The 222,361-nt window shown below is 41.0% G+C and overlaps 1 protein-coding gene and 1 long non-coding RNA gene across 2 annotated transcripts; one reads left to right on the forward strand and one right to left on the reverse strand.

Annotated features, from left to right (window-relative positions):
* The first annotated feature begins 2,768 nt into the window (after positions 1 to 2,768).
* aff2 (AF4/FMR2 family, member 2) lies at positions 2,769 to 211,760 on the forward strand. Its single transcript, XM_085473161.1, has 26 exons — positions 2,769 to 2,895; positions 61,065 to 61,185; positions 68,423 to 69,092; positions 70,310 to 70,743; positions 111,403 to 111,447; positions 115,131 to 115,217; positions 117,971 to 118,007; positions 120,638 to 120,698; positions 126,355 to 126,409; positions 137,911 to 137,948; positions 158,915 to 159,032; positions 164,031 to 164,136; positions 164,264 to 164,414; positions 164,564 to 164,779; positions 169,188 to 169,392; positions 175,524 to 176,600; positions 176,700 to 176,815; positions 186,279 to 186,519; positions 186,830 to 186,963; positions 189,666 to 189,729; positions 190,281 to 190,417; positions 191,696 to 191,767; positions 194,063 to 194,156; positions 198,329 to 198,381; positions 201,220 to 201,440; positions 203,273 to 211,760. Exons 1-26 carry the CDS (start codon positions 2,843 to 2,845, stop codon positions 203,392 to 203,394), a joined length of 4,728 nt encoding a protein of 1,575 aa, XP_085329287.1. The 5' UTR covers positions 2,769 to 2,842; the 3' UTR covers positions 203,395 to 211,760.
* On the reverse strand, positions 9,217 to 19,014 carry LOC146717224 (uncharacterized). The gene is made up of 3 exons (XR_014921884.1): positions 18,803 to 19,014; positions 10,919 to 10,968; positions 9,217 to 10,381 (listed from the first exon to the last, which is right to left on the reverse strand). It is a non-coding gene; the product is annotated as an uncharacterized LOC146717224 (long non-coding RNA).
* Positions 211,761 to 222,361: the final 10,601 nt, after the last annotated feature.

Consider the following 222,361-nt stretch of genomic DNA (forward strand, 5'->3'; position numbering starts at 1 on the left):
GACAAAAACAATTAAAAATCTCTAAACAAACAAAGAGACACTCCTCTGCGAAGGCTGCGTAGCATGGCATGAACAGGAAAGGAAAGACAGATTTGGCCTTAATTACATTTTCCCTTCACGTTCATCCATCTCTTTATCATCTGATTCTTCATTAGCTCACCCCACAATTGCTTCTTTTTTTTCTTAAACTGTCCTCTGTCTTTTTTATCCTTCTCCTCTCCGTCGCCCCTGTCGTTCCCTGTCGTTCCCTGTCTCTCTGTCTGACCTAGTTTTGGGCGGCGTTTCTCTCACACGCACAAACCGGTGGTCCTTCAGGTGCTTTAAATCCTTGAGAAATGTTTGAATTTTGATGTGATGTTTTTAAGGTCTGGAGATGTGCAGAGTTTTTTGAGGTTGAAATGTCTGGATTTGATCAAGGTCATGAAACTGTTTTCATTTGCACTGTTGCTAGAGGACAGCAATCTCGTCTTCCCATCATCCTCCATGGTTTCCATCTTTTCTCTTCTCTGCTATTGTTTTTCCAGTGTGATGCAGACTAGTGTTGGCATGTTGCCCCAGACCACACCGAAATATTCACACACATACACAAAGTGACACGCCAATGCACAGCCTGCAGAATCTCTTCAAATCTTATTCCCGATCCACTTGGACTTCCCCCTCTTCAAGCTTCTTTTTTATTTCTTTATTTCTTTTAAAGGAGAGGACAGTGACGTCACAATGGAGCCTCAGTTACAGCTACGGCACATGCTGAGTGAGAAGTTTCAACCATCTGGTCAATCGTTATTCATAGCGAGGCGTAAACAGTAAAACGTGCCGCCGGGCATGTGTTGCAGAAAAAGAGCGCGAGGATGCTAAGCTGCTAGCTCGGCTCATCCGAAACAAAGGTGTGGTGGTTAAAAGAAGGCACACGGCTGCTTTGTGAGGGGTTCAAAGACCACCTGGACTTCATGGACAGAGGATTTCCTTCTTCTATGACATCCAATCCTCCGTTCAGGTAAAGTACAGAAACAGAATAACCACAGCTGCCTGAGCAGCCAATGTGCTGATCATCATCAAGCAAATGGCAATTTCCATTCACCCGGCGGTAAACTTGTTTGCACCGCCAGTGAAAGTTTTGCCTTTTGAAGTTCAGGTTTTCAGTGGCTTTATCGTTCGTCACAAAGTAACAAGGTTTCAGCAAGAAAGCCTCCAAATCAGACACTTTAATCATGCAGCACACAAAAATCCAAAAAACACTTAAAATGACTCTTTCAAATAATCCCAGTTTGCTCAAAAAGCAAACAGGTTTTTATAGAAATCACAAACTCAGGAGCTTAGCATAAAAGACTCCACAGAATTCAGACTCTGCTGGCTACAAATATGCATTCAGGTGAAGACGTCCAAAAAAGTTTCGTTCCCTGCTCCCTTATCCACAAACGGGTCATCACAGCATGTAGCTTCACACGTTTGTTTTTAGCATGATTACACACCAGATGCCCCTCCTGAGGGATTTGTGTCTCCAGCTCATTGGTACAAATCATTTATCACAAAGACAGTGCCAGCCAGCCACGCCAGTGCTGTCTGTCAGCTGTAGGCTGCTGTAGAAATACACTGGATTTCTACAGCATCGGCTGATATATTTTATATTTATTTACATACTTCGAAATCTCTGGTTGTAGCTTCACCGTGTGCACAGCTGTGATGCTGCTCTGCTACATGTGCTGCTGGGAGCTGAAGCAGATCTGCCATTATCAGCTGATATATTGTTCTAATGCTTACCAATAAAGAGTGTTTGCTTCTTTGTGAGTTTATTTGCCTGTACACACACACACGTGTGTGTGTGTGTGTGTGTGTGTGTGTGTGTGTGTGTGTGTGTGTGTGTGTGTGTGTGTGTGTCTTGAGTCTTTGAAAAAGAGGTCTTGGGCAGGGTCGTAGTTGGTAAGAATTTGTTGTTTTTTCACAAAGAGGTCATGGGTTAAGCCCTCTGTATATTTGGGGGATTTGGGAATCAGCTTACAAGGATTTTTCACTCATCATAAAAGCACAAATCATGCTAGGTCCATTGTGAAAGCCTAGTTTGAATTAACCTCAAGTTATACCGGCCTATTAGACATTAGGGTGCTGAGATCTACACAAAAAGGAATTGAATTAAAGTTAAATGCATGAACAGGTTCAGATCTTAGCTAACAACCTTTGTGTCTCTGAAAATCCTGGTTGTAGCATTTTATGGTGCACAGTGTATTTATGCATTGCTGTGTGCACAAAGGCTCTTAACAGAAGAAAGTCTAAGGTAATTTTCTGTTTCAAGGAGTGTGAAAACACACAAAAAGAAATCTTTTGTGTTGTGTACACGGGGTGACTGTCAAGTTTAGAGGTATGGGGCACCTTGTGATCAGATCAGAGGTGTGGTGTCATATGTGTGGCTTCCTGCCTGATGAAGATTAAAAACCTCACATGTCAACACCTTGCACAATTACACGGCACTTTTTTTAAGGGCGGCATTTAAACCATTTTCCAGCTGCTGTCAAGTGACTGATTCACACATTTATTTTGGTCAAATGTGCAATATAAATAGCTCTGCTTGTTATGAAGAACATTTTTGCAGTGACTTGTCTCCCACAGCATGAGTGTGTGTGTCTGTGTGTGTGAGAGAGCGCTCCCTCCCTCCACCTCTGCCTGGCTGTCAGCTTGCCTCGACCACGTAGCAGCTTCCTGGCAGCGGCAGCAGCTTGTGTCTACTCTCCCTCGCTCTCTCTCTCTGACACACACACACACACACACACACTCAGTGTCAGTAGCCTATGTAGAACCGCGTAGCACCACCTTTGGATTTTAACCACCAACAGCACCAGCCCAAGCGGCAATGGATCTCTTTGAATTCGACTTTTTCAGAGACTGGGAGCTTGAACAACCATGGTAAGTCCTGTGCGCGCAGCTTTAGATTCTTATGTGTGTGTGTGTGTGTGTGTGTGTGTGTTTATAAAATGCATGCATATGTGTGTTTATTGTGGAGGGATGGCCGGACATGCTTTCTGGGGTATAAATAAAGATTCTTGTATTTTTGTCTGGAGATGCAGCCAAACTGAGTCTCGGAGAAATCGCGCACACCGTCTTTCTTTGTCACCGTAAAGCTGCCCTTGTTGCTGGAGATGAACCGGGAGGCATGCACACACACACACACACGCACACACTATAGGCAGCCAGTGCAACGCCGGCTTTTTACTGTTTCGTTGTGAAATTAAAAATAATAATAAATAAAAATAAAACGTTCGGCGTAAACGTGAGACCGGGGAGTGTGGCGGAGCGCTGAGCATGGAGGGATCGGCGTAAACGTGAATGAACTGCGTCCCCACAAGTTTGGGCAGTTTAGTGTTTGCTCCATTTCAGTCCCTAAAGAATCACGTGTCCTGGTGACATTTCAGTTCAGCTCACCTGGTGCAGCGCAGGTGTAAAGGCGCAGCGTCACATCCATGGAGGCATAGCGATGGAGTGATGACGCTCAGTCAGTGTTTGGCCGTGTGTTGACTGAGCATCACTGCAAAGTGGTTGTTACTGTAAACGCTTAAAGTAGATCATCCCCATCTTTAAATCCAGTACTGCTGACAGCATTGAGAGGTCTGTATCAGCCTCGTGTTGTTTGGCACACTTGGTCCTTTTTTTGTTGTTGTTGTTGTTGTTGTTGATTCAGAGCTGAACTCATTAGTTGACAGTCAGGACGAACACTTGACTCTAATTTTAAAAGCAGTAAACATTCTTCTGGATCCATCCACTCTCACTGAAAATGATCCTCAGTGAAAATCAGCACATAAGTCAGCTGGTATCTGCTCGCTGTTTATATATCAGGACCTGATATCTATGGCAAGACATTAAATGGACTGTTTCTTATGTAGCACTCAAAGCACTTTGTTCTACATCTAAGTGCTTTCTTTCACTCACACAAACACACTCTGATGAATGCATCAAGAGAAAGTATCTTGCCTGAGGAGAATTTGGCACATAGACCGGAGCAGCCAAGGATCGAACCGCCAACCTTCATGAATAATAGATGACCTGCTCTACCTCCTGCCATCCTGTTAAAGTGCAGCACACGAGTGGCACAGTGGTGAAGCGGTTAATACTGCTGTCTCACAACAGGAAGGTTCTGGGTTCGTCCCTTCCTGGGACCGTTCTGTTTGGAGTTTGCATGTACCGTCTGTGTGGGAGCTTCCAAAGGCTTAAATGTTAGGTCGAGACTAGAAAAGTGCATTGAGGTGATGCTTTCTAACTTGAATAGCTGCATAAAGTAGATTCATTTCAGGACATGTTGGGAAAATGTTATAGTTCACCAATAAAGAAAAACATTTAAGATGATATTATTAATTAGATCTCTGCTGATCATAGGGCAAGAAAAGGTGGAAATCATGGACAGGTCACCCATCACAGGGTTAACAAGCGAAATTACAATTTACAACCTCCACCAGAACCTTCCTGCACTGAATCCCACACATTTATATTTTGAGGCTTATTTTCACTTTGACCATCCATCCATGACTTACTTCTGGATGGTCCGGTTGCTTATTTTGAAAATCCAGTTGCTGCTCCAGGCTTTACAGTACAGTGTTTCCACATAGGCGGGCTGGTCTGGTTGTTGTCGTGACAGTCCTCGAATGTGTCCGATTCCCCCTGGTGTCTGGAGATGTGCTGTGACTTGGAAGGCCACATAAAGCAGATCTTGCTGGGTTCCCAAAGAGCACAAGGTCTACTGTCACCAGCTGTAGTCCAAGACACTGGAACTGAAGTCTCCTGTTGCTCTATTGGATACTGTCACAAAGTATTTATGGTATTATTTATGCATTAAAAGGCATGGGTGTGCAGTGCAGTATAATTGTATGGGAGGCGACAGGCACCGATCACTGCACCACCACGCTGCCCCTTTATAAAACTCTAAAATCTGTATGATACTATTAATCAGTATCAGTGGTACTATCATCTATAATGAAAGTCATTCTTGTGGATTCTGCTCCTCCTGCATGCCTCTGTGAAGTCATTTTCTATGCAGTAGAGGACATAAGAACAAAGAGCCACATGGGGAGAAGTGCTTTTTAAGGCTTTTAACACTATGGAGGCCTAAAAAGATGCTGGGGTTTTCAAAAAGATGATAGAGAGGCTGGAATCTGCAAGAAGTTAAACATAATTCAGTCTCTCAGCGTGATTTGGAATTTATTCTCGCACTCATTTGTGCAGAAACTGGGCGTGTGGAAAGTAATGGAGGGGCAATTTGAACCTTTCAGAACACTTTGTCAGGCTCTGGTTGTACTGGTGGGCAGCTTCCTGTTGAGGTCACAGCTTCAACTGCAATTCATATTACAATTTTTTTTAATTCAAAGTAATTAATTTTGCCTTTCAATCAGCCATTTATCATCAAGCCTGGAATTTTTTAAAATTATTGCTCCACTTACCAATTCAGCAATCTGATGCAGAGTCATGTGCACGATCAGAAACAATGCAGGCAGAATGCTTCATACATGCTGTCATGTATGCATGTCATATCTATATAAATATATATATGATTTTATTCTTCTGGATCAACAGCATTTTTAAAATATCAGCTTTTATTAAAAGATTATCAAGTGTCTCACTTCATGCTGCATATTTCTTGTCACTTGGTGGAAACATTCAGGAGGACTGTAGGAAGTAAGGTCTATATAACAGTCAGCCTTTCCAGTCTAACTGTGTATTACAGAGGGAGCACAATAACTTGGCAACCACGCTGCTGTTTTGAATGCGTATTCCAGCAGGGAGAGTCTGAGTGGGGAAAGTGACACACACTGCTGTCCCTCAGCAGCTACCGTGGAAGGGCCCTGGAGCAAGGTACTTAACCCCCCGCTGCTGGAGTGGAGCTGCTCAGGGCTCAACAACAAGCTCGGGGTGTCTACACATGTAACCCTCCCCCTGCCACCACTGCATCACGCCAGAGCTGTCAGGTGGTCCTGATGGGAAATTGGGCTCACACTGAAACGGCTTTTAGGCCAGAAAGAATATGAAGAAAATACAAGAAAAAATGTTTTTAGGAAACTGCAGAACAATGAAGGCAGCTTATGTGTGTCGATCAGCTTCTCCCTCATTTAGAATTAAACAGTCACAATCTGGAAACATCATGCCAGGTCTGTTTATGTAGCTGTCTGTGGGTGTATTACAGCCAGCACGTGCCACCCTAGGGGTCTGGACTCATCCAAGTGCCCTTGAGGGAGTCACAAGAAGCTGGAAGAAAAATGCTTTCTCCTATAGCAAATCATATTAACCTGTCAGATGCGATCCTAATCTTTTATGTTTGTAGAAGAAGAAAAATGGAGCACTGGGGTCCACAGTGTAAGCAATGATTTTATTTATGAGAAGCCCTACGTAGGGTTGAAGCACCAGGATTTGCCAGTTTCCTTCGCAGTGCTGGTCATGTTGTTAAAGTGTGGCACTTTGGCAGGGCGTGTTAATTTCCTGCTTCTCACAGAAGTCAGTAGAGTTGGCTTATTTAAACCTGCAGATTGTCAGTATATTGAAGAATTTGAATCAAATCTTTATTTTGAACAATTTCTAATGAACATAAAAACTGAATGAACCTAAATAGAAAGGCGTCATATTCACATTTCCAATTCAAAAAGCAACAGAAGGAAGCAAACGTTGAGTAATTCTCAGAGATTCTACAATAAACTGGTGGGAGCAGCAGGAAAACAGAGTCTTGTACACTTGCGTTTTTTTTCCTGTAGTACTCGACATCAACTGCACAACAGGTCTCTGCCTCACTACGTTCACTAGCTGTACTGATAAGAATCTCAGACACCATCAGTGTAGAAGTCTCAGCTCTAGCTCAACACAACAGGAAGGAGACTCTCCTCGTGGAGCCGTTCAACCCTTTACAAGTACCAACTGTGATTCTCAAACAGGGAGGCCCCTATATGATTAAAATAAAAGCAAAATGTAATGATAAAAATGGTCCTATATGTTTGTTCAATCACATCAGCCATCATAGTCAACATATTGCAACAGAAAATATTCAGGCTAATTATTTTTCACCATAAGCAAAACAGGCAAAGTTTTCCAATCAGTAGAAGTGCACAATCCATCCTGGTGTCTTGAAAAAGCCAAATCCCTTCATGTGTTAAATGTATCTATTTAAAAATAAGAGTGCGTATGAAATGTACCTGACATTTCAATGTCGTCAGTTTGGAAGACACAAGATGATTCAAAATCAAGTTTAATCTGACAATCAGATTGTCAGATTTAACAATACCCCACCCACGTGCTCTTAGTTTGTTAACTCTTCAATTTATGAACTTATGACAGGTGGAAAACCATAGAAGACCTAAACCTGGTGAAGTCTAAGTCATCACAGGTGGTAACCGTTATCCTTTATTTTGGAGATTTGGGGGAAAAAAATGTGAATAGCTTTCGATGAGAATGATTCTTTCCCTGATTTACAAGCCTTGGAAGAACAGGTCAATACAAAAAGATTCATCTAGCCCTGGGTTAGAATTAGGGTTAGGGTTGGAGAGGGCTCATCACCAATGACGGCTTAGACCTCAGAGGGTTAAGTAAAGACCATCCAAAAGCACCGTTACCCAAACAACCATAAATCAATAAAAACAGCTAAATAAATTCAGCTGAAATTCAATTGAAGCATATTTCAGTTGAGAATGGAGGCCAACTTTTTTATGCTTTTCCTGTCCGATATCGTCTCTTAACCATCGGCTTGTACCAACATCTCTAAAAGCCGCTTTTGATGTTGCTGGCGACTCTGTGCTAATAAATGTTCAAATGGGCTCAGCTGTCCAAGTTGATAACAAAGATAACGGCACCGCTGGAAGATGGGAACCAGAATGCAGCGAGTTATTTTCAAATAGATCTTCCTCCTGAAATTTTACAATGGATTTTACAGGCATAAAAGACGACACGCACCTTCAATAGAAACCACGAAAATCACTCAGATTGGAGTTAAAAGTCTGTCACGCACCATTGATGTGTGGCTGGTGTTTGACAGTAGATTTTCCCTTTAAGAAGAAAAAAAAAAAGCTGAGAAAGAGAAAACAATCTTGAAGCTCCCCCCTTTGTTAAATCTGAACGAACACTGTAGGTCTCCTCCTCCTCCTCCTCCTGAAGAAATACCCTTTCATCTCTTCTCCTCTTTGTTGCTCTTTCTCCCTCCTCCCATCTTGCCTCGTTTCGTTCTCTCGCTTGGAGATCTGAAGGCTTTTGTATGATTGTAATATGGCTTGCATTGAGCGTCGCGTGCTCCTCACTGTAATTGCCCATCATGTAGCCGGCTAATCATGGCAGTGGAATCTGGGGGAGATCGCTTTGAATGTTAATTGATGCTGATGGTGATTGGTTGAACCATTTAAGTAGTTAATTAGAGAATTGATTACACATATCCTCAGCATGCAATGATAAGTTTCCAGCTGCGTGTTTTGGAGCCTAAAAGTTCACATCTGCGGGAAGAAACACCGATTATTAATCTTTTTTTATTATTGTTGTTTAAATGCTGGAAGACAAAGAAAAGATTGTTGTTCAAAGGTGTAATCAAAGCTCTCTTTTCAGAACAATCCGGGGGGAAATACACCATGGCTGTCCCAAATATCGTGTTTCTCTTTTTTTGTATTAACGACCAAATCATTGCGTCTTCAGCTGGGCGGGGGAGGGGGGTGACTTTGTAAAGTAATTTGTCTTTTGCATTTAATAATTAAAGATATTTTTACAAATTTTATTTAAAATCATCATACATGTAAAGTTAAATTAAACAGGTTTGCTGATAGTCAAACTGCGGGGCTGTAAAATGAAGCCAACACAACACAAAAGCAAGTCAGTCCACATAGGCTCGCCTGCTTAAATCCCCTCTTTACATCAGAATTAAACATGTTTATAATGTGATAGAAGTTGGATACTTCCCTGTTCCCTGTTTATGATAATAGTGTGTGTTTACGTCTCCATTTTAAGTTATATGAAGGTTTACGCCTGTTTGTCATCAACCACCTGTGCTGACTGACAAATGGTTATTGGTATAGACGAGTGGCCTGTGGTGACTTTTACAGAGGGATTGAACATTTTAATGCCTTAATATTATTTAACTGCAGGTTAAACTCACTGGGCAAGCACTGCTTTCCTTGCTTGCCCAGTGAGATCCAGACTGATCCATTGAACACTGATGACAGAAATAATATGTTTATTCTATTTATTTGTTAAAAATAATTAGCAGGTTGTCTGTACCTATGTGATGCACCAACTGTATGGATGCACAATTCAGTTCACCAGCCTAATTAACATGAGCTGATTGCCTCCCCACTCCACCGTCTCATCCAAAATATCATCGCTTATTATTCCAAAACTTCTAAAACTTGAAAAGTGGCACAAATGCTGAACTCAAGGCTTTAAACCAGTTGTTTACAAACTAATGGGTGATGTCATGGTGGCCATGTCCATCTTTAATGTACAGTCTATGTTGTTATTTCAGCTATTTTATCACAAAGTGATGAATGATGTTTGGTAATTTTATAGCACTTTTCTAGTCTTACTGACTATTGAAGGATTACAAAGATTATTAGTAGCATTCCTACAATCACACACACACATTCACATGGCAGATTATTCTATGAACTTAAAACGCTTTATCTCTCACACATACATGCACAGAGAGACAGACTGAGGAGTGAATCAGAGACAATTTGGGGGTTTAATAACTTGGCCAAGGAGGCTGTGAGTAATTCCTTGTCCTTGTGTGTCGTAGTGGAGTAGTGGCAACTGTTTGTCCACAAAGGTGCTAGATTTGTGGATTCCAAAAAATTGAATCCCACAGTAGACGATTAAATACCCACCAAGCCATCAAATATTCAGAAAGTTGAATACTCAGGTCCGGCTCTTGAAAACCTACAAGAAGCGGTGATGGAATCTTTGGGGAAAGGAGGTGACAGAGTCAATGCATTCGATGTTCATTCTCACAGTCTGGTATTCAATCTGCCATCAATCCTCCCAAGCTCTCAGTCAGCTCACTCACACGTGCAAGCTCAATAAGCGCAAAATCATTCATCACACACTGAAATTTCCATCCTTGCTGTGTGATCGGCCTAGGCTTGCCAAACCAGCTCCACTTGATGATACTTCACACCCACATCATCAGCAACTCAGAGGCTGCGAAAGGAAGCTGTGTCTCATCCCAAACTGCCAAGAATTCACAAACAAATGCTTCAACCTGACAGCAGATAACACTGAAAGAAATCTTCTAACTGGGAAAAAAAAAATCCATTTTATCCCATACTGGCGGTACAGTTATCCCACAGGGCTGTGAAGCGCCAGCTCTGTCAGCAGGTGTGAAGAAGCTGGTAAAAGTAGCCAGATCACCTGGACTCCATCTGGGAGGAAACAGTCACTGTCCGTGGTGCTGAAAAAACAAACAAACAAAGAAAAAAACACTCAAAGCATCAATTTTTTTTTATCTTTATTATATTCATTCAAAGCTACACAAAAAACCAAATACCCTCATGCAAGTCAAGATCAAATCAAAGGTTCACAACAAATCTGCTCTGATAATAAAAGCAGAGATGAAGAAAAAGGAAGCAACTCAAGGTTATAAAAGGAAACTTTGCTTTTTCAAAAGTGTTTTATAAATTTTACTCAAACCATAAATAAGGCAGCATTAATTTCATTAACCATCTACCAATCAAATAATCTTATATGGGATAATGTCAATGTCAGTTTTATTTCTACAGCACATTTAAAATCAACAAAGACATCACAGTTAGTGAACAAGAGAAAACAACAGAAAGGTAAGAAACTGTCACTAGTACTTAATATTAACATTATTAATATTATTCAGAATTATTATTATTAAAAAATATTGGCGATAAACAAGCACTCCCTCCTGACTGAAGACTTGTCAAATATTATTACTTCTATAGTTATTTATCAAAATATTTACCATGACCTGATAATGACGAGTGCTGGAGGACTCTGTAGAACACTTGAACACTGTGAAAACACACATAAAACTGTATTACTGGCAAATGGTCCCTAAAATATTATAAAACGTAGTCTGCAAAAATGTTCCTCATCTGTGTTACATGGATCAATATTACTCCTGCAGATGTTTAAGGCTGAGCTAATCTTAAATACATTTTATTCTGTTGTAATTCTCCAGCATAGCAGCAGAAATAAAGGTTTGTGTCTTTAGAACTAACTTCTCTGTCATTAAAGTGTGTGTGTGTGTGTGTGTGTGTGCGTGTGCGTGCGTGCGTGCGTGCGTGCGTGCGTGCGTGCGTGTGTGTACGGGTATTAACATCTTCATGGGGACCAAAAATTGATAGTTTACTATACTTGTGGGGACAAACAGCCCTCGTAAGGACCAAAATCCCGGTCCACACGAGTTTGAAGGCATTTTTGAGACTCAATATGTGGTTTTAGTGTCAGGGTTACAATTAGGTTATGGTTAGGTTTAGGGTAAGGATCAGGGTTAGGCATTCATTTTTTAGGGTAAACGCCTAGGGAAAGCATTATGTCAATGAGATGTCCCCACAAGGATAGAAATACACAAGTGTGTGTGTGTGTGTGTGTGTGTGTGTGTGTGTGTGTGTGTGTGTGTGTGTGTGTGTGTGTATTGGGGGTGAGCGGCACCTTTTATCAAGGCTTATCGGAGATAGTTGCTTAGACTGACAGGGGGAATTGCTAGGAATTCAAAAACCTGCAGAAAAATCTTCAACAATACATGTGAAATGTTCCCAAAGCTTGCAACCATGTAGAACAATCTGCTCTTCTTTTAGCTATTTTTTGGTCTCCACCTACTAAACGCTGCAAATGAAGCATGTGATTGACCAGAGGCTGAACCAAAAAGTTAAAACAACCCAAGAATGAGTTTAAAATGTTCTTCAAAGTTCTGCAGAAGTCATACTTCTTTGTGGGTCTCATGGAAACAATTGACATTTTTCACTATGCGCAGGGCCATTAAGAAGCACTGCTGATCAAATATGTTTGATTAGAGCTGTTATAAGATATTGTTTCCAGATTTGAAAGAACTTGTCTGATTTGATGTACACCAGAAATCTTACTACATTTCTGCCAAAGAGTCAATTGTGAGGAGTTGATCCATTGGAGACTTTGATGTAAAATTATACAGATGTGTCTTTGTGGCTGTGTTTACATTTCAACAAGGAATCTCCAAATTAACTCGAAATATTGTCTTAGCTTAGCCTTTAGGATTTAGTGCTCCACACTGCGAGCTGTAAACAGATAATACAACATATGTGATGTATTAGGATCCAAAATGAAAACATAAAGCTAGATTAACTGAAGAGTTCAAGTGTTTTACTTATGTTTCAGATATTATTATCACTTACTACTCACAGTTTACACTCTGTTTTAGTCTTTAAAGATCTTACAGCCTTGAAAAACGACGCTGCTGTTTTTCATTGAAGTACTGAAAGAGAAAACTTAATTGCATTATTCTTAAGAAACATAATTAAGTTGATGAAGCCTTTGAATTAACAGTTTGACACACAATCCAATTATGTTATCACATTACAGAACTCGTACAAAGACAGAGGTCAGCTGTTGAAACTTTACTAGCAGGTAAACTGAGGCTCAGTTGAGGGTTGGAGTAAAGACATTGTAGGATTTGCACACGCTCCATATAAAGAGCTAAACCATCTGTTCACTTTCTTTAGTGCCTTATAAGAAAATTAAGAGTAACCATCTGGATGGGATATAAAAATCCTCAGCAGAACATTTATCTTTATCAGTGTAAGCATACTATTGGCCTCCCTCTACTGCTGCGGACTCTATTTTGTACGATGCCACAGAAAATTAGCCCAAAGGACGCCATACTCAGTAAGGTGCACAAACTTTCTTTTTAATTGCATCAAATCTCTGAATAAATCCAATAAGTGTTCAGTTGTGGAGTGAAAAATTGCATTGAGACCCCTCCAAACCTTTTTAGTCAGTTATCATAAATAAAGAGAGTTCACACAACAAATTACCACGACAAGCCTCAGATGGTAACACCCAAAAGGCACTGAGTGGCTCAATGAGGTGCGGTAAAGTCACTCATGAGTGCAGCCGAAGTACTTAGACGGAGATATCTCTCTCTGAGCGGCAATATTGTTATTTTAAAAAGCAAACAGTGTTAACACTTAGGTGAAGAGGCTTATGAAATAAACAGGTAGTTTCACATCGTTCTGTTAATGCTGCGCCAAAATCACAATTGCCAATACTAAAAGCCCTGTGACTGTTAATTAGACTATAAAGCTGAGCATAACTGTACAGAACTGAAACAAATCTCTCCCCTGGGATCAGATCTGTTGTGCTGTAGCTGCTCTTCTGTTATCGGCATAGTCATTGTCTTAGAGTGTTTCCCACCTCTTAATGCTCGTACTTACCTACGTTTCTATTGCCACAAGTCGTTTTTTATGTCTTTTTAAAGATGAGTTTTGTGGTAGTTTTTTTATCAGACAACGCACAGAGGAGAGATAAAGGAAGCATGAGCTGCGGCGGAATTTCTGAAACACATCTAAGCAGGGGAGAATAACTCATCAGGAAATAACCTGAGTGTTGCATACATCTGAAAACTGTGCCATAGCGCTTTCTAGTTCTATAAAGTGTACGTGTTTATTTAGTAATGACTTTATTTAATTAGCTCACTATTTGCTTAAGATAATATTCATTTTTTTTGGTGGAATGGGTCAGATTAGCTAGAGAGCTTGCTTGAAATTACATCCCCCAGTTTGTTGTTAAAGCTAATTAAGAATTTGTTTAATTAGTTGATCAAGTATTTGCTTGGAGTAACGTTCACTAATTTGTTGGGAAATTCTCATTAGCAATTATTGGAATTAGTAAGCAGTGTTTGCTCCGTAACACTAATTCAGGCAGGAGAATGATGTGTCATGATAGCAGGACAATATTGTTATTACGTTACATTATCAGGAATATGTGATAACATTGACTTATTAGTTACAACTTGGAGTACACGCTTAACCTGAGCTTAACATTTTATGTAGAGAGCGACGCATTCAGTGCTACAACAACAGTCACTGCTACTAATTAAATTCATTTATGCATTTTTTCCCATCTGAACTGTTTTGGCAGGAGTTCCTTGTTTCAAAGGAATTTTGTAGATGTGTCTGGTTCTCAAAGTATCAATAATTCATTCATTCATTTATTCATGTTGTGAGCAGTTTTATGTATGGTCATCAGAGTACTCCGTCTCTATGATGATGAAGATTTATTTAGCGCCAAATTACAACAGTTGCCTCAAGGCTCTTTATATTGTTATGTAAAGACCCGACAATAATGCAGAGAAAACAGAGAAAGCCCCGACGATCCAATGACTCTTTATGTTAAAGTACTTGGTGACTGTGGGAAGGAAAAACTCCCTTTTAACAGGAAGAAACATCCAGCATAGTGGACTAAATAATGAGTTTGCCATTTTTTAGCACTGCCAAATGGATTTAATATACCCTGTACAGACTGTTCAGAGTATCCTACATTACCTCTCACTGCTCAAGAACAGAAGACCTTCGGGCGTTTCACTAGAGTTTCAAAAAAGAGAAAATATGCTCAGTATATGTATTTGTTACAGAAATATTAAAAATAAATGTTCGTAGTGGTGGATGCTATGCTTAAAAATTTGTATCCCAATATGTGACTGTATTATTATTTACTATTTATTATTTCTGTATTTATAAAATTTTCCTATAAATATTGATTTGCTCTCCTGATATTTAAACTGTAGTATTGATATTTTAACCTTTGCCTAAAATGTGTTATTTATTTACAAATAACACATTTTAATATAAAGGTTTTAAAAAGAAAAGAATAACATAAAACCAAAACAAACCCAAATAATTTTCTTAATTAAGCTCCATTAATGTTTGACAGCAGAGATATGAAGTGTGGCTTTGAAACTGTCTTCATGTGTTTCATTCTTCTGCATGTGGTCAGAATATGTAAAAAAAAAAAGTGAAACTTCCAATCTGCACATATGGCTCCTTAACTGAATAGCATCAGCAAGGATTTTTGTTTGTTTGAGCTCACAAAATAATCTTCTACACATAAATCCATCTACAGGTTTATCAGTCAGTGAGGGATTTCTGACACAATCACGGATTCTCCCGCTCAGTCGAGTTAGCTGTTAGCTAGCTGCACACTTCCATTGGTTAGACAAAAAGCATTGCAGACAAGGGAAAATCTACAAATGAGGTTTGTTGGTGAATTGTCCCTTTAATAATGCATAAAGGGGAAATTGTACTACCTCTGTCTACAGTATCTTTTACACAGTTTTCCATGGCTGGACCTTCTTAAAAACTAAATTCAACCACATATGCAATAAAAGTCGTGACTGGGCACGGCATTTCAGTAGAAGTGTGTGTGTGTGTGTGTGTGTGTGTGTGTGTGTGTGTGTGTGTGTGTGTGTGTGTGTGAGAGAGAGAGAGTTTGTAGGGTTTATAAAAAGAGAGAGCACAAGAGAACGAGAGACTTGGCAGTCAACACCAGGTAGCTTCTGCCCTTGTGCCCCCAAGATACCAAGACAATACACACACACACACGCCGTGTCCCGGGGTTGGCACAGCCATCTGCCAAGAGGAGCATGGTGCTGAGGAATGATAACACACACACGCACACACACAGACACACTCTTTCTTTGCAGGCACACACTCAGTCTGCCTTGAACCCAGTGCTCTAGTAGTTCTCTGCTCTGCTGTAGTTGGCACTTGTGATACTGCTGATACCCATTTTGTGTCTGTCCAAAAGTCCGTGCGAGTATTTTATGGTGGCAGAAAGCCGACTTACATCCAGGTATGTGCAGATGTACTGGAATCCTGTCGGGCTGTGTGTTAGTGGTGCATTTTCACCCTCTGAACTTAAATGTTTCAGCAGGTTCATTTTGTTCAACATCATTAAGGTGAAAATGCCAAAATGTTGCGATGTTTCTGGCAGAAGTTTATTTCTGTAAACCCAAACCTGCTCTGCACCTGTAATGAGTAGGCCTATTATTTATTTAGGCAGAAAGTAGAGGGGGTACACGGGAGGGAATCCCCTTCATGTTTTATCAATGTTTAGCTCAGGATTGTGTGGATGGTCAGGTTTTTAATTGGCTGATTTTAGTTAGTGCTAGTTCACCTACTGCTTTTCATCTAAACAAATAAAAAATAGATTAAAATCCATCCACCATGTTTACAGGCTGTTTATGGCCTTGGAGAGAAGGCTTGGAAACTCAGAAAAAATCCAGAAATCCAAAAAACATTTTAAAGATATTTTGATGTGGTTTTGCATTTTTCAAAGGGCTAGGAATGCAAGTATCAGGAAGGCTACAATTTTTTATTTTGTTAAATTCTTTAGAGTAGCCCTGATGTCTACGATCATTAAATAAGTCTTTTGAATCTGTCAACAATCAGCAAAGACTGCTATTTAATTTATTTTTCTCTGCAAATAAAAGTTCTAAATTGTTTATGATTCTTATACATCGTGGCTAGCTAGATATTAGCTAGCTACATTATCATTTATGTGTGCTCGTTTTCCAGATATGCAACCGTATACTTTAACATATGTTTAATGTAGTTCAGCCAATATAATATTTGATTCATTTTACAGAAGGCCCGCACAACTCTCAGACAAAATATTTTATTATGTGTCAATTTGACAATACACAATACAAGCAAAGTTGTAACTGTACAGTACACAATACAGACCAAAGCCTTTTTTGTAGTTTGCCTGATCTAGTGCAAGAGTGAATTTATAATACATTTGATGTACATTAAACAAACGAGAGAGTTAATATGACTTTAAAATGACCCACTGGCAGGGCTTTATGATTTGGTTTTATGTGTGTGACTGTGGGATATAGCGGAGAAAGAAAGACAGACAGAGAGAGCTAGTTAGCCTCACAGGACAGTAGATTAAACACTGACTTTTAAATTAAACAGAAGTAATAAAAGTGAATTTGAAAGCAGGGCGATATAGAGGAAGTGAGAGCGAGACAGAGACAGAGAGGGCTAATGACGTAGCTTTGCTAGCCGGGGCCAATTTACTGTGAGGTTTCGAAAGGTCATCTCCTACACGGAGGCCTGTCTGTGACAAATTACATTATTTACACTAGGTAGAAAGAGGCAGCGGGGCCCAGAGAAACTCAGAATTTAAAGAAAAAATAAAAAGCGGACAGAGAAATATAGGAAGACAGTCCTTGCATGTTTGATTTGATTGTAATTGGTCTGCAGCGTTAACACAAGAACCCTGAAGACATTCGCGAATGCCCCTAATGATGCTTTTATCAAGACGCAACGTCCATGTTTCTGACACAGAACTGCTACGCCCGATGTGATCAGATCTATCACTGTGCTATTTTAATTCTTTCATTTTGGATGCAGGTCGGACTTTATATTTAGAGCAGCCATGCACTGCTGTTGCGTTAAATTGATAATTTTCTGAAACTGCCTGAAGCATACCCAACTACCTCTTTCACTTTTCTTTTTTCAGATTCACAGCTTTACGCTGGTTGCCACTTTATTAAACCTGTTTTATTTACTGCTTTAAACACGAGGTCATGCAGACGAGCCTTCATTCGGGGAAAGCCCCTGTGGAGCTGAGGAAGCAGTATGTTTGATGTGTCCTATTATTTTAGCCTGAAGAGATAAAAAATTGGGTAATAATTAGCATCAGCTGCATGGATGGACAAAACTCACTCTAAGAGAACACCTGAAGAAAAAGATGCCACTTGCACTTTTTGATTGACAAGCAATGTCTGGAAAATGCTGTACAGAAACTGTGTGATTGGCAGGTTATGTCTGGCAAATGCCAAAGATGAGGAAGAAAAGGACAAACCCACAACGAACCCCACAATTCCTCAGATGCTTCCAGAATCTGTTGTTGTATCATTATGCAGTGAGGACAATAAGGCGATTTATTAACTTGTACTACATGGTGATAATTCCTTTTGTGTCATTATTTTTATTACGTTAAATAGAATAAGAAATTTTCCTTATTTCCCCTGAAGCGGCGGACTCAGCTCCCCAAAGACCAGCTTACTGTGTGTGTGTGCGTCAGGGTGTCCCTTGGGCTATCCAGAGAGGGAACCGCCAATGGGATTAGTAGTTAATGGTTTGGGATTTGGGTAAGAACAGAAATATTAATATTTAGATTTAAGTTTTTTTGTGTAAATATCTTGAATTAATACAGCATAATATTTAACAGCTCCTTAACTGCTTCTCGGAAGTGCCCACAAAAATGCACTTTGTATTTAATTTGTTTATGCATGGCAAGTTCCTTGAAATGATATAAATCTAACTGTGGATTGTTGTAGATTATTGTATTTGTATTGTTGATTATCACGTCCATCCCTTTATAACCACAGTGCATTTTCTGATATTGTCTTCCAGCAGGATAATGTGTTACATCACAAAGCCCAAATCATCTTTAACTGGTTTCTTGAACATGCCGTTATTTTCACTGCTTCCACAGTCATCAGATCTAAGTCCAATAGCCCCCCTTTGGGATGTGTTGGAATGGGAGATTCACATAATGAATGTGCAGCAACAGTGTTATGCTGTAATGTCAATATGGCTAAAAATAGATGAGGAATGTTTAAAGCACCTTCTTGAATCAATGCCACCACTTAGGCATTTTCTAAAAATGGGTCACATCTCAGTGTGTAAAGTGCCGTTAGATGTCAGTAGACTGCAGATTGCGATCAACGAAATTCTGTTTCCATATCTGTCCCAATTCAAGTGCATAATGCTAGGTACAGTCGCTGTTTATATCGGCTGTCCACATCTATTTAGTCTGGAGGAGAGTATAAAACTTTATGAAAGGAGTCAAATACCTGTCAGCGATTCAGAGAAGCTCACTTCTGTCTGATGACAACAACTTTGAGGCGAGTTGATGAGGATATCCTAAACCTTTCTCTCAATAATCACTGCTTTTTTGCCTCTCTTAGCTGCTGTTAGCCTCTGTTAGCTGCTGTTGGTCTCTGTTAGCTGCTGTTAGCCTCTGTTAACTGCTGATAACACCTGTTAGCTGCTGATAGCATATGTTAGTCTCTGTTAGCCTCTGTTAGCTGCTGATAGCCTTTGTTAGCTGCTGTTAGCCTCTGTTAGCTGCTGATAGCATATATTAGCCTCTGTTAGCTGCTGTTAGCCAGTGTTAGTGAAGTGGGGGGGGGGGGTGGACTTAGAGTCTCATACATGTGAGAATATAATCAAACTGTTTATTAGAGGGGGAGTGTTTTTAGCTGGGATAATGTTAGCATATAACCAGTTGTTGTTTAGTCTACCTGTTTTCAGCTATCCAGACAGATGTCACATGTCTAATCAGTTAACAGTAAGCAATTGTTTCAATACCAGGTATAAATTAGTATGTTTATGCACGTTTTGATGTTAGAGCCCTGACTCCAGTTCAGGCCTGAGATGAGGAGGAAGAGGATGAGGGGAAATAAGATAAGATAAGATAAGACTTTATTGATCCCACGACAGGGAAATTTTTGCGTTACCTCAGCTCAGGTACAGATATCACAAGGAAATACAAAAATACAAATAAGTACAATCAATGAAAAAAAAAAAAAAAAAGTAAGATAATACACTATATACAATGGTAGCATACACAGTATGTGATTATGGATATGGTTGAAAATATGCAAGACAAACTATATAGCTTGACATAACTATTGTACCACCACTATTCCTATGTATACACATGTACACACACACACATGTACACACTAAATATACATATCTATACATATACATACATATATACCTACACATGTCCATACACATGGAAGGTCCATTATGCATGAAGTGGTGACCGTGGATGTTCACAGTGTCCAGTGACTTATGACATCGTGATTGAGGCGTTATAGAGTCTAACTGCTGTTGGGATGAATGATCTGCGAAAGCGCTCCTTCCTGCAGCGAGGGTGAAGGGAGGAAAGAGCAGTGGTGGAGAAAAACATAATGAGAAATAGACGATGAAAAAATGTATGTACAAATGTTAAATCGTCATAAATAATTTGAAACAATTTGAAATTATGTATGTGGCCAGTCTCTCGCCACATCAATAAAATTAAGTGGAACACCAGTGTCCATTTATTCAATATGGCCGCTTCCACAAACGTCTCCTCTTGTGTATTTTTAATAGATTATGTTTATGAAAATGCATCAATTTGTTGGAAGATTTAATTAATTTAACACAATAATCTGTGTTTATTTATGAGTACAACAATCTTTTTCTTCTATTAAATAACCTCAAAAATTACATATTGTACCTTAAAGTGTGCAATCTTTAAACAAACCTCAATAATAAGAGAACTTGTGGATATTTGCAGGAAGCATGTATCAGATTGCAGACAGTCAGAGGGTGACCCTGGTGACACACCCTCTTTTAGAAACCAGGAAAATCCGTTCATATTACTGCAATGAAAAAGAAGATGTCTGTTTGTTTATTACACTGACATTTGATTGACAACTTATACATACACACACATTGCCTGCTACATGTACAGGACTCTCTTTTTCTTAAAACTAATTTTTAACATTTATCTTTATCTAGATGTAAATTCTTTCTCACGATACGTTGCATGGTGAGCTTATATGTGCAGGGCTCTGGACTCTCACGATGCATAAAATTAGTTCCTCTATACTGCCATTGTAGGCAATATAAAGCCTGTAGAGTGTATATCAGTAATACGTTCACCAGTGTGTTCAGTGAGATAAGATTTGATGGTTAAGAATGAGAGGTCTGGGAACGATGTCTCTGTGTGAAGCATAAATTCTATTCTTCTTCCTCCCATGAGCTAGGTTCTTTTTTGCTTTGTCATGTTCTCAGTAATAAAAGCACACCATAGAAAAACTTGACTTTCATGAAGGACACGAACCATGCGGCTGAGAAATGTCACAGGCACGGGGACTTTCACTTTCGAGCTCTTTTTGAACTGAATGGATGACCAAGCAAATCTGGTTTAATATCAAAATATTTGCAAGGACATAATATTTAACTGAGTGAAATAGGTAGGAAAATGCTCCCATGAGGCTCTGCTGTGCTGTGGCCATTGAGTTGTGGTGCTAGGTGCTTCTGTTTTAGTGAAGAATGCCATCAAGGCGTTCCAAAGGGCACCCCTCTGCTTATTTCCCAGCAGGAAGTGTTATCCATCAAACTTAATAAATAAGCGAGGTAATAACTTTTCATTCAGCGCTCAAAGTTTATTATCAAACGGATCCCAGTCTTCATTTTCTCCTTCATTGCGCTTCTGTGTCCTCTGTCACTCCTGCTCCCCTTCAGGACATTTATTACTTCTTTATCAACTAATTCATAATTATCCTGCGTCTCACTGTGCCTTTCTCTTTGGTGTCTCCCCTCTCTTTCCTCTTTCTGTTAACCTTTTCCTATCTCTCTCACCCCGCTTCCTCTCCCTGCCTCTCCATATGCCTTCCCTCAGAGGCCCACTAATACATTTGTTATCAACCTAGTCCCTAATTAACATGCCCCCTCTCTGTCTGAGTCGCTCCTATCTCTATTACTCCGTCCAGATGTCTTCTTTTGCGCTCTCCTATTTCATTCTGACTTTTTCTTCGTCACGCATCTTCTTCAGTCTCGCTCTCTCTTTTTTTAATATATGAATTTCAGGATGGCTCCTCATCCTCACTTCTGAGGCTCCATTATCTGCAGACAGACAAATTGTCTGTCTGAAAGCCAGCAGGACTCAGAGATCCATTTTCTGTGTGAAGGTGTGAGCTTGTGTATCTCATTTGCTCTGAGCTTCCTTTGCTTCAGCGTCGTGTCTCGGTATGCCTGCGCTGTGTGTGTGTAACCCTAGTGGTTTTCAAGCTGCGGTTTAGGAGTCCTTGGCAGGCTCCCATGCTGGGTTCACAGGGTGTCTGTGTGATAGCCATTAACATTTACTTTCCGTGTTGCCCTGTAACATCTCCTCCTCAGCAGAGCTGCTCTGAAGGTGCTGCATCTATGCTTGAAAAGAAAGAAACAGCTCATTTGTTTTGTACATTTGACATGGGGCACATCTTACAGCAGACTTCATGTAACATTTGCTGTGCCTGATTTTTTTCTTCCTTTTTCAGCACTTCCAAATATGCCCACACACCCCTTCAATAGAAATTTCCCCTGCTTTTCAAGCACAGCGAACAGTGGTATGAAAAGTAATTTCATCTGTACGGCAGACTTGTTTGCGTTTGTCGTCGATTTCACCCCGAGCTAAATCTGAATGTTTCTGCCAAGACAATAAGTTCGAATGAAGCCATGCAGGGTCGCATTTGTTTTGTCTGCGGTCGTGAACTGGACTGCCGCTGTGTTGCGTAACGCTTTTTGTGCCAGCAAAAGTCAGGTTGGCCGCTCTAATTAACTCAGCTAAATGAAGTGGAAATATGACATGTCAGGAAAGGGTACAGGAAAACATTCAGACGGAGATGAGAGTTTTTAAAGAAATTTAACAGCACAAAATGGGTCCAGGAAAAAAAATAAAAAAATAAAAGAAATTCCACACACATATTTCTTTATTATACCTTTTTGTCGCTATTTCTTATAATTTATAATGTACATAATATTTATGAATGCATTTATTTTTATCACAGTTACAAACATTTTCCTCACAGGGTAAGGCTCTTACTATCCACCTGTGCCAAGTTGACTTTAACAACAGGGTTTATTTTTTGTAGGCTGAACTATTTTTATTCTTTATCCTGCTGCTGTAACGCAGTGATTTCCCTTGTGGGATCAATACAGTATTCATCTATGTATCTGTTATCTAATTCAATTTCATCTCATATCGTCAAAGCAGACTTCCTCAACCATATGTCTTCTCACCAGTACCATTGGTACTGGTACCATTACACCCATCCCATGGATTTTTGGATTTTTTTTTAACATTCTGCTGTTTCGGTCGATACGCTTGCTCAGCATAAAATCAAAGCTATCATGTTCAAAGCCACATTTGTGACACCAATAATAGCTATTACAGCTATAGAAACTTTATGTCACATGGTTCAATCTAGATCAAGAGATAGGACTATGAACTGTATATAAATGATGGACACAGATGATTAAAACAAATGTGTCTGCGTTTTGTTCCTAATAGCCAGCAGGGACAACTATAGATCCAAAATGAATCTCTCAGGGAAACAGTTCTTCAGCTCCATTGCTCTATGAGCTTTCCTAATGAGTTTATGGTGTCAGTAACTTGTCAAGTCTTATCAATGATGATCTCCAATGTGTAAGTTATCGTCTCTGCTACTTATTCTTATGCATTAAATGTAGACGTCGTGACCCCAACCCTATGCCGCAATTTATGCCGTAACATAATGTCCACTCTCCTTCAGTAGTACTGGATCAACTCGAAGTGAGAAACTCCAAATAGCGTGATCTACTGAAAATGCATAATGCAATGCAGGCACAACCCGCACAAGTAGAGGATTTAAAATATACACAGAAGTATCAATCACACATTACAGTAAAAAAAGAAGATAAAGCAGAGTATGCTTTACCCTCACAGGCAGTAAGAGAGATGGATGTAGCTTCCCAGTTGGAAAAATGAGCCAATGTGGAAGTGCTTTAAGCCTGCATTCTGTCTAAAAGCACCAGATGGCGATAACTGTAGATGCAGAAAGGTCCTATAGAAATCTGTGGGACTATTGCTTTCTTTGTTAACCTGTGTAAACAGTTTCCTGCTGAGTTCATGGTCTTTATTCACTCAGTTTATTTCATGCTGATTAAAAACTGTCTGATCAGCAAAGTTCAAGCAGAAGCAAAGAAGCAGAACAGAAATGATTGCTAACCAGTGGGTGACGTCGTGGTTGTTTCTATCGTTTATATACAGTCTATAGAGAGGATGGTGCATATTTAATTCTCGGTTTCATCTATTTGATCAGCAGTAATATCTGATGAATCTTGTAGCAGGCAAAGACTTTTCTTGCATATTGTGACTACGAAAGAAACCGAGTTTCCTACAGTGGGAACACATGCAGCAGTAAATTCTAATGAGAATGCTAAATGGCCTGTATTTGTATAGCGCTTTACTTAGTCCCTAAGGACCCAAAGCACTTTACACTACATTCAGTCATCCACACATTCACATACTGGTGATGGCAGCTACATTGTAGCCACAGCCACCCTGGGGCGCACTGACAGAGGCGAGGCTGCCGGACACTGGCGCCACTGGGCCCTCTGACCACCACCAGCAGGCAACAGTTGAAGTGTCTTGCCCAAGGACACAACGACCGAGACTGTCTGAGCCGGGGCTCGAACCGGCAACCTTCCGATTACAAAACGACCTGCCAACTCCTGAGCCACGATCGCCCACGAAACACGTAGATTGTTTATGTATTTTTGCTAATTAATCTTTTAGAGCGCTCACTCAGTGTCTGCAAGTCGTGCAACAGGAATATCTCAGTACATCCAATATGTATACTGTGTCTTAATCATGTTTTTATTTTATTTTGCAGTTGTCTAACGGTGTATACCCAGATTTGTATCACAAATAAACATTAGTTACATGTAGTTCTACCATCTCTTGGATATTTTTTATTATGTGTGTAATTCTGACGCTGCTGCTAAGCACAGTAAAGATGAGAGAAAAAAATAACCTTGGTTGAGCCTCATTAACCTGTAGATAGATGACAGTGGTTTAGTGGGAACAGACTGCAAGCTGTAACCCTTCAGTTTGCCCATACAGCCAGTGGAGAAAATGGCTAACAGGGAGCTCAATCAATAGGCTAAGAGTGTGTGTGTGTGTGTGTGTGTGTGTGTGTGTGTGTGTGTGTGTGTGTGTGTGTGTGTGTGTGTGTGTGTGTGACTTCTACTAGAGCTCGTGTGTGCATTTGCATTATGGGTGTCCGCGCGTGCACATCTCTAACCACGCACAGGCTGTCTAAATGCATATCGATCCTGAGGTGTTGTTTTGTGTAATTGATGGTCTGCCTTGTTTTAGTTTCATTAAGTGTGACACACACACAAATGATGACTGATGAAGTCAGCTGAAGCTTGATTTATCAGCACGATTTTTAAAAGTAGCCTCAGGACATCTTTTAGCTGCCGGGAATTAGACCCTGATGCATTTTGGAGAGTGCGTGAGCAGTTCCTTACTCCCGGTCCTTGTCCCCTCTGAGCCTCACGACCTCACTCACGCGACAAGGCAAAGAGAGAGAGAGAGACAGATGAAGCATCACAATATACATGCATTGGATGCTCGTATCCAACAGAGATTCACTTGCTTTATCCTTGAGCACATATACAAATATACACTCAGTTGGTCATACTGTTTGTGTTTACTGTTGTCCATAATCCCGCATCTCTTCACTGCTGTTTCAACGTTTGCCTTTCAGATCATCTCTTTGATGTGCTCTCATCATTACTTTCCTCTCATGTAGCTTTTATTTTGCTATTCAAAAGATGATTGGACTAGAGGGAGGAAGTTTTTTAATGTTTGCTGTTTCAATGTTTTCATTTTCCCCTTGTTGGAAAACCATTTATAGATCTTTAAACTCAGTCTTCCGAGATAAGCTTGATATTTGGTGGTTACGCTTTCCTACTGACAAAAAGATTACAGAACAAAATCAATCGAAATCATTTAAATCGCTGAATAAATTATACAGGTTGGAATTCTTAATCTATAACTGTTGTGCACGGCCTGCACCTGTTTTATTAATTTTTTTGTGTGATGCTGGAATACAGGATATAAACAAGGGACATAGATACCCACTGACTGAAATCCCCCTTTTAAACCTTGAGATTAGCTATGCTGCAAAACAATGGATGTGACAAGAAAGTGCACGTGAAGTCGGACACTCACTGGTTGACGATTCGTGATTGAAACCTCATTAGCTAATGAATGCATAGTTTTATACTACAGACACTCAAGATTTACAAAGCTTACTTTTCCATTCAGTTTGATACAGAACAAGTGACTGAGCCCATTAACTCATCAGGAAAGTGTTTGCAGCAGTCAAGTCAGAAAGCTGTTTTCCCATAAAAGTCTGACGGACCAGAAATCTTTTTGCGACCACAACTATTACCAGCTGGAGGCCTTCCGCTAAATTTCATTTTTCTGAGCTGGAAGCTACGTCCATGTTTTACACTGTCTATGGATACCAGTTAAATACCCAGCTCTAATGTCTATGTCTAAAAATAAAGTCAACACAGAAGTGCCAAAAAACTGCAGTTCTTCTAATGCCCACTTGAGGCTGGCTTCAAATGTGGGTCAGTCCCATAGACTTCCATGTAAAAAAGACTAACTCTGCAGAATTTAAAAGCTTGTTTTTACATATTTGGATAGGTTCTGCTTTTGTAAACGCTTTGTTGCTCACACCTTTTTTTCACACCTATCTTATCTTATCTCAGGCAGAATTGAGTGTACTATGGCAGGCAGTGATCTGCTAAGCAGTTTGTTATTAAAAGCAGGTCAGGTTGTGTTCAGGATCCAGGAAACTGTGCAGCTAGTTTGCATCTCCACCAGCCTGCAACAGCAACACTGTGTCCTCATACCAGTGGAGCAAGACAAACATCTGCATATTATTTGCCTACAATCTAAGTAGCATCTCACTGCAAATCTGTCCATCAGAGTTCAAGAGCCATGCAGACCATGTTTATGTTTGCAGAATATTAAATTGTTTTATATATTGTATTCAATGTTCCCTCTAAACTGCGCACGTGCGCAATTGCGCACTGCTGGCACGGTCTCTGTGCACAGAAAATCTGCGTTGCGCACAAAAAAAATCTAACCTGAATTGAAATTAAAATGAAAACTTTAACAATTCTGTTTTGCAGTGTTAGTCAGTAAGTGACTGGCTGCTCCCGTATGGGATTAGAACGATGCCACCTTCCAGCCAATGATGCGATTCTCATTCGTATATCAACGTCGTTGTCAGGCTATGACAGCGTCCTTATGTGCCGACACCGGTGTTTTAGCTAGCAAGTGAAGCCACGTTAATGACAACGTGTACAACCATTGGAGATGTGAGCAGGACAGACGGAACAATTGACGGAAAAACTGTGGACTTTGTACCAGTTTTTAAATTGTGTTGACCGGCCATGTAAACCAGAGTTATGATAAAAATATCTAAGAAACTGTAAAAAAGGCTCGAAAGTGCTCTCCGCCTGTGAGCAAAAACAAACCCCACCCCCTGTCCCTTTCCTATTCGTCCAAAAAATGTACCATGTTGACCAATCAAAAAATGATATGGCAACGTGGCATCTAGTTGTTAAGAAACGGGGGGAAGTTTTAGGAGTGACGGCGGTGTTTTGAGATGTGAGAGATTTGCGACGTTTAGCGCAAATCTTGTGTAGTTAGTGTGTAGTGTAGTCAATCCGATTGTTCAGTGATGACGTGACGAATCCTACTTCCGGGCCTAAAGTAGTCTGCGTTTAATATGGCTTTTGTGTTGTTAACATGTTTAATGTTATGTATTTTCTTCTATTTGATCTCAAAAAGCTCCTAAAACATTCAGTGATCACTGTTGACCTCCCTCGGCTTTTATTACCGCTAATCATTTATTTAAGCTCAGTTTTTAAAACCTTAGGGTGTAACTACAGCCCAGCCCATGCAGCAGTATATGAATGACTAACCTCGTATTGTGGATGGATTATCTCAGTTGTTCTCCTGGCTGAAGTTTGGTCCTTTTACGAGCATCCTGCCATGCAATTACATTTGTTCCTGACCACCGAGAACACTCACGTTAACTTTTATCGAGTAGAAAAAAAGTTAGCCTGTTTATATTATGCTAACATAGCTGTGTCGCTAGCGGTCACGTAGCACATCATTATATACCAGCTAGCCCAACTTCAGTAACCCTACAAACGTCACTGCTTTTTAGTTTTCTGTCTTCATTTATGCTGGAAGTGATAGCAGAGCTGTACGTTTTAATTTGTTTCCAAAACCCCGCAGTCAGGACATGCTATATTGTATTTAGATAGAAGCTAGCGAGCTAACTCCCTGCTAACTTCTAACTCCGTTAAATGTCATAAATTCCGTTTTCATGGATGCCTGGATGTTAAACTCAATTGTTACACCTGGTAGAGCAGAACGCTGATCATTTTATTAAAGATGAAAGACTTTAGACAGTTTTTCAACTCTCAGTAATGCCATAGTGATCGTTTGATATATGGACCTGCAGCGGAGTTTAGGTCCAGACACGGCTAGTGACGTCAGACTGAACAACCGGATAGTTTTGTTGTGTGTATCAGAACAATGAGGCGACTGCTGAATGTTACAGGTGTTACAGGAGTGATGCATCTCCTGTTGTCAGGCCTGCAGGTATCAGGCTGTTGTTCTCCTTTATCTCATAGAGGACAGAAATTATTTTTTGGAGTGGCACAAATAATTTGTCTGGCATCAGATTTGATGCAGAACAGCTGATTGTTCTGTAAATAGTTTGAAATGTTTATTTAAAAACGCCTTGGCTGCATTAAAAAAAAATAGCTGCAAAAAACGTTGTTGTTTGCCAAAGTGAGTTACTTTTTTGAAGAAGTAACTATATAATTAATTGCCCAACATTGGTCATTATATACTATATTTTGCTGACAGGACTCTCTCTCAGACCACAGACTCATAATACAAGTCAGAGCTTTATAAAAAAAAAGGGAAAAAAAAGAAAGTTGTGTTTTCAAAATTGGAGTTCAAGTTATTTTTACTTTCAATAGTGTTAACATGCTACACAGGCCAATGACTAGATTTTTTTAAATTTTCATTGTAAGTGGGCTAAAGCAGTTAATTAAAAGTAGTCTAACATAAATGTAAACGCTGTAATTTGATTATTTTAATAAACATGTAACTTGGATGGATGCTGGCGTGACCACAGTGCACACGTCTGATGTCGCTCACAGTGATCCAAGGGACCGCTCAGGGAGTTTGTGTGTTCGCTCAGACACATGAAAAATTAGGGGGAACATTGATTGTATTGTCACGAGGTGCGCTTAAGTTCCTTCTGCTGGTGGAAATATTCCCTCCAAAGCCTGTAAAAAAGCCTCTCAGGTCGTTTTTGCTTTATTTTAAGTTGCCACAAGCAAAGCAAGTTTGGAGAACACTGGCGTGGGTAACGTTCAGTCGATTTGTGGTCTTAGGATTTAGTGTTCTAGTTTTATTACTATTGTGTGTGGATGAGGGTTGAATCTCGTGTTTCCCGTGTTAATAAAGAAAGAGAAACCTCATCATCTCTTAGACTAAAACAAAGACTGTAGATTTCTGAAATGCTGCCACAAATTAAAATCAATAGTCCAGCTATAGTTTTACTACAGTCCATCGACAGTTCCTGTGTCTGTTTGGTAACAGCTTGGTAATCTTTGGCACTTCATTTTCAGACATTAGCACAAAATGAAATACAGTAAATTAGTATGTAAGGAGTTAACAGCAACGGCTGTTTATGGTGCTGGTGCTGGATATTATTTTTAGCGCCACCATTAGGCAAACAGAAGCACTGTTGTTATGAAGCATTTGCACATCATTAGATATGTTGTTATACACAAGTTTACAGGTTCTCAGGGGGAGGCTGTGAAACAGCAGATGGAGAATAATAAAAATAATAAACCTGAGCAAAAAGAAAAACAATAGTCGCAGACCCCGCAGGGCTGGAACCACAAAAGATAGAAAGAAGTAAACCAGGTCAAATTGTTAATGTTACTGTAAATAACAGATAAACACAAAGCCTAATGCCAAGACCTCCTCCCAATAGGTCTCGCACATAAACACATAATTCCCACTGTCCCTCCGTACGCTGCTAATTCAATCCTCCTTCCTTTGCTCTTTATCTTCGTTGACTCTTTTTTTCATTCCACCGTCTTAATATGTTTCTCTCAGGTTTTCTTCTTCTATCGCTCTCGTTCTCTGAGTATAATCACCATGTTATCTGAGTAAATCCTTCAGACTGAAGTCTTTTGGCTTCACGGGGATTTGTAATATTTTCCTAATTTATTTCACAATATCATGCTTTAGTTATTTTAGTCAGAGATAATGTTCGACTTTCCTATTTCTAGAGACTAAAGGGGATTTCTATAATGTTACAAAGCGCTCTGGCGAGACTGCAGCTGGATTTGCTTTCTGATTTTTTTTTTTGTCTTTTTTGTCTTTGCAGATTTTTAGAAGTTGTAAGTAGATCCCTAAAAAAAGTAGAGTGCTATATATATTAACATGAAGCTTCATTTGGTGTAATTGGTGCTAAATCCACAATAAATAAAAATACATGTTGTCAGTGTTGCTCCTTCAGAAGCCTCGACTCATAGCCAGCTCCTTGAAAAGGCCAGCGCTGTTGTTTAGCATCTGCCTGATTCACTGCAGCTTCGTAGCCCCTCGGTAACCCCTGAGATATGCGGAATACTTGCTTCTTTCCAGCTCACTTGTTGACTGGCTTGTCTGAGTGACATTTATTTGGGGCGGCTGTGCCCTGCGGCTCAGGTGATAGAGCAGGTCGAGCAATAATCGCAGGGTTGGCGGCCTGATCCCCTGCTCCTCCTGTCTGCATGTCAAAGTGTCCTTGGGCGAGACCTGATGGGTTACCTGCTGCCTGGCCCAAGAGATGTTAAAAATAGAATCAGACTATGTGTTCATTTACACCGCTACAACACTCATTAATGTCCTATTAGAAAGACATTGCAACTATTTTCTCTCTTTCTTAAGTGAAGATCAGAATGTTGATGCCAATGTTACATTTTTACATTAAATCTAAAGCTAGAGTGAAGCTAGATTAATCAGCTACACTGACTCTTGTCATAAATGAAAAGATAGCAGATCATTACAATCAAACTGAGTCAGTCTCAGCAGACTTGACTCAGGTGGTTCCATTCTGGTTATATAATCCTGTATAAAAGCAATGTTACCAAAGCCCTGTGTCATGCTGCAGTAACATGAGTCCTACAGCAACTATGAAGTTCTTACTGGACTGAATGAATTTCTGTGTAATGTGAATTTGTGTGTATATAGATGGCAACAGAGTTTGTCAATTTATCGCAGTTAACTGTTATTTTTACGAACGGACTGCATGTCGTTGCCAGCTTGAATGCGTTCAGTTGTAAACTACTTAATGATTTTTCGTAGTTCCGCTGTTTTTAGCCCAGTGTCTGAAAGTGAAACTTAAATACCACAGCAATTGTATCGATCTTTGTCTTTTTTTGAAAGAAAGCAAACGGAGGTATGCTAAACCATTTTTCATATGGTTTAGTTATTCCTTAAAGTTCAAGAGCTTCCCTTGTAACTATGTCTGAATGGATTGTCAAGTAGGTTATTCCTTGACAATGCCCTCCTTGTAGCAGTATCCCAGCGTCTGGCCACTGTATTGACAAAGTGATCCCTCAGCCTGACTCTAGACTAGTGGATTTTTTTTATATATATCCCAGACCTCACTGTGTCAGTGTGTAACGCCACATCACCACGAGCCAGCCTGTGCCTGTGAAGGGATAACAACGGAAAACAGATTCCAGGTCCTGTCTGACGTTTTCACACTGACAGAACACAAAGTCCTTGTCTGTCTGAATCTGTTGAAGAACAAAGCTTCTTAAGACATCATATCCCCAGTGTAGCGACCAGGTACGTGGGTGGCCTTGATGGTCTGCCATGCAGGAAGAGCTGACCTAGAAAACAACGGCTGTCCTGTCAGGCCCTTTTCCCGGGGCCCACAGGTACGGCAGACAGGCGAAGAAAACAAAACAAAAGGAGATAAAAAATGGATGCTTACCCCCTGAGATTTATCATTTAAATGTTTTTGATGGGATGAGTCACATATCTAAGTTGACATGCCCTCAGCGCAGCTCATAGTCACATTTTTCTTTATTGTTAGGCGTTTTTTAATGACACTATTGCTTAATGCCTTTTTCTTCAGGTCAATAAAACACATTTTGAGCTTCATACTGAGGCACTTTCTTCCAAACCTGCCTCGCGTGGGAAGATTACAGTACACTACAACAGGCTTATATAATTGAAGCTATTTAATGCTATTGGCATGGCTACTGTATTTGTACTGCTTATATTTTTTAGACATAGTAGTTAACTAATTAAAGAGACTGTAGTAAGTCTCTATTGTAGCAATAGGTCTCTCCAACAGAAAACTCTACCGACTTAATAGTTCTACTTTGCTTCCATGAGCTCATGGAGGCAGCAGTAAAGTCTGCAGATAAGACGGTGACAGACTGATGCAGAGACAAAGGTGTATAAACAGTAGCTTTATTGTACGTAGATGTGACTACGCTGCATCAACTTGATAATGGCCAGCTCAGTCTTGTGGCAGACCTGAAACAGTCACGTCAAGCAATGGTTTTTTTTTGTGTACATGGAAACAAATAGTCTTGTTTTCATTACAGGCACGACTACAAAAAAGTGAGTTTTGAACTTGGGGCAACCATATTTGAATCCAAACCATGATCTTTTATTGCCTGCTTCTGGATCCAAACTACTCTGTGTTTATTAAGGCTGTTGTGTTTTTAACATGTTTTAATGTTTTGTATCTTGTTCTATTTAATCTAAACAAGCCCCTAAAAACAGTCAGTGATCACTGTCGGTTTTTATTACCACTGTTCATTTTAAAGCTCAGTTTTTAACTACAGCACAGCCCATGCAGCAGTTTGATTTACAAGATGGCGCCGAGTATGGCAGCCTCGTCGCGCGCTCCCCCAAGCAACAGCTTTTTTCTGTGTTTAATTTTACTTTTCCTTCATTTTTTCGCGAGTAGCACATGTCTCCTTGTGTACGACCGACAAACCTTACTGGACATAAAAGACGGTCTTTCTTATAACTTTCCGGAGTTCAAGTTTTGCAACACGGACGCTCCGTTCCCAGACCCCCCATTCATCTCACCTGAGACGCCTTTGTTCTCTGGCCCTGGAGGCCGCAAACGCCGACGCAGAGGGAGAAGATCTGGCGTTCTGGTTCGACTGAGACGGCGCACTAACAGACCACCGTTACCCAGTTTATTACTGGCTAATGTGCAGTCTCTGGAGAACAAACTGTGCGAGCTTCGGGCACGGATCTCATTCCAGCGAGAGATGTGGGACTGCTGCGTGATCTGCCTCACAGAAACCTGGCTATCGGACAAGGTACCGGACTCCGCAATACAACTACCGGGGTTCTCCGTGCATCGCGCGGACAGGTCACAGGATCTTACTGGGAAAAGCAGAGGCGGTGGTGTATGTTTCATGATCAACAACAGCTGGTGTGATTATGCGAACGTGCACCCGGTCAAATCCTTCTGCTCACCGGACCTGGAGTACCTGATGATTAAGTGCCGGCCATTCTGGCTACCGAGGGAATTTACAGCAGTGATTATTACGGCTGTTTACATTCCCCCACAAGCCGACACTGACCGAGCACTCAGGGAACTGTACAGCGCGATCAGCAGCGAGGAAACCGCACACCCAGAGGCAGCGTTTATCACAGCCGGAGACTTTAATAAGGGAAACCTGAAGAAAGTCTCACCCAAACTCCACCAACACATCCATTTTAACACTCGTGGAGACCGGCTACTCGACCACTGCTACACCTCTTTCCGGGATGCGTACAAAGCCCTCCCCCGCGCCCCATTCGGCCAATCAGATCACCGCTCCATCCTGCTCCTGCCCGCCTACAGGCAGAAGCTGAAACAGGAAGCTCCAACCCGGAGGGCGGTGCACTGTTGGACGGACCAATCGGAGTCTGCGCTGCGGGACTGTTTTGATCACGCGGACTGGGAAATGTTTCACGTGGCTGCTAGGGACATTGATGAGTACACAGACTCAGTCTGCGGATTTATCAGGAAATGCGTGGAAGATGTCGTCCCATCCAGAACAGTTAAATCCTTCCCAAATCAAAAACCCTGGATTAACGGAGATGTTCGCGCGGCACTGGCGGCACGGAACACCGCCTTTGCCTCCGCGAACACATCGGACTACAAACACGCACATTACCAACTCCGGAAGACGATCAAAGCAGCCAAACGTGAGTACAGGGACAGGGTGGAGCAACAGTTTGACAACCCTCGGAGTATGTGGCAGGGACTAAACACGATCACAGACTTTAGAGGGAAAACCAGCACACCGCAGACCACGGCCTCTCTGTGTGAGGATCTAAACGTATTCTACGCTAGATTCGACACAGCGAACACCATGAGATCGGACAGTGTGCGCACCGCGGATGACGTCAGTGCGCACGCTGTGTCTGAGGAGGATGTGCGGAAGTGCTTCAGGAAGGTGAACGCACGCAAAGCTACTGGTCCGGACGGGATTCCCGGCCACGTCCTCAAGTCATGCGCGGCTCAGCTGGCTGGAGTGTTCACGCACATCTTCAACCTTTCCCTCTCTCTGTCCCAGAGAGTCCCAGCCTGCTTCAAAATGGCCACCGTCGTCCCTGTACCCAAATCCTCCACCATCTCCTCATTGAACGACTGGCGACCTGTAGCCCTGACCCCCATCGTAAGCAAATGCTTCGAGAAGCTGGTCAGGGACTTCACCTGCTCTGCACTACCCGACTCACTGGACCCTCTACAGTTTGCATACCGCCACAACAGGTCCACTGATGATGCCATAGCCCTGACACTACATACTGCCCTGTCACACCTGCAGAAGAGAGACACGTATGTGAGAATGCTGTTTGTAGATTACAGCTCAGCATTCAATACCATCGTTCCCTCGAAGCTGGACAGGAAACTGCAGGATCTAGGACTGAGCAGCTCCCTCTGCAGCTGGATCCTTAGCTTCCTGTCTGACAGACGCCAGGTGGTCAGACTGGGCAGCATCACCTCATCCCCCGTCACACTGAACACTGGTGCTCCACAGGGGTGTGTACTGAGCCCTCTCCTGTACTCACTCTACACCTACGACTGCACAGCCACTAACAGCTCCAACATCATTGTGAAGTTTGCGGACGACACTACAGTGGTGGGTCTTATCACCAATGGTGATGAGATGGCTTACAGGGAGGAGGTCAGCGCCCTGACCCACTGGTGTCAAGACAACCATCTCACCCTCAACGTCGCAAAGACAAAGGAGTTGATAGTGGACTTCCGGAGGTGCAGAGAAGTACACACCCCCATCACCATCAACGGCGCTGCTGTGGAGAGAGTGAGCAGCTTCCGGTTCCTTGGTGTACATCTGGCTGAGGATCTTACGTGGTCAGTACACACAAACAAAACAGTGAAGAAGGCGCAGCAGCGCCTCTTCTTTCTCAGGAGACTGAAAAGATTCGGCATGAGCCCCCGCATCCTCAGGACCTTCTATCACTGTGCCATTGAGAGCATCCTCACTGGATGCATCACCACCTGGTATGGCAACAGCACCGCCTACAACTGCAAAGCTCTCCAGCGAGTAGTGCGGTGCTCTGAACGGATAATTGGAGGTGAGCTTCCCTCCCTCCAAGACATCTACAGGAAGCGGTGCCTGAGGAAAGCGGGGAGGATCATCAAGGACTCCAGTCACCCCAGCCATAAACTGTTCAGACTGCTTCCATCAGGAAGGAGGTTCTGCAGCATCCGGTCCCGAACCAGCAGACTGAGAGACAGCTTCTTCCATCAGGCCATCAGACTGATGAACACGTCATAGACACCTCAGCTTCACTACTGGAACTTCAACATTATGCACTCCATACTGTACAGTCATGCCACTGTTTTGCACATGTCTCAACTCTGTATATTTTTATATATTTTATTTATTGTTTACTCTATTTAATTTGTAAAATGTGTACACACACACACGTAGAAAAATATTTAGTATACACATCCAGAAATGCATATACTATTATATATTGTACATATATTTATTAGTTTCAGATGTAGCCATTCTTGTGTTTTGCTTGTTTACATTATTGTATTTTGCACAACTCTGTTGCTTGTGAAGCTTGCACACAAGAATTTCACTCACATGTGCTGTACCAATGTACCTGCACATGTGATGTGACAATAAAAGTGATTTGATTTGATTTATTAATGACTAACCTCGTATTGTGGATGGATTATCTCAGTTGTTCTCCTGACTGAAGTTTGGTCCTTTTACAGCATCCTGCCATGTGATTGCATTCGTTCCTAACCATCAGGAACCCTCCTATGAATTTTTATTGAGTGGAAAAAGGTTAGCGTTCATCCTCCAGCTTCACTGTGTTTATATTAAGCTAACATAGCTGTGTCGCTAGCAATCACGTAGCACATCATTATATACCAGCTAGTCCAACTTCAGTAACCCTACAAACGTCACTGCTGTTTAGTTTTCTGTCTTCATTTATGTTGGAAGTGATAGCAGAGCTGTACGTTTGAATTCGTTTCAGAAATCTCTCAGTCAGAACATGCTATATCATGCTTAGGTGGAAGCTAGCGAGCTAACTTCCTGCTAACCTCTAACTCCGTTGAATTTAATAAATTCTGTTTTCATGGATGCCTGGATGTTAAACTTAATTGTTACACCTGGTAAAGCAGCAACGCTGATCATTTTATTAAGATGAAAGATTTTAGACAGTTTTTAACTCTCAGTGTTTGTTTGACTTTGGGACCTGAAACAGAGTTTGGACCTGGAAACGGCTAATGACTTAAAGACTGGATAGTTTCATTTTTTTAACTGAATCTTAAATGCAACCTTTTTTTCTTTGCCTAAACCTAAACAAATAAGATAGAGATAAGATATAATTTTTCTTAAGTTGGGAAATTCCTTTGTAGGTAACAATGAACTTAAATATAGCAAACATGTTGTAGGCTATTAATAAATGGGCTTATAGTTCTTGAGTTTTCCTTACACACCTCAGGTGTAAGGAACAAGGACAAGCAGCAGGACAACCTTTGATGGGTCAAGGTGTCCAGCATATAGTGTCCTGTGTCTGTTGACAGAGGATGTGAGATTGTGAGGGACTCTGCCAGGCCCTGTTGCAGCATTAGTTCTAAAAATCATGCCCCGCTGGCTCTAGTTTAAACCTAATGTGAAGCATGTGGTCTGAGTCTGCAGGTATTGTTCAGACTTTCCGAAGAGCCATTTCATGTAAATCATTGTGAAGCTGGGCAGATCTTGGATGATGGTTTTTCCACTAACAGCCCTGTTTGGGGCTCAGACACAGATCCAAACCAGGCTATGATCTCAAACCTCAACATTAACTCAGTAAAACATCTGTAAAAGGCCTGTGGCAGAGACTTTTGCAATAACAGACATCTTCATTTTCTCAAGAAGAGTCCCTTTTGGCATTTTAAGAGCATCTGTTCATCATTGCTCTTAAAAGTAGAGCCCGTAGACAGTTACACAGCTCAAGTACTCATACATATCTCTGCTGAATCATCTTGCTTTCCACTGTCAAATTCGATGGGAGTGTAAGGTTACGCAGGAACTCAATAACCGTGCCTTTTGTTTTAGACACTTTGAGATTGAGGTGATTGCTTTTCCACCAGGAAGCCAAAGCACCACTGGCACTCAGGAGCCTCTTAAATGCGTTCAGGATTACGCTGTCATCACAGTCTTTCAGACGACATATCGGGCTCTGTGCTCCTGCAGTCATCTGTATGCAAAGTAAACAGAGGCGATGATAGTACAGAACCCTGAGGGTTTTTCTGTAGTGACAGATGTGATAGCGATACAGTGTGTAAAGTGCCCATTGAATCTGACCCGCTGTTAGAAAAGACTGAATCCACTGGATCAGCAGAGGGTTTACATTCAGCCTAAGAGCTGTAGGCACAATGGACTTCCACCACTTGAGAAGTCAACAAACGGCAGCCCGGCCCGGCTTTTATTTGAGTGAATGAGTGGGGGTGATACCTGTGTCACCTGCGCCTGTCTTAGCCGTAAGCACACTGAAGTGGGTTCATGAAGCCACCAGCTTTGTACTGTAGCCTCTTAAAGAAGTTCATACCTGCTGAAGGTAGAGCCATCGGGGATAAGATAAATGACAAAAAATTTCCATACACCTGCAGATTAACGTGTTCACAGAAGATCCCTGACAGCTGTCTGTATTAGACTCCCAGCAGCTGCCTGGTCAGCGTCGCTGGTCTGTGCGCTTCACCGGGGTTTTTGTGTTTGAAATGTCTCTGCACTTTCTCTATAAATTACACTCTGTGGTGTAGGGGATAAAATAAATAAATAAAAGTTCCCAGAAAGGTCATTTCTTTTATTTTGTGTCATTGAAATGACTCTAGTCCTGCCGCTCTGTTGAGCCCTATACTTTTTTCCCCATTGCAGTGATGCATGGACTGCTTATATTGCTACACTGATTCAGGATGCACTAATTCAATTTGGCCTGCTGTGGTACTAACAGCCCTGTGTATGTCAACTGCAAACTATATTAATCTTACATTGCATTTAATTTATTTGCATATGATAAGTGTGAATGTTGCACATCACATCAGGTCTGTTTGGCAGATTCAGGTGCAGCACGCATCAGGTGGGAAATCAAAATTGCTGATGAGGCTACGTAAACACTGCTCAGCTGTCACCACTAGCACTGATATCAAACTGATTGCTTAAATACTTTTTAATAATTAGTTTTAATACTTGACTATGTAAACATACTTAAGTATTGAGTTATTGATTTGTGTGCATGGTGATCTGAGGGAAATTGGGAGGTCGGCAGTTGCAGGGTACAGATAAACAGTACTTAATCTGGAATTGCCTTTAAACAGTACATTAACATAATATAAGCAGAAAATACCTTTCAACATTGTTTTATATACAGTGCAAATGTCTCAAACCTCGTCTCAGTGTTTTGTACTTTGGTTCAAGGAGCCCGACTTTCTTTCTTTCTTTCTTTCTTTCTTTCTTTCTTTCTTTCTTTCTTTCTTTCTTTCTTTCTTTCTTTCTTTCTTTCTTTCTTTCTTTCTTTCTTTCTTTCTTTCTTTCTTTCTTTCTTTCTTTCTTTCTTTCTTTCTTTCTTTTTGTACCTGACCATTTTCAAAGGAACAGTTTGAGTTTGTTGGGGAGCTAAGTCACTTAGCACTGATCTATGAATCGCTGAAGCGTAAAAGAGGCAACTAGGTCAAGGGATGAACCACTGTTGTGTCTCCAATAGCAGCCTGTCGAAAAAAAACACATAATTTGTTCCCAATTTAAATGAATCTATGAAAGAGTCCAAAGATAAACCAGTTTTACAGGGGAAAAAAATTATGTTTTTGCAACACCAAAGTGATGATGATGATTGCATCAAGTCTTTTGCACAGTACTGTATACACTGAACATGCAGTGCATATGAGAGTAAAATATGAGATGGAACCACAGTGAATTATGATGCTGCTCTGCAGTACCTCTAAGCTTCATTTGTTTTGTGTTGATGTTCTACGCCTTTATAATTTTCCTTCAGTATTAACTGCTTTAATCCATCGTGAAACCGCAGAAAGAGTTAGCATCTAGCCAGCTCAAAGACTGCATTTGTTGTTATGGCGATGACAGTGGAGCTTAAAGGTGAGAGAATATTAAAATTGCAATTTTCAGGTGTCCAGAACATGTAACTCGGATGTGTAATTAAACATTTATACACAGCCTGCAGTATCACTAAGATCATATCATGTCAGTGTTTTCAGAGCTTGAAAAAAAAGGTTCACTCTGTTATGGTAATGCTATTTGAACATAGGGGAAACATACTTTTAAATGTTTATAGTATAACTGTGTTTAAGGTGTATAACTGTACATTGACATATAGACGATGCATTTTAACTATGGCCCATAGACCTTAACAGAATGTCTCTTACTTTAAGAGAAGTTAATCACGTCTGGTTTTTGTTGTGATGTGTAATACGATACAGCAGACTCCCTCCTGCTCAGCTTTGAATCCAAATTAAAACTGATGCATGGATCCTAGGGTAAAACACTGGCTGCTTGTAATGAGCAGGTAAATGTCTATTAAATGTCTGTGTCTGTTAAGCCCATTGTATTTCTGCCCATCAAAAAGTCTGCGCATGTGCGAATATATCGCCCATTGTTGATTATTGCACTGTCGATTGTCGGTTGGAAGATTTTTACATATCGCCCAAACTTAGTAAACACACTGTGTTTTTATCAGTTCAGTTAATTATAAAGTGCTTCTTTTGTTATTAGAACAGGATTCATCAAGAGATTTGCCAGCTTACGAAAAACATCCTGCAAATAATCTATGTAAAGTTACACACATACATTAATTTAAAGTCATCAGAAGTCCAGGATCACAGACGTCTATATTAGCCACAGCATGTTGTTTAGCCAGTGTATGTCGCAGCAGTTGATATGTTAGAGAGTGTGTTAATGGGTGTGTGTTTGTGGGGTTATTAACATTTCCCACAATGAGAGAATGCTGTTTCTCATAGCTGGCATACGTGTAACGCCACAGAATAGTGTGCAGCGATTACAGCCAAGACCAAATGGCTCGAGGTAAAATCTCTGTGGTACAGACACCGAGCAGCTGTTAACCCTTCATGTGCCGGGGACGGATAATTGGCTGGAAAAGCCTTTGTCTGAAAAAGAGGAGAGAGAGAAGAAGGTGATGTGGAGGCATGTTTGCAGCGTGTGTGTGTGTGTGTGTGTGTGTGTGTGTGTGTGTGTGTGTGTGTGTGTGTGTGTGTCCTTGGGGGTCTCTCTATCCATCTTTCTCGCTCTCACTCTCTGGTCCGGAGCTTGTTACCATAGCAACATAGAAGAAGAGGTAATGCTGCCGGAGTCCCAAAAATTGTATTATCTTTTTCAGACACACACTTGCATGCACACACACACGCGCACACACACACACACAAACACATGCTGCTCCTTCGTCTATCTTGTGCATATACAAACTGGCAGGCAGTCGTTGTGTGTGTGTGTGTGTGTGTGTGTGTGTGTGTGTGTTTATCTGTGTGTGTCCGGTACAGCTTGTTCATGCTGGCAGGCAAAAGCATGCAGACACACACACAGAGAAAGAGAGAGATCGGCTGAAGGAAAAGCAGGACAGGCGGAGTGTTGCAGCAGAGTAGACGAGGTCATGTAAGAACAGCATGATAGTTTATTTATGCCACTGTGGGGAGATAATTGGCTTTTACTCATTCATTATTTCTTGTGTTTTCTCAAGTTGTCAGCCTATTGTACAACAGGTAGATCTGACTCTGCAAGGCGCCATAAAGCAAGGTTAGCTGGCACTACAATAAAACAAGGAAAAGCACTCTGTGGCTTTGTGATGTGGCTCATTAGTACATATTGATACTATACAGGAGACAATAATAGCCAACAGTAGCTGTGACTAAATATTTACACTCAAACTGTTAGCTGATGATATTTAATACAACATATTAAGTATCTAGCTTTAGTTTTTTATTCAAAGAAATTTAGGTTTGATCAGCATTCAAATGAAACCAAACAGGAAAAAGTGATGATGACAGTTTGGGGAATTACAGAGAAGAGTACGGCTAGAAGAGCCACCACTTCAATCTCATTCCGTCTTGGTTTCAGATTGACAAATTTAGCATGTGGCTAGTTGACACAGTGAAGCATTTAGCAGCTAAACAAGCTATTTTCCTCCACAAGATGGTGAAGACCGAATCTGAGCCAAAAACTGGCTGCGTATTGGATGTCTGCCACCCATTGAGAGAGATGGAGGGTGAATACAGGCAGCTGTTTCCCAACATGCTCACCATATCTGCAATAATGACTCCAAAGAGTTAACTTGTCGTTATTGTTATGGTGCACATAGGCGGAAACAGATTTTTATCTGATGTTTATCTATGACATGCCTAAACATGATGCAATGACTGAGACATCACGATTGTGAAATGCAGTTGTTGGTATCAGTAGTAGTGGAAGTACACAATTCTCAATCCCCAATGAAACTGTATGTTTTTGCATATAATTAAACATAAATTTCGTTATTAAAAAGTCAGCCGTTGATTTAAAATACTATTATACATTGTTCAAAAGACACAGAATTAAATGTTAGTTTCTTAGTGTAGCCTGCTAACAGTATGAGGGACTGCATAATGTTAGCTAACTTATGTTAGCCTAAGTGTTAATATAGCATTAGCCATTGCAAACATTTTCATCTTTGACGCGTTGCTGATTTCACAATAACAATGAGAGCTATTTTAAAAATATGGTAATTTCACCATCTTCCAAATGTAATTTTTGCTTGAAGGCTTCCTTCTTGTTCTTCTTCGGCCTGTAATGATAGGTAAAACACCTGTAATCATATTCTGCCCCCATTAATTCTGGAAAAATTGGTACTTACCATGCTAAAAGTAAAAAAAAAAAATTAATAAATATATATATATATATATACTATGGCACAATCCACTTTGTATTGTCTCTGTCCTGTCTTTGTTTATCATACTGTTAGTATTGTTTAATTATCATTATAGTATTGTATATTTAGTAATTAGTACCTTTTTTTATCCCTTAAATTCTTAGCATGTTATTTATTTGTAATTCCTGGTTTTATATCTCTTGGAGATATATCCTTTATATATTTATAAATGCACGATGGGGGGCTTGGGGTGAAACAGCATTTCGGTACACTGTATACTGTGTATACTGCTGTATTGACAATAAAGCTCATGAATCATGAATATACTCAGAATATTCAGAATTTTGGTATTGAAAGGTATTGTATAAATACTGGTTTTGGTGACAATCCTAATGACATAAAATCAGAGAAGAGTCACAGGTCCACTGACGACAGTGACAATTAGTGTCTGTTTAAGTTAGTTAACAATATTGGTCATACTGGTTATTGGTTACATACTACACAAAATCACACTTCGACTTCCTTTTTTGTAGTTTTAATTAAGGCCAACAGTTCATATTACTCATATGAAGTAATATGAACTGAAACTCGATGAACTGAAAGAAGACCATTAGTGGACCACACATAACATTTCAGGTACATTTGCAACCTATTTGTAAAACTGCCAGAAGAGTTGACCTATTATGATGTTCTTGTTGGTTTTTCTGGAAACTACTCAGTCAGGTTTACAGTAGACAATAAAAGTTACTTAGTTATGTTTAGAAAGCCGCTCACTTGCTAGCTGCTAAAAAGCTAAGGCATAGGATCAAAGACTGTGTGTATATATATATATATATATATATATATATATATATATATATATATATATATATATGCCTGAAAGGCATAAATCAAAATGTATAGAACTGAGAATTGATTTTTTTTTTTTTTTTTTTTAAACAATAACAGCACAAAACTGGTCTACAAAATACTGACTGACCACTGGGATTACATCTATCTATTATACACAGTATATGTCTAAGAATATATACATTTCCATGTTTTTCTGCAAAGGAAATCTACCAAAAGCCAGGTATGGCCTGCTGTCACAGCTGTGGGGAATGCAGCTGTTTAGACTGACTACTCTCCCTGTGGTAAAACACTGAAATGAAGAATTTGTTTCCATGAAAAGATGCTATTTTATTGTGCTTTCATGTAACCAAAAAAACTTAAAATATGTTTTTATTACCGTTGAAAATCTGAAACACACTTCACTGATGACCCAGCAGGTTGTGCCTGCCTGTAATCACCACGGGTGTGTTTCCCCGTACCTTTTTAAATTAAAGAGGGACCTGTTAGTCATCACTCTGAGTGACAGAAGTGAAACGGTGCTCTGTCACTGCAAAGGAAAATGCCTCTGAAATTAACATCTAATATGATTACAGCACAGAGTTTATGCTTTTTAATATTAATATTAATAAATTTTATACAGATGTGCTATAGTACCATTTAAGAATGATATCAAAGCGTGCATATGTTCAGTAAAAGGTCAGTCTATGTCTTCATACACAAAAATACTGACAGTATTTCTATCAATGTGCATATATGAGCTAAAAACGTATGACATATTCAGAGCCCTGGCACACTTGTGTTTGCACATGTAAATGTGAAAGATGAAAGCGTGAGGATTACACGGCTGTCTTATCAATTAAATTTCATGAATCGCATAATACCTTGACTCGGGAAGCTTAGGAAATGTCAGCGGCGTGCGAACGATCGATGCGCTGTCGAAGTGCCTGAGACACCGTCAGAGGGTCCCAACGCCGCTGACAAGCATGTGACATCACATAATGTCTGAGACAGAGATCATAAGCGTGATAATGGCCGTGATTACATTAGTAAAGCTATTATGTTTTAGATGACAGATCTCATTAACATATAAACAGCGCTGTGGAAATTAACAGGCCCACACACACACAACAGGGTGTATGTGTGCAGGCATGTAAGGGATTATAGGATACAGATATTAACAAACATAATGCCATTGGACATGGAGACACACACAAAACACACACACACAGATATATATATATATATATGTAGTACATGTGTGTATTCTCGACAATTACACACACATATCTCTGAAGTTCATTTTAGCCTGATTAAATGTAATTTCCCCAAAATGCACCTGTTTCCCTCTGAGTCATTTTCTTGAAATCGTGACACACCCCCACCTACACACAGACACACACACAGTGTTTATGTTCATGTGAATACGGGAATGGTCTGTAATCTTTCTCTGTCTCTTCCTGCCCTCATGATAAACTGCCTGTCTAACATTGTTTTCTTATCGCTCTGTGTGTGTGTGTGTCTTCGTGCATGTGTGCTTATAACACAAGTGTGTATGCCTCTTTTTTTTGGTTTGAGTGCATGAACACCTAATGAATGTTTTTGAGAAAGACGGCCAGGGATCCTGCATGCATGCGCGTGTGTGCGTGTTTATTTTAGCCACGCTGAGTCTCCAGAGCCGAGCTCTCGGGGCATTTGGAGGCAAACATTAACATCACCAGATGCCTCTGTCTGACTCTGTCTTTTCCTCTGTCTCAGTCTGCTCGCCCCATCTTTTGTCCTTCTCTCTAACCTGTTATCTGATCACTCGTTGTTTCTCTCGCTCTGATTTTACAGAAGGCAGGATGTAGTTAACTGTGTTCAGTCATTATCTAATTAACTAATTTAGCAAACATTAATTCTTTCTCATCAGCTAAAAGTGTGCAGATTAACTATGGACGTATGTGTGTGAAAGGAGTGGTGATTTTTTTTCTTCGTTAAGTGAGTATTAAATTATTAACCCCTCATTACCAGGTGAAAATCAGGAGATAAAGGAAGCTCTAATCGTTGATCTGGCTAATCAGGGAACAATCAGTTTATCCTTTCAAGAGACAACAGAGCAATCAGCATTTTCTTCACACTGTTATGTGTGATTTTTGTGTCTTTGAAAAAATTGCACTGCCACATTTGAATGTTTGGAGCTACGGTGTCATTGTTGCCGCTGCACACTCGTTTTTTCTTCCCCTTTCCGTTGATTTATGTCATACTTTTAAAGAAGTCTGTTCGATTTGGAAGTCACTGGGTCTGCTCCCACATGGAAACATCCTTCAGGCAGACTTGGGAGTTGCACATCAAAGGCAGACCACAGAAAGAAATCTTGAAATCTTATGATGGGAAGTAGCCCTCTCTGTCGTGTCAAAACATTAGCGGATCTCGGTGTAATCAGAGTTCATTGTGAGTGTGCAGAAGACACAATGAAGGAGCCACTAATGACAATTGTGACACAATAAAGGACCCACGCACACAGCGGTGTAGGTTGAGTGCTTGCTGGGGAGATGATCAGATGATGGAGGTCAGCTGTATGAGTCAGCTGACCCTGACACCACACTCTGAACCCTGTGCTTCACCCCTCCCACGCAGCTGAGCCACAAACCATACCCAGCCACATACCCCCATCGCCCAACTTAGCCCTGGGAGCCATCCGGCCTAGCATAGAGAACCCTGCATGAACGCTGCCTGGCACTGCTCCATCCACTGGACCAGATCTGGTCAGATGTTTCAGATCAGATCAAGGGGCTGATTAGCTCCTCAAAGCTGGGCACAAAACAGCCAACCCCAAGAACCGCCTCACCTCTTTTTTGGTCTTGGGATGTGGAAAGGATGCGATGGCTGCTGTTTTACCCATCTGCCAGTAGCTCTTGGTTAAATCCAGTGTCGTGAAAAAACAAACAGTCCCAAACTGGTCCAGGAGCTCGTCGACCGGGGCATGGCATAAGCATGAGACTGTGATACAGAATCCTATGGACCCGTCTTTCTTCACCACAAAACTATGGAGCCACACACACACTGCACTGTATGACTTTTCTATTAATCCCAGCTTTAGCATTTCAGCCAATTCCCACTGAACCATCTCTTATGCTCAGGTGACCGATAGGGTCGTGAATGCACCGTCACACAAGGGCACGTTTTGAAATGCTGCTCTATGAGATTGGTACAGCTGGGGGAGAACATATCTACAAAAACACTATTGCAATGTTCTCTGTGCCTGTGTGAGATCTGTTCAGTGACAGGTTGCTTCTCCCCAAGACAAGAACTAACAGACTTAAAAACTCCTTTGTCCCACACGCCATCAGACTGTTTAACTCCTCTCTGGAGGGGAGAGGGAGGGGAAACAGGAGGACAAAGGAGGGGGGAACAACTAAGCTGTAGTGCCTCTGCACCTCACTGTACAATACCTTGTGCAATACTTTTTGTAAATAGTCAACAGTGCAATAGACTCAATACTTGAAATGTGCAATTCACTTGTATTTTTATTTTTTATTCCTATTTATTCTATTTATCCCCTTTGTATATTTTATTTATATTTGTCTCTGTATTTATATATGTGTGTGTGTGTGTGTGTGTGTGTGTGTGTGTGTGTGTGTGTGTGTGTGTGTGTGTATATATATATATAACAGTTCTGTAACTGTAACTTCGGTCGTTGCTGTGCTTTTTTTGGAAGTCGAATTTCCCAGAGGAACCCACCCGAGGGATTAATAAAGTTCTATCTTATCTTATCTTATCTTATCTTAGATGGTCATCACAATAGAGGGAGGCAGGAGTGGTGGAATATGGCACCCCTGACTGATCTTTCACCTACACCAAGCTCACTAGATGAGCAGTGTGGCTCCCCGCCATCCGTCCACTTCATATTCTATGCCACCCACTCGCTGTGTGACCACAAAGTGTCCTTGCCACTTAGGGAGTATCTTTGAGCTGGAAGAAGGGAATTTTACAAGCACTTTGTCTCCTGGTGAAAATTGCCCGAGTCTAGCCCCACTGTTGTATAGGCGCTACTGGCGTTCCTGGGCCTGGAGCAAATTTTCTTGTGATAATCACCCCAAAATGTGCAGTTTTGCTCTCAGGTCCAGGACGTACTGAATTTCATTGTTACCTGGGCTTGGAGCTTCCTCCCAATTTTCTTTAACTAGGTCCAACACCCCCAGCCTTTTCCAACAGTAATTCAAAGTGAGAAATCCAGTAGAGGTCTGGGACCCCTCCCACACTGCAAACAACGGAGTGTCTAACCAGTGATCCCAATCAAGTTCATCCTTGTGAATCAACTTACGAATCATGGACTTTAAAGTCTTATTCAGCTGCTCCACCAACCCGTCAGCCTGAGGGTCGTAGACGCTGGTCCGACTCAGGAGGTGACTTGAAACACCATCTGCACCACACTCTTTGCAGATATTGTGCACAGCAGCAAGGCTTTGGAGTAACACATTGCATAATCCACCAGAACGAAAACAAAGCAATATCCCTGTGCACACCCCATGAAATGACCCAATGAGGTCCATGCCAATGCACTCCAAGGGGACCTCAATTAATGGTAACGGACACAAAGGCGCCTTTGGAATTGATTTCTTCAATGGCCAGTCCAGGCAAGACGTGCACCATCATCACACGAACCCACCCAAATGCCGGGCCAATAGAATCGGGCCATTGTTCGCTTCAGAGTTTTATCATATGCCATATGCTTCGCCTTGTGTTTATAACCTTAGGTACCAACAACTTGGTGTTCTCCTCTTCTGTGAGCGTCATGACTTACTCTATAAAGCCTATCTTTAATCGATACAGAATGCGGGTAGGCCAGCTCTGCTTCATGCGCCATGTGACCATCAGTTCTTATGACAAAGACTGAGCATAGGGTGTCATCACAAGACTGCTCTAGTGGGAAATCTCCCATAGAGTGAATTACTGGAGCCAGTTGGGCTCAGGAGAAGGCCCTTGTATATGATTTCCAGCTACACTATAGGATATTTGTGCATGTATGCATTCATGCATCTAACTTCCAATCAATCAACCTTCAGCAATGCCCTGGGCCAAACCAGGGTCTGGTGGACCAGGGTCTGCATAGAGCCAGAGTCCACTATAGCCTGACGTATACTACCTTGGCTTGTTAAAGGTATGCTGCAATCTATTCTGAAATCGTTGGCCAGGGTCACGGTGGAGTCCAGGCCAGGGGCAGTGGACCAACTTTACTCCTGATGCACAGATGGCAGCTCAGCCACCATCTGGGCAAACACCTTAGATGACGAGGCCACCAGGTCCGCCACACGTGGGTTTTGACGCCACTGTGACACGATAAAGGACCCACATACACAACGTTATAGGTTGAGTGTTTTTATTTTCAGACTGTCTTTGCGGCAGCTTACCTGTTGCCCTCCTACTGCTTCACATCACGTACAGTTCTGTGTTCTGGTGCAACATACTCAAATGGGGAGATGTGATTAGATAACGGAGATCAGCTGTGTAAGGCAGCCTCCCCAGATACCACACCCTGAACCCACTGCTCAACCCCTCCCGTGCAGCTGAGCCACAAATCACACCCCACCACTGGTAATTCAGCTAAATAAGAATGCAACTTGTGACTTTCTTCTGAATTTGACAACAAGGTGCTCAGGTCCTGTTGGTGCAAAGCAAAAGCCAAAATCCTCACCCTGCCACCTCCGTGCTTTACAGCTGGTATGAGTCCTCCTCTACGGTGCCCTAACTACACGCGTAGGCAGCCTGCTTCACAGAAGTTTAACACGAATGACTACTTGACCGTCGGAGCTGTCCATTTCCGTAACCGTGTATAATCCAGGCTTTATCCTTCAGCTACTTACGCTTCAGTTTCTATGGAAGCAGTAAGGGTGTACTTAGTTTTTCCTAGTGAAAGTAAAGGCTTTCCTTTTCACATGACTGCTGTATGTGAGGCTACAGCATCCTCTGACATTTAACATTAATGGATTCTACCCTTTGAAGTTTGTGGCCACTGTTACCACTACTGAACAATGTTTGTATCACTAGGTCACCATTTACTTTGCATCGTGCACGCACATGAGATGTACGTCCCTGGCGTGGGTTTTATTCAGTTTAACAACAGCTGTCAGTTGTAATTCACTTGCACAGGCAGCAGAGAAGCCATAAAAACAGTAGCTGGCAAGCTCTGCACTTATTTTACCGGGACACTTAAAAATCATTGTCAAGCAGTCCTTCAACAGTCAGTCACTAAGTAAAATTCAAATCATTTTCAGTCAGCCAATCAATTACTCAATTTTTGTCCACTTGTTAGATGTTTTTAGCAGAATAATTATGATTACTTTGTTAAAACTTTGTTAATTATTTTAAACTTTGTTGCTCACTTCTGGTGTAATCAGAAGGTTCAGGATATGAAAGCAAACATGTTTGCTGTGAAGCCAAACAACCTCATTTAAGGTTTCAAGGAGAAAAGCATGGCGGCATATTCAGCTTAGACATGTGATCTACTGTATGTAACTGCAAAAGCACAGCTGTGAAAGAGTGATAAAAGCGTCCTTTCATTGAGCTGTGATAGAAAAAAAATAAACCCTGCTTTCATTTAAAGTTATGTTAGTTAATTTGCTAACTTTGCCAATCATCTTCATACACCGGTGACACAATTGGCCGGTTGTATAAATTGGCATCACAATAATCGACAGGTAAAGTCTGGTTAATCACCCATATGGAAAAGAAATAGTAAAAACTTATATGTGATTACTCATGAAAGTGGCCACTTTCATGAGTAAATCATACAAGGCTTACATGATTTACTCATGAAAGTGGCCACTTTCTCATTACTTTCATACATTGTTTTAATAAGTATCCAAAACATACAAGTTTCATTATATAATTTTTCAAGGGATCTTATATCTGTTTTCACTCTTATATGCTTTTCATACAAGTTTCACACAAGACAGATACAAACTTTATAAGATTTATATATATCTTTTCCATATGGGCAGTCCTGTTTAAAGACACCTCTCTCCAGTGCACCAAGCTGCATTTTTACAAAACCTGTGAAAATCCTTTCCAGTCTTTTATCTGGCCATTATTCAGCAGCACCCGATTAATAAGGAGTACATGTTCCATTATTAATGCAAACAGTAAGAATCTTCACAGCCGAGCTGTGAATTATTACACATCTTTGACAATGCTCCTCTTGTATTCTGAAAGAAGAATAGGTCATCATCACTGATGTGCACTTGGAAAAGAATGAAAAGACTCCAGAGAGAATCGAACCTTTTCAAAATCATCGCTTTCCGTGTTTTTAACACCGGAAAACTGTGAAAATATCTCTCGTGCAAATAAAGCCAGATAATTCAAATTGTTTTACATTGTAAAAGGCTGCGTTATCATGAATCTGATTATTGTACCGGGAGCGGCGAGAAGCCCCTTTCGGACATTTACAATGAATCCTGGGATGTGTCGGTCGGAGAGAGGTGAAATGAGATGGCGTGAGAATGGCCTGTAGAGTCACTAGAGTCTGTGTTTGCTCTGACAATGATTCTACTCAAAAGTGTTTGCACTCGGAAATGTGCCTGAGTGGCCTGTTTTCATTGTATCACACGCACTTCAACAGCTCGCTCTCGGCCTCTCTCCCTTCCCCTCTCTCTCGCTTTAATCTTTTGTTTCACTGGGCTCCAGAAAGCCATTATGTTAGAGTACCTACAGTGATGGAGACACCATTTAATACCCAAGAACACACCTTTTTAGGTTCACGTTGGGGAAATGCTCATTTATTTTAAACAAGTTCACTGCTGGTTAGAAAACACAAAGATCCCAAATACACAGGCCCTGCAGTGACGGGCCACTATTAGTTGTGTTAAAGTGACAGCTCTGAGAACTAAATGGGAAACATCCTAACTAAAAACTCTGTTTTCATTTAAAACTTGCCCTTTAAAAATATATTGTGATTCTCCAGAGAACAGAATTTAAACCTTTGCAGAAAGATTAAAATCCAGCATTCATTCAAAGCACAGCAGCTTTTGTTCCCGGTGATTTCCCAATAGGAATTTTAATTTATGTGCCCAAAAGCTCAGCTGCTGTTTGCTTGTAGAGAAGAATTTAAGAACATAAGACTATGTAAAAATCAACATGACAGATCATAAAATAAGCAAATAATGAAGTAATCAGTCCCACAGATGTAGATTTTTTTCTGTTTCCACAGCTAAAGAGAAGGTAAAACACTATTTATTTATTTTTTTAGTAATGCCAGTTTTTCCGTTAGATCAACTGCAGGTGGTTGGCAGGGGTGACACCACCCCCAGTGCACACGATGAGAAGCTGTTAATGCACTTAAAGTAGACTAACGAGTTGTCATCAGCTCCTGTTGCTATCTTCTCCCCATTTTGCCTCCACACACACACACCTCGCCACACACATACACAACACACAAAGCTTGACCATAAATGACTGGGAAATGCAGTAGAGACTTTTAGTTTTTGCTATAAAATCCACAAAATGCTGTTTTGAAAAGAGGGCACTAATGAAGAAACACTCACATACACGTTAAAAAGTACTGTGAACATGCCATCACTGTCCTCTCATTACAAACTGACAGTAAAATAACCACCTTAGTAAAACAAGCAAAGTAGAACATCATATTTGTAATTTAATATTTTCTGACCATGTTAACAGCAAGCAGGGGCAGCCACACCACATAACCAATGGTGAAAGCATATCAAGCATTCTAACTAGCTTGTTTGCATAGCCAATTTAGATTCACCAATTAATCTAACGTGGACGTCTTTGTAACACGTGGGAGGAAGTTTAAGTTCACAGAGAAAACCCACACAGGTACAGGTTAAACATTCAAGCGCCACACACAAAAAAGGCCCAGGCAGCTTTCAAACCAGGAACCTTGTTATTGTGCACCAACAGTGCTAGCTACCACAGTAGCTAGTAGCCGCTAGTTTTTCTACCAGAACTTCTTTTTTCTTATTCATTTTGTCCTAACAAAGAGACATTTTGGTAGCAACAGAGCTAGGCTTCTAAAATGGCTAGCTGTGACGCAAAGTCTTGGGAATTGTAACTGATATCAACACAGTTTTACTTTCAGCCTCAGATGTCCCATTTGCTATTTCCGAAATAAACACATGATTAGAACATGCGAGTTGACGGCACTTTTTTTTCTACCCACACAACAAAAGAAAAGGAAGAAACGCTTTGAAAATGTGTACATATGTAAATAGGAGAACTCTTTGAGTTAATGTGTGATTTCTATACATTTGTGTGCCTGTGTGCACGAAAGAACAAAGCAGCAGGGTCCTCTGATGTTCTTGCTCTGTCCATCAGTGTCACGTACACGGGTTCGTGTGATGTGCATGAAAACAAACCCAGAAGGTAACAATGCATTTAAGGCTTTGTCTCATTAGAATACCTGCTCTCATATCAAACACACACAGAAACATGAAATAAAAACTGATTTCTGATATCGTCCTTCTTCCCGTCTGTCCACATACAGAAACCTGAAAGCTGTACATTTTTGCATTGATGGCATCCTGGATGATCTTCTTCTCCTCTATTTATCCAGGAATGCCTGCTGATATTCCTCTGATGTCTAATGCCGTCTGAATGAGCACCCAAACCTGAAAACACACACACACATGCACACAAAAAAATGCGTCGTTGAACTGACACTTCAAACAAAGCTTTTGTCTGCTGCCTGACAGCTATTCCTCTCTCCTTCCCCCTCTCCTCCTCTTCCTCCTCCTCTCATTATCCCCCTCACTTCTCCCTGTCATTCCAAAACACTCGTTCTACCCCCTCATTCCCTCGCTGTCTCCCACACACACGCCACAAATGCATTGAAGGGTTTATTCCTAATTGAGCTGCCTGGTTAAATGCAGGTTAAATAAAATACAAAGAATAAAAATATGACGGGCATTTTACACCACCACTCGAGCTAAAGGTGTAATTATCGCCGGCATTTAATTTCTAGGAGCAATAGATTAATACGATGATTTATTTTAAAGCAAATTGTCGTAATGACTTCATTACTCGCAGAGGTGTCAATGATAAAAGCGTGGGTTAAAACTTTGAAGAAAAATGAAAACAGAATCCCTCGCCGGTTTTGCAGTCGTGTTCGACACTTTTGTGAACACAAACAAAGCTCCATTGTGTACGGTGACAGGGGGATTTTACACTCACTGGAACAAAAAAATTCCAGCGCTCACTTCTGTTATAGAGTTCAGCTGAAGCTGAAGATGTCTTAGAGCTTGCACTGTTCGGTTTAACCAATCTGGGTGAAGCAATGAGAGTCGCTGGTTGTCGAGGAATCTGCCATTTACAGCGAATAGTTTTTGCAGGTTGGTTGGAATAAACTATCAAGTTGCTGTGATGATGCTGAGCGAGAAACTTCGGCCTAAAAACTTACATCAAAATTATTTCTCTGATGTCTACATGATTGGGATTGATGTCCCCAACCGTAGCCCTGATCCTGTGAGACAAAGAAAAATGTACTTTTGTGGACAAATGTTTACATTTACTTCAAATGAGTATTTCTCTGTTCCCTGATTCCCATGAAGATTTTTAAAAGAGCGACAGAATGGGGTTAGAGTTGGGGTCGTCATTGATAAGTTAGACCAGCGGTCCCCAACCTTTTTTGCGCCATGGATCGTTTAATGTCAGATAATATTTTCATGGACCGGCCTTTAAGGTGTCACGGATAAAGACAACAAAATAAAATGATACGACCAAGACAAAAACTGTGCTATTTTGAAAATATAATAATAAACGTGAATTCACTGTGTAATTGTGTAACTTTATTAGCAGTGACCTCCTGAAATGCACCAACAACATTGAGAGTAACATCCTCCTCTCTGGTCGCTATGGTAACACGTAAATATTTCTTTTAGAATAAGACACACAACTGCAACACGGGAAACGACCCAGGGAAGCTGAGTTAACGATAAAAACCCTGAAAACCACAAATTTCACACCCGAGACTCAACTCTTGCAGCCTGGTACCAAACAACTCACGGACGGCCCGGGGGTTGCTGCTGAGTTAGACCTCAGAGGGTTAAATCAACAATGCTAAAAGTAACATGTGGAGCAAGTTTAACCAAGCTGCGTCAGCTTGAACAAATCATTGTAATAGGGACTGTCAATTGTAGAAACAGCTTATAGACCATCGTTAACCCTCTGATGTCTACGTCATCGTCTAATGTTCCCAACATTAGTCCTGGATCCCTAAACTACGTTTGGGAGACAATCAAGCAAAACGTAGTTTTTTGGAAGGATGTGGATGTTTCAATGCAGTCTAGTTATGTAATGTTGTTTTTTATTTATTTATTTATTAATTTTTGTCTCCTTATCCCCAAGACTTGAGAGAGCATTTTTAAAAGAACAACTGTTATATATATTGTTAGCATGAGGTTAGCGTTACGGTCATCAGTGACGATAAGTTGGACCTCAGAGAGTTAAATCAGCAGTACTACAAATATCATGTGGAGAAGGTTTAAGCAGGCTGCGTGAACTTGAACAAATCAATGGAGAAATAATGTGTCAAGTGTAAAAGCCTATAGACGAGATCGAAGGCATCGTCTGTAACAACCCTAACTGTATGCTGCTGCTTTGAGTACTGTCCAGTACTGTGGCCGTTCTACACTTTGAGCTACACGAGACACTATTTAATGTAAAAAAACACAATTAAAGGAAGGAAGGATATGACGTAAACTATAAAATGCCACAGCATCTGCACAAAACTGACTGGAGAAAAGGCTGATTTCACATGACCGAAATGTACAGAGAGCTTTGCTCAAAATGTCTTAATGGCTTCGAATGAGTTAGAATATATTTCCAAATGGCTGCCTTGAACTGCTCTGACAGATATTCCCATAAGACGCAAATGCAGCATGAGTCCGCAAAGTCGGGCTCCAGTTGATTTTCAATGAAGCAGCCCCAGAAAGTCTCTTGATGACATTCGCAGACTGGAGCTTTTCTTGCTACTGATGACAGAACACAGAAACCTCAACCCCTGTTGAACTCAAACCACCGACCAGCTTCAGCTGCTGTGCCGTGTGTTGGAAATAGTGTTCAGTTTTTATTGGCATTTAAAGTACGGATTCCACATTAAGTAATATAAGATGATAAATAAAGCCAAACATCTTTGTGCACATTTTCACATTCAGTAAAATTCAGTGTTACAGCAAATCTGTCAGCTTCATTCTTCATCTAATAAATTCTATTAGTGCTTACAGCTGCATATCCCCTTATGTCTGTGATAAACCCTGTGATTAACCTTCGTTTATCAAGGAGAGAAAGCACATATCCACTGGGCAGCTGCCTGCGCCTACAGCCTGCTGAGTTGCAGGTTCAGTTCCTTGCTAAAGGGCACTGTGGCAAATTGCTGAAGAAGGGAGAGAGCGATACTGAAATTCTGTTCTGTAAAAGTAAATGAGAGGGTGATGAGCCTCAGTTAGAGACATTTGGTGTGTGTGTATGTTCAGTTATCAGGGGAGAACAGCATAGCTCTGCTGAGATTAAATTCCCAGAGCTTACTCTGACTATCAGCATTACTTCAGGACACATGCACACACACACACACACACACACACACACACACACACACACACACACACTCACGCAAGGGAATCGGGAGTGTTTGGAAAGAAAGCTGGCGTCACTACATTTTCATTCACAGAAAATATCAACATCGACAGTATGCCCACTGCTGATATCTCCACCGCTAGTAATCCCCACCAATCCAATCAATCTCTACGTCCATCATCCATCTTTCTTTCTTCCAGTCTTCCTTTAATTTTTTGAAAAGTCTGTAGTTGACTGTTATTCATCTAAAGTGCAGACAACAGCAACAACAGAGCACTGACAACAGTGTTCTGATACGGTCAAAAAGCGAGCACGAAGATGCACAAAAAAATCTATTTGAATTTTCAGCAGCTTAAATTAGAGTAAATATAACAGTGTGTGGATAAAACCGTTTTGGGCGTATTTATGAAAACATCATCACAGCCAATTTTCAAGAATAAATGTTTTTATGTGCAAGTTGGATTTATTTTATTTGGACGATTATTAGCTAGCACAAAATGCATTTCCACACGGAAAGTTAATAGACCTCTCTGCATTGAATCATATCTGTTATTAATCTCTAGCTGTGCCCAAATTCATGGGCTGCATCCTCCTGAGGACCCGGCCCATGTAGACCGCGAAGGCCGGGTCCTGAGAAGGTCGGGTAGGCCAGAAGTAAACCGCTGGGGAAATTGGACGGTCCAGCCTTCTGATTAGCATCACTGCTGTCTCGGTGGCGTTTAATAGACTCGTCCGTCTGCTCCTTGCTATCTAAAATATAACAGGACACTGGCGTAAATTCTCGACCATCTCACACTTCTGTTTAATCAGTTTTCTGTTTGACGTTTAGTCAGCTTTGTAAAAACCAAGGAGGAACCCACCCGGGGGATTAATAAAGTTTTATTTTATCTAATCTAATCTAATAACTTTAATCTCAGCCAAACTGATTTACTCACGAACAAATAAAACACTGAAAAAAAGACAAACAATAAAAATTTTAGGTTGTCTAAGTGACACATATTACGTTTAACCTGAGTAGCAAAAGACCGCGGTGATCTGAAAATGATGTGCTGGGAGTTGTGCCGTTCTCGGCGGCTTCAGTGACCCTCGAGCTCTCGGCTAGCTATCGAGCTGGTGGGTAACAGACGTCTCCGAAAACGTCAAAGCACTTTTGCAAATTTGCAATATCTTGATAAACCGAGCAGATATTTGAAGTTTACACACCCACATTCTCGCCTGAAAATATGTTAAACGTTTATTTTGTGACCCAGAAAGATTAATAAGAGTAATTTTAAAACTTAAAAGTAGCGGCCACCATTGTTGGAAACTGGAGTTTGAATTCTGGGATATGGTGGGCCACGAAGGACACACCCGACCCATCCTTCAAATTTGGGGAAAAGGAGGACGCATTTCTCGGCTGCATTCAGAGGAGTCTACGAATTTGGACAGCCTTCGGTGCGTCGCTGTGACGTAATCGGTCTACAAATGCGGCCTCAGGAGGATGCAGCCCATGAATTTGGACACAGCTTCTGTCTCTCTTCCACAGCATGTCTTTATCCTGTCTTCCTTCTCTCACCCCAACCAATCACAGCAGATGGCCCCGCCCCTCCCTGAGACTGGTTCTGCCAGAGGTTTCTTCCTGTTAAAAGGGAGTTTTTCATTCCCACTGTTGCCAAAGTGCTTGCTCATAGGGGGTCATATGATTGTTGGGTTTTTCTCTGTATCTATTATTGTACAATCTACTGTACGTTATAGGACGCCTTGAGGCGACTGTTGTTGTGATTTGGAGCTATATAAATAAAATTGCATTGAATTGAATTGAATAGTTGTCACTATAGATTCTTCTGGCAGTTTTTCTTTCCTTTTTATCTTACTTATCCATGTCTTGCTCAAGCCCCATATACACTGAGTGTTTTGTGAAAAAGCAAAAGAAAATTTCAAATTCTCTCTGATCTGAACTTTCTGTGTAAATTATATATACACACTGAAACTCGTTTTTGTGGATATTTCAGCCTCAATGCATTGTGAAAAAAGTGAAGTCAATATCAGGAGATGTCTCGGTCCAGAGCTTAAGAGACTGCAAATTCACACGAGCAAAATTATGTGGCTGGTGTGAATGGCTACAATATTTGGAATTAAATATTTGCACAGATTTTACATGTCTGAAGTTTTTAAGACTGCAGAGCACACGTCATTTTTATTCTTCTCTATACTTTGTAACTCAGATCGATGCCTCTCAGCTTGCTAGTTATAACATTAACTTGCTAAATAACGAAATACTTGAATGCACAGACTCACTCGAGAAAAAAACAAAGGTCTCCCCTGTTGATGTGAATATTGTCTAGCACAGTTTACTTGAGAACATTTTCTATTTAGCAAACAGTGATTCAAAGCTTTTGCATCTAATTCCCCAAAACATCCACAGGTGCCTTGGCAACAGGCCTACTTTAGAGGTGACACATGCTAGCTACAAATGACTCTTGAAAAACAAATTTGTTAGAAAAATAACAGTCGAACATGTATCACCTTGATCAGAACTTCTCAATATGACAGAAAACATACTTGGAAAAATTGCATTTGAGCTGTACTTGAAGGAAAGATGGGGGATTGTGACCTCTCGTGCAACCGGCCTGTAAGAAGGAAGGAAGGTGTGAGCCATAAAAGCCTCGGCCAACCCGTATGTGACAGGTAGCTCTGTAGCCCTGCCACATGCTGGGAAATAAATCCTGGATGTGTTAATTACCTTGTCTGACCCGATTCCCTTCGTGTGAATGTCTGGTGTGTGACAGACGGAGACAGCGATCTGTCACGTGGGGGCTGTGTGCTTCTGTGTGCGTGCTCCATACGTGTGTGTTTGTGGTCGTGACAGCTCTGTCAGTTATCTCTCTGCGCTGACAGACAACGTACATGTCAACCAGCAGTGCTAGCTCACACAATGATCACATCTACGTACATTTCTGTCGCTGCATCCCCCCAATCCACTCACACACACCCCTACCTAACCTGTCAATCATTTCATCTGAAATTCCCACTGCTCTAGCTTCCTCTTTGCTCCTCCCTTCTTCCTATCTTACCTTCCTCTCCCCATCCCTCTGCTCTGTCTTTCATCATTCTCTTATTTTTCTTTCCTTTTAAAGAAACTGTCTGTTGCCCTGAAACTGGGTCTTTTTCTCTCCCCTGGGTCTCCAATTTTTTTTTCTCCCTCTCTCTTTCCTCTCATTGCCTCTCTGCTCTTTCTCCCTCCCACTCACATCTTGCTGATAGATGAAATGTTGAAGGCAAGGCCTGGTAGTGGGAAAAAAAGAGGAAAGTCTCTTTTAATTGTGTTGATCACTAATTAGCCAGCCTGTCTCATCTCTCTGCAGTGGATGTGGTAAAACAGGATGCCCTTTCCTGGGTCAGCAGGCCACGGGCTTATGCATAACATGTATTCACAAACACACTCACACATTACTTTGTGCCTCTGGGATTCCAGTTTGGCTGCCAGCTTGTAGAATTCTCAGTGGGGGCTGGTGACTAAAGAAAGTTCAGGAGGGCAGAGTGAATTGGGAACTGTGCAGTAAAAGATTTTTTTCTAAAAATACATGGTTACGCAACAAAAATGTCCCAAAAACCTGAGGTTCACCGCCGCCCCCTTTGCTCCCCACAGACCAAACCCCTTTGATTCTAATCATTTCTGTCCCTGTTTACAGTCAGCTGTCTCCTTTTTAAATGTTTTCATACTTTAAATCACACGAATCCAGCAATCGTACGTTCTGTGGGAACGTTTGAAGATTAAAAGCTGATTTGATTGGGAGCCATCCAAAGATGCCGTAGCAGGAAATAAATGTATCCGTCCTTTCAAGTGCTTCAGTGGGTATAGCGTGTCGTAAACACTGCCTGGATTAGGAGCACAATCCCCACTGGGCTCACCTGTGTTAAAAATGAATGCACTCATGAATGAAACTAGCCAGCTAAAAGCATATGTTACATCACAGCATTAAACTCACTGGAAATAGAAATCTGAAAAAAAGGGTTGATACTGAGGAGGAAGCAGACTATTTATTACTCATGCCTTCATTATTTGTGAGTGTCTGTGTGTGTGTGTTACGCCTTATGCCTGTATATAATGATCGTCACTCAGAATTTCATTTAATTGTATTATTTATTGTTGTTGACTCAGTCGTCCCTAAAGCTTTTCACAAAGATGACACAGGCTGTACAAAGGAGGAGTTAAATGTTTTTGGAAATACTGTTTGATTTCTTTGAAAGTATTAAGCTGGAGGCGGCCGGAGGTAATTGGATTAGCATTGCATCAGATGGACAGTCGGGGGAACATTTAGCTCTGTCCAAAGTTGGCAAATGTATCTTCCAGCACCTAATTATGTCTTTATTTTATCTATTTAAAAAAACAACGCATAGTTTTAGGGTGACATAATTTCTTAGTGAGCATTCATGTAGAGTAACATGTCCAGCAGGGGTTTGGCTAAGGGTGGGTGGATGGAGTGGCTGAATCGTTTTTTTTTTATTGGAAAAACAGGCCTGTCCTCCTCAAAGCATCATCGTAATTATCACTGACATGCAGTATGAACATATAAGCAAAGCAACAAACTGCGCGCACCATCTTCCCTCACTGCTTTACTTTGGAAACTTAGACAAAAACATGATAATCATTTGCTTCACGTTGTCACAAAGCAGCCATGAATCCTAATGAATTTTAAACCACTTTTAGATATGATTTATTTTTCTAATAGATTTGTCTGATTTTCCCTGAACCATCTCTGACTGCCCCTCCAGTGCCATCCAGTTAATGTTACGTTAGTCTAACTTTCCTATATAGTCACGCTTGTTTAGAATATATATAATGTAAGTGTAGGTAGGCAAGCAGGTTGTAGGATTCCCTCCTAGCCCCACACTACTGGAGTTTGTAGTGTAGTTCTTTCAGATTTCAAAGTTTTGCAGTAAATATGTAGATATATAAATATGGACTTAAAAGAAGAGAAAGAATTGCTGTGCTAGACCTGCCACACAACAGTTCTGGCATATATAACCTTGGCTGATCAGATGTTTTCCTTTTGAACCAAACGGTGCAGGTGAGTCAGGTTTGTTAGATTTTAGAGTTTGCAAAGCGACCCAAAGACTCCTGGAATTCATTCAGAAGTTAAGTAAAAATAACAATTTAAACCCCGTGAGCTGCTCAAAGAGGCAACGAACACACTCCTCAGTTTTAAAACTGCCAGTACAAACATTTCATCCACAACTGCTACGTGTTCATAGTTAGGTAAATCATAAACTGCGTTTCCCATGTCGACGTGGGAAACTGTTTTGAAAACCTTTTTCTTACAATTCTGAATGTTACATTTTTACTCTTACCTCAAGACTCATGTCAGGGTTTAGGTTTTTTATTTTCCTTCTCGTTTATCTGGAACTTGAGTCATTTTCACACGATATAATCACATGACTTAGCCTGCTATTTTCCTTTACCAGCTTCCCCGCTAGTCTGTTCAAAACAAAGAATTTCAGCCAATGCTCTTTGCAGCTCCAAATACTACTTGTAAGCAATACTCATTAAAAACCACTGTGGCAGGCCATGTGTCGCCTCAGAGGGGGGATGCTAACTAGCTTTTCTCTTTGTGCCTTTCCAGTCATCTGGAGTCAGAGCGCAGCGCTCTGAAGAGGAGAGAGTGGGAGAGGAGGAACCAGGAGGTCCAACAGGATGAGGACTTGTTCTCTACTGGATTCAACTTGTTTGGAGAACCCTATAAAGTAAGGTTAACTGATGGTTAACAAGCAGATAATTACTCATTTATGCTTTTTGGGATGTTATTTTAACCATTTTAGAATCACACACAAAGCTCAACAGCTTGGTTGACTGTTGAATTTTTCTCTGTGTTGTTGGGTGACAGGGTGTTGGGAAGTCTGGTCACAGAGAAACACAGAAAACAGTGTCTGTATTTAAGGTCATTTCTGTTGTTAAACACAGTTTTTCATGTTAAATGAGAGAAATTTCAGGGGGTTTTATGCAAGTAACACTTTTCCATAGGAAGTGTATTTAAAGATAAGATAACCTTTATTAGTCCCACACATGTGAAATTTGTTTTGTTACAGCAGAAAGTGGAGAGTGCAACGTTACAGTAGCAAAAATTAAGAAAAAACCCTGGAATAGAATAAAATAATAAGTATCAGATACTGTAAACAAAGGAATAGAATAAAATACTATATACAACATAATAAAATGCAATGTTGTCAGAAAACGATAAGTGCACTTGTGTGTGTTTGGTCAGCTGCAAAGTCGTTGTTGTGAAGTCTGACAGCAGCAGGAAGGAAAGATACGGTGGCCCTGAGAGGCCAAACAGACTGCAACTTAAGAAAACACCAGGAATAAGAAAAATGCTGGAAAAGCACACAAAGCACAACGGAAATAGGGAAAACAGAAATAGGAAAAAACTGATTTGCAAAAGCACAAGTGTTTCTGGGGAGACAATAACCCGACGGACCAGTTGCAGGAACCAAAACCTGCCAGGTAAGTGTGTTTTAATCTCATGATTCATATAATACTGATGACAGATTTAGGCTAATAGTTAGGCTAACACACTTACCTCTCTTTCCTCACAAAACTCATAGATCCTCCACTTATTCCACGTGTCTCCCAGCGTAATTCTTAGCATATTGGTTCCTGCAACTGGTCCGTCGCGTTATTGTCTCCCCAGAAACACTTGTGCTTTTGGAAATCTGTTTTTTCCTATTTCTGTTTTCGTTCTTCCTATTCCCGTTGTGTTTTGCGTGATTTTGTAGCGTTCTCTGTACAGGTGTTGCTAAATGAGACATTAGCATGGCTCCTGCAGTAGCTAGGCACGTGTGAGCTCCAGCTCTGCCTGTCACTTATTCTAAAGTGTGAAAAAAATGTGAGAAAACATTAACACTGGCTGTGGCTGAGCTGAGACTTTGCGCCGAGTGCTCCCTCATTGCTGTTCCGGAGACAGTTTTAATACATCGCTGTTAAGTTTTTGATTGATCTCCATGGAAGGAGAAGTGGATGTACTGGACACCAGAAATTCATTTGGGCATGGAGTGAATTTACGACATCTTAATCATGAGGACGGGCGACTCCCCTCTACAGCAGCAGCACTGCTCTGTGATTTAGCGTCATATGAAACAATCAGTTGAAAGGAATTGATACGGCTAATCAGCAATTATCCAAAGATGTTTTGTACCATTCATTTTTAGTATAACCACGCTCTTCTCCAGTGGAATGAAGTTTAATGCCCTTGTGTTTAAGGTCTTGATCTTCTGAGGCGCTTCAGAGATTTTTGGGGGTTTTTTAGCAGAAAGTGAAGCAGCCACGCATGAAGTCCACGGCCACTCGAATGCCCCTGTGTATAAAATTGATTTTGGTTTGTTAACTCTCATTTGCTACCACCAAGCACTTCAACACTTGGTTATGCTGCGAAGTGTATCGACCTTGGGACAGACTGGCTTTGAATCCTGACAGAACGTGTTTAAGCGCTGCTGCGTCTGAACTCAGAGGACACAAGGTCTTCTCACTAAGACGCCGCTCGCGGTTCGGGGCCAGTGCAAAGCAAATGAGAGGTTGTTCTGATAATGAATCCAATCTTAACTGTCTTCACACTCCAACTAATTGTTTCCAGCTAATTAATGGTGCTGAGGTGAGGTCAAGATTCATGTGTGGGGAGAGTACAAAGATCAGTGCGGGCTGGTCTGTGGGAAGGAAGGCGGAAATTTTAGACACCGCCTTGCTGTCTGCAATAAGTAGTTAAAAGTGTCGTGATTTGATTAATTTAATCAGTACATTTGCTTGCTCTGCTTCCTGCTTGTATTTTTGCAGGTACTTTTAATTTTGCGGCCTGTTAAAAGGAAGCCTGTTTAATCTGAAATGTTTTTGTTTTAGATTTGGTAGATTTAAACTGTAGAAGAAGAGTGTAAGTCAGAACAGTAATCCGGTGGTTCAGTCTGACGTCACTAGCCGTGTCTGGGCCTAAACTCCGCTGCAGGTCCATATATCAAACGATCACTATGGCATTACTGAGAGTTGAAAAACTGTCTAAAGTCTTTCATCTTTAATAAAATGATCAGCGTTCTGCTCTACCAGGTGTAACAATTGAGTTTAACATCCAGGCATCCATGAAAACGGAATTTATGACATTTAACGAAGTTAGAAGTTAGCAGGAAGTTAGCTCGCTAGCTTCCATCTAAATACAATATAGCATGTCCTGACTGCGGGGTTTTGGAAACAAATTAAAACGTACAGCTCTGTTATCACTTCCAACATAAATGAAGACAGAAAACTAAACAGCAGTGACGTTTGTAGCGTTACTGAAGTTGGGCTAGCTGGTATATAATGATGTGCTACGTGACCGCTAGCGACACAGCTATGTTAGCATAATATAAACAAGCTAACTTTTTTTCCACTCGATAAAAGTTAACGTGAGTGTTCTCGGTGGTCAGGAACAAATGTAATCGCATGGCAGGATGCTGTAAAAGGACCAAACTTCAGCCAGGAGAACAACTGAGATAATCCATCCACAATACGAGGTTAGTCATTCATATACTGCTGCATGGGCTGGGCTGTAGTTACATCCTAAGGTTTTAAAAACAGCTTAAATAAATGATTAGCGGTAATAAAAGCCGAGGGAGGTCAGCAGTGATCACTGACTGTTTTAGGAGCTTTTTGAGATTAAATAGAAGAAAATACAAAACATTAAACATGTTAACAACACAAAAGCCATATTAAACGCAGACTACTTTTGGCCCGGAAGTAGGATTCCTCACGTCATCACTTAATGACCGGATACCATACATTTCATCAGATATATATAGTTCTTCACTTTAAAGGTCCCACAAGAATATGGCTTTGAATTTTCAGTGCAAAATACTGCACAGATATCCCTGGATTTGACTCTTTTCCAAGATGTCTTGGTGTCTGTAGCTTTTCTTTCTTTCTTTTTTTATCTGTAGCTTTAAGCTAAATATGCAGCTTCTGCCTGTGGCCCTCTCCAGAACAGTGTCATTGTTGGCACTCTGTTCAGTGAGTGGCTGAGGCACAGCACATTCACTGCATGGTAGCTGACATAGATATGAATGAGACGTTCTTTCACTCCTAAACGGGCATTCACACTGTAAGCGACAAGCATCAATCAGAGACCACAGAAAGTCAATGAAACTGCAACTGACAATAGGTGACGGAGCGGGTGGGTTGTGAGTTAAACTTTTCTCAATTTCAAGCTAAAGAGATGACCAATGCGAGCAAAGGATACTGTTGATTAACAAATCAGGTTAGGCTACCTAAGCAAATTCAGCCTGTAAGGTCTGCTAGTGACCAACCTTCATCTTCATGCTCGAGCATAGAAAAACTCTTAAAATTCAATTTTTAAGTATTAAAGTTCTTATAAATATTGTTTTTCTATAAATATTTCTCATGGTCCAGGGTCATTTGAGTTTTCTTGTATTTTAATATTATTTTGTATTATTTAGGCTTAAGTTCATTGAGTTAGCCTTGAGGTTATTCTATATTGCCTAGGTTCCCCTGTTATAGCTCATTGTTTATTAAATTCCCCTTGTGTCTCATTCCATGTCTTCCCCATCTGTCATGTGTGTTCTCCCCAGCCCGTCATGTCCTCTGTATTTGTTTCTTAGTTATGCCTGTAACCAGCGCAACCTTGCTGCACTTCATCTGTGTGAATGTGCTGAACTGCAGCCTATAGATCAGTATCATCACTTTATGATCATCATGTATACAATTTGTAGAACTTTAGTAATTCCAGGCTCCACTCGCCTTCATTTTTGCTTTTTTTTTGTCCACCACCAGTCTCTGTTTTCTCTCTGTACCTGCGTATCTCCCGTTTGTCAATCACTCTGCCTCTGTCTTTTCTCTCGCCCTCTCTCCAGTATTCATTCTCTCTGTCAGCTATTAGCTAATCCCTCTTCTAATCCTGTTAAAGAGTGTTATGCCGTTAGCAGCTATTTGGGATGATCTATTCATACACACACACACACACATTCATACGCACATAGGTATTCATCCTCTCCTTCTCCTCTGTTTTCCATTTTGCCTCTCTGTAAATGTGTTTTCTGTTCCTCTTCAGCCACCAGATCTTTTATTCATGAGCCCGAGATGGAGAAGAGATGGGCTAATTTATTCACAGCTAACTTCACGGTGTGTAGTGTTTGCGTGCCAGTGTGTGAGTGTGCGCACACAGAAATTACATCTGTTCAGATTATTTGAATGCAATTCTGTCCTTTTTTGCGTTAATCTTTTGTAAATAAGGCTTGATTCTTTGCCCTGTTTAATTTCGGTATTTCCATGGTTTTCCTGCTTTGTTAGAGTCTAAAACTGAAGGATACAGTGAAGTGACGAAGAGATGAATGGTCCTTCCACTCGCATAGGTTCGAGTTGACGTTTTTTGTGACACACACAATCATAAGAATCAGTTCTATTAACCTCTATATTAGTGTAACCAGAGATGTTCAGTAAAGATGGTTGGGTGCTGGTTATTCATTGGTCCTGTGTAGAGCTGTAGGAGTGTACCATGTGTGACACCAGGGGACAGTGTTAAAATATGTGCAACCACCATAAATGAGCTACTCTTGTTGCTGGTTAGCTTAGACTTTAAAGATGCTTAAATGTGCTCGCTTAGAGCCTGTGTTATCTGGAAAGATGGAAGTCACGTTTTTTCTTTTTCCTTTTCTGCCAATAGCTTTTCAACGAATGAGCATTTTACCTACCCACGGAGCACCATCCCCACTGGGCTACACATTGTTGGTATTTTGGTGAACTGCCAGTACAGCACATATAATTACTTCTGATCCAAGCTGTCCAATCAGGACATTTGGCTGAATCTGAGCAGAGTATAGCTCTGGCAGACATACATGCCCATGACAAAACGTGGTCTCCACTGTGTTTGACACATGATGTGGGGCGCTTTCAGATTGTGAAGCGTTCCTTTCCTTCTCCATACTTTTTTTGTCCCATCATTAAGCTACAAGTTAGCATCAGTTTCATCTTTCCAAAGACTATTTTCAGAAATTGCTTTAAATGTATTTTTCACAAAAGTATAATCTGGTCTTGAGTGTTGCACCAACAGTTTGCACCTTGTTGTAAACTGTCTGTCTTTCCATTTATGACGGTGTGTCTACATTGTTGCCTTTGACAGTGATAAACCTACCTCTTTGAGGCTGTTCCTGGATATATTTGGTAAAGTTATCTTCTGTGGTCCTTAGTGCCTTTTGATGATGCTGACCTTCTTCATTTTCCAGAAGCCCAGCGTGATTTGGCTCCTCTTAGAGTTTGTTGGATGATCGGATTTTTAAGCCACTTTTGAGCTTCTCAAAAAAGTATAAAAATATCTATAATTCCTAAACAGCCCATGCAATACTTTTGTCAAACCCAAACAGTCTGCATTTCAATCATATATGTACAGTTTGATTTTACAAAAAATGTCATTGTCCAGATAATTATGGACCTCGCTGGGTTTTTACTTTTCCTGTTCTTGTTGTTGGTGATTTTAGTTAGTAATAGTTTAGCCTGATTTTTGTGTAACTGGTCAGAATAAAAAAGGAGAAAGTTGGCTCTGCCTGCTTCATAAACTATTGTCAAACCAGTGATGATTAGAAAAAGGGGGGCACCACAGTATAGCAATTATTATCAAATGGTACTTACACGGCCCTCTATTAGAGCAAATACTGGGGTGGTGTTATACTAATTTGTAATGTTGTGAAGTGGCACACACACTTGCGCACGCATGCGCACAAGCACTTACAATTCCCTCTTCAGCAATAAGACCTCTCCATGGATCATTGCATGTTATTACAGTATTATGTGGTTATTGACTGAAGCTGTTAGCATTGGAAAAACAAAACCACACAACATGTAGCCAAGAGTCTGACATTACTGAGGAGAATAAAGGATATAAGGAAACCTCACACGGATTATATATATATATATATATATATATATATATACACATACATACATACATAATTATATATTTGTTTTGCACTCCAATACTGGTACTATGACCTTTACCTTACATATTCATTATTCACAAATTCATTAAGCTCTTCAAATAAAGCAGTTTCACCTTGGCTCAAAAATTAGAATAAGGTTGTTTTCAACCTCACATTTATTTGACACTACCTTTTAATGTTAGCACAGGGCTGATTAGACGAGTGCAGGCTGTCAACTACCTGAGAAAATTTGTTGAGCAAACCTCAACACTGTTGTACAATAAAATTACAGGGCCACACTCGACATTGATCTCATTCAGTGTTTCCATTGTTCATCATTCATCTGCAGCTCATGATGAAATGTCACACGTAAATTATAGGCTGGAGATCTTGCATAATTCAGACTTGATTCATGATTAATATTTGCTACACAATTTGTAACTCTGGTAGAAAAAGGAAATGTCAATGGATAGGATAAAAATCTACTGGCCTTCACTTTTTCCCTGCTCCTCTTTCCTGACGTTTTGCAAGAATCCGGTTCCTAAAATAGAAGCGCTGAAACCGCTGCTGATTACCCGTGTCCTTTTTAAAATGCCAGATGATCAAATCGTGCAGTTTGATCATTAAAGAATCTGTCAATGACTGAAACCAAAGGTACTGCTGAGCTATTCTGAGGAACATCTCCATGTTACCAGGTAGAAGCTAAAGAGCTTTACCTTCATATATCAGTAAAACGTGCACTGTCCTCCAAGCCATTAATGCCTGAGAATCTGGGGTCAGGCTAATAATGATTCCTGCCCCATTAATTTTACTACTCCAGCCTGGACTGGACCCTCTTATGGGTGACATGTATTTAATTAATCATCTCATCCTGATGTCTGGTCAGTGGTCACCCTATCTATCTCTCACTGTTCTTTTCCAGATGAGTAAAGAGGGCTTTTCATCAAACCTGTAAAAAAGGAAGAATGGAAGGCTTAATTAATACTCTTCTGTATCTCCCTTCCCCCTTGTCTTTTTCGTCTTCCTTCTCTCCTCTCAGACTAATAAAGGTGATGCATTGGCCAATCGTGTCCAAAACACGCTGGGCTCGTATGAAGAAATGAAAGACCTGTTAACCAGCCATTCCAACCAGAGCCACTTGGTGGGAATCCCCAAAGGAACAACAGCGAACAGCAACCTGCAGCAAGCCCCGACCACGTCAGCGACAGAGAGACCCGCCATAGAGCCATCCCAGCTTTTTAACGAAGCCCTGAGAGGAGGAGCAGGTGGAGGAGGAGCAGGTGGAGGAGGAGGAGCAGAGACAGGTGGGGACAAGAAGACAGGGAATACACCCTCTTCCTCTACAGCTTCAATGCAACCACCCCCTTCAACCACATCCTCATCAACAGCAATCCCACATCAGAACTCCAAAAAGTCCCGGAGCTCCATGGACTGGTCAAGGGGAGGCCACGGACAGAGCACCCAGGGGGCAGGCCTTGTTGTGGGGTTAGGACAGAATGGGCAGGGGCAGGTGACAGCAGGAGCTACCACCAGCAGAGGGAAAATGTCTTTGTTGGATGAGCAGCAAAGACATGACGAGCTGTTCAGCTCACTCAAAGATGAACTTGGTCTAAAAGAAGATTCAAGCCCTTCTTCTTCCTCATCATCTTCCTCTTCCTCTTCTTCTAGAAGGCACTCATCCCACCCAGCCAAAACCCACCCACTCGCCGGTAAGTCGGCAAGAAAAAAAATCTGTAAAAGAAGACGTTTGGTTGTTTAACTTTCACATCTGTACTCTAAGAAAAATATCATGTAGACAGGCTAGCATGTCTACATGATATCATGCGTAGCAGGGTTTCTGGCAGTGATGGTGATAAGTATCCACCTGCTATAATGCTAGATGCTCAGTTAGTGCAAATTATACACAAGTCAAAGTTAGTTGATAAAAGGAGCGCAGGAATGCACATTTATAAAAATTGATGTCAGCTGCTTAAACTGACTTTTGATGGACCGTCTGCGAAATCCCTGCCTCGCTCTCTCTGCACTATAGTCAACGTATTTATTTAACATATTTATGTTTCTGTAGCAGCTCGTTCCCGTTCGGAGGAAAACACTCACCTTAATATGCACTTGTGCTGAATGGGCAGCTGCAAAGGGTCACGGCCGCTTCACATTGCATCCAAAGTAGTTTAGGAGTATTGGTGCCATCACGTACATGCAAATGGCAACATTTACTTGATTCTTTAGTCTCTTTTTTAGCTTATTTACATTTGTTTCAAGCTGTGATTTTACATGCAAAAATGGCTAATAGGTAGGCTAATAAGATGCACGAGCTAATATTAGAGTTTATTTTTTTTTAAATGGTTCGTTAACTTAGGCCCAGCAGGCCAATGGGTTTGTATTATTTGGTAAAAGTAGTGCTGAGAATTGTTAAAACACTTTGTTCAAATTCAGCCTAGTTGTCTCGCCCCCACTACAACCTTTATGCTAACCTCAGCTAATACAATCCTAGGTTTAGCTTCATCTTTGGCTTAAATAGGAAAGTGGGATCACACCTCACCTACCTCTCAGAAAGTCCTTAATTCCAGGTGTCATCTGGTAAAAAGTCTCTTTATCTGTTTCTTTGTTATTTGCTTGAGCCATGAGCACAGATGAATCATTTGAATGAATAATTTCAGCAACAAACACACTCGGTCACCTTTTTGGGGAATTCATGAAAATTGACATCTGCATTCTATGATAACCACATCTTGCATTTGATTTCAGAAGCACGTTGAACACATCATTTGCTTTGATTGTGATTGGTTACATCCATCTGGGAGAGGTTCAGCATTTCAACCTTCATTAAGTTTTGCCAGCAGAAAGTTAAGCAACGCTGTGTTATAACAGGTGTTTCTTTGGTTAGTCTTGACTTTTGATTGTTGTGTTCTTTTTTTTTTTTTTACAGATGGTGGCAACTTTCGATCTACTGCCATGGATGGTGGCCACTTTAAGTCTTCCACTAATGCAGAAAATGGTGGATATTTTAAATCCTCCCCATTTGAAAGTGAGACAGGCTCCCACCTCTGTACATCGTCCTCCCCGTTGGCTTCCACATCAGTTCTGACAACACCCACTCCAGGTCTAACCACGCCCACATCTGGATTGACCACGCCTACATTCCCACCTGGTAACCTATCAGGGAAGCCGATAGCTGTACAGCAGAAGCCTACGGCGTATGTTCGACCAATGGATGGCCAAGACCAGGCGCCTAGTGACTCTCCCCAACTTAAACCCCCTCTAGTGGCCACAGAGGGATTTAACAGCAGTCAGGCTTATGGAGGAAACTCTGGAAATGCGAAGAGTAAACTGCCCAAGCTGAGTCTCAACCACACAGGAGAGGTAAGCGAAGAATTACTGGAACGTGTTTTCCATATCTATATTAAACCAATGTGAAATAAATGGTCTTCATGGAATTAGTCTAAAACAGAAAATAAAATTTCAGTCCTTTAAATTATTCCTGATCATAGTATATAAGCCATCAGTTCACTTTACATAGAACTAGGAAATGTAATTGTGTACATATTCTGCAAATCTGTAGCATTTGGGGCTAGGTTACTTGAGGTTTAACCCATGTTAAGTTGGTTCAGTCCTCACCAGTGTTGGTCAAGTTACTTGAAAAAAGTAATCAGTAACTAATTACTTCCCCCAAAAAAGTAATCCCGTTACTTTACTGATTACTTATTTTCAAAAGTAATTAATTACTTAGTTACTTTTTAAAAACACGATTTACAACCTGAATAGGTGATAAAGCAATAGATCTTTCAGCCCAATTCTACTTTTTACTTCCGGAGCAGGTTATGTTCAAGATAACAAACCAACACAAAAACCAGTTTTGTGGAAAAAAGTGTCAGTATTCCTAATTTCCTCCCTGAAGAGGATCCATGTGAAATGTAGGATCGTATAGCAACTGTTTCCCCGTGTGGTCTTTAAGCAAGTTGAAGGAGTTTAACTGCTGTATAAAATAAACGCTTAGGACACCTAAATATTGCTACATATTAACGTCATATAAAATTATGTTAGCCTCCTTACCAGTTTGAATTTCTTGCCGTTTAACTGCACCTCAAATAAAACAGGTGAAAGGTCTTAGTCACTACAGCACAACCTTAAACGTATCACTGATGCTCTAATAATGGTGTTAAAATTACAGTCAAACGTTATGTTGTCTTAATGACAACAAGATGAATTGAACAACAGTGATTCACAGCAACATGGTGACTATACAGCAGCATTAGGGCCACAGAAGGCAGAGAAAATAAATAAATACGTGTCTGAATGACAGATTCATGCCAAAGAAAGGTAACATAGTTTTTTGCAGTCAGTGTCATATTGTTTCACTTTTCAAGGTTAAAATGGAAAGAAATTCCTATTTTTGAACTCAATAACTCATTTTTCTTGACTTACAATTGAATCTCGTAAATTTCCCACTTTAAGCCATAAATGTCCACAGTTTCTGTCTTACATTTGCCGTTTTAATCAAACCTTTTTCTTTTAAAATGATCACTTTAACCTAATACATTTTCTTTTAAATGTGTCAATTTTTTAATGCAAATTTACAATTTTAATCTTGTAAATTTGAAATCAGTAAGTTTGCTAATATTTTTCTCATAAAATTGTCACTTTTTTTCCTCAGAAATTTTCATCTTTAATCTTTGAAATTTGCCCTGTATTTCTGGAAAATGTACAACTTTAATAACCACCTTTGTATAATCACTGTCACGGCGACTGAAGCCAGCAGACCATATCCTGTTTATGCTGAACTTTGTAGCAACTAGAGATGGACCGATCCGATATTACGTATCGGTATCGGTCTGATACTGACCTAAATTACTGGATCGGATATCGGAGAAAAATAAAAAATGTAATCCGATCCATTAAATATCACGAAAGCACCTCACAAAACTTGCAACACGCCGTAACTCGCCTCAGAATGTTAGCACGTCGGAGCAGTATGCATCACGTGATAGAGCGGCTGTGGCATGCGGGACCTGTCGGTGGTCTGGATAGCATTTGGAGCTTCGCTAGCAACCCGGCATTTCATCTCCGACAAAGTTATCCCGAGAGAAGTAAAGCAAGTGTGTAAGTCCATCTCTGAATGTTTGTAAAGCATTCCTGCGTTAAGCTTAACAAGCGATATATGGAGCGACTGCCTCTCCTGCTGCTACTTCAATCATGAAACTGCTTAATGATCAGCTGATCGGCTTTTCTGTCGCGAGTCCGTGTCTCTGGTTTGTTTTTGGCCCACTTTGCACCAGAAAGAGGAAACCAGCGACTGAACAACAGCAGCACGTTTAAGCTTGATCAGCTGTTGTTAGAATGTATTTAATATTACTTTCTACTCGAGGATCTTTTTCTACAGCTGACGGCTGGTAACTGTGCAGGGGCGGATCTAGCAAAGTTTAGCCAGGGGGGCCGATAGGGCATTAACAGGGAAAAGGGGGCACAAAGACATACTTTTCTTTCTTATTCTCATTTAAAATGTCGAGCTTTTAATAAATAATTATCCGAATCTTACACCCAAAGTTTTAATTTGATGTAAAATGAATAGAAGTCAATTACTGTATATAGTGACTATTAAGTCTAATATATATACCCTAGTAAGCTATAGTACTTTTTCCTTTGGGAAGGTACCATCTGTGCAGTCTGCAATTTTGTTGAAGAAAGATGTTGAATCTATTTAATATTTCTTGAAAAATAATTGATTTCTGTGCATTTTTTTTCACACTGCATCAAATTAAGGTTGATTACGTCGATTAAGCATCATGAGGTGGAGCGTGAGGGGTGGTTCCCTATTTTTTATTTATTTATTTTTGTTGTTGCTGGGAGTTGGAATCCTATTAGTTAGGTTGCTTAATATTTATGCTAAGTACTCTTTAAAATACCAGAATAGGGAGGATGGTGTAGGTTTAAGTTTATTAGATTGATCAGTATTGCTGAACTATGAAATATTTTTTTTTTGCATACAGGTATAACAGAATAGCTTTAGTGTAGTTGTTGTTTTAAACTTGAGTATGAACTTATACAAAATGCAGCAAGATATTTAAAAAAATCAGTTTTGTTGATTAAAAAACATTATATCGGATTCATATCGGTATCGGCAGATATCCAAATTTATGATATCGGACATAAAAAAGTGGTATCGTGCCATCTCTAGTAGCAACATACAAAAATTTTAAACTAGTAAATCACATGGATGCAATGCTGTTTAACAAGTTTTCATTTAATCAAGCCAAAGACTAGAAAATATGGTGAAGCAAATCTTCCCTTTGGCTTCACCTGCACAAGTGCCGAGGTAGGTCTCCCTGCAGAATTGGTTTTCCCTTCGTCAGGAGCAGCGCTGGGCTCTTCAAATCACAGACAAACAGCATCCCACATTCTTGATTTTTAGTTCACAAACACTTGTTGTAATGACTAACTACTCCTGACATTTTGGAGATATTAGCTCTTTATACAGCAAAGTTACAGCGGTATACAAATAACATCAGGCTGATCCTGCCACGATTTGTCTAAATCACAGACAAACAGTATCCCACAGTTGTTTATGTTTTTAAACCCATTTTGCACAGAGAGACATTTTTGAAAAATGTATTGACAGCAATGTTGAACATTATTACACAGGAAAAAAACAACTACGTGTAAAATAATTACACCGTGACGCCTCTGCCTTTGTAAATAGAGGGACAGTAACTGCGTGTTTATATGTAAGCCTGTAAATACTGCAGATAGAGACAAAATACTGTTAATCTGACAATCTGCCATTCTGCAATTCATCTCACGTAAACAATAACGTGGCGCACAGCATGACATGAAAAAGGCACACACCTTTGGCGTTGCGTGACGAACTCTGTATTCCCCTCCACACATAAACGCAAAAAAGGAGTTTTTAAAAATCTCCGTTTTCAGTGATTCGAAACGCCGTTTACGTGTGGACGAAACAGCTGCATTTTCAAAATAACCGTGTAGGTGCGGACGTAGCGTAAAAGAGTTAGTAGTTTATTTTCTTACTACCTGTAATTTATTGCAGATTACTTGTATTTGCTTAATTGTTTACTAAATGTTTGAGGTGTGAACTAAACCGCAATGGAGCAAAATATGGGTGTGTGTGGTTGGAGGATGTGTGTGTGCGGGGGGGGGATTTTTCTTGTAAAATAAAGGGGGGCCCAGCAAAAAAACTTTGGGAACCACTGTATTAGACAAATACTGATGCTAACTGTAAAATAAGTTATCACACTAATGGCTCTATACCGCAGCACTACTTGTCCTGGAGAGTGTATAGTAAAATAGACCCCTCCTAACTTGACACATAAAATTATTCATGAGCATCTGTGTGAGACCGTTAACAGCGACACATACTGTCATTTTGCTTCTGATGTCATGAGCCTGAGTGCGTGTTTGCAATTTTTGATTACATTCCAGTCTCCTGTAATATTTCCTTAAATATTATCTCGGTGAATATTCACACTGGCTAATTGTCCCGACAAAACCAGAATCTCTCGCTCGCTCGCCTTCTCCAAACAGAACCAGGACTTGATGATGATGTGCATGTGTCTCTATGTGTGTGTGTGCGTGCTATGTGAAACTAGTAGTTGACAGGCGAGTAGTCATCCATATCGAGCAAGCCAGCTGTTCCTCTGCTTTGATAGAGCTGGTGTGTGTGTGTGTGTGTGTGTGTGTGTGTGTGTGTGTGTGTGTGTGTGTGTGCGTGCAGCGCTGCAAATGAGCCCAAGATGGAGCTTTGAGCATATGGCACAGAGAAGGAGAAAGCAGGGGGAGAGAAGGAGGGAATTAAAATATACTTTCGACACTTTCTTATGGCTGCTGAAAGAGAGCGAGAGAGAGAGAGTACATTCATGGCCATGAGTGTTTCTTTCACTTTGTTTTCTCCCACACATCCATGGATGCTCCGTTATCGCCTGCTTTCTGTTTAGTTTTTTCTTTTTGTTTTTTTTTTGTTTTTCACTCCTCTCATATTTATCCTGACGAGAGTTTATTGGAAGCAGAATGCAAACTCAATACGAACCGAGAGGGGGGAGTGGGGGTGAGGGGTGACACAAGAGGAAAAAAGGGGAGACTGATGATGTGAAGCGCGGGGCGGCGGAGGGAGGGAAGGAGGGTGGGCAGAAAGAGGAAAGAGGGGATAGAGAAAGACAATGACTGACTGATTACAGCACCTTATCATCGCTGTATTTGTTCTGGTTAGATGAGTTATTGGATGCGTTCTGCAGCTTAAACAGCAAAATAGCAGCAAATCAGAGGACTGAACCAAAAAGCAAATGAAAGACTCGAAGAATCCCGCTGCTCGTTTCATGCCAGCAAGCGAGGGGGGGGAAAGATGTCCGTTTTGGTGCCTTTTGATTGGTGTACGAACCGAAACTTTGGCTACAGTGTAGCAGCAGAATCTTTAATGTGTTTCCAGTGAAAGAGATCCTTAAAGCTGATTTTTCATGGAACAGTTTTCAAATGAGTTCAGGTGTAATGAATGTGTTGGAAATCCTCGATATTAGAGTCATGGCTGTGTTGTTGAGTGTGTGCAATAAACCTTTAAACTGCTTTGGAAGTGTTCTGTTAGCACTATAGAGTTATCGATCAGCGCGCTTTATCTCCAAGTGCGCTCGGACGCGCACGCGTGTGTTTGTGAGCGAGCGAAAGATCGAGAGAGATAGAAAGAGAGAGAGCGAGAGTAAGCAGAGAGAGGGAGAGAGAGACAGAGAGAGTGATAACACTATTGATCTGTTCCTAACAGTTACAGTAGGCTTAAATCTACCTCTGGTCGCACACACACATGCTGTTAGTTGTTGTCAGCAGCTCACAGCGAGGCGCTGCATGGTTTCACTTTGGATTGATCCGCTTTGAGATATTGTTACGTTGAGTCATTACTGCTGTAGCCTCATCACATAAACATGCAGCCAAATAACAGCCAACAATAACATAACAAACCGCTCAGAGTTCAAGTTACGAAGTTACGATTCACGCGACGTGACAGGTTTTCAAACATACATAGAAAGATTTTTACTAAGCATAAAGACTGCGGGCTACTCTGGTGTCCCGTCTCACATGGAAATAAACTATGACAGAGGAGCCTGCGTTCAAACTGTCACCTGTGTCCATATATGTATATATTAAATATAGCTCTACACATTGGGCTACTTTCACAGGCTGTGAAGCAGTTTGCACAATTACAAGCATACTGTAAGCTCACAACGTGCTCGTTCAGAAATGCTGACACATCACCTGCTGCAGTCCCGAATGTTTGCGTCAGACTCTCTGGAGAGGCAGCTAAATGATACCAAAGACTGCTGCAATGGCGCCGCGTCGAGCCTGCCGGGAGGGGAAAGTTGAGATGGGAAGGGTTGGTGGCTGCGTAGCTGATTGGCTGTGACTGAACTTTTGAGATTGTGTGCTAGTAAACGGCTTTCTGTATGGACGCAGCTTTAATGGGAGACTACTCTGCTGGGACAGATTTGACTTGTCCCAGGAGATAAGGAGGGAAATAAGAAGGTAATGGCTGCAAGCCCATTTGCCACCCACTTAGCTGCGCTAAAATTTGATTGAAACTTGTTAAATTTACACAAAAAACAGCTCGATAAACGCAGTAAAGTGATACACAGGGACACCTTTGCAGGGCTAAACACCCTATTTTAAACCACAAGCATCTGGTGGTTCACGCTCCAGTCACACAAAGAAAAACAGTGACTGGAGACAGCAGCACAACCAAAGTGACAAAGTGACTGTGTGCAGTGAACGCGCAGCCATATTTCCTTTGAACTGCTTGCTTCAAAGACGTGGAGCAGGTGTGCGAGCGCTCAGTCGGTTGTCTTCGAAGCAATTTGGTGCCTCAAGATGGCGACAAAACAGCCATCATAAAAGCTGTTTATTTTTATTTGTTTAAACCAACAGATTCTTCTTTGATAACACTAAACAGGAAAATTTATTGCACTGACTTTTCATTTGAAGGCACCTTTAAAACCTTCGTCCTTAATAATTCCCCTGCATGTGCAGTTTCCCGCTGGCTCACTATCCTTAAACAAAAACACTATCGTATTTAGGAAAGAATTGTCTTCTCTCCTCAAAAACCACTCAAGCTGTCACGGCGCTCTTAGTGACATTCAGCTGCTTCCAGTCTGCATTCTTGTTCGGGTAAACAATGTTCAAGTCAAGTGGATACACAAGTGCGTCTGTGAGGCCCTGCAAGCAAGACTGCAAGAAGGTAAACATGGAGGTGACAGGTGACATTTCCAACAGCACTGTGACAACTTTCATTTACATGTAGTTCAAAGTATGGTGCTGATGTAATTTCACACTGATTTGAAGGCCCGCTGTGGTGTTTCCGTGAGGCGCGTGTGGAGGTGCACGCGGCGCCTCGCCGCTAATGTAGCGGTAAATAAGAAGCAGGGTAGACTAAGACCTCCAGTCAGTAATCACTGCGAGGCTAACACCAACCAAATCAATTCGGCTCTCAGAGAATGCATTCATTTATGCCTTTTTGGATGAAAAGATTCTGCCTTTATATAACACAGTGGCTTGATAAAAGGAGCGCGGGAATGCACATTTATAAAAATTGATGTCAGCCCGAGAAGCTGCTTAAACTGACTTTTGATGGACCGTCTGCGACATCCCTGCCTCGCTCTCTCTCTGCACTACAGTCAACGTTCTTTATGTTTCTGCAGCAGCTCGTTCCCGATCGGAGGAAAACACTCACCCCAATGTGCTCTCGTGCTGAATGGGCCACAGCAAAGGGTCACGGCCGCATCCAAAGCAGTTGAGGAGTGTGGGTGCCATCGAGTCCACATCGAGATGGGATACTCTGCGTTTAATAACAGAAATTTAATTTTTCAAAATTTTCAAATATCAATCTTCACAGCACAAGTGCAGGGAGTTTATGATTATATTACTATGTATCACATAGTGAACTTTGAGGTGTTGGCCAAAAAAACGAAAAAGAACTATGACTGTTTGAAAATGTTGACACCATCATTTCGACCCCATAGAGCAGCGGTGGGCAACTCCAGGCCTCGAGGGCCGGTGTCCTGCAGATTTTAGATCTATCCCCGATCCAACACAGCTGATTCAAATGTCTAAATGACCTCCTCAACATGTCCTGAAGTTCTCCAGAGGCCTGGTAACAAACCGATCATGTGATTCAGGTGTTTTGACCCAGGGTGAGATCTAAAACCTGCAGGACACCGGCCCTCGAGGACTGGAGTTTCCCACCCCTGCCATAGAGATTAATGTAAATCCCTGTTTGCCAAAACATACAGGTTACACACATTTAGATACAAAGACGGCTACAGCATGAGCCAGAGAGGCCAGATGGGTGAAATCTGGAGTAGATCAGATGGACTGGACGGGCTGCAGACTGAGACAGAGCGGTGTGAATCGTGGATGAGAGAGGTCTGGCTGAAAGAGCAGGCAGATGTGGACGAAATTATAAAGTGTCGCTGTTGCGCTTTTGCAAGAATGAATATATTAAATTAAATTAACGTGTTTCTTATTTTGCTGTAGCCAACTGTGAAGTCGATTGTGAAATGTAGGCACGTGACCGGCTCAATCTGTTTCACAGTGAGCGCTCTGTTTTTAATACCTTCTTTAATTTAGCTTAACTGAATATGACTCATTGTTTTAAAAGAACAACAATTCCATACTTTTCTTCTTCTACTAAAACTTAATTGTCTACATGTGTCAGGTACTGTGTTGTTTGTACTGAATTATAAACTATACATACCTCTACAATCAGTAATGAAATCATCTAAATCGTTTTAAAACTAATTAAATCCCTAAAATGTAAAACATTACTTACAAATCTTACTTATAATTATAGCAATTAGATGGAAATTAATAACTGAACTTCTTCAAGAATTGACATCTGTGCCGTCACTGCTGTTGCTGCAGGACGAGGTCAAAATGACCCCTCTGGTGGATCTCGTGTTGTAAAACTGGTGTGTGTTACTGTCATATGCCAATTTGCATATTAATTTGCTACGTTAAGCATCTTTGAGGAAGATAAGCCGGTGCGATTCAGCAGCAGCTGTGCTGATTTATTAGCAAGTGTTTGTGGAGTCATTGTACTAAAATCCCCCTGCTATGGGTAGAAATGGTTGTTGTGTCGACATTAAGCTTTAGCTGTGGTGGTTTACATGTAGCTTTTCTTACCAATCTGAACAGCACTTATCCGCCTCTCTAAAGCAAGGGGACATTTTTAAAGCTGCGCTTAACGATCTGACTGCCCTCATTAAGTTTCCACAATAAACCCACATTACTCGACTGTTCCAGTGTTTCAAACACGAGGACAACAGAGTCTGTGATTGGCTGCTGAATACAGTGGAGCTGTTAAAAGGCCCCTAGTATTTTCTTCAGGAGTGGGTGCAGACCAAAACAGAGGTAAAAAAGAAAAAAGCAAGTTAAAGCATGAACATAAAGGCAAATAGAGTATGCACGTGTGTGTATGCGGGAAGCAACTGGCATCCACAGACCAGAAAATGAGTGACATCTGGGCAACAAAGAGCAAAATAACTGCCAGCAATGTGAAGTAATTAGGTTGCTCATCTTTTAGTCGGCTGACTGAAGCGACTACAAGCGAGTGTGTAGGAGACCGTTGACTGAAACATGATGGGATAGTAAATACAGTGGTCCCTCATTTATTGCTGGAGTTATGCTCTAAAAATAACCCGCGATAGGTGAAATGTGTGAAGTAGCCAGCTTTATTTTTTACAATTTTAATAGATGTTTTAAGGCTGTAAAACCCCTCGCTACACATTTTATACACTTTTCAAACCTTCGTAGAAAAATAAGTCCAGTATTATAGAATGAAACCAAAGATCAAACCCTGTTTTCGGGTCCAGAACATGAGAATAGAGCAGCTGCGAGAGAATTCAACATTAATGAATCAAAGGTACGGGAGCAGAGGAAGCAAGAAGAATGAGTTGGGTAATGTTTGACTTATCTGACTGTTTTGTTTCGCTTAATGTGCCTTTTAATCCGAAAAATACAGTAGCTTCTACCTTCCTTTAGCATCTCCAGAATTCCAACATTTTATGCGATGGTTAGCATCGTCCTCTGCCTTCTGGGAGCTACCACAGGTGTCTTTGATGGTGCAAAACGTTTCGTCAGCATTGTTGTGTTTGTTAGGGAGAAAACTTACAAACAAACAGTACAGCACTTCAGAGTCACTCTGCTAGCGATCGAAGATTTATGTAAATTTGACAAGCTGAACGCTTTCTGTACTGTACAGGAGACACGGCACGAGATTGACTTACAATGGTCTACAGCCAATCAGGACACAGAACACAATGCGCTGTTAAATAAAAAAAGAAGAAGCATGCAAAATTGCAAAAATTGCACACACACAAAAAATCAGTGACACAGCGAGGCCGCGAAAGGTGAACCACTGTATATCAGGTTACTTATGCTGTGTGGTTGAGTGAGGGGTGTCCATATGTAAAATGTTTGAGGAATCTTGTTCTCTCACACACACACACTGGATTGGATGAACAAAAAAAATTAAAACAGCAATAAAGATTCCGTCAATTATATTTTGGCACTTGTTAATATACCTTGGCAGTCTGCACATGTAAAGTCACACTTCGATCGCTCTGTGTACACACTGCTGTTAAAAGGTTGGGTTAAATTATAGGCTGCTGGACTGTTGAAGGTTTGGCTTCTTTAACCCTAAAGCCTTTTTGAGCGAATCCACCCTGCTGGGACAGAGTTTAACCCAAAGAGAGAGAGAGAGAAAACTTTTAAAGAAGAGTTGTTCCTGGAGATAAAGACAGAAATAATTGTCACACGTGGTCAAGTTAAAGGCTACGCGCCCGTCTGCCGCCCATCAAACATGAGAGAAGTGGAGCAGTTTTGCTCAAGACGAGTCAAGCTGAGAAGTCTCTCTGCAAGAAACACTTGATTGCTGTGATTGCCTCAACGGGGTGTGCTGCAAAAGATGTTTTTTTTTAATCACGTCTTCCTCATTGAAAAGAAAGCAGCAAAGTGTCTCTTAAAGAGTAGAGAGCAGCTAGCAAGAATTTCACCTTATTTTAGAGAAAATTGTGCTTTTATCTTTTCTGTTGTGAGCAGAAAGGCACCACTTGTGTGTGAAGTGACACAAGAAGCAGCCATTAAAAACACTGTTTATTGTTTGTTTTTCAGTAAGCTATGTATTCCAAGCCACGGAGCAATTTACTTTACGTATACTGCAGAAGTCAACAAATGCTTAAGGAAGCCTTCCCTGTTTGTACATTCATTACTGTAACAGTGCAGATGGATGGCCGGGCAGACGCAGGGGAGTAATGGAGAAATGTGGGGAGAAGGGTGTGTATAAAATTACAGTCTATAGAAATACGTTCTCTGAGGAAATAAAGAGGAGGCAGGAGAAAGTGGCGGCGGGGGATAAAATATTTTCTCACTTGCAGCAGAACTAGAAGAGAGTTATGAGGAGTCTGCCAATGCAGCAAACAGCTGGCTTCATTTGCATAATACCCATCAGGCCCCTCTTTCCCCGAGGCTGCCTGTCAACTCGCGGCCGAGCGGTATGTACACACGAGCACGCACGCGCACAACTTTTCAGTATATCAGTAGCTATATATTTGTCTTTTCTCCCTGCAAAGTAGCAATTGCGTATCACGTCATGTGATTTCAAAGCTTCCCTGTGACTCACTGGAAGCTTTTTAACGCTTTAATTTATTTGAGTTTCATAAAGCCGACTAATTGCCTCTGCAAAAAAAGGAAGGAAGATGAAATGATTCAGCCTTTGTGCTGATAATAAAACGATCATAAAAATCATCTTCTAGAAACAAAGAGCACAGTTCCATGAATCAAACTCGCCTCGAGTGGCTGCAGGGATACGGAGAATGCTTGGGGAGAAATATACTTAAAGACGAATAGCATGGGAGAGGTCTCCCACCACGATGGCGCTGCCGGGGTGTCATCACGGCAATAGTCGCCCCGTGATAAGAGAGATCACAGAGGAGAGAGGGCTGCAGCCCGGGCTCGCCACTGCGGCAGGATCTCAGAACAGCTGAGACCGCCGTCAGGTTTGTTACGAGGTAGCAGGTGCCGGGCCGGCGTCATGTTATGTGGAGATGTACAGGAACAGTCTAAAGTGCATGGCTGCAATGCTTAACATTGCACAGAGTGCTTTAATCTAAGAGAGAGCGCACACAGCGTATTGGGTGAATTAATGTGGATGCCACATGAGTAGTTAGTCATTTCAAGATGCTGTTTATAAGAGACGGAATATGATTTCAGATGAACTGTTTACCCCGAGGATTAACATTATAGCTCTGCTTACTGGATTAGCTGCAGTGATCTCTGCAGGCGCTATAATAGGCTGATGGTGTGTATTATGGCCCCTCAGAGTGCAGTCATCTCGCCCCTAAGTAAAGGCCCCTCCAACTCCCTCTCTCCTTCACACCATTTAAATTAGACACTTTTCAAGAGGCTGGTCAGATAAAAGTGCTGTTTTAATTCAAAAATGTTTCAAGCCACGCATGGCTGGTGAATCCGAGGTCCGCAGTTCAAGTCGGTGGAGGCTGGACCGCTCGACACGCACAGCGAACTCCTAGCGATCGTTGACCGGGGGGGGGGGGGGTCAGGCAGTCAATCCCTGCACTTTCACAGCCTCTGCTAGAGTGATTTAGGGGGTTTAGAGTGCCAGCGGTAGCATGTAGCCAGTGTCACGGGTTCACACAGTCAAAGAATGAAATTCATAGTCTAAAGCCAGAGTGTGTGACATTCTAATAAAATAATTATGGGCAGTGGTGGAAGACGTGTTTGAGAAAGCAAAATAGACAGCGAGTCCTTTTAGACTGTAATTATCAATATTGACCAATTATTATTTTATTAAAACAGATTTTTATGTGTTATTAGGGGATCGTGGCTCTAAACATTCAGGGGGATGCAGAGCCAATGTAAAGGTTGCCTCATGTAAATCCACTGTGATCAGTAGAGCGATGTGGAATAAAACTGAATAATTACTGTTACTTTTGCTAATTTGATTGAGTACAGCCTTACTGAGAAATAGCAGCCATCAATAAAAGCTTTTTAAAAATAGTATTTGACATAACCCTGAGGTCATGCTGCTGCTTCATTTGTAATGCACTTGAATGGTGTGAATTCCCTGAGGTTCAATTAATCATTTCACCAAAAACTGACAGGCGGTGAACATGCAGGCTTAGTGGACCCGGGGGACTCGGGACCGTTGCCTGTTTAGACCAGCTGGTAATCCAGACTTAAAGAGAATAATGTTAAGTTTTCTGTGAACAAATGCAAATCGTGTCCATGCAGCTTATATTATTGTTCACCTCAAACACTGCTGTGCTAGCTTTTGGTCTAAAACCTTATTTTAAAGCTTTCAAAAGTGATATTAACAATGCATTAAATTGCAGTATGAGGTGACTGTATGATATGAAAGGTGTCACAGGCATTTCTAACCTGACTCTGCAGTTTCCCTGGGCTTTACAGACCGTTTAACTGTCTTTCACCTCACTGGTGCAAGTTTACTGTTTTCCACTGCAGCAGGCAGTTCACATGGAAAGCTCAGGTGTACTGACTGTACAGCATCTTAATCATAAATAATTTGACAGAATAAAAAAAACAAAACCCTGATTGCTTTTGTCCCTGCTACCATCACGGGGTTTTTTTAAGTTGATTAACTATTAACCTTCAAAATGAAATCATTAAGTCCACTATTTCCAGTTAATATGTTATACTGTAGCTATATAACAGTTCTACTAAGATTATTATACCCATTATAACATAGTTATATTTAACTAATTTATAATATTTAACATATGAACTATTCATACATTACTTAAGTCAGCAGGTCAGTTTGACGCAGAACAGCAGAGATGTCACATGTTACTTTATCTACATCACTACATAAAAAAAAATTAAATTATAAAATAAAATTTTAAAACATTTTTTATGCAAAACAAGTGAATTATCCCCAATGAGCCATGATCTGTGAGAGGTAAAGAAGACCATTACAGCAAATATTGATTGAAATGGTTAGTAATGGAGTTAATAATGAGATAAACAATGTTTATTGGGATTGTTTTCGTTTCTGATCCTTTTGGATAAGTAAACATGCCCTGGGTCAAGATCATTGGTGTTCCTGAGAAACAAACGTAACAGGAAGGTTAATTATATTCAGCTCTCCAATGGAGTTAAGTTAACAATACGGCCACAAACTCAAATTGCACTTCTTTACTACAAAGCTGATATGTGAGTGGGCAAGCACAGCCAATCAATCAATGGAAATTATACTTTTAAATACTTAGTTATCAAACAAGTTTACATGAATCAAAAACAATCAGTGTTAGCTTTAAGTAGAGGAGCCAGAGTTTCTGTACTGAGTCGATAGAGAAGATATACCTGCGGGGCCGGTACATTAAAGCTGTTTCCACTACAGCTTACAGTTGAATAGTTTGTGGAGGTCAGAGGCTGAGAGAGCATCTGAAGCTGCTGCTGCACATCTGACATGTTAAACTAACGACGTCTCATATGTCTTACAGTCGTGATACACAGACTAGAAAAAAGTGAAAACTCACATTTCAGCTGACTAATGGCAGCACTTTCTGTTCATTATATCTCAGGATATTATTTCATCAGATTTAGTTGGAGCCACTGGTTCTGCAAGTACATTCATTCTTTTATGTGCCCACATGGTGCCAAATAAAGTGGATTGCCTGCTCGACTATAAAAAAGAGCTATTTTATATTGCTGCAGTGGTAGTGCATGGATCACCCTTTATATCTATTATAGGTCTGTAGACAGCTCCTCATAATACCCTACAGAACTTTGTATTTGGTCCAAAGTACAGCTGAGATTTTTTTAAAAATTGGACTTATTTCCACTTCCTTCTTGTGCCAAACACATTCCTAACACGTTACTGAAAGCTGCTCTGTGTCTGTGCTCGAGCTATTTGGGTAAAAAACATTTTAGCTAATCTTTAAACATCTTTAATAGTAAAATATAATAAATTACAGAGCAACTTTCTTTGGTACAATAAAAAACTGATCCAAACAAGTAATAAAATATCTGACTGTTCCATAACAGCTCATGTCTGTTGCCCATAAAAATATGGTAATAAAAAAATCTTTATAGCTCTTCGCATTACAGAACAATACATGGAGAACCCCTACTGCTAGGTCTTTAGTATTATTCATTAGGTTCTGATACAGGCCAGTGGCTGTTCCTAACTTTGTGTGTCTGTGTGTGTGTCTGTGTGTGTGTCGTTGGGCCTTTTAATAAAAAATGCCCCGCTGGGCTCTGCATTGCCAGTTTGCCAATCAGAGCATAGCCACGATATGCAAATCTCACACACACACACGTAAACACACACACACAAGCTTACCCGCACAGACATATACACACAGTGGGAGAAAGAGTGTTTTGATCTACCAGGGCCATTACAGACATTTTAAAATCCTATGAATATAAAAAAGAGAGAGAGGGTGGAGGGTGGAAGAGGAGAGGAGGAAGATGAGAGAGATGGGCGAGAGAGCAGCGCAGATGGAGAGAGAGAGAGTGAGAGATATGAAAGTGAGAGGAAACATTTTCTGTTCTGTTTCTGTGCGCAACAGTTTGTTATTTAAGGAAGAGTGAACGGGAAAATGCATCAGAGAGACTACACAGAAGATCTGTCCCTGTCCCTCTGCCGCTGCCATTTGTTTAGCGTTTTCCTGTTCCTTCATATTACAGGCGGCACAAAGATTAATGGGAATGCTCAGTATCAATAAACATGAAGCGTGATTGGTTGATTGAACAAAAGGCATCCTGCAATCAGAGCAGAATGCCGAGTCCTTTTTTTCCTCCTTTTGCCCGTGCAGGCCGCTGCATCACTGATGATTTAAATGGACATTAATACAGGAAGAAACAAACGCTCAGAAAGTCAACCATGACTGACTATTAACGAGGCAGCATTAGGCCACAAGGAAAAGAGGGGAGAGGAAGAGGAAGAGGCAGCTAATGGGGTGATTAGGGGGGAGGAGAGCTGCTGTTGAGAAAAAGACTTTGTGTTGGATTATTTTCTCCTCTTAGGAGCTTACAGAGAGCCAGCCGGTGTTTTACACCTCAGCTCTTAACACCCCCAAATCCCCTGATTTAGACTTAAACTGCATAGAGAGGCAAGAGAGACAAAGAATGTGGGATGAGGAGGAGAGGAAAAAGAAAATGAGGAGGAAAATATGACCGGGCTGGCCTGATGAGACAACAGGAAGACGTGTCGAGGTGGAAGAAAGAAGTGTTCGTTTACGGTTTACGCCGCTTTCACACTTTTTCTTCACAGCGAAGAATGTGTTTGTTGGGAATAAACACAAGAAACAGCCAAAGTGCTTTAAGCAAATAGGTGAGAGAGGAGTGAGAAATAGACACACCAAACTTTGAGGTGTTGTTATCTTCTGATTAAGCAAAGAGACCGACACCACTGTGGATTTTGTGTTTTTGTGTCACACGCTCGCTCGTCGTTGCCACCGCGGTGTGAAACACTGCAGCGGTGCTTTTGGCCGCAGTGTAAATGCACACAGCTTACCTGTGAAGTCACTTAGGTCTCTGCTCATTTTATAGCCCTGTGGTTGTCAGCGTCCGGGACGAAGGCCAGCACTGGCACCGGTGATGCTGCTGAGATATTTCTGCTGGGCGACCTGTGCAGATGCAGCTTATCCGTTAACACGTTTTACGGTAGCAGGCAGCGACAGACAGACAGAGAGGAAGCGAGACAAGGAGCTATAACTAAGGATGTCATGTAGGACATGTGTCTAATTTTATATTTACAAAATAACACAGTTTTTGTCTCGGTCGTATCATTTTATTTGGTTGTATTTATCCGCGACACGTTAAAGGCCGGTCCGTGAAAATATTGTCTGACATTACAATGGCGGGACCGCTGATGTAGGACATCCAAAATAGTCTTCAAGCAGTAATCAAATTAGATTATGAACAAGTTATTAGCACTTCCCTCTCCACATCATTTTCTATTTGTCAATACAATCAAATTTAGTTTAAGCCAGATCGAAGCACGGAAAACAATATTATTATTTTTCTGATCGGAGAGCAACTTGGGGTTAGGATCTTGCCCAAGGATATTCGATCCAGGGGTTGAGCCAACAACCTTCCGATCAGTAGATGCCCTGCTCTGCCTCAGTTTAACGTTGACCATGAAGACCACAGCCTGCGCTGCACCAGTCCATCAATATGAATTAATGTAAACTGTACAACAGTACTACAGACTAACCAGTTTAGCCTTCACTGAACTACATTAAACTGTATTTTGATACCATTCAAACTCCACAGGAACAGTTTGTGTGTTTATCAATATTTGTTGTGCTTTGTGAAACACTGCAAATGAAATTACCTTCTACTACAAAGTTACCCTGTACAATCGATCCTGTTTTGCAGCACAACACTGAAACTTCATTGACATTTGTACCATGAACGAAAAAAGAAGCACACAACTTTGAATTTGTCAGGTTCAATTAGATAGATAGACAGCAGCATGATAAAGTGTAAAATAAATAACACAGTTAAAATAAAAGGGCCTTATACTATGACATGCATGAGTTGATAAAAGTGATAAAAAAAAACAAAGAAAAGATAAAATGAAGTGAGTAAAAACAGTAAAAGTAAGATTGACTTTGTGTAAGAAATACAAATGTTTCAAAGAATTAGAATTTTTTGGTAATTACTTCATGGTTCAGGTTAAAAAGGAGAAGAGACAGGAGAAACAGCCAGACTGATTCAGGCAGAATATAAACAAGTATATAAATAACACAGAACTAATGTTAAGTAAATCTGTTTGTTTCATATGTCTGAAAGAAAAAAATTATTAGGAGATAAATCTAAATGAGTGCTGTCAGCGTTAATCTCGTTAAAATGACGTTAACGCCATAACCGCATTAACGTGGCAAATTTCTGTTAGCGAGCTATCGCGGATTGCGTGGGGCGATCCGCAATAACTCGCTTAACGCCATTTAAAAGAGATAACGCTGACAGCACTGATCTAAATATCATATTTTGAAAGTGTAAATCTATTACACTGATTTACATGTTTTTCATGTCCACCTTAAATAAAATACCTACACCAAATATTGGCACTGGTGTTGTCTTAAAAATCCTGTATTGGTCGGCCATAAAAAACTTTTTTTCTAATAAAATCTGTGGCTTTGAGGTTTTTATGAGATCACTTTGGGAGCAATAAATTTGAGTAAGATTGTGAAATAGAAGCTGAAAAGCATCTTGTGCCCAAAGTTGTTTTTTTTCTGCTGTTTCTTCAAAACAATCATATTTTTTTAATGAGCTGAGCAGCTCAAAAGCAAAAGAGACCGATGTTAACGCTTTCGTTGTATTGAGTAATGTGTCACTCACAGCAGTCAGTTATTTAGTTACTTGTTCAATCAGATCATATTACTGGATTTCTTTTAGTGTAACACAAGACTGTACCATTTACATTTCTTGTGTACAAAGAAGCTCTGCTTACCCAGCTTTAGCAATTTAACAGTTAACGTGTTGCTGTGAGGAAATTAGACATGATCCTGGTTCTGTGATGGAGGAGATGCTGCCAGGATCAACTAGCAAAGCAGTGAGGCAAAGTCAATACATCAGAGGTTAATGTACAGTAGTGTGAGCAGCCTCTCAACAATGTAACCAGCAGGTGTAAGCTAATTGCAAAGGGGTGTAGATATTTTGTAACAAAAAGCATTCCAACAAGTTCCTTTTCTCAGTGGGTGCATCGTTAGAGACACATGCAGCTTCTGAGTGCCTTTCTGCTCTGTTACTCTGACTGCATACATGCAGACCTGTGCGCTGCTGAAACTGATACAGAAACGCCACCGCAGTGTTTTCATACACAAAGTCGACGCTTTGAGATGGATTTTAGAAAGAACTGAACGTCTGATAGGGAGGGTTGGTCTCCTGGTTCAAACAAACGGCGTTGTCTTTGTTCTCTACTGAAAATTAAACAATCTAAGGTGAACTTTTCACAGGTTGTGAAAATGCCATCAGTGCTTTTTAAAGCAAAGCCCCGTATCCAGCCTGCTGTCGTGCTTTCCCTACAGCCAAAAACTCAAAACCTCCAAATTTAAGCCTTTATTAGAAGCCTGTAAGTATTCTTAAAAAAAATCCCTTCAATGTTAGAACAAATGTTTAGCTGAAAAGATGCCATTTGTTTTCCCTGCAAAGAGGAATTTATTCAGTCGTCCAGGAATTATACGTGTGTTCAAGGATAAACTTGAATGTATAGAGAAACACACACACATTCGATGCCTTATTGTACTGCCAAGGACCCCTCCACCTTCCACCCGCCGTCCCCTCCTCTCAAGAGGCACTTATTTAGTTAGCACGCAGACATCACGCTGAGAGCCCCACACAGACAGACCACACACACAGCGAGTGCAAACACACACACTCAAACACATCCTGCCAACAGAACAACTCAAATATACTCAGCTTGAATTTTGCCTCCACACACGAACACACATACAGCTGTCAGTCATCCCCTTGTCCCCGCTACACTGCCGTCTCTGAGCGTGTGTGTGTTTCCTTTTTCCGCTAATTAAAACAGAGGTGCGTGTGTGGCTATATAAAGCCCTTTTCTTTCCGTTAATATAGCAGAGTGTGTGCATGTGTTGTGTGTGTGTATTTATAAAAGAGAGGGAGGGGGGGGATGTCTATGAGACAGAGAGAGAAAGAGAGAGTGTGGGGGTGTGTGTGGGAGGTGTTCTGTTCACACTTAATCACAGTTGTGAATCTCCCTCCCCTTGTCGTATAATATAGATGTCATCCACAGCAGTAACTCCATACTGCAGCTACTGCACAAGGAGTTTTACCGTTATTATTTATTTTGTCTGCCATTCAATTCAATGTTACAGTGGTTGTTGTTAAGCAGCTTTAGTTTACTTATACTCATAGGGAGAGGTATGAGAGCTTCACAGCAGAGATAATAGGGGTTGCTGATAGACTAACGAAGGGCCAAGACCTTTGCTATAGGTCACCCACCAACACACGCCAAACTGAATGATGCTGTCAGCAGTTTTTTGGCTATTCAGGAAACAGAGCCCTGAAGTGACAGCATCAAAGTTCTGCCTAAGGACTGAAAAAGCCTTTTGTACCTTTTGTACAAATGCAAATGACTGAAAGTGCAGTCTCCACATCACCTGGCTCTAATTGTGGTTTACTCTGTATAGACTAGTCGTGGCTCTAGACATGGATGTAATCACAGCAGGACAGAGAGAGAAGAAAATGGCTGTTAAACAGCAGACATTTTGTACAGAAGCAGTAGTACAACAGCTCAAAGAGATGTTAGTAAAGTTAGTCAAACAGCGGCTCGTCTGTCGGGACCCTTTTATGAGCAAAGCAACACTGAGCTAGTGACAGGAGGCAACAAACTGGGAGCCACGTAAAGTAGATGACTATTTAGAAGGATCGTGGATATGACAAAACATGTTGAAGATGAAGTCGCCGGGCGGGAAGCAAAGAGGAAGACCACAGTGAAGGTTAATGGATGCAGAGGAACAGGATGTGAGGATGGCTGGTCTGACAGAGGAGGATACTGGGGATAGGCTGAGATGGATGATCCGCTGTGGCAGCCGCTAAAGGGAGGAGCCAAAAGAAAAAGAACGCAACTGACAAGTTCAGATTGTAACTTTTTGGAAAAGAAACGCCTCAAGTTAATCTCATCTTTGATTTTTTTATGTGTTTATCATTACACACACTGAATCAAAATGCCCCAGGTTTTTCAAGGACTTTCAAAAGATGTGGGGGTTTTTCAAATTATGCAAGACTGCTTTAAATTATCTTTTTTTTATGTTACCATTAAATTCACATCAACTTCATTTCTGCATATTATTAGCAGTAATTTTCCATCCATGCATCTGCTTATCCTTATCAGGGTCGTGGGGGCACTGGAGCCTACCCCAGCTACCTTAAGGCGAGGGGTGGGCTACACTCTGACAGATTGGCAGGGGTAGCTAGGAGTAATTATTTTATTAGTCATTTTCTGTGTTTAACTTTATCACTTTTCAATCACTTTGAAACCTACTTAATTTTTACATTTCAATTTACTGTTAGTGGTGTCCACATGTAACGTAACATACTGTATTTTCAAATGAACACATTCACATAAAATCAAAAGGGATCCTTACACGTGATTTTTATCTTTAACCAAACTACAGTGACAAACAGTGACTTAGCCCCGGCGGGGATGAGCAGTACAGAACTTCATTATGAAAGGGCCTATTTGTGACATTGTGGTACCCACTGCACCCCTGGTGTCACAGCTGTGCTTATTAAATACAAAGACAAGTGAATTCTAAACCAAGATAATTGTAGTTTATTAAAACAAACAAACTACGAGTCAAACAAACATGTTAACTAAAATATTATTGTCTACTTAGGGAATAAAAGAAAAACAGGGAAAAAAGAAATGTTCTTATTTTTAGTTGCGGTCAGTTTCGTTACCTTTGACACCATAACCACCATAATCTGATGAGGATTTAAAGTAAATGTTCATTAAGAATTAGAATGTCTACGTGATTGTGTGTTAACAAAGTGTTGCATTTGTGTTATAACTTCTCTTTTTTTTCCTCTGACAAAATACCCTCATATAAGCAACTTGAGGCGACTGTTCTTGTGATTTGGCGCCTTATGAATAAAATTGAATTAAATTGAATAACAAACTAATACTGAAAACAATATAACCTGAACGGAAACTGCACATTTTCAAGCAATGAAAGTTGAACTGAAATGAGCAAAGTTACTGCCAAATACATGGAATTCAAAACAAACTAAACAAACCCCGCCCACTCCACCCAAAAAAGACAAAGACCTAATAGCAAAATGCAAAAGTGTAACAACTGTGCTGTAAACAGTATGGAACAAATACTCAGTGTGACAGGGAATTCTTTGTATTTGTTACATGCATATGTTGACACTGCCTGGGGCAGATGAAAGACAAAGTGTTTGGAATGCGTATTTGTTCCCTGTGGTTGCCATTAAATTAGATTTCTGTAATGTAGTTTGTTACATTTTAGCTAAACAAAACCAAATCACCAGAGATGATTTTCCAGCCTCCACATTTCTCCAAATCAGTTAGCCAGATTCGAGCACTCGTGTTCAGACCCTGTTTTAAGCCATGTTAGCTTAAAAGTTAAGCTACATGGTAAGCTAACAGAGGAGTCATTTCCATGTCTGCTGAATTCCAAGAGCTTGACATTTATCAAACTTTGTAAAAACAGCGGTTCAGTGACTCTACCTACACAGGTCTTAAGTCTGGCATCAAATACACCTCTGCTCTTCTTTGTGGGCATGTACAACTACATTTTCTCCCTCTTTACACGTACTGTGAAGACTGAAAAATCAAAGAGAAATAAGATATGAAAAATTACAAAATGAAGCAAAGCCATTGACAAGACTTTGACAGTTGTAGGTGTTAACGTGTAGTTTGTATTTTTCCTGGGAGTGCCCTTTGTAGCTGACTGTCAAAGGTATAGGATTGCGTGGACCTTTTAAAAAAATGACTATGGGGGTGTAATTTTGCATAAAATATCGTTTTATGAAGTCCCACTATTGGTCTTATTGTAAGGGAATTAAAAAAGAAGAAGGATAACGGTTAGGAGTAATGGGAAGCCACTAAGAATATGTCACAGAAGGGAGAGATCCCATGGCCAGACCCTTCACATCCACAGGATACCCCCATCTAAGGCAGGCTGGCATCTTTGTCATGCTTACAATGTCTTTTCTTAAAAATATATTAATAAATTCTGATGTTTTCTAGCCTTTATTTAACAGTTTAATAGACAGTAGAGTGGAAAGGAGGGAGAGAGTGGAGAAAACCACTATTCAGTTGTTGCATCACAGTGTGGGATAAATCCCATCACTGCCAGTAATACTCTGATCCATTTTCGATCAGTCTGATCAATAAGAATAATTAAAAACACCTATGTGAGAGTGTAGGGCCTTAAAGCACATGCAAATCAAAGTCAATAAATGCAAAGCCACAACACAGAGGAAGAGTATGTGACAACGAAGAACAGGAAGTCAGTAAGACCACTGACACACCAAGTGGCCAGTTATGCAGTAGCACAATCTCCTGCTGAGGAAAAAGCAGTATTTGAACGCGCGCTTCTAAGATAGTTTTCACAGTAGAACTGGAAAATCTCCTTTTGGCACATGTGATGGTACAACAGGTGATTCAGTAGAAGGTTACTGCCTGTGATTGTTGCTGCTGAGGAGCTGATGTGAAAAGATCCCAGGAGGAGACACATGTATCTGATGAGACTACACGATATTGAACAAGTGTAAACTTGGTGTAATTTTCTTGAAAAAGGTCAAGAATAAAAAAAAGAGGCTAGATTCTAAGTATTTTAAAAAAGTTAATAACAACCATCTGTTATTCTTTCTTCCAAAATGGCATTAGAGCGTTTTTTTGCTAGCAGCTCATCAACTGCAGAAAACTTGGGCTAATTTTAGTGGCGCGGCTCCTTAAGATGGATGACTCTGGGTTGTACTAATACAGATTGAAGCGTTTAGCTTGGCTAGCCGGCTCCAGGATGTGATCCATCAGAAAACAAGGCTAATGTTTTCAGCTAACCCACTCCTGGTGCAATTATATGGTCCACTGGCATTGATCATAGCTCCTCTTCTTCAATCTATTCTCCTCTCTTCCTCTCTCTCCCCCTTTAATGGCCAAGTCGGTGTTAAATGTTTGATAAATGAGTTTTGAGAGCATTTTGCCATGGATTTATTAAAATTCTATAAAACCTCTTTTTTATGTTAGAAAAAAAGAAAGGTGGACTTATTAAATGATATATGTGTATACACATCAAATACTTTAGTTAGAAGCAAACGTAACCATAGTTTAGAAGAACCGATAAACAGACCAATGGACAAGAAGCATCAACTATTATAATATTATACTATCTACCTGTTTTTAGAAACCAAGCAACAATTCCATTTATAAAAGGCATGTTGTGTTTTAACTATTCAACAAATAAATAAGCAATAAGCATAAGTAATTGTCATATTAACTCTTTTTATCTTTATTTTTTATTTGTAGTTTCTGATCATGTAGCTTCTTAGCTGCTAGCCGGGTATTTGGCTTGGCACCAGCTAGTTGCTAACAATATTAGCAGCTGTTTGATGTTGAATTGACAGCAAATAATGACATACTGTTAACAGAATGAGTAAAACTGCAGCTGATGTTTGGAATGATGCAGATTTTCTCCCTGCAACACAAACATGCATCTACTTCAGTTCAAATGATAAGAACACAAGCGATAAATCGGCTTGACACTGTGTTGTAAAAAGCTCTCAGCAGAGATTGTCTGAAGGATGTGGTTTCTCCTGACCATGATGACAGTCAGAAAATCAGAGAATGAGAGAAAAAAAACATAGAGAGCGTCTGGAATTAAAAATGTCTCCCATTATTCCCAAATGGAAAAGTTTTGTTGGTTAGGAAATTGTCTTAAAATTTCAGTGTTACTAACACAGTGCAAAACTTTGTTGTGTTTTATAGTGTTTAAGTGATAACGTGACGAATCCTGCGAATCCGTTTACAGCATCCTGCCATGCGATTGCATTTGTCCCTGACCATCAAGAACCCTCACGTTAACTTTTATCAAGTGGAAAAAAGTTAGCGTTCATCCTCCAGCTTCACCGTTTATATTATGCTAACATAGCTGTGTCGCTAGCGATCACGTAGCACATCGTTATATATCAGCTAGACTTCAGTAACCCTACAAACGTCACTGCTGTTTAGTTTTCGGTCTTCATTTATGAAGATGACAGAGCTGTACGACTTAATTTGTTTCAGAAATCTCTCAGTCAGAACTTGATATATTGTATTTAGATGGAAACTAGCGAGCTAACTTCCTGCTAACTTCTGAGTTAAATTTCATAAATGACGTTTTCATGGATGCCTGGATGTTAAACTTAATTGTTACACCTGGTCGAGCAGAAACATTGGTCATTTTATTACAGCTGAAAGAATTTAGACAGTTTTTTAACTCTCAGTGATGCTGCAGTGTTCATTTGACTTTGGCACCTGAAGCAGAGTTTGGGCCCAGACACGGCTAATGACATCAAACTTAAAGACCGGACAGACAACGATGACCCTTGAAACATAATATGGCTGAACTGTGTTTGTCACTTAGTGGCTGTTATTAAATGCCAGTTGATAAAACGGTCAGACTCAAATTAACTGTTTTGTGCATTTAGACATTTTTTGTGCCTTGCTAAAATTATTCAAAGACAAATTTGTCATTCATTTTTAATCACTACTTGACTCAGTTGTTAACAACAGAGAGACTAAACCATCCTGTCATACTCTGTAGTCTGAACTTAGAATGACCCTCCTTAAAGTGAGGAACAGCTACAGCCTGAGTTTCCTTGTCTAAACACTGCACGGGGCACACAGAAAGACCAAACGCACACACAGCACTCAGAAGCTCACACATATCCAACACGTGAACATGTTAGTGGAAGGCCAATTAGCGCGCGTGAAAACGTCAGGCTTATTTGAAGCAATGTTTCAATGACGACATTTAATTGGACGGTAAATCAACTCCTTATCAGCCTCTCCACAGCTTGGTGGGAGAGAGAGATGGCTGAGAGGAAGAGGAGGACGCAGAGAGCGAGCTAAAGAAAAACAAATGAAAAGAGCTGAGAGACACATGGTGGAGGTACGAGTGTATGTTTGTGCACAGCAGTTTAATGTAACCTTAGCGGGCTCCAGCCTGACGATGAAAACTCTGGGACGCCATAGTGGTGCCAGCCGATAAGAGGCAGTTAGTGTGGTAGACTTCAACACAGGAATGGAAGCAGCATGATGGATGTGCAGTGTAGAAAATCCAAATCAATAGCATAACACAGTGGTCAGCTGGTTTATTCTTCTGATTTAATAGTTTAAACGAAAAAGGCACAGGGATAATAATTACGATGGCTCTGCTCTGCACATGTTTGCCAGTAAACTAAGCATGCCTGACACTAGGCTAACAGAATCACGTACACGGAATGCAGCGCTCATTAATGTCAGTAATTACAGAGATGCTTTTACAGCAGTTTCCATTCACAGTGTCTGTTGTGAAAATGTGAGTTTTCTTTCAAAAAATGAATTTTTTGTGGTAAGAATATTATAAAATATCACCTTATATTTACAATCTATTTTTAGGATTAGTGAACAGATGTAGTTTTAATCAAGCGAACTCCTTATTTTGATTCTGAATTAACTTGAGCTTCCATCAGCTTTCAGCTTATTTCAGTTTCATTTAAAATATACTGTTCAAATGTCTTCATATCTCACTGGGAAAACATGCAAACGTGGAAATACAGTAAGGCAAAGCTTGAAAATGAGTATTTGGTCTTTGCTTTATCTCCACATTTCCATATTCAGCTGACGAGACCACCACTTTGGGAATCACTTATAATACATTTTTATACCTGTCAAACTGGATCTTTAGTGTTTTTCTTATATTCAGCCTAAGAACTCAGAACAAATGATGTGTTTTTATAAAAGGCTGCTAGTAACAAATTGCCTGATGATACCATTTAATGTTGGTTCTTTACCAAGTTGTCTGTTATGTGTAGGCACAACTCAGATTCACCCCTTGTATTAGGTCCATCTTTGTGCCTGGATGACTCACAGGTCAGTGTGAAGTGGTTTAACAGACAAAAAGAACCTTTCCTCTAAAAAGATCAGGTACAAGTACTGGACTGACAATGAAGCTAGTGTCAAAAAACCTTTGAAAGATCTTCAGAATTCCTGGAAAACAACCGCTCAAGACCACTTGAAATTACAAAAAGTGTCTATTTGGAAGAAAAATATAGAGAAATAAGAAGCGGCTGAATGATACCTGAACAATTCATTGCTAGATAAGACACCAGCCTGTGCCTGTGCCTCTGTGTCTGTGGTGGGGTATACCCTGCCTGTTGACCCATAACAGCTGAGATAATTCCAGCCTGGCTGTTAACCTGATTTGTACTTAAGAAAACAGATGGATGATGAAGTGAAAATCTAATATGGGGATAGCCCTGCCCATATCCCACCCATCCATCCATTCGCTTCCACTTATCCTTCCCAGTTTGAACTGTGTAATTGCAAACCAGTGACAATGATTCGTGAGGTGTATTTCAGGGTGAAATACAGTGAAACCATTAGCAGAATATACAGAAGTATCACATATGGAAAAGATATATATAAATCTTATACAGTTTTTATCTGTCTTGTGTGAAACTTGTATGAAAAGCACACAAGAGCCAAAACAGATATAAGATCCCTTGAAAGATTATATAAATGAAACTTGTATGTTTTGGATACTTACTAAAACAATATATGAAAGTAATGAGAAAGTGGCCACTTTCATGAGTAAATCATGTAAGCCTTGTATGATCCTCTATATGAAGCAAGCTAAAGCTGATGCATTTTTTCTATTTCTTTTCCATGTGGGAAGCTGCATCCAAATGAAGTTTAAATTTTGTTAACCTAGCGTACTTATTTTCACAACCTATGGCTCCTTAGCTGGAACATGCTAACTTTAACACTTGATTTTTCCTGCTTGAGGTTCTGGTTCACAGTTATTGATTAATGAGTTCCAAATATTGATTTGCTGCCTTACTCCTGTCTTTTAAATCTGTCTCCAGAGAAAAATCTCCTTGCTTTTAAACATAAACACAGTTTACTTACTGTCACGGATTAAGTGTTAAATGATCTTTGTCAGTGGTCTGGAGGAAACAAGGTAACCAGCTACCATTTACTGCTCCACTGGTTAATGCAATAACTTAGAAGCAGCTGATATAGTCTACCTTAACAATAAGCTGGTTACTAACTGCTGAAATACTGAGAAATACTAAACTGTTAATATGAAATTCATTAGTATCTGGGCTTAACTAACAGGTGTAAGTGGTGCATAATTTATGGACATTTAATGCTTGATTATAGCTCACATTAAGTCGTTTATGTTCGTATATTAGGGCCATCCAGAGGGAAAAACTTGGACAAGGCAATAATATAAGAATTTCTTGGACAAAAACTCTGAATTTAGTAGTATTTTAGGCATCACTAGGAGAGGACACTTTCCAAACTTAAACGTTTGAAATGAAAAATAGGGGACTGCTGAGGTCTAAACAAAGATGCCCAGCTTAGACTGAGCATCTAATAAGAGATTATAGATTTTTCAATGATGCAGTGGGAAAAGACACAATTTTGTGAATGTTTAATGGAGTAATTGAATGTCCTAGTGGGAAAACCAGAAACAAAGCATTACATTATAATATTTATTATAGCATATATTATGTCTACTATATTTTTTAATTTGTGTACTTCCTATTTTGTAAGTATATATGTAAATTCATCATGTACATCAATAGAAATGTTTTTATTTCTGAATAACTCTAATCTGTTGCTGTACGTGTTATATTGTTAGACAATCATACAACAAACGTGTGTGTAGTCTGAACCTCGGCCGAATGTGATTAATCAAAATACACATTATTTCTTTACTTTTAATTTTTTTTTCTCCTGTAGTTATGAATGTCTGCATTGGCCTTGAAACTCTTGCATTGTTCCAGCTCTGCCTTTGAGTATCACTCCCTGCTGGCTTGAAAAGTGGTTGTAATAATTTACAACGGCAGCTTAAATTGATATGGTTTGCACCGGACTGAAATAATGACAGTTGTAATGAAGAAAAAGCTTTTATAGAAACTTCAAACCATTTTTTCTTAGCAAAATCTTCTTTGTCCATCTGTACGCTCAGTATGTTCCCCGCAATTACAGCGTTACCAGGATATGGCCTCAAGGAGGCTGATAGCACAACACGAGGCAGTAATAGCTGTATTACTGGGACAGCGGAAAACGCTGCAGCAACAGAACAAGACATTTTGTGCAGCCGATAAAAATATCTGTTTTTATGAGAATACCAGACACTGCAACACCCAAAAAATACCCTGTTTTCTTATATGAGAGGTGAAGTAGGTATAAATGTGCAAAGAGGACACATGATGTGAAAGACCTACTTCACCAATCCTCGGATTATTAGGCAGGCTGACTCATACATAAACATGTACACGTTTCAGTGAATCACTCGCACACAACTGTTGAACAAACCAAAACACACACACACACACACATACATGTCTCCTCTGAGGGCAGTGCTTGTGATCTATCTAGCATGCTGGTAATCCCAGCGATGGCGGTCACTCCAGCTCTGTAAACAGCTGAAATATGGATGATAAAAGGAGCAGATGAAACTGAATAAACAAGAAGCCCACGGACCAAAAAAAGAAAATCCTTGAAGATTTTCCAAACCCTGTTGGACCTCAGCCTGAACTGTACACGACTCAGAAGTTCAATCGCATCGACTGGATGATAGACAGCTTTCATTTGACTTTGGCATTTTTCATAACAGCAGCGCGATAGTTTTCCCTCCGTGGCACATTTCTGGCCTCGTAGAGCCGCCTCAAGGGATGAAGCGAGATACTTTGTGTAATTTAGCCAACGTAGAGAGCCTCTTTCTCGTCTTTCCGAGAAAATATCCTGAGAAAACAGTTCAGAAATAAAGCAGAAATATGCGGTGATGTGTTAATAGCCCTCTGAGGGCAGTGCAGGAAACCGTGTTTACATTAATCAGGCTCCAAATTTGATTCTGTTTGACTTCGTCTCTCTCTTCTCTCCTCGTTAGCCTTTCTTCTTTTCTCTCTTTCATCTTCTGTTTCTGCCAATCTCCAAGTCAAATGATACTGTCTCTCTGTTATTGTAAATATGAATAGACTGTGTGTGTTTTGGGGTGTTTTTTATTAATTCATAATTTGTCTTCCCACATGCATACACTGAGTCATTCATCTCTCTCACGCTCACACACACTAATGCAGAGAGGGAAGCCTGTTTGTTCAGTCTTAAACGCATTACTGTAATTACCTCTTAATGATTTTTAATTCCAATATAAAAGAAACAAGACACTCTGGTGGATTTGAAACATGAAAAGAGGCATATAAAAAGAAAATCATTTGAATGGAATCACACTAAATGTGTTTGTTGTGTAATTTTATAGGTGACTGCTTGTGGAGTGTAAATGGGCTCCTCGTTAATGTGACAAATTAATGTAATAAGCAGCCATTCAGCAGATCAGAATGAAGTATTGGGCCATAATTCATGTAATATTTGGGTTAAAACCAAGGACTTTTTTTTTTTAATTTAAAGATGCTGACAGAAAGTGAGCGTTTGTGGCATGTTGATATTTGATAGCCAGGGTGTTGTTGTGCTATCGTCCCGTGTCCATGTTGAACTCGGTGCTGTCACTGGTAAAAGACTAAAACGAACAGGAACTGAACAACCTGTCAAAACTTTATGCAAAAATAGGGTGGACCAGGAGCTAGTCATGAAAAGTCTGTTAGATCAGTGTGGTCGTCTGCCTCAAGGGGTTTTGATTATTTCCATCTTTTATTTACAGTATATGGGATGATTGTGTTTTTCCTGTATTAGCATTCAGTCAAAATAGAGCATAAACTGGTATTAAATCCACCGGGTGATCAGACTGTGAAGAGAGCGATCTTATAAGGAATAATGGAGGGATAAGAGGCTGGGAAAATTTAATCCTTGAGTATTTGGTAGCAGTGGGAACACAAGAGAGCAGGGATTTCCCCTAATACATCAGGAAGTGAAGCGGAGGTGTGTGTATGTATTTCGGCACTTTTTCATTAAAACAAACAATAATGTAGCATAGCTACTAACCCCGAGCCCCACTTACAGCCTCCTCGATTTGATACTGTTTCTACATGTTTGTCATTATTTATTATACATCGCACAAGGCCCAGTTCCAGCTGGAACTAATTAATAATGCTCATTGTCAGCTCTTTCTTGTTGAGCTCTTTGTTGCACACAGCAGAGGCCTGACTGCCGGTGATGCCGTGACCCGAGCTGTCCGGTGAGCGAGCTGCCTGTCATCTTGTTTACTTGTATCTCTTTTTCTATTGGATATTTATGCTTGTGAGCTGAAACATGTTCAGGTTTTGGGCTGTTGGTGACTCAGAGTACAACATTTTGACAACATCTGAGACGACCTCGCAGGCTCAGATTTTTTTCTGTCTAAAAAAACCTGGTTACATTAAGGCAGTATTTATAATAGTAATGGATAATGATGTTTTAGTAACTGTGAGTGTGGTAATGTAAGGGTGTGTGCTCGTGTATCCACATGTACCTTTGTGATTGATGTGGGTATTCTGTGTGTGTGTGTCTATCTATCTGAGCAGCTATTTCAGAGAGAAAGGATTTCTGCCTCAGTAATTGCCTCGGCTATATTTTCCCCCTGAATCTCTCCCGCTCTCATTTTTCTTTGTATCTATTTTCTCTCTGAGTTTTGTCCTTCCTCTTCCTGCAGACTTGCTCTGTGGCTCTCACTCATCTTTCAGCTCTCTTTTATGTTCCCTCCATCTCTCAGTCCTTGACATCAACCGTGATCTCACAGTAAGATCAATTAGGGAAACACACACGCACACATTTACAAGTAAGTCACCTGTCCATTAAAATCCATTAAAGCCTGTTTCCATTCAGTAAACTCATAATAGACTTCCTTCAAATGATTAAGTGGTATATTTATGATAATACACAGTCTGTTTTAGAGGCCCATCCTGCAAAACAAACACCAAACCCTGGCAGTGTCAGTATTGTGCTTCGGTGAGCTACATCACAATGGTGATGGACAGGGATGGTTAAAGTGATGAAAGGCTCTCTCCTTTCAGATGTATAGAGAGATGGATGGAGACGGACGTAAACAGACGGGGCGGGCCTGAAATCATATGAGTGTTTCCATTTTTGCCTGTCAGTTGTGTTTTAGACCACTGTAGAAAATCACATTTAAATGCACTTGTTTGTATCCATCAGCTGTGACAAGTGTGGAAGTGTTGGGAAAATAACACAAGGGAGCATTGTTTGTTGCATAAGTGATGCACTTCTCTCAGAAATGGTACTGAAACGTGTCTCATACACTGACTTACTTTGTGTTTGTTACTTTGTTTAGGAAAGTAGCTTAAAGTTTAAGTAATGTATTTTCCGCACTATAAGGCGCACTTAAAATCCTTTAATTTTCTCAAAAATCGACAGTGCATCTTATGTATGAATTCTGGTTGTGCTTACTGACCTCAAACCAATTTTATGTGGTACACGGCGCTCAAAAATCTGTCAAAAATGTTTTAGTACGACTTTTGTAAGTTGGATTGTTGGAGCACTACGGCTACCGTAGTCAGGAGCCTCACGGAGGAATCTGGGTCCTAAACTCCGTAAACTTCAGGTCCCAAAGTCAAACGAACACTGCAGCATCACTGAGAGTTAAAAAACTGTCTAAATTCTTTCATCTGTAATAAAATGATCAGCGTTGCTGCTCGACCAGGTGTAACAATTAAGTGTAACATCCAGGCATCCATGAAAACAGGATTCATAAAATTTAACAAAGTTTGAAGTTAGCAGGAAGTTAGCTCGCTAGCTTCCACCTAAACATGATATGGCATGTTCTGACTGAGAGATTTCTGAAACAAATTCAAACGTACAGCTCTCACTTCCAACATAAATGAAGACAGAAAACTAAACAGCAGTGACGTTTGTAGGGTTACTGAAGTTGGGCTAGCTAGTTTATAATGATGTGCTGCGTGATCGCTAGCTACACAGCTATGTTAGCATAGCATAAACACAGTGAAGCTGGAGGATGAATGCTAACTTTTTTCCACTTGATAAAAGTTAACGTGAGGTAGGGTTGCCAACTCCCTGAAAAATAAATAAGGGACACCTCGTGGCCAGGGCCGGGCAACAGAGTTCACCCTTCCCAGTGTGGTGAATTTTGTAGATCTTTTTTTTGTGTGTGAAATTATTTTTTAACCATTTGACTTGAATTTGATTTAAGCAGATGCATATTCTTTGTGATATGACCATATGGGAAACAAATGATCATTTAGCCATTTATTTTTAGCTCAAAATGACAACATTAACACAGTAAAACAGGTCTCTTTCTTAAACAGAAGCCTGTCATGCTTAACTTTTGAGAATATAAGTAAATCTTTCTTTAAAAGAACTCTGTCCTGCTTAACTTAAAATTATATAAATTAATAGAAAGCAATAGAACAAAAATATTCTTGTAACAGTGCACATATAGTGCATTTAGTACAATTGGCTTCAGTTGAGGTATTATTTCAGCTTTTCTAATGCTAATCAGCTGCTCCTGTTTGTAAACCCACTTGTTCCCATGATTACGCATCATAACTCATCATCATTATTCATCTATGTATTACTTTTATGTATTATTCATCTATTTGTTGTAATCATCTATCCTTGCAGTTGTTTATTACACAAAATAAATTATATTATCACACTTCTGGCCACATACCGCTGATATTCACTGCACATGCCCATATTAACCTTAACCCCAGAGGGTTTAAAAAAACAAACCAGTGTTTACATACCATATCTGCTTCTGCCGTGGCCTGGTGGACAAAAAATTGGTTAAGGGTTCCCCGAGCTTTCACGCCCCTCATGTTCTTCTTGTGCCCACCACTAGAAGCATGTCTATGGAAAAAGTGCGCCGGCACACAGTGCAGTGCGCTTTAAAGGTGTTATCATGCACTTTTCCAGCCAGGTGTTTTCCTTTTCCCATTCCTCCCTGTACTTTTGCAGCCTTTTTTTTCTTTCTCTGAGGGCAACAAACATTGCTGCTCTAATGCTGGGCTTACACTGTGTGATTTTTGGCCCATTTAGAGACGATTTTTGAGTCGTGCGACCGATTTGGTGATCGGCCAGATTTTGGCCTTCATCGTGCATCATGTAGTATACGTGGGGTAACGAGAAGCGATTAACACCTCACGACCAGCTCCCGATCATCAATCGCTCGTGAGGGTCTCACCACAGCCGCTCACACTGCTCACGCGCAAACACGTAAACGTCGGTGAAAAAGACGGAGCAGCACAGCTGTGCAGCCTGTGATCTGGACACAAGCGATGGAGGCACAAGTTGTAGAACTTTGGAAAGCTCATCCGAGCCTTTTCGATGTGGCATCACAAAATGATCACGACCACAACAACCGTGAACATAGTTGGATTGACATTGCTGCTCAATCACAGCTGCCTGATCAATGTTTTTCATTAGAAATTTAGCAAAGTTGATGGTGGTGGTGTGTCTGTGTGAGTGAAAGACAGAGAGGGAGAGAGAGAGCGACAGATTTTCTGTTATAACCTTCATTTTATGGAGGCACAGTGTGAGCACTCAGGTCGCATCAGAGCATCGGGCCGTATAGTGTGAGACCTGCATCGTGACCTACGAACTTATAATCCCTGCGAGTCAATCGTGCAGTTTGAGCAGGAGCTGAATAACGTGACTGAAAAAGTCGCACAGTGTCTGCCCAGCTTTAGGTGTACTATCATCCGAGACTTGCACCGCAGTGTCGGCGTTTGTTTCCCTGTTGGCCATGCTTGTTGTTGTGGTCATCTGTTGTCTTCCGGTATTTTCTCCGTAAGCGACCTTTCCTCGACCAATGAGATGAGCGGTAATCTGAATTGTCATACTCGAATTGTCATAAGTGTGCTGTCAGCTCATTGGTCACAAAGCAGGAGAGGGGCTGGGAATTATGTTTTCAAACAAAGTGTTAATTCCATTAACATTTATAGACTACTTTTGATTCTCACTGTATTACAGGACAAAGTGCGTCCCTTATTAGCTCAATACGGGACGTGTACTTTTGTTTCTAAATACGGGACGATTCCGTTTTTTAAGGGACGGTTGGCAACCCTAACGTGAGGGTTCCCGATGGTTAGGTACAAATGCAATCGCATGGCAGGATGCTGTAAACGGCCAAACTTCAGTCAGGAGAACAACTGAGATAATCCCTCCACAATGCGAGGTTAGTCATTAATATACTGCAACAACATGAGAATAGAGCAGCTGCCAGAGAATTCAACATTAATGAATCAATTGTAGGGAAGTGGAGGAAGCAAGAAGAATGAGTTGAGTAAAGTTTGACTTATCTGACTGTGTTTTTTTCACTTAATGTGCCTTATAATCCGGTGCACCTTATGGTCCAAAAAATCCGGTATACGTGGCATCGCATTGTTGTGTTTTGTGTGTGTCTTGGATTCTCATTTAAACCTTTAGTTTTTTGTGTTTTTTGTATTTTGGCTCGTGTTTGTATTTTATTGCTCTTCTAGTTTTGTTGAAGTTTTTGAGTTATTGTAATGACATGTTGCTGTTTTTTGTGATATTCTTGTTTCAGTGCTGTGTTGAAGATAAGATAATACTTTGGGGTTATAACACAGTAAGGTAAGCTAAGGTTAAAAAAATCATAAGTTGGGAAATTTCAGCGTTATAGCGGGCAACTTAAAAGCATAAAGTATAACAAAACTAAACAAGAAAAAAAATAAAGTAATAGGACAATAAATCTAATATAACAACACAAATATCTTCTATTTAAATGACAATATTGTAATAATATGTGATAAAAACTAAAACTGAAAATATTTCATAGTCAGATAAGTAAAGACAGAATTGAAAGTATCGTACTGAAGGTTGTAAATCTGTGTTCCCTGTGTCTGTTTATGTGTTTGTGCCCTCTGTGTATACTTGTCTTTTGTTTTGTAGTGACGGCTAATTTTTCTGTGCTTTGTCATTTACATTATATGCTGCGTCCAATTTCAAACGGGAAGTAGGAAATTCCGAGTTTCAAATCAGAATTTCCCCCGCAAACATCGCAATTTGTCATGGCAGCAGCCACCATGAGTAGTACTAAAATGACTAATTAAATGATATTAAATGATATCACCTTATAACCCAAGCACAACTGCTGTTAATGTAGCTCTATCCTTATAGTTGACAATGTGTGATTAGCAGTTTGAACTGTGTAATTGCAAAGCAGTGACAATGATTCGTGAGGTGTATTTCAGGGTGAAATACAGTGAAACCATTAGCAGAATATACAGAAGTATCACATATGGAAAAGATATATATAAATTTTATAAAGTTTAAATCTGTCTTGTGTGAAACTTGTATGAAAAGCACACAAGAGCCAAAACAGATATAAGATCCCTTGAAAGATTATATAAATGAAACTTGCATGTTTTGGATACTTACTAAAACAATATATGAAAGTAATGAGAAAGTGGCCACTTTCATGAGTAAATCATATAAGCCTTGTATGATCCTCTATATGAAGCAAGCTAAAGCTGATGCAAGTCTTTTATACGTTTTTCCTAGTTGTTTTCCATATGGGAAGCCAGGTATTGTCACACTAAACACACCACTGATCTTGAACAGCAAAGTAAAACTGTGGTTAAATCAATTCTTCCTAAACTATCAGATTTTCTTTCTTTTAACCAGCCGTCTTTTTCTTTGTTTTCTTTCCGTTTTTTTGTTTTGGTTTTTTTTGCTGGCATTTCTTTTTGAGTCATTAAACAAATTCAACCTGTGCTACCATTACTGCATTACACTCTGAGTATACTATTTTTATAATAACACCAAAAAAAGGGGTCATTAATGCTGACAGTTATCAGTCACTGTGCTTTTCCTCTCATCTCTGCAAAGTGTTTTAGTGTTTTCCAGCTCGTTTTCTGAACTTTGAAACCCTCGACATTACTCTCTTGGTTCGCTTTCACAAATCTAATGAGCTTCATTTCCACGTTGCAGTTTGCAACTTTTGGCTGGCAATCAGCTCTAATCAACCATCTGTACGTTACCTGAAGCTCACTGAAGAACACAAACTGTCATTTGGACATAAATTGGGCATTTGCAAGCTAGAGAAGCAGATATTTCCCTAAGGACTGATTGAAGACAAAATTGCATGTTTAAATATTTAGAAAAACAAATTCTCAGTGTTTAAAGTTAATTAAACATTGAGTATCCTCAGCAACCTTGCTTTTATATGAACATAACCAACATACAAACATTTGGCAGCCAGTTGAGTCGAGTCATGTGGCAGATGAGTTGCTCATTGGCATAGACTCACTCACATTGAGTGCCGCATGCTGACAATCTGTCTGCATTTAAAAATTCGATTTTTCTGCCTCCCGTCAGGTAACCAGTGCAAAGGCCTTGCAATCTAAAGCAGTCACAACTATTTGCAATCAGTTGCAGAATGCAAAAAATTTCAGTGCAATTTCACGTAGTTGCAAGGCGTCCATCCTGTGTGTGGCCTAGACCAGGGCTGTCCAACTCCAGGCCAGATATCACCCTGGGTCAAATAATTAGTTTGTTGCCGGGCCCCTGGAGAATTTCAAGACATGTTGATGCTTCAGGTTTGTTGCACTGTGAGTGAAATCTCGTGTCCACTTTGTAATCTACAGTAAATCAAGACCTCGTGTGCTTGCCTTCTGATGGTAATGACGTTGTTTCATTAGCTAAATAATCCAGCTGTTGGCTTTTTATCGCATGATACAAATGTAGCACATCTGCTTCGTATTGTCTAGAAGTCTGTAAGATTTCTTTTAGTAAAAAGTGGCCTTGGGACTTTTGTTGGGGGAAAAACACATCTTCATCCTCCCACTCTGGTTTCCTCTTGACTCACTGTTGAATTAACATGTCGATGTAGATGAACAGCTCATGTCTAGAAAACATACAAATAAGCGGATACTTCGTTGGTGAGCTCAACCAGCCTGTCGGCCCAGAGTCCCTTTTGTTGTTTTAACAGTCAGTGATTTAAGGCAGAGTATGATGTCATCCTTCTCATCACGGTTATACTAAATTGCTCCTCGTTTCGTGTTAGTGCTATTAGTAATGGTGTGTAACAGAGGTTATGTTGATGTAATATGTTAGAGCTCTGCAGTGAATTTGCCTCAGAGTTTCTGAGCTTTTCAGTCTTTCTGCCTTCATCTTGCTGTTCCTCACACTCTTTCTGCTTTAATGAGCCCATCTGCTGGACTGATCTGAGCCCAGATCTGACCCAGACAGATTTTCTTTTCAATTACTGTTTGTGAGGCAATAATTTGGCAGTGGACATTTTTTTTTCTTGTGTCTTTTTTAGCAAACAAAGTTGTGTTTTTCCAAAAGCGACAATAATAATTTGTTTGGAATGAGCAGGGAAAAAACTTCTTAGTAGGGCTGGCTTATCTGAAAAAGCAAAGACTTCTAGCTTCAGAAATGTTTGTGTGTGGTTTGGCACAAATACTTTATTTAGGTTTTTAGGAGCGTTCTGAAATGCCAGACCTGTCTGCAGTGATATCCCAGGCATCTGCTGCAATGTTGCTTTAGTGCTCAGTGCAGATGACTCCTGTTAACAAAGGACGACTTTATTGACAAGGGCGCATGTTAACATAGATTAGCAGCGCGCAGCCACTGAACTGGTTAATCAGAGTGTGCGTATGTCTAAGCTCAAATAGCCTCTTTCTTTATCCTCAAACCTCAAAGCAGTCCAGTGACTTGTGGAGCTAAAATGGCCCCGTGGTTCACACGATGCAGGCCAAACCACAGCTATTTAATGGCTGTTTTTGAATTTTAAAACTGAAATAACTAATTTTTCAAAACATCTTTTCTCTACCCTCTGCACAAGTTAGTCGCTCATAACAAGGAGGGTGGACGACTACAGTGCATCACATTGTTTTAGACAAACGGTGCACAAATGGTTTGACTTTATTAAGACTCATTGAAAATTACATCTGTAATGAGAGAATTTTAAATGAATGCTCCGAAAAATATGAATGTTTTGAAAGCGATTGAACCACAGTGGGTGGAATAACCATAACCAGACACTGAAGGCATTTGTATACAATCATAAAAGCCCTTCTTGGAAGTTAAAAAGTCTGTTTATGGTGTCTACTCTAATTTTATTTCAAAAATATGTACTTACAAAAAGAACAAATAGTTTAAAAATGTTGATTTCAAACATAAGTAGCAAGCTTGTTAGCCAAATACGCTAATGACTGATTTTTCCATCCAAGACCAAAAAGAACATAATTAACCAGCTTGATTACATACATACCAAAGCTGCATACCAGTTCACACGCTGGAAACTAAGGCTGTACTCGGAGTCCTTCTGTGTTGTTTCCTCTGCTGCAGCAAGACTCAAACATCTTGCTTTTGATAAAATTCTAAATTTGATCTTGCCTAGCGTTTTAGCTAAAACCTTTTCTGTCTCTGGGGTCTCATTTTGCTCTTTTGGAGCCTAGTGCATATGTACAATAATGTTTTGGCTCACAGGTTGGCCGCTAGACTTTATGAATGCCAAGAGTCATAAATTCTATGCACTGGGGTGAGTTTGCAAATATTAAAACTCAGTGGTAGCTAGACTTGTGCTGTCATCAGCTCTTTAAAAATCTATAGCACAAGTGCTGTTTGGACAATACCCAAATGATCACCTGGAAATCTGACAACAGCTCTTTAATTCATGTGTTTCCTGATTTTAGGTTTTAACACCTGAACCACCCACATACCAAATCCCCTTTAGACTCACACTGTTAATGGAAAGTTAGGATGGATTTTAAATGCCTCGTATTAGTTACATTAAAATGAAGAAGGTATAAAAACAAAGCACTCACTGTGAACAGGGCCACATAACTGCCTACAATAAAATAAACACATTCTTATAAACTCATTTTCTAAAAGTAGAACTGTGGAATTGTGTCACACCATCTGCCTTCTCATCCACCATCCACTCAGCTATACCCCACTCTCTGCCTTAGAGTCAAGATGTTTGTATTCAGTGGACTCAAACATTCACTAAATTAGGAATTTACCAATTTGAGGAAACCTCATAAAACAGGAGATGTTAAGGTTTTATTTTCACTGTGAGACTGACACTTATCTGAGCACTCAAAGCACTTTACACAACTTGCCTCATTCACACAAGAGCAACATGGGGTCAGCATCTTGCCCAATGATATTTGGCATGGAGACTGGAGAAGACTGGGATCAAACCACCAACCTTCCAGTTAGTAGGTGACCTGAGCTACCATGTGAGCGACAGGCAGTCTCAAAAGGTCAAACACATTGCAATTTAAGAAAACACCAGCAAATAGAAACACACACAGAAAAATGTTACAAGTGTTACTCGCAGTAATGACAGGGAACAGCTGCAGAAGTGACACGATAACAGCTAAACAGCTAACAAACATGCACCTACCGTGTTATATAAATCATGTGATTAAAACATACACTACCCTGCACCATGTTAGTCCTTCACATGTTTAGTTTTCTGTCACTTCCACAGCTGCTCCATCCTGTTATTGTCTCCCCCAAAAACACTGCTGTGTTGTTTTTGTGTCCTTTGCAATGCTTTTCTATATTCTGGTGTTTTGTTACTGTAGTTTTATATATCAGGACACTTTTTTTTTTTTAAAAACAAAAAAACTTCATTGACCCTCACATGAACACCAGTGTATGACATATTGCACCATTATTACTGAGTCGACAATCAAAAATGAAGCAGCGTGTGACCCTTACTGCTTCTGAGGTAAAGCAGCCGCCAGCTGCTGCTGATCAAATAATCTGAAAACATCAATCCATCAGAGCACTCTTACACTTTGTCAACCAAGAATAATCATTTTCTAACAATTTACAGAGCGCTGAAGAAGCTGCAGTGAAAACGATACAGGATAATGATAACGAAGAATTTTCACTACAGTACAAACATTATGTACATTACTGAAGGTCGTGGGGAGACATAATGGCAACGTATAACCCTGCAAGAGTAATATTGCATTAACCAGTGAGGATAAATGATTTTCAAAATGTTAGCTAAATTGACTAACTAACAATAAAATCAAAACAATTAAAAAAACCCAACAGCAGCTAGAAATGAGAATGCATTGTTTGTTTACATCTTTGTGAAATCAGTGAGCTATTGTTTCAGAAGTCCTTCTCGTTGAGTTTGAATGGTAAATCGGCCACAGGTGTCATTGTAGCATGTGCCGTGTAAGTCCGCGGCGATTCGTAATTGCGCTGTGGATGGATCCGCTTTATTTGTTTTTGGTGCTTAAACCTCTGTACCCCCGCTGTGTCCCGTGCAATGTAATGTCGCTATAAATAGTGCTGAAGTCAATCTCTCTGTCTTCCTTTGTTTTCTCCAGGTCAGCCTACCAAACAACTCCAGCTGTGTTGAAGAGATTCTGCGGGTACGTTGCTTGGGTACACACACAAACACACACACGCATGCACAGTAATTGCACTGATTATCAGCTGTTTTCTGTTTGTTCACAAGGAGCTTGGTCCCTCTCCAGAGTCTGATTTTGCAAAGGAAGGACAGGGAAAAGAAAGGGGACTACAAGGCAGGGAGGGAGAAGAGAAAGCAATCTGTTGGCTTAGGTCAATGATTACACAAGTCCTTTTATTTGGATGACATCATACAGACATCTTTTCCACAGACCTATCATCTCCTTTAACCGTTCTTTCTTCCTCCTTTCTAGCTGCATGTAATCAAAATCACACAGCAATACATTTTCCCACAGTTTCTCTCTCCTGTCTCTTCCTGGGAGTGATGTCAAAACAAAAATGTTTCCCTCGCTAATCTTCCCTCACTGCCAGTCAGAAGATTAGGACGGGGACCGTCTTTGACTTCTTTATGTCAAGTTACCGCTTTCACTTCTCGCTGTCTCTCCTCTCTTGCACTTGGTGCGCCCTCTCTTTCTCCCTCAGTGTCTGTCTTCCTCCCTCTTCATTCCTCTCTGTCATTCAGCCCCCTCCCTCTCCTCCCCCTCCACAAATCAATAGGCTGGTCAACAGGCTGTGTGACAGATAGGCTGCTGTGAGCTGCATGAAATGCCTTTGTCGATAATATTGGTGCTCTATTGAATTCAGTCTGTGGTTTTTAGCTGTGTCAAGTGGAAAGATCAAGGAGTTCAAAATGTGAGGTGAGGTGAATCGGAGCACGGGGCCTGCACTTCATTTTTCTCTCTCTGTAATGACACGGCTACAAGATGTTTGTCACAGGAACATTGTTGTCGTGGATGTTTGCACAATTCAAGGTAACGGTGTGCATCAGAGATATTGTACAGTAAAGTCAATCCTTCTGAGGGGTATTGACTTTTTACAGTGTTTGAACCACTGGAGCACCAAGCTCTATGATATCCATGCTAATGTTTTAGCTTATGGTAAGTTCACTATAAACAAGAAGCATTATCTAAAAATACATCATTAATGAGCCAAAAGGGGACTGTAGGCAAACCAGCTGTTCCTGCCATTAAAATGTTTAAATGAATTGTATAATGATTGCATTTGTCCCTAACCATCGGGAACCCTCACCTTAACTTTTATCAGTGGAAAAAAGTGCTAATGTGTTTATATTATGCTAACATAGCTGTGTAGCTAGCCACCACGTAGCACATCATTATATACCAGCTAGCCAAACTTCAGTAACCCTACAAACGTCACTGCTGTTTAGTTTTCTGTCTTCATTTATGTTGGAAGTGATAGCAGAGCTGTACGTCTTCATTTCTTCGGAAATTCCTCTGTCAAAACAACATGTTTAGGGAGAAACTAGCGAGCTAACTTCAAACTTGGTTAAATTTAATAAATTCTGTTTTCATGGATACCTGGATGTTGAACTTAATTGTTACACCTGGTAGAGCAGAACGCTGATCATTTTATTACAGATGAAAGAATTTGGACAGTTTGTAACTCTCAGTGTTGCGCCAGTGTTCGTTTGACTTTGGGACCTGAAGCGGAGTTTGGACCCGGAAACGGCTAATGACGTCAGACTTAAAGACTGGATATTTGAGCTGTCTGATTTTAACATTAACCTAAACCTAGCCAATTAGAAAAGTAAACTAATATCAAGAAGCCATGATTATGATGATATATGTGTATGTAGATAATTACATTTTTACATTTAATGGCTGCATTTACCCTCTATGTTCCTACCATATCTACATTGTTACATGTGTACTGTGAGTCAGACGCTAGCTAGCTTTACCTTGGAATGACGCAAGCCAAGAAAACTAGCTAGCTTGTTGTAATTTACAGTTGGCATATTTTTGGACAAGAAACAAAGTTAACCAATTAGAGAAAACTTGGGAAAAATCAATTGATATGTGTATATATAATATGTTCTTAAAAAGAAGGGCAGAGTAGCTCATCGACAGCAAAAGGCCTGAAAGACCACAGAAAACAAAAGTGATATTAACAAGGAGGTACATGCATAAAGTCTTCAATCAAGAGACGCCTTCATGAATGGAAATTTAAAAGATTTATACCAAGTTGCAAACCTTTGGTTACACCGAAGAATAAAAATGTCAGATTAGAAAATGTTTGCCAGAAAACATCTAAAAGAGGCTCTTTGGAATGATGAATTTAAGAATAACTTGAAAGATTAACAGAAAGATGGGAAGAGAAAAAAAGGCAAAAGAGAGAAACAGCTGGTGATGTGAAGCACACCACATTATCCATCTAACACGGAGCACGCAGCGTGCCCTGTTCTGCTTCTTTATTAAAAAACAGAGAAGGAGCGAAAGGAGAGAGCGAGGTCGGTCGTGTTTTCAGTGCACGGTGGTGGATAAATGTACATTTTGCATGTCTGTGTCGGGGCGTAATAGATGTAGATAATGGAGAATATGACAAATTGATAATAACTGGGAAACCATTTGCGTTTAACTATGACAGACTGAGTAACTCACGCGCAGTGGCTGCAATATCACATTTACAGACACATGCAAACACAAATTCAGGAGAAAACAGCTGTCCTGTCTGTGAAAGCACAGGAACTCTTCAAGGATGGACTCAATGATGTTAATGATGTCAGAGAGCGGTTACCTAGCAACACACCATATGTCGTCAGGCCAAGTGCATTACGATTATAAAGAGGGAAAACACAGCCACACACTCATGCTCAAGTATCGTCATTAATGTATAGCTCAGTTATACACACAACCTTACCCACACACATACGTCCTCCCAGACTCATGTGTCATCTGATGAATAGCATTCATCTACCAAGGGGGGGTGAAGAGATGGATGATGGGAAAATTCTGGCCCTTTGACATCGTGACCTGCTGCACGGTGGCTGTGTGAGTGGAAATGAGCATGTAAAAAAATGGATTTAATGACTTTACCAACCATTTTAAACACATGTCACAGAAAAAGAAGTTATTGGTCATTAAAACACATTTACCAAGAATTCAGTTTTCAGGTGATGGTGGTTACAAAGGACATCAAGGAGGGAATCAAAGCTTTAAGAAAATCTATTTGGTAATTTTCCATATTCAGCCTTCTATGTGCCTCCTTTCCAATGTTTGTGAGAAATAAAAACAGCCAGTACCTAACAGATTATAAAGCTCCAGCACACCCACCCACTCATGCACATATGTTTATCTTGTTAACTAATTGATGCTTCTACATACTGAGATTGGAATTCAGCTGAGAAAACGGTGTGATTAGAATAATTGAAAGGGGATGCTGCTGCTTCTGCTGCTGCCTTGTGCAGCTCTGTTGAAATGCAGCCAACTGGAGTCAGCTTTTATTTTGGTAAATCACCAACTCTGCATTTGCACCAATCCCTGGTGGGTCACTAACTCCCTAAGCGCCTTCCAGTTTATACTAAAACTTATACTGAACCCACCCTGATTGGGTGCTGGTGCAGCACAACCTTGACTGAATGCTGACTCCACTCCACTGCACCAAAGACGTTGCATAAGCAAGCCCCTTTGTTCCAATGGGCTAAACTTTATCATGATTAGACACCAGGTAAAGGCAACACAAGTGCAAGCTGTGTATCCTTTATTTAGCTGGTTATAATGACAGAAATTCTGCTACTTATGAATATCTGTTTAAAATAATATATTTAAAAATTTGTTTGTGTGTTCAGGAGATGACCCATTCCTGGCCTCCTCCACTAACAGCCATACACACTCCTGGGAAAGCTGATCAGACCAAATTTCCCATCCCAAACAAGGTTAGTATGCTTTTTCTTCTACTACACCCAAAACCTTTCATCACTAAATTCAAAGTGGCTCACATTAATCCGTAATAGTGTACATTCTCTCCGAATGACACGCCTGCTGATGCATGCTTCCTTCAAAGTTGTTATCATGTTCTTGGGCCTTGATCATTTTCACTTTAAGCGTGAGTCAGCGAGCGGTGGAAAAAGATGCGATGCAGTCGTGAAAAACCTTTACTTATACTGTGACACTTATTGGAGGGGCGCAGTAACACTAACTGCAGTCTGTCACTGAAAATCTTCAGTCTGCTCATTAGCTCTGATTCACAAATTTACTGCAGCAGTGATGCTGGGATAGAATCACATTACTGTTGGCTCATTCTGCACAGTGGCACAAATGACAGCCAATGAAATTACTGTGTTAAGGTCTATTAACACATAGTGAGTAAAGGGGAAACTCCCAGTGCATCATGGGAATCCCCCAGCAGCCTACACCTGTTGCAGCATAACTAAGGGAGGATTCAGGGTCACCTGGTCCAGCCCTAACTATATGCTTTAGCAAAAAGGAAAGTTTGAAGCCTAATCTTAAAAGTAGAGATATTTATTTATATTTAAAATCTATCAAGTTGTCAGATCAGCCATAATATATATTATAAAAAAAAAAAAAAAAAAAAAAGTTTCCACTTGTTAAACAACACCTTTGGTTGTTGTTGGTATAAATTGTAAGAATCATAGTTTCTCATTTTGTTCGGCTTTTTGTCAGATTTTTACCAATAAATCATTAAGTTGATGCACAAGTTGTGGATGAAAGGCAAATTTTAATGGATTGCTAACGTGACCCCACTCTGCACCCCTACAAAGTTTTATCATAATTAATTCAAAAGTTTTGGAGATATCATATTTACAGACAGACTGAAACCCAAAGTCTACCAAAATCATCACCTCGTTGGCGGCAGTAATAAAAAAGTATTTTCAAGTAACGTCAGCAAATCAGGCGAATTTCAAAGTTTCCACCTAATCACTGGAATTAAACTTACTGACAGTTTAATGCAAAGTTATTCACTTGGCAACAAAATACTTTCTTATTAACTTAGCTATTACCGTCTATTCTTACTGTCCCTTAACATGTTTAATCGCTCAGTCAGGAAAAGGGCAAAACAGTCTGAAAAGACTTTGTTCCACCGCTGACACAGCGTGGTCTTCCTTACTTTGTGAAGCAGAGGACCGCAGGTGAACACCGCTAATAAGCACCAACGGCGTCCTCTGTGTGTTAGGTGTGGCTGTGTGCAGGCAGGAATAGGACCCAAGGTGCAGACTCCGGAGACAGACGTGAACTCAAAAAGGCTTTAATGCTGAATGCAACATGACATAACTAGAAAAACTCAAAATAAACTTACACCGGTGGACAGGCAAAACACACAGCAAAATAAACGGTAGATCGCGACACAGACACTAAGAAACACAGGGCTAAAATACACAGAGGGAGCAATCAGGGAATGGGTAACAGGAGGGAAACACAGCTGGGGCAAATCAGGCCTAACGAGACAAGAGGAAGCAAAACCAGACATATTAACATCACACATGGACTTTCAAAGTAAAACAGGAAACATAACAGACTCACGGGCAGGCACTATAACAAAGGGAACAGAGACACTGACTGGATGTGGGGATACAGCAGAAAGGGGAGACAGCAACATGGAACACAGACAGAAAACCAGAACACTAAAACTCTAACCAAACCCCACCCAGAGAACCTAAACTAAGAATAATCCTAAAACCCATAAAGCAAAGCTAGAATATAATGAAATAACAAAATCAAAGAACCAAAAACACAAAAACACTGGGTCAACGACCCAGGGACCCTAACACTGTGTTTGACTCACCAGTTCAATTATCTCTCAGAGCTCAACACAGCCAGCCTGTAATCAACAGAACAAATTCATCCGTCGAATAAAAAAAGAAAAAAGTTGAGGATCTGCAGATCACTTAGACTTTAGAAATAAATAAATAAGATAAAAACTACTTCAAGTTGAACGCTTTTCCACTTTATCGTTTAATCGTTCATCAAAAACAAGAAAACTGAGTGTGTATTTAACAGGAACAGTGATAACAGCCACAGCTGAAGAGTCAAGGAAACAAAGATCACCTACAGAAATGTCATCAGCAAAATAACTCTGTATCCTCACCTGCACTGTTTGTCTGTCATGTTTGAAAAGTGGCGTTCAGGCACAATAAAAGCAGACTGAAGATTTCAGAAGATCGATGTTCAAAGTTTCACCCGCCGCTACAAAAAAGGGAAGATTTACGACGCCTTGTAATATATATATCTAGAAGATTTGCCACATTAAAAGAAGCAGCAATGCTGTATTGAACATTTATCTCTGAGGTGACGATAACAATTCTCCCTGAAACAGCAGACTGATTTTTTTTGCCTCATGCTTTTATGAATTACTCTTAATATGCAAAGTGCCTCATTGGTGTTGGTGTGAGGTGAAGTAGGAATGTAAACACAGAGGCAGTAAGTCTGACTGAGTACTTAATGAATTAGGAAGGACTGTTGTGGCGCCTTCAGCCTCCAGCCTCACACTAATCCTGCGTCACAGTGAGTTTTAAGAATGAGGAGGAGCGTCGACGCGGGGAGATGAGAGGCTCTGAATTCTGTGTAATGGCATCCTTGTGCTGCTGTGAAATCAATAATGACATCTGTTGGTTTATTCATTCAACTCGTCTCCCTCTGGCTTTCTCTTTCCTTCTCTCCCGCTCTCTAGGAGTCACAGCATGTGACCTCGGGCTACAACACCCAGAGTAAGTTTTCCCAGCGTAAACACTCACGTATGAGCTCTGCGATAATTAATGCTGCCGAGGCCATTAAAGGCAACGCCACCCAGGAGGAATGTGAGAAAGGCAGCTGACGTTGAAATGAAATCATTGCCACGGGAGGAGGGTAGTCGGAAAAACCTTTGCTTTTAACTTCCTGGGTTCATCTGAACAAGTAATCAGACAAACGTGATTACGTGATGAGTGGAAATCGGGGGCTTGTGTTTGAACTGACAGCATCACATTAGAGTAGATTAATGAGGGTAAAAGGTTCTGTCACAGTGTATATTAATTCATGCATAACATTTAAAAAGTAGCTCTTTCTTGAAAATGCGTCCACACGGCAGCAGTTGTATGATCTCCTGCGTTTTCTGTCATATAAATACTGTTAGAGGATTGATGTTAACCTCAACCGAAGTTTAGATAGTGAGGTCAACATATGCACAAACAATCACGCTGCTTTAAAAGCTCTTCAGACTCACTTTAAATGCTGAGTTTGAGGTTTTTTCCCCCTATTATTGGCTCTGTGTGATGTCAGGAAGCAGGGATGGCCTTATATGGTCATAGCACAGCTCTAGCTAACAAAACAGAAGCCCCACCCACCTGCTGCTTTGTCATTCATTTCTCAAATGCGTGACTGAGCCAGTCAGAAGAAAGATGTTTTAAGTTAAGGTCATTCTTTTAGCCAGTGAGCTCAGTGACACAAACATGTTGACAACCCCCCTGGCAACCACTGGTATTCTGTAAGTGATTGGCAAGTGGTTGCTGGATGTCACTCGCTTAAATCAGGCACTGTGAGAAGACTGTGCTGCTCCCAGATCCTCCACAGCAACTGCCAGCAACCTTCAACATCCACTCACAACCTTCTGGGGAATACGGAGGTCCCCTAGCGAGAGGTGGTTGTCAGTTGGCTGCTAACCAACCTGTGGGACCTGGGCAATCAGGCTGTTGTATAACATAAATATGGCTTATTTTAAACTGTGAATCATGTGAATCCTCTAGTATGATTTAGGAAGAAAAATACAGAGCTGGAAATAAGAATAACAGGCCCCTATAAAGATGTTTATACAATTAGATATCTAAAAACCTGTGTTGGTGGTGGAAGTTGCACACAGTAATGGATTAAATTGTTGATAAGTCAGCCAGGTGGGCCGGAGTAATTTACATATCTAGATCTGGGGCGATTGTGGCTCAAGAGTTGGGAGTTCGCCTTGTAATTGGAAGGTTGCTGTTTCGAGCCTCGGCTTGGACAGTCTCAGTCGTTGTGTCCTTGGGCAAGACACTTCACCCGTTGCCTACTGGTAGTGGTCAGAGGGCCCAGTGGCGCCAGTGTCCGGCAGCCTCGCCTCTGTCAGTGCACCCCAGGGTGGCTGTGGCTACAATGTGTGAAGGGGTGGATGACTGGATGTGTAAAGCGCTTTGGGGTCCATAGGAACTAGTATAAAGCGCTATACAAATACAGGCCATTTACCATTTTATCTGATCACATTCCAGGCTGATTTGAGATAATGAGACAATAATTAAAACAAGGTGTTAATGCTAACAATCAGATGTGATTATGTAGATAATGCGTCCAAATGCAGATTGCATATCAGAACCAGGTGTAAAAAGCTTTGATTCCTAAGACCTTATGGATATACCGCATATTTACAGATAACACATCTGGTTAATGGTGATGGTGTTAGAGGTTGAAAAACACCTTAAATACAGTTTTCTATTTCACCGGTGGCCTCTGGGCTCCTGTGTTTGTGTGTGTGTTCTTCCATCGGTTGAGACACCTCTGAAACCACAAAATAGGTCATTATGAATCAGTCAGAATAAAGCAACACGCCATAACACTGTCAAAAAGCTCCATAGTTGAGTCTAGCTGGTCATCCATTGCATCCGTTTTTAACATACTATCAAGCAGAGAGGAAAAACTGTTTTGCCACAGGTTGATAAAGTCATACAAAAAGCGATTACTTCAGGTTATTGCTGCAAAAGGTGGAAAAGGTGGTTCTACAAGCTACTGAATCATGGGATGCATTTAGTTATTCACAGTCCTGTGGAAACTTTCCTTTTTCACAGGACTCTACGCTAACTTCACCTAGTACTGCATATAGTACCTTACAGTATTTCCGACTCCCAGGGTTGATCAGATCATGAAAAGCTTTTCTGAGGTTGTTGCTCTTTGTTAAATCCATCTTGTAGTGTTTTGAGTTATTTGTGCCGTATATAAAGCTCAAGCATTTCCCCACTGGCAGGTTTTTCCTCTCTGTGTAAGAAAAGAAGAAATACGACTGACTGGAATATGAAATACAGCAAAAAGGATTCTGTTCACAGACTCCTCTGTATATCCACTTGGAAAATAAATAATCTCCTCGTTTTTGTCAGAGTGTTTCAGTTTGACTTTTATTGCAAAAGGACATTTACTTACTGTTTTTACCCCACAATCCTGTTACCAAAGCAAACAGATACACACTGGAACAGAGTGTCATATTTTCCAATGTGACAGTACTGCTGGTCTACAGTGATGTGAGTTTGGCTTCCTGTCAAACACTAATCAACACACACAGACACAAGTCTTGACACATGCAAAACTGTGATACAGTGATTGAATGTCCTCTGTTGTGTTGCAGAGCGATGTACTGTATCAGCTAACAAGCCTGCTGCTAAACCACCAACTGCACCGCAGAAGTCGTGAGTATATCTCTCTCTTTTTCTCTGACACACACACACACAGAGAAACTGAGAATTTCTGACCTGCTGCTGCTGCTTCTGCTGCGTTTGCCTCAAGGTAAAATTAAACTTGACTCTTGGATGAAATTCACTGGTGGTAGGAGGAGAAAAAAAAGATTGTGTGGATCAGAGCGGGAAAGTGCAGCTACATTAATTTAACGTGAGCCAGGAGCATATTGCAACATCTCTGGCTGCAACCCACTCCACGCATCACTCACAGAGCTGTACGGCAGGATGAGAGTGGAAAGGCACAAATCTCGACTCGTAAGGCCGCGTTATGACCCCGGTTTGCACTGCACGTTTGCTCGCGACGAGCTTAACGAGTCAAAAACGCAAGAGCAAGTGAGAAAGGAAGGATAAAACTGAGTGTCATTACGCTAGCTAGCCAGCTTAGCTCCTGCAGTGGTAACTTAACCCAACTTACCCTGATGTGGATTTGAGGCGGTTCATATTTTAACAGTGTCAGTAAGATCAAACTGCTGCGTCTCTCAGCTCATCTCAAGCCAAGCGCTAACCTCTGGGCATGAAACATCAAGCTAACGTAAAGTGTAAAAAACGTCAGTTTCTCCAGACACCCCTTTAGGCTCTCCAGAGGCAAATCAATCCCCAACTTCACAGATGAAACTGACATGTTTACAGCCTGGTACAAAAAAAATCAGTTTTTAACCTTGAAAGTGAATTTCCTCATTTCATGACAACTACATACGGGGTGACTTTTTCCCCTTTTATGACTGACGCTTTGAAAGGTGCCCCAGATGGCAAAAACTGCAGTTCCACTAGGTGCTGCTTGAGGTTGGCTCCAGATACATGTAAGTCCCCACAGACTCCCATGTTAAAATGTCCAACATATTTACAGCTGGGTACAAAGATGGTTTTGACTTCTATGGAGAGTTTTTCCCCTGTCATATCAGCTGTGATTATATGATATTTTTTTTAATAACTCATCCACTTGCTAGCACCTGCTCATCTGTTGCTTTGAGTCATTAAGCTGGACCTCTCTGCTGTGTTACTGGCTATTCCATGTCTGAAATTGTGTCAAGAAATTGGTGGAGAAGCTTGTTGCAAATAGCAGCGGTTTCCCTAACTCAAACTGAAAAGTGACACATAAGAAAATCTGAAAACTGTGTAACCAGATAGGAGTCAGAAGTCATGTGACTTGTATACCAACTACCACCTTACCTGCCTCTCCATCCTCTCCATTGTTCTTTCAATCATGGAAAACGACACTAACTGGCAACCTAGTAACCTAAAATGTGAGAAGAAGGGGTGGTCAGTAAATGAGTCAGCAATACATCTGCTAAATATACTTAGACTTTATCCTGAAAGTTGTTTCTTAAGAGAGTCATAGTTACTCCCGCCGTTTACCCATGCTTCATTGAATTTCTTCACTTTGACATTCAGAGCACTGGGCAGAAATCACATCGCGTCAACACCCACCGTGGGCCTTCGCGATGCTTTGTTTTAATTAACTAATTAAACAAGTTAAAATTAAACTCCGTCTATATATGTATCCATCTCTTCTCTTTTGCTTATTCATATCAGGGTTTCATAATTCTTTAAAATAGCTTGCATGTAAAGTTTATCAGCAGCCACAAACTGTTTAATTACACAGAAATTTATTTTTAAATAAGTCTTTATTATATACAGTATAATGCTGTAACAATGTAGCAAGCTGCTTTTTGCAGAACAAAGAACAAAGCTGTGGAATGTTTGTAGTTTTTTCAACACTTTTTACTGCAGTACACTTTAAATAAAGTTGTCTAACACTTAAAAATAATCACAGACACAGTTGAACCCCACTTATGCTAACTTTAGCCATTTTGCCAAATACATTTTGAGCTAAGCTAGCTAGCTAATTAGTTAGCGAGAGCTAATGAAAGCTTGTCATTTCAGCTTTACAAAGCCAGAGATATTAGAAAGGATAAACAAACCACTTGAAAAATCCCAAATAGGAGGAGGAACTCTGTAGTGCCAAAGATGATAATATTATGACCCATATTTTTTCTGTCCTATTCCCTAAAAGTCTAATCTCTGCAGTGCTACTGTAACACCTGGAAAAACAGTGTTTGAAGACTGAGCCACAAATAAAATTATTGCAACAGTGTGCTCGCTGTCTCGTAGCCTTTGAAATGGTGGCTTTGAAGTCAGGGACCAGGTCTGCGACCGTGCTGACCTGTTGCTGTCTTTAATGGTTGCTGTCCTGCACATGCTAGTCTCCTTGTTAAAGATATTTCAGTATCTAAGGAAGAGGATTTTGATCTGCTGTCACACCATATCATATAAAGTAGTACAACTCTCGTGTTACTACATCTAATGAGAGTTTTTAAGTGTCAAGTGTGATGCATTATTTATACACTTTATTAAAAACCTCATTTAAGGGTTAGAGAGTATTTGGTGAGGATGGCGTCAAAAAGCACTCTCCTAAAAAAGACTTGATGGGTAGGAGATGATGCAAAAATCCTGCAACTTAAGAAAAAGTCAAGGCAGTCTTGTAAGTTAGCGGTAATTCAGCTGGATGGTTTGATTAAAGTCCCAGGTCAAAATGTAAGTTCTCATTTCCTTCACTTTAGATATGCAGTTAAATAGTTAATTATATCTCCATTAGGATGAAGTCTGTGGGAGCTGCAGTGCTTTCTGTGCCGTTTTATGCTAAGCTTTCAAAGCTGATAAGCCCTTTCCTGTTGATTACTCATGTATACCCCACAGTGCAATTTTTTCCCCAATCTTGTATTCAAATATAAATGCTGCTTTGTTTATTAGGGTGAAATAATTGTTATTGGTTAAAAACAATGCCTAGTTTACTGCTGCCATTAGGCCATTCTCTGTTTTCACTGTGATGCTCAACAGGCGTAAAATGTTCTCTTTAATTAATGAATAGGCCTACCTCGTCTTATTCAACAGTAAATGAGCTGTTTAGGCTAATTGCTATATTCTTTGCTGAATGTTTACTATGTCTGGCTTTACAGAAAACTCATCCAGCTGTAATCCTTCTCCAGGCTCAGTACCTTAATGCCCAATAAGAAAAACACAGTGAATTCTGCTATTTCATTATAGTCGATAGCGCAGTGAGTAAGAAGTTTTGTGACACTGTGATCCAATCACATGATATTCATTTAGGCAAATGCATGAAAAAGCCTCCTTTAGTGAACCAGTTTTTGAGCTTTGCTGGCTCAGAAACACAGATAACACCTTGGTTAGTGTCTGTGAAGGTTCTCAGTCATCCAGGTCATTGTAGTCAAAGGAGCTTTCAAAGAAAAGCGTCTGGACTTCTTTAAGTTGTTTGAAGACGTTTCACCTCTCATCCAAGAAGCTTCTTCAGTTCTAAGGTCAAATGGCGGAGACTCCCAGATTTAAACCCAGTGGGAGTTTCCCCCTTAAGAGGGACAAAGAACCCCCTGATCTCTCACCCGAAACCCTGGCTGATTGAGACCCACACCCGTTTTCACACCTTGGCTGATGTGATTAGAGGAACATCAGGGGGTCCTTTGTCCCTCTTTGGGGGGAAACTCCCTACATTATCATTGGAAAAGTGCTACCTTTGGTGTCCAGCAATCATTAACCATAAAACTGGGGTCCAGGTGGTGGTATTACTACGCAGGTAAAGTCTAAAATAGCAGCCTGCCAAAACTTTCCTCAACATTTGTTTTTAAAATGCAGTTATTAATAATAAGAAGAAGAAATACTTTATCGCAGTCAAAACATGAAAAACAAGATTTAAAAACATATCTAATATCGATATCAGAAAACAAAATAGTTCAGAAAGATAAAAGATTATACCAAAGAAGAAACTCGATCAGATAGAAAATGCAAAAAAGTGAATTCATAAATCTAAACCTGATACAGGAAGTAGCTTAAAGCTAAAATGAAGCAGGTGTTGTTGCATTACGTGGTAGAGATTTTTTTTCTACCATGTACAGTAAGTAATCACGGTGTTAATCATTCACAGCTAATGTTTTGCTTAAAAGACAACAAACTATGACCCAAATTAGTTTACAGTTTCAGTGATCAGCTGTATAAACCTCGGATTTTGAATCTCAGGGACCTCGACCTCCAGGTCAGAGGTCAAGTTTTCTGAAAGTCTTGCGAATGTGATGAAGAAGACATAATCTTAACTCTGACAGTGAACTTATGCTAAGACGATGAACACGTTAGCGTACCGTTATCCGTCCACTCCATCCAACTTCCACTTTACACACCGTTTTGGTCTCCGGAGGGAAAACTGTGGCTCTTTATCTGCTGAGCGCTACGTTGTGCTCCAGGGAGACGAGTGTCCAGGCAACCGTGTGTACATTTAGATTTGCAGGGTGAGCAGATGCACATGTGGAAGTATTGAGTAATTAGCTTAGCGTGGCTTTGATTGTGGCTCCTCCTCGAGTGATGGAGCTCTGGTAGCGCTGAACTTTTACCAATAAAAGGACTCAATTTTATAAAGGCAATTAAGAGCATCTGCACCTAGTAGAAATGTGATGTTCTGCTTTCTAAGCTCTGCATGTCATGGATGCTTTAGTCCATAACTCATTTATATCTTGAGTGCGTCTGTCCTCCTTATTCTCTCTTGTGCATTTTATTCATTTCCCTGCCATGCTTCCCTTCCTCGCTCTCTCTCCCTCTCTCTCTATTCAGCCTGCATCTCCCTCTCTTTCAGTCGCTGCCACCACCACTCGCTCCCCTTCACTTCCCCATCATTATCATCTCCATCTCACTCACTATCTCTCTCTCTCCATCTGTCCCTTCTTATGAAATAAAATATGAATCCATTATTCATTCATTCAAACATATCTATCATCGCCGTGTGCAGCGCCGTGCCCCTTATCTGCAAAGCTTTTTCTTATTGTGCTTCGGTTATTCACGACTCATACAGCCCCATCTGAAAACACCACAACACTGGGGAGTATTTTTTAGCGGTGCAAGCACTGACAAGAGTGGTTCGTGAGGCAGTAAAAATCCCCTTAGGGGATTCTCCTGTCATAACAATAGCAGTGCAAGCTTAAAATAACAGTAGTTTGTGTGGAGGGTTTATATAAAGCAATAAAACATGGGAACTTGCCAATCCACAGCACATAAATACTGAATAATTTGTGTGGTAAGGAGCAGGTGATGCTGTGAGGGAGGTCATGTTATCGACTGCGCCTTATATATCTCTTTCATTGGAGCTGTATTGTTAGCAGTTGATCTCTCGCACGGGGAGAGCAAAGCAAACACGAGAATAGGAGAAACAGGGCAGCGACCAGGTTCTTTTTCCAATTAGAAACCTCTTTAAAAAATCAGCGTGCAATCGTGATGAAGGGCCCGTGTCTGCCAAGCACCTCCTCTTTTGTTTCCAAGAAATTCTTGGCCGTAGGTCAGCAGTTGTCAGACAGAAAGTTTCCAGGTGAAAAAACAATCCCTGAGCTCTAAAAGCTGAACATCTGGTAGGTTTTTAGCTGTGAATGTCCGCTTCCTCATTCCCCAACATGAACCACCAGCTCGCTGCTTTTTTTTGCTGTGTAATTAATCCGTTGACCAAAAAAAAGGCTCTTGAAAGGGAATCGCAGATCACAACTTGCCATAATCGAACTAATGCAAGCAGACAGGAGGTCACGGCCGCAATAACACGTGTCTCTGTGTCTCTGTGCAGAATGTTGGAGGATGACCTGAAGATCAGCAGCGACGAGGAAGAGGCCGAACAACAGGTGAGCTCCCTCTGCTGTCCGTCCTCTTATTCAGCTGCTGCATATGATCCCTCGCTCCGGCTTCTCCTCCATCTGTCCTTCAGCGTTTCATCTACTAGCATAGCACCCAGTAAATTCAGCTGTGGTTGGGTCACATTTGTTAATTCATTCATCTGGGAGTTGTCAGTGTTACTGAAAGCATAATTCGTCCTCATTTTTCCTTCCATTTGTCACTTAATGTCTTGTATTACAGTAGCTTAAAAGATAGATACTTAGAAAGTTGCATCAGCTTTGACAGTGGACTCCATATGAAGGATACTGAGCCCCCAAAGTGCCCACATACTCAAAGACTTACTTTAAGTAATAGGATCACATGTAAATCTTCCTATGAGTTACATGAGTACACTGTAAAATGTTAGATTTAATGGAATTGACTGGTTTGCATTCAGTTTATATCAAGCGCTTTTCTTTAACCATTCATTATATGGATAAATGAACCTTTGATTTTATATATTGCAGTTGCATTTTCCTCAAAATGATTGCTTCCTGTTTATGAAGCATTAAATAAAAATCAGAAGGAGTAACACTGTTTATAGGTGCTGGATGTCAGTGCCGTGCCCAGAGTTATTTTGTTCTTCATGAATGACACGGCAAAGTCGGGTCATGTCATCTGGACCAAGACGCAGGACACGGAGGGAGACAAAACACAAGTTTAAACAAAGCACGAGCCGTTTATTGTGGCTGATTAGCATGAATACCAAAAAAAAGCAAAAGGCGAAGCGGGGCGAAAACTAAACTAAAACCTAAACTGGAAAAAAAATACAATTTTTGATGACTGTGACAAAAACATGAATATGACGAATAAACACGAACACGAAACTTGAGCACAACCTGAACAGAATCACGAATGACCTGAAACTTGACATGAAGGGAAGAAAACAGACGACCTGACAAAGACTGAATGGACCACACAGACTAAATACACACAAGAGGTGATCAGGGAAAGTGGAAAGACCTGGGGACACAGCTGACACAAATCAACATAATGACACCGCAGGGGAAGTAAAACAAGAGACACCTGACTCTTCAAAATAAAACAGGAAACACTGAGAGATGCAGACATGACAACTCAGGCTTGGAAGCATGAAACACGCAGACAAGAAACACACGACAACTAACACAGAAGGCCTGAGTGGAAACGTAACCCAAACTTAACATTATCTCATGAGCAGAGATGGGCAGTAATGTTTTACAATGAACTGTAATCTGATTACTTTTTTCAAGTAACAATTAATGTTATGGATTACTATTGCAAAATAAGTTAGATTACTGTTACTTTCCTGTAAGCACGCTACGTTACTAAACCGTGATTTTGTTCGTGAGAGCGTCTAATGATAATGACGTTCGAGTGTGCGACGTCCGTGGCAACAACAGACGTGTGCAGATCAACAATGGATAATATGGAGTGCAGGAGAGAGTACGACCATGCAGCATTAAAAATGTGGACGGACTTATAGTACTTTACGGTTTATTGCGTACAAAGTGATAAAAACATTAGTGTCCGCCGTACACAAACTTCTTTCTACAGTGAAAAATGTAACTTCAAATCTTATATGCTGGAATATGCAGAAAATAGGTTTAAATGTTAAAGAAATGTCTAAGACTGTTGCATATAATTCAATTTTTACTTGATGTAATGTGCATAACATTAAAAATTTTAAACTAATTAAACAATTTTAAAAAGAGAATTTTCCCTTTGATTCAATTTTATATGATGGATTATGCATAAAAAATAGAATTGGTCTGTTGGTTTATTACATATTCAGGTTGTGTATCATGTTTTTGAAAAATAACTAAGAAACTATGTAACTAATTACTTTTCAAAATAAGTAATCAGTAGTGTAACAGGATTACTTTGTTGGAGAAGTAGTCAGTTATAAGTAACTAATTACTTTTTCAAGTAACTTGAACAACACTGCTCATGACTATTACAAAATAACTTAACTCTACCCTTTCTTATGGAGAACACGTGATTTTAACATAATATTAACATAAGAAATCAACAATACACGAAACGCTGGGTCACAGATCTGACAGGCCAGGCTCAGGGACGAGGCGCTAAGGAAGACCAAATCTGATTGCATGCTGCCCCCTCACTGTGATGTCACAAACAGCTGGAAATCAAAGTACAACAAAGCTGGCTACAGGTTTATACTGAAGTCATGCAGGGTGCAGGGGGAACGACTCAGGTTTTACAGTATAAATACTGGCTGACATTTACACTTTAGAAGAGTCAGTTAGTTGTTATTATTACATAATAACTGTAAGTTTAACCTGACATTTATCTCACACTACACATCAAGACTAACATTGTGCAACTTCATGCTGAAGAAAATGTGCAATATGATCAAAAGCTTCAGGAAAACTAATACATGTAATTTCTGGTGAGATTGTTTATTTTTTCCTATTAAAATGCAATAAACCAAACACAGACATGCAGGAAAGTGAGATGTTCCAGTAACAAGCAGACACGGAGAAAAGAAAGTGAAAGCTCCTCCTGTACTTTATTTATTGACTTTATTGAGTGACTAATTACTGGCGATCTTTTGGTTTTTACTTTAAGTTTTGTAATGAATCATTTAGATGCTAATTTAATTCGTCATTCTGTAATAGCTTTTTAAATTGTTCAATTTATTAAGTGTTTGTAATTAAATACAGTAGGTCAGTTAGTGTTCTGGTGGCTCTGCATGCTAATTCTGGGGCTAAAAAACACCAAGCATAGTCATTAAAGGTCAGAATGTCAGTATCGGCGGTAGCTTCTCCATCACTGGTCTGATGTTTACAAACCTTGGAGCGGTGATGTGTCCTGTTGTGGGGTGTATCAGCATTTTTTATCCACTATTCACTGACTAAAGAGGTCGGCTTTGTCACTCTGGGAAACTTTGCATATTTGCGTGCGGTCGTCCTGCTCTTCCTGTCTTGTTTTTCAGTATGGAAATTGGCACGATGGCCCTTTCTCCTCTAATCACTGTCATCACGCGCTAATGATGCCAGAGATGAGTTCAAAGCAGTCAGTGGGGGTCGTGCTGCTGCCCCCTCCCCACTGTGCACACAGATATCAGCGCTCATCAAAGAGTCTGTGAGATGTTTTCTGTTAATGAAGATACCGATTCCTCTCATCCCATTTTAACTGGCCTTCTGATTGTATAATAACCATGATGGTAGATATTATAATTATAAATGATGGCAGGTCATTTATAATGGTTTAAGTTTGTGTAATGTGTGCATTCAGGATTGCAGTGAGTGGCAGTATAATTAGAAAAATACTGAACAACTATGGCTTGTTTGGAAAGGTTTCCAGGAGAAAACGTCTTCTCTCTAAAAGAAAAAGAAATGGAATCGCAGCTTAGGTCTGCACACAAACTGTAAGACGTATGGAACAACGTCCTTTGGACAGACAAGACAGAAGTGGAGATGTTTGGCCATCTACGACAGTAAAAACACCCCGTCGAGCATGGTGTGCTGGAGGGGTGATGATTTGGTCTTGTTTTGCAGCCACAGGACCTGGGCACCTTGTAATCATCATATTCTGGAGTCAAATGTGATCACTGTCTGTCTGACAGTGATCCCAAACACAGCAACAAATCTACAATGATTCAGTCAAAGTCCAGAACTCAACCAAAATATTATAGCAAGACCATAAATAAGATATCCATGAACGATTGTCTGCAAACCTCAGAGTACTGTGGAAAACGTTCTTTTTCATATGATTGTATACATTTGATTGCTTGCATCGTTTGCACTGAGTTTGTATGCATATATTTATCCAATCGAATGAGATTTGGAACAACTAGCGAGTCCTACTTGTCATATACGTCACCTTCAGCCAAAGCTGAAAAATGAAGCCAAGGTAGAAGCGCCAAAAACTGCCGTTCTTGTTGGCCACTCAGTCTCCATATGCACAGCTTTATCCATATAAAGAAATAAAGCCTGCTACAAAAACAGTTTGTTCTATAGCTGATTTCCTCCTTCATATTCTCATTCCTTTCTATATTCTTATGGGTTAAAATAAGATGTGTGGCCACTTTGACTGTGCTGACACAGGCGGCTCTACCCAGTCACTGTCTGCTAATTCTAATGAATGTGGCATCAGTCACACTGAGGCCTTAACTTACGGTGTCCTGAACCAATAAGTGACATCAGCATTTTGTCTTGTTGAACTAGATTCAATTATTTATTTTATCATCAGTCTACACGTAAGACACCATCATTTAATTAATTTCTGAGAAATAACTAAGAAACACCATCTTTGAAAAAGTTTTCCGCTCCTTTAACATGACATTTGGTCTTTGTCAGCTGTTCTTGAGGTACTTCAATAACTTCACGTAAATGTGCCAAAATGACTGGATATAGCAGTCGTAGCTGATAGTGTGTCAGAGTGAATAACAAGCTTTGGGAGTCATGAGCGAATTGACTTTAGACCTGCGAGAGAGAATTGTGTAAAGGCATGGATCTGGGGAAAATTGCAAGTATGTTTCTGCAGTGCTGAAAGTATGATGTTTGAAACAGAAGTTGTTTGGAACTATCAGCAGTTCCCTCGGTTTGAGGTACTAAAGGTATTAAAGAACCTCCTCGGTTCTAAAAGATCCTGACAGGACGTGGAGGTGGGAGAACATTATAGAAGGTCACAGACAGTCGTATAGAAGATTCCCAAAAGGCTCAAGAATTTCAATTAAATTAAATAAAATGTTATTTATATAGCGCCAAATAAAAGAAAACAAAGATTTCAAGATGCTTTGTAAGGCATAGACTCTACAACTGTACAGAGAAAACCCCAACAGTCAGTGGGAAGGAAAAACTCCCTTTTAACAGGAAGAAACCTCCAGCCAGAGCCAGGGTCATGGAGGGGCGGGGCCATCTGCCGTGACCAGCCGGGGGTGATGGGAGGGAGACAGGATAAAAGAAACACCAGAAGAAATCTCAGATAACAAGAAGCGAAGATTTGAGGCTGACGTTGCTGCTAAAGGTGATTTAACGAAGTGTCTGAACACCTTTACGTTAAAACTGGATTTTTCCTTCTTTCTGTATTTAAGAAAAAACAAAAACCTGTTTTACTCAGAATTAATTGAACCATTTGAAGATGAAGCCAAGCAGCCAACACCTTGACAGGGGCTGGAAACATCCTCTATGGATTTTATTTATGCAGCAAAGTTTCAAACACAAATGGTTTTCCTCCAATCTCCCATTTGTGGCTGACATATTGTCAAGTCCCAGCAGAATTAAAAAGAGCGAGGGGAAAGGCAGCAGTGTATGGGGGACTGTTTGTTGTATTGTTTGTGTGTAGGTAACAAAAACTACAGGCTTCATTTGTCTGTGCAAATTTTATTTTTATGTGTGTTAGCGAAAGAGATATTTGACATTTTGATATAAAAACACAAAATATATGCAGTGTATGCAAAAAGGCCACAGGATTAAGTCTAATTCGACTGTTTTCACCATACATTCAGTCGCTCTCTTTCTCTCTCACGCTCTGTATTTTTTATTTTGTTGTCAGCCTGTGTGCAAGACAGACACTGGGATTGATTTAGATAAACAGAGAGGGAGGTGCGAAAGAATGAAAGGAACGGAATAAGTTAGAGGGAGAGAGACCAAACAGAGTGAAAACAACACAGACAGGAGGAAAAGACGGAGAAAGAGGGAAAGAAAACCAGATGACAGTGAGGCTGAGATGTATTTGGTGGCATTTTTCCGTGCATGCTCTTAACAGGCTTATGGCAAATGAGTGCACGGTGTATTATCAAGCTTTCTTAGCCTGAAGTAAAACACAACACGCACACATTCATAACTGACACACACACATATATGCTTGCATGTACTACACATTTGCGCACATATACATAGGGAGATGCACATACAGTGTACTCATGCAGACGTTGCCTCATAAGCATTTACACCAGCAAACACATAAATATAAACACATGCTGACAGAGTGTGTGTGTGTGTAAGAGAGACACACACACAGATGCACAGTGTCATTAGTATGCCGTGGCACAACACTGTGAGGGCAGCAGAGGAGTATGATGAATATGTTTTTGGCACAGAGCAAAAGGAGATGGAGGAGAGGAGGGAATTGAAAGAAGGAGCAGAGGAAGGGGGAGATGAGGAAAGAGGAGAGGAAAGGAGTGAGGGCAGAAAAAAGAGAGATGTTCCTAATGACTTTAGAAACTGACAGAAAAACAGCAACCCAATTACCGCTGCAGGACCGTCCTTTGTCTCTATCTGCCTGTGTTTCTCTCTGCGAGCTCGTGATGACAGATCACCTTGGTCAGAGCAAAGTCGGGCTTAAAAGTTCCGTCTCTATATGAAGGCACAGTTGCAGCTGGGAAAAGTGTCTAGCAGAAAGGAAGCCTTAAACACATCACGCCTGCTGCACTGTGGCTTAGCTACAGTAATACTGAATGCAGACGAGTTTTGTGCGTAGGCTGAGTAATGTTACACGACGCTATAATATTAAATTCAGGAAAATGCAGCTGGAGGAGATCAGTTTTAGCTGCGCAGCTTTCGGATGAATCTGTGGAGGAAATCAGGTCTAAAGAGATAAACATGCCAGCCTGACAGAGCTGGTTGGTAAAGGTTAAAAGAGCTGCATGCATGAACTAACTTGAGCTGCATGCACACTGCATGGAGCAGAGAGTTGGCTTTGTCTCCATGGGAAACTCACAGGTGTTAGTCGAAACATTAGCAATAGCTCTGCAGTGAATTAGCATGAAGAGTCTTGAACCTGGAACATTTAAATAGAATTAAGCTGATATCCTTTTTTTAGTTTGAAAAGTTGGTTTAGTTTAGTTTTCCCGACATTGGTTACCATTGTGATCTGTATTATTTTATCTATGCCTTTACAGTCACCGGGGTTCTTTGCCCAAGGATTAAGCCATTGGCGTTCCAATTGGCAGACAACCTGCTGAGGCCAATCAATGTTCAGCCAATAGTAATGGCAAACGTTTTGACTTCTGCTAGCAGGGAAAGCGCAGGAAATACAAATTTTATTACAAATTTCAGTTATACTATGATCGTAATAGGGACGAGAGGCTGAGGCACGACTACAATGTCAGTGTCTGTCAGTGCGCCCCAGGGTGGCTGTGGCTACAATGTAGCTGCCATCACCAGTGTGTGAATGTGTGTGTGAATGGGTGGATGACTGGATATGTAAAGCGCTTTGGGGTCCTTAGGGACTAGTAAAGCGCTATATAAATACAGGCCATTTACCATTTACCATTACAATGACTGTGAGCATGTGCAATGAACTCTTTTAAGCAACTTTGATGCGTCGAGATAGCGACAGCAGCCTACCAACCTGCTTTCAGTCCGCTATCAGTTAGTGCACAGTGTTAGTGCATCAGTCAGTGATTTCATGGGGTTAATATAGTTGTTGTTTTTTGTATTAATACAGCAAATATCAAATTGGCATAAATCCAAAATCTACACAGGTCCAAATAAACTCTCACAGATTTGAAACATAATTGTTTTCACCAACAGTGATGTTGTTGCTGCAGGTTGGCAAAGCAAAATGACATAAATCCTCGTCAATCTACAACAACAAACAAGTCGCACTCATCCATTCAGACTGACTCAGGCTGATTGTTTATAAATTAGATGGTAGTTATTTTCTAACCTTTGCTAGTCTGTCTGAGAGTGATTGCAGCCAGTCTGAGTTGGACCATTATTGCTTGGAGACAGGTTGCCTCCCACCGGGTGACCTGTGGCGTCACTTTTATATCAAAGTTGCCCAGATGTTGAGGGTGTTGCACACTCAACCTCTGGGTGAATATTTCATTGTTGTAGCTACTTGCAATCAGTTGCATAAAAAAAAAGAAATATATAGAAATCGATCAGTCTGTCAGTGTAATCACCAGTTGCCAAATCATTTTTACTGTGACTGAGCCTTTACGTGAAGAAAAAGGTCTACTATGTGACAGATCCTCACACATCACCTCTTCCTATCAAAATAGTTTTAAAACACTTTGCATTGGCTTCCTATATCATCTATATTCTGGACGGATCACAGATTGTAAGAAGGGAGCTAACAAGGAAGTAAAGCATTTGCTTCTAGTACTATGAAGCAGTTTTTCGGTAAATGGCTTTCTGTTTAGCTTGGCTCTTGGCGTGCACTGCAGAATGCAAATGAGCATGCAGACTACAAAATGCACAGAAAACACTTCAACTGCTGGAAATCCAGTACACATCATAGTGATGTACTCAAGGATTTGAATGTGCACTAGGTAGGAAACATGAAACCAGAGCATCAAAGGAAATCTGATTAGCGGAGCTTTACGACAAAAAGACCCACGCTGGTGTTCGGGGTGCCGTTAAGTCTGTGTAATCGACACGTGTAGAAAATATGTTGTGTTGCACAAGTGAGCAGCTCTGACCTTTTATCTATCCAGTGGCAACATCCTATTAATCATCTAAAGCACATAGTTACAGGGTGACCTCAAATCACAGTCCTGGGTGGTTTAATTGCGAAGCAGCCTCATAAATAAAGAAAAGCTGAAAGAAGTGAACGGTGGGTGTTTATGGAGAGAACAAGGACGACGGGACAAGTGTCAGGACACCGCTTTCACTACAACTTTAATTAAAGCTCAAAATTGGGTTTTTGAAATGAATATGTTTACTTTTAGCCTTGGTAGGTTTTTTGTGCCTGTATAATCACCAGTTTTGCAACTAAATGCAATTGTTCATTTTTGGCGTAATGCTAGGTGATCTCAGAGTGCAGATCATGTCCACTGCTGTGACTTCCATCAGAGATTGGCAGACTTCCTGCAGAAGAGCAGCAGTTTAAAAAAAAAAGAAAGGACAGAGGCTACCAACGAACCTTGAAATAGAAATATCGCGTAACAACGAGTCAAAGCAAGCTAGACAGCACAAACAAATAGAAGTATAGAAAGGCATCGATCAGTGAGTTCAAAAGCCTGCCGAGTAAATGCAAAGTGTTAAAGTGACTACGTGGGCTTAAAGGCAGCTGAGTAAACAGAGTCCTTATCATGGCTAACACATCGCAAAGAAACACACTTGTTCATATGTTAGCTGTCTGTTGGACATGATTGAGATCACAGCCATCAAACCAAGCAGAAATGCTCGTGTATGTAACAGGACAGATTAAAGACTGACAATGTTCACGAACAGGAAAGTGTTCGGTGGACTTGCTGTGTCAAATCCAGCTGGCATCGGAGGGAAAGATGCTAAAATACAGTCGCTTTGTGTTCCACTTGTGAAAATCCAGCAGCTCCTGTATTTTCAGTAACGCAACCTCCTCGCAAGAGTTGCATCATAAATTCAAGAACTGAGTTCAGGTGTTAGAAATGCTTTTACAAAGTCTCTCACGTGAAAGTAAAGTGACACCGTACAAGACAAGCAAAGAATTCATTGTTCGCTTCCTGTTTAAATTGGTGTGGGGGTGTTTAAAGCCTTGTTAAGACCGTATTGCCGGCCCCGCTGTGAAACATTGAGATGTCTCGCACCCACACGAGAAAGGCGAGCGAAGAGGGGATTTTAGAAATATAATCATATACGTCTGGAAAAGCTTTAAGGTCTGAATCGTGTTGCTTTTGGTAAAACAGCTTGTCCCTTTTTGTCGGGAACAATGCTCGCAGCCGTGTTATAACAGAGGAGATTGTGTGAATAAATGCTGGTTGGTTTGTTCTTTATTTAAATCCAAGTAAAGCCACCAGCCAGCTAAATATATTCACACATAGATCCTCTCCATGAGCCCTGCAAGCCTCCCAAAGCCAAAGATCTGAGGAGGTTTGTTGTTCTAGCCTGCAGCTCCACATCGATCTATCAGAAACTTCACTGGTCCAGTTAATCACCTTATTCCTAGAGAGAGAGAGAGTGGGGGGGGACAACAACAAGCCGGAGGGAAGAAAAGGTCCTGTTTTTGTTTGAGTAATTCATTTTAATTGTTGGGTTACAGTGCTTGAAGAAAAATTAATGGCTGATATTTGCAGGAATTGAGTTTACTGTTTTTGTTTTGTCGCTCTAATTGATGTAGCCATGCGCAAAAATGACTGGGAGGCGTCAGAGGGAGGAAGAGAGGACGGGGGAGAAGGTGGAGGCTAGGAAAAGGCTTCACTGACATGCTTAATCACCCCCCACCCCAATCCCCCCTCCCCCTTGTTCTTTTTGCTGAAAGGAGGAAAAGTATGAATAGAAATAAAGCAGAAGCTCGGAGTGAAGAGAGAGGGCAGGGAGGAAGCGCGGAGGAGGGGGCGTAAAGGAAGAAAGTCGACTTTACTGTCATTTTAATGACAGTAAAGTCGACTTATAGAGGAGAGCTGATCGAGGGAAGGTGAGGCTAAGAAAGTGAAAAGATAGTTTGTGTTTTCTGGAAAATAATTAAGAAAAGCAACACACACACATGGTTACACTGTCGTTCAGTACAGAGGGGTCGTATCACGAACTCATCTACACTGAGTGCAGCAGCTGGAAAGGACGACTGTAATCTCAACTTTTCTCAAACTAGAATTTCAAATTTAATCTTAAAATACTCTGTCATACATTTGACCTTTGACCTCTGAACAATAATGCTCTATGTCGCTATTTAAAAGCATCGAATAGCATCGCCGTTGTTTGTATTGAAAACGTACAGACCAATAGGAAACAACATAGGGAGAGTCTTTGTTGTGTATGTTACAGGTTCTAATCATTCCCGACTAACTTTTTGTTGGAAAATCAAATAAACTTGTGATCAACAACTTTTTTCCATGATGTTTATTATTAAATGTTTAAACAAATTTTTACTAAACTATGAAAAAGCTATGCAGTTAAACTATGCAACATATGTTTTATATCTACAAAAATAATCCTGTGCCAAGCCAGCACGCTCTCTGAGCAGCATTTACTTTTAAGGGAATGGTAAGACATCTGTAGTGCAGTATAACACGTGCATTTAAAGTATTTAAAAAGAACAAAGAAAGCGAAACAAAATAAGATACCATTGCCTTAAAAGTAAATGCTGCCCTGAGAGCGAGCTGGGCTGTGTCGTATTTTTTTGTGGGTTTTTTGTGCTCAATAAATGTAACGAATATTACCACACTGTTCCTGATGTTTGTTAAAAGATGTTTTAGAGATACATAGTTACACAGACTGTGACGATTTGGGTTGATTTTATTTCTCTTTTTTGACACAGTGTCTAGTATCATTTAATCCAACCAAATGAGCGCATTGATCAATTTATCAGCGCTGTCTGGAATTGATTTGAATCGAACCATTAGGTGATCGATAGAGGCACGTCGCTCCTCGCTCGTCCTTGTGGAATAACTGCATCCGTCACACTCGGGAGTTTTAAAAAATGAACAAGCTTTCATTTGTTTCTTAATAAGAACATTAATCAGATGGCGAGTAAAGTCAGTGACGTTTATCACACGTCGTATTGTGTTCTCACCATCATCACTGTCTCGATAGTTAAACATAATCTATGAACATGACTTCTGATTTTTTCTTTTTGTTGTTTCTTTTTGCGACAGGTGTCCGACAAGCCTAAAGCCAGAGCCGCAGCCCTGAGGTAAGACAAATAACCAAACGCTGCACTCTGCAGCCTCGTTTTTATCCTCACAGAAAATAGCACTCACAATAGAGCTGGCGTGCAAGCTGCTCTTCCACCGAGAGCAACCTGGGCTAAGTAAGACCGCAGTCAGATGTCGTGTATTACTTGTTGTTTTGGCAGAGAGAAATAAGGCAGATCCACATATGGCCTGCATTAAGTCAAGTAGCCGGGGCATCATGCTTCTATATGGTGTGGCAGCCAGCGAGTCTTTGGCAGAGGGTGTGAGGTTAATGGAGTGTGTGACTTTCAATATCAGCCAAACAACAAGCTATAAATAACTGTTCTTGCCCTGAAACAGGCAATTGAGGTAGCTGTGGTCAGTGTTTCTCTTTCTGTACTTGTTTTTGAAAGCACGGTTTAGGAGTGCAGAGCCGGCTCACACAACCCTCAGCGTCTAACACGTCTCGCTTCAGTAAATATCCAACGTTTTAGCGGGACGTTGTTTGATTTTTAGGGGTTTTTTGCTATATGAAGTTAATCGCAAATGCAGCCGCTATTAAGTCTTCTGCAGGTGTTGCGCCTCTAATTCACCGAAACATCTGCGGCGACAGGTGTCCGTTTGATAAGGAGAGTCAGCGGCCTGCACGCTTCAGCTCTAACATTCAGATTTAGGCAGCAGACTCGCTATTTGTATCGCAGGGAGACTTTGCAGGGGCTCTGCGTGTAGACTGTGGCTCTGAGGAGGAAACATAAAACCCTGCGTGCATGCATGCATGCGTTATGTTTGAAGGTCAGCGAGTAACATTTCCTCAGGCTCTTTTTTAATAAATGTGGTCTCGTTACAGCTTAACACACATTTAACATTTAGATGCTTCTGTTGTTCGTTCGAGTGTAGGGCACCTTGTTATCGATGCTTTTTGAGTTTCCAGCATTTCCTTTTTTGTTTATTATCCTGGGTTATGGGATGTAATGCATTGTGCATTAGCGTAATCTTATTTCTGCCAGTTGTTACTGTAGATCAAGCATCAGTAATAATCGTCCTGCGGTATGTTGTAGTAAATGAACAGCTTATTCTTGATTCAGCTGGTTAAGTGGCACATGTACAAATGATTTAAGACCTGCATAATTAATGAACACGTTGTTCCTGATTTGTTTTCTTTTCAGTTCATTATTTTTTCCCACCACATTGTTAATCATTACTCTGCAGCGAGGGACCTCCCAGCCTCAGCAGCTCTTGTCCTAAGGTTGTCATCCACTGGGGGTCGGGGTCTGGAGCATATCCCAGCAGTCTTAGGGTGAGAAGCTGGGGTCACTCTGGACAGGTTTTCTAGTCAAACAGGCAAACATTCACAATCACGGCCAATTTAGAATAGCTAGTTAACCGAACATGGATGTCTTTGGACTGTGGGAGGAAAAGATTCTTCTGTTGTGAGGTGAAAGAGCTAACCACTGCACCGCTGTGGCTCCGTTACCTCTGAGTGTATCAGAGTTTGGATACTTTCCTCCCATATAATAGGTTGTTAGTGTCACAGTCACACCATGGAAAACTGTGGTTGTATGATCAAATTATTGTGGCCATATGCAATGTACTCGTGATCTACTTGCATCTTGTAATGGTGGCTTTGAAGACCAGGTCTGCACTAGTCCACTGTTATCAGATTGACACTGGATGGGGTTAAATTAACAATTACATGCGACCTGTGTCTGTTAATTTGGTGATTAGCTGTAAGAAATTGGTAAAAATGTCAAATCTGTATGCATAAATTCACATTAAAGAGAAACTCAGCTGGTTACATTCAGTTTCCAACCAGCCTCGTAGATTTGAAACAGAAACTCCTCCATAAATAGTGACATAGTTGCTGCAGGATGGCAGTTTAACTGCAGAGTGACACGGCTGCTTCATATACGAATATAACCAAAGTACTACGAGTCGGCAACCAGCTGAGTTGTATCGCTTACTGCGAAAAGACACCGTAGACAAGTTGCATTTATTGCATTCATAGTGCAACAAACTGGGATAGCATTTATAAATTAGACAGAAATGATTAGCAAATCTTTGCCAGTCTGTCTGAGAATGATGAGTCCATTGCAGTCGAAACAGGTCGCCTCTCGCCACCTGTGTACTGGACTAACCGTCTAAAGTTCTCACCCACAGACTGAGGCTAGGGGTGTTGCATGTTCAGGGCAGCCATGAATTTTTCCAAGATGCACCGATGTTCCTGTACTGTTTTTACCCCAGTGTGACTGAGCAATTATGGAAGCAGTTGATTATAAAACATAGTTTTATTATAACAGCTGCAACCATCTATGGCTTGTATAATAACGGGAGCAAAGGAGAAGGTGAGAGATGATGCTGCCGAGCGATGCTCCACCATGGCAGGATGTTGGGGTGGATGGATGGGTCCAAAAACAATCTCTTGAAGACTGTCAGTGTTTTCAGTTTCCATTTCCGTTTTCATAGTTGAAGCCGTTTATTGGCCAGCAGTCATAAAGAGCATTGTGATATCAGAAGTACAGGTTTAGGGCTGATTAAACAAATGTTTTAGTCGCCGATGATGAGTCTAGCTTTCTCCAGAGGACTGCATATTTGTTGGTGTTGTTTTTTTTTTTGTAATAATTAATGAATTCATTATTTTTTTGTAGTCTGTCATGTCTGGCAGCTTTTGCAATCAGAATTATGATCTCCACTGTTGTGCCAAACATATTTGCTTTTCCAAGACAAGCTCGGTAAGATCACCTGGTTCATCTTTTTTAATGTATTTAATTGTGCTTCTCTTGTTGCCACTAATTGCATTCTTCACTAAGCATACAGGGAGTGCAGAATTATTTGGCAAGTTGTATTTTTGAGGAATAATTTTATTATTGAACAACAACCATGTTCTCAATGAACCCAAAAAACTCATTAATATCAAAGCTGAATGTTTTTGGAAGTAGCTTTTAGTTTGTTTTTAGTTTTAGCTATTTTAGGGGGATATCTGTGTGTGCAGGTGACTATTACTGTGCATAATTATTAGGCAACTTAACAAAAAACAAATATATACCCATTTCAATTATTTATTTTTACCAGTGACACCAATATAACATCTCCACATTCACAAATATACATTTCTGACATTCAAAAACAAAACAAAAACAAATCAGCGACCAATATAGCCACCTTTCTTTGCAAGGACACTCAAAAGCCTGCCATCCATGGATTCTGTCAGTGTTTAGATCTGTTCACCATCAACATTGCGTGCAGCAGCAACCACAGCCTCCCAGACACTGTTCAGAGAGGTGTACTGTTTTCCCTCCTTGTAAATCTCACATTTGATGATGGACCACAGGTTCTCAATGGGGTTCAGATCAGGTGAACAAGGAGGCCATGTCATTAGTTTTTCTTCTTTTATACCCTTTCTTGCCAGCCACGCTGTGGAGTACTTGGACGCGTGTGATGGAGCATTGTCCTGCATGAAAATCATGTTTTTCTTGAAGGATGCAGACTTCTTCCTGTACCACTGCTTGAAGAAGGTGTCTTCCAGAAACTGGCAGTAGGACTGGGAGTTGAGCTTGACTCCATCCTCAACTCGAAAAGCCCCCACAAGCTCATCTTTGATGATATCAGCCCAAACCAGTACTCCACCTCCACCTTACTGGCGTCTGAGTCGGACTGGAGCGCTCTGCCCTTTACCAATCCAGCCACGGGCCCATCCATCTGGCCCATCAAGACTCACTCTCATTTCATCAGTCCATAAAACCTTAGAAAAATCTGTCTTGAGATATTTCTTGGCCCAGTCTTGGCGTTTCAGCTTGTGTGTCTTGTTCAGTGGTGGTCGTCTTTCAGCCTTTCTTACCTTGGCCATGTCTCTGAGTATTGCACACCTTGTGCTTTTGGGCACTCCAGTGATGTTGCAGCTCTGAAATATGGCCAAACTGGTGGCAAGTGGCATCTTGGCAGCTGCACGCTTGACTTTTCTCAGTTCATGGGCAGTTATTTTGCGCCTTGGTTTTTCCACACGCTTCTTGCGACCCTGTTGACTATTTTGAATGAAACGCTTGATTGTTCGATGATCACGCTTCAGAAGCTTTGCAATTTTGAGACTGCTGCATCCCTCTGCAAGATATCTCACTATTTTTGACTTTTCTGAGCCTGTCAAGTCCTTCTTTTGACCCATTTTGCCAAAGGAAAGGACGTTGCCTAATAATTATGCACACCTGATATAGGGTGTTGATGTTATTAGACCACACCCCTTCTCATTACAGAGATGCACATCACCTAATATGCTTAATTGGTAGTAGGCTTTCGAGCCTATACAGCTTGGAGTAAGACAACATGCATGAAGAGGATGATGTGGACAAAATACTCATTTGCCTAATAATTCTGCACTCCCTGTATATCTAATTGGCAGAGACACTGCGGATGTAACATTGTCATCAGTGATAAGTTTTCTGAAGGTGTTAAAGCCCATTTTCATTATTTTAAGACATGTTTCCATTTATCTTCCAGGGCTGTGTGGGCTCCCCGGTTTGTCTTCTTGCTAAGTGTTAACATCTTTGGGGAACATATCACCTACTTAATCATTAGAATAAAAAACAATGTTAGATGCATTTTTAACATCACAGAACATTGGAAAGAATCCATATAAACAGCTGATTTTGGCACCGGGATCAATTTTTCATAAGTTCATCTTTTACTTGCAATGTGTTGTGAAGCCCAGACTGGTGCATTAGGATATAAGAATCTTTTATAAATGAGGCTCGTTGTGTTCACAATCTGAGGGCATTAGTATTCAAGTCTGGAGTGTGACTGTGTGTGTGTGTGTGTGTGTGTGTGTGTGTGTGTGTGTGTGTGTGTGTGTGTGTGTGTGTGTGTGGTGTTCAGTAGATTGGGCTGCAGAGTGAATGGGCTCATTAGCGGTAGCAGAGTAACACATGGCCTGGGGCACACACAGACACACACTCTCTTTCTCTTTTGCTTTGCTGTCTGTCTCTCTCTCTCACACACACACACACACACACACACACACACACACACACACACACACACACACAGATATCTGTGGGGATGCTGGGACTAGAGATGCTGTGAGCGATCCACTGGCTATATCCCCCCGTGGAAAGCAACACTCGCTGTCTCACCCACACTCCTCACACCATCCATACAGACACGCATATTTTTTTAGTCCTTGCTCTAACAGCGTTACCCACATACCAATCGTTATTGTGCCACACACACAACCACCCACCTTAAACATCCCACCACAGTGTATATTAGACTGTATCATTCTTTTATTACTTCTCTGTAATCTTCACAATCTCTGCTAGCTGCTTCTGTTTTGTGCGTTATATCCCGTTCACATCTTTCATCACACTGGTGAGGAAAATCGCCTCCAGTGATATGAACTGGTCTTTTTTTTTGTGATTATTTTAATAGTAATAGCGTTCGAGTAGTTCTGGGTGGGTAGTCCTAGTGTTATTTTAGTTAGCGGTGTGAATGGTGTTGAATGGGTTTTACTGAGAGCTCTTTGATGTACAGGTCCTCTGTATTCATAACTGGGGACAGCAATAACTCAAAACCATTCAGACACGGGCAAATCAATATGCTGATATAGTAAAGCTCAACAATGATGGATGTGCTTGCATGAGCAGTAATGAAAACAGGCTGCTCGTTCAGGCTGTCAGGTCAGGAAGTTTAGCAGAATGCAGAAGAAGAACCTACTTTTAGTTCATGGGAAAGTTATTATTATTTAATGAGACCTTATTTCTCGAATAGCAGCTTTTCTTTCACTTGTTGTATCCTAAAGGTGTTCAGATTATATAGAAAGTCAGGATGGGGACAGACGTTAACCACGGGCGGTATATTTATGTAAATGTAGGACCGCTTAAAAACAAATGATGTGAGCAAGAAATAATTATGGGAAATATTAACCAAATGAGAGAAGAATCCAAACGAAACACCTGAACACTTGAGACATGCAGACACATGGGAAGGTTAACAACATCAACATGGGACAACGGGAAACTGACACAATATATACACATGAGGACAGACATGGTAACACATGGGGAATGCAGCAGGAATGAATTAGACGTGTCGAGACAGGGATAGGAAAACTGAACACACTGAACACAGGACGAGACGCTGTCAAAATAAAACAGGAAGTACAACACTGAGACCGTGACGAAGATGTAGGAACTTGTGACACGTAGGGCGAGAGTTGTTACACTCTAGCCGGTCGCCGAGCTGTTAATAAGTCCCCTGAAAACATTGTAGAGCTCGTCAGTCGAACGAGCTCATTAAGGGTGTCCTGCAGATATATTAACACAGACGCTGCATCGCTCGCTGTTTGTCATCGTGGCGATGCTTGAACACAGCCACCATGTTGCTCACCAGCAGGCCGGCCTCTAGGGAGGCAGAGGTCTATACACTATCATAACTCATAATATCATTATAATCAAGTTTGATTTGTTACAAAGCCTACAACTATATGTATAATACATATGTGGATGCTTATGTAGCTACAACTCAAGTATATGTTTCAGTTAATTGTAGTAAAAGAGAATCCAGCACCCAGATAATTTAGGAGTATTTATTTTTTTTTATTTTTTATTTTTATTTTTTTCTAAATGACATCAGAAACAGCAGTATGCGACATTACGTGATGGCAGAGCTTCAGTTCATCCTTTGTCTTTTTTTTTTTTTTTTTTTTTTTTTTTTTTTTTTTTAATAAATAGGACAGGGGGAATGAATGAGAGAAAGAGGGGGAGAGAAAGAAAGAAAACCAAAGGGGAGAAGAGACGGTGAGAAGGGGGGGGAAGAGAGAGAAAAAAAAAAAGAACTCCTGGGTCACCTGTATGGAGAAAAAAAAACAAACAAACAAAAAAAACAAACAGAGGAGACAGCAAACAACAAAGAGCAACATAATAATAGAGAAAACAAAGCACCATCACAATAAACTAGCTAGTCATAGATATCAATATTTACTAAATAATAAACGATATTGTGCAGCACGCAAGATAGACAGCGCACAGTGTGCTTTGAGGCAGCAGCCAAGAAAGCTTTAGTCCGCGTCTGTGAATACCCATGTGTGCATACCTGTGTGGATCAGCATGCTTGCATTCCAAAGGTTTCTCCATGTAATGATCTGCTAGGGAGTGTGGGGGGGCCACAGCCCCGTCCTCCAGGGTGTGAAGCGGGTATGGAGGAGATCAAAACTCCAGACATCCAGAGGCCCCCAGAACACAAGAGACCATGGAAGACCAACAGAGGGGCAGCCGCGCCACTGTCCCAGTAAGAGCTGAGGAGAGTCCCAGATGAGGGCTCGCCCAGCAGCCGCGGAGCAGAAGTCAGGGGGAGTTGCAGTGACGCGCCCGTGAGCTCCGCCGGCCCCCAGCTGTGCCTGAGTGACCGAGCCCCAGGCCGAGAGGCCGGGGGCACCCCACCTCCAAAGGGGCCCGAGCGAGCCCCAGGCCCCAGGCCCCGACAAGCGGCCGCCAAGGAGTGAGCCGGTGTGTACCCGGACGCCCACCCCCAGACACAAAGAACCACCAACACACCGACACCTGAGGGAGTCCGCCACCGGCAGGGGAAGTGGTGGTGGGTGGAGATAGGCCTCCAAACCTTGGAGGGCCTGAGGTGTCCCCAGAGAGGTGGCGTCTGATACCCAACCTGACATATAGACACAGACATGCAGGCACACACAGACACAAACATCCATTCCCACCCTCATGCTCTCATATGCACTTACTCCACACTCAACCAACGTGGAGACAGACATAAAGAGACGCTGTACACACAATCACACTCCCCAAGCGTACTCTACAAACCGGGTCTAGGTACCCTTGCCCCTGGAGGGGGGAATTGCACCCAGACCCAGGTGGTGTTACCCTTTTCCCTGCGGTGGGGAGAGGCAGACCACCCCGACTCCGCAGCAGCAGGGAGGCCCCACACCCCAGACCGCAGTCGGACGGCCAACTCCTCCTACTAGCCCTCCCGCTCCAGCAGGCCGCAGAGAATGGGGGTGGGAGAAGACTCCAAACCTCCCTCCACCCGCTCATTGTAGTGTTGATGCATATGTGTTCTAAGGTGCAATTAAAACCCAGGAGGGCATGGAGCTACCTGCCAGAGAGCAGCAGGTAAGCGCATAGTCCCTCCTGCTAGCCCTCAATGACTAAGTGTATTTAAAATTGAGAGGTGGGCAACGACGTCAGGGGTGAGGTATACACCCTGATGGTAATTCGGACTCCGTGATTGTGCCCACCCCCAAGATCCTATATGTATGTGTAATGAGAGTGTGAATAATGTGAATGTCTAAGTTGTGGGATAAAATTGAGGCAGAGGCAGCCAGAGATGGGGAGGGAAGGAAGGGAATTTAGGAGTATTTAACATAATAAGACGTTCAGCTACAGGGCCAATTAACCGTGGCACTTTCAGTGAAACATTACTTTAAAAAATTTACATAAAGCAGCATTAGCTGAGTTTAAAAGAAAGACTTAGTGCTTATTGTGATATATCAAATGAAACACACAGAAGAGGTTATTAAAAAGGCTGTAAAACCACTTGCACAGTCACATGCTCATATATTAATTTGTGTGCTGAAATAGATCATCTCAAAGTTAAGACTAGTGACTGAAGTTAGTGGGAGTAAAGAAATACCTCGACTGATGTGACAGGTTATACACTCACCAGCCACTTTGTTAGACACACCTGTTGAACTAAGATATCTACGTGATTACCTTAACTGTACTTTAAGTAGTCGTGTTTCATTTCTGTTGTAATGTAACCAGACGTGAACGCACTGACGTTGGTGATAAATAATGCAATCATGTTGGCAAGTTAAACAGACAGGTTAAGCAGTATCATGCAGCTTGGCGCAAGTTCAAATGTAAAAACACCTTTTCAAACAGTGTCACCCCTGCTGCTGCCAGGGAACATTATGCTACATATGTAGAAATGGAAACCTATTATAGCCTTCCCCACAGTAGCGCCCGGGGCAAACACACTCTCACACAAGCCACAAATACACAGATGCACATGCACGTATCGCTGAATCCTGGAGGCCGAGAGAAGCAACGTGAAGGTGAAAACAAAAGGTTTTCTTCTGCAGATTTTAGTTTTCATGCAGCCGTGCTTAGTAAATGCTTAATAAATGCTGTATCTGATTTTCTTTGGTTGAGTTATATTGTTAGAATTTATTGATTTACTCACCCGACTAATAATCTTCTTACCAACAAGGAATTTGTATTTCCAGTAATTATTGATAGATGTGTACACTGGTGTCCCACAACAAAGTAACAGCAACAATTTCATAAATCATGTCAAATTTTCACTTTCTATCCTACAAAGACATGCGTTAGGTAAACAAGCACACATGCTGGAGCGTGCACACACGCGTGATTGAGAGGGAGATGGAGAGAGATTATAAAGCCAGCTGTGCGGCAGGAAGCTCTGCCAAGTGAAGGGCAGAACCAGCGAGCTGAAGGCAGATGATAAGATGACAGATGAACTGAGCCCAGATGGCCTCCACATCTTCACTTCACAGTCCCATAATGCTGTTGTAATTGTGCATATTTTCACTCCCTTCTCCGGTTATTTGAAGAACCTGTGGTTACCTGTTCAGCATGATCACTTTTCCTGCAGCCTCTGTTGCGTCGTGTCTCCGCTGGCAGCAGTTTATCTGAGCGGTGGCCTGTCTGGCTCAAAGCCATGCGCTCTCTTGTCTAAAGAGCCTGATCAATTCAGTTTAACAGCAAAGGCAAATGGAACATGAAAAAACAATATCAGCAGCTGTCTATTGTCTCTTGATTGTCCTCCTTGCGTTTAATACCTGCTGGTTAATTAATGGTGACCAAGTCCAGAGTGAACAGTACAGTGTAAAGCTGATGGACCCTGGAGAAAGACCAGAAAACAAAACCTTTCTGAAAATCTGATGTAAATATCACTATATACGATGAAAGTATAACTTAACCATATACAGGATTAACTATAGTTTTTACAGGGCTTTGTGCAGTCATGTGAAAAACTAAGTGCACCTTTACCGTTTCCAAAGGTATTACCTTGTTACCGTCTTAACTAGGGATGGGTACCGGTATCTGGTGCCATGATGGCACCGGTTCCGACATAAACGGTAGTAACCAGACCGAAAAACAGCGCACATTTCGGTGCTTTATTTTGTTGCTTTTTTTTTCCTGAGCTGTGATACACTTTAGATTCTAGCCAATCATTTTATGTTTCTGAGGATAGTAGGCGGGTCCAGGTACGTACGTTCTTTTAGAGCAGAGCTACAGATTAAAAATGCCCAAGGCAAAGCGGTCAAAAGTCTGGCTGTACTTCACAGCAAAAGATGCAAACTCAGCAGCAACAAGTGCTTTAAGCTGATACTGTGATACTGTCAAAAGAGGTAACACCTCGAATCCAATGAAACACCTGGCGACGCATAGCGTTTTTTTTAAAAACTGAGAAATGCGCCGTATTTGATAGCTTGCTGCGAGACCTCACACCGAGCACATCTACTGCGGGTGGGTTGCCTGTTATCGGACCCGGAGTTAGCAACATCCCCCAAAAACCCGAAGAGGAGAGTCCTGGCCCCTAGCCCTGCCAGTGTAGCAGAAATGATGAGGATGATGATGGCAGCAGCAGCCGTTCTTCTCTGCGTGAGTAGCTTAATGTTGTTCGTGTGTAATTTACGTTGAGTAGGCTAACCACGTTATTACATTAATGCATGTAAGGTGAACTAGCAAACATCATCATAGCTACATGCGGCTGTCTTCTTGTTTGATGGCAGATACTCCCTTCACCCTGGCCAAAAAGGCTAAAATGACCAAAGAAAAAGTGGAAAACAGTTAAACATGAGAGGTTTTTGGACAAAGTTTGTGTTTTTTCCATTGTTTAAGCACTGCTTCCAGCCAAGAGTGATGCCATATATGTCCTATAGCTGCAGAAAAGGCTAACATTGTTATCCTTTTACAAAAAAACAGCTGAACATGAGAGGTTTTTGGACCAATTTTGTGTTCTCCATTCTTTAAGCACCGGTTCGAGCACCGTTTAAGCACCGGCACCGTTTCAAAAGTACCGGTTTGGCACCGGTATCGGATAAAACCTAAACGATACCCATCCCTAGTCTTAACTTCTATGGAAGCTGTAAGGGTCGACTTTGTTTTCCATAGGACCGCACATCTATTCAGTTAAAGCACAGAATCAAACAACAGTTGCCTCCAGCTGCTTTATATTGATACAATAATAGAGAAAACCCCAGGAATTAGTGATAGTGGGAAGGAAGAACTCCCTTTTTGTCAGGAAGAAAATTTCAGCTGAACCAGGGTCAGGGAGGGGCATTACAGACAGCGTGCAGAGTTTGATATAGATATAGACTTTCAGCCTGTTCTCACAACAATATAGTGACGATTTGTCACGTCCGGAGGCGTTCCTGAGGAACGCGAAAGGTGACCTTCAGCATTCATATGCTACGTGCTGGGTTGTGGATGAAATCCAGCAAAAATGATGCTCCTGCGGTCATACACGTTCCAGCCATGTATCCCTAACCCTGTAACCTTATCCCTAACCTTAACCAGCACTCTAATGACGTTAGATAGTGTTTTCCAAAGCAAATTAAGTAAAACGAACGTACATGTGTAGATTTATTCCAAACTCATGTTTCCTCATTTTCCGATCTGGTAATATAGGGACGTGCTGGGTGCCCGGAAGCGTAATATACTGACGTTTTGTCACCTGGTGTAAAATGTTACGCTTTGGGAGTGAGAACATGTCACTATTTTAACTAAAGTATTCTTAATTTAAGCACAAATCAACCTGAATGCAAAAGTAATCTTAAGCTTGTTTTTGAAAGGGGCTGCTTCAAATCATGATGAGTCATAAAGCAATTAAACAAAACCTGAGGTTGAACTATAATAACAATCATACATGTCTAGTCAGATTTAGCTAAAAAACAGTATAGTTCAAGTTTAGGAGGAGACAATGACTTAAGTTTTTTAAAAAGGCCCTTTCACAGTGTACACACCTCCTCATGCACTCAGACTACCAGATGTGTGTGGCTGTGTAAACACACTCTGTAACCACTGCTGTGTTTTTGTGGTCAAGCTGGACCCACAAACAATGAGGCATCATGACACTAAAAGACAGATATTCTGTACTTGAGTAGAAATACAGATACTAGTGTTAAAAATACTCCAGTAAAAGTTGAAGTACTCATTCAACTTCTTTACTCCAGTAAAAGTGAAAAAGTACCGGCTCTGAAATGTACTCAGAGTAAAAAAGTAAAAGTAGCTGATTTTCTATCACCTATTTTTATGCAAAGCAGGCTGAACCTTGTGCTGCATTCATTTAACAATAAAATAAAATTAGTAGATGGGAATAATAAAGTTACTCAGCTGGAATCAGGAAAGAGAAAAAGAAGGAAAAAAACATGTTTATTTTCTGAGGGTGACTTTGCCTCGAAATAGAAAACATGTGTAGGGAAGAGGTTCAAGTAGATTCAGCAGGTGGAGGAATCCTAGAAATCAGTAGTAGTGGCTCATTGTGTGGGAAAGAATCACAGCTCATGATCATTTCTGTTCAGAGCTCCAGCAGATTTTTATAGCTCAGGCTGTGATCAGCTGACCTGCTGCTGCTCTGAGGTTTACTGCTCTTTGTGGATTTACCTGATTTTAACAGAAGTTTCATGAGCTGATTTTCATCCTCGACACTGACACTACACGGTCTATGCTGGCTTTGTATTAGACAGTATGAAGTTGGTATGAAGGTAGAATTCGGTCAGTGGATCTCAGCATCCTCAGCTTAAAATCATATGAATCTCTGCTCCCCTCAATGTAACCAAACTCTGCCCATGAAACCACGGCCGCTGTGCACCAGTCACACTGTTCTTTACTTTAAATCCATCACAGTGCAGCAAACTAACCTGTTTGTCCTGCACTGAACTGCAGAGGATTTTCATGCAACCTTAAATAACAACCTCAGTTTGGTTTGTAGCACATTTCTCAATATGAAAAAAACCCATAATGCCACATGTACTTTACATTTCCAGTTCATCAAACAGCGTCCTTACTATTAAATCTACCCTCTGTTCTTCCTCTCCTGCCTTTCTTATCTTTCTCCATCTCTGAGTGAAGTCAGTTCTCTTCCTTTTCTGTGAAATACAGCAGCTGGACCTTCAGTTGTTTGTTGAACTGATAGAAAGGTTACATTTGAAATCACCTGACACTTAAAAAAATGTAACTCCCTTTCTGCTCGCTCGTCTTCTGTATGGATAGAGGCTGAAGTACCGCAACTTACAGACACCTGCAGTTTTTCGGGTGTTGTGCCAAGAAATTAATAAATAAAAACACCCAATTTAACCCCTTCAACTATGCCACACAGGGTTTTGGGGTTTGTTCGTTTTTTGCATCTTTCATGTCTTTTTGTGCCACATCTCCTGGTAATAAATGCATTTCATGTGTTTCAGTTTGGGCTCAAATCACTTTGATGTTTGAAACCCGCCGTGATGTGAAATAAAAACCCCTCAAAGCGTTAAACCAAAAGTAACGAGCCTGTTTTGAAAATGTAAGGAGTACAAAGTACAGACATTTGTTTGAACATTCAGGGAGTAAAAGTAAAAAAACTACTCAGGTAAAGTACAGAACTGAAAGCTCTACTTCAGTACAGTTACTTTGTTACCTCCCGACTCTGCTGAAGGACCAGCATTATGTGCAGCGTTGCAGCTTGCTGTAGCACAGGACTGTGACCCACACACACATTTTCCACACGTCTCACTGGTATGATGAAGAAAACAAAACCTCCAAAAACCAGGAATTACTTCTACCGAGCTCTCCCCCTTGACCCTGTTGATAGTTCCAACCACGAATACTTTGTTGAGTCACTATTTAAAAGGCTGCAGCCTTTAAATATGTGGGTGTCGTGTGGATCTTGTGAGGCCCACTGGACATATCAAACCAACGGATCACTTTGTCAAGGCTGTAAGGCTTTCATTTCCCCTGTTGTGCCTGTGATTTTATCACACAAATAAACAGACACCGAAGCTTCTGCTGGAGCCTGAAGATCTGACAAAGGCTATTTTGTAAGTCTTATCTGTGTTACTTATGCAACGTTGACACAGGAATACACAGGAAAAAACCCAGAGCGAAGCCTCTTTGTCCTAAATAAGCAAACAGGTTTGATGCTTACGACATAAACAAGGACAGAAACACTAATTGGAAGCACTGAAGAGGAAATTGTCTTTCGGGTAGTTTGTATACAGGAAACATATGTCCTGTCACTTCCTTTATATACAGCCTTATAACACAGACTGAGCTGAGTGATTATAAATACATGAACGAGGTAATATAAGATATTATGGGAGACAGGATATCAACAATAGGGATTTAATAATGAAATAAGAGCTAATATCTCAAGCTCACTCAGAGATAAGTGACATATGTTTCACCGTTTCTAACTGACAACAAGGGGAATGTGTTTGGAAAAACTAGTAACTCAGTGTCCATCAAGTCATCGGCTCAGACACACTAATGCACTCCTAGATGAAGTTTGTATGTCTTAACTTGAGCTAAACATCTGAGGCATGTACACGAGACGTCCACTTAAAAGCTGCTCCGTCAGTCTGCACCAGCTGGCGCCGCATTTTAATTTGGCAACAACGGCGGCATTAATTTATTTCTGACGGCTTGATGGCTGATTCCTGAGGAAAGAGGAGGAAAGCAAGCCAGATGTAATGCTTTCACACGCATACTCATCTCCTTTCATCTCCTTCCTTCAACACATACTGTTTATGTTGCCAGAATAAAATAGGCTAGAGAGCACTCAACTGAAAATCCCATTGAGAGTAAAAGACGCTCACCCTCCTCCTTTAACTTCACTCGGCGCTCTTTAAACAAAAACGAAACACATCAGAGCGGGAAACGTAAACTCGTGTCGGGCAGTTTTTGTCTTTTGACGAATGACGAGCTGAAACAAAAAAGCCTCCCATCGGATGCATTAAATGCCCTTTGCACCGTTTGCCCATAATGTTTCTATTGTGGTGTGAAAAAAGACATTTTATGTTGCAAACGTCTGATAGCAACACAATGAATAATTTAAAAAACTAACATCACCCAGGTCCACTTAAACAGTTCTGCAGAGGGAGCCCGGCACTCGTACAAGTCTTTCCAGCACTAATGACAAACAAGTGCAGCCTACTTCGATGCAGCAGATGCTCAGCTGATGTTTGTTCTCACCTTGATTTCTTGCCAGATGTCTTATCGGCACTGTGGGCTAGCTGCCCACCGAGGAGAGTTAGAAAGTAGACACTCATTAAATAAGACGGTGCTTTATATGAAAGCAAGCTCCAGTTTTTCCTGGAGCAACAACAGAAGCAGATTGTAATCCGGCTTAAGAAAAAACTGCTGACCAAAAGACTTCTGCCTGCCATCAGGGTCACGTCAAGTCCAGTGTCATATTTTGGGATATTTGGGGGTGAACTTTGAACTTTGCCAGATCTTTTTGCACAGTAGTGGACAATCAGTTTGCTTTTGGACCTTTATGTAAACTAAATGATAACTACTTAATAATTCTCTTGAAGAGATGCATCAGGTAACGTCCTCTTGTAGCACTGATTTAAGCCTCATTTGTCCAAAAGTTATTCATTTGTTAGATGGAAAAGAAAGAGTGGCATACTGTAGTCGCGCCACAGTCTGGGTCTTTTGGACTTGAATCAATAATATTAATGAGCCTCCTCTGCAAGAGAGATCTGCTGCTGACTCAAACACACTTGGTTCTCTTTGGTTACACATCAAAAGATCTTTAAAGGCAGTAAGGGACATAAAAACGTCGGCTTAGACTGAAGTCCAGGTTATGTCTGCTGTTACCATCTGTCTGGCATCTCAACTCATTTCTTCATTAATCTGAGCATAAGCAGGATCGTCACTAAAAAACCTGACAGTCCTTGTTTTCAGTTTCATGCTGAAACAATCCAGAAATGCAGTTTCTCAGTTAATGTTCACAACATTCGTCACATTGCCTCCCATTTCCTTATCAGGTATCTGACGGACACAACACTCACCACTCCAACATAAACACATACTAGACTTTAAACAGTGATATTGGGCCAAGCTGTATAACATCTCAGATTCTGACTAAAGAGAACTGAAGGAGCAACAAGTGTTTAAAAGATCATTGTCTGAGGATATAATCCATTATTTGTTTTAATCAGATTGACAGTGAACAGTAAAAAGCAGTATTAAGAAACTAGAAACAGAAGTTATTTTTCATAGGTACTGCAAATATGAAAAATAAATTAGTGGGGAAAAGCACTACAACTGTAGTCTGGAAACATTAATATAATTATAATCATTGTAAAAAATAAAGCTGACTACTGATTTCACCAACCGTGGATTATTTTTAGAACATAACTCTCGCGATAAACGAGGGGGCGCTGTATATCAAAGTAGCGGGTAAGGCCTAGCAGACTCAATCCGGTCCACTCGCCTGTGCCGAGACACCGATCAGCCAGCGCTGACTCAGTTATCATGTTGAGTAGCCCTTCTCATTGTTGTCATGAACTGGATATCGTCTTTGTCCTGCCTTCCTCAAGAATCAAGTAAAAATAAAAAAATAAAAGTCGCATTAATATTTTACTTAAATCTGTTAAATAATCAGAACTATGACTCAGAATTCTTGAATGAAGTTTCCCTCGTTCTGCTCGATGTGTTCAGATGACATATATTCACTATATCAGCTTTAGGGCGTCAGCATGTCAGTTTGTTTGTAGTGTATCATGGCGCCTCCCAGGGGTTAACAGAAGCTGAATTAATACATCCGCTTCTCATCTGGATGCATTTGGCCTCATCAATAAATTTCCCCCAGGCATAGGAAAGGTTACCTAATGACATTTAAGCAGCACTGACATTAAGCAGTATATACATAACCATCACAGCACATGAAGAAAATCAAAGTCCCCTGTTACAGGAAAAAAAGAGAGAGAGAAATAATTGGGAATCATATCACTGACTCATTTCCTGTGTTACTGTGATGCTGATTCACCAGCCAGGCAAAGAAAACCAACACACATACATGAAGCTTTCCTGCGTTTCTTAAAAATACTTTCCGAGGGTGCCTTCGTATGTCTTCCAAACACACAACTGGCAGAGACTGCACGATGTAGGGTATGCATAGGGGCGCACACAAACATGTATACGAGGGTTTAACACAGTGCTTTGCCAATATTGTTTCAACCGGTTTGCTATTTATTAATTTAATTTAATTGAAACTGAAAGAGAGGGAAGACAGAGAATAGATGAGTAATGATAGAAGAAAAACAGGACAGAGACTGCATTCATACAGTCTCTGTCACTGTGTGTGTGTGTGTGTGTTGCCCGAGGAACAGTTGATGGATTTGCTGCTTGACTGCTCACACAGATTGGTGCCTGCTGTGATGGCAGCCTTGAACTGAAATTACGTGCACACTCTCACATACACAAAGGGAACTACACATAATTGCAAAAAAACTGTGTGCGCACACGAGTGTATTTGTGTGTATTCTTAAGTTGGGACGAGCGGGCGTGTTGCCTCCAGGAGGCCATTTAAAGCTCTGTGGAAGGATGGATGAACACAAGGCCAGCCGAAGCACCAGAGAAGATGAGACAGGTTCAAAATGCTGTGTTTATGCATTGATTAGTAGCTAGGCTTTTTTTTACCCACTGATAGGTGCGTAATTTTTTAGCAAATCAGTCATAAAGCAGTCGACTCCTCTGATTATTATCTTTTGTTCAAAAAAGTGTGTGAAATGTTTTTGAAGTGAAGAGAAAACAGGGATTAGTTTAAACGTCCTGAAGGATCTCAGAGCCGCTTCCTGAGCTCAGTTTTCCAGTTACTCTGATGATAGGCTGAGATCATAGTTCATCCAGGTCTTGTTAACTCCTCCCTGATGACACAAATGAGAGGTGGACAAATAGTTTGGTCTTGAAAGTTGTGAAGATTTGTGTTTTGTTCCCATGTTTGGGCTAAACAGGGATAGCAGGGAGAAAGAACGTTCAACGACACCATCTATTAATCCACCAATAACGACGGAGCCTGAGAAAAGATTCTGTCTTACACAAAAACTACTTTACCTCACACTCATTTCTCCCCAGTTCCATCAGGATATATGAGTTTTTATTAAATGCCACATACGATCATTAGCTGACATCAGGTGTTTGAACCAGGTAGCTGTGAATTCCCTATGGAGACGCTGAGGACAATAAATTGTATGTAAAAGTAGCTATATTGGACATATATGTTCAATTAAATTAAAGTGTGTCAATAATCTGTATATGTATGTCTCTTTATGTGATTCTTATTTCCTTCTGTGGCTCTTAGTGTGATTTAATTTGACACCCTTGATTAAAGAATGAAACACATTGGTTAAAAACTGAATGACCATTGAATGAATGGGATCATCTCTAGTGGAAAGTTACTGAGACAGTGTTGTTTAGACTAGAATGAGAGAACTTCTATAATAAAACTGTTAGGGGCACACCACCATTTTGAGATCCACGGCAGCGTGTCATGCAGGACGCATCTCCCTTTTAGAAGTAATAAAGTGTTAAATGGTCTACTGAGCAGTGTTTTGTCTTCCATCGGATGCCTCTGAGAAATCCAAAGAACTCGGTGAAGTGTTGATATTTACAATTGGGGGCTCGTCCGGGATTCCAATAGGAGGCTGAGGAAGATAGATTGGGCGATCTGGACACAAAAGAAGGTGTTGATATTTACACCTTCTTTTGTGTCTTTTTCTTCATTTTGAGTATAAAGCGATGAAATTAAATTGTCATACGTTGTACTTGGGTAGGGGTTGTGGTGACACGGAGATTTATTTATTCATTTTAAAAATGGAGGCAAGCCCAGAATTTGTAATAAAACACTGATAATGTAACGATATTGCAGATTATTTGAATGTTGCATACATACACACACAAAGGCAAATATAAACTGGAAAAAGGGATAAAATGTAAATCATTCAAATTTCCCGCCAAAACTGCTGGTAAGTTATCATAGCCATCATTTGGAGTAGATGTCCCCAAGCCCCACGGCACGGACCGTGGTCGTTTGGGCCACAAGACTTGAGGCTCGGGTGTGAACTTTATGGGTTTTATTGGTTTTTATCGTTAACTCGGTTTCCCTGGGTCTTTTCCCGTGTGTTATGAATAAATCTTTTTTTTGGTACCAGTACTGGTTTTATTTTGTTGTATTTATCCGCAACACCTTAAAGGTCGGTGTGTGAAAATATTGTCGGACATAAACCGGTCTGTGGCGCAAAAAAGGTTGGGGGGCCGCTGCTTTAGCATCAGGGATTTTGGGACAAGACCCTCAAAGTCAAACTTTTCTCAAACCTGAGGTAAGAATACCACTGATTGATGAATTAAATGGCTATCCAGGCAATCGAAACATGGAAAGTCAACTACCTCTGCTTTTATTTAAATGAGAACCGTTGTTGGGTGCTGATTAAGCTCACATCCCACGAGGCCAGAGAGCAGCGGTCCGGGTTATAGTCTAACCCAGCGGTCCCCAACCCCCGGGCATCGGACCGGTACCGGTCCGTGAGTCGTTTGGTACCGGGCCGCGAGAGTTGAGGCTCAGGTGTGAAATGTATGGTTTTCAGGGTTTTTATCGGTTTTCAGCGTTATTTTGTTATCGTTTTTATCGTTAACTCGGTTTTCCTGGGTCTTTTCATGTGTGTTATGAATAACTCTTCTATTTTTCAGTACCGGTACTAGTTTTATTTTGTTGTATTTTTCCACGACACCTTAAAGTCCGGTCCGTGAAAATATTGTCGGGCATAAACAGGTCCGTGGTGCAAAAAAGGTTGGGGACCGCTGGTCTAACCCACAGGCCTTTGCTACATGTCTTCCCCCTCTCTCTCCCCTCTTTGCTGTCTCTATCCAAAAAAAGCAAAATGCCAATAAATAATATAAAATAAAATAAAAACATCCAACAGAACACCCCTGTTAGACTAATGAACAAACCATTTGCTTTTCGAGGTAAAATGCATTTTTCTTCCTCTTTATTTTACATGAACATCGCACATATTCAAAATATAAATAATAGTCATCTAGAACCCCGCTCATCGCTTTAACGCAACAAACACGTTGGCTCATCTCATTCGAACCAGACTGATAGAGAGCTACAGTCTTGACACTAAAGCCAGAGAAGCAGTACAAGCAAGAGTGAAAGTCACGACCCAGCAGGTACTTCAAACAGCCCTGACACTGATTGAGACTAAGTGGCAGGATGAGTCAGTAAACACTGTAGGGCTTCATCCAGTAGCAGTGAACAAAGGATGTTTGCACCCACACATGTCGTGCATAAATTAAAGTATATTTATATAAGAAGGGCACTTCTGATACGTTTTTAATGTGCTTGTTCAAATTCATGTCCACTTAAGGGCAATTTACTTCCTGAGTTTGAAAGTTGGATTTAAACAGACAAAAAGATTTGAGTTCAAGCCAGCAGAGAGGTGACTTTGGTGATAGAGTCCTCTTGGCTGTGCAACATTTGAAATCAATAAAAGACATAATTGACTTGAGCTGGCGAATGAGAGGTCATGCCAGAATTTTAAAGTCTTTTATAGTGGATGTCATGTTGTTTAGAGAGAAAGGAAGAGGACATGCAGATGTTTAAGCCATGATTCTTTAAAAAGATCATTTCCTGTCCTAAATTTATGGATGATTGAAGATTAAGTATCATCTGGATAAAGACCATCTAATGTTCTGAAAGTGTAAACCTTTGTTTCTGACAGGCAGTGCTGACAGTCATAACAAAAGCAAAAAGCAAAGCAGCGAGTGGACATCCGTGTCATCCCGCAAAGTGTGAAACTTTGTGCTGAAACTTTTTGGTGTAACCTCATTAGCGGTGACAGTGTCCGTCGCTGTGCTTTCTCAGCATCCAGTGAAACTGATTTTGTTTTGTTCCATTGTGACATGTTGATCCCCCCCCCACACACACACCCCATCTACCCCCCATTCTGTCTGTCTTTCTTTTTTAGTGGTGCATCAGGGAGCAGCAGTGAATCAGAAAGCAGCTCAGAGTCTGACACCGACGAGTCTGAGAGCAGCTCCAGTGACAGCGAGTATAATCAGGCCTCCCGCACAAACACTCCAGAGGTAGGATGACAACTCGATCTGTGTGTGTGTGTGTGTGTGTGTGTGTGTGTGTGTGTGTGTGTGTGTGTGTGTGTGTGCTTGTGTGTATTTATGCAGATTTCCTGGTAACTGTGTGCACACAGTGGGTACCAACTGGGTAAACACACAATTTATTGGGAGAAAATGCTAACCATTGTTAAAATGGTTAAATACAAATAAGTAAATATTATATTCCCTTATGTTTAATGTATTGTAAAATAAATGAAGAGTCATGAAAGGTGATCCTTTTTCTCAGCTGTTAGATCTCATTTAGCCAGTTTTTTTCTGTATCACATGCAGTAATGTGTTAAAGTCTTGAGCCACCCTTCGATTCTTTAGATTTTTCTAGGAATGGTCCTGGGATTTATTGAAACATGCAAAAATAAATGGAAATACAGTACCTAAGGCAAAAGCAGAGTTTGTAGTTCTAATAGGTTAAAAAAGTCTGTAAGTCAGTTAGGGATGGGTATCGTTTAGGTTTTATCCGATACCGGTGCCAAATCGGTACTTTTGAAACGGTGCCGGTGCTCAAACGGTGCTCAAACCGGTGCTTAAAGAATGGAGAACACAAAATTGGTCCAAAAACCTCTCATGTTCAGCTGTTTTTTGTAAAAATATAACAATGTTAGCCTTTTCTGCAGCTATGGGGCATATATGGTATCACTCTTTGCTGGAAGCAGTGCTTAAACAATGGAAAAAACACAAACTTTGTCCTAAACCTCTCATGTTTAACTGTTTTCCACTTTTTCTTTGGTCATTTTAGCCTTTTTAGCCAGGGTGAAGGGAGTATCTGCCATCAAACAAGAAGACAGCAGCATGTAGCTATGATGATGTTTGCTAGTTCACCTTACATGCATTAATGTAATAACGTGGTTAGCCTACTCACGCAGAGAAGAACGGCTGCTGCTGCCATCATCATCCGTCATCATTTCTGCTACACTGGCAGGGCTAGGGGCCAGGACTCTCCTCTTAGTGTTTTTGGGGGATGTTGCATAACAGGCAACCCACCCGCAGTAGATGTGCTCGGTGTGAGGTCTCGCAGCAAGCTATCAAATACGGCGCATTTCTGGGCTTTTAAAAAAAACGCTATGCGTCGCCAGGTGTTTCATCGGATTTGAGGTGTTACCTCCTTTGACAGTATCACAGTATCAGCTTAAAGCACTTGTTGCAGGCTGCTGAGTTTGCATCTTTTGCTATGAAGTACAGCCAGACTTTTAACCGCTTCGCCTTGGGCATTTTTAATCTGTAGCTCTGCTTTAACAGAACGTACGTACGTACCTGGCCCCGCCTACTATCCTCGGAAACGTAAAATGATTGGCTAGAATCTAAAGTGTATCACAGCTCAGGAAAAAAAAAGCACCGAAATAAAGCACCGAAATGTGCGCTGCTTTTCGGTCTGGTTACTACCGTTTATGTCAGAACCGGTGCCATCATGGCACCGGACACCGGTACCCATCCCTAAAGTCAGTTGATATGAGCGCCATCCGACCTCACAAATCACATGATAGGCTAGGTTTCACAATGAGTTCACCTGAAATCTTGGCTGATTGTGACCTACACCCGTCTTCACACCTTGGCTTGTTCAAGGTTCAAGGTTCAAGGTTCTTTATTATTTGTCACATGCATAGTTATACAAGTATAACACACAGTGAAATGTAGCCTGACACGCTCCTTGACACGTGCAAAAAAAAATTATATATACTATATATATATAAATATATATATAGTATATACATTGGGTGAATGTGCAGTAGTAGCAGCAAGCAGGTGAATTCTGTACATTAATATGGATAGACATCTGACTATTTTACAGGATAGACAATATAAACATATTTAAAATTAAAGGAATTGAAATGTACATTGTGCCTTGGTTTAGAGTGTCTGGAAGAGAGTCCTGTCTCAGTCAATTATAGATGATGTGAGCGGGCGGGTGTGTGTGTTTAGGGCACGGATGGCTTGGGGATAGAAGCTCCTCTTGAGTCTCTCTGTCCTTGCCTGGAAGATGCGGAACCTTCTACCAGATTGCAGAAGTTGGAACAGTTTGTTGCCAGGATGGGACGGGTCCTTCAGTATCTGCGCTGCTCTAGTCCGGCATCTCCTGGTGTAGGTGTCCTGAAGCGGGGGGAGAGCAATCCTGCAGCAGCGTTCTGCTGTACGGATCACTCTCTGGAGAGCTTTTTGGTCCTTCACACAGCTGTTCCCAAACCACGATGTCATGTTCTGTGTGAGGATGCTCTCCACAGCGCCTGTATAGAAAATCCTGAGGATCTTTGGAGAGACCCTGAACTTCCTCAGTTGTCGTAGGTGATACAGGCGCTGCCTAGCCTTTTTGGTCTGGACCTGAATGTGGGCAGCCCATGTCAGGTCTGAGGAGATGTGGACACCAAGATACTTGAAGGACTGCACCCTCTCCACTGGAGCTCCATTGATGATAATGGGCTTGTAGTCTCTGTGCTGACTCCTTCTGAAGTCCACCAACAGCTCCTTGGTCTTGCTGACGTTCAGCTGGAGGTGATTGTCCTGGCACCACGATGCCAGATTCTTCACTTCATCCATGTAGGCCGCCTCATCGTTGTTGGAGATAGCACCCAACACCACTGTGTCGTCAGCAAACTTCACAATGGTGTTGGAGCCATGGGTGGCCACACAGTCTGAAGTGTAGAGGGAGTAGAGCAGTGGCGAGAGGACACATCCCTGAAGTGCTCCTGTGTTGATGGTGATGCTGTTGGAGAAGCACCTGCCCACCCTCACCACCTGAGTTCTGCCAGTGAGGAAGTCCAACACCCATGCACACAGACGGCTGTTAAGTCCCAGATCCCTCAGCTTTGTGAACAGTCTGCAGGGCACTATTGTGTTAAACGCTGAACTGTAATCAACAAACAGCATTCGCACATAGTTACCCTGTTTCTTGTCCACGTGGCTGAGAGTGGTGGATCTGTTGGATCTGTAGGCGAACTGCAGCGGATCTGTGGTGTCTGGGATGGAGGAGGAGATGATGTTCTTCAGCAGCCTCTCAAACACCTTCATTACTACCGAGGTCAGTGCAACTGGCCGGTAATCGTTCAGGGATGAGGGTTTGCTGTTCTTGGGCACAGGGATGATGGTGGATCTTCTGAAGCATGTGGGGACCACAGACTTCGCCAGGGACTCGTTGAAGATGTAAGTGAACACACCTGCTAGCTGGTCAGCACAGCAGCGCAGCAGATGGCCGGTGATGCCGTCTGGCCCCGCCGCTTTCCTTGTGTTCACTCTCCTCAAAGTCACTCGGACGTCATGCTCCGCGATGCTGGTCACCGGTCTCTCGCTGATGACGTCACTGTCCTCGGTAGTCAGGCGGTAGATAGCATTAGCCGCCTGGCTAACCTCGAAACGGGCGTAGAACTGATTCAGCTCGTTGGTGAATGCAGAGTCAGCGTTGATCAGCGCAATGTCCCTGGCTTTGTAGTCTGTAATGGTGCGTAGTCCGTGCCACATACTCCGTGTGTCGCCCTGGTGGAAGTGGGACTCCACACGTTCCCGGTACCGGCGTTTGGCATCTCTCACCGCACGCCGTATGAGGCCGCTTTGTAGGCGCTCATATCGCCAGTGGCGAGACCCGCGTTGTAGGGGGCGGTCCTGGCGTTTACTGCAGTGCGGATCGATCTGTCCATCCACGGTTTCTGGTTTGGGAATGTGGTGACTCTCGCAGTGGGGATAATCTCCTCCACTAGCATATTGACGAAGCATACTGCTACTTCCGTAAACTCGTTGATGTCGACTGCGCATGCTCTGAACATGTCCCAGTCTACGTCGTTGAATGCGTCCTGTAGCGTAGCTTCTGATTGGGCAGTCCACCGTTTTACCTCCCTCGTGGTCACGTCTTCCCTCCGTATGCTTTGTTTATACTGGGTGATGAGGAAGATGGCGTTGTGGTCAGACTTCCCAAAAGCCGGGTGTGAGACCGCTTTGTAGCCCTGCTTGTATGGCGTGTAGCAGTGATCCAAAATTCGATCCCCTCTCGTTGGACACAAGACATGCTGGTAAAAGTTTGGCATGACTTGTCTGAGGTTTGCTTTGTTAAAGTCTCCTGCTACAATGAGGGCTGCGCACGGGTCCTTGTTTTGAAGCGAGCTCAGCACATCATGTAATTCGGACAAAGCCATACCTGTGTCCGCTTGGGGTGGGATGTAGACCGCCGTGGCGATGACCGAGTTGAACTCACGGGGCAGATAGAAAGGGCGGCACTTAATGCTCAGGAACTCCAGATGTGGCGAGCAGCCGCTGGAGAGAGTAGAAATGCTCCTGGCATCACAACACTTTCTGTTTACCATGAAACACACTCCCCCACCTTTGGTTTTGTTTGACTCTGCCGTTGTGTGGTTAGGTAGAGGATCAATAGGGGGTCCATTGTCCCTCTTGGGGGGACACTCCCACAGGGCTTAAATCTGCGACTCTCCAGTGTAAGGACGGAACTGAGTGAACAAGCCGTTCTCAGAAAACTTGGAGAATTATTCCTTAAGATTAATTTAAAAGTGGTAAGATAGAAAGCTAGGCTCCTTTTATATAAAGATAAAGAAATGAGGGGTCACTCGAGATTTTTACACAGTACTGTCAACAACGCACCAATACAAACACTGAGGCTGTGAATATCTTCAGCTCTGACAAATCTCTCCAATTTTATTTTCATTTTATAAGAGGCAGATCCCCTTTCACTGCTATTCTCCCGATTCACAGCTTCTCACTTTACTGTAAATCTTACTGTCTGTAAATTAAATGAACTCTCCCCACTCTGTCTTGTCAGTGCTCTGAAAGTCATAAAACTCCATCTGCAGAAAAAACAAATTACGACAATATTTATCGCATTATTTCAATGCCTCGACGCTGCTTGGGTTTATAGGCGTGTGCCGTGAAACACACTGGAAGAAACTGATGTAAAGAGACAAAGCAGTAAAAAAATCACAGCACAAACAAAATAAAAAGTTGTCTTTTTCCTCCTATTAGCCCGAGCCTCCGTCAACCAACAAGTGGCAGCTGGACAGCTGGTTGAATAAGGTCCAAGCTCAGACCAAACCCCTGGTTCCCCCACAACAAGAACATCATGGCACAGGTTGGTAGACATGGAAGGTTAAAGCCATTCTGTCCACGAAGAACTGCAGGATGTGCTAAATAGCCTAGATAAACATATCTTGGTTAGGTTACAATTACCTATTCTAGTCAAATGGTCCACTGCTTAGGCTCCATCAACCAGGGTCCAGAGACATTCTCCCCAGGCAATGAGGCACCGGGAGTGGGTACGGCTGCCAAAACTAAGCCCTGTGGATCGAGCAGTACGCCTGTTCCAGCTGCACCTACAGTGGAGCACAAGGACACGAGGGCAGCTTTCTGGTAGGTTTGTTTAGAATATTGCTAAAGTAGCTCTTCAAAATAGCATCTGCTGAATGAAAGACTGAATGAAAGACTAATTGTACGTTGCAGCTGGCAAAAATGTGTCTTAACCATCTATATATGAAAAAAATGTGTTTTGTTTTCTTCAGCCCGGGCAGAGAGAAGGCAAAGGCCAAGCTGAGTCAGAAGGCCTCGGGGGAGGGCCAGAGGTCTAAGATGAGGCTGTCGCTGGGCCTGTTGTCGGGGCCCGAGGTCACAACCCCAAGGAGGAACACCACAGGGAAGAAACAGCCCAGACGGACAGAGAGGTCAAACAGCGTGGAGGATAATCAGAACCAGACATGGAACAGAGCAAACCAGCACAGGTAAGAAATAAAGGAAATGATGATTGTGTTTGCTTGTGTTTTACTTCTAATATAGTAGAAGCTTTGTTGGAGTAGTAATTGTTTGTTGTTGTTAACAACGTTTTTTCATTGTAGACACAGAAAAGTAGTTCTTCAAAATAGATATGTAACACTGGCAGGACAGATTCATATAAGATAAATATAGTGCTGTAAAATCCTCACCATAGCATATATTCCCTCTAATGGCTGAATATAATATATATAATAATGTAATATAATATATAACCACTGAGTTCAGCTGGCATGCTCACATCTGTCACATCTGTTGTGATATACTGTAGTGGACATGGATATAATTTTTTGAAGTCATAGTGTACATATATATATATATATATATATATATATATATATATATATATATATATATATATATATATATATATATATATATATGTATATATATATATATATATATATATATATGTATATATATTGTGGCTGTTCAACTTGTAGCCAAGCATCTCACTGATCACTGCTGCCGTATTGTTGAACAGCCACAAGGGGCAGTACCCTCCATGGAGAAGGAGGCTAGAGGACAAGATCAAAGTAGCACGGAGGGAGGTTAGCCAACTAACGGAGTTGCAGAAAGGTGCGACAAAGAAGGTGCATAAGAAATACAGCAAGCTGTCCATACCTGAGGCCTTGGAAACTGCCAAGCAAAGACTCACAGCCTTGGCCAGCCGCTTGAGGAGGTACACCAGAGAGATAGAAGGCAGGAGAATAAGAAGAAGAAGAAGAAGAAAGTGTGTACTTTATTGTACTTTATTGAGCCCCGTAGGGAAATTCCTTTCTGCATTTAACCCATTCACTCAGTGAAGCAGTGGGCAGCCATTGGGCGCCCGGGGAGCAGTGTGTAGGGACGGTACCTTGCTCAGGGGTACCTCAGGGTAGCTGTTAAGGGGAATCGAACCCCCGACCTTCCGATCATGGGGCAACTACTCTACCTACTGAGCTATCCCTGCCCTCAGATAAACCAGCTGTTCTCCACAGAACCAGCAAAAGTGTACTCTCAGTGGCAAGGGAACAATAAGAGAACAGCACCACCAAGGCTGGAGACGGAGCAATACTGGAAGGGCATATGGGAGAAGGACGCAACCCACAACGGCAATGCTCAGTGGCTAGTGGATCTGAGGGCAGACCACAGCGACCTCCCTGAACAGGGTCCAGTAACCATCACAGTGGCAGATATCCAAGAAAGGGTCTCCAGTATGAAGAGTTGGACAGCACCAGGGCCCGACATGGTTCACGCCTACTGGCTAAAGAAGCTGACTGCACTCCACGAGCGCCTGGCAGCACAAATGAACCAGCTGCTAGTTAACGAGAGACACCCGGAATGGCTAACCGAAGGTCGGACGGTCCTGATCCCCAAGGACCCCAAGAAGGGACCGGTCCCCTCCAACTACCGACCAATAACCTGCCTCAGTACTACATGGAAGCTCCTGTCAGGCATCATATCGGCTAAGATGAACAGGCACATGGGTCAATACATGAGCGGGACACAGAAAGGAATTGGCAAGAATACCAGAGGCGCAAAACACCAGCTACTGGTAGACAGAACAGTCAGCCGAGACTGCAAGACCAGACTGACCAACCTGTGCACTGCCTGGATTGATTACAAGAAGGCCTATGACTCAATGCCCCACAGCTGGATACTGGAATGCCTAGAATTGTACAAGATCAATGGGACCCTAAGAGCCTTCATCAGGAACTCAATGGGGATGTGGCGTACAACACTAGAGGCCAACTCCAAGCCCATAGCACAAGTCACCATCAAGTGCGGGATCTACCAAGGAGATGCTCTGTCCCCACTGCTGTTCTGCATAGGCCTGAACCCCCTCAGTGAGATCATTAACAAGGCTGGCTACGGATACCGACTACGGAACGGAGCAGTTGTCAGCCACCTCCTGTACATGGATGACATCAAGCTGTATGCCAAGAGTGAACGAGACATCGATTCACTGATCCACACTACCAGGCTATACAGCAATGACATTGGAATGTCGTTCGGACTGGAGAAGTGTAGTCGGATGGTAACAAAGAGAGGGAAGGTAGTCAGAACTGAGGGGATTGAACTACCAGAAGGCAACATTGCAGACATAGAGGACAGTTACAAGTACCTGGGGATCCCGCAGGCGAATGGGAACCATGAAGAGGCCGCTAGAAAAGCTGCAACCACCAAGTACCTGCAGAGGGTCAGGCAAGTCCTGAGGAGTCAGCTGAATGGTAAGAACAAGATCCGGGCCATCAATACGTACGCCCTGCCCGTGATCAGGTACCCTGCTGGGGTAATAGGCTGGCCAAAGGAGGAGATAGAAGCCACTGACATAAAGACAAGAAAGCTCCTTACCATGCATGGAGGGTTTCACCCCAAGTCCAGCACCCTGAGGCTGTACGCTAAGCGGAAGGAAGGGGGCCGGGGACTGGTGAGTGTCAGCACCACAGTCCAGGATGAGACAAGGAACATCCAAGAATACATTGGGAAGATGGCCCCAACTGACCGAGTGCTCAGTGAATACCTCAGGCAGCAGAAACCCAAGAAAGAGGAGGGAGACGAGGAACCATCATGGAAGGACAGGCCCCTGCACGGTATGTACCACCGGCAGATAGAGGAGGTGGCTGATATCCAGAAATCCTACCAGTGGCTGGACAAAGCTGGACTGAAAGACAGCACAGAAGCACTAATCATGGCAGCACAAGAACAAGCTCTGAGCACAAGATCCATAGAGGCTGGGGTCTATCACACCAGGCAAGACCCCAGGTGCAGGCTGTGTAAAGATGCCCCAGAGACAATCCAGCACATAACAGCAGGGTGCAAGATGCTAGCAGGCAAGGCATACATGGAACGCCATAACCAAGTGGCCGGCATAGTGTACAGGAACATCTGTGCCGAGTATAACCTGGAAGTCCCGAGGTCAAAATGGGAGATGCCCCCAAGGGTGGTGGAGAATGACCGAGCTAAGATCCTGTGGGACTTCCAGATACAGACGGACAAAATGGTGGTGGATAACCAACCGGACATAGTGGTGGTAGACAAACAGAAGCAGACGGCCGTAGTGATCGATGTAGCGGTTCCGAATGACAGCAATATCAGGAAGAAGGAACACGAGAAGCTGGAGAAATACCAAGGGCTCAGAGAAGAGCTCGAGAGGATGTGGAGGGTGAAGGTTACGGTGGTCCCCGTGGTAATCGGAGCACTAGGTGCGGTGACTCCCAAGCTAGGCGAGTGGCTCCAGCAGATCCCGGGAACAACATCGGAGATCTCTGTCCAGAAGAGCGCAGTCCTGGGAACAGCTAAGATACTGCGCAGGACCCTCAAGCTCCCAGGCCTCTGGTAGAGGACCCGAGCTTGAAGGATAAACCGCCCGCAGGGGCGTGCTGGGTGTTTTTTTTTTTTTATATGTATATATATATATATATATATATATACATATATATATATATATATATATACATATATATATATATATATATATATATATATATATATATGTGTGTGTGTATATATATAAATTTTAAGCTAGAGCTACAAAAGTCTTATTTTCATCTCCCAGGTGAATGTCTCGAGCTCCTCTGAGAGCCAGTTACCTAAAAAGCAAAAACTGTCTTAAGCCGTATTGACCTACTCGAGCTGAGCACATTCTACACTACACTTTGTTACTATGTGGGCTGTGCCATAATGTACAAGGGCAGGGTTTGTGTGCATCTGACTATAGTGATATCTCTTTTAATCAATAAAATTGAGCCAGATATTTCCATCTTAGCTGTCTCTGTAAAGCAGCACATGAAGAAGACACTGGTGCACTTTCATCATTTCAACATAAGCCCGACAGTTTGAGATAAAAATCCACAGCAGCCTATATTCTGATGTGTAACTGGCTCTATAACTGATACAGTGCTTGCTATTGACTAAACTATTACAATTACTGTTAGGAACTTTACCACCTGCTTCACACTGCAGCTTAGAGCTAACAGAGGTTCCCGTGGATCACTGAGCTGTCTGGCACATGGCCACTGAAGACTGTCACTCCCTCTGAGCTGAACAGTGCTGAGACTGAGTAGAAGCCATGTCAGACTCTGTGCGCAGCTTGACGTTGGCCTAATTAGGAAAAAAAATAACATTGATTGTTTTTCCTGTTTTTCATTTTCCTCTCCCTCAATCACCTCTTCCTTTTCTTCGTTCCATTTTAAGCTTCCTACGTCCAAGTTTGACTGAATGCATGCTGTTTTCAATTATTTCATGCTGTCACAAGACCAAGCAATGGCAAGCATTACCTTCTATTGTTTATCATGTAGCTTGGGCTTCACTGCCTTGCTCAAGGGTGAATCTAGTTCCAGTAGTGAGCCTTCCTCTTATTGTTTCTCCCATTAGCCCTGCAGCGAGGGAGAAGGACCTGTTGCCTCCCCCCTCCCTGGAGCATCAGAACCCCCCGAGGCCGCGTAGTAAACCTCCCGGTGGGAAAACAGCCCCAAGGAAAGAACCTCGCAGTGCTACCAACTCAAACACTAACACAGCCACTCCACCAGCAGCGCTACAGCAAACCCCACTGCCAGTACCTGCTGTCAGTGTAAACCAGGTTAGTTTTAGATGTGTGTGTGTGTGTGTGTGTGTACTGCAGGAAGGTTGCAGACATTTGGAATAGGGCTGAACACCAAGTACAGATGTATCAGACTGTACCCTATACTTATCGCTTTATGCAACTCTACAACAAATGTACTGACTCGTGGTTCCTTCCCTGAAAGGTTCCTGTTTGTAATCCAGTCTCAGCTGTGTGTGAATATATATGAATATATACAGCTATTGTATGCTCATTAATGGAAAAGGGAAATCAGTTTTTCTTAAATACATACACGTAATGCTACATATTTATATTAAAACACCACAAGATGAACACTTTGTTAGGTACATCTGTTGAACTGCTCACTGGGCAGCAACTCAGTGAAATTAGGCAAACATGCTCTATACATGATCAAAGTGAGCATCAGATTGGAGAAGAAAGGTGATTAAAGTGACTTTGAAATGCATGGTTGTTGGTGCCAGATGGGCTGCTTGGCTGAGTGTTTCTGCTGATCTACTGAGATTTCAGAGAATGGTCTCAAAAAGGATTTAGAAAATATCGAGGACAACAGTAACTCAAATAACTGCTCGTTACAACATATGAATGTAGAAGAGCATCCCTGACACCGCAGCACAACACTGCAAACCTCGCAGCAGCAGAAGACCACACATGATGCCATTTCCTTCAGCTAAAAACAGCAAACTAAGGATATCATTTGCACAGACTCACTCAGATAGATGGTGGATGGTCAGGATGTCTCGTCAACAGTTCAGGCTGCTGGTGATGCAGTGGTGTGGAGGATATTTTCTTGGCACACATTGGGTACCAACAGCTGCAACCTTAGCAGGGCTGCAGCGACCCAAATATCACTGAAAAGCACAGAGACGCTGCTTTCAGGAAGCGTGGGAATTCTTTCAGTTTAGCAAAGGGTTTTAGAAAAACATCTGTGTGACGCCAGCGACAGGTTAGCCTCCCTGAGCATCTCTTTATGACCACAGTGCACCCATCTGCTGATGACTGCATGCAGCAGGATAATGTTCAATATCACAAAAGCTCAAACCGCTTTCTTCATGACAGTGAGCTCACTGTAGATCTACAGCAACTGTGTGATTCCTTAAAGAATTAGGGCAAAAGGGGCGTCCAACCCGGTACTAGCAGGGGGTACCTAATGACGTTGGTGGTAGTGTTACATTGTAACAGAGTGTTTTTAACTCAAGTGGAAGAACGGGAGGATTTAAATGGTTAAACAGCAACAAACATTCAAAATGCTAAAAGGAAATCATAAAAATGTTGACCTAATGTAACTTTAACGCTGCAGTGAGGCTGAACAGTAATAAGAAGCCCTAGAAAACGTGTAAACAAATAACGCTGATGATTTCCTTTTCAGATGTTTTCATGTTGGCTGATCTCTGTGATGCTGCTGTCTTTCGTCATTACTTGTTTTGCTTTGAGAACAAATTTCCCCTCCATTGTTCTGCTGTCAGGTTGTGGAAATTGTTCTCGTAAAACTCATCTGCTGACAAATTAGCAACTAACACGTTAGCAGCTGTCAGCGATGTTACAACAAGATTACACTGAGGAAAACTGCAGTAACCAGCAAACAGCAGCTCAGCTGTTACAGCCCACAGAGAAGACTTGAAGAAGTGACCCGGCAGCATGACGTGCCCGACTCTGACAACTGCCACCTCTGCGTCAGCAGCCGGAGCTACAGGCGCCCCGACAGCCCCTCAGAGCTCCAAACTTTAATTCGCTCACACAGTACTTAGAATTTATTTAACAACTAATTACTTAATGCCTAATTATCATCATGTTCTCTTTTGTTTTCATCAACTTCAGGGAAACAACATAAAAGTTCGAATACTTTTCCACATATCCCACTGCAAAGATTTACCCACAGTACTGAGCATGAACTGAAAGGGGACCTAATATTCTTATTTCAGAATAACCATCGTTTATTTTAGGCCAGACGTTAGTGAATCCTCTCAATTTACCAACTGTCGGAAGCAAGCCCTTTACAGCCTTGCTGTTTTCTGATTGGTTGCCCCACATATACACAACTTTTCATGGTAACACTTAATAATGGCGTCCACGACTAACGGGTCCCCTGTAATTAAATGGACTTTCAATGTATTTTACCTGAAATTAGATCATTATATTTACCTATAAACACTTAAAGGTAGATACACTAGAATAGGATAGAATTATATTGTAAGTAAATTCAAGTTTTCTGAAGGTAATTTTAAGTAATGCGTAAGTAATTTTAAGAATTGCATAACTTCATATATTTTATAGAAATAAAGCAACACAAAAATATATATAATGTAAGTTTAAGCAGTGTGCAGTGGTCATATTTGGAAAAACAAACATCTTACATCGTAAATTATTTTTTGGGACAGCGGTCGTACTGTGGAAGCTTACATTTTTAGCTCTTTATTTTTTTGCATCTTTATATCTTTATTTGATTTGTTGCTAATTCTGTTGTGTTCAATATTGTTTTTGATTATAAATAAAAGTCGATAAATTAAGTTAGACTTGGTTCCTCCATTACAAGGTCACACATGCCGGCCAGTTTTGATTTTCTCTACTTACACTATCATTTGTGTCATCTTTGCTGTAAAACACATGAAGTGATGCTCTAAAATCAGTCCTCCACTACTTAAACTTCCTTACACAATTCCTTAAAATGACCTAAACACTACATACATTTACTTACAGTATAATTCTTTCTTTGTTTCCTGAGAAAGCTGACTCTTACCGACTTGTCCCAGTGTAGCTACATGTAAATATTTTACCTTGTAAGTTCAAAGTTTTCAATGTCATTTATTTACAGGTGAATTAATACGACGAAGCATTATGAAAAATATATATCACTGTTCATTTTGAGAATAAGGTCAAAATTTTGAGATTAAACTTGAAATATTATTTAAAGAATGAAGTCAACTTTATTCTCAAAATGAGCAATAATATTTCTTTTTTAATGGGGCCCTAATACTGGTTACTGTTACACTTCCACAGCAGTTGTGTGATGCTGCTGTGCTCACAGCCACAGCTGTGTGCCTGAAATGATTATATTTGGGTTATACTGTCTCATTCACATCTAACGGATCCAAAAGTTTAATAAAAATCTACACGTGAGCATTTCGGTCTGAAGTCTGAGATTTTGGCTCTCTTGTACGCACACAGATCAAAGCTAACGATGCTACAGTATATAATTAAATCCAACGGGCTGTCGTTATATTTCATGGTATACATACAGATGTGCCTCTCCTGTCAAGTGTACGCAGGTGAAAATGTCCTTGTTTTACTAAAGAGATATAACCTTTCTTAAATTACCTGAGAATGGAGATGAACGCTAACGTGTGCAATCGGTGCCGTAAGTGCTGTTGCAACATTTGATCTTCTGCCTGTTTTAGTTGCGCAGAGCAGCTGGCAAGATGGCTAATGTCAACAGTGAGGAGAGGTGAACTATGGAGAAAACAGGCCAGAGGAGTTTTGTTCAAGAAAGGAAAAGCTTTTGCCGGCAGTGCAAATAAGCTCTGTGCAAGGGACAGTTTCCCCCTTTTTTCTATTTCAGCAAAACACTACATGGCATTTACTGAGAATGGATTTTGCAGATGGCAACACGCATTGGAAAGATTCCAGAGGGCTGCGTCTGCCAAGCGAGTGGGTTTATACTGACGACTGGGAACATTAGTGGTGTTTTCTTCTCTGCATCTGCCTCTGTAGTTGCTTTCTCGTGTTGCTGTTGCACACACATCGCTGCTCCTCGCTCGCCTTTGTTTCAGTTGAGGATAATTGATCAGTACATGTCTAAAATTAAGCATTCAACATCACAGGGTCAATTTTGATTGGGAACAAGACAAGGGCAGCGATGCAGGTGTAGCTACACAGCACTAAAAATGAAAATAAACTGAGTGGATTGTGGCTGCGTCTGCCAGCTGACACACCTTATTTACAGAAGAAGAAAGAAGGCTTGTCAGAAAGTTAAACTGATGATACACAAACAGCTAGAAGCCAGTTTTCGCTCGTATATATTTATATATACATTTATTTTCCTATTGTTAAAAAATAATCTAAAGAACAAAAACACTAATCAAACCTACAATAAGGCCAAAGCCCATATCCTTCACCTTTGTTATCCAAAAACATGGAATAGTTCGGCATGTCTGCTGCTGTAAATACTAACTACAACAGAAGACAGCCCACAACAAATTAACCATTTTAACCTGTTTAAGTAAAATTTGGTTAAAACGACTGTGCCCTGCGGTGCAGCTTCAGGCATAAACTGTGTAGATGTGACCTGTTTGCAAAGAGTTTGGTCTGTAGGAGATATAAACTAAGCTGAGGCTGAGATCCACAGACAGAGTAAAGGAGCCAGGTTAACCAGTCACTGTTTTTCTTTATCCATCTGTAAAAACAGAATATTACACACTCATATTTAGGTAAGAAAACAGGAGAAAAACTATTAAAATTTAATTGGAAGTTATTCTGTCCTTTCACATTATTTCCATTTCAAATGTAGACTGCTTACAGAGTGTAAGCTAATGACTTTGATGATTTCTGGATTTCCCCAATTTAAATCAAAATTTCACATTATTGTGTCATCGTGTACTGTATGATTCCAAGGATTAAAGAAAGGAGAAAATACTAAGTCTAATATCTACTAATACTAATGTTTATTCAGGTAACATCAGCATCATGTAACTAAAATCCATTTAACCAAACTGAAATTACAATGATGCTCCTGCTAGTAGATAAACAGAGTCTACAGGCAACAGTAAGGAAGCATCCACGTCCATGCTAGTGTCAGGTCATGCTAAATACAACATGTTTGTTTTGTAAATTATCACCATTAAATTAATAATAGCAGACTATGTAGCTGATGTACTAATGCAGCTTCAGGAGGCTATGTCCATCTTTTATATACAGTCTGTGAGAAAAACAGTAAGACAGTAAAGCTTTTCTGAACAATTTCTTCCTATTCTTCATGGATTTTAGATGCACTTGAATATGAAGCCACATATTTTAAAAACTTAAAAGAATTAATGATAATGCTATCAAGACTGAATATCACTGTTACCATCAAAGAGGATATTTCTTTAGTGGACACTCAATGATCTGCTATGTGAGTCACGACTCTAGAAACATAAAGCTTCATGATGTTCATCTTCCAGACCACTTTATATACATCGCTCCCCGGAAGAGCCGTTCTGTCCCTTGCTGGTAATGCCTCCACAATGAGTGTTGGAGCTCCTTCACTATGTCAAAATGGTGATGCTTCAATCTGATTTTTCATTTTGGGGGAAGTGAAAAAAGTCGCAGGGTGCCAAATCATGTAAGTAGTGTGGTAGGAAGTGAATATTGTGTTTGCACAGCTAAAAAAAAGAAAAAAAAAAGTTCTGCGCCTCACCCTGGAAGACAAATTAACTGTGCACAAAGATGAAGAGAACGACGACGTGCTCCTATCAAATCTCTTTGGCTGAGAACTGTGCTCATCAAACACATTATTCCGTGTGAAATTTGGGACATTGAGAAGTTTTCTCTCTGGTCAAGTCTGAGGACCGCTAAGTGAAGGTGGTCAGGACACGGCTCCCAGGAAGCTCAGGAAAAATTCCTGCTTTACCAGAAGCAATCCAGAAGTGCATCGAAACGGGATCTTTAAAGAGAAAACTGGAAAAATTTCTATAATAAAGATGCACTTGTTTATGAAACTGTGCCCTCGCATCTTAGAAAGAACTCAACTAAGAAATGTGAGACGCATCTTTTAATTTGCATGTGACAAACAGACCGCCTGCGCTCAACTGTGTGACTTGTGTGCAGCGAATATCAGTGACATTCAAAACGAGACAGTCAAACATGTTTCTTTTTGCTTCACAGATTAGTGGAACAAGCTGGCAACTCGTGCTGCCTAATTTGCATGATATTATCACATTCAGTAATGTGCTGTATGTGCTTTGCTTTTGATTATAACGTTTGTCTACACCAGGTTTTTTTCTTCGTCGGGGTTTAAAAGTGCATTAGTGGACGGGGTATAAGAGATGGCTAAAGATCAGAAGCTTCCTTTGTGTGTGTTATATGTGCCGTTTTTTCTTGACTTGTATCTTGTATTTTGTTGCTCCTTTTCATACATTTACATATATTTTCATCAGGACAAGCGGAAACACAGAGGTCCCAGCACCAGGATCACACCCAAGTCCAGAGAATTCATCGAAACAGATTCCTCCTCCTCTTCGTCAGAATGCCAGTCGGATACGGAGGAAGCCATCAAAATCCCAGCTTTGCCGCCACAGACGACACGCTCTGCAATTAACACGCAGACTCTGTCCAACGCACACATGCACGCGCCTCTTCTCCCATGCCTTGGCTCTGCTGGCGGTGTGGGGAGTCTGGGAACATTTGGAGGGAAGGGACTTCGAGTCAAAGATGGTAGCAACGTGCCCACTAACGGTAGCAGCAGCAGTAGTAACGGTAGCATCGGCAGCAGTAGTAACGGCAGCAGTGGTAGCTGTAACTCCCTGAGCATTAGCAACATAAGTGGTTCATTTGGCACCTCTGTTCCCGATCCTGGAGGGTTAGGAGGGCAAAGCAAAGACCTGGAGCCCATGTCACCGCCTTCCAATCTGGGACACGAGGTGCCTCTCTCACCCTTGAGGGAATACCATGAGATCCAGAGTTTATGGGTAAAAATTGACCTGAGTCTGCTCAGCAGGGTGCCCGGCCAGGCCGCGGGGGAAAGATCAAGGGTGGGAATTTCAGAAAGGGATGGGAGTGAGGGGAGAGACAGAGAGAGACAAGGGGAGAGGGAGAGGATAGGTGTGGCAGAGAGGGAGAGACAGAAGCAGGAAGACAGAGAGTGGCCGGGGCTCAGAGAGAGACAGAAGCTGATGAAAGGGGAGAGACAGGAGGAAGAAAATGAGCGATTAGTGCAGGACAGAGAGAGGCAAGGTGAGCGAGAGCGATTAACAGAGAGAGAGAGGCCGATGGACAGAGAGGACAGGGAAAGATTCGGACTCGGGGAGAGAGAGAGGACGGCAGTGAGGGACAGAGAAAAGATGTGCCAGGGTCTGGGGGTCCCGGACAACAACCCCGTGCAAGAGCAGACTAATCCCAGGCTGGCTGGGAGGACGGAGAGAGCAGAGAACGGAGGCAAACACAGAAGGCAGGCGGCTGCAAACATGGTGGTTCCACCCGAGAAACACGCAAGCAAGAGCAAGAGGAAACACAAGGTGTGAAGCAGTGTTTGTTCACATATACCGCCTTAACTGTTCTGCTGGCTGTTTACTTCACTCCTTCACATCTGTGAATTCTGGTTTCTCTGTTCCTAGTCGGACCACGGAGACTCATCAGTGAACTGCAATAAGAAGCTGCGATTGGACAAAGACTGTCTGCTCCTCCCACCCTGCATCTCTCCAATACACAACCATAAGAGCAGCACGGCAGAGTAAGCATTAACAGTGCACACGAGCCACCCGGCAGATTAGCTCTGGGAAAGGACTCAGCGGGATGAGGAAGAGATTGTACTGTAATGAAAGCCCGAAACACTACATAGATCAAGTTTTGGCATCACTCCCTCATTATCAACGAGCCAGATGTCCAAGGGGTTTTTCACTAATTGTGCTGATACCAGTCCACAAACAGTAGCATCGATAGATCAGAATGCAGCACAGCCTGAAGACATGTTGTGCAAGGTGTCATCCTATTGTGCTGCTTCTTATTTTCTGTCATACATACATTGGTACAATGGTGGATGCCAGCGTAAACGTGGCCAAAGTGTCGAGTGATGAGATTAACGTATGTGCGAGTAGCTCTGAACCCTCTGTTCCTCTAGTTCTACTGGACTTTACTTACACCTGGTTATGATGTGGTCATTTCTGGCCCCGCCCACCTACTGTTCAGTGCTTCTGTTTACAAACGACAGCCAACCAAAAGAAGGTGGTGGATGAACCGAGAGGCTGAACAAAAGTCATCTGTGAATCATGCAAATCTGATCTATTAGGAGTCCGATCACTTTTTTAAAGGCAGATCTACCATCGGTTAGAGCTGTTCACACGTCCTCAGTCAATGTAGTAAAACCTGGCCAACAAAAAAACTTTTTTCTGCACTTAAAAAATGAAAAATGAAATACATAAGAGTCCTGCCGGAGGGCACGAGGTGCTCTCCTTTGTCATAGATTAGAGGTATTCCAGACAAACAGACTGGTGCAAGATCACAAAGTGCTTTAAAGAACTATATTTGGTTCCTTAAATGGACTTAATTCTCCCAGCCAATCAGGTCATGTGACAGATAGTGATGCTATTGCATTTGACCAATCAGTAATGGCTTGGAGCATTTCCAACATCAGCGTTTTTTCAGGGAAATCAGGTTTTTCACCCAAACTGCCAAACTTATTGTAACATCAAAACTAGCTGTGGCAGGCCGATAAAACCCAGACATCATATATATCAAGAGTTGTTCTAAATGTTGAAACAGGTGTTGTTTGTCTTTGGTTTCTAAAAATTGGGGCCATAATATGAAGGCACCATATTTATTCATATACCCTGCTCATGTAAAACTAGTGCAAGTGATGGTAACTCCAGTTTTAGACATGCACCAGATATGTCTAGTGAGCAGCGATGAAAAAAACAATACTCTATCATAAATGTAGTACAACGGTAGTCAGTTTTATATTAATTGTTGCCCCAACTCCATATAACACTATATGGTGATCCAGTGAGAAATCTAACTCATTAATGTGGAACCATATATGATAACTTCATTGACCTTGACTTGCAACATGGATATCAGCTCATAGTGACATCATACAGAGCCAACAGGGGTAAAAAGTGTCTGAAACCAAAAGTTCAGGTCATTGCAAATACCCTTTCCAGAGCAGGTGAGGAAAAAAATAAAGAACCGTACTGTATGATGAAAAACAGTCAATGAAGCCTCGTTTCATTAGTAAATTATGTCTCAATCATCCCAAGAAACCTGTGAATGAAAATTTTAGATACTCTATTAAAATGAGTTAAGAAATTCCAGAAAAGGCTCAGCTTTCCCTCCACTGATTCATCCTTCCCTGAATCCCTGCTATGCTCCTCATCCTCATGTGACTGTCATAGACACTAGTAGAGGTAATCAGGCAACTTTACTAGAGACTGGGTATTTTTTAGGAAGGATTAAAAATTTGAATGTCGCGACGGAGCCACTAGACAGGCGAGCTCAATTCACACGGTGACGCGGGAATGACAAACCATGAATCTCTGCTTTCCGTGTGAATTATTTAAAAACAGCCTAAGCGGGCTGTCGCTATAAATAAGCCTCAACGTGACAGCTACAGAGGAAATATTTTTATAGCATCTCGGCTTTATCGAAGCATGCACGGCAGCGAGAGGTGGCAGAGAAAAGAGGGAGTGACCTGGAGTTGAACCTGTGACACTGGCGTAGTTGTCACATCCCGTTTATCATCTGGGAGGCTTTTTACGGAAACTCTGAATTGGCTGATGTGATCATCTGCCTCAGATCCAGTTGGCAGTTTCCTGTGACTTTTGACAGTTATCATCCCACCTGTTTTAATCAGCTGGGTCATATTTTGATAGCAGATAATCAGCGATGACCACATGTGACTGAGATTTGACCCCACAACAGCACAGAAATCACATTTAGTCTTGGTCAGCAAGTCACTGGATCCACATTGGCCCAGTTGTGGTCCATATAATACATTATTTTTACTGCAAGAGAAACAACAACACAAACACTGGGTCAGAACAGCCTTCTGGTGCTGAGTAAGGCAGGCTGAGCTCTGAGGGGAATCCTAAGTTCAGTGAAATAAAGTTTAACAGAACCAGGTTTTCTTTGGGTTGGCCAGTTTGACCCAAGTAAGACTTTACAGCTATCGCAGTGCTGGTTATCAGCTTTCTACGGTGGCCCTGAGAGGCCAAACGGACTGCAACTTCAGAAAACACTTGCAAAAAGAAAAATGCTGCAAAAAGAAAAACGCTGCAAAAGCACACACATAACACAACAGAAATGTTTCTGGGGAGACAATAACTGGACGGACCAGTTGCATGAACTAAAACATGTATGTATGGCTGTATCCCAATTCAGGGACTGTTTCCCAATTCAGGGTCTGCAGCCTTAAAGTACGCAGCCTTAACGGTCCTCAAGGGCCGTGTACTCAAAGACCGCTGAGGCCGGAAGTGCGAGGCTTGTAGGCTTGTGAAATGGGACGGTCTAGCCTCCGTCACGCTGCCCAGGTTGCCTAGCAACCATGATACTAACAGCTGGAAACGTTTCACACAGCTTTGTTTGACAGAAATGAAGGAGAACATATTTTGTACATTTGTTTCTACATGAGCTTTGTGTGATTTGATAAGTATCTGAGGCTGAGACCACAGGGCTGTAAAACATGATTGTTGGGCTTCATTTCTGTACTGAACAGTCATTTAAGATTAACTAGTAAATAACAATTAGCTAATGTTGTTCATGAGACTAAAGTCATCTCACTTTGGTAATGTGAATATAATATGGCCAATATTATATTAATCATTATTAGTTATTACAGCACTGAACATGAACTCTGTGTCATTCAATGAGCTTCAGTAAAGATTCAAGTTGCATTTATTTATATTTCCTATCACCTTAAATATCACCTTCACTTAAAGACAAGTATCTTTGACAGTGTATATATAGATGTATTTTAAATGAGACAAATATTGTTCTTTTAATATGTTGGCATTACTAAATTTGGCTCATATGTGTAAAAAGAAAATGTACGAGCTGTGATAACTGTTTCTGATAGAATGAAGAGTAGACTGATATATTAAATATTCCTTTATTGGGTGAGAAAATCAGACCATGTCATAACTGCTTTAAGTCACACAGAATAGATATCAGAGCCTCAAACAGGCTGACTTCTGCTAAATGGGTCAAACTGGGCAGAAAGTCTACAAACACATAACATCCTTATAGAATATGATGTAACACTATAGATCAACTTACCTCAGAATATATAAAGCATATAAACAATTACAGCAATATGATGCAACAAACACAGCAGTGCTACTAATCCTCATACTCAATACTCAAAGCTTCATAGAACTGAAACAAACATTTATTTTTAGCTCCATTCTGCTGCTGATACATACTTTAGGTTTCTGAACATTAAACTTGTTGCTGCCTTTCATAGTGTGTAACTTGAAGGCCCTGAGTACTTTCTCCCACACTGAAAACACTGGGATGATCAAATTATTTGAACATTACCTAATAAGACTAATTCAGGACAGACAATTAGTTATTCTAAACTTTTCTAGCAGTCCTTCACAAACAGGGAACAGTCTGTCTATCCTCTCCATCTGTCAGCTACTGCTGGCTCTTCCTCCTCCTCTTCCTCACACACTGTTGAGTTTGTCCTGGTGGATCATCAGGGGTGCAAAGCCTCACAGATGATGTGCAGCAGTGTGTCCCTCAGTCTGTCCTCACTCTGGACACTTGCAGTTGTCACGCATGGAAATCAAATGTGTGAGAAGCTGCAGGATTCAAACACAAGTGTGACTTATAAACACATGTTCATACTTTTATTCCACAATCAGAGAGAAAGAAACAGAGAGAGAGTGCAGGACAGACAGACAGGTGACAGTCTCAGGTGTGTACACTGTTACACAACAGCACAAGAGAAGGAGGATTTAGTGTTTGTGTTATTATTATCGAATGGCATATATTTTAAAGTAAAGGCTAAAACAAAGTAAATGCTGAAAGTACAAACATCGCTAATGTCACATAACTTTGCCGACATGTGGCCAACAGTAATGTTTTAATGTTATTCATTATTAAACATTTGCACATAAATAAGTGACTAGGGATGGGTATCGTTTAGGTTTTATCCAATACCGGTGCCAAACCGGTACTTTTGAAACGGTGCCGGTGCTCAAACGGTGCTCAAACCGGTGCTTAAAGAATGGAGAACGCAAAATTGGTCCAAAAACCTCTCATGTTCAGCTGTTTTTTGTAAAAATATAACAATGTTAGCCTTTTCTGCAGCTATGGGGCATATATGGTATCACTCTTGGCTGGAAGCAGTGCTTAAACAATGGAAAAAACACAAACTTTGTCCTAAACCTCTCATGTTTAACTGTTTTCCACTTGTTCTTTGGTCATTTTAGCCTTTTTAGCCAGGGTGAAGGGAGTGGCTGCTGCCACCATCATCCGTCATCATTTCTGCTACACTGGCAGGGCTAGGGGCCAGGACTCTCCTCTTCGTGTTTTTGGGGGATGTTGCATAACAGGCAACCCACCCGCAGTAGATGTGCTCGGTGTGAGGTCTCGCAGCAAGCTATCAAATACGGCGCATTTCTGGGCTTTTAAAAAATACGCTATGCGTCGCCAGGTGTTTCATTGGATTCGAGGTGTTACCTCCTTTGACAGTATCACAGTATCACCTTAAAGCACTTGTTGCAGGCTGCTGAGTTTGCATATTTTGCTATGAAGTAAAGCCAGACTTTTGACCGCTTCGCCTTGGGCATTTTTAATCTGTAGCTCTGCTCTAACAGAACGTACGTACCTGGCCCCGCCTACTATCCTCGGAAACGTAAAATGATTGGCTAGAATCTAAAGTGTATCACAGCTCAGGGAAAAAAAGCACCGAAATAAAGCACCGAAATGTGCGCTGCTTTTCGGTCTGGTTACTACCGTTTATGTCAGAACCGGTGCCATGATGGCACCGGACACCGGTACCCATCCCTATAAGTGACATAATATTCAGAACTTACTTTTGAAAGTTTACTCTTTGGCCGCTCTGCTTCCACTTCTTTGAAGTGTGTCCCAGTCCCAGTGCACTTGTTAGTATGTTTTGGTTCGTGCAACTGGTCCGTCCGGTTATTGTCTCCCCAGAAACATTTCCGTTGTGTTGTGTGTGCTTTTGCAGCATTTTTCTCTTTGCAAGTGTTTTTCTTTTTGCAGCATTTTTCTTTTTGCAAGTGTTTTTCTTTTTGCAGCATTTTCCCTTTTGCAAGTGTTTTCTGAAGTTGCAGTCCGTTTGGCCTCTCAGGGCCACCGTAGCTTTCTCTTAAACCGGGCTTCCTGCATCATGCCGCACCTGTCGTGTAACTTCTGCAAAAAATGATCCCTATGAAGGCCCCCTACTGCAATTAGACACATATCAGATGCTCTTAAAGATAAAAAGGTGATTAAAAATCTGTAAAGAATCTAAAAATATAACAGAAAAATTGCAAACAGTTGCAAATAAGACAAGAAATTAATGCTGCAGAAAATCGTTAATCTGGTGATTTAGCGTACAGGATGGTAAAATACATTTTTTAATTCCAGTTAATTATTTTATGGCTGAGTTGCTCCCAGTGCTGCTTTATTTCTGACAGCTGCACATTAGAGCTCCGAAACTTTAAACTGAATACATTTAAACATTAAAGGTTAACATCCCAGAACCTAATAAAGGACGCCTTGAAATTACTTTAGTTTGTTGGCAGATCAAAGTGAAATTAATTTTTTGATTGAACTGATATTCTTGGTGTGTGTTCTGTGTTCCAGTAGCTGCAGTTCCATCAGTGTGAAAGAGGATTAGCAGCAGATTAGAATCAAGTATAACATTTAAACATTTTCTGTATTAATGCATGTACATCCTTGTGTCATTGTGACACACACTTCATTCAGTGGTTTTAGTCAGGTAGGGCTTAACAACTTGGACATATAAAACCTATTCCCTCAGCAGAAAATCTATATTGCACTTAAAACTTTCAATAATAGGCTCAGTGAAAACACGGCGCTCACAGTCAATTTTAAACAACCAATTCCTGACTCCCAGCCAGGTTATGTGTTCAGCATAAGTTACCGTGGTGGTTTAGCCATGTTTAGGGAAAAAAAGTTTCTTACCATGAGGAATGTATTTTAATAGCCTCTTGGATTATTAGTGAGGCTCCGATCTGAATTTTTGTGGATGCACCCGCACAAACTTCAGTAAAACTTTTAATCAACATCATTTTCTGTTTGATCCTGACTGATCCCGTCTCAGTTTTATGGGTAATTTATCTTAAGTTACTCATGAAGTGTTTTTGTCACTTTATGCTGTTGTTAGTGTGTCAGAAGCTTTGAGAGAAGACTTCTGGAAACAGCTGGAAGCAACCAGATGAATTTACCTTCTGTGAACATTTCATCTGTAATCTGACCCGTCACAGACTTTTATCTGCATAGGTGCTCTACAGTCAACTTGTACTTTCTGTAAATATTTCAGTCTGTTTTAGATGTAGAATTACAGAACGAAGTAAAATCTCAGAATATACAAAAGATGTTTAGTGATTTTGAAGAAGTTCTTGTCACAACTAAAGAAAAGTGGGATTGGCACCTACAGGAACTGCAGCTTTTGCTAGTTCTGTATCGGCTTCATTTTTCAGTTCCAGAAATCGCCCCTTGGTGTAACAGCATGTCATACTGAAAGTAATACATACCGTATTTTCTGCACTATAAGGTACACTTAAAATCCTTTAATTTTCTCAAAAATCGACAGTGCACCTTATAATCCAGTGTGCCTTATGTATGAATTCTGGTTGTGCTCACTGACCTCGAACCGATTTGATGTGCTACACGGCGCTCAAAACTCTTTAAAAAATGTTTTAGTACGACTTTGGTAAGCTACGAAGTCGCACCACTTGATGGATTGTTGGAGCATTACGGCTGCCGTAGTCAGGAGCCTCGTGGAGTAATCTGGGTCCTAAACTCTGTCTAGTTCAGGTCCCAAAGTCAAACAAACACTGCGGCATCACTGAGAGTTAAAAACTGTCTAAGTTCTTTCATCTTTAATAAAATGATGAGCGTTGCTGCTTAACCAGGTGAAACAATTAAGTTTAACATCCAGGCATCCATGAAAACAGAATTTATTACATTTAACCGAGTTAGAAGTTAGCAGGAAGTTAGCTCGCTAGCTTCCACCTAAACATGATATACTGTAGCATGTTCTGACTGAGAGATTTCTGAAAGAATTCAAAAGTACAGCTCTGCTATCACTTCCAACATAAATGAAGTAAGTAAAGTAAGTAAAGTTTATTTATTAAGCGCTTTTCATAGACAGGTAGTCACAAAGCGCTGCACACAGAGATTAAAATAAACGAAGACAGAAAACTAAACAGCAGTGACGTTTGTAGGGTTACGGAAGTTGGGCTAGCTGGTATATAATGATGTGCTGCGTGGTGGCTAGCGACACAGCTATGTTAGCATAATGCTAATTTTTTTTCCACTCGATAAAAGTTAACGTGTGGGTTCCCGATGGTTAGGGACAAATGCAGTCGCATGGTAGGATGCTGTAAACGGACCAAACTTCAGTCAGGAGAACAACTGAGATCATCCATTCACAATAGAAGGTTAGTCATTAATATACTGCAACAACATGGGAATAGAGCAGCTGTGAGAGAATTCAACATTAATGAATCAATGGTACAGAAGTGGAGGAAGCAAAAGAATGAGTTGAGTAAAGTTTGACTTATCTGACTGTTTTGTTTCACTTAATGCGCCTTATAATCCCGTGTGCCTTATGTATGAAAAATATGGGAGTTGTCACAACGCCGACTTAAAAAGTAGCCAGCGTGCTCTTTTCTTACAAAAACCTGGCCAGATGCAGTCAAATGACCAAACAAGGAGTGCATGACTGAAAGGGGCTTAAGTCAGATAATACTTTTGATACGGTGCTGACATAGGTGTTTAATGCTGGGCTCCTACTCCCTCATGTCTCGATCTGTGTAGAAGAGACGGCTCCCGTCTGTGTCGACCCAACAAACCGGCAGGGTCACTGGAAAAAGTAAAACCGGAAAAAATCTCATAAGTGGCATTCTGCTGTTTGGTTCTTAATTCGTATGACAAAGCCGAACACACGACAAGTGATTTAAAGACTGATATGAATGCTGTAGTGTACCAAAAAAAGGAGAAATCTCATTTCAGTTGGAATATAAATCTTCTCACTGAGTCACTGCAAATGCATTACAGGAAATGATTTGGCAGATATACTGTGGTCATTTTATTCTAAGAGCCTCTCAATTTGTTAACTTATTATGCCTTTAAAAGAAGTCTGAGTGCTCTCACCTACTTCCCTGCACACACATCAGCGTCCACTTAAAGACAGACACACGCCACTACACGCAAATTAGCATATGCATGCACACAAACAGCCGCAGACACATCAATTATGCCGTGCGCAGACACAAAAGCACACACTCACGCTCCGCATGCACACACTCCACAGCAGCTAATTAGTCTTTGTCTCCATGATTTTGTCTATTATTGCTAATGTCGGTGCCTGGGGCCTTGTTCTGCGAGCTCAGCAACTTCCTCACCGCATCAAACCCCCAGAGTTTCCAGGGAGAGGAAAAACATAAAAATATCATCTGTTGTGCTGCAAACAATATGAGTCACAGGAGCTACAATAAGGCGGCTGAGGGAATAATTGTCGAGGTGCTACGGGGGAAGGCAGAATTCCAATAATTTTACAGGGGAAAAAAATATCGTTCACAGATTTAAAAATAAGGTATATTCATTCATTAGTCCCTAAATTCTGTCTTGTGTTTTTTTTTGCCACTAACAGTCCTGAACCCAGTAATAAACTGAATGTAGATACAAGAGGAGTCCTCAGTCATCGTGGGATTAGTTTCAGTATCACTCACTTAATTTTTAAAGGTAGCAAAAAGCCCCACATGAGGGCTTCAGGACACTTGCATTTGGTCTGTGTCTTTGGAGCAAAATTAACAGTGCCAGGACGAGCTACACTGAGACTCGCATACCATGAGTAACTCACGTATAGCACAGATACAACACAGAACAAAGTAAAAACATAGCATTCAGTGCCTCTGCATAAGTAAACAAATAATCTCACTTCTTTTCTGTCTCTGTGTGTGTGCGTGTATGTGCGTATGTGTGTGTGCGTGCGTGTTCAGTAGCTCTCTGAACAGGAAGCAGTCCCGACGGCACGATGAGAAGCTGCTCCCGCCGCTCCTGTCCCCTCTGTCCGATGATCCGCCTCGCAAACGGCCCTGCGACAGCAGCTCCTCTCTCAGCCAGGAGGCCAGCGCCGCTGGGATGCTGCCCTGCGCCGCCTCCGCTGCTTCCACCTCCTCTTCCTCACACAGACACCGGAGAGGTGAAGGAAAAACATCAGCGCATGTGAGAAATGGCAGTGTAAGTGCTTGTATATATATATATATATACAGTCCTGTGGACACAGACCTGGTGGTCAGCTTTTAATGATGAACACCGATGTGTCATAGTAGATTATGATGATGCTATATCTAAGGAAGACTGTAGGAAAGGGTGACCACATCTCATTCCTGCTCAATACAGCTGCTATCGGTAAATAGCAAAGTTTAAATCTGTCAGTGTGAATCAGATGCCAGTGCTCAAGTTTAAGTAGGTGGTCACTGAAAGCCACACAATATAAACTTAATTAAGACTGTTGGAAGCATATACTTCAAAAACCTCTCTACTACAGGAAATGGATTCCCATGGCGAGAAGCCCTGTGGAGACGGTTACCATACCAACGGTCATTCAGACTCGGAGGTTTGGTCGGAACCCCTGATGGACCCCGCAGAACCCCGCAGGCCCAAACTCTCATTCAGTGACACGTAAGTAAAAGCACACACCACGATGTGCACTTACAAACATTTGATTGTTTATACAGTTGGATACATATTTTTTTATTTTTTTTAACATATTTTGTGTCATTTTAGCTGTTTTACAAAAAATATCCAAATTATAGTTTCTGATGAATATGAGCATAAAGTTTAGACTTTGACTGCTTCACTGAGTGAGTGGGTTAAATGCAGAGAGGAATTTCCCCATGCCAAATCACAACAACAGTCGCCTCAAGGTGCTTTATATTGTATGGTAGATCCTACAATAATACATACAGAGAAAAACCCAACAATCACATGACCCCCTATGAGCAAGCACTTTGGCGACAGTGGGAAGGAAAAACTCCCTTTTAACAGGAAGAAACCTCCGGCAGAACCAGGCTCAGGGAGGGGCGGGGCCATCTGCTGTGACCGGTTGGGGTGAGAGAAGGAAGACAGGATAAAGACATGCTGTGGAAGAGAGACAGAGATTAATAAAAGTATGATTCAGTGCAGAGAGGTCTGTTAACACTGATTCCATGATCAGATGAGGAACAGGCTGTCTCCAAAAACAAAACTAATCCGTCTCAGAAATACCGGGAATACTAGGAGTGTTAAAATCAGGACGCACTGTGTTGTAGGTTCCGATAAAAAAAGATAACGCACTCATGAGCTTGACGATATAAAAAGTGGACTGTGTGATTACAGGATTCTTTATATTGTAAAGAAAACAACACACATCCAAATGAAGAACGCTGCCTAGGAGGTAGGAGTGAGTAATATTATTCAAGTCTGTAATAAAGCAGAGACTTCACAAAAGCAAATACAGAGGGTTCATTACAAGGTGCAAACCATTCATAAGCCTCAGCAATAGAAAAGATAGATTGGACTGTGGAGGCAGTATGAGACATGAGCATGGCTCCAAATGGTACTGGGCCATGAGTGTTTGTGTTGATGAAGTGACAGAACACAGAAGCAGGCAGGTAAAGTTTTATTTTCAGCTCAGATTCTGCCAAATGAGGCAGTGCTGACTAGATGGTGCTAAGCAGGACAAATGAGCAATAACCTGCCAGATACCAGCAACAAAGCAACCCAGTTTTAGAGTGTAAAGAAAGGCGAAGTTCAGTCCAGAAAAACAAAAACAACAGTTGAAGACAGCCGTAGTAAAAGCCAGACAAACCATTATTAAAGGAGGAAACACACTCTTTGGTGAGGACCATGGATTCTAGACATCAGGTTTCTTGCAAAGGTTTCTCAACAAAGCAAGGAGAACAAAGAAACATATTAAGTAATTGCCTACTGGTGGTGGTCAGAGGGCCCGGTGGCGCCAGTGTCCGGCAGCCTCGCCTCTGTCAGTGCGCCCCAGGGTGGCTGTGGCTACAATGTAGCTTGCCATCACCAGTGTGTGAATGTGTGTGTGAATGGGTGGATGACTGGATATGTAAAGCGCTTTGGGGTTCTTAGAGACTAGTAAAGCGCTATATAAATACAGGCCATTTACCATTTAAGTGTTTAAACTTAAACACCCCCAACTGCATCTATTACAACAGTATGATTTCATTGTAGTGAACTGGCCAGCCTCCAGTCCAGATATATCATCAACTGAAAACATCTGACACATCATGAAATGGCAAAAAGATCCAGGACTGTTGAACAGCAGGAAACTTATAACAGATAAGAATGGGATCACAAGGCGACAGCTGTTATTACATGTTTATAACAATTTTGTATTTAAACTGAAAGGCATTATAAAACTCCATAGGCCTAACTGTAAGTTATTGCTAGATCGTGTTAGCTGCTGTGCAGTTCTTAGCTGTGCTACTGGGGAAGTTCATGCCTGCATGCCAGAGGCAGCAGTTGCAGTCCTGCTCTCTGGTTCTCACGGCCTTGATGTCTCAGAAACACATTGAGGGAATTTCTTCCACTTTGGCCCAAACCTTCAGTTGCACCTATTAGTATTTCATGTTCAAGGGTTAAGGTCATAGTGACCTCACAAAAAAAAATACTGGCAATAAATCAGGAGCGCTTTTCTGATCACTAATCAATGCCATAACTCAGGAACAGGAGGGGACATTGTGTTCTTTTTACACATTTACTTGCTGGTAAGCTGGTAAGTTTGTGATGATTGTATAAAAAGTTCATGAAGTTTCTGATCATTTTTTCATGTGTATTTTGTTTACCGTCATGGCTACGACCGAGTGTCCTGTCACAATCAACTTTATCGGCCACGCATAACTGCTCTTCATAGCTCTTTACAGAATATCTTCAGTCCTTGCTGCTCAACCCTGATTTGGTTCTCTGGTCGTGCGACCCTCTGTTGTAACAAAACTTGCCTTATTTACTACAACTTCAGCTAAAGGCTAGACACTCGCCTGTTAGTGTATGTGGATGGGGAAAGCTGTAGCAGCCTTATCATTTGTCCAGATGTGTGTTAACATTGAAAGATGATACATCATCTTGGATATTTGTCCCAAAAGGCTTCTGCATTATTCATGAAACAACATGTCTTGTTGTTATACTAAGGTTACACTAAGCCTGAGGTATGTATACCTAAGTAGATGACTGTGTGTAGCTCACTGCAAGCTACTTGTAGTCCGTGATTATGCAAATCTGTCTCAGTGATGCAGGGTGTTGTTTTCAGGTTTTGTTAAACAACATGTCAGCGCACACATGCTCTTTATGGTCTGTATTATTTGTCACCATTATGTTTGCAGGGTCCACAGTGCTGACTTCTACATGCAGGAGGCCAAGAGACTGAAGCACAAGGCTGATGCTTTGGTAAGATGTTGCGTGACCCAGTTCAGGTAGACGCACACCTTCAGCCCTCTGTGCTAACGACACGAGGCAGACAGACAGTGAAAGCAGAAACACACAATGTTAACATCTACAGTCTAGACTGCAATTATGTGTGCACTGTAAGTCTCAGTAGAATGAAAATCTATTTGGTACCAAGGACCGTACTGTATAATTTGTGTTATTTATTGCACCATTTGTCTCTAAGGGGACATTGCATTCAAGGACTGATGATGTCTGCAAGATTATAGAATATCAAAAGAATTATCGGACCCCCCCACCCACCCCCCACACACAAACAATGAAATGAGATTTATTTAACTTGGTATTTATCTTATGTTTCCTCAGATTTATCTAGGGATTTGCATCTTAGTGGGAGATTATTCAAAGAGGCTGCCGTGTTTCTGCCACAATGCCGTCAAGCCGTTGCTTATTCTACCGCTTATTCACATTTCCTTCCCCTCTCTCTCTGTTACATCTCCTTTCATTTCACATTTGTTTCCTGTTTTCTTTCCTTTCCTGTCCTCTGTCTGCAGATGGACAAATTTGGGAAAGCAGTGAACTACGCAGACGGCGCTCTGTCTTTCATAGAGTGTGGAAATGCTATGGAGCGAGATCCACTAGAGGCCAAATCACCATATACAATGTACTCTGAGACTGTGGAACTAATCAGGTAGGGATGGACAGAAAAACATCAATAAACGCTCTCTAGTTTCTTAACAGGTTAGTAGAACAGAATTGATCAGTGATTTTATTTTGAAAAGCTTCATTCAAAGCAGTGTAGCACCTGGTGAAACCCTGTGATTGGGAGAAAAGCGAGGACTGTTTGAGAAAAAATGTTACTAGTTTTTCACGTGTTTCAGTCAGAGTGATTATTTTCTTTGTCCCATGATTGCCAAGAGTAAGGAGAACAATTCTGAAACAAAAGTTACATATTCTGACACAATAGAGTAAGAGTAGGGTTAGGGTCATCACCAGCTTTGACCTCACAGCATTATTATATAAAGAGGGGATGTTAAATATAAGGCTTGGGGGCTAGAATTGGCCCAGCAAAGACTCCAAAATGATTTTGACATCCCTGATGTAAAGCCACTGATGTGATAGGTGCTGAACGTAACTATAATTATATAATATAATTATAACGTAAACCATACCACAGCAGCTGTATGTTCTTATAAACTCTAACCTTAGATTTGACTATAGCTAGAGTTTATGACTATAAACTCTAAAAAATGTGGACTATAGGCTCGGTCTACTCTGAGGTACCTCGATTCACGGATACGTGATTTGTGAGTATATTGAAGGTGGTGTATCGTCACCTTTTTGTCTGTCAAAAAGTCCAACATTTTTAAATAAAAACATCCACAGACGTATTATCTGTTGCCTTGCAGGATCTCTGCAGGTTTTCATCTTTGGAGTGTAACTATAGGAGAGCAAACTGAGAATAACTGATGACTGCTAAGTCTGAAGGTTGACTTGTTGTGAGGAGGATTGTGTAGTGGGACAGAGTCTTTTAACTCAAGTGCTCAGGTTCAAGATCTGCTTGCCTGCACTCATCTATTCTGCTGTAGGGTCCTTGAGCAAAACACAGACTTTTTAGCAGTTGCAGTCACTCTGACCTCTGAACTCCCTGAGAGAAGGAAAGGACGGAGTTTCCCTTCAGGGATCAATGAACTCTCATTCATGATGGCTGAATTTGATTCTGACTGATAAAGTGTTGTGCTGAACAGAGAGGGCTGGCCAAAAGGAGCATTGTATCACCCACAGCGTTAGAGAAAGTTAACTTTGTTTTGCCTACAAACAATTCAGAGCGTTTCAGTTGGCTGCTGGTAAACTGGAAGAATTGATCACTAAGTGAAGAGCAGCACTTGGGTATATATGCATCTGCTTTTTGTAAAATTCAGAGTTCTGTTTTGACAATCGATGAGTAATGAGCATCTCTCCACTGCAGGTATGCCATGAGGTTGAAGAACTTCACCAGCCATTTAGCCACCATCCCTGAGAAGAAACTCGCCGTGTTGTGGTACGATACACTTTCACTGTCTGTGCGTGTGTGTAATGAATCATGTAAAGTATGTCTGCTGTCTAAAATAAATATATTTAGAAAAATGTTTAAAAAAATTACAGTTACCTGAAAAAGTATATACCGTATTTTTCAGACCATAAGGCACATTAAGCGAAACTAAACAGTATCAAAGCACCGTATCAAAAATATTATCTGACTTAAGCCCCTTTCAGTCATGCACTCCTTGTTTGGTCATTTGACTGCATCTGGCCATGTTTTTGTAAGAAAAAAGCACGCTGGCTACTTTTTAAGTCGGCGTTGTGACAACTACCGTATTTTTCAGACCATAAGATGCACCGGATTATAAGGCGCACTGTCGTTTTTTGAGAAAATTTAAGGATTTTAAGTGCGCCTATAGTGCAGAAAATACGGTACACTCAAAAAAATTAAGGGGACTGCACAATCAGTCTCATGTTAATCTCGATCACGTTCTATTGGTCAGTACTTGACCAATAGAAAGCAAAAAGTAAAAGAAAATCAAGCGCTCCCCAAATCACTGCATGATGGCGTGCCAATCACAGCTGTTCCCTGCAACACACAGCTTGGTGGTTTTTTTTTAGATGTACTTATACTTTATTTGTCTGCAACAACGGTTTAACAAAGAGGAATGTCGCATATGCAAAAAGGTATTCAGTAGCAAGAATGTGTTACATCATGGACGTGAAAGTACTGTAATATTTACGTGACAATAAAAAAATATGGTGTCACTAAAATGAACAAACAATTGAGATTTAAATGATAACATTTTGGTGGACAGGCAGGAGTTTTTGTGGATTATGATGTTTGCAGACGACACTGATTTGTACAGAGAGTAGTGATCTACTGATCTTGCTGTGAGGCATCAGTGCTAGCTACTGCACCACATGTCACATGTATTTTCTAGGGGTGCAACGATACTCGTATGGATATTGAACCGTTCGATACAGTGCTTTCGGTTTGGTACGCATATGTATCGAACAATACAAAATTTTTAATTTATTTTATCAACTTTCCTTCTGACGATGCTCAGTGGATCTGCGTTCGACTACTCCGCCTAGGCTGCACTGTCGAGCGCAGATCCACTGAGTGCAGCACAAGCTAGCAAGACAGAAGCTAAGCTCCTTGCAACATGGCAAATTGAACCTCCCCCACCCTCATTCAGATCTGGCCTTTGGAACTATTTTGGTTTTCATGTGACGTGTGACCCTGAAGGTAAGCGCATCATGGACAAAAGTAAAACAGTATGTTGGATGTGCCACGCAATGCTCAATTACATGGGTGGGAACTACTGTGTTAGCGCAGTTTGCTCATTAACGTGTTTACACCGTCCAGCCCCATGCTCGTTAACTGAGATTTGCCGCGTTGTGGCGTTAACGTCATTTCAGATTAATGCTGACAGCACTAGTGGGAACAAAATGAATGTTACTGCACGTTTACTCCGACATCATCGTAGTGCAAAGACAAGTGGAAGCAGACAACAAGCATGCATGCTACAAACTTTACCCGAGTCATTTAGACAGCCGTTAGCACATGATTCTCCTTATGGGGACCTGATATGTTTAATATGCTGCTGAGAATAAAGCCCAGAAGAAGCGTAGTATAGCTTTTATTTTGGAAAGAGACATTTCTCTGTAATAAACTCTCTTTTCCAAAGATGAGTGATTTCTCGATCAGATAGATTTATTATTTTATCCCTTTGTTGTTTCAGCAACATTAAATTTAAAAACTGTACTTTTGAGTTAAAATATATATTTATAATTTTAATAAATGACAAATTAAAAAAGCATGAACATTTTTTTGTATCAAAAAAATATCGAACCGTGACACCAAAGTATCGAACCGAACGGTGAATTTTGTGTATCGTTGCACCCCTAATATTTTCATGACAAATAAAATAAGATGTGGTATTTGACACATCCTACCACATTACACTAAATGTGTTCAGATTTGTTAGCCATGAGGCCCAGTGAATGTGGAAGCTTGATTTCCCCCCCAAAAATAGTGTTTTTTGCTGTGTTTTTTTGTATTTTTGTGACTGTGTGAGCTTCCCGTGACGCACAGCCGCTGTTTTGTTTTTTTCTCCATTCACAGTATTATATAGTTCCCACATTCCTTATTTCATTGAAGTTCTTCCTAATCCACAAGGATTTGAGGGGCACGTTTGAAGTCCGGGTGCATTCTGTGCGGATGACTTGAAAATAATATTGAGGATAGATCTTTAAAGGGAATTTGTACAGAGGACTCATCTGCCTTCTAATGCTTTTGTTTCCATAGTAACCGCTGTCTGTCTCTGCTATATCTGAGGATGTTCCATCTGAAGAAAGACCACGCTGTCAAGTACTCGCGGTCGCTCATGGAGTACTTCAAGGTAACACACACGCGCACACATACTTGGACACAGACTCCATTTCCCTCTTTGCTCGCTCTCTCTCTCTCTCTCTCTCTCTCTCTTTCTCTCTCTCTGTGGAAAACACACAAAGCCAATTACAATCCCTCAAATACATTTCATATTCATTTTCATGGTGCCTGTGCATTAATTTTGCATGGCGTTATTAAATTCCATTCTTTCTCTTTGATATTAATGTATTAATTAGCTCCATCAATCATCACCGTGGATTGTTAGGGTTTAATGTGCTTGTTTTGATTAATTATGTTTAGTTTAATTAATTACTGAGGATGTCATTATCACAGTGCTGCATTTGCAGTGATGGGATTGGATTTCTGGGAAGCGACCGACTGGGGGGTTTATCTGTGCATGTGTGCGCAGTCTGTGTACATTCAGTAAGTGTTGACATAAAGTTGGAGCAGTTCATTTTAAAAAGGAAATGCTACACAACAACAGTCTAACCGTTTCTGTAATACACTTCTCTGCATGACACATTCATTTAGCATTTTCAAAATTCACTAACGTTACAACCTATTGTCCAGAAGTTCAGCAGAGGCTCACATCGTTTTAGCATTGCTTTTGCCGGACTGAAGGGTTTTATTACAAAATACCTTTTACATGATTAGAAAATGTGATTTGATCTGATTAATTGCCTCAAACTGTCACGGTTCTGTGTCCGTTGGACCCAGTATTTTGAGTTTATTATGTTTTGGTTTATTTTTGCATTATGGATTGTTTTCTGATGTTCTGGTGCTTTGTTTATTATTATCATTATAGATCTGTTTCTGTTTCAGTTCTTAGGTTTTGGGTTCTCATGTGTGTTGCAAGAGCGGCACGGTGGTTAGCACTGTTGCCGCACAGCAAGAAGGTCCTGAGTTCAATTCCACCATCAGGCCGGGGTCTTTCTGTGTGGAGTTTGCATGTTCTCCCCGTGTTTGCGTGGGTTCTCTCCGGGTACTCCGGCTTCCTCCCACCGTCCAAAGACATGCAACTTGTGGGGATAGGTTAATTGGATAATCCAAATTGCCACTAGGTGTGAATGTGAGTGTGAATGGTTGTCTGTCTCTGTGTGTTAGCCCTGCGACAGACTGGTGACCTGTCCAGGGTGTACCCTGTCTCTCGCCCTATGACAGCTGGGATAGGCTCCAGCGCCCCCCGCGACCCTGAAAAGGATAAGCGGAACCGAATGGATGGATGGATGGATGTGTGTTGCAGTTTCTGTTCAGTGTCTAGTCTGTCTCTCAGTGTCATGTCTGCATCTGGTTTAGTAATTCTTGTTTCCTGTCTTATTGTGAAAGTCTTTGTCTTATGTTAGTGTGTGCAGCTTAGCTCCCCCGTCTCGTTAGCCCTGATCTCCCCCAGCTGTGTCTCCCTTCTGTTGTCCATTCCCTCATTACTACCCTGTGTATTTAAGCCCTGTGTTTTCCCATGCTCGGTGTCGCGTCGTACCATCAGATTATGCCTGTGTGTTTCTGTTCTCCATATTCCATGTTCACTTCATGTTTTGCTTGCGTACCAGCAATAAAGCTGAGGTCTTTGAGTTTCAAGTTAGTGTCTGAGTCCTGCGTTTGGATCCTCCTCTCTGCACACAGAGCCCTAACACAAACTTAATTCATTTAAGTCTAATACTTCAGTCTGGCAGCCTGTCATCTATCAAACTGAAGATTTTTATTCTTAATAAATAAATTATTTTTCTTGATCCATCGTCCTTCATCCATGAACTGAAAAGTTGACAAAAACAAAACTATATTGGATGCATAAAGTTAAAAAAATATATATATTTGCTGGATTATTTACTAAAGTAAGAAGAATGCAATATATAAGGTTTGTGTATTTTTAGTGCTAGTACGTGCTCATCCTGTTTGTGCTGTTAGCAAACTGATACAGCTACATACATTAACAACCCACCTTTCTGTGTGGAGTTTGTATGTTCTCCCCATGTTTGCATGGGTTCTACCCGGGTACTTCCTATCACAGTCCAAAGACATGCAGTTAGCGGGGTCAGGTTAATTCATGACTCTAAATTGCCCAAAGGTGTGAATGTGAGTGCGAATGGATAGAAAAATGTAAATGGATTAAGACAACATGTCAGTCAGTTAGGTTCAAGGTTCTTTATTTGTCACATGCATAGTTATACAAGTATAACACACAGTGAAATGCTCCTCGACATGTGCAAAAATTGGGGGGGGGGGGGTGTGTAGAGGAAGAACATATATATATATATATATATATATATATATATATATATATATACACACACACACACACACACACACACACACACACACACACACAGGTTATTGTATGAAAAAATAAGTATGATCTTATACTGATCAGCCACACACTGTTCACCCTGTAGTGTATAATAAAACATTGATATGCAAACTTCTGCTTGATTGAATACAAAGCCACACATATCAACAGTTATTTATCTGATATTAAGCTTTTGATATTATCTCAATGTAACTATAAATGTAATGTAAACATACTATAAATAAATAAACATAAATAAAATATAAATAAACATCACAATGTAGAGCTATCAAAAATGGGTATATTGAGTATTTGCTACATTTGATCTTCCTGTAACAAACTTAAAGTGATACAATGTTTAAAGTGTTACAGGTGCGTAAATGCTACAAATGGATCATTTTCGTATTGTGTTACAAATGTAACATTTAGCGATGTTATGTGGCTGCTAGGGGCAGTTGGCATCATTTTATCTAATATAGTTAAGAGCAATGAGCGGGCTAAGCTGTGCCACAGTACCGGGTCTAGCAGCTCAACTCCTGACTGTGTAGGAGGAGACTGCAGGCAAACTATTTGACTATTTTTTTGCATTATAGTCAAATGAACAGATTTCTGTTGGGATCCATGTCTAAATGAATTGTGAGTAAAAAGTACATAATCCCCATGAAACCAGATTTTTTTTTTTTTTTACACTCACCTTTGTGTGAATTAAATAAACAGGATATTGTGCAATAATTACTGAGCTGTAGGGGTTCTAGTTAACCTCCTAGGACCTGGCGTCCATATATGTGGACATCACATTTTGGGTTGTCTAGACCAAAATACTAAATTTTGCTCTACGAGAGCCTGATATCCACTTACGAGGACATTATACTACCTCTGTTTTATCACAATTTAAAACAAATATCCTCATATGTGGATCTCATTTTTCTTAGAAACAAAAATTGGGTAAAAAAGAAATCTGGTGATTCTTTGTTTTTGCATTCATCGGATTCCAATCAGCCCAAATATCAAAGAGAAATTAAAAATTCATGCCATGGAAGAGTTCAGGTCTTAGGAGGTTAAGCTGTACTGTTATTGTAGTACACAGAGACAAATGTGTTGTTTTTCTAATCCATGTTATCATTTTTCATTCTTCATGTCATACTTTTTTGCTGTATGCAAAATGGCATTTTATTCTAACAGTGGAGGAACGTTTACTTAAAGTGCACTTCAGCACAAGTTTGTTTTTCCAGTCTATTCCTAATCACACAGCTGTGGCTACTCATTAGTTTACAATTAAAGATTTACATTTAAAAACTTGGAGTACAGATCTTCTAAGTTTATTTGCATAAAGAGGTCAAGTTGTTAACTATTTCACAAAAAAACTAAATATTGTTATTTTTTTCTTCACGATCCTTTTATTTTTCTGTGAAACCAACTAATTTGAATTCTTAAAATTCACCAGCATTTTCCTCGTATTATTAATAGTGCAGTGTTTTGGAGGTAGGACTGCACCTGTAATTTGTTTTGTTGTATTTACTGGAATGAATGAGCTGACTCCTTCCTCTACAGCTGGAGAGCTGTAAACAACACTGTTTAATGTCAAAGGAGCTTGCAAAGAAAAGCGTCTGGACTTCTTTAAGTTACTTGAAGACGTTTCACCTCTCCGATTAGAGGATCATCAGGGGGTCCTTTTGTCCCTCTGTGGAGGGATACTCCCACTAGGTTTATATCTGGGACTCTCCACCATTTGACCTTAGAACTGAAGAAGCTTCTCGGACGAGAGGTGAAACGTCTTCAAGTAACTTAAAGAAGTCCAGACGCTTTTCTTTGCAAGCTCCTTTGACTACGATGACCTGGATGACTGAGAACCTTCACAGACATACAACACTGTTTAATACATTTCTGTTTTTGTTATTCAGAATTCAGCCAAGAGTTCCCACCAAGCACCCTCTCCCTGGAGGACCAATGGAAAGTGAGTATACACACACAGACACACACACACATGCAGTACACCCCCCCCCCCCGCGCACCTTGATAATTGAAAATTTATAATTCACCGGAGCTCTGCTGCAGAATACCGTGTCGACCCTGACAGCCACTTGCTCAAACAAACCTTCAGGAAGCAAATAAAGGGACTGATTTGTTGTAGATGTGAGAAGGAGAAGACTGGAAGGGCTGCTGGGTGTTGGGTGAGAAGGAGTGATGGAGGGAGTGATGATGGATGGAGGAGGAGAGGCGTGGAGGAGCTGCGGATGTGAAGCTAATGAGTTTGGACAGCTATGACGCTGCACAGAAGCAGGACTGGGCTCAGTGTGTGTCTGTGTGAGTGGGGGGGGGCACTGAATCAGGCACAAGTTGTGGGTCAGCAATGGTCAAGGCCACATCACAGACATTACATCATGTCAGGAGCACACACACACACACACACACACACACACACACACACACACACACACACAGAGCTGTGCAGGACAGGGAGCAGTTTGCACTAATGTATCCACGTCAAAGCTCTCTGTCACCATTTCTATAGTTTGCTGTAATGCCAATAACAAAACACTGTTAATCTAATTTCCTACACGGTCAATGTAATGAGTTGTTACTCTTTACATTGACCATGAGTCACATGGGGGTAAAGAACCCACCTCCTTCGAGCATGCTAACAGCTCCACATGAAGAAAAAAGAAAAGATGACGTCTCTCTATTTATGCTCACCCTCATATTTAAAACAAATAAAATACTGATATGATGTTGATAATACCGGTGCTACATTAAAACGGAAAAACAGAAGAGGGGGGGGGGGGCACAGGACACAAAGAGAGATTTGAACAGTAACATTGTGACAAGAAAATCTTTGTAGCTGGGAATGATTTCCAGACTGGGAAAAACAAATCCTTAAAAATTATGCTGATGTCTGGCTTTTGATATTTACATAGACAAAGTCCAAAGTCAGAATTCAAAACATGAACACACAGTATAAAAACAATTCTGAGAGCACAATAATTAACCTCGTTCTGACCACATTTGTATGTTGTATTTTTTTGTGTTTATTTTCTTTGGTGGATGTTTTAACAACCACGTACAGTTCGGTCCCACAGACAATCCTGATGTGACCAAAGTGCAGATGTTTTATAAACGTTTTGCACTGTTTTAGGAATTAAAGACATTTTTCTTATAAGTCCCACATTTTCAGAGGCTGAAAGTAAAAGGCTGCTCTATTGGATCGAGCTGTCCAGTTTTTAAGCCTCTAAAATCAGGGATTGTTTATCCTTATCCAGGGTCACAGTTGAGTTAGCATCTATCCTAGCTGTTATAAGATGTTAGGCAGGGACAGCCTGGACAGGTTGAGTATATCACAGTAACTCCTAAACAGTTTATGCAAAATCCTTGTAAAACAAGGTGTTTTACAAGGATTTAAGTCTGCACTTAAATCCATCGTGGTGGATAAGTACAAAAATCCTGCTTTAACCTTCGTTTAGCTCCTTGCATCCGTCCCCTTATATGTACGCGTCTGTCTCTCGTAAGCAAACATGTCTGTGTGCTGAGGTCGGATATTTGATATGGATTTCTGTGTGTCTTGTTTTACTTACTCAGGAGGTCCATCAGCATCTTTCAGCTGATTGTTTTGGATGTGAGGCCACACTTAAAAAATGATTTGGTTCGGTCTCATCTGTTGCTGTTTTTGCCATTCCAGCTGTAAACACACAACATTGGCAAACCACGGATAAAAAGTCAGACTTTCGCTTAGAGTCGTTGATGACAGAGCTAAAGGGAGAAAGAATTTTAGACCTACATTCATCTGGTGACCAGCAGCACAGCTGCAAATCAATTTTAATGCTGCTCTGCGGGCAGTGGAACAAGCTATAAACACCACACTGACAACACATGGCCAGAAAAACATAAGAGCAGCTTTAAAAATCACACTGACAGTATTGTTGCAAATAGTTTCCTTCTTATTCCCTGCTGCCTTCTGTAATGTGACAATATTTGACTTTTCTTGCAAAACCTAGAGACGGTTTAAAAGATGGAAGTAGTTCCGGTCCAACAAGCGAAGTGCTTTTAATCTAATGTCCAGCAGGGGGCGCCTCCCCTGGTTACAAAAAGAAGACATCGTTGAGTTTAGTAAACACTTTCCTGATTTGGCTCATTCACTGGTTTCTTAAGCTACTTTCAGCTGGTCCCTTTTCACACCACAGCAGGAAGCTCCACACCACATCCACTTCCTAAGACAACCCCAAAGAGGATTTGTGTGTCCTGCTGGAATCAAACCAGCAACCTTTTCCTTATCAAACAAATGTGCTAACCACTTCCTGGTATAATAGAATAAAAATGTATTAAGTAATTGTATAATTTCATTTTTAAAACTGTGGTCTTTATTAGAGTCTGAAGGCTGGATTATCCAGCATGTGTCTGTTAGTCGTGCCAATGGGCGCTCGCTGTCCTGGCTTTCAAAGTCAAACTCTCACTCGTCACAGCTGGTTTTAAAGCAGCAAGAAGGCGAGGGGGAAAATCTCCAGCTCAAGCCTTCAAAACAGGACTTCTCCATGAGAGATGTCATGAGAGATGGAAACATTCATCTTTTATACTGTCTGTAGCAAAACTGCTCGACTGCAACTACAGCATCTATCACATCTAACTTGAGTTAAGATCACAAGCCGGTCACTTGTTGACCGCCTGACATACAAATTATACAAACAGCACAGACATTGTAATAATTATTAAACTGAGGTAAAAACAGTGAAAAGGTCTTTTTTATGGCATACAGGAGCTCCCTGTGATGTCACTGGGACTTATTGCATTTCCATATTTTCAGGGTCAACGGGACTCCGTCTCCTCTGTCGCTTAGCCCTTCTCCAGCCAGCAACGGAGGAGGAGCGGGAGGAGGATCCGGAGGTGCACCGGGGTCATCGGGCAGCGTGGCAATTCCCCAGCGGATTCACCACATGGCTGCCAGTCACGTTAACATCACAAACAACATCCTGCGGAGCTACGAACACTGGGAGACGTCTGACAGACTGGCCGCTGAGAGCCAAGGTAGGACGGCACAAGAGCGCGTACTGCTGGATGTATTTTCACATGGGCGCCAATATGCTGCTGAATATGTACTGTCACAACCGCAAGTTCATATCTCTAACATCTGGATACATGATGATTAACATGACAGGCATGCAAAGTATGCCATGTACATGTGACTCATACATGTGGTAAAGGAGTCAGTTTGAGTAAAACAGCTTTACTCACGTGTTGAAGATACTGAGAAAGACTGCTGAACACATAAAAACTTTCAACAGGAGTTTTTGTTTTTATTTCTTATTTATTTCTTATTATTTATTTGATCCTCTCTGTGAGCTCTTTGCAGAGGTTTTAGCCATAGACTGTATATCAAAAATGGGTACCAACAGTGAAGCCAGTGTCGGCCAGCAGGGGGCGACTGCATGGTTGTAGGTGTGGTTCTATGAGAACAGCCCCTGCTTCTACTTGGTCTACGACCTCTGTAAAGACTAAATTATGGTTACACAAAGCAGAATATGTTATCAGTCACAACGGTCAATGAAGGATCACAAACAGGCCGGTCAATCTTAAGATTTACAAGTTACTACCATGCTGGAGCGCTGAGTGGAAGTACTCATTTTTCATTTATATCCAACTTACTGTGGAGGTTTTCTTGTTGTATTTTTTAGACTAAAGGCCTTTACACACCGGAAACCTAAAACCTGTCCAAATATTTTGTGTTAAAGTTGTTTTTCGGATTTGGCTATTCTTAATGGAGCCATTCACACCGAATGGTCGAACTTGCAGCATTTATTTTTTTGGACCAAGCTTGATTTTTCAGATTTGATTTTTAGGATGCGAGTAAACAGATCAGACCAATCAGGTCGCTGCGTTTGGTAACAAGTGCACTCGTAGCTCAGAACTTGCACCAGTACTAAATATACAAATAGTAAAATAATACTGTTTTATTCAGACACACAGCTAGATGCTGCTCCAGGCCAGTCGATTCTTAGAAATGACTTTTCTGTCCCATCAGATCAGCTCAGCTGCCCCACTGATATCCTGAAATATGAACCAAAGCACTCCTGGATCAAACCATGAAATCCTCCCCCTGCTGCCTTCTCTTGAGAATTAAATGAACCCAAAATCATCTCAGTTTCTTCCTTTTGTTTTTAGAAATATAAGGACCAGCTCATCATCGCTCGATGTCGACTTCATCTTTTGTTATAGTGTGGGTTTTTTTGGTTTTGGTTTTGAAGACAAAAATACAACGTGTTCGGTGCAATTCTGAATTTCTCCATTTGCAACGACCTTAAGACTAAAAGCTAGTCTACACTGGTGTCCACAAAAAACAACTTGAGCTGATGTTGTAAGCAGCAACCACAGAAAGTGACATTTGGTGATTTAAAGTGTTGACGGGCAAAATAATCCCAAATTAAATTTTCCTCAGCTCACAAACGTGTGTTTGAAGCAACTACCAATTAGAGTGAAGGATACCACTGATTGGCAAATGAGAGAGTGGTTAATATGTTAGGTTACCGTGGCAACCATGGTCTGTAACGTCTACCAGTTACCAACCAACCAGCACCAAACAGATTTGTGATGAGTTGCTTCCTGTGTGGTCGCCCGTATAAACATGAGCTGTATGAAAGTGAATGTTAAAGCTCTTAAAACCTTTGCAGAGAAATGTTCACTAGTCGACTAGTGAAAACAGACGCCAGGCGTGGCTTGTAGGACCAGCAATGAAGAAAGAACGAGCCTGACTTTTGCCCCATGTTGCCCACAGCTCCACTGGAAAAACACCAGCTGTAGTTTGTGTGTTTCATTTAAGCACAGAGGCGCTCTCAGTAACACTGTCTGTCTCCCTCCCGTAGATTTCTTCCAGGAGCTGGACTCTGTGATGGAGCCGTTGAGTCAGCAGAGCAGCATGACAGAGCTGGTTCGCTACGTAAGGCAGGGACTGCACTGGCTCCGCATAGAGGCTCACCTGCTGTGAAGACTGGACTAGAGCCAACATTAAGAAAAAGAAGAAATGGGCTGGGAGCTAGAACTCAAGTGAGATGAGACCCAGAACGATGCTTCAGTTCCCACTGGGATCCTTTGAATGTCTTTACACCATGCATGGTAATATAATGGCTTACACCAGGTGGATTAATTGGGCTGAAATCACCTTTAATTAGGAGTGAACAGTAACTAAGTTTGGGAATTTTAGCTGTGAACCACAGAATACAAATGATCATATTAACAATTTGGCTGATGCTGCTTTTTTGGGGGGGAGCAACAGTATACAAGTGATTGTAGCTTTAACTCCTGAAGGGAACGCACATGTTCCCAACCTCATCTCCCAGTTTCACTGAGATGGGTTCATTCTCCAACAGACAAGTGTGAGGCTGAATGTAGGGAAAGAGCCTCAACAGAGGCTCACCTCCACCAGCAGTGGCCCAGAAATGTGTCAATGATTAGGAAAGAATTAAAGCTTTAGGCTGATATTGATCCAAGTGGAAGAGTACCAGTCCAATCTATTAGTTAGGGACCACACTGGTAAAGAGGCTCAGCTACAACCACTAATGGAGGCTAAATTCATTGCACTTCTTTTATTTCACTCCATCTTCAGTCTTTAAAGAGGGATCCTCAACAACCAACCAAAAGCTAGAACCTGCAGTTATTAGTTAGTATAGAGTTACTTTATTACATTTAAAGCCTCAGTCACACTAGAGAAAACAGGACAGCTATCTGTTTGTGACGGGGAGGATCACCTGTTGATCGGTGACTGCACTGAACTTGTTCCACTTACAGTGAGTCGGTGCAATCAGCTGGTTGCCCAGAGATTGAGCAGCACTCAACCTCTGCTTCACCACTTCTAGTTGCAAGGCAGTTGCACAAGTTGACAGGTTGCCTGTCGAGCAGCAACCTGTCTCCAAACAGAGTGCAACTCAGACTGACTGCAGTCGCTCTCAGACAGATTCGATTATTGCAATCAGTCTGCACAGATGAGCACAACTTGACATATTTGCAACAGGGAACTCGGCTCAAATGGTTGTTGCGTTCTGCTTATATTCCTACATCAAAGCAAGACTGCCGAGCCCCCGCATCAGGAGCTACGTGACTTTTGCTGGAGGAATTTCTGAGTTCCTGTTTCCAGTCTATGATCTTCTGCAGTTCATGTCAATTTGTGTGCCTGTAGACGGCAATTTGTGACAGATGGCAACAGATTTGATATTTTCACCGATTTATTGCCATTAATCCATGTATTATCACAAACAGATTGCACATATTTGCCAGCTTGACCCAGTTCACAATCGCAAAGTGACTCCCTGTTTTTCACCATCGTATTCCACCAAAGTAGGAGACTGAGCAGTCGGACACCTGGTCGCCATTTTCAGAGCAACCGTTTCAGAGTTTCCCTAGTGTGACTGTAGTGTGACTGTAGTGTGACTGTAGTGTGACGTGATGACATTTCGGTTTAGTAAAAATATCTATTACTCTGGTTTAATTTGGGAGTAAAGAAGTTAAACTGTTACTCTCAACAATGGCAAAATTAACTTATTGGCAGTTCAGGAAGAACCTTTATGCCACATTTAATTTCTGAAAAGTACACAGTGCAGTTGGGTTTTGTGTTTCTCCTCAGTATCACACAGACAGTCTACCCCACTCCCACCCGGCAAAGCCCGAGATTCACACAGTTTAAACAAACGAGCACTAGCAAAAAGGGAATCCTTCCTAATGAGATTTTTGTATTTAAATGAGGATCTTTTGACCAAATAAAATTGTAAACTACATTACAGGTACAATAGGGCAAAGCTTCAAAAATATCTAAAGTCTTGTAGTATAAGTTGAAGTTTCAGTTTTGTGGGCTACCAGAACAAACATCCAGTTTGCTGGACCTACAAATAAGGGCTTTCTTCCATCACATAAAGCATCTGTCTGGTTCTTCTCTTGCTGGTTATGAGCTTTTGTGAAATTCCACTCAGTTCTAGTTCCCATAGTAACCCACCAACTAAGGCGTCAAACACTTACTGGGGGGAAAAAACTACAAGATTCAGTATGATTTGGCTCTAATTAAGCCCCCACCCACATGCAGAGCAAGTAAACAGGGTGAAACTGTCACATCGGCTTTTCTGCCCTGATGTTAGAAACAAAAACTATATCTGTGACTTTGTACAGCACGTAATGAGATCAAATCAACTGCCGGGTGTCTTATAGTCGTTTCCCCACATTTGTTGTGCTGTGTCGTTAGTGTGTATACGTGTACAGCTTATTGTGAAGTCTATTTAAAATCATTACCTGACCGAACAATAACGATGTTTGTGTACAATAATGTACAGACTGTGACTCCTGAAAACAGTGTTTCTTGTGTCTTGTGAATGATTCAATGTGAGCGAATGAGGAAGTGCTGCAGGTAAATGGGGCATCTACGTGTGTGTGCCAGCGCGCAGGCTATAGCTGCATTTACAAAGCGCCAAAGTGATTTTGAAGTCATCGTGGCGCATTAAAAACAAGAGACCACGCTGTTTCTACGTTTTCACGTTCGCCATCAAGACTCCAAATCAGTTTATTATGGTCTTTGTAAATCCAGCACATTAAGCATGAATTTTTAAGTTTTGGATCATTTGACCATCGCTGAATGTGTATGGAAGACAATGCAGATGTGAAATGTAATTTTCACTTTGACAAAAACAAAAAAGGAAAAAAAAAAAAAAGGAAACTCAAGTGCCTCTATTTGTGTCCGGTGGGAATTGCTCTATTTATTTAAAACAAAGAATGAATCTAAATGATTTTCCATACCATATTGGTATAAATATGAGATTGTTTTTCGTAAAATCAAATGTTTCCATAAGCTTTTTACTGGCGTTTATGAAGACACCAGGGTTTGGCTTTAAAAGAAAAAAAAGAAAAAAGCAAACAAACAAACGTGATAATGTGCCAAATTAGCATCTGTTGCTGTGTTTTCTCTTTTTGACAGTTTGAGCAAGTATAGGTTTGTCTGAAATACCTGAAATTTTTAAGTCATCGCATGCAATAAATGATAGCTTCAGACCAAGAACTACTTGTGTCCATTTTGACAAAAAAAAAGTATATTTCTTGTTACATAAGTCACATGCAGTGTTGCAAAGGTCAACGTCTCATGAAAATACACAGCCATTTAAATGCACAACGCTACAGCTAACAGTCTGAAACCTCAAGAACATTAAACCTTAAAGAAATAAGTGGACATTTTGGGAATATTTTTCTTACTTCTTTCTGAGAATAAAAACTCATATTTGTATATGAAATATAAAACCTATAACTAACAGCTAGTTTATGTAAATTAGTAAAAAATTTAAGCTCAGTGAATGTATATAAAAGATTGACGTAACCACCCAACAGTCTTCAAAAACTACAGTTTTGAAGCTTTATATCTTTCTTTGTTTTTGAATCAGATGTGACTGTTTTAAAAAAGAAGAGGCTAAGCTAGCTTGTCTAGTTACAAGCTAGCCTTTTTAGCGAGCCATATTCACAATTCACTGATATAACTGGGAAGCTAATACTAGCTATTGCTATTAGCTTAAAACAAAGTAGACGAAAACAATATCAAACAAGCGGTTATGCCCCCTATACATAACTTGCTTTAATACAACAAATAAAATTCAAATGGTTTACATTTGAATAAAAGGCATCTCTATTTTGGTTGTACGCTAAATTTATGTTTTTTAAACGGTATAAAAAATGGACGTAGCTAACATGATATCCCATTTTAGATACTAAACATTACCATTTTCACAATTTTAGTTTCAAAATACCAGATGCCGGGTGGGTTTAAACGTGAAACCACTTGCTCACTGGTGAACTACTTGTTAATCATAAATTAGTTAGCTAAGTAAGTTAGCTAAGGAACCAAATTATCCTACACATCCAAATGTAGTATAACCAAGACTTACAGTGTTGCCAACTCCTCAGTAAGGAAAATCGCTATTGGTTGTCCTAAAAGTCGCTAGAAGTCGCTAAATGACGTCATCGCCTAATTTGCATAATTGGTCATACTAATGTAATTGTAACCTAAGTTGTTGGAGAGAGAAACAACATCGTGGAAGAGACAAAGTGAGTAAAAATTGCATTTAGAACTACAAATTAAATTTCTTTCAGCAATTATTGTGTTTTTTTAATGTCACAGTTCCAACCCTGCTCCTTTATCCGGGCTTGGACCGGCAAAAGTAACCCGAAAATAGCACTCTGGTGGAGTTACTTTGTGTGAGTGGGTGTGTGTTTATAAGTAGTTTTAAACCTTGTGATCCACAAAACAGCATAACAGTAAAAGACTAACTGCGTTACAGTCAGTGCGGGAATAGCGGCTTCGGTCATGCGCGATTCATTTGCAGTCTGGACGCACAGGTGTGAACATCTGCTGCCCTGATAGCAGCGGGGGGTGGACTATCCTCCGCCTGTGAGCGCTTTGGCATGGGTGAGGTGCCCACGGCAGCACCGCTGCTTGTTGAGAATAAGAGCGATACGCGTTTTTAACGTCAAAAAGTCGTCATAAATAAGTCTCCAATAATACCAGAAAAAGTCGCCAAATTTGTTGCTAGTCGCTTTTTAGAAAAAAAGTTGCTAAGGGAGTCTGAAAACTTGCTAAATATAGCGACAAAGTCGCTAAGTTAGCAACACTGCTTACATAATGCACCATACGGTAACAGCAACCACAGCTAGTGCCATCTGGTGGCCTTCAGAGACAATGCAAGTTTAAGGCTTAATTTTTTGACCTAGAAGCTACGTTCATGTTTTATACGTGTATGCTGATGCTAGCTACATCTAGCGTTTTACTGTTTAAACATTGGAAATAAGACTATTTCCCAAAATGTCAAACTGTTCCTTTAAAATGGACTCATGGTTCTTCATCTGAACGACTAAAATGCTTACTAATCACCATTTAGACAGCTGTCCAAGCTCCACTTTCTGTTGCTTAACAATAACGCTTTTTACAGTTGTTTCTTGTATTTATTTGAGGTCTTGAAGCCAAATTAGGATTGTCCCAGCGAGCCACTGAACTTCTACAACAACCTGTAAACACTACCCGCAAACCGTTTCTCTCTGACCTCAGTCGTTTCAAGTCGATAGTTGGTCCGCAGTGTTGCTCAGTCCAATTCAATGATGTTTGGTGTTGTTTTGTTTTATGGTGAAACTGTGATGTTACTATATGGTTATTGTTAAGTTCACTTAATGGTCCCTTATTCTTCTTGTATGCAGCGGTACAATATACAATAATATGCTGTAAAAAGTCAGAAACATTGCATTTGTGACATGAGAAATATCAGTTTCATTCCACTATGGTACATGTCACATGACAGCTATGGTAAATGTTGAATTCATGCAACAGTTTATTTATATGCAATGTCAATATGTGGGTATATTCTGAAACATTTTGAAGACAGACTTTTCTCAGCATGGCCTTTTATTCTGCTGGCATCTTATTAAATATCTCATTAGCTCCTGTTGCATTATCACAGTTGTCAACTTGTTTATCGAAGGCAGAAACATCATCACTGCTGTTGTGATTACAATAGAGCTAAACACACTGATTTATTTTTTGACAGCAGATGGTAGCAAGCCGATAATATACTGATAATCTCTCCAGTAGTGACGAGTGTCTCTAATATTTGTTTGCATTTCACAAAATCACAGATTCGCTTTGATTGCCAAAACTGTCTCATACAATAAATGAACTAGCAGGATTTAAAAGGATAATAAAGGGTTTGATTTTTTCTTCTCAAATTCCTGTAATCTACCAGAGAGATGTTTTCTTTTCTTTTGTGTTCGTCCTCATTCGTTCTACTGTCAGAGTCATGCAGCAGTGTTACAAATAAGAATTATCCAATAAATAAGAATTTGTTGAGGTTAGTGGAAGGAGACGTTAATATGCTCTTCACAAAAACAAGAAATATGATCGATAATCAAGAGATAACCAACAAGCATCTCTCTGACTGTTCTTTAGTAAAGAAAAGTTGGCATTTCTGGAAATGTTCTGATTTGCCTTACAAAGTGATGAATACATCAGCACCACTCTCACGTCAGTGTAAGTTAGCCTAGCTTGGCATTAAGCTAGAAAGCAGTGGAAAACTACATCCCTATCTCTATTCAAAGTCTAAAAACTGCGCCTCTAAAACGAATACATACAGCTCTATCACTTCCAACATAAATGAAGACAGAAAACTAAACAGCAGTGACGTTTGTAAGGTTACTGGAGTTGGGCTAGCTGGTATATAATGATGTGCTATGTTAGTATAATGCTAACTTATTTTTCCACTGGATAAAAGTTAACATGAGGGTTCCCGATGGTTAGGGACAAATGCAATCGCATGGTAGGATGCTGTAAACGGACCAAACTTCAGTCAGAACAACTGAGATAATCCCTCCGCAATGCGAGGTTAGTCATTAATATACTGCAACAACATGGGAATAGAGCAGCTGCCAGAGAATTCGACATTAATGAATCAATGGTACAGAAGTGGAGGAAGCAAAAGAATGAGTTGAGTAAAGTTTGACATATCTGACTGTTTTGTTTCGCTTAATGCGCCTTATAAACCGGTGCGCCTTATGGTCCGAAAAATACAATAAATTAATATCTTGGTACAATTTCTAAGTCATATACGAATACTGACATTCTGCACCATCTTGTGGTTCAGAATGGTACTACACCAGAATCTTAACAGCGACATACAACATAAACTACAACATAATATTCACAATTAATATTATACAACACTAAAAGAAAAGGATTACATTTGAGGGGCCTTAAAGTCGCCTGCCTTGTGTTATGGGATGGGTAGTTCACCAATAAAAGTATTTATGTACACAGTCTGCTACTTCTGCATAGTCATGATTCACTTCATATCTGTGTTGCTTGGTTCAAAGCTTGAATAAACATTCAAGCCTTTTGTTCAAGGCTTGAATTTGTGGAAGTGGGAAAGTCATTTCTGGAACCAGAGCCCTTAAAAACATGGGCGGCCACAAACATGCTGCGATTTCAGATAATATCTCTGCAGTACGATACTTAGCCGCTTTCTGTTGATGGCAAAATATTTGAAAAATATAGAAGTAAAGAACGCGCCATCTCTTGGAGACACTCTGCAATTGAGTTAAAATTAGTGTATTCATAGTGGAAAGTAGAGACACCCCAGAAGAGAGAGGGCAGAGTCTCTGTCCAGCAGTTCTAAGTGGCTGTATCGTTAGCCCATTTTAGAAGATTAAGCCCACTTTTAACATTTTAGCTAGGCTAGGCTAGGCTAATGAGCTTATGGTTCTGAGCCCATATTAAACATCTGGCATGAAAGTAGTGTCCTGAAAAGAAAAGCAACGAGAACATTTCCTATAATGCCTATTGACGAGGATAGATAAAATATTGACTATTCTAAAATAAAATTTCTATTAATAATCAGCACTTCAGTTGTATCATGTTCTCTATTTTACAGTATATTGGAAAAGTGGAAAAAAGAAAAAGCAAGATCATATTTCCAAATAGTCCATGATATTCCTTCTACGATCACGTGACCTTCTACCATGAAGCCTTCACTGCCTTGTGTGTAGCATTTCTGTGATTGCTATTTTGCTTTTCTTCCTGGAACATAACAGTGTTAAATCATGTGGGAAATCAAAACGGTCCAAGTGTAACCGACCCATTTAACAGGAAGTTTCTTTAAGGTTTTCAGTCGCTCTGTTCCCTGCGGTGAAAAACTGTTGCTCGAATAAGCTCGTTTCTGCTCCGCGACTCTTAATAATGTCCAAATTAATCTCGAGAAGGGCAGCAGCTTTTAAACTATAATAGTGTAATTGCTCAAGATTCATTGGTGAAAAATTGTCATCAGCTCGTCTAGCCTTTTTCTCTTTCATCTTTGTTGCGGTGGAAGAATAGCGCCATCTTCCTGATTAGTGCAATAAAGCACATGGCTGAATTCCCGCCGCATGAATACAGCGTACGCCACGTGTGGTATTCAGTGACGTTAAACTGCTTAAATCCAAACTGTGACGTGTTAGTTAGGCAACCAAATAAGTTTAAGACTGTGTATCTGAAGCCTGACACTGGTGGTACAGCAGCAGCACAGTGCCTCTGATCCAGCCTGACTAATCTGTCTGTGAATCTGATGCACATCACTGGCATAACGAAACATAAAGAACAAAATAAAAGTTCTGTCCAACACGGATTGCATTGTATTTCTAAATGTGTTGCACAGTTTTTTTTCTGTTTTTATCAGTGCTATCTTTTGGCCTTTTCTATGGTTCTTTTTATAATGAAGTTGTTCTATGTGATGATCAAAAGTTGTGATGCAGTTCCATTGTTTTTAAATATTTAATGTCTCTAAAATATGGATTAAAATCTGTTTGAAGCAGCCATCCTGCCGTACTCACTGTCTTCTTTCTGTCTTTTTTATTGCATTCGGGCTGAGGTCTTCAAAGTTGCCTTGCAAGGATGTGCTGAACCTCCCTTTGACATTGCACATAGAGGCAACAGCAGAAGGCTGAGACATTGCCAAAGGTTCCAGCAAGTGTGTTTTTTTTCCCTAATGAACCAAATCAACCAAATTTTACACTCAAGATTCTTTTATAAATAAAAGAGCGGCTCTGACGTAGATTTTAAGAGCCAAGCTAGTCTTCTTATTAGCACTAATGAACTCTTACTCTACATCATAGCAACTATTAGCCTACTTCACCATGCATGATTAATTCATTGAATGTAGCCACGCATTAGAATTCAAGAGGGAATAAGCGGGCCGTGTGCGTGATGGCGGAAGAGAGAGATGGACCTCAGAATGTGAGAGAGAAATGAAAAGAACCAAGGACAAAAAAAAAGTCTATTTTCTCAGAAACGTAAATCCCGTCTAATTCTGTGTTTCCATAAATGAATAAGGAGGTGGAAACTATTTTCAGGCCTTCAGATATCCTGCTCTCAGTGCATGTGCATGTCCTTGGTGCAGAGGCAAAACACTGACAGCTTAGATTTATAGCTTTAATTGCCACAGGTAACCATGCAGTCAAATAGGCTCTCAGATACGGCTTAGAAACAGACTTACATTTAAGAAGTATCCATGATTTGAATAGAAGACAAAAATGCACGATCGAACGAGCACCACCAAGGATCACGATATCTTTAACACATCATTTATTAATTAGTTTAAGTAATGGAAGGCAGCACAAGTCCACCTCTGTGTTTACCAAAAACTCCTTGGATTTATTCTCTATGATGTTTCCGTAGGGTGTTGAGACAGTTTGTTAGAAACACAGCTAATGGGGCATGAGCACTGGAACCTTGATGCGCGCTGCTGCTATCGACTTTTACATGTGGACTGGCGCTGTGATCAAGATAGCCGATGTGCAAACCCACCCGCCTCCACCCCCTTTGTGAGCGGTCCCAAAGCACAGACGAGTTGGGAAAGCTCATTATCCATTCTTATGTTATATTCTTACAGACTGAATAAAAGCCTGGCATCAAAGAATGCTAGACTTGACTTTGAGAAGCAGACGGCCCATTTTAAATGTATATTCAAATGCAGGCTTTTTGAAAAACAATGCCTAGATTTTAAGTGGAGAGAAGAATAAATATTAGATCTGTACGTTTCTGAAATATTTTTTTTTCCTGTTTCTAACAGCAGTAATAGGCCAGCTCTGTGTGTTTACCAGTGTTGGGACTAACGCGTTAAGTAACGCGTTACAGTAACTACGTTATTATTGTGGTAACGAGCATGGTAACTAGTTATTATGCCAAAATCAGGAACGCGTTACTCGTTACTGGGATTTAGATAGGCTCGTTATTCGTTACTTCGTGTGGTGGCTATCGCGGAGCTTCCACAGATTCAATAACATTAGCAAGTGGTGGAGGCCAGCAGGTGGATGAAGGAAAAGGGAGGCAGGAGGAGAGACCCGAAGCGGTGAACTGAACTTCAGGTAAGAAGTTATAACCTGCAGTCCATCTGGGTCAGATATGAACCAAGTTTAGGTTGAGTTTATTTTTGTTATGCTGACTTTTTCGTACTGCGTGCTAGCTAGCATGACGGAGTTTCTATACAGCTCCGTCATGGGTGGTGCTATGTTACTGATGTTGAACTTTATTTTGTTCATAAGGTTAATTATTAGAGTTGCCAACCGTCCCGTAAAAAACAGAATCGTCTCGTATTCAGAGAAATTATTACGCGTTTCATATTGAGGTGAAAAGGAGCACAGTTTGTCCCGGACTTCAGCTACAATGAAAAAGACACAAAGCTGAATTTATTCTGTCTTTACGCTGCACAGCTGCCTCTTCTTCTCTCATTCTCTCTCCCTCCCTCTCCTGTTTCTGCTTCAATCGTAAAACTGATCAATGATCAGCTGATCGGCTTTTCTCTCTTGTTTGTTTATCGCCCACTTTGCGCCAGAAAGAGGAAACCAGCGGATGTCGCGGTAAACAACAGCAGCACGTTTAAGCTTGATCAGCTGTTGTTAGAATTTATTTAATATTAATTTCTAGTATCAGCTGATGTTTGCTGGAGCCACAGCTGTAAATCTGCTGGTCATGATGTCGGTTTGGTTATGTGGTGAGAGGGCAACATGAAGATGAAACCAGGAGATGTCCTTACTGAATCACCAGAGCTGAACAGGTGATGGAGAAACAGGTTTACCTTTTAGTTGGTGGCAGCCAGAGGGCCCGGTGGCGCCAGAGTCCGGCAGCCTCGCCTCTGTCAGTGCGCCCCAGGGCAGCTGTGGCTACAATGTAGCTTGCCATCGCCTGTGTGTGAATGTGTGAATGACTGAATGTAGTGTGAAGTGCTTTGGGGTCCTTAGGGACTAGAAAAGCGCTATACAAATGCAGGCCATTTACCATTTAACATTTAACATGAATGAGTTGAAGGGAAGTTATGAACTGTTTCTGAGAGACAAATAACACCAGGATCCTTTTCTAAGTAGCTGACAGCTGGTAACTGTGCAGGGGCGGGTCTAGCAAAGTTTTGCCAAGGCGTAGGTAGGGCATTAACAGGGAGAGGGGGGCACAAGGAAATACTTTTCTTTCTTATTCTCATTTAAAATGTCTAGCTTTTAAAAAAAATAATTATCTGAGTCTTACAACAAACGATTGATAGATTGATACATATATACCATCAGAACAGTGTACATCACTCACAACAGTGTTTATTTTCATTCAAAGGCTTTATGGTTTTTCCTATAATGGTGGGCCGGTCTCTAGTCAAAATGCCCGGGACGATTTTTTTGTCCCAGTCCAGCTCTGTATGCAGCTCATCTGCAGTCTGGTGTTGCCTACATCTTCCTATTCAGAAGGCAGAATTTCCGAGTTCTGAGTACAATCGAAAGGAACACGACTGCAGTTTTTGTGTTGGATGTAAAAAGCGAGGATAGAATGGCTAGGATAGAATCAGGCGTGGGATTTCTCTCGTGGAAGTGTGCACATTATTTTTTCCTTTCTATTGGTAGGTGGCACAGTGCACTTGTGGCAAGTAAGCAAGCTAGAAGACTGGCAGTCTGGCTGGGTGTCCAGTTACGGAAGCAACACATTAACAAGAGAATTCTGAGTTAAATCAAAGTTACTTTCCCTAGTAACTAGTTACTCTGAAAGTAACGAGTAACTTGAAGTAACTGAGTTACTTTTGATATAAGTAACTAGTAATGTAACTAAGTTACTAATTTAAAGTAACTTACCCAACACTGGTGTTTACAGGAAACTTTCAGCTAAACAAGTCAAGGAAGAGTCTAGCAACAATTGAGCAACCAGACACCAGAAAAAGTGAAAGTCAGTGACCTGCTGTGACAGCAAGGTCACTAATGGTTATTTCATGTGGGCATGTCCCACATGAAATAACCATGAAGTACCAATGGCAGTGAAGCATACCCCTGATAGAGAGATGGCAGGATAGTAAAGACATACATACAGATATTTATAGTGAAAATTTTCTGGAAATGTTTCACAGGACTCTGCAGCACTCTGAAAAACTGAGCACTTTCTTTCTACTTCCATAGGGATTAAGGAGGTAGGTAGCAGCCAGGTGCTGCTGATGACATGCACTTGACTAACTGATCATCAATAAGTGTTAGCGCCAGTTCAGGTGTGTGTTAACACAATACCACAATCTTCTGTCTGAGCACATTCACCCCAAGGTCAGACAGTCAGCCTCAGTTAGCATGTTAAATACTAAAGTTCATGCATAATTATAAAAACACTGAACAAGCTTGTTTGGAAGGGTCACCAGGAGAAAGCCTCTTCTCTCTCTAAACAGAACCTGGCAGCACAGCTGAGGTTTCAAAGGGCTAACAGACTGAAGGACTCCTGAAACAATGTCCTTTGGACAGACGATTACATAAGTAGAGAAAAACAAACACAGCATATCAGCTCACAAGCCCACTGGTGCAGGGGTGATGGTTTGGTTTGAAGCAACAGGACTTGGGCACCTTGCAGTTATTGAATTGACTACAAACTGGATTCTAGATTCAAATGTGAGGCCAACATTGATCCGAAGGACAGCAGCAGCACGTTGAAATGGCCCAAAGTCCAGACTTCAACCAATTAAAATGCTGCAGTGGGACCAGTGAGGGAGCTGTGCATAATCAAACGCCTGGAAACCTCAAACAACGTTGTAAAACAACATAAATCAATAAAATGAAAAAGTCCTCCAAAATGATGTGGAAGGCTTTTCCACAGGACTGCAGAGTCCAGATGAAACTTCACATTACTGTGCAAATAGCAGGGTGGTAAGACATACATACAAACAGGTACCTATGCAACTGGAGCCTAGAACATCTACTAGTGACCAACTTTATATGTAGAAAAGGTCGGAGTCTTACGTTTGCGTCATTAAATAATTTCCCCCAGGGATCAATAAAGTATTCTGATTCTGATTAGTCTTCCTAATATCCATCTTCTTCCGCTTATCCGGGGCCGGGTCGCAGGGGCAGCAGCCTAAGCAGAGAAGCCCAGCCCTCCCTCTCCCCAGCTACCTCCTCCAGCTTATCCAGGGAAACACCAAGGCGTTCGCAGGCCAGCTGAGAGATATAACCTCTCCAGCGTGTCCTGGGTCTGCCCTGGGGCCTCCTCCCGGTCGGACACCTCACCCAGGAGGCATCCATGTCAGATGCCCGAACCACCTCAACTGGCTCCTTTCGATGTGGAGGACTCTCCACAGTAATCCGAGCCCCTTCCGGATGGTTGAACTTCTCACCCTAACTCTAAGGGACCCACCCTTCGGAGGAAGCCTATTTCCGGCGCTTGTATCCGCAATCACTTGTGACCATAGGTGAGGGTAGGGACGTAGATAGACCGTTAAATTGAGAGCTTTGCTTTTACACTCAGTTTTCTCTTCACCACAACAGACCTTCTCCCGTCACTGGAGAACAAGACTCCGAGATACTTAAACTCTTCCACTTGGGGCATGAACTGGTCCCTGAACCAGAGTGGGCACTCCACCCTTTTCCCGCTGAGGACCATGACCTCCGATTTGAAGATGCTGATTCTCCCACCACTTCACACTCAGCTGCAAACTGTTCCAGTGTGAGCTGGAGGCCATCACCCAAAGAAGCCAACAGAGCCACATCATCCGCGAAAAGCAGAGATGAGATTCTGAGACCAAACAAGTGAAAGCCTTCCGCCACTTGGCTATGCCTAGAAATGCTGTTCATAAAAATTATGAACAGAATCGGTGACAAAAGGCAGCCCTACCCACCCACCCTAACCCCAACCCCAATCAAGAGAGAAGAAAGTAGCTTTTGTGCTATCAAAACATAAGTTTCACCTTTTTCAATACCATAAATGAACAAACTCCTGCTGCATTCCTGAATCACTGATATAACATATTGAATTCTTTTGTTCTCTCATATTTATTGATTTCATGTTCCAAACAACAGTCTGACATTGCTCTAACATCTTACTCAAAATATATTTTTCCCTTTTTGTTAAAGCCACCAACCAGTCACCACCAAAGAGCTGATTACAGCCATTCAGTTTCATTACAGAAACCCACTCACTAATCCATTCCCTCCATCTCAATCTGCAGAGTGGCAGTTTTAATAGGCCGCCCCTCCCCCTCATTCTTTGCCAAGTGATTTTGTTAAAACAGAGTTTTTCTATTTAGCTCTGTGGTTCGCAGCTCCAGAGGCGCTAACGAGGTAAGAGCTCGTCAGCTGTAATTGAATGACTCCTGATTAAACTAGTTTCACACTGACAGGCAACATATTGCATCTTGTCCAACTTCTAATCAGCTGCTTCCGCAATGCTCCATGCAGATGTTTGCGTTCAGGGTCAGGAAAGGCTGTGGTCCAGGATAATGCTTTGTTTATTTTAATGACGACAGTGTGCATTTTAATTGACCAAAAGCCCCAAATAAGTGGAATGTCAAGAAAGAATTTCGCTTTATTACTTTACACAGCTATAATATTTTGTGAGTCTAAAATCAACAATATAAGATTTCAGGCAATATTCATTCAGGTTACTTATCTCAAGAACAACTGAACAAGAAACCACATTTAAAGTGCTTGTCCTGCAGACCCCAGTTTCCTTGGTGAAAGTGTTCGTTACATTGCAACTGTTTACTTACTCTGGTCTGAAGAGATCTTCGGAAAACCGGTTAAAGTCTCACATTGCATGTTAGAAATGTTTTAAACCCTGAAATACAAACAGAGAAGTAGTAGCCTTTAAGGTGTTGCGGATAAATACAACAAAATAAAACAAGTACCGATACCAAAAAAACCACACAGGGAAAATACCCAGGGAAACAGAGTTAACAATAAAAATGATAAAAACTAACTATAAAAACCCGACAAAAAAAAACAACAAAACCCTGTAAACCATAAATTTCACACCAAATCCTCAAATCTTGCGGCCCGGTACTGGTCCGCGATTGGGGACCGCTGGTCTATATAAACCCTGCCATATTTAAAAGGTAGTGCAGCTCTGTTTAGTTATCCTGATGCAAATTTTAGCTTGCTCAACAGGGCTGAAAAGTTTGCCTAATGGTAGATGCCCAAAAACTGCAGTTTTTTTTGCTGTTACCTGCATTCTGTTTTCTTACCGCTCCCAATTCAAGTGTATAATCCCAGCTACAGTGGCCGCTGTGGGACAAATAACTCCGGCCACCATTCACCTGTAGTGAGTGCAGGCCGTCAGTCTGCTATTTACCTCAGTTATCAATATACTGTGTGTCCGCCTCTCTTACTCTGGACCAGGCTGTAAAACTTGTGATACTGAGGTGAGTTGTCGCAGATATCTTGTCAGTAGGCGCTGCCGTTTCTGTCTCTGTTAGTTTTTATTAGCTTCTCTAAGCCAACATTAGTCTTTGAAGTGCATCTAACACTGTTTTACACTTAGTGAACAAACTCTCATACAAAGTGAATATGTAATGAAGCCGTTTATCAGGCGGGACGTGAAAGGTTTTAGGACACTTTAGCCTAGCATAACATTAGCATATAGCTAGCTGCTATTTGCACACACTTTTGTGTGTTATAAGACAAGATAACCTTTATTAGTCCCACACGTGGGAAATTTGTTTTGTTACAACAGTGGACAGTGCAAAGTTGCATAGAAAAATTAGGAGAAAAAACAAAACAAAACACTGGAATAATATATCCATAAGATACTGTACACAACAGAATAGAATAAAATAAAAATAAAATACTATATACACAATTGAATAAAATAGAATACAAATGCTATATACAATATGAGTATAATAAATTATAATTAGACATAATTATGATAAAATTATAGCCAGTGTTAGTCAAGTTATTTGAAAAAAGTAATTAGTAACTAATTACTTCTCCAAAAAGTAATCCCATTACTTTACTGATAACTTATTTTCAAAATTAAGGAGTTAATTTTCAAAAACATGATGCACAACCTGAATACATAATAAAGCAACACCTTTCAGCCCAATTCTAATTTTTATGCATAACCCATCATATAAAATTGAAACAAATGGAAAAGTATCTTTTAAAACAGTTTTTAGTTTTAATCTTTTAACTTTATGCACATTGTATCAAGCAAAAATTAAATAATATGCAAGTCTTTGACTTGATGAAATTGTTTAACACTTAAATCTACTTTCTGCATATTCCAGCATATAAAATAAAATAATGTTTTGTGTTTAAACTCTTTCAAATAGATGAAAGTAAAAAACAGCAGAAATAAATAAAATCAAAGACTCAGCAGCTCTTAAATCTATTGTCACCTGTTTAGCAGGAGTGGGACGGGTGGAGGTTTGCCCACGCCGGTCATGTCAGTGGGGGGGGGGGGAAATCCGGGGGTTTCTCTGTGAATGTCACGTTCCCGTGGCAGCGTGCTCGCTCAGATTAGAAGTTTAACTTTTCGCTGTAGAAAGAAGTTTTCTTCCCACGCAGAGTGAACAGCTGACGCTAATGTTTTTGTCACTTTTTACAGATTCAAACTCAAAGTAATGTGATTACGTCCACACTTTAAGTACGCAGCGTAACAGTAATCCAATTACTTCTTTTACAATAGTAATCCCTTACATTACTCATTACTTGGAAAAAAAAAAGCAATCCGATTACAGTAGCCCGTTACTGCCCATCTCTGGTTATAGCAGAGTATTCATCTATTTGTGATCTTTGATGTAAAAGTAACTTATGAGCCACGCTACAGATGTGGTCGTTCTCTAGATTACATAAAATGCAATTAGGCGACGTCTTTCTCAGCCATTGTATTCAAGATGGCGGCGCAGCGTGGCAGCTATCGGAAACCTGCTCCTGTGTGTTTTTAAATGGACAAATTAAGCACAAGAGAATGCATAAATTTGTTGGAAGATATACACACTAACACATACAGCACCTTATACGTGTTAAAACACCAAACAATCCAACATCAAAAATATTAAAGTGCCACAAAGGGTGTTGTGATTTATTTAAAATTAATCTTCGATATGAACAGAGGCAAAACATTTTGCTCCTGTTTCTTTTCCACATATTTAATGGCTTCACATTACTGTACAGGTGACGGGTGAACAGTGTCATTAGCAGTGGTACTGACCACTAAAGGACCAACATGTAAGTGACTCTGCAGTTAGTTTTAATTGCAGTATTGCATGCAGCAGCAGAGCAGCTAATTAGCAGGCAGTTCTGAAAAACAGCTCCTCTGACAAAGTACTCTTCAGGCCCACTTCATCATGTAATTGGGAGATTGAGTACAGTACAGTTTGTTTACCGTTCCTGGATTCATTCACACACCCTTGAGACGAACTCTTGTCTTAATGCAGCTGAGCTAAGCGCTTTCTGCACGCGTGCACACCTCTCCCTCTCGCTAATGTAATTGTGCATGTCGCCACCGTTAACAGAAAGGCAGTGTGACCTGCCAAAATACGAGCCCGTAGCGGTGATGCGATTACCAGCGTATGAAACATAATGATAGACGATGAGAGCGAGACAAAGACTGAGTGGATTGGAGAGAAGGAGCAGGTAAGATGGAGTGAGAGGGAATGAGGGCAGCAGGAGAGGTAGAGGAAAAATACCAAAACAAAGCACCAGGTAAACAGTGTAACTGCCATTAGATCAATTTGATGGTGGTCAGAGATCACCGCTTGTGATGATAAATATTGATCTGATAAAACCGCTGAGGCAGAAATATGAGCTGTGATGAATACAAAGAGTGGAGGAGAGCAGTTGCAGCTGCTCTCACTCACACCTAATTCTTACGAGTATGAGCGTGAACCTCGTCATAGTGGAGAGTGGATAGTGAGCTGCTGCTGAGCGAGGCACCAAAAATCAGACTCATTGATATGGGAAACAAAAGTGCTCAGAGTACAACAATTAACTATCATTCAACAGGTGATCAGATGGAGGTGCATATAATGGGGGGGAAAAAAAAAATAAAATACACTCACCAGGTATGAAGAGAAGTAAATGAAATGAAAAGGAGTGGAAATGATCAGAGCATGTGTGAAATTGGCAGGGGATACATGTGAAGTGCCTTCCTGGCCTTTGCAGAGTTTTTTGATTTTCATGTGTGGCGTACAGACTTCACTTCAAATCGAGTTCCACAAATTGTTCTGCATGATTGCTTGAAAATTGAAAACTGCAGGGAAAAAAAAAAGGAAAAAAAAGAAAAAAGTCTGGGACTGAATTCACACGATATCTCAAAACACAATTACAAGGCTTTTAACAGTTTGTGTCACGCAGACAGATCGACTCGGTGGCATCACACACAAGTTAGATGTTTGGCTCAAGCAAAAAAAAAAAAAAAAAAAAAAAAAGCCACAACAAAACCCCAGTGCCAGAGAGCAGCGTTCATTCTGTAAAGAAAGCGAGCACACAGAATAGACTGGCGAGGTCCCCGAGGAGCTGCTTCACTACCCTGCAGCTTTACACTTCAGCTGTGAGTGAACACAAAACGCATTACAGAGCAGCGGGCCGCGTGGACAGGCAGCAAAGTGTTTCTGCAGGACAAACGCACACAGGAGCTGTGATCACAAACTTAATTCTCATGCAAAACAAATTTTTTTTATTCTTATTTTTAATAATCAAAACAGACAAATATACACACAGTGTGTTCTTGCAAAACCTGAAATCTGGTTAATCCTGTGCCCCCCCCGTCAGAAAGAACTGTTCAGGATGCTCTAATGCTAATGAGAGTCTGGACTGACAGATTATTACGGTTCCTGAGATTTGGCGCGTTACTGCACACAGGAAACCAGGACAGACGAATCACTGCAACCACCTTAAGATTTCTTCCACATCCTCACTCCTGTCAGAAGCCAGCTGATGATAAAAGATTCATTTAGATCTCATTAACATGACGCCGGTGCAGCCAACAATACAAGTCGACAGAGCAAATCCCTTCCATTCATTGTTGGACCTGAAGTTCAAGCTGAAATTGCTTTCTTCTAAATTATCACGGCACCGAGTGTTCACGCACTGGAACCACAGTAAATGTAGCTACAGTCTGTTTCATTTGCATTTAATTATGGGTGGCTTTTACTCCCTTCATTCCAGGTCTCTGAATTGATCTGAACTGA

The sequence above is a fragment of the Copadichromis virginalis genome, linkage group LG2, assembly GCF_057382275.1.
Source record: "Copadichromis virginalis isolate Kocher_CV1m ecotype Utaka linkage group LG2, C_Virginalis_male_GT1.1, whole genome shotgun sequence".
NCBI classification, from domain to species: Eukaryota; Metazoa; Chordata; class Actinopteri; order Cichliformes; family Cichlidae; genus Copadichromis; species Copadichromis virginalis.

Bases quoted from the DNA above. Each gene is read 5' to 3' on its own strand.
- aff2 (XM_085473161.1), top strand. From the start codon at position 2,843: ATGGATCTCTTTGAATTCGACTTTTTCAGAGACTGGGAGCTTGAACAA. The intron at 164,137-164,263 runs GTTGGTAGACAT...TCCACTGCTTAG, and splicing joins ACAAGAACATCATGGCACAG to GCTCCATCAACCAGGGTCCA. The intron at 176,601-176,699 runs GTGTGAAGCAGT...CTCTGTTCCTAG, and splicing joins AGAGCAAGAGGAAACACAAG to TCGGACCACGGAGACTCATC.